The sequence below is a fragment of the Panthera onca genome, chromosome D1 (assembly GCF_046562875.1).
Source record: "Panthera onca isolate mPanOnc1 chromosome D1, mPanOnc1 haplotype 2, whole genome shotgun sequence".
In the NCBI taxonomy this organism is placed as follows: domain Eukaryota; kingdom Metazoa; phylum Chordata; class Mammalia; order Carnivora; family Felidae; genus Panthera; species Panthera onca.
The window spans coordinates 8371132-8656178 of NC_138348.1; the positions used below are offsets into that span (position 1 = coordinate 8371132).

At 45.9% G+C, this 285047-nt stretch overlaps 6 protein-coding genes, 2 long non-coding RNA genes, 2 other non-coding genes and 1 pseudogene across 24 annotated transcripts; 4 read left to right on the top strand and 7 right to left on the bottom strand.

The window, feature by feature from the left end:
• Positions 1 to 349: 349 nt before the first annotated feature.
• ATL3 (atlastin GTPase 3) lies at positions 350 to 49292 on the top strand. Of its 4 annotated transcripts, none has more exons than XM_060606986.3 (13): positions 350 to 658; positions 12700 to 12914; positions 13055 to 13198; positions 21258 to 21362; positions 21861 to 21911; positions 30580 to 30636; positions 32117 to 32209; positions 32908 to 33046; positions 41333 to 41460; positions 42087 to 42143; positions 43341 to 43412; positions 43801 to 44232; positions 45011 to 49292. In XM_060606986.3, the coding sequence occupies exons 2-13, from the start codon at positions 12708 to 12710 to the stop codon at positions 45095 to 45097; spliced, it is 1572 nt and encodes a 523-aa protein (XP_060462969.2). In that variant the 5' UTR covers positions 350 to 658; positions 12700 to 12707; the 3' UTR covers positions 45098 to 49292. The 4 variants fall into 4 exon arrangements, with proteins under 4 accessions (XP_060462969.2, XP_060462968.2, XP_078289719.1 ...); XM_060606985.3 differs by lacking the exon at positions 350 to 658 and adding an exon at positions 830 to 987; XM_078433593.2 differs by lacking the exons at positions 350 to 658; positions 32908 to 33046; positions 41333 to 41460 and adding an exon at positions 830 to 987.
• Positions 49293 to 53220: 3928 nt separating this feature from the next.
• On the top strand, positions 53221 to 90379 carry LOC132661909 (phospholipase A and acyltransferase 3-like). Of its 3 annotated transcripts, none has more exons than XM_060607007.3 (5): positions 53221 to 53457; positions 53850 to 53933; positions 74013 to 74115; positions 80466 to 80734; positions 88229 to 90379. In XM_060607007.3, exons 2-5 carry the CDS (start codon positions 53919 to 53921, stop codon positions 88328 to 88330), a joined length of 489 nt encoding a protein of 162 aa, XP_060462990.1. In that variant the 5' UTR covers positions 53221 to 53457; positions 53850 to 53918; the 3' UTR covers positions 88331 to 90379. The 3 variants fall into 3 exon arrangements, with proteins under 3 accessions (XP_060462990.1, XP_060462991.1, XP_060462989.1); XM_060607008.3 differs by having other exon boundaries at positions 53221 to 53396; XM_060607006.3 differs by having other exon boundaries at positions 53222 to 53361.
• On the bottom strand, positions 57247 to 57316 carry TRNAR-UCG (transfer RNA arginine (anticodon UCG)). The gene has a single exon. It is a non-coding gene; the product is annotated as a tRNA-Arg (tRNA).
• On the bottom strand, positions 75484 to 77201 carry LOC132661913 (peroxiredoxin-1 pseudogene; annotated as a pseudogene).
• A 15916-nt stretch (positions 90380 to 106295) lies between the features above and the next one.
• Positions 106296 to 109300, bottom strand: LOC132661915 (phospholipase A and acyltransferase 4-like). Its single transcript, XM_060607019.3, has 2 exons — positions 108711 to 109300; positions 106296 to 107469 (listed from the first exon to the last, which is right to left on the bottom strand). Exons 1-2 carry the CDS (start codon positions 109074 to 109076, stop codon positions 107386 to 107388), a joined length of 450 nt encoding a protein of 149 aa, XP_060463002.2. The 5' UTR covers positions 109077 to 109300; the 3' UTR covers positions 106296 to 107385.
• A 2030-nt stretch (positions 109301 to 111330) lies between these two features.
• LOC144612983 (uncharacterized) lies at positions 111331 to 115756 on the top strand. 2 transcript variants are annotated; one of them, XR_013550259.2, is made up of 3 exons: positions 111331 to 112153; positions 112268 to 112352; positions 114752 to 115756. It is a non-coding gene; the product is annotated as an uncharacterized LOC144612983 (long non-coding RNA). The 2 variants fall into 2 exon arrangements; XR_013550260.2 differs by lacking the exon at positions 114752 to 115756 and adding an exon at positions 112843 to 113426.
• A 12549-nt stretch (positions 115757 to 128305) lies between these two features.
• LGALS12 (galectin 12) lies at positions 128306 to 141597 on the bottom strand. Of its 6 annotated transcripts, none has more exons than XM_060606996.3 (10): positions 141080 to 141145; positions 139723 to 139973; positions 139081 to 139126; positions 138784 to 138997; positions 137754 to 137873; positions 137187 to 137225; positions 136580 to 136606; positions 135882 to 135970; positions 131141 to 131291; positions 128306 to 130281 (listed from the first exon to the last, which is right to left on the bottom strand). In XM_060606996.3, the coding sequence occupies exons 2-10, from the start codon at positions 139871 to 139873 to the stop codon at positions 130135 to 130137; spliced, it is 984 nt and encodes a 327-aa protein (XP_060462979.3). In that variant the 5' UTR covers positions 139874 to 139973; positions 141080 to 141145; the 3' UTR covers positions 128306 to 130134. The 6 variants fall into 6 exon arrangements, with proteins under 6 accessions (XP_060462979.3, XP_060462980.3, XP_060462981.3 ...); XM_060606997.3 differs by having other exon boundaries at positions 139723 to 139895; positions 141080 to 141144; XM_060606998.3 differs by lacking the exon at positions 139723 to 139973 and having other exon boundaries at positions 139081 to 139169; positions 141080 to 141597.
• A 2603-nt stretch (positions 141598 to 144200) lies between these two features.
• LOC132661921 (uncharacterized) lies at positions 144201 to 146515 on the bottom strand. Its single transcript, XR_009602451.3, has 3 exons — positions 146302 to 146515; positions 144833 to 144964; positions 144201 to 144575 (listed from the first exon to the last, which is right to left on the bottom strand). It is a non-coding gene; the product is annotated as an uncharacterized LOC132661921 (long non-coding RNA).
• On the bottom strand, positions 145103 to 145212 carry LOC132662603 (U6 spliceosomal RNA). Its single transcript, XR_009602625.1, has one exon. It is a non-coding gene; the product is annotated as a U6 spliceosomal RNA (small nuclear RNA).
• Positions 146516 to 147853: 1338 nt separating the features above from the next.
• Positions 147854 to 169004, top strand: PLAAT5 (phospholipase A and acyltransferase 5). Its single transcript, XM_081790416.1, has 7 exons — positions 147854 to 147864; positions 151099 to 151199; positions 151745 to 151829; positions 153698 to 153806; positions 163818 to 163926; positions 165960 to 166222; positions 168329 to 169004. Exons 1-7 carry the CDS (start codon positions 147854 to 147856, stop codon positions 168419 to 168421), a joined length of 771 nt encoding a protein of 256 aa, XP_081646542.1. The 3' UTR covers positions 168422 to 169004.
• Positions 169005 to 205140: 36136 nt separating this feature from the next.
• Positions 205141 to 239477, bottom strand: LOC132661900 (organic anion transporter 7-like). Of its 4 annotated transcripts, none has more exons than XM_060606980.3 (10): positions 238736 to 239476; positions 237721 to 237824; positions 224442 to 224596; positions 224163 to 224331; positions 223288 to 223411; positions 210651 to 210766; positions 209557 to 209771; positions 207604 to 207712; positions 206949 to 206990; positions 205141 to 205955 (listed from the first exon to the last, which is right to left on the bottom strand). In XM_060606980.3, the coding sequence occupies exons 1-10, from the start codon at positions 239135 to 239137 to the stop codon at positions 205895 to 205897; spliced, it is 1497 nt and encodes a 498-aa protein (XP_060462963.1). In that variant the 5' UTR covers positions 239138 to 239476; the 3' UTR covers positions 205141 to 205894. The 4 variants fall into 4 exon arrangements, with proteins under 4 accessions (XP_060462963.1, XP_060462961.1, XP_060462962.1 ...); XM_060606978.3 differs by having other exon boundaries at positions 206949 to 207152; positions 238736 to 239470; XM_060606979.3 differs by lacking the exon at positions 237721 to 237824 and having other exon boundaries at positions 206949 to 207152; positions 224442 to 224556; positions 238736 to 239477.
• Positions 239478 to 285047: the final 45570 nt, after the last annotated feature.

Consider the following 285047-nt stretch of genomic DNA (forward strand, 5'->3'; position numbering starts at 1 on the left):
TGAAGTGTGAATAAAAGCATTTTTGGAGAACCTGCTTTTGCATTGATCAGTAAGTTGCGCTTGCAAAAGTAGTTTCAAAGCAAGCTCCTGTAAATCTGACATTTACCAGACATGGCCATAGCTTAGGCTGGACAAAGCCTGCGGAAGGAGACTCATTGGAATTTCTTAGCTATCAGAGCGGTGGTGATCCTGCACCACCAGCCTTGGCCAGGCAGGGGATTATGGGGTGAAGCTGATGATAGTGGTAATGAAGTCACGGCCTCCTCTCCTTGTGAAGTCAAAATCGTTAAAAAACCAGTGACGCTCACGTCATCCAGGTTTGAGGCCTCCCTTCCGTCCTTAGACACCGAAACCGTCTCAAACGCGGCGGGTAGGGGCTGAAGGCCGGTTACCCCAAATCCCTCGCCCCCGACCGTGTCTCAAGATCAGGATCCCAGCGGGGCTCGCGGGCGGGCCCGGGCTTGAGCGGGCTCGCTCCTCCCCTCCCCGCGTGGCCTGTTGGGAGTTGTAGTTCAGTCGTCGAAGAGCCGCGCCCAGTCCTTTCTCTTCCGCTTTTTCCCCGCCCCGGATGAGTGCGCAGACGAGGGACCGCAGGCTGGGACTCAGAGCGCCGGACTACAATTCCCAACGGACAGCCGCCCCCGTTGCGCAGTCCCAGGTAGCCAGCGGCGCGCGCGCGCGCGCGCGCGTACGAGCACACGCGTCGGGCGGGCGGGATTCGGTCGCTCGCGCCTCCCCCACCCCCGGCCCTCCCAAGCGCCTGCCGCGCCTCGCAGACCCGCCCCGTGTTCTTTCCCTCCAAGCTCTGCGTCCCCCTCCTTCTCCCCAGTTTCTTCTGGAGCCCAGGCCCCGCCCGTTTCCCGCCTCTTGGGCCCGGTTCGTTCTCGCCTCAGCCCGCCCCTCTCCGCGCCCCTGCTGCTTGTGCTGAAGGCGGAGGCTCCATGTTGTCCCCTCAGCGAGCGGTAGCGGCTGCCTCGGGAGGAGCAGGTGAGGTGCCCAATTTCCCCCGCCCCCGCCGCCCTCCTGATTATAGTTCCAAGAAGACCGCCCGGCCGCACCGCCGCCCTTTCGGTCCCGGGGCTTGTACCGCGCGCCCCTGCCCGGGGTACCCTCGGCCGCGACTTCGGGGCCGGGGGCTGGTCGCGAGGATCGGGCGCGGGCGGCGCCTCGGCTCCCGGCTGGGAGCGGCCGCCTTCGGGGGTCGGGCCCTGCGCGCGGGGGAGGCCCGCAGTGCGCGAAGGCTGGTGGGGCGGGCGGGCGGAGTCCCGCAACTGCGGCCCCGCCGGCCCCGCCCTGGCCGAGCGGCGCGCGCTCCGGGGCTGCGGCCCCCCTCCCTGCCCGGCACTTGGCTTGCTCGCTCGCTCTCTCGCTCGCGGCCCGGGATCCGGGGGCCCAGGGAGCGGGAAGGTAGATGGTCTAGGGTCAGCCTTTGGCAAGGCGCTGGCGGACTCCGAAGTGTCTTGGAGTTGGAAGCTTTATTTTCGTGCTAACGACCTCGAGGCGCTGACAAGTATTAGGAGCGTGGATTTTAACATCGCCCTTCTTTCCATGAACGAGATCAAAGAATGTGGCCTGAATTGGTCTTTAGGAAGTTCTTCTAGGACGTTAGGCACCGTACGTTGTGCCGAGGCGTTCCCGAAGACCTAACAAAGAGCAAAAGTATTAATCAAATAGAGACCGTAGGTTGAAGGATAGATACTTCATCAGTCATTTTACCCAGCTTTGGTCTTGGCTTGTGCGTCAACTGAAATCGCCTAAAGTTTTACTCGAGAAACCTAGAAGCAAAAAAAAAAAACACAAAACATTGTTTGGAGAATCTTAAATCCGAGCCCTCGAATCTGAGTGCGAAGTTGGGTGCAGTGTTTTGTGAAAGGGAGAAAAGAACTAACGGACCCCAGAACGTCACTTCACATTTTGGCTTGCCTTTGGAGAAGCAAAACCTACGTGGTTTTAATCTGTGTCAGGTGTTCAGTGTTGCAGTGAACTGAAGTTCAAATTAGTGCTTTTTTCGACTTTGTACCAAACTAGCCTTGTAGGCTAGAAATCCCTGTTTCTGCTTTTACCACCTGTATAGGAAACGCTTGGATGAAACGGATCTCTGTAATAAAAGGAATAACACTAGTGCAGCACGTTGTTTTTTTAGCTACCGTTTACTAGCTCATTGGGATAATCGTGAAATTAAGGAAAATAACGATAGGGGATAAATGTGTGTACTGGCATAATTTTCTTAGCGTTCACTAAATAGGACTTGTTTCTTTTTTTTTTTTTTTAACGTTTATTTACTTTTGAGACAGAGAGAGACAGAGCATGAACCGGGGAGGGTCAGAGAGAGAGAGGGAGACACAGAATCCGAAACAGGCTCCAGGCTCTGAGCTGTCAGCACAGAGCCCGACGCGGGGCTCGAACTCACGAACTGTGAGATCATGACCTGAGCTGAAGTTGGACGCTCAACCGACTGAGCCACCCACGCGCCCCAATAGAACTTGTTTCGAATGGGCTTTTTAAAATTGATTCTGCGTTGCAGCACGTGTGTTTTTCATTCTTCTGATTTCTAAATCTTAGAAAAAAGTTTAAATGCACACTCATTATTTAAAATGAGATAATAGAGAATTGTAAGAAGCAAGAGATCAGTATAAAGTTGTCTGACCTCCCCAAATCCCCAGTGCTAGGTCATTTAACAGTTTGGTTAGTATCCTTTTAAGATTCCTATGAAGCACCTGGGTTGTGTGAACTTGTTTGAGAACCGGTTTAAAATTTGCCTATAATGACTAGGCATGCCTGTTAAGTTTCTCTGGCCTTGTGAACTGAGAAATTGTTCACGTAACACAGATGCATTTTAAAGTTAATCTGAATTTGAAAACATTTCCCCAAGTTATCTGAAGTTTTAGGAATATATTGTCTAAAAAACATCATGGCAGGGGAAGGGGAAAGTGAGGGGAAAGCTTTTGTTTAAAAGAAAAAAAAAGCTTTAGTCACTGTAGAGCCGACTATCTCAGTTCTGCTGCACATTAGAAAAACCTGTGGTGTTTAAAACCTGACGATGTGTGGGACCCACTGATTCTGATTTACTTCATCCAGGGGCCAGCCAACAGTTAACCCCAAGTAATTCTAATTTGTGTACTAATATATACTAAAATTTCCCTGTAGGTGGTTGCTTCCATTTGATTTGTTACTTTATGGGAACTATAATTTGTAATGTCAATATGCGTTAAAAAAAATTTTTTTTAATGTTTATTTTTGAGAGACAGAGCTGGGGAGGGACAGAGACAGAAGGAGACACAGAATCTGAAGCAGGCTCAGGCTCTGAGCTATCAGCCCAGACCCCGGTGTGGGGCTTGAACTCAACCTCGAAGTCATGACCTGAAGCGAAGTCAGACACTAAACCGACTGAGCCACCCAGGTGCCCCCGTAATATCAGTATTTGTGTTGAGAAGTTGATGCTCTTTGCAAATTTGTAAAACATACTTTTTAGTAGCATGTATTTTGATAGAACTTGATATATTTCACAGCTAAAGTATATTACAAGTTAGGAAATAGACTTTACTGGTGTGGTAGGTGAAAAAACTGTTTTTATGTCTTGATAAGGCATCCAAGTCAAATATTGCCAATTAAGAAAGCATTATTCAGTTGGAACACAGACAAAACCTTCAGGTAACCAAATTGATTTTGGTGATTTCTTATTTTTAGGGAAGAGTCAAATAGGATGAATATTGAACTCATTCTATTAAAAAAATGTTTTTTTTCTATAATATAGCCTGGCGTCATTTTTAGATTCAGCCTGGTCTCTGCATTTCTGAATCTTCAGTACTGTTTAGTCATAGTTATCTTTATAAGTTCATAAAGCACTACAAAACTGACCAGGAAAATACGGTTTTGTTCAGCATTCTGTGCTAAAGTACACAGGTTTTTTTTTTTTATGGCAGATGAATTGAGAAAAAATTCCTCTTAAGCCCTTGAATTGATTACAATGTAAATTTCCCCCAGTGTTCTCTTTTGTTTCGTATAAGTAGTATTTTCACTGAGACAACTTAAAAAAATATGTGTATCTACTTACTGCCTTAAGACAGAATAGAATACAGTATATAAAAGCACTCCCCAACCATGAGCAAATGGAACCACACCCAGCAGTTGGAGTTGGCAGAGGTCTTAGCGTACTTACCCTCACATACGATGATGTGTTTTCTCTGGCCTTGTCTGAATTAGGAACTTTAAAGACTGCCAGCGAGAACAAGGCATGAAATGATATGCCTCTGTTTTTGGGTGTGTTGCTCTTGCCCTTTATTAAATGTGTTTCAAAAGGAGAGTGGAAAACTCAGGTCATAACTTTACCCTGAGTCATACACTATACTTAGTAGAAATGTTTCTGAAACTGAAGTTAATTTGCTTTTGGAACTCTCTAAGCAGTAAAGATGAGCACTGAGGCTGGCTCTACTCTAGTGGTTCTTAACCCAGGGTGATTATGCCCCGGTGGGACATTTAGCAATTTCTGGAAACATTTTTGAGTCTTACAACCAGGGGATAGCATTACTGGTATCTAGTGAGTAGAGGCCAGAGTTGCTGCTAGATATCCTGCAATGAATGGGATAGCTTCCCACAGTAGAGAGTTATCTGGCCCCAAATACCAGTAATGCCCAGGTTGAATAACCCTGGTCTACACTGTCGAACTGATCAACTAAATTCTGTATGAATTTTCTGAAGTGGCAGTTGCAACTGCTTCCAGTTAACTAGTTTCATTAAATTTATCCCCGTTCAGGTGTGTTTTCAAATATTTGAGGGGAATTTAAACTTTTTTCCTACGATGCTTTTTTAAGTTTATTTTGAGAGAGCAAGCGAGCGCACAATGGGGAGGGGCAGAGAGAGAGAGGGAGAGAGAGAATCCCAAGCAGGCTCTGCACTGTCAATGCACCAGCCTGACGGGCTCGATCTCACCAACCAGATCATGACCTGAGCCGAAATCAGAAGTCGGATGCTTAACCGACTGACTGGGCCACCCAGGTGCCCCCCGATAATGCTTTTCTGATAGAATTTATTTGTTAGAAGTTATGTTTTCCATAGACCTGAAAAGCCCAGTTATGATTCAGTAGTCTCACCTATTTTTAATTTAGCCTGTGGAACTACGTTTTAAAAAGTCTTTTAAACATTCAAAGTTAGGTCGTTCTAGGAAGAGTTAATGCTGTAATTTGCTAGGTCTCTACAAATGCTTCCCTGTGATAATTTGTTTCACCTGTTAAGTCTTTCAACTTTCTACTTGGGTTGTCTGCCTTTGCCATTTTGGTGCAGAGCTAAGTGTATTGAATGCAGTTATCACAGAGATTATTTGAACAGGTGTATATAGACCTGTTGGTGAGTCCGGATTAAGGTGTGTTGTGCCAAAAGTAAAGGATAAATCAGTGCTTTAAAAGTAATTAGAAAAAAGATTGTAGCTTCCACACAAACTGTTAAAAGACTTTCATTATCCAGATATTTTCAGCATTTCCTACATACCTGAAGTGATGGCTGTTTCAGTATTACTATGAGCTATTACAGCAATAATCAGAATTGGCAGTATGAAAGAGCATTTGTCCTACACGCTTTTTTTTGAACATAGGTTTTAAGTTCATTTATATGTATATGGATGACAGATGTGACTATGGTCAGGCCACATCTCTATATGTGTACAAAAATGTCTCTGTTATTCATATAAACACAATACAGCCTTAGCTCTTCATATAAATGAACATTAACTGTTCATATAAGTGAGCATTACTGTTGTGTCAGAGTAGATTTATAGATCTTGGGGAAGAATTGCTTCACTAAAGGGAGAAGGCATGTAAGGTTGCCACTTAAAAGTTTTTCTACTACCATTCCTGGAGGTTGGATCTTTAGAGTTTAAGATTCCTGAGAAGTGGGAGTAATTTCATTGCAATTAGGGGGAATCCCAATCCCCACCCCCCAAAAAAAAACCCCTCAAAACAAAACCCCAAACCTCGAAAGCTTTCGTGTGAATCCTTTGCAAGTTGCTTTAATGTTTTTATCGTTATAAATTTTGACTTGTTCTTTAGCCATTCTTGTATAATTTAAATTACGCCAAGGGATGAATGGGTTACCTAGCAAGTTTGGCCAATTTAAATATCCAGGGAATTTTCAATTGTTAAAGAGTCATTGAATTTTAGAGCTAGAAAATCACTTCACCTAACTGCCTGGTTTTGTAGAGGAAACTGAGACACAGAAGTAAAATGATTTACTCATGCTGTTAAGAGTCATTGCAAAACTGGGCCCCAGTTGTTGGGGAAGACCTTTCTCCTGTACATTCTGCCTTTGCCAAAAGAGGAGCTTGAGTCATAGGAGGAAATGATAGGATTTGGGGATATAGTGTAAAGGAAGACAGAGTCGGGAGATGTAGAGGTTGAGAGGTAGAGATTTCAGAGAAGTGGAATAATTGAGAGGATTCATTTTGATGACACTACAAGTAGACTTATGAAATGTTAGTACTGGAAGGGTTTCTAGAGGTTGAATCTTGACTCATTTCACAGTTGAGACCAAAGACTAGACATGCCCAGAATGACATAGGTTGTTAGTGGTAGGACTGGAACAGGAACTCGTCTCTTGACTCCTACACCCGTATATTTCTACATATTACTTCTGAGAGTGAGGTGATGGTGGAATATCCAGGCGAATCTGTCCCTTAGGTAGTTTCACATTTGGACCTGAATGCAGGTTAGGAATTAATGAAGTTGCATCACCAAAATAGAGGGTATAGCGAAATTACAAGAATAAAGAGCTCATTGACGGAGCGCATGAGAACCACAAGACTGAAGCAGAGTGCTGGTGTAACTCACAGGAGGCCAAAGAGAAAAAGAAGCAGCTGAAGGAGATGGTAAAGAGATTGGGTGGGAGCTAGGAATGGGCACTGTCTCTGAGTCCAAAGGTTTTCAGAAGTTCTAGAACCAAGTGGCAGTTGTGTTGTCTGTCACACAGTTGAATGAGAATCAAGAAAGGGCCATTGGATTTGGCAAGAGGTCATTGATAAACCTGAGAATAGTTTCAACAGGGAGATTGAGAGGAAAGTCAGATTGCAAAGTGATGAGAAGGGAATGGGTAAATGGATGAAGACATACCTTCAAGGAGTTTGGCGGTGAAAGGAGACTGCAAGAGGGAAGAGAAGAAACTGATTTTTATTGAGATACTTGACATGTACTATTGGGGTTAATGTGCACAATACTAGGAAACTTCTTCCTTTTAGATACTGGGACTGAATGTGACCGTTTCCCTACTTCCCAGAAGCTCCCAGCTGGGTAATAAGTCATGATCACAAATGCTAGTGTTATAATGAGTGGAATAATAGTAGGTATGAGGTTTTATTGGCAATAGGAAAGTGGGACCACTTTATTGAGTTCCTAATATGTGTTAGACTCTGCTTTGAAATGAGTATTCAATTTGTAAATAAATGGAGCTACAAGTGGTAAGAAATTTATCCATAGTCACATTGAGACTAGGTGGTGGGGTTTATTCAGTTATTCCACAAGTATTTATTGGGTGTCCGCTAGGTGTGGGCCTTGTTCTGGGATCTTGGGGGATCTAACATTGAACAAAAGAGACAAAAATTCCTGCCCTCATGGAGCTTACATTCTAGAGGGGAGAGAAAAAAGATTCAAGCCCTGCCCTCTGGATTCCAGAGCCTGTTTTCTTTTTAGTATATCAGGTAAAGTGATAGGCTCTGAGAGTCTGGGCTGGAAGGGATCAGGACAGAGGGAGGGTGAATGTGAGCGCCGAAGGATAATCGTTTGCCTGGAGTCAGGGGGGAGCTTGCATTTCAGGAGGTGGGAACAAATGGTTGAATAGATTGTACATTGGAAATTTTGGGATCCAGGCAGGACAGGACCTGAATCCTAAGTTTCTTCCAGTAGAAAGACCAGTGAATGTAAATCTGCCTGGGAAGATGAGGGGAGTAAGGAATTAGAGGAACCAAGGCAGTGGGGAGAACCGTGAACAACTTTGGCTTAGAGGATGGAGATTTAGCTTTGAGCCATCAGTCCATAAAGTGTTTTGATAGCCCCTTGTGTAGTTGCTGTCATGATGTGTTTTTGTGCTGTAACGAAGGTCAGCCCTAATGGATGAGGTCCTATCATTAAAGTAACCCTTGGGGACGGTGCCTAACTGGCAAGAAAGATTGGAGGTGGTATGGCCTAAGCTAGGGTTTTGATGAAGGGATCTTAAGGGATCAGGGAGCCTGAGATATGCAGATAAACCAGCAAAGGACAGTTATTTTTTTATTTAAAAAATTTATTTTTGTAGTTTTATTTAATCTCTACACCCCATGTAGGGCTCAAACTCACGACTCCGAGATGAGTCACGTGCTCCTCTGATTGAACCAACCTGGTGCCTCTTTTTAAACAAATTTTGGGGGGGGGTACCTGGCTGATTCAGTCAGAGGAACATGTGATTCTACACCCACGTGGGGTGTAGAGATTACTTAAGTAAATAAAATCTTTATTTTTTTTTTAAGACAAAAAGGACATTTATATAACATCTGGAAAAGTGTGAGTAGAAATAAAGTTTTTACTTGGAAGATCAATGATACTGTCTCTTTGTCTTAGGAAGTGAGAGAAAGATGATGTGGTGAAAAGAGAGCAACTCTGTTTAAATTGAATTATTGGTGGTGTGTACAGTTCAAAATGATTTTTCCCTTAAGTGGAACCAAACCAAAGGAACAAGATCTTTTTTTTTTTTTTTTTTTTTTTTTTTTTTTTGAGACAGAGAGAGACAGAGCATGAACGGGGGAGGAGCAGAGAGAGAGGGAGACACAGAATCGGAAGCAGGCTCTGGGCCATCAGCCCAGAGCCCGACGCGGGGCTCGAACTCACGGACCGTGAGATCGTGACCTGAGCTGAAGTCGGACGCTTAACCGACTGAGCCACCCAGGCGCCCCAACAAGATCTTTTTAAATCCAGTGTGCCCAGTAAACTGTTGTGAAGAGAAATGCAAGCTCACCCCGGGTCCTCCAACTAAACATAGCCCGGTTCTCCTCCTTTTCATTGGGCTGTAGGCGAAAGAGGAAGAAATGAATGACGGTCTTATCTCCTTTGTTCTCCCAACTGGCCTTCTCCGTAGTCTTCATCTTCCCTTGAAGCACAGTTCATTGTGCACAACTGCATACGTTCTGGTCATCGGTTTATTCCATCTTGTCTGTAGCCCCAGGAACCTTACCTCCTGTGCCTGGTGCTCTGACAAAACCATCTGCATCCTCGGGGTCGTAGCTTTCAACCGTATTCCAGAACATACGGTTCATTGTTGTTACAGTCGTTTATTGTGGGCCTGCTGTGTGTCAGTACGTCCACATTGCTCAGCACACTTTAATGGTGGAATAGATGAAATTGAAAGAGCCAGCATCATGAACTTAATTGTGAAGTCCCCCGGGACTGTTGCACGGGTTACTGGGTTTGGCTGTATCTGAGAGAGCCTTCAAGTAAGTTTCATTCATTCATTCACACATTCATTCACATAACAGCGAGCCAGCATGGCGCTTCTGCCGCATGAAGCCCTAGGCCCTACCTCTCTTGTTGCTCCAGTGCTCCCGGGTGTTGCCCTCATGTGCCTGGTGCGGGATGACTCCCTCCCGCTGATGCATCCAGCTAGCAGGAAAGGGGGAAGTTGTTATATCGTTTCCAGTCAGAACTTAGGCACACGGTGATGGCCCTGCTACGGGATTGGGTTGAAAACGTGTTTCTTTCCGGCAGTGTTATGCCCAGCAAAAAAATCTGTTGGATTTTTTAGCAGGAGGGGAAAATGAATGTTGGGGGAGCGACCAGCCATCTCAGGGACCTTGTTTGGAACTGCTCTGAGTATTGCACAGTACTTAACACTGTGGCTTATCCATAAGGTCCGAATAAATTGTTCTTGTTAGTTCTTTTATATGAAAGATTGAAGGTCCTTAGTTCCTGGATTCACCTGCTATTGTGGCAATAAAAAGAACTGTGAGAGAATATTCACAGAAATGTTTCCTTTTATCCAGGCAGTAAAGGGAAAGAAAAATATTCCTATACATTTATCACAATGATACCATGACAGTTCTTGTGTATTTATAACTTGTTTTCCAGTAGTCTGCCAGAAATTAATAAGTGGCAAGACCCTTTTGTTGCTGACATTTTAAATATAAAAAGTGATCAGCAGTTTCTTTAGCTTAAAGGGTGCAGTATGGCAGTCTTGCTGTTTGTTGACTTTGCCTGCTGTGATCAGGCAACCTTCAGTCCTTCCCAGACAAAAGTAACTTGGGAACCATATTTGTGATTTTGGCCATATCTGCTTACCTGTACAATGCTTTACTTAATATTTATCTTTCAATTTACTTTATTATTTTTAAATTTTTTTAATGTTTACTTATTTTTGAAAGAGAGAGAGAGCATGAGCAAGGGAGGGGCAGAGAAGGAGACACAGAATCTGAAGCAGGCTCCAGTGTCTGAGCTGTCAGCATAGAGCCCCATGTGGGGCTCGAACCCACAAGCTGTGAAATCATGACCTGAGCGGAAGTCAGATGCTCAACTGACTGAGCCACCCAGGTGCCTCTCAGTTTACTTTAAGTTGATTCCCCTTTTAAACTTGCCATCCTTCTAAGCAATAGTCCGTTAAAACATGGTTTTGTTTCCTAATACACATTAAAATACATAATTATTAGAATAAAAATTGTCCTTTTAACTACATGGAAACATCTCCTTTAATGCCTGTGGCACATACTCACATTTAGGGAAATAGTGCTTTGCTGCATCCTTAAGCTACGCTTGTAGCTTTTTGTAAACTTTCCATAAATCCATAGCTACTAAGTGGCTCGGAATTTCTTTCTTTTTTTAAAATTAAGTTTTTTTGTTCATTTTTGAGAGAGAAAGTGCAAGCAGGGGAGGGGCAGAGAGAGGGAGAGAGAATCCCACGCAGGCTCTGTGCTGTCAGCGCAGAGCCTGACACGGGGCTTGAACCCACGAATCGTGAGACCATGACTGGAGCCAAAGTCAGACGCTTAACCAACTGAGCCACCCAGGGGCCCCGGCTCTGAATTTCAAAGAATTAATATCTTTGTGCATTCAACTGTGTCAGGGAAACTACTAGTTAGTGCTTAATTTTGAGCTAAAGAATTAATTGCCCCTAAAATGCTGACTAGGTTATTAAGAGTGATCTGCAAGTCCTAGCCCCTAAACATCCTTTCAGGCTTTTCTCCAGAACTTGTTGGGCAAGATGTTTAGCTTTTGTAAGCTCTAGTATCCTTATATTAATTAATTAATTAATTAATTAATTAATTAAATTTACATCCAAATTAGTTAGCATATAGTGCAACAATGATTTCAGGAGTAGATTCCTTAATGCCCTTTACCCATTTAGCCCATCCCCCCTCCCACAACCCCTCCAGTAACCCTCTGTTTGTTCTCCATATTTATGACTCTTATGCTTTGTCCCCCTTCCTGTTTTTATATTATTTTTGCTTCCCTTCCCTTATGCTCATCTGTTTTGTATCTTAAATTCCTCATATGAGTGAAGTCATAAGATATTTGTCTTTCTCTGACTGAGTAATTTCACTTAGCATAATACCCTCCAGTTCCATCCACGTAGTTGCAAATGGCAAGATTTCATTCTTTTTGATTGCCGAGTAATACTCCGTTGTATCTGTATACCACATCTTCTTTATCCATTCATCCATCGGTGGACATTTGGGCTCTTTCCATACCTTGGCTATTGTTGATAGTGCTGCTATAAACATTGGGGTGCATGTGCCCCTTTGAAACAGCACACCCGTATCCCTTGGGTAAATACCTAGCAGTGCCATTGCTGGGTCATAGGGTAGTTCTTTTTTTAGTTTTTTGAGGAACCTCCATACTGTTTTCCAGAGTGGCTGTACCAGCTTGCATTCCTACCTAGTATCCTTGTTTTTAAATACAGGGTGGTATTATTTACCTCATAGGATTGTTCTGAGGATTAAGTTAAATGTATGTAAAAGGCTTAGCAGTGGCGGGCATCCTTTCTACTGTTGATGGACATTTGGATTGTTTCTGGTTTTGGACTATTTTGAATAAAGCTGATGTGAATGAACATTCTTGTATTTCTGTCTTTTGGTAGACATAAGCATTTATTTCTCTTACATACCTAGGAGTAGAATTGCTAGATTATGTCTAGTTTTAATAGATATTGTCAAGAAGATTTCCAGAGTGGTTATATTCTCATCAGAATGTGTATGAATATTCCAGTTGTACCATATCCTCTCCCACAGTTGATATTGTCCGTCTTTTAAATTTTAGCCTTTCAGATGGACAGGTGATGGTATCTCATTATGGTTTTAATTTATGTTTTCTTTGATAAGTAATGGTATGGAACCACCTCTTTATATGATTATTGACCATTTGGATATCCTTTTTTCGTGAAGTGCCTTTTGCTTATTACTATTTTAAAAATTGGAATATTTGTCCTTTTCTTATGGATTTCTGTATTCATTCTGGATGTGAGTTTTTGGATACAGGTATGGTGAATATTTTCTCCTAGCCTGTGGCTTTCATATTTACTTAATGATGTCTTTTAATGAGCAAAAATTCTTAATTTTATCATGGAGTCTAATTTGTCATTTTTTTTCTTTTATGGTTAGTGCTTTTGTGTTGTTTAAGAAGATTTTGCTTTTCCCATGTTCAAAAATACAAATTTAAAAAAAAGATTTGAAACTTAATATTTTTCTCTCCAACAATCTAGGTGTTGCCATGGAGACTGGAAAGCCTGGTCCAGTGCAGGTTGTTTTGGTTCAGAAAGACCAGCATTCCTTTGAGCTAGAAGAGAAAGCTTTGGCCAGCATTCTCTTGCAGGACCACATCCGAGACCTTGATGTGGTGGTGGTGTCCGTGGCTGGTGCCTTCCGGAAGGGCAAATCCTTCTTTCTGGACTTTATGCTACGATACTTGTATTTCCAGGTAAGTGAGAATTATTTCCTCTCAGGTTAGAAAATGAGACTTTTGTGTCCAAAAGAGCAAGATAAGCTCATGGATTATCCTTGATGTGCAAAATTACTCAAAATTTAAGATTTAATGGATATTACTTATTTCTCCTGTAGAAGGAAGGTGGCCGTTCAAATTGGTTGGGTGACTCAGAAGAACCGTTAACAGGATTTTCATGGAGAGGGGGCTCTGACCCAGAAACCACTGGGATTCAGATCTGGAGTGAAGTTTTCACCGTGGAGAAGCCAGGTGGGAAGAAGGTAAGGAAGAACAGACTTTTAAATGAACAAAAACAACAAAATGGGAACTTTAGTGTGTACTCTGATAATTGAGTTAAAAATAATATTTATCCAGGGGCATCTGGGTGGCTCAGTCGGTTGAGCGTCTGACTTCAGCTCAGGTCATGGTCTCATGGTTCATGAGTTCAAGCCCACATCGGGCTCGCTGCTGTCAGCCTGTAGGCACAGAGCCCGCTTCGGATCCTCTGTCTCTCTCTCTCTCTCTCTCTCTCTCTCTCTCTCTCTCTCTCTGTTCCTACCCCACCCGTGCATTCTCTCAAAAATAAACGTTAAAAAAAAAAAAGAATAAAAAGGTTTGTTAAATGGTACCAGAGTAGTATTTAATCTAGACCTATTTACTCCTCACCACCCAGTACTCTTCTGAGTACTCTAGAATTATGTCTGGCTGAGGGAACACGCCTGTTCTTGGCTGTCTGTGAGCACGGGGTACTGTTCCCTCTGAACCTTTTGGATGGTTGTTTCTCGAGCCTCAGGTAGTGTCCTCATGCTGAACTCTTGACGTGGACCCTCTGCAGATCCCTGGGGTTTGTTGTATCTCTCTCTGCCTGGGAATTCCAGCTTTCTTGGTCTCCCTGACTCTCAGCTGTGTCTCTTCAACTCAGGGAATCTGTCGGGTTCTGCCTGGGTTTCCCTTGCCCGAGCCTTGGCCGGTAAGCTGGGACAACGGACGGGCTCACCTTACCTGTTTCCTTTCCCTTGAGGATCATTATCCTTTGTTACCTGATGTCCAGTGTCTTGAACTGCCTTTTCATGTATTTTGTTCTTTTTTGGTTTCAGGTTGGAGGGTAATTTCAGTCTCTTACTCCATTTTGGTGGGAAGTGGAAGCCCAGTCTTCCCATTTTAGAGATGCCAGAAAGAGACCCCGGGAGTTAAGGCCTGCAGTGGGTAATACAGGGGCTCTTCGGTCAGGCATTACAACAAGGCTCTACAACTGTTCATTTCTGTGTTTTTCAGTATCATTGCTCTCTTTCTACATTTCTGATAATGTATGGTAGATGCTTTCATAATTTTCTTTCTAGGAATACGTAATTATTTTTGACTTCGTGATTTTGTAGAACTGGTGGATCTGATTCTTATTTTGGGGGGCAACTGGTGTGTTAATTTTTCATAATAGTTTAGGAAGTCTCTACAAAGTTAGTAGTAAGCAAGCTTTGCTTTTAGTTATCTGACATTTGTAGTGCCCTCATTTTATCTTGTTGAATTGACTCCCATAAAGCTCATTGTTTTTTGACATCATTTTGGCTTCCTCACCTTTAAAAAAATTAATGGATTTTACTTATTTATTTTTTGAGATGATTATTTTATTTGTTTATTTAAAATTTACAACCAAGTAAATTTAAGTTAGCATATATTAGTTAGCATATAGTGCAACAATGATTTCAGGAGTAGATTCCTTAATGCCCTTTACCCATTTAGCCCATCCCCCCTCCCACAAACCCTATAGTAACCCTCTGCTTGTTCTCCATATTTAAGAGAAACAAAACATATTTATGTTTTGTCCCTTCCCTTGTTTTTATATTATTTTTTCTTCCTTTCCCTTACAGTCATCTGTTTTGTCTCTTAAAGTCCTCATATGAGTGAAGTCATATGCTATTTTTCTTTCTCTGACTAATATCACTTAGCATAATACTCTCTAGTTCCATCCATATAGTTGTATATGGCAAGATTTCATTTTTGATTGCTGAATAATATCCCATTGTATATATATATTTACCACATCTTCTTTATCCATTCTTCCGTCGATGGACATTTGGGCTCTTTCCATACTTTGGCTATAGTCGGCAGTGCTGCTATAAACATTGGGGTGCATGTGCCCCTTTGAAACAGCACACCTGTATCCCTTGGATGAATACCTAGTAGTGCAATTGCTGGGTCGTAGGGTAGTTCTATTTTTAATTTTTTTGAGGAACCTCCATCCTGTTTTCCAGAGTGGCTGCACCAGTTTGCATTAATAGACTTTATTTTTTGGGACAATTTTAGATTTATGGAAAAATTGATCAGAAACTGCTGAGTTCTCATACTCCCCTTCCCATCTGCCAGTTTCCCCCTATTGTTTATATCTTGTTTTAGTGTAATGCATTTTTTATAATAATGAACCAATATTGATATATTGCTATTAACCAAAGCCCACAGTTTACATTAGGATTCCTTCTTTGTGCTCTACATTCTGTGGGTTTTGGTAAATGTATACTGATATGCAGCTACCATTATTGTGTCAGACAGAATAGGTACACTGCCCTAAAAATCCTCTGTGCTCCACCTGTTTGTTCCTGCCTCTCCCCCCTCCTCCTCTCAGAACTGGCAACCTCTGATCTTCTGTCTCCATAGTTCTGCCTTTTCTGGAAAGTCATATAGTTGGAATCAGACAGTCTGTAGCCTTTTCTGATTGGCTTCTTTCCCTTAGCAGTGTACTTTTATGGTTCCTCACCTTTTTTAATGACTTGATAGCTCATTTCTTTTTATTCCTGAATAATATTCCATTATATGGATGTTCCACAGTGTATCTTCACCTACTGAAGGACATCTTGTTTGCTTCCAGGTTTTGGCAATTATGCAGTCAAATGCCCTACCCCTGAGCTATACTCCCAAGTTTTGGCAATTACGAATAAAGCTGCTGGAAGCATTTGTGAGCAGGTTTTTGTGTGGATGTCAGTTTCAACTCATTTGAGTAAATACCAAGGAGTGTGATCGTTAGATTGTATGTAAGGCGATGTTTAGTTTTGTAAGAAACTGCCAAACTGTCTTCCAAAGTAGCTGTATCATTTTGTACTGTTTCGAGCAATGATGCAAGTTCCTGTTGTTCCACATACTCGTCGGCATGTAATGTTGTCCATCTTCTTGATTTTGGCCATCCTAATAGGTGTGTAGAGATATCTTGGTGTTGTGTTTCCTACCTCTTTAAAAAACATTATGTTCAGACATTCAACAGGATCAGGAGTGCTTTCAGAAATCAATATAATATTGTAGAAATGCCATACTAATAAACAGTTTTTTTAGAAGTTTCCCAAATAAAAGTTTCACGATTGTCTTTTTTTTTTTAATTTTTTTTTAAACTTTTATTTATTTTTGAGAGACAGAAAGAGAGCATGAGCAGGGGAGGGTCAGAGAGACGGGGAGACGTAGAATCCGAAACAGGCTCCAGGCTCTGAGCTGTCAGCACGGAGCCTGACATGGGGCTCAAACCAACTACTGTGAGATTATGACCTGAGCCGAAGTTGGATGCTTAATTGACTGAGCCCCCCGGGCATCCCATGATTGTCTTACTTAAAAAAAAAAAAAAAAAAATGTTTACTTATTTATTTTTGAGAGAGGAAGAGGGAGGGAGAGGGAGGAGCAGAGAGAGAGGGAGACAGAATCTGAAGCAGGCTCTGTGCTGTGCTAACAGTGCAGGGGTTCGAACCCACTAACCGAAAGACCATTACCTGACCTGAAGTCGGATGCTTAACTGACTGAGCCATTCATGAGGCACTCCATGATTGTCTTAACTTTTTAATATACTTGGTGAGATTTTAGCTTAGCACTTACCTGGATAAAAATGTAGATAATTTATTTATACTTTTTAGTTGAAAATCTTTTAAATATGTAACTTGTGTATTCTTTTTAACTGTTATGTAGTAATTATATGAATGTCTTATTTTATCCATTTACCTACTCCATTAAATTAAATTAAACCCATTTAGATGGTCTCCTTTTAAAAAAAATTTTTAAAAAAAATTTTTATAATCCTTGCTACAGTGAACAATCTGATAAATCTCTCCTTGAGTAAATGTGCAAGCATGACCCCAAGCCATAGTTTTTGAACTCTGTCCATGACCCATGAAGGGTAGAGAAATCAATTTATTGGCTCATGACCAGTATTTAAAAAGAAAGAACTAGAACAGAGCAGAAAGTATCAGAGTGCAGTGTGCATACACATTTAGTTTCAGCTTTATGTATGTGTGTAATGTATTCAGTCATGATGTTAAGTATATTTCTTTCTTTGGGTTCTGGTCCAGAACATTAGAGAGCCACCTGGCAGTGCATTTGCTAGGTCTGAGAATGCCCATTTCCCCTTTTCTAGCTGCTACTAAATTGTTCTTGACTGTGGTTGTGACAGTTCACCATTTCACTGTGTGATACGAGAATACCATTTCCCCAGACATCCAGCAGTTTATCTGAGCGTACATGTGACTCCTGTTCTGCAAGAGCTTCTCTTTAGCATTTCATTTCCCCATTTGCCTTATTTTTCTTTTTGTAAATATATGCCATGATGAGTTCTTTTTTATTGAGATATAATTCACACATCATAAAAGTCATCTTTTAAAAGTATATAATTTAGGGGTACTTGGGTGGCTCGGTTGGTTAAGCACCTGACTCTTGATTTCTGCTCAGGTCATGATCTCTGGGTTCATGGGATCGAGCCCCACGTCAGGCTCTGCACTGACAGCACAGAGTCTGCTTGGGATTCTCTCTGTCCCTCTCTTTCTGCCCCTCCCCTGCTCGCTCACTGTCTCTCTCAAAATAAATATTTTTTTTTAAAGTGTATAATTCAGTGGTTTTTTATCTACTCATGAGGCTGTGCAAGGATCACAATTGTCTAATTCCAGAACACTTTCATCACCCCAAAAAGAAACCCAGTACTCATTAGCAGTCACTCCCCCATTTCCCTCTTTTCACAGCACCTGGCCACTCTTGATCTACTTTCCCTCTCCATGGATCTGTTTGCCTGCTCTGAACATTTATTTCATACAAATGGAGTCATACAATAGGTGGTTCTTATGTCTGGCCTCTCCCCACTCCCAGCCCAGCGCCCTCAACACCCATCCGTGGTGTAGCATCATCAATGCTTCATTTCTTTTCGTGGCTGAGTAATACTCTGCTGTATGGACGTGTCACACTTTATCTTTCATCATTTGAAGGATATTTGGGTTATTTTTACTTTGTGGGTATTATGAGTAATGCTACCATGAGCATTCATGTACAAGTTTTCATGTAAACATAGGTTTTCTTTCTCCTTGTTTTTACTGTAGTTAAGAGCATTTAACATGAGATCTACCTTGTTAGAATTTTAAGTGCATAGTATAATGCTGTTAACTATAGGCAGTAGGCTGTGTAGCAGATTTTGAGAACTCGTCCATCTTGTGTAACTAAAACTTTATACCCATTAAACAGCGCCCATTTAGCCTTCTCCTCAGCCAACCACCATTCTCTTCTCTGTTTCCTTGAGTTTGACTATTTTAGATGTCTCATGTCAGTGGAATCAGGCAGCATTTGTCCTTCTGTGACTGGCTTATCTCAGTATCCTCTACACTAAATTGGTAGATAGCAAAAATTCACGGGCGCTAATTGAGGAGAAAGAGATGCCCGGAAGCATACTTTGGCAATACGGCAATGACCTTGCTTGGTTCCTGCTGGACCTGGGAGAGATCGAAGGTTGTCATGTATGGCAGGATTTCCTTCCTGTTTAAGGCTCAGTAGTATTCCACTGTAGGTAGATACCACATTTTCTGTATTCCTTCATCAGTTGATGACCATGGGAGCAATGACCATAGGAGTCGAGATATCTTGAGATACTGCTTTGAATTCTTTTTGGGTACATGCCCAGAAGAGGAATTGCTGGATCATAAGGTAGTTCTATTTTTAATTTTTTTTAAAAGTTTTTCATGTATTTTGATAGAGATAGCATGTGCAAGTGGGGAAGGGGCAGAGAGAGAGAGAATCCCAAACAGGCTCTGCACTTGACAGCATGGAGCCTGACTTGGGGCTCGAACCCATGAACCGTGAGATTAAGAACTGAGCTGAAACCAAGAGTCGGATGTTTAACTGACTGAGCCACCCAGGCCCCCTCCCACTGAGCCACTCTGACTGGTGTGGGTGATACTTCATTGTGGTTTTGATTTTCATTTCCCTGATTATTAGTGAATGATACTGAGAATCTTTTCATGTGTCTATTGGCCATCTGTATGTCTTCTTTGGAAAAATGTCTATTCAGATCCTCTACCTACTTTTTTTTTAATGTTTATTTGAGAGAGAGAGAGAGAGAGAGAGAGAGAGACAGAGCAGAGGGGGAGGGGCAGAGCGGGAGACACAATCCGAAGCAGGCTCCAGGCTCCAGGCTCCAGGCTCCAGGCTCCGAGCTGTCAGCACAGATCCCAATGCGGGGCTTGAACTCACGAACCGTGAGATCATGACCTGAGCTGAAGTCAGATGCTTAACCGACTGAGCCACCCAGGCGCCCCTCCTCTACCTACTTTTTAATCAGATTGTTTGCTTTTTAGTGTTGAGGCATATAAGTTCTATATATATATTTTAGATCTTAATCCTTTATTGGATATATCATTTGTAGATATTTTCTCCTATTTAGTAATGCCTTTTTGTTTTTTCGGTTGTTTCCTTTGTTGTGCAGTAGCTTTTTTTTTTTTTTTTTTTTTTTTTTTTTCAATTTAAAAATTTTAAATTTCATTTGTTCAAAAGCTTTTTATTTTGGTTCATTGTGGCTTTGATTTACATTTGTGTTTCCATAATGACTAATGATGTTGAGAATATTTTTATGTACTTACTAGCCACTTGCATATTTTCTTGGGAGAAATAACTATTCAAATCAAATTCATTTTTTAGTTGGATCATTTGTCTTTATTGTTGAATTGTTCTTTATATACTTTGAATACTAGACCCTTGTCAACATAGATAATTTGCAGTTATTTTCTTTTATTCGATAGGTTGTCTTTTAATTTTCTTAATAGTGTCTCTTGACGTGCAAAAGTTTTAGTTTTAATGAAATCTAATTTGTGTACTTTTTTTTGTTTGCTTGTGCTTTATGTTCAAGCAACCTTTACTAAACCCAAGATCATGAAGATCTTGGAAACACCTCTGTTTCCTGAGGGTTTTGTGGTTTTAGTTCCTATATTTAGGTTTTTGATCCATTTTGAGTTAATTTTTGTAGGTGATGTGAGGTAGGGATCCTTTTGTGTGTGGATATTCATTTCTTTCAGCTATAATTGGTGTTGATTACTCAGTTTGACAGTATGCTCTTCAGAAAATGGATGTGTGGAAAGGATAAAGTTTTCATGTCTGTCACTAGGTTTCAGTGTATTGAGGCTAGAAACTTTATTTGCTTTGATTTATTTTAATGCATAATACTTCCTTTTTAAAATTTTTTTTTTAACGTTTATTTATTTTTGAGAGAGACAGAGACAGAATGCGAGTGGGTTGGGGGAAGAGAGAGAGGGAGACACAGAATCCGAAGCAGACTCTAGGCTCTGAGCTGTCAGTACAGAGCCCAACGCGGGGCTCGAATTCACGAGCTGTGAGATCATGACCTGAGCCGAAGTCAGATGCTCAACTGACTGAGCCACTCAGGTGCCCCGATGCATAATACTTTCTTTTGCGTGGGTTTATATCATATCTCTTCTACCACAGTAGTGGATTGGGTATCTGAAAATAAACTCAAAAACATAATATGTGATTACTAGGACCTGATCTATGAATTACATAAAGTAATAATCATTTCTGTGAACAAAAATGCCTGAATGATTGACTAGGTAGGTGAGCTAATCGGTCTCAACATTGGACTTTTTTTTTTTAATGTGTATTCATTTTTGAGAGATAGAGAGCGTGAGTTGGGGAGGGTCAGAGAGAGAGGGAGACACAGAATCTGAAGCAGGCTCCAGGCTCTGGCCTGTCAGCACAGAGCCCGACTTGAACTCATGAACCAGGAGATCGTGACCCGAGCCAAAGTCAGATACTTAACCGACTGAGCCACCCAGGCGCCCCAACATTTGACTCTTAATTGGTGGGCATTTTCCCCTTCCATACGTATTGCTCTGTAGGCCTCTGTTTCATACCATCTCATCAGGTCAGAGCAGATAATCTTCTCCAGGAGGATTCTCTGATCAAGACAAAGCCCCTAAATAACTACTTTTCTGTGGAATTTACGAACAGGTGCCAAAGCCTCATTTATGTGTCACCTGACTTTTCAATTTCTTTTTTACATTTTTCCCTTTCTCACTCTTACTTTGCTGGTCTTTTCCTTCCTCTTAGGTTGCAGTTGTTCTGATGGATACCCAGGGGGCATTTGACAGCCAGTCCACCGTGAAAGACTGTGCCACCATCTTCGCTCTAAGCACCATGACCAGTTCTGTGCAGGTAACACCACTTGCTTAAGATAAAAGTTTGCAGAGGAAATAAGATAAATGGAGTGTATCTATTTTCAGTTATTGTTCTGTTATCAGAATCCCTAGGTGACATGTAAATGTTCTTTTTAGACTACAGATAGACGTTAAGCTCTTAGAAGCTCAAAAAGGAGCTTAGACTGTTTTTCCACTTTGGTCGTAAGTATATATAAAATACGCCAAAAAAAGTCTGGAAAGTGGAAATTGAAATCACATTAATTACATCACACAGGAACTGGAGATTTGGTAAGAACTTAGGAAAACTGTATTTTAAGCAGTAAAGGAAAAATTATGTGATTCCAACCTTATATGCATCGTTTCCCAAAAGAGAGATAATATTACTGTTTGGACAGACCTTGGGTACTTCTGTGCAAACCTTTAGTTGTACAAAGCTTCTCTTCAGTGCTTTTGCTTATTTGGGGTTCCTTTCAAGTAAGCTAGAGTGGTATCAATCTGGATTTTTGTTTTCTAGATTTATAATCTGTCCCAGAACATTCAGGAAGATGATCTTCAGCAGCTACAGGTATATATTCATCATAAAAGTCTTAATGTCATAATGTATCATTTAAAAGTTTTGAGACTAAGAAAAATTTTACAGCTGAGTAGTTATAGCAATAGATTGAATGGTGGGGGAAAGTTTTTGGCTCACAGCGGTCCGGTCCTGTTACTGCTGGGTGATCAGGCAAGGCCTTACTGAGTTGAGCACGGAACCCAAGAAAGGGGCGAGTAAGTTCTGCAGCTATATCTGGGGGGGTGGGGAGTAGTGGTGTAGGAGACGGGGCAGCAGGACGACCTGGGGTGGAGGGTGCTTGGCAGGACTGAGGAGCAGCAAGGAGGCCAGTGGCTGGGACTGGGAAGTGTGACAGGAGGAGGCTTAGTGATGACGTCAGCGAGGCATTTAGGTCCTGCTGATGCTCGGCTCGTGCAAGGGCTCGGGCTCTTCCTCTGGGGGAGGTGGGAGCCGTGTGTTGAGCAGAGTAGTGATGTTATGTGAGCAGAGGGTCGCTCTGGCTGCTGCATTTGGGATAGATTTTTAGGGACAGGCGTGCATTCAGTGAGGCCGGTTGTGAAGCTGTTGTAGGAATCCAGGATGAGGGTTAATAAGTCCGTGTTTGTAAAATGCGTAGCTTTGTGTGCCTGGAAAAGAGTATGTGCTTAATAACTGCAAGCCATTATTTATCATTACTGTCACTACCTACGGTTAATTACTCGCAGTCTTCTATTCTCCACGCAGCGGTCCTTCTATGTTCGTCCTGTAAAATACCGTCCCGTGGCGACTCCAGAGTGGAATGCAGTTCTTAGCATGACTTTCTGATTCCACCTGTCCCATTGACATTCAAGAAAACGCATCAGCATACAAAGGAATGAGGGTGTCATTTACTATGGGGATTACCTGGAGTTAGTTCTAATTTATAGTCCTGTAAAAAGCAAAGAACATCCTTCCTCAACCTTGGCCTGTACCTGGTGACCGGTGTTTCCGCACCGGGGCCGCGACTCAGTGGTTGAGAGCTGTTGTTCTTAAACGCGTCTGTCAAAACGAGTTCGACACCTTTTCCCCTGAAACGGATTCCTCTCTAGACTCCTGCCTTCCGCACATGTTTCTGAATGTCTACCTCGTGTGAGGCGGTGCACCCAGTGCTGTAGACACAGTAATGCTTGAGGCAGACGTCATTGTGCGTGGATTGTGTCATCCGGTCAGCGAGAGGTCATACATGAGTAGGTGTGGGTGACGGGTGAGGGCTGCTGTAGCCAAGGACCGCAAACGAGGGGGCTCACACAACACACAATTATTGGGTCACGGTTCTGGAGTCTGGAAGTAGAAGTCCAGCTGTCCACAGGGCCACGCCCTCTCTGAGCCTGTGGGGAAGAGTCCGTTCCTGCCTCTTCCTCGCTTCTGGCCGTCCTCGGCATTCCTTGGCTTTGTAGACTTTCGGTCTCTGCCCCTGTCTTCCCTCCGTGTGTCTGTTTGTCTTCACCTTGCATTCTTCCCCGTGTCTGTATTACTTTTTCTCATAAGGACCCCAGTCATATTGGCTTAGGGCCCACGCCAATGACCTCGTCTTAACGTGATCACCTCTGTGAAGACCCCGTTTCCAGTAGCGTTTCCTGGTGGAGATGCTTTCTTCACTCTATGCCGTCTTCATAGAGGCTGAATTTAGCTCTATAAATTAGTAATACATTATCTGTCACTGTAGTAGTTTCTTTATTCTTAAAAGTGAAGTGTATTCCTTATGAGATTAGAAATGATGTTCTAAAAAAATGATGTTCTTGCAAAAAATTGGACACCTTGGATAGATTGAACTCCTCCTTCACCACACAGATCAGGTTTGAATGTATCCTTTCTGTTCTTTTTCTTTGTAAGCACATATATATCCCTATAGAAAATAGGTAACGTGACTACATGCCTTATGCAAACTCTTTGAGACTATGTGTGTTTTGGAATTTGAAATTTTTTGGACTTTAAATATATATGTTTTTTAACATTTATTCATTTTTGAGAGACAGAGTGGGAGAAGGGGAGGGGCAGGGGAGACACAGAATCTGGATCAGGCTCTAGGCTCCGAGCTGTCAGCACAGAGCCCGATACGGGGCTTGAACCCGTGAACCGCGAGATCATGACCCAAGCTAAAGTCGGATGCTCAACCGACTGAGCCACCCAGGCACTCCTAAATTTTTTGGATTTTAGATAGAGAAATATGATGCATATAAACATGAGGTTGAGGACAGTAATATACATTCAGGTAATACCTCCTAATAAAACATTTTACTATTTCTGCAGTGAAAGGTATGTCTGATAGATGAAATGGGACAAGTAAAGCTTAGAAAAAGCCTCACATCAGTTCAAGGCAGGTTTTCCTCCAAATGAGTTTGCCACCTAACTTGGGTTTTCAGAACTTGTTGGATTTCAGAATTAGGTAGGAGAGATCATGGGTTTTGTACAGTTTTGTATGTGTGTTTTTGTCTTGTTTATATGTAGTATTTTATATGTTTCAGGTGCTTTCTTTTTTTAAGTATCATTTTATTGTTTTGACAAAGTAATATATATATAACATATATACACAAAATAATGTATATGCATACACATATGTATATATACTATACACACACACATAGTGGAAAAGTCAGTAGAATTGCAATGTTCATAATAAAAAAGAACATTCTTTTGACCTCCTAGTTCGTTCTCCAGAGGCAACCACTTGTGCTTTGGGCTGTGTCTTCTGCTCTTTGCTTCTGAATGTTTAAAGAACATGCTTATTCTGTTCCTTCTGGATTATTACAGTTGAAATAGTCATAGCTTCTTGTGCAGAATTAGGATTTAGCATCTTTACCACTCTCCCACCCTCACCCACTGGCTTCTTTCCCCTCGTCCTTCCAATAGGTAGGTCACAAGTTGTAGCTAAAAAGGTATTTGTATTTGCCTTATTGTATGGGTATTTTTCTATGTTTTCATCACTGACGTTTCTTGTGAATTATAGTTGCATTTCTTGTAATGAATTACCTGTTGTTTTTTTTGTTGTTGTCATTAGTTTAGTGTTCTGTGTGCTTATCACTAATGTATCTCAAGGGATAGACTCCTAAAACCTCTCGGTGTGATCTACACACTTAGGCTCTGGTTTTGTGTGTTTTTTTTTTTTTTTTTTTTCTTTTTTCCCCTTGGGGAGGCCTCATTCCTGGTCACAGTGTTCTCCTCCTCTCCCCTGGACTGCCTCCTTTAGGCCTGGTGCACAGCTGTCCCGCTGTCAATTTTTCTTTCTTTCTTTCTTTCTTTCTTTCTTTCTTTCTTTCTTTCTTTCTTTCATTCATTCATTTTAAATTTTATTATGTTTTCCCTCATGATGAAAACATGTATGATATGTCTTTGCAACTTCGAAATATACAATGCCATATTATTAACTATAGCCACCATGTTGTACATTGCTTCCCTATGACTTATGCATTTTATAGCTGGAAGTTCATACTTTTTTTTTTAAGATTTTATTTTTAAGTAATCTCTATTCCCAACATGGGGCTCAATCTCATAACCCTGAGATCAAGAGTCGCATGTTCTACCAACTGAACCAGCCAGGTGCCCCTGGAAGTTTATACTTTTTAACCCCCTTCACTTTCTTTCCCCTACCCTCACTCTACCTTTGTATCCATACGCTTGTTTTTAAATTTGTTCAGATTCCGCATACAAGTGAGACCACATAGTGTTTGTCTTTGTCTTAGTAAAACAGTACAGTGCCTACAAGGCCCATCCATATTGTTGGAGACAGCAAGATTGCCTTCTTTTTTTTTAACATTTATTTATTTTTGAGACAGAGAGAGAGCATGAACAGGGGAGGGTCAGAGAGAGGGAGACACAGAATCTGAAACAGGCTCCAGGCTCTGAGCTGTCAGCACAGAGCCCGACGCGGGGCTCGAACTAACAGCCCTCACGGACCGCGAGATCATGACCTGAGCTGAAGTCGGCCGCTTAACCGACTGAGCCACCCAGGCGCCCCAAGATTGCCTTCTTTTTTATGGCGAATAATATTCCACTGAATTTTGCACCACATTTTTTGTATCCATTCAAACATGGATGGATACTTAGGTTGCTTCCATATCTTGGCTATTGTAACTAAAGCTGCATTGACCGTGGGGGTGCATATGTTTTTTTTGAATTACTGTTTTCGTTTCTTCAGATAATTACCCAGAAGTGGAATTGCTAGATCATATAGTAGTTTCATTTTTAATTTTTTTTTTTTTTTTTTTAAATTTTTTTTTAACATTTATTTATTTTTGAGACAGAGAGAGACAGAGCATGAACAGGGGAGGGGCAGAGAGAGAGGGAGACACAGAATCTGAAACAGGCTCCAGGCTCTGAGCTGTCAGCACAGAGCCGGACGCGGGGCTCGAACTCACCGACCGCGAGATCGTGACCTGAGCCGAAGTCGGACGCTCAACCGACCAAGCCACCCAGGCGCCCCTCATTTTTAATTTTTAGAGGAGCCTCCGTACTGTTTTTCATAATAGATGTACCAATTAAATTCTTACCAACAGTGGACAAGGGTGCCCTTTTTGCCACGTTCTTGCCGACACTTATTATTTCTTTTCTTTTTTGATAAACATTCATTCATCACACTGATGAGGTAATATATCATGGTTTTTATTTTCATTTCCCTGGTGATTATTGATGGTGAACATGAATAATTCATGTACCCATTGGCTATCAATATATCGTCTTTGGGGAAAGGTCTGTATAGATTCTCTGCCCATTTTCTAATTGGATTATGGTTTTTGTGGGCATGTGTTGTTTGTGTTTTCTTTTTTTGTTATTTTGGCTGTTGAGTTATATAAATTCTTTTTTATTTAAAATTTTTAAAATTTATTTAATTTTTTAATTTTTAAGAAATGCTTATTTCTTTTTTGAAAAATTTAATGTTTATTTATTTTTGAGAGTGTATGCCTGTATGCTGGTGGGGGAAGGACAGAGAGAGAGGGAGACAGAGGCTCTGAGGTGGGCTCTGTGCTGACAGCAGAGAGCCCAATGCGGGGCTTGAACTCCCAAACCGTGAGATCATGACCTGAGCCAAAGTTGGATGCATAACTGACTGAGCCACCCAGGCACCCCTTAAATGTTTATTTTTATGTATTTTGAGAGAATGAGTGTGTGGGAGGGAGGGGCAGAGAGAGAGAGAGAGAGAGAGAGAGAGAAGGAGGGGAGGGAAGGGGAGAGAGAGTCCCAAGCTGTTAAAAAACCCATGAATCATGAGTTCGTGACCTGAGCCTAAATTGAGAGTCAGATACTGACTAAGCCACCTGGGTGCCCTGAATTCTTTATATACTTTGGCTATTAACCTTTCATCTGATATATGATTTTAAATTATTTTCTCTCACTTGGTAGGTTGCTTTTTCATTTTGTTAGTATTTTTCTAATTCCTGTGCAGCTTTTTAGTTTGGTGTGGTCCCACTTGTTTATTTTGGCTTTTGCTGCCTTTGCTTTTGTTGCCAAATCCAAAAAATTGTCGAGACTGATGTCAAGGAGCTTACCACCTGTGTTTTCTTCAAAGAGTGTTAGGGTTTCAAGTTTTAAGTCTTTGATCCATTTGGAGTTAATTTTTGTGTCTGGTGTTAGATAGTGGTCCAGTTTCATTCTTTTGCACGTGGCTGTTTGGTTTTTCCACCACCGTTTGTTGAAGAGACTGTCTTTTCCTCATTGTATATTCTTGGCTGCTTTGTCATAAAGTTAATTGATCGTCTATATGTGGTTTTATTTCTAGAAGAACAGAGAGCTGTTCTGTTCTATTGATCTGCATGTCTGGTTTTATACCAATACCATACAATTTTGATTACAAAACAGTAATATAGCTTGAAATCAGGGCCTGGGATTTTTTTTTCAATTCCTTTTGCAGTTGAATCCTATTTAACCTTTTATTTGTTTATTCTCTCCTTTGTTGTTGTTGTTGTTTATTCTCTCCTTAATTCTAGACATTCTCCACTAGCTTTTCTGAGAGAGGTTAGAATGGATGTATAGCAGATCACTTTTTTGAGTTCTTGTAAGTCCGAAAATACTTTAATTTTATCCTAGAATTAATGATAGGATAGAAATAATTTTCTTTTAGAATTGAGGGCATTGCTTCATTGCTTTCCAGCTTCCAGTGTTGCTGCTGAAGTCCCACACCATCTGATTCCTGATCCTTTGTATGTGACCTTTTTCTCTCTGAAGCTTTTAAGATCTTCTTATTGTTGGCATGAATTTTCATGGTAATGTACCTTAGTGTGGGCTTTTTCTTCATTCTTTGTAAACCCGCATCCTCAGAAAGATAAGATGTTGCAGCTCTTGCAACCAAGAAAAAACTGGATGCTGTTAAGAAGCAACATTCAGAAAACAAAAGCTCCTGGAAATGAAAGCTGTGGCAGCAAAAACGGAAACTTTTGTAGAGAAGGAGTTAGACGCCAAATTGGAGAAACTCTTGCTGGTAGGTTGAATGAAAGAACAGAGTAGAAATTAGACCAGAGGGAGGGAGTGAAGCAGAGAGAGAAGGGCAGGGGGGTGGGGAGGAGAGAGGAGGGAAAAGAGGGAAGAAGAGAGGAGAGGGAGAGGCGGAGAAGAAGGAGAACAGGAGGGCACAGCAAAAAAAGGAAACGTTGAGCATCAGTTCAGGAGAGGCCGCACCTGTTATTAATGATAGGTGTTTTAGTAAAAGAGAAAATGGAGGGAAAGAAATTATAAAAGGGATAATGTAAGATGATGTTCTAGAATGAAGGACATGAGTTTTTGTCTTTCTTCTGGAAGCTTGTCTCAGAGGTCTGGTGTCCTTAGCCATGTGTATGTAAGATGAGTTATTAAAAATCTGACTGGGACCTTTGGCGAGAGGGCGAGCCTTGTGCACTGGTTTGGACAGTGAGGTGACTGAGCAAGATTACTTGGATATTTTATTGCAACCCCGAAATGTCTGTATTTGCAGACTGTTCTTGGGCTATGAGTTTCCCCAGAGAAGAGTTCTTTAAACCCCTGCCCGAGTGGGTAGAAGCTTACTGTGGCTCCAGCAGGGTGACAGGCTAAGGAGACTTCACTGTTCAGTATGTCGACCTTGACTGAAGTGCCTGTTTCCGGTAAAGTAGGGGACTTACTCCTCTTGGCTGAGTTCGGTATCAAAGTCTAAATTCTTTCTAGTGTATCCCCTCCAGATAGTACACTTCCCATCTTCTGTGGGCAGATAGAGGGTTTGGAGCGTGGGGAGGAAGCAGGATCTGCGAGGTTAGGTGCTCCAAAAGGTGCTCTCTCCAAAGACTTTCAACTGTTTCTTTAGTTGTTAGTCCCGTTCCCTCACCCCCCTCCTACATGGTGACTGGTGCTTCTCATTTCTGAGCCTTTCAGGGATTCTGCTGAGAGAATCTGCTTTCTTCTTGTTGGCGCCTGCCTGTCACAGACAACTTAAGGCAGAGAAAGCCAACACTTGAGACAGTTTTCATTTGTCTGTTTTCCTTCCAGAGTATTTTTGATAACTCTTTGCTGCCATATCAGTTCTCATCTTCTTTGTCCTGTGAATTTATAACTTCTAAACTTCATTTTGCTATACTGTTTTTTTCAAGTTTATTTATTTATTTTGAGAGAGAGAGAGAATGTGAGCAGGGGAGGGGCAGAGAGAGAGAGAGAGAGAGAGAGAGAGAGAGAGGGAATCCCAAGCAGGCTCCGTGCTGTTAGCGCAGAGCCTGACGCAGGGCTTGATCTCACAAACCGTGAGATCATGACCAGAGCTGAAGTCAAGAGGTGGAGGCTTAACCGACTGAGCCACTCAGGTGCCCCCATTTTGCTGTACTTTCAGTGCGAGGCTTCATAAGGACATAGGCATAAACGGACGTGTAAACCCTGACCGTAGAGAATTTGTTCATTTGGTCATTTGCATGGCACGTATGCTCCTGGCCCCATATTCCTCCCGCTGCCTGAGAGACAGTGCACAGAACAGGCAAACATTCCTGCCCTCCTGGAGTGTATCTGCTGGTAGTGAAGGCAGGCACTATCAAAGTAAGTAAAGGTGTGGGGTGTAGCCTAGTGAGATGGGTTAAGGAAAAATATTTGAAAGACACGGGGTAGGAAGAATTGTGGGGAGACTTGTAATCCTCTCAGGTAGGTGGTCCGGAAGTCCTCTTTGAGAAGGAGCCATTTGGACTGTAAAAAGTGAGGGAACTGATTGTGCAGTCATTTGGGGGGAGAACATTGTAGGCAGAAGGAGTCAGAACAAAGTCCCTGAGGCAAGCACTGTGCCCAGCGTGCTGGAGGAAGAGCAAGGAGGGCCAGTGTAGCCAGATCTCACCGTAAGGGGCTGCCTTTTATACGATTAGGTTGGAGGGTTTTAAGCAGAGGCATCATGTGATCTAACTAACTTCTCAAAGCGCAGCCACCCAGGCTGCTGTATTGAGAATAGTCTGGGGGGCGGAGCAAGGGTGAGGCAGGGAGGCCAGTTAGGAAGCTGTGTAATATTCCAAGCCACATAGAAGCTGTGAGTGGTTGGCTTCTGGGTTTGCTAATGAATTGGGATATGGGATGTGAGATAGGAATAACAGGTTATTGTAAGGTTCGTGGCTCTCTGAGTTTTTGAAGCCGTAGAACTGTGGTCTCATATGAGTAGTATCGAGTCTGTTAAATGAGTTCCTTGCTAAAGAATACCCATAGAAATACTTGAAATAATTTGGCCTAACAAGCCATTAACTTTTCTTTTTCAAAGCTCTTCACAGAATATGGTCGTCTGGCAATGGATGAAATTTTCCAAAAACCCTTCCAGGTAGAGTGTTAACTATAATGTAATTCATGTCTTTGTTTGAGTTCAGAGATCAGCCAGCTGCGGGACACAGGCCAGATCAGGCTAGCGGCCTGTTTTTGTAAGACCTGTGAGTTAGGAGTGGTTTTTATATTCTTCAATGATTGAAGTCAAAAGAGGAATAATATTTCATGACATGTGTAAATTAGCTGTGGACACTGGCATTTAAATTTTACATAAAGTTTTATTGGAACACAGCTACGCTTATTTGTCCACAGCCTCTTCTTCTTAAATACTTAAATACACTTACTCTTAGGTCCTTTACAAAAGTTTTCTGGCCCCTGCTTTAGTTAATTGTTTCATGAGGGTGAGAATGCATAGTAGCCTCAGTGAGATTAGAGGAGCTTTAAGTATTACTTAATTAAAAAAATTTTTTTTTTAGTGTTTGTTTATTTTTGAGAGAGAGAGAGAGGCAGACTGTAAGCGGGGGAGGGACAGACAGAGAGGAAGAGACAGAATCCGAAGCAGGCCCCAGGCTCCGAGCTGTCAGCACAGAGCCCGATGCAGGGCTTGAACACACGAACCATGAGATCATGACTTGAACCGAAGTCTGACGCTTAACCAATTGAGCCACCCAGGCGCTCCTTTTGTGTTAAAAAAAAAAAAAAAAAAAAAAAATTTTTTTTGATGTTTAGTTTTCCTTTGTAACATTTAAAGTAGATCTGATTTTATGATTAGCTGCTGCCATGTTGTTTTCTTGTCCTTTACTCCGTTCTTTATACTTGTCTTTATAGCACAGCCCCAGATTTGACATCTTCTCGTCAATTTCTTCCTTCTGCTCTTATGAACCCATGGGAACAAAAACAGCAGATAGGTTATAGTGACCTCACATTTGTTTTGTTTTGTTTAAAAAAGTTTTTTTTAAAATTTTTGTTTATTTTTGAGAGAGAGACAGACTGTGAGCAGGGGAGGAACAGAGAGAGGGAGACACAGAATCCGAAGCAGGCTCCTGGCCCTGAGCTGTCAGCACAGAGCCCGACATGGGGCTCGAACCCACGAACCGCAAGATCATGACCTGAGCTGAAGTCAGACACTCAACCGACTGAGCCACCCAGGAGTCCCTGTTTTGTTTTTTTAATATGTTTTTTAAAATGTTTATTTATTTTGAGAAAGAGAGAGAGAATCCCAAGCAGGCTTCACACTGTCAGCACAGAGCTGACATGGGGCTCCGTTTCACGAACCATGAGATCATGACCTGAGCTGAAGTCAAGAGTCGGATGCCCAACCGCCTGAGCCACCCAGGCGCCCCTAGTGACCTCACATTTGGCTGATACTTGTCCTTCTAGTGTTTATAATGTTCCAAAGACTTTACGGAAGAAATATATCCTTCACATTTTGTTGCTCCCTTGGAAGAAGCTGGCATTATGCAAAGAAGTATTTCAGTTGTTATTTTGAAAATGCATTTATGCAGCCTTGTGACATGCTCTGCTCTTTTCCTGAATAGACACTGATGTTTTTGGTTCGAGACTGGAGTTTCCCCTATGAATACAGCTACGGACTACAGGGAGGAATGTCCTTTTTGGATAAGCGCCTGCAGGTAAATAGAAATGCAATCTTCTGAGGAGTTACCTACATGTCTTGATAACGTTCTCATTTGCCTTTAGCTATTGTATTTAAAGCAGATTATAGAAAATTTAAGTGTTAAATACAGATATCGGCACACTAATAGTGCTTGTGTAAGAGCACAGAGCCTGGGTATGTAATGCATAGAGACTGCAGAGAAGGACTCTCTCTGGAAAAGGCCCGAGCTTTGACTGTAATTTCCATTTCATGTTTTACACCAGGTTCTCCATGTGCCTTTAGAATGTCATATTCAGAACTTTTGTTCTGTTGTTCTTATTCACAGTTCTTGCTTGTTTTGGGGTGGATATAAACCGGCTTAGCCTGTTCTCCAAAATTAAAATACAGGAGTCCTCTGTCAATCGCTACTAGCTAGTTACATCCTCCTTCTGCCCACAAGCAAACCTTCCCTTGTTCTTCTCCAGTATTGTGCAATCCTCTTTTTTATAAAAGAAAGTCTTCAGTTCGTGTTCTTGAGTGGCTAAAGGAGCCAGGCCATGGTTAATCAAATGTATGCATTTATTGCTTCTAGCGTCCTGAGTTTCCTCACTGGACGAAACATAGGCTGCTCTGATGCATCAGAGTTGGGATATCTTCTCCCCTTTGTCCTGTACCATTGGTTCCCAGTGCAGAAACACAACTGGTCTTTTGTAAATTGTTGGTCTCCGTTGGCAGGTAAAAGAACATCAGCATGAAGAAATTCAGAATGTCCGAAATCACATTCACTCATGCTTCTCCAACGTCACTTGCTTTCTCCTGCCGCATCCAGGGCTCCAGGTGGCCACAAGCCCTGACTTTGATGGGAAATTGAAAGGTGTGTCACAAGTCATGTTATTCTAGACATGTGATTTGAGCTTTGGAATGAACCAGTGACCAGAGAATATCAGTTACGAGTCCAGAGAATGCTTAAGAGGAATAGTATGTTTTCTTAAAAAGAATGGTAGTTAGAGTCTCCTTTAGTTTTTACATCTGCCGTACTGTGACCATCAGAGTTTACCTTAATTTTTCCATCTGAAATGGTGGTGGTAATATTGATGTCTTTCTAAGAGATGTGTTGTAATTACTGGCTTACAAGAGATAGCAGTATTAAAATAAAAGACTAAACGTTGGTTAGCTAATACTTGTCAAGTAAAATTAAGTTGCCAAAGGATGGTAACATGATGCATGGCTTGGCTGTTTGTTTTCATCTTCTTTGTGATTATGGCAAAACCTGACGCCGGGTCACGTGCGATTATCAGGAGGTGTTGCCTAGATGGCAGCTTGGAGAAATCAGAGTCGGGACTCTTGGATTCCATTATTTTATTTTTGTTCCTTATTCATTAAGACGTTGACTCATTTAATGGCTAGCCCTCCGTTGACACAGGTGTAAAACTAGCACTTTTGTTTATAAACGTGTCTGAGCTTCTCAGGTTCCCGGTAAAGTTGGAATGGAAATAGCTGCCATTTTTAGAGGCTCAGCCACGTTCCCCGCCATCAGTCTGTCTGGGCTGCTGTCGCAAAATGCCGTATACTGAACGGCTGTAAACAACAGAAATTTGTTTCTCGTAGCTCTGGAGGGTGGAAGTCCAAGGTCAGAGTGCCAGCACAGTCGGGTGAGGGCTGTCTTCCTGCTCTCAGGCCTCTGGTTCCCTCATGTGGTGGGAGGACTAGCCAGCTCTGCGAGGTCTCTTGTGTAAGCACACTAGTCCCGTTCACAAGGGCTCCTCCACCCTGGTGACCTGACCGCCTCCCAAAGGCCCCACCCGCTAATACCACCGTCTTTAGAGGTTAGGATTTAAACATACCAGATTTGAGAGGGACACAGACGTTCAGACCATACAACCAGCGCTGTGGTAGTTCACTTTCACGCTTACTGTTCCCGGTGGTTCCATATGCAGATATTCTCTCCTGTGTCTCACAGATGAAGAAACTGGCTTAGGAAAGTTAAGTAACTTGCTCAAAGTACTCAGCTGATAAGTGATGGGGTAGGGATTCACATCTAGAATCTTTTTGCCCCAGAGTCATATTGTGCTAAAATAGAAGTTTTTCTGTTATTTTGGGGGAAATTATTAATTTTTATTAAAAAATTTTTTTCTATATGTTTTTGAAAGAGGCACAGAGTGTGAGCCGGGGAGGGGCAGAGAGAGAGGGAGGCACAGAAGCCAAAGCAGGCTCCAGGCTCTGAGCTGTCGGCACAGAGCCCGATGTGGGGCTTAAACTCATGAACTGTGAGATCACGGCCTGAGCTGAAGTCGGACGCTTAACTGACTGAGCCACCCAGGTGCCCCTATTTTTTATTTTTAAATGTTTATGTATTTTGAGAGAGAGAGAGCGCAAGTCGGGGAGGGGCAGAGAGAGAGGGAGAGAGAGAATCAGTGTAAAGCCCTACACGGGGCTCCCATGTCATGAACCCTGAGATCATGGCCTGAGCCAAGATCAGAGAGTCAGATGCTTAATCAGCTGAGCCACCCAGGCGCCCTGAGGAAATAATTTAGAGGGTATATAATGTTTAGTTACCAGGAGAACTTTTGAAGTGGAAGTTTTTCATGGCCTCATATTAAACACAAAATGCATCATTTTCAATTTATTGGACTTATTTGATCCAAGAATGTTAATATACTTGTTCACCTTAAGATTTACATTCCAGCTGGTCTTACTACTGCTAAAGGAACTGAGTTTGAGAGGCTTTATCTTCTGTTTGTCCCTGTGTGCTATTTTTATGTGGTTGGCAGCTTTCCTGAGCAGGAGACTTCTGAGCCTATTAGATGGCAATTCAGAAATCCAAGTTTGGAGCTAGAACCTTTTACTTGAAAAGCAGTAACAGGTACTTTCTGAGTGGAGCGTGTAGAGAAAGTTGGGTGTGTAGGTGATGTGTTCCTTTTGGGTGATGATACTCTATTATTAGACATACTTTTACCAAACCTAAACTCTGGTTGGTCCTCACTGGGCGAGGAGGTGCCCAGGGGATTCCTAAATGAGGAATCTGAGGAGGGAGTGGGCTTGCCTCAGGGTGGTCCCAGGTTTTCGGGGATAAACATACAGAATGGCATTCCTCGGTATTTTCAAGTATTTTAACATTTTAAAACATTCTGTTTTAAAATTCATCACTTTCGTTATGTTATTCTAGGAAATAGGAAAAGTTTCTTTTAACTGTCTTGTAGCCCTGAGCTTTGAAATTTTGTATCGCTGTTGGGTTTGTGTATTGTATCTTTCCTAAGACTTCTGTAACAAAGTACCACAAACTGGTGGCTTAGGACAACAGAGATTTACTGCCCTAACAGTTCAGGAGACCAGAATTCCAAAATCATGGTGTCAGCATTGATTCCTTCTGGAAGCTCTGAGGGGGAATCTGTCCCGTGCTTCTCTCCTAGCTTCTGGGGTTTGCTGGCAAGCCTGGGTACCCTGTGGCTTGTGGCTGTGTCACTCCGGGCTCTGTCATCACATGGCTGCCTTCTGTGTATCTCTGTGTGTTCTCTCTTCTGATAAGAACACCACTGTTTGGATTTAGGTTCCACCCTAATCCAGTAGGATCTCATCTAGTTATGTATGTAATTTACAAACAAGGTCACATTCTGAGATTCCAGGAGGATATGCATTTTGGGGGGTTACTGTTCAACCCTGTATGTATTTAAAAATTATGAACAGCTTATCACTGAGTATTCAGTGTGCTAATTTTCATATATTTATAAAATAGGGAACAAATTCTATATAAGCAACTTTTAGCCTCATGATTATTATTTGGTTCCCTCATCCACCATTGATGTTCAAAACACATTTATAAGGTTAAAATCTTCCTCTCTTATGTGAAAAGGCAAGTCCCCAAAGAAGAAATGCAAATGGTCAGTATATACTCATAAAAATATGTGTAGCAGCAAAATAATTAACAAAGTGCAAATTTATTGGTACAGATTCAGTCTTTATGTGTCAGTATCAAAATTTTAAATGTTTATGTTCTTTGATCCAGAATTTCAAGCAGATAAAAATGTATGGACAAGGATATATATTACTGTAGCATAACAGGGAATAATTGGAAACAAATGGGTGTTTTTGAGGAGTTAGTGAAATTATGGTATATCTGCACTTTTAAAACTATTTTTTTAAATTTCTTTATTTTGAGAGATAGAGGGCGAGTAGGGGAGGGGCAGAGAGAGAGAGAGAGGGAGAGAGAGAATCCCAAACACTGGGCTGACAGTACAGAGCCTGATTCAGGGCTTGATCCCACGAACTGTGAGATCATGACCTGAGCCAAGATTGAGTGCTGGATGGACACTTAACTGACTGAGCCACCCAGGCGCCCTAGTACCTCTGCACTTTTAAAAGCTTATTTAAAAAAGTTATTAAAAGTCTTCCAAAAGGTTAAGGTAGATAGATGGATCTGTATGTATTTACATAGTTGTCTGTGACATATTATTAAATGTAAAAAGATTGCACAGTAGCATATGTTGTATGATCCTATTTATTCCAAAATATGTATTTATAATTATGTTTTTAAGAAAAGATCTGAAAAATAAAAAATTCCTTTTTTGCTTTACTTCAACAATATGTTTATAATCTACCCTTGTGTGTCTGTTTCAGGAACTATAGTCATTAGGATTGTTCCTAAAGAATTCTTATTAGCTCTGCAAAGGTCTGTGTACTTCGTAGCTTTGGAGACAGATATTTTGTAATTTTAGGAAATCTAAACGGTGTTTAAAAGAAGGGTTTTGAGTGAAGCATAAATTGGATGCTAAATTGCAAATGGTGACTTGGAGTATTTGGCAGGTGCTTGACTGAGAACCACATACACTTTATTGGGGGACCTGTAAATAGAGCTGATGTACTTTTCAGAGTTAAAGAAAATGCCTAGATGCTGTATTTTCTCAAGTATATCCTTGTACAGTGACTTGGTTGAGATCCTGCTGCCCTATTCCATATAACCTGAGAAAGACATTAGCTTGAGAGCAGTTAGGCCTAATCCATAGGAGGATCTTTTTTTTTTTTTTTTAATTTTTGTTTAATGTTTATTTTTTATTTGAGAGAGAGAGAGAGAGAGACAGTGTGAGCAGGGGAGGGGCAGAGAGAGGGAGACAGAAACTGAAGCAGGCTCCAGGCTCTGAGCTGTCAGCACAGAGCCTGACATGAGACTCGAACTCACAGACCATTATGACCTGAGCCAAAGTCGGTTGCTTAACCTAAGACTGAGCCACTCAGGCGCCCCTGTTTTATTTATTTTTAAAGAATGACCATTTATTCAGAGGTGAACACTTGCCAAACACAATCTTAGTTTTGGTGTAATTACTGCTTAACTGCTGCTGCTTCCTGTTGGCTAGATTAGCTCACTTTTAAGACCCCTTTCATCAGACACAGATGACTGTGTCATCACCATAAAGAAAACTGTGATCTTTGTATTTTCTAGAGCAGAGAGACTTAATGCAGTAACCACTGAGTTTTGTTTTGTTTTGTTTTGTTTTTGTTTTTTAAGTTTATCTTAGAGAGCATGAGCAGGTTACAGGGGCAGAGGGAGAGAGAGAGAAAGAGAGAGAATCTTAAGCAGGCTCCATGCTCTGCATGGAGCCCAACTCAGGGCTTGATCCTGTGACTCTGGGATCATGACCCGAGCCGAAATCGAGGACTGAGCCACCAAGGTGCCCCACCACTGAGTTGTTTAGCTAGAAATTAACCTGAAGAGTTTGTAGGGCACTGTCTTTTTTTGACAGCACGGGATTTTGAGATTATCAGGAGACCATTCTTGTCTATTCTGAGTCTAAAACTAGTATTTTGGTACAGCCTTCAGAGAAGCATTAAGGCTTAAGGGTCTTTAAATCTGGGTAAAACTGGGTTTAGGAACAGTCTGTGGTGTCTAGATTTTGCCAGTTCCTTGAGTGAAATATTTTTGAAGCCCTTAGTCTTCCGATATGATAAAAGTTGAAGCCATAAAACAAAAAAAAAAAAGGTTTTTTTTGGAATACGTGATACATTCACATGTTTAAAATCTCAAAAAGGATTAAAAAGTATTCAGTGAAAAGTCTCTCTTCCATTTTTATAGGCTTCCAGAGTTTTCTTTAGAGTGTGCCAGCAGATATGAATATTGTATACACAGAATAGCATAGTATACGCACAATTTTAGGCATTTTTTGCTTCAAGTCATGAAGAATTTGTCCCGTTTTTTTCTCGAAATTTTGCAGTTTCATCTATCACATTATAACTTATGATCCAATTTAGATTCATCTTACTTCTGAATGGCGGCTCATTTGTTCCAAAAGTATTTATAGAATAGTCCAGCTTGCCCCACCAGTTGAAATGTCACCTTTATCATACATTAAGCCACAAATCAATATGTAATATGGGGATTGATCCCTTTTTAACGTTTGCATAGGCCATACTTTGGCGCCATCCTGAGGAGAATATAGAATTAAGAGTATTTGGGTGGGAGATCGGTACCAATTTACTTTTTGGTAGGACAGATTTATAAACCTAAACAATTTTTCGATGTCAAGAGATTTTATAATTGGTCAGTTATTTAAGATGGGATGTGAGTTGGTGGAGATGAGAAGTACCTATTACTATTTACAGAGAAATGCCATGTAGATTTCAATTTATGAAGCATAAATAAATTCTAGATAGATTACAAAGTTAAATTATAAAAATTAAAGCATGGGGAAAAATTTAATTTTATTAGACCTCTGGAATTGGGGAAGGACTCCTTAAAATTAGGAGGAATAAAAGAAATTGCCAAAGAAAAATGGTGTCGGTTTGAGTATGTTATAGTTTTATGCATGTTATAAAAAGACAAACAGGGATGCCTGGGTGGCTCAGTCAGGTAAGGCTCAGGTCGTGATCTCACGGTTCGTGAGTTCGAGCCCCGCGTCAGGCTCTGTGCTGATGGTATAGAGCCTGCTTGGGATTCTCTCTCTCTCGCTCTCTTTCTGCCCCTCCTCTGCTCTCTCTCTCTCTCTCTCTCTGTCTCTCGAAATAAATAAGTAAACTTAAAAAAAAAGGCAAACAAACTGGAGAATTTAGTACACATAAGGATAGCATATTTATTTAGTTTGTGAAGAATGACTGTATTCTAAGAAACAGGCCCCTAGTAGGGGAGAAGGAGATCAGCTGATGAATCAGTACAGAAGAAAGCTTGGCCCAACTACCAAAGAATGTAGCAGTATTACACACATAAAAGAATATGTGGAACTTGTATAGGTAAAGCTTAGTACATCATATAATGAACATCACAAACCTACTGCCCAACTTAATATCTAGAACCAGAATTGACAAGTTTTTTCTGTAATGGACCAGATAGTAAATATTGTAGGTTTTGTGGGGCATACAGTTATTCAGCTTTGTTGTTGTAGCAAGAAAGCAGCCATAGACAATGCATAAGTGAAGACACGGTTGTGTTGCAATAAAACTTTATTTACAATTACAGTTTGCAGGCCGTATTTGCCCCCGAGGGCTGTAGTTTGCCAATTCTTGTCTAGAACATTACCAGTACTGTTTTCTGCATTTGTGTGCTTCTTCCCTATCCCATCTCCCTGCCTCCCCACAGAATTAACCACTGTTCTAAATTTTGCTTATTCTACCCTTGAATTAAAAAAAAAACAACAACCATTGCTTGTGTTTGAATCAGTCTGTTGCCAAGTTTCTTTAATTTTGACTTATTAAAAACAGTATGCGTTGCATTTCATTGAGTGTTTTATTTCTGAGATTATCTGTATCATCGCATGTCGTTGTAGTTCATTCACTTTCCTTGTGCGTAATTGTGCCTTCTGTGAATATAACACAGTTTATTCTCAATAGAAATATAAGCTTTTCCAGTTACTTGTTATTATGAACAGTGCTGCCATGCACAATCTGGTATATATGGATAAATGAGAGTTTCCTGAGGGTACGTGCTTTGGAAGCAAGACTACTGGATGTTGGAATCTGTGTATTTTCCCCTCAACTGGATAATGCCAATTGTTTCCCCAAGTGTAGTTCAGTTTACGCTCCCTTCATCAGTGTATACAGAAGTTCCCGTTGATGCATATCCTTGGCAGTGCTTGGTATTTTCAGACTTCTAGTTTTTGCCAAAGTAGTGATAGAGAATAATATGTCGTTATGGTCTTAAATTGCATTTTTCTGATTGTTCATGGGGTTGAATATCTTTTCATGTATTTATTTACATTCATGTTTCCTTCATGGTTCCTTTCCTCTGCAGTTCCTACTTATGCGTGTTGTTCAGTTTTAGACGGGGCTTGTCTTTCTATGCAATGCATAGATCCTATATGTGTATTTTAAGATATGAAGCTTTGCTGGTTGGTTATGTGTTGCACATATATTCTCCCATCTGTGTCTTGTCTTTTTTTTTTTTTTTAATGGTGCCTTAGTTTTAATGTGGTTGAATTCATTCACTTTTGATTTTTTGAAGTACTTTTATTTTTATTTTTGAAGGTTTATTATGTATTTTTTTGCATTCTTTACTTTCTATAACTTATTTATTTTTTATAATTTACCTCCACGTTAGCACATGGTGCAACAGTGATTTCAGGAGTAGATACCCCTGACCCATTCAGCTCATCTCCTCTCCCACAACTCCTCCAGCAATTCTCTGTTTGTTTTCTGTATTTGAGTCTCTTATGTTTCGTCCCCCTCCCTGCTGTTATATTGTTTTTGCTTCTTGTGAAGTACTTTTAAAGTCGTGTTTTAGAAAATCCTTTGCTGGGTGCCTGGGTGGCTCAGGCAGCTAAGTGTCCGACTCCTGATTTTGGCTCAGGCCCATGAGGTTGAGCCCCCGTTTGGGCTCAGCGTGGAGTTTGGTGTCTGCCTGGGATTCTCTCTCTCCCTGTCTCTCTGCCCCTTCCCCGCTCATTCCTTCTCCCTCTTCCTCTGTCTGTCTCTCTCAAAATAAATACAAATACACTTAAAAAAAAAAAAACCCCGCAAACAATCCTGAGAAGGGAGGGAAGGGGACAGTGAGAGTACATGCAGACAGAGGTCCGACAGCAGCCTGGTCATAGGCAGAGAGTGTCAGACACAGTTGGGACCCCCTCCCTTCACTTTCAACTAGCGGATGTTAAAACAGACTATGAAGATCACATTTTATGCTCAGCTTGGTTGAGTAAGTCTGCTTCGCTTATTGTCTGCTTCTTCGTGGTCTCGTGAACAGATATTGCCAGTGAGTTCAAAGAGCAGTTGCAGACCCTGATTCCATTTGTGTTAAACCCGGCTAATTTAATGGAAAAGGAGATCAATGGCTCAAAAGTCACCTGTCGGGGGCTATTGGAGTATTTTAAGGTAAATATGGGTTTTAATTATCAAAATAATGTGATGTTTGGTGAAACTGATCTAGGCTGTAAACTAACTTTGAATTTCACTATTTTAAAGCTGAAGGGGGGCAAGTTTCACGGGGAGATGGTGAGAGGCATTTTCAGAGCCTTCGGGGTCCTTCCGGGAGCGGGCCACTGGGTGGCAGTATCGGTCTAGGAACCAAATGAATGTTCTTTGCACTTTCTTAGAGGAGTAATTACTGTGGCTAAAGGAAGATTGTTCCTCAAGGAAGATGGTGTGGACAGGAGGTGGTTAGGAAGTTGCTGTGAGTAGGAGGAGACGGCACCTAGATGTGACACGACTACCTCAAGGCGGATGGTCACTGTGCCCACAGGCAGTGGTGAGGCCAGTGTGCATGGGGAATCTGGTGGGAATCCTAGCCTTGGTAGGCTCGTGCTGCTTGAGAGCTACTTTCAGTTAACTCAAAATACGCTAACATGCACTCAAAGGTGTGTTGTGTTTTTGCTAATTCCTGGGTGTTGATCTAGGTCTTTAGGAAAATGCAGTTGTACGGTCACTTTTAAAAAGTTAAAATGTGACTGAAAGTGACAGAATGACATTTTTCATAGTTCTTTTTACGTTTATATCCTAAGGCATATATTAAAATTTACCAAGGAGAAGATCTGCCTCATCCCAAGTCCATGCTTCAGGTGAGCACTTCTTTGACCTCTTAAGTGATCCTGTTTGGTTACTGGTGGCCCATATATGAGAATGGGAGTGTGACTGCCTTCTGGGTTTTTTGTGCGTATTCCCGGTGGTACAGTTAAAGCAGAACGGATCTTCCCCGAGTCTTCCCGCCAGACATCCCGGGGAGAGCACGGTTTTTTTATTACGCCTGGTAGGCCGGGCCCACTCATCTTAGACAAATTACTTTCCTGTTATCTGTGGTCTACTAAATCCTGACATACTTCTTTAGTCAGGTTTTTTGTTTTCAGAGATTTTTATTTTCAATATTTTGGTATTTTCAAGATGTAATTTCACTAAAATATATAATTTCTGACTTTCAGGTGCATAACGTAAGGTAATTTACTGCCAAATGTTTCTTCTATTTTTGTTGTTGTTTAAAATTTTTATAATGTTTGTTTATTTTTGAGAGAGACACACAGAGTGTGATCAGAGGAGGGGCAGAGAGAGAGAGGGAGACACAGAATCCGAAGCGGGCTCCAGGCTCTGAGCTGTCAGCACAGAGCCCCACGTGGGGCTCAAACCCACGAATCGCGAGATCATGACCTGAACTGAAGTCAGACGCTTAACCGACGGAGCCACCCAGGCCCCCCTCCTCTTTTTTTTTTTTTTTTTTTTAATGTTTCTTTTTGAGAGTGAGAGAGAGCATGTGTGCATAAGGAGGGGTGGGGCGGGGAACGACAGAGAATCTGAAGAGGGCTCTGTGCTGACAGCAGAGTCTGACGCGGGGTTCGAACTCACAAATTGCGAGATCATCACCTGAGCCGAAGTCGGACACTCAGTTGACTGAGCCCCCCAGGCGCCCCGAAAGGTTTATTTCTTTAATAGCGAAACATTTTCACAAAGGAAGCCAGAGCTTGGGATTCATGTACAGATAAATTTTTCCCTTTTTTGACTTATATCTGTTTCTTAACATTTAAAATTGAAGCAAAGGGAATGATATTTTTAGAAGTTTACTTTACGATAAGATTCTTACATATAAGAACTTTTGGGGCAGAAAATTTGGAAGAAAAGTTATATTTTATTTTATAAATAGGGCTATATGGGAACCTAAATAATGGCAGAAGGATCATAAAAAAGTGAACGGGGATAGGGTGAGAGGAGATTGTGGAAGAATGTTAAAAGAGGAAGGATCCATAGTTTATGCTTTCCTTTCTTAAAAGGCCACTGCTGAAGCCAACAATTTAGCAGCTGCGGCGTCTGCCAAAGACATCTATTACAACAACATGGAGGAGGTATGTTGGGCATGTGTCATCTTCTGAGAGATCTATATAACCTGGGCCCGTTGCTGCCTTCGGAGGCCCAACCTCATCCTGTTTACCGTATCTTAACGTGATGAGGCAGCAAAGCTGTGTTCAGGTCCCCTGGGTAATAGGGGTCTTCCAATTATTACCATTTCTAACCAAGGCTTTCTTACAGTGTCGTTGCTGTCACTGATCAGTGTCACCCTGGTTATGTAAGTGCACTTTTCAGAGGAGGTGAAACCAGACTTTATTGGTCTTGGTCACCATTTTACAGTTCATTTCTAATATATGAAAACATTCTTTTGCAGTGTTTTCACTTGTTTCGTTGGGCACCTGTTTTCGAAGGCATCTTCAACACCTATGTCTTTATTCTTCTTAGGTTTGTGGAGGAGAGAAACCTTATTTGTCTCCAGACATTCTAGAGGAGAAGCACTGTGAATTGAAACAACTTGCTCTGGACCATTTTAAGAAGACCAAGAAGATGGGTGGGAAGGATTTTAGTCTCCGCTATCAGCAGGAGCTAGAGGAGGAAATCAATGAACTGTATGAGAATTTCTGCAAACACAATGGTAGCAAGAATGTCTTCAGCACCTTCCGAACCCCCGCGGTGCTTTTCACAGGCATTGTGGCTTTGTACATCGCCTCAGGCCTCACTGGCTTCGTTGGTCTTGAGGTTGTGGCCCAGCTGTTCAACTGCATGGTTGGACTGCTGTTAATAGCCCTTCTCACGTGGGGATACATCAGGTATTCTGGTCAATATCGTGAGCTGGGCGGAGCAATTGATTCTGGTGCAGCATACGTGTTAGAGCAGGTAAGTGGTGCCAGCTGACAAGGCTGAGGGTTGACAAGGGACGGATGCTTGTGCTTTTATTGTAAAGTATTTCCATTTGAAAGAGTTTCATAGTGAAAGAAGGCGTGAGAAACTTCCCCTGGCTTTTTGTTTTGTTTTGGGTTTTTTTGATAGACATGATGTTGTATCATCCTTCTTGAGGATATTAGTATTTAATCCTAGTATTTTGTTTTCATGCCTAAAAACTCTCCTCTGATGCAAACAGAGTTTCAACTTGGACATACTGTGTTTATCATGGGAAACTTCTAACCACATGCTCTTCAGACCATTCCTGTGTGATTCTCCCTGATCTGAGGTTAATTTGCTTCCCTGAAAATCAAGAGCTTTGAAAATTTTCCGTTTTGAGTTCTAATGGATGGCATCTCTTTCACTTCAGATCTTTCAACAAGCCAGTGGCTTTTGACATTGACGTGACCTCCAGATTTACAGATATTTGAGACCCTGATTGATTTCTTTTTCTGAGTAGCATGAACAGATCGGTTAAGTCAGAAGCTTGTGAGAAGCCAGGAGAGCTGCCCGCCCTGCTACATACAGTCACAGAGCAGGGGCTCAGCGGGCTCTCTTGGGGGTCTGCTGCCGCCACTTGCTCCCCCAACACCTGTGTTTTCATTTCCCCGTTTTCCGTAACATACCCGTGCTGCAGAACGAGATGTCTGAAAGTTTGTCTCCGCGGTCTTACTCTCTCGGTGCTGTGTTGTATTTTTTTAACTTACGTGTTTGAACAAATGGACTTTTGCAGGCTACGTCCCATATGGGTAATTCCACTCAGGCCGCTGTGAGGGAAGCGGTTGTTGGGAGGCCACCCGCGGATAAGAAAGCTCAGTAGCATCTTCACAAGAGGATCCGACCAGAACGCAGCCAGCCCCTACCGATTTCTGGGTTTCGGCCACGGTCACAGGTCCAGGTCCAGAGGAACACAGATCTGGGAATCATCCGGGAAGAGCTGAGACTCAGCAGTAATAAATGAACAGACCTTTCCCGTGGCTTCAAATTCTTACACATACTTCCATTTCTGTTGGAAGCGTTTCTTTTCCTTGCCGATATAGATCCAAGCCTGTGTCTATTTCCTTGTTACTCTGCTTTGTGCACTTTAAAGGGGGAGAAGGCGAAAGGAGAAAATGCAAATGTGGTTTTAAATCCTGAATGTGCCACTTCGTGCCTTTTAAGATTGAATCCAGGCTTTTGAGGACATGATAGGGAGGGGATTGAGGATAACCTCATGGAAGATGCTGTTTTGGGGTGAAACCTGTCCGTTCTTTTTATACCTTACTCTTTTTAAACAGTTTACAAAACTTGCAAAAGTTTCGGAACAAAAGGCTGAAAACGATGCCATTACACTTTTAAAATCTTACGATATTAGAGAATCCTGTTTGCCATATAGTGTGGGAAGATTGTATCACGTTGAAATCCACCGTACCCTGGAATTTCCAGTCTTTTATTACCTGACAGGCTAACAGTTTTGGTGGGATATACTTTTATTTTATTTTTGCCTTCATTCCTATAGCTTCTTTCTAGAAAAGAAGCAGACATGCCTTGAAAAGCCAGAGTGGCTCATCATAAAAGGAGTGAGCTTGATATTTTAAGAAAAAAGCTTGAGTTTAAGTGAACCATGTGACCTCTGATAAGTCACTTGAACTTGTGCCTTGGTCAGATTCACTGTTTGTAGGTTTGTATACATATATGTATTATATATAACTCACGGTTATCATTTGAGAGGCCTTGTTTTTTCAAGAGTTCTGCATAAGAACGGAACTTTATTAAGGATTAGAGGAAACACGTTACCAAACATTACTGCCTTTAGCTGATGTCCTGTTCTTGTGGCCTAGCAGTAAATCAGGTCTTTATCTAAACCATTTGTCTTTTGCTACGCACTAAGATTTTTAATAACGAAGCTACTAACATTGTCAGTTTTGTTTAGTGAGTCATCCTTTATTTAACTTCACTTGATTAATTGGTAGCTTTAAAGTAGCTTTGGCTTAGTAAGGACCAAAGTCCTACCCAAATGTGGACAGTATCTAGAAGTATCCACGAAACCTTTATTTACCTTGTGTGGTAAAAAACACTTTATCTATCAGTTGCCTTTTCCTTTGATTTATAATGGTGAATTGTACATTTTAAAACTTCATAAAACTTGCCTGCAAGTTTTTATATAAACATTCAGGTCTGAGAGCCTTAATTCTTAAGATATTTTTTGTTTTGGGGGGGGGAGATAGGGAAGGCTTAGGCCAAATCCAAGTGTAGGTTCTATATACGTGAAGTCTGAACGGAAGGCACAAAGAAGTCTCGTGTGGCATGTAATCTCTTTATCAAGGAAGTTTCTTTTTATTTCTTTGATGCCTCACCACCGAAGCATTTTTATAAGTCCCGAACTAGTTCCAAGCATGTTCTATGTTTCCATATTTATATACCATCTTATCCTGAACTTCTTGCTATTTTTTTCAGTTGCCATTAAATTTTAGGAAAGTTCCAGCTTGTTCTGAAAACTGTCTACTTGCATATCAGTGATGCTTAGTTTTGACTATTAAATCGAAAGCTTCTCTTTGAAATTTTGGTGCATATCAGGTGGCCCCTCATTTTCCTGAAGGTTTGTCCTTACTAGCGAAAGGCCTTACACACGTTGAGATACTTGGCTTTTAATGCATTGTAGAAGCACATTTATAGTTTTCAGAATAATTGTCTAGAACGATGCTTTTAATGAGAAAAGGATGATGTGTCTAAAACTTATTTTAATCCTAAAGTATTAGAAATTTTAAAATAAATATATCGTGTGATTAGTGCAGTCTTAACGATTAGTTAACTGTTTAAGTCACCATTTCTGTTTTGACCTTAAAGAAATAATTTGGCTTAATTACCCTGGGGAAGCCTTATTATTTTTGTTTTTATTAACTTACTATGCCTCTGGAGCGTGTTTATAAAGTTTTTATCAATGAGGATCCTTAATGAGTTTTCTTTGGCCTATTTTTACAGGAAGTTGATGGTTTTATATAATCTTTTTCGATACAAGATGCATTCTCATTGCTGGCTTTAAATAGTCCTGGGGAGATTTATAATCAGGTTGAAAGGAACGTCTTTTACTTCTTAACTTCCCTCAGCCCTTAGTTTGTGGGTCGGAGACGTCGTTGAGGAGGGATAGTTCAGACTGAAAGCGTTGGCTTGGCCATGTTGCTCTGCCATCCCCGGCCAGTCTTCCCACACAGGCGATCTTTGTGTGCTCATTTCAGATGGTTACACGGGGCCTATTCCTGTTAACGTGTAAAAGGAGGTTTTCAGAATTTCGATGAGAAGTATTCATTTCAGGGAAAAATGTTTCTTCATTTTTTTTTAATACTTCCAATTAGCTTTTTATGGTAAAAATCATAGAATCAGAATTTCAATTCTTTCACAAGCAATCTAATGATCGTGTATGATGGTAAGCATCTTTGGAGTCCTACCGTATTTTAGCAGTATGCCAAGAAGTCTGTTCTGTGGAGGTTTGTGTATTAATGCCTGCTTTATACTGGGTAAAATTGTCTACGAATACTGTTTTGCTTTATCTGTTCTTTCTCTTTTAACGTGAAGTTAGGCAAACAAATAAACTGCCTTGTTACTGGCAGTGTGTTTCCTTAGCAGGTCATATCCAGTGTTCTACCTGGCTCATAAACATTTTATTTTTTTTCCTAGAGTTTTTCTTTTTTTTAATAATTTATATGGAAATCTTCATAGGACTCTCCCCCCCCCCCCCCCCCAATAGAACTATGGAAATGTAATTTAGGGTGATTTAGGATGACTACCATGTAAGGTAGCCAGAAATGGGCTACATCTTTCTGGCTTACATTTCGATCTGACAAAATTTTAGTCAAGGAATAAGGGCATAATGAAGACAAGCTTCAGTCATGAAAGTACAAACCATGTGTATAAGTGATTTTTTTAAAATCACTTTAAGAAGTCCATTGTATGAGACCATTTGCTGCAATTGAACAGTGTTCTTATGTCCTGTTACAGTTATGATTTGGGTAGTGGCTCTCATCTACCTTGGAGTGCATAAGACTTAACTTGGGAGGCTTGTTTAAAAACATTCAGATTCCTAGCTCTATGTCAGGGATTGCCTCAGGGGGTCTGGGTTGTGGCCCTGGAGTCACCACTTCGATAAGACAGTATTGCAGGTGGCTCAGACCAGCGAGAGAGACCGCCCCATGTGATGGGGAAGTGCAATTCACTATTGTCTGGAGGCGAGTGGACAGACAGCTTTCACCGAAGGCTCACAGTAGGTGGTCTGCCGCCAGAGACCCTGGCTGAGAGTTTCCACGTTCAGAGTAATAAGGGGGATATCTTTCATCTAGAGGATCATCCAGGCTCCTTAAAGCTGTTGTAAATCAGGATGTCATAGTGCCTTCTCTGAAAAATGAATGTACACGTATCCTATTTACTAACAAGTGTAATTAGGATTTTGAAAAAACTATCTTGAAAGTTGTTTTTTTTTTAAAAAACAAAATTCAGCACTTTGACTTGAACCCCTCGTCATTCCTGTACAGAAAACCTTAAGCCATAAATAATAATAATGAAAAAGAAGGAGAAAACAACTTTGAAAATTAGTGACAAAAGTGCCCCATATCAGGAACTTCTCAAAGTTCTAGGTCTAATAGCAGAAAGTTTTCAAAAGAAATTTTTCCTCCCTGGGAAGAAATTTCATGTGCCAGAACTAAAATTTAAATGTAGTGCTCTTACGACCAAGGGAAGGTTGCATTTGATTCTCAAAGCTTTCTAATCTAGATGGCTAAATGCTGCCATGGACTTTAGCCTTAAAGGGTCAATATTAATCCTGAGCATATACAGGTTTTCTTCTCAGAGTTCTTTTTCTTTTCTTTAAAAAATGATTTGTTGAAAATACTTTCTCCTAGACCCTTGCCTTTGAATGGCTTTAAAGTTTAATATACTTTTTAAAAAGTGCAATGGGATGAGATTATGCTCTTAGTTTCTTAAAAGCATGTTTTCTGTTTCTTAGTTGTAAGGTCATTTAATTGAATAAAGATCATAGCACCATGTCTGTGGGTTTTTTTTCCCCCCCTTTCTCCATTCTTTAACGTGGGAAGATCTGTGAGCTAGATTCGGGCTTGGCAAAGCGAATAGGAGATCTAAGGGGATGGACACCTCCATGTCAAAGTGGGCAGTAGTAATGTGATTTGAGCTTGTCCCCTTTCTCTGTCCTGCCAAGGAGTCCTGAACAATCTTCCTAGCGTAGCGCTCGAGAGGGCTGTGCACTTGGTGGTGGGGCTTAAAATCGAGCACAAATTTGATTTACAACAACACGAACTTGTGAGGACCTTTGAACTCGTAGCACTTCACCTGGTCGCCCCATCTGGTTAGATGGTTCCTCTTTGGGACTGGGGTGTGGTGAAGCTCTACCGAAAGCTTTCTCTTTCAGTGGTGACCTTGAAGCCAGGGGGGAGGTTGCATTGAACTTCTCAAATACTGACTAATCGCCACACATAGCCCATTTGGCCCTGCAGTAAGAAAGAAGATTTCTACTATGTTTCTAGTTTGAAACAGGCTGGGTGGGGTCAGTAGCCTCCATCTGTCCATCCACCTGCCTTCCCCCGCCAGTGGTGGTCATGCGTTAGGTGCCAGGCTAGCTGTCTTGTTTGAGTTCCGCACAGTTTAGTTAGGGAAGGCGCAAACTCACGAACTGATAACGCTACGAAGATGATGGTGAATACTTGGGTGCTACCATCAGAGTGCAGATACCCCCATTAGCATAAGCTGGGGAGAAGGAAAGGGGAAAGTGGGTGTGTGTGGATGGGGATGTGGTGTGTGTGTCCAGCAAACTGGTTTGTCTTTGGTACATTGACATTCTTGCCTTTGATTTCCATGTATCGGTTTGCAAAGGTGAGTTCAACTCTCACTAGCTTAATCGAAGAAAAAGCAATTGTATTTGGATGTCTCGGGGTAAAATCGATACCAAGTACTGGAAGAACTCATGTCCACAGGTCTGTTCTCTCAGGTATGTGTTGGCAAATTCAAAAGCAGATGGATTTATTCCATGCTGCAGGGGAGGAAAGTCACAGATGGTTCCAGGCTTACATCATACCACTTAAATGTCTCCAGAGGAAAGAGGCTTTTTTTTTTGACCCACTGCCTATTTTAAAATATGTGTGTGTGTGTGTGTGTGTGTGTGTGTGTGTGTGTGTACATAGCTCCATCTTGGAGAAGGCTTCTGATTGGTCTGGGTTGGGTCATATGTTCCTTCCAGGGTCAGCGGATATAGCCTGGGGGCTGGGGCCTCATAGCTGGACCTGGGTCACGGATGTCCCCAGTCAGGGTGATAGAGTACTGTGATATGGCAGAACCACCCAGAGTCACCCAGTGAAAGACCGCTGGACAAAAATGAATGTCCATTACAGTTCCCAGGTCCCGGGACTGTGAGGCCATTTAACAAACAGTGGGATGAGAAAGGCTGAACATTTCAGGAATGTTCTTTCAAGGGGAAGTATGGTCGTTATGCTGCACATTTATGCAGGGGAAGCTCTTCAGGGCTTCTCAATAAGGATTTGTTCTCTTCAGTAGGACTTGAGGGGTTTCAGAGATGGAGATTCAGGAGGAAGTTATACGTCACCTTTCTTTTCTTTCATAAAAACCTGATTTTTCTGGTCAGAGCAAATTGTCAGAACTGGCATATTCACAAAGCCTCACCAGAGTATAATGGATAAATGTTAAAAGAAATGTCCTTCAGGGGCGTCTGGCTGGCTAAGGGGTTCCTGGCAGAGCACGTGATTCTTGACTTCAGGGTTTTGAGTTCAAGTCCTGCATTGGGCGGAGCCTACTTAAAAAAAAAAAACAAAAAACAACCTGTACTCAGTTGGCTGATAGAGCTTTCCCCTGAAGAGTGTTCAGGTCTTGAGAGTTAATGTCAAGCAACGGAAACCCTCATGTTCTCAACAAAATACTCCTAATGGATTCTGTTTCCTTAGATGTGGCTTGCCTGCCCTCTCTCTCCTCCCCCTGCCCCTTTCCTCCTTTCCTTCTCCTGCTCTGATCTTCCTGCTGCTTCTACCCTACCTGCTCGGAATCCCCACAAGGTGTCATGCCTTCAGCATAAGCCTGAGCCATTTTCTCCTACTTTCTCAGCAAAACAGTGGATTCTCCTGGAGTAGCCCACCCCCTCCTTAGAAGGAGGAGAATGGGGACGTTGCAAATAATTAATTAGTTAATAATACTCCTCCCCTGTCACAAGAAGAATGGGTCTCCATGGCTGTGGTTGCAGGAAAGACCAGGAGCTTTGGTGTTGATCTTGGCATGGCTTCCCACCCATACAGTGGTGATGGACTTGGGATGGGGCTTAAGGAGAGTCTTGCTGGCAATGGACCGACATCATTTGGTAGCTTCTCAGCCTGCAGTCTGTCTTACAGAGCTCCTTAAAAAAAATTTTTTTTAGATGTTTATTTATTTTGAGAGAGAGGGGGGAGAGAGAAAGAATCCCAAGCAGCCTCCACACTGCCAGCACAGAGTCCAATGCGTGACTCGAACTCACGAACTGTGAGATCATGACCTGAGCCAAAACCAAGAGTTGGGGGCTTAACTCACTGAGCCCCCCAGGTGCCCCTGGAGCTCCTCTTTTGAGAGCCGTGTGGAAGGTACCAATCGCTTTCCTGACCTCCTCGGTCCCCCCCACCCCCCCACCCCATATGCTTTTTGTTTTGTTCTTCCTGGCACAGCACAGTGGGAGGAGAAAGGAAAGTGACATCTGGGTAGTGACATTTCTGGTAGAAAGCAGGGAGTAAGGAGAAGCAGAAGTCAGTCTGGTGGGCTCAAAACTGAACCTTTCCACCCTGGGTTTGGACTGTTTTACAGTCACCTGCTTAATCTGCACTACAGTTTGTAATGCCCATAAAGCTCTGGTATGTATCTGCATCGCCTCTGACTCACCTGTTGGGAAGCTAGTGAGTGACCCCTGATGTGGATGAGCACGTGCCTTTCCTCATGTTAGCGGCCAGCGTGTCCTGATGAGGATTTACCACGTGCCACACAACAGGCTCAGCACTTTACAAGCATCATTTCGTTTGTTGCTCTCCCTCTGGGGAATGCATTTTTATATATTAACTTCCATGTTGTCCGATACCATCATCCCTCCGTTTAAGAGATGAATCCACTGAGGTTCAGAGAGGGAAGGGTGTCCTGGACCCTCTAGCTAGCAGGTGACAGGGCCAGGATTGGCCCAAGCATCTTGACTGCAAGGCTCAGGGACTTGCCCGGCCCTGGCCGGAAGAGAGGTGAACAGGAGATGGTTCTACTCTTAGGGAGTCACAGCCCAGTCAGAGCCCAGTGCCAGGAAGGGCCAGTGTCTGGTCATCCATCCATCCATTCATTCATTCATTCATTCACTCACGGAATGCCTGCTGTGTGCCGTGTTTGGGGGCTGAGGGCTTAAGACCCAATAGTTAAAAGTGCTTTCTTTTTATTTTTTCTTAAAAAAAATTTAATGTTTATTTTTGAGAGAGAGACAGAATGCGAGGGGGAGGGGGAGAGAGGGAGACGCAGAATCTGAAGCAGGCTCCAGGCTCTGAGCTGTCAGCACAGAACCCCCCCCCCCTCCTCCCAATGTGGGGCTCAAGCTCCTCTAACCACGAGATCATGACCTGAGCCAAAGTCCGAGGCTTTAACAGACTGAGCCACCCAGACGCCCCCAAAAGTGCTCTCATTCTGCTAGACCTTTGCCTTCGAATGACTTTCAAATTCAATGTCGTTTTCAGCCGTGAGCCCCCTCGAATGGAGGAGGTCAGTAAACGGATTCCACGCCCGGGGGCTGTGTATACAGGTGGAGTGTAGTACAAGACGGGCTCAAATACGGGGCGGCCGGAAGCGCGCGGGTGGAAGGGGTGAGGAGGCGGTGGCGCCGGAAGCGGAGCGCCTCTGGGTGGAGGAGGGCGTGGGGAGAGGCGGCGGCGGCGGCGGCGGGGAGCGGGCGGCAACCTGGCCTGTCTGCCCCAGGGGCCGGGAGCCCTGCCGGCTCTCATTAGTCAGCCGCGCGGGGAGGAGCCGGCTGACCTTACGCTGGCCCGGCCTCTGCGGCCATTAGAGCTCATCCCTCGGTGGCCGCGCTGCCTCCCAGTCCTCGAGGTGGGTGGGGCGGCCCTGCCCCGACTTAAGGAAGGGTGAGATGCTCGGGGTGGCCCTCCGGCTCCCGGACCGCTGCGTGCGAGGCGGAGAAGTTGGGTGAGGCGGGCAGAAGCAAGTTAGGGAGCAGCCCGTCGGCAGAGGCGCCCCCTGGCACCTGCGGGCCGGGCGCGCCACCCTGGGCAGGCGACAGGGATCGCGCTCCCCCGGGGCCGCGCCGCCGCCTCTCCGGTGGCGGGGGGGTGGGGGTGGGGGGGGTGAGCCTCCCCCGACCCGACCCTTCGAGGGGTTCGTCCGTTCACGGCCAAGTGCAGGGGCAGGGAGGGAGCCGGCGAGGAACTCGAAGGGAGCGAGGTGGCGGTCCTCGGAAGAGTCGGGGCAGAACCGCGCACGGTCTCCTGGCCAGACACCCCTCCCCCCCACCTCCGTACCCTGGGGTCCTGGGAGCGCTGTTCCCCATTAATGACATAACGCACCCCTGCTCCCCGCAGCCTCAGGCCTTTACGCAGCAGATAAACCGAACTCCAGCCTGAAATTGAGGGTCCACGGCAGGAAAAAAGATGCGAGCGTCCATCGTAAGTGTGGGGCGGCGTGGGCTGGGGCGGGGGCTGTGTTTCAGAGGGGACTCATGGTCCTGGAGCCTGAGTTATTACTGATGGGAAGGATCCTGGAGGACGTGGGGCCACACCTCTAGGAGCCGCGGGCCATCAAGCGTCAGATGTATGTAAGCCAGCACCTGGTCGTCTCCGTGCTTGCTTTTCTTGCACAGGCACCTGTCTGGAGCAAGTCCCAGGGAAGGCAGGACCTACGGAGGAGGGAGGCAGCGAGGGGCGACTGGCTCCACAAGTCAGACCAGAACACCTGGCCTTGGGTCTGACCTCTGGTCTCAGCTGACACACCCCGTGACCAGCCCTGCCCAATTTCCAGGCTTTCACTTTTCCTTTTTCTAATCTGATATGGTTCAGAAATCATAAAGGGGCTTACCAAATGCTTCCATTCACCAGCTTTTGAAGTAGACCCACCTGGGATTGTGTTCCCACCCGGCCCTTGGCTGTGACATATGTGTGCCAAGTGCTGTTCTGAGCACTTCCTGTTTCGAATTTACTCTGTCCCCTAAAGTGAAGATTATATGACTTAATACAAGGCTGTGCTCAGAGTAGTGTTTCACGCACGTATTAAGTGCTCAACTGGAATTCACTATTATTATTATTATCTCAATCCACAAAAAGATGCCACAGTGACCAACATCAGTATGTACCTGGCATATTTGATGCCCGGAGTGATCATTTTATTAATTCATTTATTTTTTCAGAGAAACACTATTTTCTTTTTTAAAGTAGGCTCCACACCCAGCGTGGGGCTTGAACTCACTACTCTGAGATCAAGTCCTGAGCTTGAGATCAAGAGTCAGACACTTTTTTATTTTTTTAAATTTACATCCAAATCAGCATGTAGTGCAACAATGATTTCAGGAGTAGATTCCTTAATGCCCCTGACCCATTTAGCCCATCCCCCCTCCCACAACCCCTCCAGCGACCCTCAGTTTGTTCTCCATATTTAAGAGTCTCTTATGTTTTGTTCCCCTCCCTGTTTTTATATTCTTTTTGCGTCCCTTCCCTTATGCTCATCTGTTTTGTCTCTTAAAGTCCTCATAGGAGTCAAGTCATATGATTTTTGTCTTTCTCTGACTAATTTCACTTAGCATAATACCCTCCAGTTCCATCCACGTGGTTGTAAATGGCAAGATTTCATTCTTTTTGATTGCCGAGTAATACTCCATTGTATCTATATACCACATCTTCTTTAACCATTCATCCATCGGTGGACATTTGGGCTCTTTCCATACTTTGGCTATTGTTGATCGTGCTGCTATAAACATGGGGGTACACGTGTCCCTTTGAAACAGCACACCTGTATCCCTTGGATAAATGCCTAGTCATGCAATTGCTGGGTCATAGGGTAGTTCTATTTACTGTTTTTTGAGGAACCGCCATACTGTTTTCCAGAGTGGCTGCACCAGCTTGCATTCCCAAGGAGTCAGACACTTAACCAACTAAGCCACCCAGGTGCCCCTTGGAGTGGCCATTTTAGATATCCCTCTCCTTTATCTGACAACACTATTTTCAATAATAATCAGGAAATGATTACTAATAACAGGAAATATTACTAATATTAGTAATACTATTAGTAATAATATTCAGAAAAGAAACGGTGAAAATTTTCTTTTATTGAGCTTTGCATATGAAATCATGCCAGTGAAAGAGGAAAAGCATGAAAAATAAGGAAAAATGTTATGGAGAAAAATGGGGGAAAAGTAATGGATTAAGAGTTTTTAACTGCGGGGCACGTGCCTGGTTCAGTTGGTGGAGCGTGCGACTCTTGATCTTGAGGTTGTGGGTTCAAGCCTCATGTTGGATGTAGAGATTGCTTAAAAATAAAATCTTTAAAAAGAAGGGTTTTTTTTTTTTTTTTTTTTTTAATTTTTTTTTTTCAACTTTTTTTATTTATTTTTGGGACAGAGAGAGACCGAGCATGAACGGGGGAGGGGCAGAGAGAGAGGGAGACACAGAATCGGAAACAGGCTCCAGGCTCCGAGCCATCAGCCCAGAGCCTGACGCGGGGCTCGAACTCACGGACCGCGAGATCGTGACCTGGCTGAAGTCGGACGCTTAACCGACTGCGCCACCCAGGCGCCCCTAAAAAGAAGGGTTTTTAATTGCATTTGTGTATTTTTGAAAGAAAGCTTACTCTTACATGTAGGTTGGTCACAGTCACGGATGATAGCAATATTACAGTTTCTGTTTTGGAACTTTTACTTCTGGAAAGTTGTCCATGACTCTGTCAAAATTGATCTTCTCTGCATATTTATGTTCAGTAGTCCGTTGAGCTAGATTTGTCTTATTTTTGCTCGCAGCTGACTGAAGAGCACTTTTTATTAATTTTAATGTCAAAGGCTTCTCTCACATGAAACCACAGATAGACAAATAGGAAAAGTCTTACACATTAGGACAAGTGTGTCAGAGATTCATAAAAAGCACATTTCAGAATAAATTCAGAAATCGCGATACTGCCTCTTAAAAAAAAAGTCAATCGGCTTGCTTTTAAATATCTCCATATGTGAAACATTTTTACTACAACGTCGTCACCAGAAAATTCAGCATATGTTTTTATCTTATTTGGCAAAATTCTCCCAAGTTTTCCTTCTGGAAAAATCAGAGAACACGGTTGAATGGTAGTGAGTGCTGACATTTATTTAATCCACTGCTTTAGAATAAGTCTAGTTCTCGATGAAAACGATCCATTTCTCTTTTAGTTTCTTCTGGCGCTGAGGGAGCCGTCTCTTTTGTCTTCTGTTTAAACACAGGAAAATGTAGGACCTGGACAGTTGGCACACAAACTGTGTCGAAAGTGAGCTCAGTACGGCTCTGAGCTATTTGGAACTTACTGCTAGAACAATGGTTGAGTTTGTGTGTCTGCAGACTATATAACTGGGTGTTTTCTGGTTGAATTTCCATGTAGAAGGCAAAATTTTTAATTTTATTTTTTATTAAAATTTTGTTTAATGTTTATTTTTTTAATTTTTTTTTTAATGTTTATTTATTTTTGAGACAGAGAGAGACAGAGCATGAACGGGGGAGGGGCAGAGAGAGAGGGAGACCCAGAATCGGAAGCAAGCTCCAGGCTCCGAGCCGTCAGCCCAGAGCCCGACGCGGGGCTCGAACCTGTGACCTGAGCCAAAGTCGGATGCTGAACCGACTGAGCCACCCAGGCGCCCCTAATGTTTATTTATTTTTGAAAGAGAGACAGAGAGCAAGCAAGGGAGGGGCAGACAGAGAGAAGGAGACACAGAATCAGAAGCAGGCTCCAGGCTCTGGGCTGCCGGTGCAGAGCCCAACACGGGGCTCGAACCCGTGACCTGAGCCGAAGTCAGACGCTTAACCGACTGAGCCACCCAGGCACCCCTACTTTTAGTCTTTAATCAAACATAAACATTAAGGCACTAAGGCAGCCGTTGAGTTCCTTGAGGAAGGTCACACTCGGCGTGTTTCGGGGGTCTGTCAGTGTGGGCTGCAAGCTGTAAGGAAATGTAACTGAAATTACATTTTTCTTGCCTTTGTGTCTCTCACCACAAGGAATACAGCCCCTACCTCCCTGCTCTTTGAGTGTGCCGCTCTCTGACTCTCAGGGCTTGACAAATGTCATTTGTTGTTAAAGCGGGTGCCCGGACCTGGAGGCGCGGAGAGCCGTGTGTCTGCCGTCCGGGCCAATGTTTCTGTCTCTTTAGTCCAGCCCGTGATGCCTCCTGGTCAGTGCCAGCGCTAACCCGTCCGTGTTCCGAATCTTCGAAGAATGAGTGGGCCAGGAGCTTTTCTCCAGCCAAGCTGCCCTTAAATCCCTTAAATCTCTGGCTGGCTGCTGGAGAAGTGAAAATCCAAAGTGAAACAGGGGCTCCATAATCTGGCTACCAAACTGGGGCCTTGGACTCTTGAAACAATAGAAATTGGTAAGAGGCTGAAAGAGAGTTCCAGAAAAGGCTTTATTGGGGCTTATGCTCCGACACAAGGGAGGCAGCACGAAGGAGAGAATCTGCAGGCTGGCTGGGCGAGGAGAGGTCAGGGTGAGTTTTTCAAAGAAACTTAGGTGGCGGGGAGGGGGCGCCTGGGTGGCTGGCTCATTCAGTTGAATGTCTGGCTCTTGACTTCAGCTCAGGTCATGATCTTACAGTTCGTGAGTTCCAGCCCCACGTCGGGCTCCACGCTGACAGTGCGAAGCCTGTTTGGGATTCTCTCTTTCTCCCTCTCTCTCTCTACCCTTCCCTGCTCTGTCTCGAAATAAACTTAAAGAAAAGAAAAGAAACTTAGACGGGGGGGGGGGGGGGGGGGGTGCGGGAGGGATTTATTAGCACCTAGGCACTTAAAGGTCATGCTTCTGTTGTGTGTAGTAGGTCTAATTAGCATATTAAATCTCCACCCCCTGGGCGTGATTTTTAGTATTCTCATGAGAGGAAAAGTCGGGGGAAGTTCAGCCCTGGGGTCCTTCTTGGGGTGCAGACTGGTTTGGTCTGGTCTAAGCCGGTCTTGGTAGTAAACATCCTCGGTTCAAGTGAACATCCTCTCTCAATTCCTGCAAGGTAGACTATTCAGGAGGCAAGAATTGTGGCTCCCCCCCCCCCCCCCCCCCATTGGAGGCAGCCCAGGAATATTCGATTTCAAGGTCAGGGTTGATGGGACCTGAGTCCAGTCCCTGCTCTCAGTAGGAGGAAATTGATGGGCTTAACTCTGATCTCGATTCTAGACTCCCTTCTCGACAACTTTTAAGACCCTCTAAGTTTGCCTGACGTTCTGGCAGGTCTCTGCGCCAGGCCCTGCACGGATTCATCCGCACTCTGGAGGGGCCGCGACTGGGAGGGGCTTAAGGAGCGCATTCGTCGAGGTCATGACCCTCTGCTGAGACCATCGTAGGCACCAGGCCGGCTGTTGGCTCTAGCAGGTGTGCTGGGCATCGGAACCCCATCCCTCCTTCTCGTGGAATTCTAGTCCCCGGATAAACAGGGCTGCGGCCTGCGGAAGCAGCAGCTACACTGTTTGGTGGGGTCGCAGGGCAGGCACGGAGGTGGATGTGCTGAGCCCATCTGGAGGGGTGAATAGGGCTGTGCCAGTGAATAGCCAAGGGTACTGCAGGCCTAGAGAACATGGAGGTAGAGGCCCAGCTCGCCGAGGGGGGGTGGGGGGGGGTGGGGGGGTGTTATCGGAAGTCGGTACCTTCGTGTGAACTACTTGGTATACTGGGGAGAATTTGGCCCTTGGATTCAGAAAGTCCTGGCAGTGTTTCTTGGGGAGCTCTGAGACCCTGGGCAGGTTACTTCCCATCTCTGAGCCATTTCCCGATCTGTAAAATCGGGCTGCTGGTAAGAATTCCAGGTAACTTGTGTGCCGAGTGGTTGGTGCCCGGCGGGGGTGGTGGTGGTTTCCAGATGAGTTAGGAGGCAGTCCTGATTCACACGGAGGGAGGCTGGGCTCCGTCACAGTGTGGGCCTCGAGCCAGGAGATCGAGAGCCGGGGAAGGCAGATAAGTTTTGCTTCCTTTTTCTCAGACACCTTTGGGCTGCGGGGGCGGGACCTGGTGTCCCTTGGAGCCACTGGCAAGGGAGGAGGTGATGTGTCAGCCCAACCCGTCCTCCACCTTCTCTCTGGGCCTGAGGCTGGGGGGCGCGGGATCTCAACCCTCTCACGGGTACACGTGGTTTTACAGCTTTTGCCCCATGATCTCATGTATTCCTCGCACAAACTCTGCTGGATGGGCCCGTATGGCCCCATTGTACCAGAGAAGCTCAGAGAGGTTGAGTGATTCCTGAAACTCACAGAGCAGCAGAGCAGGGAGGGGCTGAGTCTTGGGTGGTGGTTTCTGCTTCTGAAAACGCAGCCTTGGACGGACGGGGTTGACGCCCAGGCCCTCGCAGGTTTCTTCTCTTCCTGAAGCCTTGGTACCAAACTCCCAACTCCTTGCTGGGAAGTCCCTTCCCAGCACCCATGCTGGACTTCAGTCATTCTTGTTATCACTAACTTCTAGGCATTTCTCCCAGAGCATCAGAAATGCAGGGGCTGAGGCTGGGATTTCCACATTCGCTGCACGCAGCACGTGGTTTTGGGAACAAGGACAGCCTGTTCTCGGGCTGCGTTTCACAACCTCCACAGCCTCTCCAGCTGGTCCTGGAGCTGGGAACTTTCCAAGTCAAAAAAATAATAAAAACACACCCAGGCACAGTGGCTGTAAACCCTGCTGTTTACAGAAGGTCTTCCTTCCTATGTGCCAGGCGGTATTTGCTGAGTGTTCTGTAGGTATTGACATATTTGATCCTCGGGACAGCCCCATGAATCAAGGGCTACAATTACGCCCGGCTTACAGCTGGGGAAACTGAGGCTAGGAGAAGTTGGGTAACTTGTCCAAGGCTATCCAGTTAGTAAGTAGTGGAGCCCAAATCTGAACCGAGGCTGTCTGGCTCTGGAGCCCCGAGGCCGTATAGTCAGTGTGCTTTTTCTGAAAGTGAAATCCGTCTTGATTTAAACACGCTCAGGAGTCACGACGCTCAGGAGCCTACTTTCCGGTAGTTTTTGTACACCTGAAATATTTCATTAAAAAAACCCAAAATGGCAGGGGCACCTGGGTGGCCCCGTCGGTTAAAGCATCTGACTCCTGGCTTCGGCTCAGGTCGTGATCTCACGGTTTCGTGAGTTCGAGCCCCGCGTCGGGCTCCATGCTGACAGTGTGGAGCCCGCTTGGGATTCTCTCTCTCCCTCTCTCTCTCTGCCCCTCCCCAGCTTGCACTGTCTCTATCTCACTCAAAAATAAATGAATAAACTTAAGAGAGCAAAAGGGCTACATGGGGCCGGATGTGTGTGGAATGGAGCCCTTCGGTAGCGGCCTTGAATTGAAGAGAAGCATTCTTTTTGTTTTGTTTCACCTGTTGGGTTGAAAATTCTTCTGGGGGGGCGGTCACTGTGGTCTCTGGTGCTGTCTGGTGCCCTCAGCTGAGGGCCTCACCCTGGAGCAGAGCTGGGGGGTGAAGGTGGATTATTACGCAGGGGCCACGATCGTGGATGGAGTTGTCTATGGGAGGGCTGGGCCGTTTCCTTTCTCCCTGCGGTGGTGGAAGAGGAGGGGCTCCTAGTTCTCCCTTTGCCCCTTTCAGGCCGACCCTGGGTAAATGACCTCATCTCCCTTCGCCTCGGTCCCCCCACCTGCCAAATGAGGTTTGCGCCCATCTCAGCCTGACCTTCAGTGTCACTGCTCTTTCCCCTCTGGTTCTCACTCTGGGCTGCACAGTAGGGCCACCTGGAAGCTTTAAAAAAATGCCCCTGTGATGCCCTCACAGCTGTGCTTCTGCTCCAGTCCGCCCCGCACCCCTGCGTACCTGTGTCCATTGCCTCCTTGAAGGCGACTTCCTCCCCCGCCACCTTCTGTGGCTTGAGGAGGGTGTGAGGGTTGAGCGTAGGCTTCGGGTTTGAATTCTGCCCCTCTCACCTTTCAGGACCTCAACACAAATCTCAGGTGCTGCCTTTTCTAGTTTCTTCTGCAGCTCCCCTCCCCCTCCTCGCTGACACCCATTCAGCCAGGCTTCGGCCTCCACCTCTGATAGGAGCTGTGCTCGTAAAGGTCACCAATGACCCTCTCCCTAGAGCACTCCCTTGACCTCCAGACTCGTGGGTTCAGCTGCCTCCTTGGCCTCTCCGTGTGGCTACCTGGGAGTGGTTCCACCCCCTGCCCCGAGCGGCTGGCCCGTCCAAAAGCCTATTCATTCTGCCTCCCCCTTGCTCTGGCCAGAAACCCTGGTTACCTTTTTCTTTTTTTTCTTAATGTTTATTTATTTATTTTGAGAGAGAGAAAGAGAGTGCAAGTGGAGGAGGGGCAGAGAGAGAGAGAGAGAGAGAGAGAGAGGGAGAGAGAGAATCCCAAGCAGGCTCCATGCTGTCAGCGCAGAGCCCGACCCGGGGCTTGATCTCGTGAACCGTGAGATCGTGACCTGCGCCGAGATCGAGGGTCGGACGCTCAACCGACGGAGCCCCCCGGGCGCCCCCAAGCCCCGGTTATCTTTGACTCCACTTTCCTTCACACCCCACCTCACTCCATCAGCAAATCCCGTTGGTTCAACCATCAGAGAAATTCAGAAACCTGTGGCTTCTTTTCCCCACCGCCCCGTCTTCTCTGAGCCGTCTACACCTCTCTCCGTCCTTCGTTCAAAACCCTCTCCTCCTTCGCCTCCTTCTCTCCAGCCACACTGGCCTCCTGGGCTGTTCCTCAAACACGCTCCTCCTTGGGACTTTTGCTCAGGCTGTGACCTCTGCCTCGATGTCCCAGATATCTGCAGGGCCTGCTGTCCGCCTTCCCTGACCCCTTCCCGTCCCCCTCCAGCCCCTTTAACCCTGCTTTACCTTTTCTTTCTTTTTGTTTGTATTTGGTATTTCTTCTAATATTCTAGGTGATTTACTTATTTACTAAGGTTTAAAAAAAAATGCTGTCTCTCCCCCACGAACAAAAGCTCGTGACGCCAGGAATCTTTGCTTTGTTCACAGACACAGCCCAGGTGCCTAGGTTGGCGCCTGGCACCTAGCACTCTGAGCATCTGTTGAGTGAAAGGAGCAAATAAATGAGTTCCTTGATCCTCCCAGGCAGAGGCGGGCATCCCCAAGGTGAAGGGATTCTCGAGGGAGGTCCTTGGCCACTGACGCCATTGCCCTAGGGTGGGAGAGGGGATCTGTTCAAAATGCAAGGTGATTCCACATGCATGCCAGCAGCCCCCTCTCCTGCAATTTGCGTGCTCGCTCGAGCCTCAGAACCACAGCTGGGGATAAAGGCTGCAGGCTCAGAGTCAGGAACCCAGCGAGTTCTAGAGCACAGTTAGAGCACATCACACACGGCGATGTTGCTGTTTGCCTCGTCCGGGACTCCCTCGGCGCTTCACCTCTGCTTCTCTCAGAACACTGATCATTTAAGTTAAAAAAACTTTTTTGATATTTATTTATTTTTGAGAGGTGGGGGCAGAGAGCGAGGGAGGACAGAAGATCCGAGGCAGGCTGGGTGCCGACAGCAGACGGCCCCACGCGGGGCTCGAACTCACGAACCGTTGAGATCATGGCTTGAGCTGATGTCGGACACTCAGTCAGTTGAGCCACCCACACACCTCCATTTAAGTTTTTTAAAAATTTTTTTAAATGTTTATTTATTAGTTTTGAGAGAGAGAGATTGAGCGAGGAAAGGGCAGAGAGAGAGGGAGACAGAATCCGAAGCAGGTTCCAGGCTCCGAGCTGACAGCACAGAGCCTGATGGGGGGCTCGAACTCATGAGCCATGAGATCATGACCTGAACCGAAGTCGGACGCTCAACCAACTGAGCCACCCAGACACTTTGACCTCCGTTTAAGTTTAAAGGAAGAGTTTAAAGATACTCTACAGGTGGAATGAGTAGGTGCACATAATTATGATAAAGCAAATACACTACCAGAATCATAGAACCTAGGTGGTGGGTACACAGATGTTCACTAAAAAATTCTGTCAATTTTGAATGTTTGAAAATTCAGATTGTCTCTTTGAAAATTTTGCATCGTAAAATGTTGGGAAGCATGCTATGAACTTAAAAATGCGATTTGTGGGAAAGCTAGAAAATACTGAAAAACAGAAGGAGGAGAATAATCCCAGTAACCACACATCGCCCCTGCACCCAGAGGGAATCTCTGAGATGTTGGTATTTATCTTTCTTGTCTATTTCCACGTGTATTTATTTTGTTACATAATAGTAATTGTATGCATTACCCAAAGTTGAACACACTGATGTTTGTCAAGACTTGTTTTGTTTTTTTTTTTCTGATCCTAAAATGAATATATGTGTATTTGAACATTTTGGAAAACTAGAAGAGAATTAAAAAGAAAATTAATACTCCCAATTTCACTGCCTAGTAATAAACACTGTTCACATTTTGGCATATTTCCAGATTTTCTTCATTGTTTTCTTTTTTAAACAAAGTTTAAAAGTATATACTATTTTGTATAAGGCTTTTCATTAACTAATATGAAAGGGCATTTCTTGTCATTAAGTATTCTTTTTAAAAAATTTTTTAATGTTTACTTATTTTTGAGAGAGACAAACAGAGCATGAGCAGGGAAGGGGCAGAGAGAGAGGGAGACACAGAATCCCAAGCAGGCTCCAGGCTCTGAGCTGTCAGCACAGAGCCTGACGTGGGGCTCGAACTCACGAACTGTGAGATCATGACCTGAGCCAAAGTCAGATTCTTAACTGACTAAGCCACCCAGGCGCATTAAGTATTCTTTTAAAATAAAGCTTTACAACATAACATGTAGTATCCTCGTATATAAATATGGCAAGAATTAAGAATCTCTTTATGTAGGATTTTTACATATCCAATGTTTTGTCATTAGATGTAACTTTGGAATGGACATCTTTTGTGGATATTTCAGATGATTTGCTTAAGATCTGGTCTCTAAATAGAAACTGGGTCAAAGAGTATGAATATTTTTAAGGTTAGTGATACAAATTGCCAAATTACCCTTCAGAAAAGGTGCACTAATTTTTATTCCCATCAGCAGCGAATGAGGGTATGTGTTTACTTGTATCTTTTCTTATATTTAATATTAGTATTTTAGGGGCACCTGGGTGGGTCAGTCGGTTGAACATCTGACTTTGGCTCAGGTCATGATATCATGGTTTGTGAGTTTAAGCCCTGCATCAGACTCTGTGCTGACAGCTCAGAGCCTGGAGCCTGCTTCGGATTCTGTGTCTCCCTCTGTTCCACCCCCACTCACACTCTGTCTCTCTCAAAAATACATAAATATTAAAAAAAATAATAAAAACATAATATCAGTATTTTAATTCCCCCAAAAGCCAGGTTTTAGTTTACATTTATTTGACTAACTAGAATGTGTTTGTGTTAATGGTAATATGTATATCTCCTTTTTAAATTCTTTATCATGCTCTTTGTCCATTTTTTCCTAGTTTGATATTTAAATCTTTTTTATTGGTTCATAAAAACTCTTTTTTTAAAAAAATTTTTTTTAACGTTTATTTATTTTTGAGACAGAGAGAGACAGAGCATGAACAGGGGAGGGTCAGAGAGAGGGAGACACAGAATCCGAAACAGGCTCCAGGCTCTGAGCTGTCAGCACAGAGCCCAACGCGGGGCTCGAACTCACAGACCGTGAGATCGTGACCTGAGCCGAAGTCGGCCGCTCAACCGACTGAGCCACCCAGGCGCCCCAAAACTCTTTATATATTAAAGATATTTATCTGTTTTTCTGTCATTTTCTTCCAGCTGATCGTGGTCATTTGTGGTATTGTTTCAATGCATAGAATGTGCTGGTCTCGCTCTTTTGGCTAGAAGTAACAAGCACCCCCCTCACGCCAGCTTAGGTAAAGAAGTTTTTAATTTAAGGACACAGGTGGAGAGGTAAGAGGATTCTCGTGAAAATCTAAGAACTTGAACTATAATAAGGCTGGGTCTCCCAGGGAGCTGGGAGGCAGTTCAGGATCAAGGTCGTTGCAGGCACCTCTGGCTGCTGGAGTTAGTACGTCCTCATGCACGTGACTCACTAGCCATTCTTGATTTGTCAAAGCATCTTCTATTTGACCAGAGTTGGGATTCTCTCCTCTCACCCTTGGTTTGGCCCATGGTCCCTGCAGTCTCGGGTTGTGGGCAATCATTTTCCCTTAAAAGGGAGTCTGAACATAGCAGGCAGTGATAGAAACTTAAACAAAATTTTTTTTAATGTTTATTTATTTTTGAGACACACACACACACACACACACACACACACACACACAGAATGTGAGCGGGGGAGGGGCAGAGAGAGAGGGAGACACAGAATCCCAAGCAGGCTCCAGGCTCCGAGCTGTCAGCACAGAGCCCAACGCGGGGCTTGAACTCACAGACCATGAGATCATGACCTGAGCTGAAGTTGGATGGTCAACCGACTGAGCCACCCAGGCGCCCCTAGAAACTTTTAATAATAAGACCTTTAACATTTTTAAAACATTTAAAAACCTTTTTATCTTTTCCTTTGTGCCTTTCTCTTTGGCTTTTATCCCTAGTGGGTCTTGATTCTAAGATGATACATATCCCTCAATATTAGTTTAAAATTTATGTTTTTATATCTTATATTGAAGCGTTACTGATTTTTAAACATCATTAACGTGGTCATATTTACAGGTTCCAGATGGGAGATGATTTCAAGGGATTTTGGTGACAGATAATAGCCACCTTTTCCAATTAAAAACTGCAAGCTCATCAACATGAGGGATTTTTTTCCCCCCATCTAAAAATCTTAAAAAGTTTTTATTATAAAAGTAACTCAGGGGCACCTGGGTGACTCAGTTGGTTAAGCATCTGACTCTCGATTTCAGCTCAGGTCATGATCTCCGGGTTTGTGAGATTGAGTCTTGCGTCGAGCTCTGCACTGATGGCATGGAGGCTGCTTGGGATTCTCTCTCTCTCCCTCTCTTTGCCCCTCCCCCACTCATATTCTCCCTCCCCACCCCCCATCTCTCTCAAAATAAATAAAGAACATTTAAAAAATGTTGAAAGTCTCTGAAGCCCAACCCCCACTGTAAATAATACACAACAATTTGGTCTGTTTTTCCCAGATCATGCATAGTATATACAGTGCATTTTGCTTATAAATATACAAAAATGTATTTTAGGGAAAAAATGGGATAATCATGTCTTCAACATACTTTTACAATTAGTTCCACGTCAGCTCATATTTATATGATATATAAATATCATATATATATATATATATATAAATATCATATATAAATATATATATATATTTATATATATATCTACCTCGTTTTCTCCAATGGCTGTATGTGCACATGGCCAGGTGGATGAGGGATAATTTATCTAATTGGTTCTTGTTGATGATTATGTAGGTTGTTTTTCCGATAATTTCGGAGGCCAGAAATTGTTCCTCGGTTTGCTTGCTAAGGAAAATGGCTGTTATGCAGCTCTTTGTAACTCTGTTTTTGTGGGAAGGATAAAGACTTTTTGTTCTGAAATCCCATGGGCACAGAGTCTCAGCTTTGCCATTGTTTCCGCCTGCGTTGTGCAGTAGAACCCTGGTTACCGTGCGTGCTGGGGAATCCCAGGAGTCCAGCCCTGGAGAGGTAGCTCTCTTGCTTTTCAAAAGAAAAAAAAATTTAAATGTTATTTTTTGAGAGAGAGAAAGAGAGAGAGGGAGAAAGAAAGAGAGATCGTGAGTGGGGGAGGGGCAGAGAGCGAGAGGGAGACACAGAATCCGAAGCAGGCTCCAGGCTCCGAGCTGTTAGCACAGAGCCCGACGCGGGGCTTGAACTCAAAAACCGCGAGATCGTGACCTGAACCGAAGTCGGATGCTCAACCGACTGAACCACCCAGGCGCCCCGAGGTAGCTCTCTTCCTGATGCTCCCTGTTGGCCACTTGCTCCTGGAGGAAGAACCAGCTGACAAACAGGTCCCCCAGAATGTGGATCAAGCTGAGTGAGGGAGACATCACTACCGATCCTTTTTTTTAAAGTTTATTTATTTGTTTTGAGAGAGACAGAGACAGCAGCAGTGGGGGAGGGGCAGAGAGAGAGGGAGAGGGAGAGAGAGAATCCCAAGCGGGCTCCACACCGCTAGCACAGAGCCCGATGTGGGGCTGGAGCCCACAAAGCCAGGGGATCATGACCTGAGCAGAAACCAAGAGTTGGGCACTCAACTGACTGAGCCACCCAGCTACCCCACTCCCCATCCTTTTATAACAGGAGTTGGCGAACTTTTTCTGTAAAGCTCAGATAGTGACGATTTTACGGTTTGCAGATCATAGGGTCTCCGTTGCAACCCCTCAACTCATCTACCGTAGAGAGAAAGCAACCCCAGACAATATGTAAATGAGTGGGTGTGGCTGTGTGCCAATGAAATTTTATGGACCCTGAAGTTTGAATTTCATGCAATTTCATGTGTCACAGAACATCATTCTTCTTTTGACTTTTCCCCCAACCACTTAAAAAAACATAAAAACCATTCTTAGCTTGCATACAAAAATAAGCACAGGCACAAATTTGGCACTGGGATTGTCGTGCTCATACATCTGATTTTATAACATGATTCCTTGAGTTCTTAACTTGGATTCAGCTCAGTTGGCTTGTGTGTTTCATGAAGTTATTGTTTCTCTAGTTAGATTCTATGACAGAGGGTGAAGTCATTCATATTCTTAGTTCATGGCATCCTGTCCTGGCTGGTCCCTGTAAGACCACCCCCCCCCCACCCTTCTCTTGTGGGTTTTTTTGTTTTGGTTTCTTTGGGTTCCCTTATATCCTCATCCCTTTCCAACGGCTAGCATCCTGATGTATTTAATGTGTGTTCGTTAGTCCACATGATTCTGTTCTTGGTTTTGTTGGTTTTTTATTTTTTATTTTATTAAAAAAATATTTATTTGTTTGTTTTGAGAGAGAGAGAGGACGAGCAGGGGAGGAGCAGAGAGAGAGAGAGAGAGAGAAGGAGCAGGGGAGGGGCAGAGTGAGAGAGAAGGAGAGAGAAAATCCCAAGCAGGCTCCGTGCTGTCAGTGCAGAGCCCTATGTGGGGCTTGAACCCATGAACCGTGGGGATCATGACCTGAGCTGAAACCAAGAGTCAGACGCTTAACCGACTGAGCCACCCAGGCGCCCTTCTTGTTGGTTTTTTAAGACGATCTTTGCGGGTATGGTTCTTCTAAGATGCGTATCATTGGTTTGCGTGTGGGTATCTTTATATAAGCGGTGTTGGGTTGCAGAGCTATTCTCCTTTTTCCACTTAGCTCTGTATCTAAAAGATCATCCTTGTTGCCATGTGAACACCGAGTCTTTGCACTAGTTAGAAACTGGTGCACAGGGCTCCACAGGTGAGTCTGCCACCTTTCACTTCATTTTTAAAAAGAAGTGTCCTTGGGTGCTTTTATGTATTGGCCTTGTGCCTATTTGGAAATAGGTACCATCTGCTCCTATAAGGGGCAGGCAATTTGCTTGTGTATTTTAATGCTTATTTATTTATTTATTTGTTTATTTATTTAGAGAGACAGAATGCAAGTGGGGGAGGAGCAAAGAGAGAGGGAGACAGAATCCGAAGCAGGCTCCAGGCTCCGAGCTGTCAGCCTGGAGCCCGACGCGAGGCTTGAACTCACAAACTGTGAGATCATGACCTGAGCTGAAGCCGGATGCTTAACCGACTGAGCTACCCAGGTGCCCCGTGATTGCAGATTTTAAAAAATCAAAACTTTTTTCCTTCAAACTTTAGATATCCATTAACATTAATTTTTTTATTTATTTAAAAAATTTTGTGTTTAGGGACGCCTGGGTGGCTCAGTTGGTTAAGCTGCTGGCTCTTGATTTTGGCTCAAGTCGTGATCTCATGATTTGTGGGTTTGAGCCCTGCATCAGGCTCTGTGCTGACAGCTTGGAGCCTACTTGGGGTTCTCTCTCTTCCTCTCTTGCTGCCTTCTTCCCCTCTCCTCTGCTCATGCTTTCTCTCTCAAAAATAAATAAATAAACATTAAAAAAAATAAAATCTGTTTTAAAAAATTGAGGTCTAATTGATCCTTTTTAGCATTCCTCTCTTTTAAAATTCTTATTTATTCATTTATTTAGAGAGAGGGCACAAGTGAACGAGGGGCAGAGAGAGAGAAAGAATCCCCTAAGGGGCATAAAGACAGAGAGAGAGAGAGAGACAGAGAGAGAGAGAGAAGTGGGGCTTACCCAGAGCTCATGTTTTACCTGAAGTGGGGCTTGTGTTCACCCAAAGCAGGGCTTGATGTAAGACTCAAACTCACGAACTGTGAGATCGTGACCTGAGCCAAAGTCAGATTTTTTTTTTTTTTTTGATTTAGAAAGTATTTGCAATTTATTTTGTTTAATTTTATTTTTTATTTTTTAAAATTTACATCCAAATTAGTTAGCATATAGTGCAACAATGATTTCAGGAGTAGATTCCTTAATGCCCCTGACCCATTTAGTCCATCCCCCCTCCCACCACCCCTCCAATAACCCTCGGTTTGTTCTCCATATTTCTGAGTCTCTTCTGTTTTGTCCTCCTCCCTGTTTTTATATTCTTTTTGCTTCCCTTCCCTTGTGCTCATCTGTTTTGTATCTTAAATTCCTCGTATGAGTGAAGTCATATGATATCTGTCTTTCTTTGACTAATTTCGCTTAGCATAATACCCTCCAGTTCCATCCACATAGTTGCAAGTGGCAAGATTTCATTCTTTTTGACTGCCGAGTAATACTCCATTGTATATATATACCACATCTTCTTTATCCATTCATCCATCGATGGACATTTGGGCTCTTTCTATACTTTGGCTATTGTTGATCGTGCTGCTATAAACATTGGGGTGCATGTGTCCCTTCGAAACAGCACACCTGTATCCCTTGTAGTGCAATTGCTGGGTCGTAGGGTAGTTCTATTTTTAGAAAACCATACTGTTTTCCAGAGTGGCTGCACCAGCTTTTATTCGCACCAACAATGCAAAAGAGATCCTCTTCCTCCACATCCTCACCAACATCTGTTGTTGCCTGAGTTGTTAATGTGAGCCATTCTGACAGGTGTGAGGTGGTATTTCATTGTAGTTTTGATTTGTATTTCCCTGATGATGAGCGATGTGGAGCATTTGTTCATGTGTTGGTTGGCCATCTGGATGTCTTCTTTGGCAAAGTGTCTATTCATGTCTGTTGCCCGTTTCTTCACTGGATTATTTGTTTTTTGGGTGTTGAGTTTGAGAAGTTCTTTGTAGATTTTGGATACTAACCCTGTATCTGATAGGTCATTTGCAAGTATCTTCTCCCATTCTGTCAGTTGCCTTTTAGTTTTGCTGAGTGTTTCCTTCGCTGTGCAGAAGCTTTTTATTTTGATGAGGTTCCCAGTAGTTCATTTTTGCTTTTGTTTCCCTTGCCTCCGGAGACGTGTTGAGTTAGAAGTTGCTGTGGCCAAGGTCAAAGAGGTTTTTGCCTGCTTTCTCCTCGAGGATTTGGATGGCTTCCCGTCTTACATTGAGGTCTTTCATCCATTTTGAGTTTATTTTTGCGTCTGGTATAAGAAAGTGGTCCAGGTTCATTCTTCTGCATGTCGCTGTCCAGTTTTCCCAGCACCACTTGCTGAAGAGACTGTCTTTATTCCATTCTTTCCTGCTTTGTCAAAGATTAGTTGGCCATACATTTGTGGGTCCATTTCTGGGTTCTCTATTCTGTTCCATTGATCTGAGTGTCTGTTCTTGTGTCACAAAGTCAGATTCTTAACGACTGAGCCACTCAGGCGTCCCCTTTCTTTTCTTTAATAATTTTAGTTTTTTTAATACATGTTTTTAATGTTTATTATTTTTGAGAGAGAGAGAGAGAGAGGGAGAAACATAGACAGAGAGCAAGCAGGGAAGGGGCAGAGAGAGAGGGAGACACAGAATCTGAAGCAGGCTCCAGGCTCTGAGCTCTCAGCACACAGCCCGACCCAGGGCTCAAACTCACGGACTGCGAGATCATGACCTGAGCTGACGTCGGCCGCTTAACTGACTGAGCCACCCAGGCACCCCTAATAGTTCTAATTTTAAAAAAAGTTTATTTGTTTTAGCAATCTCCACACCCAACGTGGGGCTTGAACTCACAACCCTGAATCAAGAGCCGCTCCCTCCACAACTGAGCCGGCCAGGCGCCCCTTTAGCGTTCATTTCTATGAGCTTTCACCAACACACATGACTGCATAGCTGTCACCACCATCAGATACAGAACATTACGGAAAGTTTGTTCCTCCCTCCTGCCCCTTTGTTGTGCACTCCTCTCCCCACTCCTAGCCCCTGGCAATCACGGATCGTTTTTCTTTCCTATAGTGACGGCTTTTCTGGAACGAGACATACATGGGCTAATACCTTGCACTGCTTTTCGGGTATGGCTTCCTTTACTGAGCACCAGGCTTTTGCCGCCCTGTTACCTTTTGATGTTTACGGTTATAAGGTTTGAATTTCTTTGTAGATATTTTTGTCATTGCAATAAAAAAATTTTTTTTTCAGGCATCCTTCTATGTGTAGACCTCCTTTCACTGGTATTTATCTGGAACACAGTGAGCTCCTCGGGTCTGCACACCCACCAACTGCTCATTGCCTGACATCTTATTACTGATGGTCAAACTGTCTCCTGTTGTAGTCGGTGGGCTTCCTGAGGGCTGGATCCCTGCCTTGTCTTCATGTCCTTGCTTATTCATGGGGACCCCCAGCTAAACTCCCTTTGGGGGATTTCTGAAGACCCCCTAATTCTCACCAAACAATACACAATACATTTTTTTCTTTTATTCTGGAAAACAAGTGGGATTCATAAATTGCAACCATTGTCCATTGTTCTGAAGTAGGTTCCCAGTAAGGTCGGGGAGCCTTCTTTTTGGCAGACTATTTACAATCACTGCAGAAGAGAACATGATTTATCCATAACGTTTCTGTGAAAAGATTTTTTTCCTGTCATATGTAATAGTTATTTGCAGTTTTAATGTTTGTATAAATAGAAATGAACTTGCCATTGACCTTGCTTCGTAGGCCTTGTGGAGTTGTGATTGGCTAGTCCCACTAACCTTCGTTTTTATCCCAAGGGAGGCCATGCAGGGGTGAGTCCTCCCCATCGCATCCTTGATGAAATCTCTGTCAGGTCTGTGGAGCTTGGCGGTGGAATGTGGGCGAGCCCCCGTGGGTCTGCCCACCAAGGGCAAGCAGGCCAGAGCCTCCGCCCCCCGCCCCCAGATCCTTCACTCGCTGAAGACTAAAGGGATTTTCCTTGCTCATTAAAGAGATTTAAGATTGGCTTGGATCAGAGAAGCTTGTCACCCCTGATTCTGGTCCAAATCGAATGCTCCCACCCCCAGCACTTAGCATAGGGTCTGTTGCTGGTCCCTCAATAATGCTAAGGCAAGTGATCTCGAACCTCTCTGAAGTTTTCTCCGGCTCTGCCCCACGCGCCCCAGCAGGGTAGGGCTCCCAGTGGCATTTCCCTGGCACACACGCACCCACTCAGCCCTGCGCGCACTTCTTGTGAGGCAGTAAGAAGTATAATTTTGGGTTTTTGTCCCCAATTCCTGGCACGAGGCTTCTAAAACCCTTGTAATTTCCTGACTGACAGGAGAGAGAGGAGAATCTTTCATTATTCTTAACAAGCCCCTTCCACCCGCACTGGAGTTTCTGCTCATGAGGTGATGAGAGTTCAGAGCTGGAGGAACTGACCTGATTAGAGGGCTGGAAATTTCAGCCCCACCTCCGACCTCCTGGGAGGGGAGAGAGGCTGGAGGGCGAGATCATCGCTAAGGACCCATGAATGAATCAATCATGCCTGTGTAACTAACGCAGCCTCCGTGAGGACCCTAACCTAAGGGATTCGGAGAGCTTCTGGGTCGGTGAACACAGGGAGGTGCTGGGAGAGTGGCACCCCGGACAGCTGTGTGCGTCCCACATGCCTTCCGGGTGCGGCGCGTCTCTGCCATCTGGCTGTTCTGAGTTGCATGCTTTATAACAAACCGGTGATCTAGTAAGTGAATGGTTCCTGAGTTCTGTGAGCCATTCTAGCCAATTATAGAACCTGGGGGGGGGGGGGGGATATGGGAACCCCTGATTTATAGCTGGTTGGTCAGAAGCGCAGGTGACGCCCAGGATTTGTGACTGGCAGCTGAAGTGGAGTTGGCGGGGGGGCAGCCTTGGGGGACTGAGCCCTGAACCCGTGGGGTCGGTGTTAACTCTGGGCAGTGAGTGGCAGAATCGGGATAAATTGTACAATATCCAGTCCATTTCCTCCGAGGATCGAATGGCTTGGTGTGGAAAAACCACATATCTGGTGTTAGAAGTGTTGGTGTGAGTATAGTGTACAGGAGGAAGAAGTTTCCTTTATTCATATACTAACATTCACACACACACACACACACACACACACAGCCACTCGTCATTGGGATGAGCAGCTGGGAGGACATTACTTCCAGAGACATACCAATTCTTGGTCAGGCCCAAGGCCAGGTTGCGGAGTACCTAAGAGACACCCTCCCAATTTGACAGCCTCTGGCAAGGGACCCCGGCCTCTGCTACCTGGTTCCAAGGTCTCACTTGTGCCACCTCTAACAGCCCTGTTCTTGATTTTGCAGCCAGAGCCCAAAGTTGGAGACCTGATTGAGATTTTCCGCCCTTTCTACAGACACTGGGCCATCTACGTTGGCGATGGATACGTGGTCCACCTGGCACCCCCAAGTAAGGGCGCGGAGGGCCTCCGCTGTGCTGGGGCTGGGAGGAGAGGGAGATGGGCGGCTGTGGGTAACAGGTGACCTCAGCTCCCCGCCTGGTGGCTGGTTCCTGAGTGCTGCGGGGAGGCAATCTGGTGTGAGGCAATGGTTTTCCAACTCTGCCCCTTGGGACCCTAAGGGTTCCCTATAGGGGCTGAGGTGGGCTTCCAAGGGGGTGGCTCTGCTTTTATGTTTTGTTTTTGTTTTTGTCTTGAGAGAGAGAGAGAGAATGTGAGCAGGGGACAGGGGCAGACAGAGAGGGAGGGAGAGAGAATCCCAAACAGGCTCTGAGTTTAGTGCAGAGCCTGACATGGGGCTTGATCCCACAACCCTGGGATCATGACCTGAGCCAAAATCAGGAGTTGGATGCTCAACTGACTGAGCCATGCAGCCGCCCAGAACACATTCAACTCTTTTTTTTTTTTTTTAACGTTTATTTATTTTTGAGACAGAGAGAGACAGAGCATGAGCGGGAAAGGGGCAGAGCGAGGGAGACACAGAATCTGAAACAGGCTCCGGGCTCTGAGCTGTCAGCACGGAGCCCGACGCGGGGCTCGAACTCACGGACCGTGAGATCGTGACCTGAGCCGAAGTCGGACGCTCAACCGACTGAGCCACCCAGGCGCCCCAACACATTCAACTCTTAAGTGTAAAGCTCCCTGAGAGAGCATGGGCTTTTGGGCAGCAGGTTTGGTGGTGAACCTAGTTTCTAGCCTTCAGTCTTGGTTTCCTTATCTGTGAACTGAGGCTAAGAACACTTCACCGGGAGAATCGTTGTGACGGTCCCCCATCACTTTTCTTACACCTTTTTTTTTCGCTTAAACTGAGGTATAACATAAATATAGTAAAGTACAGAAACATAGTAAAGCGTATAGTCAGTGAATTAAAAAAAAAAAAGTCTCCATCCGTGTGACAGTGACCCAGATCAAGATCTGGAACATTTCCCCTACCCTAAGAGGCTCCCTCTTATCACTGCCCCACCCCCAACCCCAGGGACGATCGCTATTGTAGCTTCTCTTGCCATAAATCAGTTTTGCCTGCTCTAGACCTTCATGTCAGAAGAGCTGCATAGTCTGTGCTCCTTTGTGTCTGGCTTCTTTCCTTCAGCCCGTGAGAGTCATCGGCTTGTGAGTAGCAAGTTCTTTATCATTGCTGGGTGTTTTCTGTCATGTGAATACACCTTGGTTTGTCGTCCGTTCTCCCGCTGACGGACATTGGATGGGTTCCAGTTTTCGGCTGCTGTGAATACAGTTGCTGTGGACATTCTTGGACAAGTCTTTTGCCCCCACCCTCCCCCTTCCTCTAACTAATGGCCTCACCCCCATGTCTTCTCTAGATAACTCCCTGTAGAGTGAATCTTTGATTGTCTACCATGGCCATCAACGCTTCTTCACTTGCCTGTCTCTCTTCGGTTCCCTCCACTGGGCTGTCTCTTTGTTTAGCCCCCTCCCAAAGTAGCCCTTCTCACAGCTACTGAAAGACCTTTCACATCTTGACAAAGCTAAAGGTCCATTTTCTCATCAAAACTTACTAGTCTTCTCTGCAGCATTTGACACGAGCAACCTCTCTCTGGTCTTCACCCAGCACCCGTCTTTCTTCCTCTCTCACTGGGCCCTCCTTTCATGGTCTCCTGTGTGGGTTCTTCATCCTGTCCCATATCCCTCATCCTTACTCTCCCCAGGTGACCTCTCGGGTCCCTGGCTTCCAGCACTTTCTATTGGTGGATGTTTCCTAAGCCCATACCCGCAGCTTAGGCCTCCCCGCTCAGCTTCAGCCTTGTACATAGCCTCTTGACCACTTGGCATCTCCACTCGGGTGTCCAGTTGGCACATTGAACTTGACACGCCCTGAAAGTCTCCAGTGGATGACACTACCCAGCTTCTGGAGCCCAAAATCCAGGCGTCATCCTCAATCCTTCTCACCCCGCATCTGATCCACCAGGAAAGCTGGTTGCCTTTTCTCCAAGACAGACCCCGGGTCTGATCACTTCTCACCGTCTCTACTGTCGTGCCCTGGGGTAAGCCACCATTCTCTCCTCTGAAGCTTCCGGCTGGTCTCTCTGCCCCTTGCCCGCTTGTGGCCCGTCCCTCCTTCCCTGGGCAGCCAGCATGATCATTCTAAAGTATAAATCTGATTATGTACTTCTCTCCTTAAAATTCCTCCCCCCTCTCAGTTCAAGTTTAATAGAAACAACCAAAGATCAAAAGCGATGCCCCACTTCCTTGCAGATCAGGTGGCCTGCCCCATAGCACAGCCTGAGCTGTGACCAGGAAGAAAGGAAGGAAGGCAGACCCGAGGAAGAAAGGCTGGCCTCCCCAGCCCCTGCAGGAAAGGCCTGTCCTATCCCAGTACCAAATCTAAAGTCTTGTGTTTTAAGCATGACAATGGTACAAAAGAGGTTTTGTTTTCATGGCCGCCCACTGCAGCCCGGCCCGAAAATGACCCAGCGCTCGCCTCTGCTTAGAGAAGTATTCTTTGCTCTTCTGGACATTGGGCTTGACTGTATCACTGTCAGGCTTTCAGCCAGCTGGGCCCACTCCCCCCCATGCTTGTCAGTAAACTGGGAGGCCTGAACGAGTCTCAGAGTCTCATCCACAGAGTGGCCGACAGGGAGGTCATTCACATGATGTGCCGAAGGATTCCTTCATGATCAATGATAAAGAGGCCCCTGAATGAGATGCCTTCATCAGTCTTGAAGACTCCATTGTCCTGAGCGATGGTACCCTGGGGGTGCGATACCTGGGTCCCAGTCCTGGGCGTGTGGATCCACGACAGAAGTGAGAGTCCACAGAAGCACCAATCATTTGCAATCGAGTTTCTTACATTCTCCCGTCCTGTCACTGACAGCAAAGATCTCCATGGGGGAAGCGAAGGTGAAAAGACAAGAGAGTAGGAGAAGAACACAGCGTAGATTTTCCTTTGTGGTCAGAGAGGCTGATACCTTTGAACTGGTCATCTGGCATTACGGCCGTGGCTTTGTACTTGGGGGCAGGGTGCCCAGTTTTGGCATTTCCTGAAGCCATCTTGCTATCTGTCCCTAACCACTCTCGAGCACCAGAGCTCACCTGGATGCCTCCCCCTTCATGGCACCCTAAGTTGAGTAGGGCAGGTCCCCGGGAGGGGGGGGGGGATGAGGAAAAAGTGCCAACTGGGGTGTGGGAGTGCTTCTCACCAGCTCTGAGACAACGTGCCAAAGACCAGTTGGGAAGAAGATGCCCCTTAAAATTCTTTTTTTTTTTTTGAATTTGTTTTAAGTTTATTCATTTTTGTGAGAGAGAGAGACAGAGCATGAGCAGGGGAGGGGCAGAGAGGGGGGGTGCGGGACACAGAATCCAAAGCAGGCGCCAGGCTCTGAGCTGTCAGCACAGAGCCCGATGTGGGGCTCGAACTCACGAACCGCGAGATCATGACCTGAGCTGAAGTCAGATGCTTAACTGATTGAGCCACCCAGGTGCCCCAATTCTTTTTTTTTTAAATGTTTATTTTTGAGAGAGGCCAAGAGAGAGAGTGCGAATGAACAGGGGAGGGGCAGAGAGAGAGACAGAGGGTCCGAAGCAGGCTCTGCGCTGACAGCAGAGAGCCTGATGGGGGGCTCGAACTCACCTGAACCGAAGTCGGAGGCCTAACTGACTGAGCCACACAGCCACCCCCCAAATTCTTGATCGGCTTTTCCATGACACATAGAATAAGATTCAAAGTTTATACTGTGGCCCATGAGGTCCGGTGTGGTCTGGCCTCTGCTTGCCTCTCTGACCCTCATCTTTCTCTCCCCTCCTCCTGGGTCTCTGGATTGCAGCCACACCGGCCTCCCTGCAGCCTCTGGAGCCTACCACACTCTTCCTTCTGGAGGCCCTTGCCCTTGCCCTTGCCCTTCCTTTTGCATGTGATGCTCCTTCCTGGATCTCAGCACAGCTGCCTTGCCCCCATCATTCCAGGCTCCACTCGACGCCCATTCCCTGGGGTGGCCCTCCCCTTCCCGAGCCTCCCCTCTCCTGTAATCCTCTCCTAGTCATCGTCTCCTGTAATATTTCACCTAATCTAATCCAGAGCATATTCACTACCTAGAAGTACCTGATTTTGTGTATTTGCTCCTTATCGGGGTGAGTCCTCTCACTGGAATATGAGCCACTTGAGGGGAGGCACCCTGTCCAGTTCATGCCACTCTCTCCAGCACCTTGGACAAGGCCCAACACACAGGAGGGCCTCCGTGTTGACTGATTGCACAGTGGATGTACCTGGTGGACAGGAGACAGGGGAGGGCATGGCAGGGATCCTGGGGACAGGTGTGTGTCACAGGTCATTGGGTGGGTGATGCTCCTTTAATGGGAAAAGTTGCTTCCACATGTATCTTCTCATGAGAGCTACGCAGGAATCTTGCCAGATAGCTCAGGACTGACCTCATGCTACTCAGGAAATGGTAGAAATCAGAGTTGGAAGGAAGCATGGAGAACGACCCTAATGATAGTGACAGCTGACACTTGCTGGGCACTCCCCCTGTTCCAGGCACCAGAGAAGTCACCTTACATGGCCAGGTCTGATCATCCTTGCAGCCCCCACTGCGGTACAGTAGGGACAGAGAGGGCTGTTATCATCTCTGTTCTACAAGGACTTGGAGACTCTGAGAAGTTAAGCACCTTGCCCAAGGTCACACAGCAGATAGAGGTAGAGGTGGGAGTTGAACTCTGGCTGTCTGACTCTCCATTCTGGGCCTTTAACCATGATGTTATACTGCCCAGTCTGATATTTCCCCCAATTCAGTCATCAAATGTGTGCCATACGCATGTGCCCTTTCTATGATTGCTTAATTAATATTTTCTTTTTTTAAAAAAAGATTTGTTTTTAAGTTTATTTATTTTGAGAGAGAGCGAGAGAGCATGAAGAGGGAAGGGACAGAGAGAGAGAGAGAGGGAGAGGGAGAGGGAGAGAGAATCCCAAGCAGGCTCCCTGCTGTCAGCACAGAGCCTGACACAGGGCTCGATCCCACACACCATGAGATCGTGACCTGAGCAGAAAATCAAGAGTCGGATGCTCAGCTGACTGAGCCACCCAGGCATCCTACTTAATTAATATTTTCTTTAATGGCTAACTTAAAAAAAAATTTTTAATGTTTCTTTATTTTTGAGAGAACGCGCGAGCAGGGGAGGGGCAGAGCGAGAGGGAGACACGGAATCCGAAGCAGGCTCCAGGCTCTGAGCTGTCGGCACAGAGCCCGACGCGGGGCCCGAACCCACAGACCGCAAGATCATGACCTGAGCCGAAGTTGGATGCTCAACCGACTGAGCCACGCAGGCGCCCCTATTTTTTTTAAATTGAAGTATCGCTGACACACGATGTTGCATTAGCTTCAGGTGTGCAGTGAAGGGACAAGTCTGCCCGTTCCGCTGTGCTCACCGCAAGTCTAGACGCCATCCGCCCCCAGAAGAGGCTACTACGACATCCCTAATGACACTCCCTGTGCTGTCCCTTTTATCCCCGTGACTGCCTCACCCCGTAACTGGAAGCCTGTACCTCCCACTCCCACCCCACCCCTGCTCCTTCCCCTCTGGCGACCACCGTTTCATTCTCTGTCTTATGGGTCTGTTTCTGCTTTTCGTTTATCTCTTTAGTCATTTGTTTCGTTTTTTAAGTTCCACGTGTAAGTGAAATTATACGGAATCCACCTTTCCCCGTCTGACTTCTTTCGCTTCGCGTTAATACCCTCAAGCTCCACCCGTGTTGTTGCAAATAGCAAGACCTCATCCTTTTTTGTGGCTGAGTAATATTCCACAGGCAGTTTAATTTCTGGAGCTTTGGTGTCCCTTCCAGTCCCTCAGCCTCGGCCGGGGCCGTGCCAGTGCACCCAGTGGGCCTCCCTGGCACCACGTCTCGAGGAACTGTTTCCAGAAGTCTGGGAGCTACAGATCCACCTTTTCGGCAGTAATCAGCCTTGTGTTTGTCACGGGAGCGCATCCCTGCTGGACTCCCAGAAGGGTCATACTCTATTCCCCTAGGGAGATGGCTGTGCTCAGGGCCCATATTTGCACAGCCAAGAGGGCCCCTGAGGAGTCACAGGGTGGAGAAGGTCAGCTTCTCTGGGTCCAAAAAAAAAAAAGATCACACCAAATCCCGAAACTTGACCACTCCACATTTCGGATAAGGAAACCGGGGCCCAGAGACCGCAAGTACCTTCTCCAAAGCCACACAGCAGGTGTCTGGCCCTGCTCCCCGTTCCCTCCCACATCGGCTCACGCTCTCGTGGTTGGTGCCAAGGGCCTGCGGACGGACCCCGACGGGCCTGCCCGGGACCGATCCCTCTGTCTCCTCTTTGTGAATCCTCAGGTGAAATTGCGGGAGCGGGCGCGGCCAGCATCATGTCCACCCTGACTGAGAAGGCCGTGGTGAAAAAAGAGCGGCTGGATGACGTGGTCGGGAGAGACAGGTACCACGTCAATAACAAACACGATGACAAGTACTCGCCGCTGCCTCCCGGCAAAATCGTCCAGCGGGCGGAGCAGCTGGTGGGCCAGGAGCTGCCCTACTCGCTGCCCTGTGAGAACTGCGAGCACTTTGTGAACGAGCTGCGCTACGGAGTCGCCCGCAGCGATCAGGTGCGTCCCCAGCCTGTGTCCCCGTCCCCCCGGAGCCGGGCCATGCCGTCAGCTGACTGTGGCTGGACGTCAGGCACAAAGATGATGAAGCAGTTAGAGGCAGGATCCCTGCCGTCGTCAGCCGCTGCCTTGATGGAATCCTGTGTTTTGAATAACCTTCTTCTTTTTTTTTTTTTTAAGTTTATTTATTTATTTTGGGAGAGGGGAGCACAAGTGGGGGAGGGGCAGGGGGAGAAAGAGAGAGAGAGAGAGAGAGGGAGAAACCCAAGCAGGCTCCGCACTGTCCGCGCAGAGCCCGACGCGGGGCTCGAACTCACGAACCGTGAGATCGTGACCTGAGCCACCCAGGGGCCCCAACACTGTTCTTCTTTTATCCACTTAGAACCTTGCTAAGAGTGAAGAAAGCGCACGTTAGAATTTTCCTGTGCCCAGAAATAATTCTGGGGCTTCGCGCGGGGGAGCTGTGTCGTCTAACCGCCTAATTTTCTGTGGTCTAACAGAATTTCAGTCTGTCCGCTTAAAAAAACAAAAAGGCAGATTTCTTCGCCTTTCTAACGAGGGACAGCTTTTTCTGTTTCATGCTGTTCTCCTTGAAGACCTGTGTGTGCTCACACCATGTGGCCCTTTTTTGTGATCAGAGCTCCCATAATTCAGCGCGGGGCCTGGGCTCACCCAGCAGCCCCGCGACTAGGAAATGCTCGGTGGTGGCCGTAGTGCTGACTCTCTCAGGCTGGTCACTACCCGCCCCCCCCCCCCATCCCCCGTAAAATGTGCACTATCAGAACTAACTAGAGACCACTTTCTTGCATTTGATGATACCCTTTGATGCCTCACGGACCACGCTCGCAGTCAGGCTATTGTGGTTTTCCTTGACAAAGTACCTTTTGTCTGAAGCCGCTGCCTCAGCATTTGCCCTCACTCTGTGAGGTTCTGTAGAGAACTGGGGGCGCGTTGTGCCTCCTGCATCATCTGAAACTGTTTGTCCCACCCGGACAGATCCGTCGAGCGAGGAAAACGCTGGGGACAAGTGCTTTCGGGCAGGTTCCATAACAGAGAAGCACAGCTGTCACAAGGCCATGCCGGATTTCCTCCAGGAGGAAGGCTAAAGGTTGGCTTGTAGGCAAATGTCAGGTCAGCAGCTTCGTCCGGATTCCGTCGTCATGCCTTTTGGCTGCTGGGAACGGCGGTTCTGGGTACCACGCTCGTGACGTCAGTGATGGGGGCGTATTTCCTGACACCGCGCACAGCTATGGTGGGTCCATTTATGGCCCACGTAAGCCTGGGCAGCACCAAGATGTATATATTTTTCACCATCGAAGACCTCCAAGTTCCTCTCTCCAGGGGGTCATGTAGGAGTTTGGGCAGCCACAGCATCCAATCCAGGCAGCCTGTGAGCTTAGGTGGCAAGGGCAGTGTCGACCGTGTTGGGTAAGCGTGTTCGTTTTGGGTGTCAAGTTCATAGTTTCCATCCTTTTTATTCCTGCAATTTTTGGCACGTTGTCCTCATTGGACTTCTTGGCATAAAAGCGAGGATCGAAAATCGTTGTCTTTGCTGTCCCTGGTTCTGCTTCAACGGCTGACTTGGTTTGTGGGTGAGATTTCTTGATCCTTGTTCATGATGCTTTTTCCTGCCTTCGTTGGGAAAAAGCACAGTTTTGCTGATTTGGGGCATTGTGTCTTCACTGGGGACAGTGGCTGTGGGCGGAAGGGAGGGCTGGCTCTCCCTGTGCTTTGTCACGGGAGCCCGTGCCCCCAGAGTTGCGCCTGGATAGTGCTGGAAATGGGAAGAGGCCGAACTTTCTCACGGTTTCTTGCTGATCTGAATTGTTTCCGCTGAGTTTTGTTACCTTCAGTGTTGCTGCTGCACCTGATAACACGTGAAGGGCGGAACGGTGGCTGTGAGGACACGGTGGCTTAGAAGCTGGGAAAGAAACTGGGGAAAGGGCCACTGGATACATTGGCTCTGCGGCTGGAGTGTACATTAGGGCAACTGACTTCTGTGTTGGGGGTGTTTTTTTCTTTTTTAATGTGTATTTATTTATTTTGAGAGAGAGAGAGAGCAGGGGAGGAGCAGAGAAAGAGGGAGAGAGAGAGAATCCCAAGCAGGCTCTGCGTTATCACTGCAGAGCCCAATGCGGGATTCCAACCCATGAACCATGCGATCATGACCTGAGCAGGAGCCGAGAGTTGGACGTGCAACCGACCGAGCCACCCAGGTGCCCTTTGGGGTGTTTTCTAAGCTTCAGAGTACATCCTCAACACTCACTAGCAGAGGCTTTTTATCGACACCAAAACGAGGGTCTTAACGTCCACAGAGCTCATCTATGGCCACCACGTTTCGGCTCAGTGGCAGACTGTCGGGTTCTCGAATTATACAAGGAGAGTGCTGTGCACGTCGAATGAACTTGAATGTTGAGGTGAAAAAAGAGCCGGGGACAGCAGATCTAATTCCTGAAAGCCTATCAGAGGTAGACAGAGTCCTGTCGTCTGGAACACCAAGAGCAAAGCTGAGTGCACTCTTAGGCACTTGAGACAAACCAGGTTGAGGGGCAGAGGTCAGAGGTAAGGGGAAGGTTTCCAACAAAGTGAAGGACGAATCTGAGCTCTGTGTGTGTGTGTGTGTGTGTGTGTGTGTGTGTGTGCGCGCGCACGTGCAGGCGTGCAGGAGCCCCCAGTGGCCCCGTCACAAAGCCAGACTATCACAACAGCAATCATTTAATCACATGCTTCTGTTCGATCAGCGTAACACATAGTTGTCTGTGTGACGCATCAGCGACGTTTTCCCGTGGCTGTCTGCTGGGATGTCACGTGTGTGTCTTCCTGAAATGCCCGTAGTCTTTGCCTCACCTATGGGATGGCTTCCCCATCACCTTCCTGCCTTTCAAGTCTTGTAGACGTGGCGTCGGCATTCCAAGTGGGTGCAGAAGGGTTTCGCGGCAGGTTTCTGAGCTAACTGTGGTTGCCTCTATTTTTTTGTCTTTTGGTGGTGGTGTTTCTGGAGAAGTCTTTGAAATTTAATTTTTAATCTTTCCAAGTAATGCATGCACACAATTTGTAAAGACAACCAGGGCTCAGGGTACCCTACCCCACACCTCTCTACTCCTCCCCATCCCCCCCAGCAGCCACTCTTCTCTCTTTGAGTTTGGCATGTACCTATTTCTGAATTTCTTGTATATTTCTTCTTATTATTTTAACGTTTATTTAGTTTTGAGACGGGGGGGGGAGGGGCAGAGAGAGAGGGAGAGAGACAGAGAGAGAGAGGGAGAGAGAGAATGAGCGGGGGAGGGGCAGAGAGAGAGGGAGAGAGACAGAGAGAGAGAGAGAGGGAGAGAGAGAATGAGCGGGGGAGGGGCAGAGAGAGAGGGAGAGAGAGAATGAGCGGGGGAGGGGCAGAGAGAGAGGGAGAGAGACAGAGAGAGAGAGAGAGGGAGAGAGAGAATGAGCGGGGGAGGGGCAGAGAGAGAGGGAGAGAGAGAATGAGCGGGGGAGGGGCAGAGAGAGAGGGAGAGAGACAGAGAGAGAGAGAGAGGGAGAGAGAGAATGAGCGGGGGAGGGGCAGAGAGAGAGGGAGAGAGAGAATGAGCGGGGGAGGGGCAGAGAGAGAGGGAGAGAGAGAATGAGCGGGGGAGGGGCAGAGAGAGAGGGAGAGAGAGAATGAGCGGGGGAGGGGCAGAGAGAGAGGGAGAGAGAGAGGCTTCCAAGCAGGCTCCATGTCACAGCGTGGAGCCCAACATGGGCCTTGAACGCATGAACCATGAGATCGTGACCTGAGCCGAAACCAAGAGTTGGACCCCTAACCGACGGAGCTCCCCAGGCGCCCCAGGGTTTCCTTTTTCCTCGAAGATAATTATTATCCCCTTTCATTGCTTAGTTTTCCTTGTACCTATTGTCAGTTCTCCCCACGCTGTCTGATTAGCCCTCAGTACAGTTTTCCACAAGGGAAATCATGTCCAAGTAATCTATCAGTTCCAGGATGTTCTCTTTGGACACACGCATCCCCGAGATGGCCATTCTGCCGTCAGTGCTGGTTGGCTCTTGGCTGACCGCATGGTTTTAGCCCAGGATTTCCCTTTGCTGTCTTCCTTGGGATTTCCTTTGCCTTTCTCTTGGGTCGGATACCCTGGTTCCATGATCTCTTCATTTCTTATTTCTCGGAGTTTCTCTTAATTTACGTAGACCACATCCCTCAGAAGTTGCTTTAGGTTCGAAAGACAGTACATGAGGTAACGGGGATGCTGAGGCACACCGCTGTCATCTGGTTTGGTTACTGTATAAGCTTCCTCTGGCTGCCGTCACAAATTACCACAAATTTAGTAGCTTAAAACAACCCAGAGTTACTGCCTTACCGTCGTGGAGGTCAGAGGTCTAAAAATGGTTTCACTGGGCTAAGATCAAGGTGCCAGCAGGGCTGTGTTCTTTTCTGGAGATTCCGGGAGAGAATCTATTTTCTTGCCTTTTCTGGCTTCTAGAGGCTTCCTGCGCTGCTCGGCTTGAAGCCCGTCCTCCGTGTTCAAAATCAGCAATTGTTGATTGAGCCTTTCTCACATTGCATGACGCTGACTCTTCTGATGCCCTCTTCCATCTTGTAAGGAACTTCATGGTTACACCTTGGAGCCCACGTGGGTAACCCAAGGTTAGATCCCCTTTTTAGGGTAAGTTGACTAGCGACCTAATTCTATCTGTACTCTTAGTTCTCTCTCGCCATGTAGCACAATATACTTCCAGGTCCCTGGAATTAGGACATGGACGTCTTCAGGGGGCCATATTTCTGCCTCCCGGTTACTCTCTACAGCTGGCACAAGGCTGTTGTCCCGGGGATCTCCCCTCCCCATCATTCTGGAGAAATTCTCTTCTGTCCACTTTCGTCCCGGAGCGCCCCCTCTTCTGCACCTCGTGTCTTCTTTCGTGGTTTACTCCCTTGTTCTGGCGGGAACCTTCTTTAGCAGCTTCTTGAAAAAGGATGTATGGAACGTACATTTTTGAAAACCCTGTGTTTCTGAATTATTTTGTTTTACCCTTGCACCTGATTTGATAGTTTGCATACGGAATTTCTAGTTTAGAAATTGTTTTGCTCTAGAATTTTGGAGGGAATATTCCATTGTCTTCTTGTTTCCGGAATTGCTTTGGAGAAATCTAAAGCGATCCCAACTCTTGATCTCTTGATCTTTCCTCTGTTTCCTGTTTTTCTTCCCTGTGCTAGCATTTGGAGTATCTTTTCTTTACCCAATTTTCTTTATTATTATTATTATTATTATTTTTTAATATTGAGAGAGAAAGAGAGAGAGAGAGCACTAGTGGGGGAGAGGGGCAGAAGGAGAGAGGGAGAGAGAATTCCAAGCAGGCTCCGTGCTCAGCCCAGAGCCCAAAGCAGGGGCTCGATCCCACGACCCTGGGATCATGACCTGAGCTGAAATCAAGAGTCAGACGCTCAACCCACTGAGCCACCCAAGTGCCTCTCTTTACCCAGTTTTCTAAAATTTCACAGGCGTGTGCCTTGGGGTGGGTCTACGTTTATCCATCATGATGGGCCTCAGAACACCATTTCCATCTGAAAACCCTCCTCGCTTAGTCCATGGATTATTTCATTGTTGATTCTCCTCTGTGTTTCCTGTATTATCTCTTTCTGGAATGTCTATTATTCAGATATTGGCCTGCCTGGATTATTCCCTCTTGTTTCCTTTGGCTTCTGTTTTCTTTGTCTTCATCTTTTGGCTCTTTTTAAAAAAAAATTTTTTTTTTCTGAGAGATTTCCTCAACTTTATCTTTCAAACTTTCTATTGAGTCTGTCATTTCCATTGTGCTTTCTAAGAATTGTTTTTATTCTCTCAATATTCTATTACTTGTTATATACCGTGTGTTATTTATTGGATGCAGTACGTCCTCTTATTCTCTAGCGATCATTTTTAAAAAAGATGTTTTCTTTCCTCGATACGGTTTCTGGGTGCCTGGGTGGCTCATTCGGCTAAGCATCCGACTCTTGATTTCAGCTTGGGTCGTGATCTCACGGTTCGTGGGTTCGAGCCCCACATCAGGCTCCGTGCTGACAGTGTGGAGCCTGCTTGAGATTCTCCCTCTCCCCCCCCCTCTCTCTCTCTGCCCCTCCCCTGCTCGCTCTCTCTCTGTCTCAAAATAAATAAATAAACTTTAAAAAACTAAACCTAGTTATTAAAAAACATAGATACGGTTTCTGGTTCCCCAGATTGTGTTTTGTTGGTTTTGCTCTCTGTCTCCTGTTTCAGAGTCTTCCTCAGATGTCTGGTATCCTGGTCGTATGCTCATGACTCAGGGTGGGTGGTTTCCTACAGAATGGAAAGTCCGAGTGAACTGAGAGGGGACAGTGGCTTGCTGACTTTGAGTTTCACTTCTGGGTGACATAGGTGGACAGTTTGTTGGGGAATCTTCATATCGGTATCTTTTGTTTTTACTTGGGCTGGTCAGATTCCCTGGGAAAGTTTTCCTGACTCTTGTGTGATGGGTCAAGTTCTGGGAGCAGAGAGGGGCAGGTGGGCCAAGGGTCTCACCTTTAGCATGTTTCTGGTCTCTCCCTCCCTTGTTTTGGGCACATCCTCACGTGTGCTTCTGGATTTCCAGAAGGCCCCCAAGTCTTCCGTTTCACCGTCTGCAGAGCATAAACTTTCAGACTTCCACTGTGGTTAAGGAGGGGTCCGGGGACCTAGCCGCAGAGCTCTCTCTCCTGTTTCCGGAGGTATTTGACATTGCCAATAGGTGATCTTTCCTGAGGATCCTGTGGTACAACTCGGGTGGATCCTCAACTTTTCCTGCTGCTGCCTTAGAATGTAGAGTTCTGTGGGTCCCTTGTGGAATTATGCCTAAAACGAGTGCCTTACTCGTTTTAGGAGAGAGTGTAATTTGACACACGTTCACTTTTTACCCCGAAATCTACTCTGACTTTTGCGACACTTCCCCCCCCCCCCCCCCCAGTACAAGCAATACAAGTCAGCAATCCTAATAAAGTATGACATCACTACTGCTCGTAGTCGGGGGCTCATATAAGAACTCGTAGAGAGCAACTCTGTGCCTGGCAGAACTGGGCACGGGGGTGCAGCCAGACACAAGGCAAGGGAGACAGGCGAGGTCCTGGCTCTCATGAAGGTCAAGGTTGGCATACTGACCATTCAACACGAGTTCCTGCCCCGCTTTGCACTCGCTTCAAGGGCTCCCCGCAGCCACCCGGGCTTCGCCGCCCTGCCCTTCGCACAACCGCGCTCTGGGGGTTTATGTGCTTTCAATACCCACAGAGTGAATCGAGTTGCCCTTAGGCCCATGTGCGTTCCTGGCCAGCTGGCTCCATCCATCTGTTCTTTCCCCATCCAGCCCTCTTCTCCCCATTTCCCTGCCAATATCCGTTGACTCCCGGGTTTGTCGAGTGGGCCAAGGGGCATGTGAGTCTCCCGGAGCGGAGCGTTCTTGTCGCAGGTACGGCCTGCACGCGGAGTCCCCACAGATTCTGATCTCCCCTCCGCTCTCTTGCAGGTCAGAGACGCCGTCGTGGCGGCTGGCATCGCCGGCGTGGGCTTGGCCGCCGTGGGCCTCATCGGAGTCATGTTCTCCAGAAACAAGCGGCAGAAGCAATGAGTGGGAAGGGACCGTCCCAGCAGCAGTGACTTTTGTACACTCAGGGGGTCTTGTCGGGCCGGAGGTGTTGAGGTTTCGGTTTGCGGATTTCATGCTGTTTGATGATACGGCTTATTTTCGCAGGATAAAATAAAGCCCAGTAAGGGAGGATTTTGCTGGAGGAAATGCAGCAAGAGCTGCCTGGTGTGAAGTGTGTCAGGCGCACAGCCGGGCCCTGTTCCTTGTGCCCTGGACCCTCTGGTGGTCTTCCCTGCCTTTGTCTTTGCCGGCTGCGTTCTTCCCCTTGCAGGAAACAGGCCGACTCCTGAGCTCAAGTAATGGGCATCTCGGGTTGCGGGGAGACAGGCGAGTAGCCGGGGAGACGGACAGATGGACGTGACCGATGCGCGAGGACGGGACCCTTGGCCCGGAACGAGACCCGGGACGGCTTCTTCCGGGGCTCAGCAGCCGAGGTCTGCGGATGGTCAGTGGAGCCAAAGCCCAAACCAAAGCCCGAACCAAACCTCTGCCCGAAGGAAACTCGGTGTGTGCTCTCACCGATGTTGTGAAAACCCCCCTTGCCTCCCCCTGCTCCCCACACCTTTCCTCTGCCTTGTCGCCCCCGGCCCCCTGCGCGCCCCTCTTTCCTGGCCACTCGGGCTGGCCGTGTCCCCCCGCCCCCGAGTCTCGGATCTCGTACCCCTCCTGTGGCCCCCTCTTCCCGTGGCCCCTCCGCTCCACGCCCCCCATCCCCGGTGGCTCTCAGCTTTCAAGCCCAGCCTGCCGCTTGGCCAGTCAGCCCTGCCCACGGGGCCGGGTCACAGGGAAGCCTCAGACCCCGGCTGCGGCTGCCCCCACGACCGGTCTCCCCTGGGGACGAGGCACCACCTTCTGTGGCTTGAGGTCTGCCGCTGCTGCTGGCCGGACTTGGCAGGTGTTCAGAGGGGCCACTTGTCTGCAGGGGGGCTTTCGTGGCTTCCTCAGAAGTACTCTGCTGGGGCCAAGAGGCCTGCCCTCCACAGGGCAAGGCTTCTCCATCTGGTTGCAGATCTGTCCTTTTGTCGGCCCTGCTTGCCCGGAGACCTTCGTCTGTCAGACTCCCGGACGGGACTTGCCCGTGGCTCCCTGCCAGCTCCCTCCTGCTTGGCCGAGATCCAGTCCAGGGTCAACTCGTGCCCACCCACACCCCAGCATAGAGATGAGAATAGTTGTCTCCCAGTGCGGTTTTCTTTGTGTCTCCGCTCTGCTGATGTAACATCTCGTCCCAGTTCTCAAGCTCCCCAAAGCAGGGGACGTAGGCCAAATTCGAAGGGCGGGTCCTCCCGAAGGCCCCCCTCTCACACGGCATAAGGTGAGACGATGGGGACGCATGAGGTGGAAACCTTCAGGCTAATTATCGAGAACAGAGGGCCGAGGAAGGATAAACACAAGAAAACAAAATGAAGACACCCGGTTCCGTTAAAAAATAAAAATTCCATCCAAAAAAGTGGGATGCTGTAGAAATAACCAAACAAGATAGAAAAATTGGTTCTAAATACATTGATCGTCACTATATAAACTGGCCACGTAAGAGAGACACTTTCCACTGGGTTGGAGACAGACACTGGGTTAAGACTGATGTCTTAAAAAAATGAACGCTATCGAGGAGAAACACTGAGGGGGTGTGAAATCTGTCCTCCAGTGAAAGACACGCTCGGCCCAAAGCACCTAAATGTGAGAAAACACCCGTGAAAGCAACTTGAGACAATTGGGGGAAATTCGAGTATGGCCCGGGTATTAAAGAACATTAAGGAATTATTAATTTTATTAAGTGAATTGGTTTTAGGCTTGTGTGAACACATGACCCGATTTAAAGAAACAGACGCAGGGGTGCCTGGGGGGGCTCAGTCGGTTGGGCGTCTGACTCTTGATTTCGGCTCAGGTCATGATCTCATGGTCTGTGAGATTGAGCCTTACCTCGGCCTCTGTGCTGACAGCAGGAGGCTGCGTGGAATTCTCTCTCTCCCTCTCTCTCTCTGACTTTCCCTGGCTCTCTCTTTGTCTCAAAACAAGTAAAATAAACATTTTTTTTTTTTATAAAAAGTATGGCATACAGGGCGGCTGGGTGGCTCAGTCGGTTAAGTGTCCAACTTTGGCTCAGGTCAGGATCTCACGGCTCATGGGTTCGAGCCCCGCATCAGGCTCTGTACTGACAGCTCGGAGCCTGGAGCCTGCTTCAGATTCTGTGTGTGTGTCTCTCTCTCTCTGCCCCTCCCCCGCTCACACTCTGTCTTTCTCTCTCAGAAATAAACATTAAAAAGCAAAAAACAATAAATATGGGCACCTGGGTGGCTCAGTCGGTTAAGCGGCTGACTTTGGCTCAGGTCACGGTCAGTTTGTGGGTTTGAGCCCTGCATCGGGCTCTGTGCTGATAGCTCAGAGCCTGGAGCCTGTTTCAAATTCTGTGTCTCCCTCTCTCTGTCGCCCCCTCACTTACACTCTGTCTCTCTCTCTCAAAAAAAAAAAAACAACATTAAAAAAAAAATAATTAAAATACATAAAAAATAAAAAGTATGGCATAATAAGAAACGTATTTGGTCTTTGTCCTTGGTTCCGAGCATGAGCTCCCTTGGAATTTCCTGAGTGATAAGACTCTCTAGTATTATTCAAAATGAACCCCTTTCTATCACACCTGAGTCTGTGCTAATGACTGATGTAAGGTGGGGGCGCTCGAGAGCCTTATGATGGGGCTGGTCATCCCAAAGACCAAGTAATTAGAGGATTGGAACTTAGAGCCCCTCTCCACCCCACCCCCCGCCCCCACACCGATCTCTGGGAGAGGGAGTGAGGTTGAAGACAAAGCCCCATAAAACCTCTTGAACGAGGAGACTTGATGAGTTGTTGGGTTGGTGAATGCATGAGGTGCTGGGAGAGCCACATGTCTGAGGAGGGCACGGAAGCTCCTTGCATCCCTCTGCCCCCATATCCTGCCCTGTGCATCTCTCCCGTTTGGTTGTTCCTGGGTTTACCCATTATAATAAGCTGCTAAACATAAGTAAAGTGCCTTTCTAAGTTCTGTGAGCTAGCAGATTTTTGGACCTAAGGGTGGTCATGGGAAACCCCAATTTATAACCCATGGACAGAGGCCTGGGTGGGCCGGGTCTTGTGAATGACATCTGAAGGAGGGGAGGGGAGGAGCCCTTACTGTGGGGTCTGTGCTAATGCCCAGGTGTCACTGTCAAAACTGGAACGAGTTGTTGGACGCCCAGTTGGTGTCAGAGAATCACAGGATTGGTTGCTGGTGTAGGAAAATACTCCAAAAGGTTCTGTGAAAGTCTCAACTCGCCAGGAAGATATAATTCTTGACTCGTTTGCATCTAATACAAATCTCTAAACCAGACACTGAAAATGTTGGCCTATTGCAAGGAGAAATTGACAAATTCTCCATTACGGTGGGGAATCTAAATGCACTTCTCTCAGAACTGATAAATCAAGGAGACACAAAAATCAGCAAAGACACAGAACATTTGAAAAGCCAACAAGCTGACTTAATATAGATGGCACAGTGTATATGCTGTGTACCACACAGTACAATTGTGGCAAACAGATTCTTTTGACCACACACAAAGGAATGTACATAAAACTGGCCTCAAAGCAAGTCTTAAGCAAATTTCAAGGGACTGGTGACATAGAGATTATCTTGTCTAATCACAGTGCATTAAGTTAGAAATCAAGAAGGAAGAGATAGCTAGAAAACCCCTCTACTTTCAGAAATTTTAGAGCATATCGGTAGTTACATCATGAGACAAAGATGAAAACGTAATGGAAATTACATAATATTCGGAACTGAATGGTAACAAAAATATTAGATATCGATCTTGGGGCCATGCAACAAAAGGGATACTTGGAAAAATTTGTAGTGCAAGTCCTTATACGAAGAAAGAGAAAAGTGCAAATTAATAAGTTAATCATCCAGTTTAAGAAGATAGAAGGCAAACAGATGGCCAACAAATGCATGAAAAAGCACTCGGCGAAGGGCACCAGGGCGGCTCAGTCAGTTGAGTGTCCAACTCTTGATTTCAGCTTGGGTCATGATCCCAGGGTTGTGAGATCGAGTCTCGCACTGGGGAACTCCACGCTCAGTGCAGAGCCTATTTGGGATTCCCTCTCTCTCTCTCTCTCTCTCTCTCTCTGCTGTATCACCCCACACCTGTCAGAATTTTGCTGGTATCAGACAGAAAAGAAATAGCGAGTGTTGGTGAGGATGCGGAGAAAAGGAAGTCCTCGTGCACTGTCGGTGAGAATTTAGTTGGTGCAGCCACTACAGAAGACGATATGAAGATTCATCAAAAAATTAGAAATAGAACTACCATATCCAGCAAATCCATGTTGGGGTATTTATTCCAAGAAAGAATAATAAAAAGAAGGAAATCTTGCTTATTTCCAACAACATGGGTAGACATTGAGGGTATGACGCTAAGTGAAATACATCAGGCAGAGAAAGAAAATTACTGTGTGATCTCATTCACACGTGGATTCTAAGACCAAACCAAATCAAAGCACAAACAAAGAAAACCAAACCAAAATGAAACAAAAAACCAGGCTGACGGATACAAAGAGCAAATAGTTGGTTGCCAGAGGGAGTGTGGAGCAGGCTAGATGGGTGAAGGGGGTTAAAAGGTACAGAGTCGCGGGGGCGCCTGGGTGGCTCAGTCGGTTGAGCATCCGACTTCAGCTCAGGTCATGATCTCACAGCTCGTGAGTTCGAGCATGAGTTCGAGCCCCACGTCGGGCTCTGTGCTGACAGCTCAGAGCCTGGAGCCTGTTTCGGATTCTGTGTCCCCCTCTCTCTCCACCCCACCCCTGCTCATGTTCTGTCTCTCAGTAATAAATAAATATTAAAAAATTAAAAAAAAAATAAAGAACTTACTACAGTGATAGATATCATACACTAATTTATAGAGCTAAATTCAGCCTCTATGAAGACGGCATAGAGTGAAGAAAGCATCTCCACCAGGAAACGCTACTGGAAACGGGGTCTTCACAGAGGTGATCACGTTAAGACGAGGTCATTGGCGTGGGCCCTAAGCCAATATGACTGGGGTCCTTATGAGAAAAAGTAATACAGACACGGGGAAGAATGCAAGGTGAAGACAAACAGACACACGGAGGGAAGACAGGGGCAGAGACCGAAAGTCTACAAAGCCAAGGAATGCCGAGGACGGCCAGAAGCGAGGAAGAGGCAGGAACGGACTCTTCCCCACAGGCTCAGAGAGGGCGTGGCCCTGTGGACAGCTGGACTTCTACTTCCAGACTCCAGAACCGTGACCCAATAATTTTGTGTTGTGTGAGCCCCCTCGTTTGCGGTCCTTGGCTACAGCAGCCCTCACCCGTCACCCACACCTACTCATGTATGACCTCTCGCTGACCGGATGACACAATCCACGCACAATGACATCTGCCTCAAGCATTACTGTGTCTACAGCACTGGGTGCACCGCCTCACACGAGGTAGACATTCAGAAACGTGTGCGGAAGGCAGGAGTCTAGAGAGGAATCCGTTTCAGGGGAAAAGGTGTCGAACTCAAGTTTTGACAGACGCGTTTAAGAACAACAGCTCTCAACCACTGAGTTGTGGCCCCGGTGCGGAAACACCGGTCACCAGGTACAGGCCAAGGTTGAGGAAGGATGTTCTTTGCTTTTTACAGGACTATAAATTAGAACTAACTCCAGGTAATCCCCATAGTAAATGACACCCTCATTCCTTTGTATGCTGATGCGTTTTCTTGAATGTCAATGGGACAGGTGGAATCAGAAAGTCATGCTAAGAACTGCATTCCACTCTGGAGTCGCCACGGGACGGTATTTTACAGGACGAACATAGAAGGACCGCTGCGTGGAGAATAGAAGACTGCGAGTAATTAACCGTAGGTAGTGACAGTAATGATAAATAATGGCTTGCAGTTATTAAGCACATACTCTTTTCCAGGCACACAAAGCTACGCATTTTACAAACACGGACTTATTAACCCTCATCCTGGATTCCTACAACAGCTTCACAACCGGCCTCACTGAATGCACGCCTGTCCCTAAAAATCTATCCCAAATGCAGCAGCCAGAGCGACCCTCTGCTCACATAACATCACTACTCTGCTCAACACACGGCTCCCACCTCCCCCAGAGGAAGAGCCCGAGCCCTTGCACAAGCCGAGCATCAGCAGGACCTAAATGCCTCGCTGACGTCGTCGCTAAGCCTCCTCCTGTCACACTTCCCAGTCCCAGCCACTGGCCTCCTTGCTGCTCCTCAGTCCTGCCAAGCACCCTCCACCCCAGGTCGTCTTGCTGCCCTGTCTCCTACACCACTACTCCCCACCCACCCACCCCCAGATATAGCTGCAGAACTTACTCGCCCACTTTCTTGGGTTCTGTGCTCAACTCAGTAAGGCCTTCCCTTATCACCCAGCAGTAGATATATGGACCACTGTGAACCAAAATCTTCAATCCTTTGTTAAAACTACTCAGCTGTAGATTTGAAAAAAGAGTAGAGGACGTCAGTGAGACCCTTAATAAAGAGATGAAAAAGAACCAATCAGAGATAAAGAACATAATAAATGAAACTAAAAATACAATAGATAGAATAAATAGTAGGCTAGAGGAAGCAGAAGAACAAATCAGTGACCCAGAGGACAGAGTAATGGAAAGTAATCAAGGTGGGCAGGTAAGAGAAAAAAAATTATTCACAATGAGAATGGACTCAGGGAACTCAGTGACCCCATCAAATGTAATAGCATTCACTTTTAGGGATCTCAGAAGAAGAGAGAGAAAAAGGGGCAGAAAGCTTACTTGAAGAAATAATTGCTGAAAACTTCCTGAGTTTGGGCAAGGAAACAAATCTGCATCTAGGAGGCACAGAGATCCCCCAACAAAATCAACCCAAGGAGGCCCACACAAAGACACATAGTAATCAGGTTGCCTGGGTGGCTCAGTTGGTTAAGCGTCTGACTCTTGATTTCAGCTCTGGTCATGATCTCATGGTTTGTGGGACTGAGTGCCGTGTTGGGCTCTGCACTGACAGCGTGGAACCTACTCAGGTCTCTCTCTCTCTCTCTCTCTCTCTCTCTCTCTCTCTCTCTGCTCCTCCCCCACCCATGCTCTCTCTCCTTCTCTCTCAAAATAAATAAACTTAAAAGAAAAAGCACATAGTAATTAAAATGGCAAAAAGTAGTAACAAAGAATTTTAAAAGTAGCAAGAGAAAAGAAAGCAGTTACAGGGATGCCTGGGTTGCTCAGTCGGTTAAGAACGTGACTCTTGGTTTTGGCTCAGGTCATGATCTCACATTTGTGGGTTCAAGTCCTACATCGGGCTCTGTGCTGACAGTACGGATCCTACTTGGGATTCTCTCTCTCCGTCTCTTTCTCTGCCCCTCCCCTGCTCATGCTGTTTCTGTCTCTCTCAGAATAAATAAATAAACTTAAAAAAAGAAAGAAAGAAAGAAAACAGTTACCTACAAGGCTATCTGCTTATTTTTCAGCAGAAACTTTGCAGGCTAGAGGGGAGTGCACAATATATTCACAGTGCTGAAAGGAAAAAAATCTGCAGCCAAGAATACTCTATCCAGCAAGGCTATCATTCAGAATGGAAGAGATGAAGAGTTTCCCAGACAAACAAAAGTTAAGGGAATTCATGGCCACTAAACCAGCCCTACAAGAAATGTTAGAGGGGGCTCTTTGAGTGGGAAGGAAAGACCATAAGTAGGAGTGTAAAAGTAGGAAGAATAAAAGCAGTAAAAATAAGTATATCTGTAAAAATCAATCAAGGCACTAACAAAATAAAAGGATGTAAAGTATAGCACCATATACCTAAAATATGAGGAGGAGAGGAGTAAGAATGGGTTTAAATTTAAGTGACCGTCAACTTATGCTATATGCAGAAGATGTCATATACAAAGCTAAAGGTAATCACAAATCAAAAATCAGTAATAGATACGCAAAAAATAAAGAGAAAGAATCCAAGTATATTACTAAAAGAAGCCGACTAATCATGAGAGAAGAAAGCAAGGGAGAAAGGAACAGAGAAGAACTACAAATACAACCATAAAACAAATGACAAAATGGCAATAAATACATACCTCTCAGTACTTACTTCAAATGTAAATGGACTAGATTCTCCAATCAAAAGACATAGGATGATGGAACAGATAAAAAAGGAAGGCCCATTTATATGCTGCCTGTAAGAGACTCATTTCAGACCTAAAAGCACCTGCAGATTGAAAGTGAGAGGCCAGCGAAACATTTATTATACCAACGGATGTGAAAAGAAAGCACTACTTATATTGGACAAAACAGACTTTAAAACAAAGACGGTAACAAGCTGGACTTGGCCGAAGTCGGACGCCTCACCGACCGAGCCACCCAGGCGCCCCAGGACAGTTTCTCTGTTTAAGCACCAGGGGTGAGGTGTGATCAGTCGTGCGTGTATGGGGGTGTTCGCGAGTGTCTGGCACTAAGAGGCCCTCTGTGACAATTCGCTGCGTGTTCTTCCCTGCTCTGTACGTCGACTGTGATTCCTCCTTAGCAGGAGGTTCCTGGAGACACCGTGCACCTTTATTCCATTAGATGACGGGGTTCACTTCCACCCACCCCATTGTATTTGAGGGACGTCACTCCCCAGGTCCAATCCCCTATGCGCCTGTGGTTCTGGAGGGGCAGACGAGAGTAAAAGGCAGCTACTTCCTTCGAGTAGTTTACAACTGGCCGCAGAGTGTAATGGAAGGAGCGCAGGTCTCCCAGCTACACAGAACCCGTGTGCATCCTGGGTCCCCTGCTCACCCTGCTCACCGCAGCCTGGAGAGCGGGCAGGAAGCCCTGCCTCCTGGTGGTGGAGGAAAGTTATGAAGAGGTGCTCAGGAAGAGCCCGGTGCCCAACCAACCTCTCTTTCCTTCTGGACAACGTTGAGCTGAGCGAGTGTGGACACTTGCCCGGCCCCACCCCTTCAGTCTGTAAATGGTAAAGCTGGCAAAAAGAGGAGGCACCTGCTCGAGGCCTGGTGAATGGGCCGGGACTTCGGTCTGGGTCCCTGATTCCCAGGTCGGGCCTCCGTCTTGTTCAGCTGCTTCCTTTCTTACTATTTCAAAATGCCACGTTAGCCTGCTGGGGCCACACAGTTGCGGCTCAGGGGGGCTCGATGACGGTCTCTAGGCCACGGGCACGTGAGGGGAGGACGGGAGGAGGACCTGAGTGTCTTCTGTCCCCTCCCTTCGCCCTGCACCCCTCTGCTTGACTCCTGCTCCACTCTTCCGGGGGCATCTGAGCTCACGTGATCCTTTAGAGGAACTCACGTTCCTTTGCTTTAGAAGTGAGGAAACCAGCGCCCGGGGACTCCTGGTGACTTCTCCAAAGTCACCCAGGCATGGGCCTGGCCTGTTTCGGAGTTCAAGGCCAGGCAGGTTGGCCCTAGTTCATCCTTACCGATGAGGCCGAGGGCAACGGGGCTGCCTGCTTGGGGCCGGCTCTGAGCCCAGGGCTGAAGTCACCGTCTCCTCTTTGTGAATCTCGGGTGAAATTGTGGGAGCTGGTGCGGCCGCACCTCGTCCACCCTGATTGAGAAGGCCGTGACGGAGAAGCCGCTGCTGGAATGACGTGGTCGGGAGAGACAGGTACCTCGTCAATAACAAACACGATGACAAGTACTCGCCGCTGCCTCCCGGCAAAATCGTCCAGCGGGCGGAGCAGCTGGTGGGCCAGGAGCTGCCCTATTCGCTGCCCTGTGAGAACCGCGAGCACTTTGTGAATGAGCTGCGCTACGGAGTCGCCCGCAGCGATCAGGTGCGTCCCCAGCCTGTGTTCCCGTCCAGGAGCCAGGCCATTCCCTCAGCTGACAGCGGCTGGGTGTCAGGGTGGGCCGGGCTTGGGCGGAGACAGGGGCATGAATAAGACAAAAATAACAGAGACAGAATCCCTGGCCCCAAGGATGTTACAGTCCGGGAGGGGACCAGGGTGTGGAGACCCACAAGCCAGCCCCGCAGACTGATGGTGGGGGGCGGTGACGGCGAAGGACGTGAGTCACGGCCATGAAATGTCAGCTTGTTTGTCAAGCCCTCCCTGGCCACTAGGCCCCGAGACCCTTACCACAGCCCCAGACGCGGGTGTTACCAATCCCACTTTACAGATGGGGAAACTGAGGCTTACCGCGTGTAAGTAGCTAGTCCAAACTCACTCAGCAACTAGGTATTGAGTCTCTCGTCCAGGACAGCCACTGTGCAGAGGCGGGGTTTGCACCCAGAGGTGTTCTGCTCCAAAAGCTCTGGTCTAGCCAGGCTTCGTGCAAGGTCATGCCTGAGGCGAGTCTGATTTTAATTCTTTTGATTAATCTAAAACTGGAAAGTGAGTTGGAGATTGACCAGGAAGTAGAGGGATAAGGAGGACGGGCAGAGGGAATGGTGTGAGCCGCCTCCTTGGAGGTGGGTTTGGGGTTACATAGTTCTTCCAGAAGTCCTGCCTGGGTAGGACAGCGCATTAGTTAATCTTCCCTACTGGCATCCAGGAGCGTTCACACCTCAGGCTGTGCGCTACAGATGCAGGATGGGTGAGGTCTAAGCTCTTCTCTCGGAAAGGAGGAGAAGGCCTCTGGGGGAAGGGGGATGGGCAAGGAGAAGCCTTACCTTCTGGAAATGAGGAGCCCAGGCTGTTAACTGAGGCGCTGTTGGTGGCCTTGGGGCACATCGGGAATGCTTCAGGGTGGCCAGGAGTGACCCTGTTGATGGTCCCTTGCTCCTTTGAGCTGAGGAGGGCTGACCTGCCTCTGTCCAGGAGGGGTGGTGGCAGGGGGTGGGAGAAGAGGGATAGAGACGGGCATCTAGAAGCATCTAGAAGCACACCCGAAGGCTGTGCGGAAGCTTCAACGATCAATCTGGGAGACCCCAACTTTTTGAGAGTGGTTGTCCCCTCTGCCGCGCTTCTGGGAGGTCAGAGCTCAAGAGGGCAGGAGGGACCCACCTCACTTACATCGTGTGTCTCTCGCTCTGGTGCCTCTTTCTGAACTCCTTCCCCTGCAGGTCGCTCATTACCTTGCCTTCCTTTCTCCCTCTCGCTCCTTTCTCCTCCACCGGTCTCACCGACACAGGGACGTGGGCAGGGGGAGGGTCCCCGGGCTCCCACCAGCCACGCTGGGTACACCGACCCTCAGGGATCATGCTCATGGCCCTGTCGCCTCATGGCGTGTTTTCAGAGGATCCGCTTCCTTTCCCAGAGCCCTTTTGCTATCAGTGCACAAGCGAGGCCATCTTATTTCATAAATGCAGAGCTTAGTGCTCCTTGGGAGTCAAGACAGCTGTTCAGCAGATAAATCACGAACACCTTCTGAGTGCCTGGGGGCGGGCTGAGTTCCTGGAACACGGAGGGCAATCCAGACAAGCTCTCTGCCCTCAGAGGGTGGTTTCTCCAGTTTTGTACTTGCTTCGAGGCCAGCCCTGACCTAGAACATCACCCCTGACCTAGAACATCGCCCCTGACCTAGAACATCAGACACTGTCATTCTGTCTTTCCACAGCCACCCCTTGGGGCTTTAGTATGCTGTCAATACCCACCAGGCTAACTTCTTGGTTCGCCTGAGCTTTTAGTATCCGCCCCCCCTCCCTGCTGACGTTTGTTGCCTCTGTGGTTTTGTCAGCGAGGATAAATGCCACAAGGGGCTTTCCTGAGATGCGGGTTCTGGGTGTGTGTTTCCGTGGTCAGGCCCCCCCCTCCCCCCGATGTTGAGCGTGACCCCTTTTCTCTTCCGTTGCAGATCCCTGATGCGGTCAAGACCATACAAGCGGCTCTCCTGGCTGCCACGGTCTTCGTGAGGATTCTGCGGGCCAGAAGCAAGCGGAAACAACAACGAGCTGAACGGAACTGTCCCTCCGGGTATCCGGTGACTATGGAGCAAACGTTGCCTGGCCAGCAGCCGTGGCGTTTGGTCTATTGATTTCATTCTGTTTCGTGACCCTTTAGGCCTGTTTTAGCAAAGCTAAATGAAAGCACAGGAAGATTTCATTTGGGGACATGCAGCCTCATGTAGCATCTATTAAAGACACAACTGGGGGCGCCTGGGTGGCACAGTCGGTTAAGCGTCCGACTTCAGCCAGGTCACGATCTCGCGATCCGTGAGTTCGAGCCCCGCATCAGGCTCTGGGCTGATGGCTCAGAGCCTGGAGCCTGTTTCCGATTCTGTGTCTCCCTCTCTCTCTGCCCCTCCCCCGTTCATGCTCTGTCTCTCTCTGTCCCAAAAATAAATAAAAAACGTTGGAAAAAAAAAAAATTAAAGACACAACTGGCTCTGTTATGGGTTGCATGGTTGTATTCCCCTACAATTCATGTTGAAGGTTTAAACCCCCAATGCGATATATTTGGAAGTGGGCCTTAGGGAAGTGATCAGGATTAGATGAGGTCATGGGGGGTGGGGTCCCCCCCAATGGAGTTATTGACCTTGTAAGAAGAGAGACCAGAGTTCTTTTCACACCTCCAATGTGAGGACACAGTGGGTAGGTGGCCACGGGCAAGCCAAGAAGAAGGTTTTGAGCAGGAACTGGGTCCGCCTGCGCCTCAATCTTGAAATTTTCAGCATCCGGAACTATGAGATGTAAATGTCCTCTGTTGAAGCCCCCCCCCCCCCCCCTGCGGCGAGGTGCGCCCTGGCCATTCACAACTCACAGGAGGCCTGTATTCTTTTTTATGCTGTGAGGACACACGACGGGGAGGGAGGCACACCCACGATGGATAAAAACAGGAACCACGGGCCTGCCAGGGCCTGGGATCTCAGCAGCCGGAATTGCGTCCAAGACTCTCGGCCACGAATGTGACGCCAGGGAGGGAAGGCTCCCCGATCCTGCTGCTCCCGGCTCCTCGCCCTTCCGGGGACCGATTCGTACCGCTGTCTGTGCTCTCCGCATCCTTCCTCTGCCTCGTCGCTTCCACGTCCCCAGCGCTCCTGCTTCCTCTCCACTTGGGCTTGTCGTGCGCAGCAACCCCCTCCCCGCCCCACACTCCTTCCGGGGCTCCTCTTCTCCCATCACCCCAGCTCCACCTCTGCCCACCTCTGCCTGCGAACCGCAACGCGTTCCCAAAAAGAGAGTGCGGGGGCGGGAGGGGGGGGGGCTCTGCGCCCCTCTTGGCTCAGCCTGCTGATTGGCCGCCGCTGGGTCAGGTGATCTCATTAGGCCAATCAGCTCTGCCCGCAGGGGCGGGGTCACCCAGCTCAAAGCTGACCACAGAGTGAATTGACCTGGGAGGGACTGGCCAGAGGCGGTTAGCCCCAGGGGGAGGGGGCGGAGCCAGTGCCCTGGTTGGGGGGCGGGGGGGGGGGGGGGGGCCCTCTGCTGGGAATACAGGTGTTGACCCAGGGGACATTCGTTGACTGGAATGACAGGCTGGCGCTCACATCTCTCCTAAGATCTGATTCCCCAACCCCACTACTCTTTGGAAAATAAAATATTTGATTCCAACTCATTCATTCATTCATTTAAATATTTATTTAGGGGCGCCTGGGTGGCGCAGTCGGTTAAGCGTCCGACTTCAGCCAGGTCACGATCTCGCGGTCCGTGAGTTCGAGCCCCGCGTCAGGCTCTGGGCTGATGGCTCGGAGCCTGGAGCCTGTTTCCGATTCTGTGTCTCCCTCTCTCTCTGCCCCTCCCCCGTTCATGCTCTGTCTCTCTCTGTCCCAAAAATAAATAAAAAACGTTGAAAAAAAAAAAAATTAAAAAAAAAAAATAAATATTTATTTATTTTGAGAGAGAAAGAGAGAGCGTGGGGGGGGGGGGGGGAGGGGCAGAGAGAGAGAGAATCCGGAGCAGGCTCCGCGCTGTCAGAGCAGAGCCCAAAGCCGGGCTTGAACCCACAAACCGCGAGATCATGACCTGAGCTGAAATCAAGAGTCCTCTGCTTAACGGGCTGAGCCCCCCCAGGCGCCCCTTACTTATTGTGATTATGTTTTTCATGTCTCATGACAGATGTCCATTTCATCGTCAGGAGCACTGAGAAAGAAGAAGAAAGGCTCTGTCCCTCCAGCCCCACCTGGCCAGACCCCCTGTCTGTGCTGAGGGCCTACCACGTGAAGAGGAAGGGCAGCCGTGAGGGGCCTCCTGTGGGCCCAGAACCAGTTCTGTGAGCCAGAGCCTGGCCCCCACTATGGCAGATCAGCTGAGCTGTCGCTTTCCTGCACAGTTCTTTGGGTTTCCATTGGTGAATAATGGTAGCCAGGGAAATGTCTGACTGTTAGCCACTTCCCCAGGCCTCCCCCTCGTGGTATAACAAAAGCTGAGCACATCACACACCTCAGTATTGATTAAACACGCGTTCGCCGAGGAGGCACGGAGCCCTTCATCCAGCCTGTTCTGGAAGCAGCATGAACCCACCATTCTGTCACGTGCTGTGCCCACGCCTTGCATGAAAGGCTCACTCAAGGCGGGGTCCTGGTGCCCGCATGGCCAGCATCAGGCAACCAGAAATCCCCGCGCCCCCCCCCCCCCCCCCGGAGGTGGGGCAAGGTCGAGTTTACGAGTCAAGCTTCAGATGCCATCCCTAAAGAGACAGGCTCCAGGCTTCTCTCTCGCACTGTGCTCCTGCCAGGGGCGGGGCGGGTCGAAGTATTTTAGCCAGTTCGCCTCCCACGAATAAGCACTCACTTCACCAACGAGACATCATCGCCAGGCCCTGTTGGGCTGATTACCACGTCCTTAGTTTTTCCAAGGAAAAACCATTTCCAGGATTCAGTGCGCTAGTTCGGAAAACATCGGGTCATCAGACATGAAGACAGTTCATGTGTCCATCTCATTCAGCCAGAATGCCAGCCGGGTGCCCCTGGGCCTCGGTTTCCTCATTAATATCTCCTGGGGAGTTCTTGTTGGGCGGGGCCAAGAGGAGGAGGGGAAACTAGCTTCTCTCTCTTGTTTTTCAGGCAGCTGGAGAATGTGCATCGGGGCTGAGCATGGCCTTTTTCTGGAAAAGTCTCAAGGAAGAGCTGCCCAGAGAGCTTGGCAAACAGCGAGGGTGTAGATTGCAGTCTGAGGATGCCAGCATTCGCCCTGAGGGTCTGGCTGAGCGGAAGGGCCGAGGGGAAACCCACAACCCTGGCCTCCCGGCTCCTTTCCCCTCCAGCCTCTCCCGGAGGGCGGCCACCGAGCCTTCTGACTCCCGTGTGCCTTCCAGAAGCCCCCAGAGCAGGACTGACCCTCCTGCCCTGTAGCGTGCAGGGTGTTCCCTGGGAAACTGGGAAGCTTTCAAGTCTCCCCCCTCCCTCTTCAGCATCCCTCTTTCCTGACTCCCTACTGCCTCCCCACCCTGTTTGTTTCTTTAAAAAAAAATTTTTTTTTTAATCTTTATTTATTTTTGAGAGAGAGACAGCGTGTGAGCAGGGGAGGAGCAGAGAGAGAGGGAGACACAGAATACGAAGCAGGTGAGATCACGAACGGTGAGATCACGACCCGAGTGGAATTGGGACACTCAACCGACTGAGCCACCCAGGCGTGCCGTTGTCTTGTTTTCTTTTAAAGAACACTCTCCTCCCCCTATAACAGCCCTGGTTCAAGGCTACACACCCTCACACACACTCTCACACCAAGATTTACCCGCCCTAAGTCCCGATTCTTCCAGAGAGCTGAAGGCCGCCACAGGACCACTTTTTACTAAGATACCAACGGCTTCAAAAGAGATTGGATGCGAATGCTGTCTGGGAAGGCAAATGCTAAAAACTGAATTCACTGTGGCAAATTCCAGGTACCAGGATAGGCAGAGAGAAACAGACTGGGGTTAGGGGAACTGCCCCAAAACCTGCAGAGAGATGATGGGAAACAGCTCTCCAGGTGACCAGCCACGAGATGGGACAATGGCCCTTCCCCACAGCAGAGGGACTGCCAAGGGTCACTAGGTGCTCTTGGTGCTGCTGTCACCCCGGCAAGCTGTCCCCTCACCCCAGGCAGCACAGGGTCATTCCCCTGGAGGATGGCTCTGTGGTACATCCAGCCGGCTGGCGGTCCTGAGAGTTCCCTTGTCCTCCTATGTCTCCGTCATCCCGGATCCCAACCGCCTTTAGAAAATTCTGGTGATTCTGGTGGAGGCACACAGAGGAAAACACCCAGACATCCACGAGGCCAGAGGGGAAGCAGTGGGGACTTTCATCTGTCCTGCCAGCCTTTCCCCAGCTGTGGGGGGTGACGACGGAGACGCTGGCTTGCAAAAGTGACAGAATGACGTTAAAGGAGAATCCGAGTCATGCCCTGCAGGCTCCAGAATCCTTGTTTCTTCAGCACCCATTCCTCAGTTTTGTTAAACTTTTCTTGGGCTGACACACAGTCGGTGAATATATGCATAGTCTCTAAAGCGAGTTATAGTCCTTAACTACAGTTCTGCTGAGAACAAGGACTGTCCAGAGCGAGTGCAACCATTTTGTCAGCTTATCATATGAAAATAAAGTATGCTTTTGTTAATTATATATATATTTTACATTTTATTGGAATCCGGTTTATGGAAGTCAGTCTAGAGGGTAGGAGCCTGGTCCAGTATAGTTTATTTTATTTTTATTTTTATTTTTTAAATTTTTTGAGACAGAGCGTGTACCAGCAGGGGAAAGGGGCAGATGGAGAGGGAAGGGGAGACAGAGAGAGAGAGAGAGAGAGAGAGAGAATCCCAGGCAGGCTCCACTCTTAGCATGGACACAGGGCTCTATCCCATGACCCCAGGATCATGACCTGAGCCAAAATCAAGAGTCGGACCCTCAACCGACTGAGCCACCTGGGAGCCCCTGGTCCATTATATTTAAAATTTTTTTTCAATGTTTATTTATTTTTGAGCGACAGAGCACAAGTGGGAGAGGGGCAGAGAGAGAAGGAGACACAGAATCCGAAGCGGGCTCCAGGCTCTGAGCTGTCCGCACAGAGCCCGACGCGGGGCTCGAACCCACGAACCGTGAGATCAGAGCTGGAGGAGCTGAAGTTGGATGAAGTTGAATGCTTAACTGACTGAGCCACCCAGGTGCCCCAATGGTCCGTTACATTTTAAAACTTGATGGCAACACGCTTTTTTTGGTTTGGGTTGCAACTTTTTGTCATATCAGTTTTTCTCTCGACTGCAGAGAATAATAATTGTATTCTCCCATGTAGTAGTGAACTTATGAAGTAAACAACTTTTTATTCAGCCCCGGCAGTACACCAGGCATTGTGATGAATGCTGGGGTCCCACTGTAACGAGCTCACACAGTCCTACCTCTTGGGGGTCCTTGCAGTTCTGATAGACGGAGGGATATTAGTAAAGGAACCACGTGGATCAGTGTTCAATCCCCACGGTGACAATTGCCGTAAAGGGCAGATACGTGGACACCCGAGACCACTAACGGGGATATGACTTGGTCACGTAGGCCAAGCCCACCCTGGAAGGGCCTGGAAACTTCCACTGTCCATTTTGGTGCAACAATTGATCCTGACAGGAAACGAGGTCCAGGGAGGCGAGTCTTAGACAACAAGGAGTAAGGAAGCCTCTGCCCCTCTCTCTGGGCCTCCCATTTGGGCCCAGACTCTGTACAGGGCAGTGGGACCCTCTGACCAGAGTGCGGCAGGCATGGACCCTTCTGGAACCCTCGGATGGGGGCAGATAGTCCAGCCTGGCAGTCTGAGCAGGGCCCCCTTTGATAGTAGCAACTGCGTGTTACTCTCTGTTCTTGAACCTTCAACCTTCTGAGAGCCCTGCGTTTTATGGCGGGGGGGGGGATCCTTGTGATTAGCATCAGCCTGGTCTCTGCAGCACGGGGGGATTAAGGAACCCACCAGCTTTCACATCCTTGAAGGGTACAGCCCAGGGGAGGGTGACATCCTTAGTGCTCAAGCCAGAGGGGGAGTGGCTGCGGTGACCACCATGGAGTGGCCATTCATCAGGGTCACCGGCGGCAGAGGCTGGCTGAGGAAGCGAGAGACCATGGAGCTTCTGAGACCGCACCGAGGGCTTGCTGGGAAGTAAAGGAGGGATACTCAGAGGAGATTAATTTTTTTTTTTTTAGAGAGTTTATTTTTTAGAGACTTTTTAGATTCACGGCAAGATTGAGAAGAAGGTAAAGATTTCACATACACCCCTTGTTCTCCCCCAGGCACAGCCTCTCCCACCATCAACATCCCTCCCCAGAGGACCCGTGTGGGTTACAACGGACGAACGGCATTGACACACCGCAATCCCTCCAAATCCACACTTTACCTTTGGGTTCACCCTTGGTGTTGTGCATTCTATGGGTTTGGATGAACGTGTAATGATATGTACCCGTCGCTATGGTCTCATTCAGAGTTTCACTGCCCTAAAGATTGAGGTGGCGAATTTTCACCATTCAACCCACGGGCAGCTTGAGCCATGGCAACGTCGGCATGGAAAGTTAACATACTTCCGTCTGGCAGTCCCAGGTGGGTGAAGACTAGGCCCTGGGGTTGAAAAGGAAAACTGAAAGGAAGGCTGGATGAAGAAGTTACTCGGAAAGGTGTTGGGAAATGTTTACGCACCAGGTGGTGCGGCTGTGCCAGGACATAACTGAGTTGTTGGGGCACTTTTGCACCCCGACAATAAAATGAACGATGTCTCGTGACAACAATGGTGAGTCTCCATGGAGCGATGTAGAGTCTCCATGGAGCGATGTAGCGTCTACATGGAGTGATGTAGACCCCCGTTGAATATCTGCTGGTTACCAGACATCAGGAGTCTTCTCCACATCACCTTGCCTTATGTAATCCTTATCCCCGTCCCAGAGAAGGGGGACTGAAGCTCTGGGAGTCCAGAGATTTTCTCAAGGTCACTCAGCTAGAAATTGCGGGGAGAACCCAACAGGTGTCGAAGTAATGTTCCTTCCTTCCTTTCTGGTTCAGAAGTCTGCAAAAATATAGTGGAAGTCCTTCCTGAAGATACATTTACTTGATTCGTTGGTCTTGGCACAATTAGCCCATCCTTCAGCCAGTGAGAGAGGGAGAGGGAGAGACAGAACGACAGGTTGCCGGAGGTTGAGGGTCCGGTAGACAGAGGAGCCATGGGGTGTCTCCACTGGTCTCTGCAGCTGAAGGATTTGGGGCTCCTTCGGGCTGTCATTGCTTTTGGGATCATGTCTTCACAAGCGAGTAGCCAACCATGCCCAGAATGCTGAGTCCCAGGGACACCCCTCCTCCAATCAGGGTATGTTCCACCTGAAAGTGAATAGCCCATGTTCAACATCCATCGCAAAGGCAGGCCAGTTCTCCCTCCCTTCCAAGGGCCTGGAGTCTCCTCATCCTCCTGCCCTCTGAGCTGGCCAGCCCAGGAAGATGCTGGATGAGTCAGAGGGGCCCCGGGAGATGGGGTTGTGAACACTTCTTACTGGTGAGCTTGTCAGGGTTTGTCCTGACACCTGGCAGGATGGGCGGATGGGATCCTTTCGTGTGAGCGTGCTGGGTGAGGACATTTGTTCCTGACTCTGAGTGGGGAGGGAGGAGGCTTTGTGCCTGGTTTCCCAGAGCCCGGGCTCTGGGGCTGAGCCTGGGAACGGCTCTGCAGTCGGGGCTACACCCCTGCGGAGGGAGGGCTGTGCCAAAAGCTGAGGAGAGACTTCAGGAGACTAGGGCCACGGGCAGCGTACTTCGGGTTCACTGTGCATGGTTGCCAAGTGCAGCCTGGAAACTTCTATGCCCAGCCCCACCTCGGCCCTGAACGCCAGGCTCCTAGGTCCACCTGTGACTCAACATCTCCACCTGGAGGTCTAACTGGCCACCCACCACCACATCCAAATTCTGGATTTCCCTTCTCAAACCTGCTCCTCCCGTCCTTATCCTCGTCTCATCCAGGGGCCCCCGTCCACCCAATCAACTGGGCCTGGAGCCCCGGAGGTGCCGCTGTACGATGGAAGGGAGCAGAGACTCCAGAGAAGGACTGCTGGGGTTCGAATCCCACCTCTGCCACTTATCAGCTGTGTGTTTTGAGACAACAAACGCGGAAGACTGAAGGGGTGGGGGTAGACCCTGTGCCCCAGGTCTTACATAGACAGATGCTTGAGCCATTACATAGGCCCGTGGACCTTGAGCACACCCCCTGCCTGTGTGCTCTTTTTCGGAGACGAGTCACGGTGCTGGGTTGGCCCAGACTCTTCCTGACGACCTGTGGGGGCATCACGATCTACCTTTAGAGGCAGAGGATCCTAGAAGGTCAGACTGGCAGGCCTCCAGAGGTCCTCCATCCAACTCCTCCTACACATGGGGAAACTGAGGACCAGAGAGACAGCGACGTGTCCAAAGACCCTCAGCGGATCAGAAGCGGATCCGAGATTTGAGCTCGGACGGCCCGACTCCCAGCCGGTGGGTCGTGGTGAGGCTCCCCTCTGGCCACACAGCCTGGTCACCCCCAGCCCTGCAGCAGACCTCCAGGGGGAGAGGGCTGGCCCCAAAGAGGGTCTTACCTGCCTGCTGTGGGGCACACCGTATCTCAGATCGGTGACAAAATGCTCACAGTTCTTGCCCAGAAGCCTGTACTCCATCTCCTCACCAATCTTCTTCTTCGCAGAATAGATGATCACGTTCACAGGCCGTGGTTTGTACTTGTGGTCCAAGCGGTTGTTGACCCTATAGCGGCAGTGCCCCACCACGTCCCGCAGGAGCTCTAGTCTCACCACCGCCTTGCTGCTCAGAACGGAGCAGATGATGGAGAAGCCGGCCCCCAGGAGGTCACCTGGAGTCGGAGACACGTCACGGGGAGCCGCTGGGGAAGCCAAGACCGAGGCAGAGAAGGGGCGGGGCGAGGAAGAAGGCCGAGGGGAGCACCCCATCGAGGTGTTGGTGTTTGTCTTTTCACAGATGGGACCGGAGGGGCCCCAGATTTGGTTCTTTTTACTTCACAAGCTGTGGGTATTTTTTTCAAGACACTGAATGTCACGGCTGCTTGTGCCAGTGTCATCGTATCCCATTACACGGATATATATCGGCTATCTGACCAAGCCCTGGTTGCTGAGCATTGAGGTTGTTCAAAAATCTCGCCATTATAGACAATGATAGTCAAACGTTTATAATTCATCTTTGCGCCCTTGTACATTTCTGAAAGAGATCAAGTTTATCTTAGCACCCACTGCGAGGCACACACTGTGCGACTTTTCAGATATTACTTACTACTCCCCTTTTTAACTTTTAAGGTGATGATCTCCATTTGACAACCAATATTGGTGTCGGGCCAGGTCATCCAGAGGATATGACCACCGCTGACCCGTGACCTGGACGGCAGCGGTCAGAGGCTCCCCACTCCCTCCCTGTCCTTGGAACGTGCATTCTGCTTGCCTTCCTGCTCCCAGACCCATGGGACCCCGCTCGATTACTCAAACAGGACGGGCATGTTCAAGCGCTGCTCAGGAAGAAACCAACTCAGGTTTCCCCGGTTAAGCTTTTTTCTCAGTTCCTCTCGTTATGTTTTTTTGGGTTTTTTTTTTTTTTTTTGGAATTTTAAAAAATCTTTGTTTATTTTTGTGAGGTGGGGGGAGGGGCAGAGAGAGAGAGAGAGAGAGAGAGAGAGAAGGAGACACAGAATCCGAAGCAGGCTCCAGGCTCTGAGTGGTCAGCGTAGAGCCCGACGCGGGGCTCGAACCCACGAACCGCGAGACCGTGACCTGAGCCGAAGTCGGGCGCTCAACCGACTGAGCCACCCGGCCGCCCCTGGTTGCTCTCATTATGTTAAAAAATATTTTGGAAATTATATTTCCAGAGACCCGTAGCTTGGCCTGAGGATCTCCCCACTCCCTTGCCGATACTCATCACCGGGTCAGAGCCTGGAATGGGAAGGAAGTCCTAGCCCCCGTGGGGGCCTCAGCCTTCTGTCTCTTTTAGAGGTTTCTCCACGACTGGGGGCTGGAAGCTTGGAAAAAAGGACCCCGTGGAATGGGAGAGTGGAGATTTATTCAGCGCGTGTGTATTATTTCTTATGTACGTGTGTGCCCGCATCGCACGGGGGTGCATGGGCACACGTGTGTGTGTGCACATGTCATATGCACGTGTGTTGCGTGTTCTGTGTATATGCACATCTCTGGGTGTGTTGTATGTGTTGGGTTTGTAGATTCGTGTTGGGTATGCTCGTGTAAAAACACCGAGGGCGTGAACGCCCACGTGCAGGGGAATTGTGCGCGCGCTCCTGAGAGTGTGGACGTCACAAGCTGCGTGTAAAACCCCTTCACTGGGGTGTAAAACCCCCCCACGCCCGGGTGGCTAAGTGGGTGGAGTGTCGACTCTTGATTTCGGCTCAGGTCATGATCCCAGGGTCGTGGGATCGAGCCCCACGTCAGGTTCCATGCTGAGCACAGAGCCTGCTTGGGATTCTCTCCCTTTCTCTCTCTTTCTCCCCTGCTCCTGTCTGAGCTCTCTCTCTCTCTCTCTCTCTCAAAAGAAACAAAAGAGAAGAAACATTAAGAAATCGTTAAAACAAACAAAAAACCAAACAAAACCCCTTCACTGAGGCTGAGAGCCCCACACCCTCCCCAGCCAAGTCGGGCAGGTGAGTCACCGGCTTCTCAGACTGGCCCTCAAGTCCTTGTCACACCTCTTGGCTCTGATAGTCCATGGCCACACCAGGCATCTGCTTTCCTCCCCCTCCTCGCCTCTTTCCTGCCCTTCAGCGTCCCGCCCCCCCGGGTGCCACAGCTTCTGAGTTGAGAATTTTTCAGTTGGTCTCCCTTTCTATGCCTTGATCTTAGCAAACGACAGCCCCCTATCTCTCATTCCAGGTCATCCGATCGGAGCCCCGGGGTCAGTTTACCTTCACCATCTTTTTCTTGCCAATATCCAGCAACCAACGCTGACCTTGGAAGTCTCTCCCGACTTCGCTTCCTCGTCCATCTCCTACCCTCCGATTTGGTTCAGGGCAGCCGCTGTCCCTGCCTCTGAGGTCCTCATAGCCTCCTTTTTTCCTTTGTCTTTTTAAATTTTATTTATTTTAAGTAATCTCTTTTTTTTTTAAATGTTTACTTATTTTTGAGAGAGAGACAGTGCGAGCAGGAGAGAGGCAGGGGGAGAGGGAGACACAGAACCCGAAGCAGGCTCCGGGCTCCGAGCCATCAGACAGAGCCCGACGCGGGGCTCGAACTCACGCACCGTGAGATCATGACCTGAGCCGAAGTTGGACGCTCAACGGACTGAGTCACTCAGGCGCCCCTATTTTAAGTAATCTCTACACACAACATGGGGCTCAAACTCACGACCCCGAGGTCAAGAGTCACGTGCTCCTCTGAAGGAACCAGCCAGGCTCCCCCCGAACCTCGCAGCCTCTTGACTGTCCCCGTCCCTGCTACCCCACATCCAGTCTCCCCAAGGCCCACTGTGGCCTTCCCAAAGGGCACATGTGGCCTCAGGGCAAAGGGCATGCCCTTTGGACAGCGGCTCCCAGGCCCTCCTGAGCAGCCCTTCCTTGCCCTCTGCCCCCCCTCCAGGATGAATGAATGGCTGTGTCTGCCTCCCATCACCTCCCCTCCCCCCCTCCTCCCCTTCGCCCCGCACACCAGACACCCCTCTCCGAGAAGCTGCCCCCCAGGGCCCCAGCCTGGCTCGGCTGCCACTCCTGGGGTCCCCAGGCCCCTAGGACATCCCCCTCCCTCTGCATGGATCATGTCTTGCTGGCATCCTCTGTGCCTGTCTGCACCCCCCCCCCCCCGGGGCGGGATCCTGTATGCTGCCCCTCCCCCCTTCACCTCCAGGATCCGGTGAAGGGCCTGGCATGCCATGGGGGCAAAGGAAGTCTCCATGGGAGAGGGGCTGGAGGATCAGCGGGGCCTACTCCCCTCTCTCAGCCAGGGCGGGGCAGGGCCAGGGATGGTCACCATGTTGGAATCAAAAGGGGATTTTTCACTCCGAGATTAAATATCTAAATAAGGTAGGGCCCAGAAACTGTCCACGGTAGCTGGTGGCAGATCAAATGTGACCTGGGGCCCTGCCCGAATAAGGAGACAGTTGCCCAGGCAATAGGGCCAGGATTTTGTGTTGGCAGGGCTGACAGGACGGGAGATCCAGAGCCAGGAAAGCTGACATTCAGGACACATGCCCGGGAGAGAGGGAAGGACAGAGCTGAGCAGGTACCGAGCGAGCTCGGAGGCTGGCGGGGTGGGGATCCACTCACTTCCCAAGTCCTCTGCCTATGCACCCCACCCGGCGGCAAAGCCCCCAGCCACCCACCCACGGCTCTTCCACGGGAGGCCCCTGGGCCCCACCCTGTGCCAGACGGGAGCCTCAGCCCCAAGCCCTCACCGTCCTGCAGGGCAAGGGACTTTTCAACAACAAAGAGTTTTCCATAAACGCCTTTTAAAGCCTTTCTGAGGTCTGGGGTTAACTGTGCCCAAGGCCAGACTGAGGCCTTTATCGGAGGAGGCCCCCTCCTGCTGTAGAGCCACCAACAGAAAGTTCCAGGGAGCTTACCTGAGCCATGGCCACAGCTCATGGCTGGTGGTGTTTGCCACTGGTGAGCCGGCTGTTGCACCAAAGTTGAGTTTTGCTTTCGCTTTCCTTTTGACATCATTTAGAAACTGCTCAATGCTAAACTTTTTTTTTTTTTTTTTTTTTTTTAAGAGAGACTAAACATTTCCTCTAAAGGGAAAGCCAGGAATCACTTACCCCAAAATCATGGAATCACTGTGGCTCGTTATTGAACCCAGGTCTGATCTGCTCGCTGCACGAGAGAGACAAGAGTGTTGGGACAAGGAAAGTGATTTTATTCGAGAGAGTCAGCTAACCCAGAACACGGCCTTCTGACGTCCCAATAAACCACCCTCCTGTGTCGGTGCAGGCAGGGGTTTTACAGGAGAGACGTGAAGAGAGAAACCAGCTCATACAAGCGCTCGAGCAGTCAGATGTCTTCAATTAATGGGGGCCAGGCTCAGGTTCCCTAAGAAACTTCAAACAGAATTGATTACTAAAAGCTTCTCATGGGTTTCGGGAGTGACAGGCCAGAATGTGCTGATTATTTTGCGCAACGTGTTTTGTCTTAATGCAGTCATCCCAGTAAAATCTGATGGTCAGGGGCGCCTGGGTGGCTCAAGTCGCTTAAACTTCTGACTTCCGCTCAGGTCACGATCTCCCCGTGAGTGAGTTCGAGGCCCGCGTCGGGCCCTGTGCCGACAGCTCAGAGCCTGGGTCCTGTCTTGGAATCTGTGTCTCCCTCTCTCTCTGCCCCTCCCCCACTCACACTCTGTGTCTCTCTCTCTCTCAAAAATAAACATTAGAAAATTTTTTTTTGTTAAATAAAACAAAAATTCAAAGGTCAGCTAATTTCCCTTCAGGCTTACAGTACAGTGTGCAAGCAGGTGTAACGCGGCATAACGAGGGAGGGAGAAGGGTTCAAGGCAAAATGAATTCAAGATGGAGTTAGTCTTGCTGTAGCTTCAAAGCCCCCTGGAGGCGGTCGGTCAGCTGCCAGCAGCCCCGAGGGGCGCATTTTCACCCGGCAATGCCCAAAAGTGGCAAAGGAAGATGGTTCTCATCACTGGTCTCTTTTTTCTCCTGGGAGTCAAAGCTTTCCCACGATCCCCTGCCTGTCTCGCTCCCACGCCTTCACTCCCCAGCACTGGGTCCTAAACCAGTTGTGGGCTTCCTTGGATCCGAGGCAGGGCTCTTGCTGCCCAGTGAACCGCAGGGCCCTGTGAGCCTGGGGTAAGGCCAGGGGCAGTGTGTGTGTGTGTGTGTGGGGGGGGGGGGTGGGGAGATGGCCACTGGCGAGGCCACCTCTACAGAAGAAGCCCTCACTCACCTCCTTCCCATCCGCTCTCACAACAGCTTTGTTATAAGGCCACACAGAGGCTGGAGGGAACCAGGCTGGTTCCCTATAGGATCTGGCAGGAAAAGTGGGGGCAGTTGACTCAGTGACCGGCAGAGAATGTAACAGACTTGCCGACGTGATGCGGACAGAGCCCCCATCGGAAGGAGCTTATGCCTCAGGGGCTCAGGGAGGGCACTGCCTCTGCCAACATGACCCCCTGCCCCCTGGTTCTCATGACTAGACCTTCTGACGGTCCAAGGTCTATTGGCTCCTTTGGCCTTGGCCCCAGAACGGCACCACCCATTCTGCTTCCAAGTGAACTTCATTTGTAAAAGGAGCCGAAGAGACTGGAGGGGCCAAGGGCAGGCTGCCCCACGACGGGCCACCTTGGCTTGAAGGTTATTTTTCAGTTAAAGGCAATCAGATTTGGCAACAGATTCAGGAAAAGCATTTGTCCTCTCGCACAAATGCCGAAAGGAATTTAGACGGGAGGCTTGCTCTGGGAAGAGAGCTGTCACCACAGATAACTACATTATGCCATGAACCGGGTATAATAAACAGGGAGGAGCCAGCAAGGGCTGTTTGATTAAAGTCCTCTGTGTCTCACCGTCTCTGGGTGGCCTGGCAATTATTTGCTGACCAAATAGTTGTGGATTCCCTGTAGGTACGAAGCTAACGTTGATTTTCTCTTGTTAATCTGTCTCATCTCCATTTAATTTCCAGTCCAGCTCAAAGGATCTTGAAAGGGCAGGGGAAAGCCTTCCTCCCTGATAAGTCATGACCATTCACGTCCCTGCACTGAGGTCACGTTCAAATTGAAAAAAGAAGAAGGAAAAAAACCCCACAAAAACCAAAGTAAGTCGCAAGCAAGGTCTTGTCTCTTTCAAGCGGTGTCACTTTGGGCAATCGCCTCTCTCTCCCGGTCTCAGTTACCTCCTCTTTAAGACGGAGGGCTTCGTCTTGGTCAGGCTAGAGGCTGTGAGTCTGCGGATCTGGAGCCTCTGGAGGGATGGTGACTCTGGTCATTGCTGACCCAGCTGGAGCCACCTCTGTCCCTGGACTTCAGTTGCTGAGGCCTGTCTCCAGGTTCAAAGTTGGTGGGTGGTTTCGGCAGGTGGTCTGTTAGATGGTCTGTGCCTCTGCCCCCAGCGGCTCCTCCCGTGCTTACCCATCAGGGGGACTTGCCGCCGGCCACATCCCTCCTGCCTTTCTTCCTCCAGGGCTCTGCTATCAGGTCTGATCAGGACCCGAGCAGTTCTTGGCACTGACGCGGCCTGACAAATGTTCAGCGAGGCCTGGGAGGTATTCCACGGGTTTGCTGCCCAGCCCGGATATTTCTAGGGTCTTTCCTCATTCTAGCCGGTAAGAGATCAGAGCATGAATCTCCCACGAGAACCCGCGGAGCAGGGTTGGGGGGGCAAGGCAGCGGGGGCAAAAGGGAGGCCGTGCTGGCTGTCCAGGTTGGGGAGCAAAGGCCAAAGATTATCTCAGCGTCGAACTCGGAGATGACTAAAGTGCGCGATGCCCGGCACGCGGTGTAACCTCGCCTTGCACCTTTATTCAGCAGGGACCCACTGAGCTCCTCCTGTGTGCCAAGCACCGCTGTAGGCACGCGCCCGTGATCAAAGTCAGGCGATAACGAATCTGTGCCACCGTGGCTCTGACTTTCTCATTGGAGAGACTGGACGAAGGTGTAGTGAGGGAGGTATTACGTTAGATGGCCACACGCTGAGCCAAATGAAGAAGAGGATGGGGCTGGGGCTGAGGGGGAGGTGCCATCTTAGGTAGTGTGGGGGGGGCGGACAGCCTCCCTGAGTCATGAACTCAAGGAAGCAGGAAGCGAGCCCTTCGCGTGTATGTACACGCAGAGTGTCCCGGGCAGTGCGGCAGCTATTGCAAAGGCCCTGTGGCCACACGTGTCTGCCAGGGTATCCGGAGCCAGGGAGCGGGTCACAGGAGAGGACAGCCAAGAGGTACGGTGAGCCCTGTTTACATGGGGCGGCGCTGCCTCCCTAAGGGCGTTGAGTCTTACTCTGAATGAGATGGGATCCGCTGGAGGGTCGCGGCACGGCAGGGATGCGACCTGATTCGGGTAGTTTTTAGAGACTCCCTCTGAATCCTGTGTTGAGAATAGCCCGCGGGGTCCCGGGTAGAAGCAGCGAGAGCAGCCTGTAGTATTCTGGGCAATAGACCAGCGAGAAGTGATTGGATTCTTCATACATGTCGAAGGTGCAGTTTGCTAGGGCTGCCGTAGCAAATACCACAGACTAGGTGGCTTCAATGAGAGAATTTTATCTTCTCGTGATTCCGGAGGCTGGAAGTTCAAGACCAAGGTGTCCACGGGGTTGGTGTCTTCTGAAGCCTCGTGGCTTGAAGATGGATGCTTTCTACCTGGAGCTTCACACGGTCTCCCTTCTGTGCATGTCTATGTCCTAATCTCTTTTCTCATAAGGACACCAGTCGGGTTAGGACCCACCCATAGGCCCTCATTGTAACTTCATTACCCCCTTAAATACCCCATCTCCGAATACATTGTGAAGTGTTGAAGGTTAGGATTTCCACACATGAATTTGGGGGGGACAAACCAGAATATTCAACCTATGACATTTACCTTCTGGCAAAGCAATGTAATCCAGGTTTGGCTTCTACTTTCCCTGTCCCTCCCCTGGAATCTGCCATTTTTCCAGGCAGCCTGGTGCCTTTTAATGGATAATGGTATGTAGAAAGCAAAATTGGATCATTTAAGTAGCTTGAATTTAATCCTGTACCTTTTTTCTTAAATTATTTTTACTGTTTATTCATTAAAATTTTTTTAAATGTTTATTTGAGTGAGAGAAAAAGAGAGAGACAGAGAGAGAGAGAGAGAGAGAGAGAGAGCGCCAGAGACAGAGTGTGAGCAGGGGAGGGGCAGAGAGAGAGGAAGACACAGAATCCAAAGCGGGCTCCAGGCTCTGAGCTGTCAGCACAGAGCCCGGCACGGGGCTCGAACTCACGAACCGCAAGATGATAGATAACCTGAGCCGAAGTCAGATGCTTAACCGACTGAGCCACCCAAGGGCCCCTGGTTTTCATTTTTTTTTTTTTGAGAGAGAGACAGAGTGTGAGTGGGGGAGGGTCAGAGAGCAAGGGAGACACAGATCTGAAGCAGGCTCCAGGCTCCGAGCTGTCAGCACAGAGCCCGACACGGGGCTCAAACCGTGAACCTCTAGATCATGACCTGAGCCGAAGTTGGATGCTTAACCAACTGAGCCACCCAGGTGTCCCAGGTCCTATATCTTGGGGCCAAAAACCTCCTGATGGGGACATAGAGCACGTCTCTCTGAAACAGTGTAACACGCTTCGCTGTCAGGATATTCCTCCGGGGAATCAGGGTGCCTTCCAGTCTGTATCCCTTTCCCTACTGCCAACATATAAGCTGGGATTTGCAGTTACTTAATGGATGAGGAAGACGGGCTCCTTCTGGGGGTGACTGTGGGAGCACAGCACTAAGGTCCCATTAATTTTTGTCTCCCAGACAGTCAGCTCTTAGTGATGGGGGTCCTGAGGCTGGAGAGGGAATCAGAGGAAGGGAATCCCCGTGTCATGTGGCCATGGACGCAGTAGGCAGGAGGACCATGTTAGGTCCTGAGAAGAGGGAGGGAGAAAAATAGCTAATTCCCACTTCTCCTGGGTTATACCTGCTGCTCTGACCCACTGAATGTGCTCGCCCGTGAGGCATGTGTATTCACATGCACAAACACAAAAAATAACGCTTGCACACACATAGAAAACCAGCAGGCACACGATACACACACATACCCCTGGACAAACGCTTCTCCTCCTCATCTCTCTGGGGGCATTTCCCCGGGCTCCAGCCCCTGACTCTACCCCGCTGTCCCTGGCTGGATTCACCCCGGAATATCAGAGCCTCGTGGGGGAAGTTACGGCTCAGTCTACACATCCTCCTTCCTTGTCTGGTTTGTTTGTCCGAGGCAGCCCCAAAGCCTGGAGGCTAGGTTGCAATTTTTACCCTGGTTAAGATCATTGCAGGGTGGTCCACGTGGCCTCTCCAGGCAGGGAAACAGTTTTCTATTTGAACAGCAGCCTTGAGTTTCGAATGGAAATTGACGTCAGTACTATGTTCTGATGAGCCAATTAGCCTGTCCTTGTGGAAATAAGACATTATATACGGACCTTTATTCCTAGATGGAACTTACTCTATATCAGTTGAGTTGCATCTTGTGTGTGTAAACCCTGTCATGTGTCTCAAATGTGCCAGGTGACAGGAGGTAATAGAAAGGTCAGGAACAGAACCTGTGTGTAAAAGATCCACACCTTTCAGCCTGTCAACAGAGACAGGCTGGGTCTTTGCACCTTGTGAGCCTGGTTCCAAATCCTGGCTGCACAACAGCTCAGCAGAGACCTTGGCTAAGTTGCTTAATCTCTTGGAGGCTCAACAGATAAAATGAGGATGATAATACTTACCTTTTGAGGTGATGGAGGTGGGAAAGTGAGGTTATATATAAAAAGGTAAGCCCGTAAGTGCCTGGCAGAAAGGAAGCACTCAGAAAGTGATGTTGTCTTTCTCTTATTAAAAAAAAAAATTTTTTTTTAACATTTATTTATCTTTGAGAGATAGAGGGAGACAGAGCACAAGTGGGGGAGGGGCAGAGAGAGAAGGAGACACAGAATCCGAAACAGCCTCCAGGCTCTGAGCTGTCAGCACAGATCCTGATACGGGGCTCGAACTCACGGACTGCGAGATCATGACCTGAGCCAAAGTCGGACGCTCAACCGACTGAGCCACCCAGCGCCCCCGATGTTGCCTTTCTTAACCAGACAAAGGTACCGTTATTCATAACGTCATTTTAATAATAATCAAAACTTGGAAAAAACCTGAATGCTCAATATGTTATTTTTATTTTTTTCACTAAGCTTTACACCCAGCATGGAGTCCAACGCGGGGCTTAACTCATGACCTGAGATCAAGACCTGAGCTGAGATCGAGAGTCTTGGGGCCCCTGGCTGGCTCAGCCAGTTAAGTGTCAGGCCTGCTTGGGATTCTCTCTCCCTCTCCCTCGGCCCCTTCCCTGCTTGTGCTCTTTCTCTCTCAAAAGGAATACATAAACATTAAAAACAAAAAGAGTCAGATGCTAAGGGCGCCTGGGTGGCTCAATCGGTTGAGCATCCGACTCTTGATTTGGGCTCAGGTCATGATCCCAGGATCAAGGGATCAAGCCCTGCACTGACAGGGACAGCGGGGAAGGGGTCTCATCTGTGAGGAGAGCTTCTCTTTCCTGTCTACTGGGCTATCGATTGTCTGCTCAGATTGACCTCTCTCCATTTCTCCGGTAACCGACATCCTAACAGAGCCAAATTCCAGAGATCTGCTTGAAATGGCGTATTCTGACAAAGAGCACTGGGCCATCCGTGTGGGTAATGAAAATGTGGCCTCTGTTCCTTAATCATGAGCCAGAATCTGCTCCAGCTTTTGCTGCCCACTCACGAAAACCTTTGGTATTTGAGACGGTGGAATTGACGACTTGGATTGGTTACGCAGGCACTGGAAGCCGGGAGGGGGATGATGAAGGAAACCTTTGTGATCGTAAAACATCCTGGATTGCTATTATTGATGCCTTTGGCCTTGATTAGTATTTATCTGATAGCCAACAACCAAAACCTAAGCTAGATTCTTTCTGAGAGACCAAAGTCCTTGTAACTTTTATATGGAAAAATAGAGGTTTATGAATACCTAAGTCAAGGTAAAAATGATGGCTAGGAAGAGGAAATATACAAGCCAAACCACGAAATATTAGAGATGATGTCGGCTCAAAGCTAGAATGAATCAAAATAGAGCGTTCAGAGATAAACCTGCGGACAGGTCGGAACATTCCGTACAAAGGTCGATTTTAAAAAGATGGAAATTTGAAAAATAAGACTTGCAAGTTAACGGAAAAAAAAAAACCGAGGAACCCCGTCAATAAAACAACCATGTTCCCCTCCATGGCGGCACAGTTTTGTATACCACAAAAAATAGACATTTTACCCCACGAAGACTCGGTATCATTAAAATTCATTTTGAATGATCTCGGATATTGAGTATGTTTTTTACTGTGAATAAACAACCCAAAGACAGATATTTCAGGTTACCCAACACCTCTTCATATATGTGCGTGCTCCCTAAACACACACACACACACACACACACACCTCTGACACTATGTTCATTATCATAGAGGAGTCATTATCATAACAAGCTTTCTCACCCCCTGCATTTGGTTCCACCGATGGCTTATTTCCTGCTGAGTTGACGAGTAATATAACCCACGCAGTGTCTGGCAGGGAGACATCAAATCAGTCCATTTACCTTGAACGGCAGATATTATGAATTAATTTAGTACTTGTTTCAATCAGGGGTTATTATAAAGGCTAAGAATGGTTACCCTTCATTTCCTGGACTCCCTTGCGGTTAAAATTCCATTCAAGGCTACGCTACCCTTCATTTCCTGGACTCCCTTGCGGTTAAGATTCCATTCAAGGCTACGCTACCCTTCATTTCCTGGACTCCCTTGCGATTAAGATTCCATTCAAGGCTACCCTACCCTTCATTTCCTGGACTCCCTTGCAATTAAGATTCCACTCAAGGCTAGGCTGACTGCCCAAACTTGGGTGGCAAAGGAGCCCGTGGGTTGGAGGATCCATTTTGTGAGCTCGGATTGGCTGGCAAGAATTTGGTGAAAGCATACAATTCTTCTGAGTCATTGTTCTGGGATCCAGTTCATTTCACCTTCTCCGTTCACCATTGGTAATATTACATGCGTTTTTGGTTGATGGTCAAGTCTGGGAAAACCTGTATCTGGCTCCCTTCGTATATGAGCTCTAAGATTTGGAAGGATCTTCTGTAGACTAACCTCTGGCTCTGCTCATCTCTCACCTTATTTTTTCTCTGCTATTCTTATGCTTCCATAAGACCGTTGTATCTTGTTTTAACTTCTGGCCATGCACCTTTGGTGTTAGAACCCTGGGTGAGTCGGCACGGTGGGCAGTAGGAGTGGGTATTCAGGAAGCCTCTACACTAGGACAGCTAGCTAGATGGAGGTGTTCAAGCCCCGCATCAGGCTCTGTGCTGACAGTATGGAGCCTGCTTGGGATTCTCTCTCTCCCTCTGTCTTTTTAAATTTATTTATTTTGAGAGAGAGAGAGAGCAAGTGGAGGAGGGGCAGAGAGGGAAAGAGAGAATTCCAAGCAGGCTCCTCAGTGTGGAGCCCAACGCGGGGCTCGAACCCACATACCGCAAGCTCACGATCTGAGCCAAAACCAAGAGCTGGATGCTTAACCGACTGAGCCACCAGGCGCCCCAACACCCAACTCATTCTTACTTGAGTTGCACAGCTGAGAAAACCTTAGGTCTTATGTTCAGAGGCCTGATGAGTGCTTAACAGCTTTTTACCCAACATCCAGACCTGAGTCAGATCACAGACCCAGATCTCCTTGAGTAAAGGAGACCTACTTTGAAGAAAAACCCTATGAAAATATCACAAGTATGTTCTGTCAATTATCATCCCGATTTCCCCCTGGAGGATCTGTGGCAGGTATCAGGAAACCGATTCCCGAGAGGACAACGTCTAGAATTTTCAGAGATGTAAAAAAATATTGGCCTAAAGCTAATGAGATGCCTGGATTATCAGATCTAGCAGACAACCACGTTTACAAATGGGATTTTCCAGCTTGCAATGCATTCGGCGGGGCTGCAAACCCATCCTATGTGTCCTATGTTTGTTTATTTCACTTATTCCCCAAAGCATAGTTGGGACGGATGTATTGAACACTTGGCGGAATCCTTGTATTGCCTTTGATCCTAATTTGGGCTCTTACACAGAGAGATCCAGATGAAAGCAACCTGAATTCCCTGAGTAAAAATGGAAGCCAAACACAATCTTGCATCAGCGAAACTAGTTCTGGACACTTCTCGTGTTTCCTCGGTATAACTCACGACCGGACCGAGACCCATGTGGGTGCGTGTGACAACAGAACCCGGGTCACTGTTTGCAACCCAGGGAAAAATGTCGTGTTTTAGACTCTACGTTGGAAAGCAGGATCCGCGAGGCTGGAACTATCAAAACCTAGAACGTACACCCAAGAGGATTTCAGGGAGTACCTGCTTCGGGTAGCTCTTTGTTACGAGTAGCTATGCAACTTGGCAAAACACCCGGAATGACTGTTTCCAGACACTGGACTTTGGAAACCGGAGAAAAGAGCTCTGAGTAAAATGAACGCTTCAAGCAGCCCAGCTTGAAGCCCAGCTTCCAACTTCTGGAAGGAGTTAGTCTGATGGGTTTAAATGCCATTCTTGCCTGTGGATACTCTTGAATCCTTTTTTTTTTTTTTTTTTTTTAAATCAAGAGCCATGGAAGACACTGTTGTTTTCTTAAATAGCCGTCTACTTACACTTCCCAGTCTTCTTCCTACTAGAATCCCTGATTTGTCTAGACAACCAACATGGGCCCCTCCCTCAAATAGTGATGATCTCTGTGAATAGCCAGGCTGCCTGCAAGGTTTCTGGGAAGGATTTTGCTCCCTGATGAAAAGAGAGACTCATGAGAAACAAGTCTGTTCTGCCTTTGGATGCTGTCATGTGAGAATGTGACATACGGAGCTGCTGCAGCCGCTTTGCCTCCATGAGGGCTGATACCGTAGCTGTTGAGAAGGACCTGATGACAGGGGCCGGGAGCTTGATGGCATCATAGACCATCTGACAAATCCTGGGACTGCCATCTCTTGACTTCTTGAACAGCAAGTGGGAGTTGAGTATTACATCCTCACTGTCTAATGCACTGTAGTTTAGTTACTTTCTGCCAAAGATGTTCCCGGGGACGTAGTGCACATTTTGTGCCCCAAAGCACCTAATCTAGATCCCATCTGCTGCGCTTTTGCTGTAGATGCAGGGCCTCCCACTTGTCACTCTCCAGTCCCTTCTGACCAAATAGTTCCTGAGAGCTCGGTTCCTGAACGGTTGTGGAAAGAGTGTCCCTGCTGTGGATTGGATTTTTTCACCCCCCACTACACTCCCTCACAGTAATAGATTACACATCCTTGCCATTATCATGTGACTGGAGCATTACCATGTTCCTCATTGACCTTGGGCTGGGGGGCTGGGTCATGTGGTCTGCTTTGACCAATGGGAGCAAAGGAGCACACGTTTCCCACGTCTGAGCAGTTTTATAGGAACGTGCATGGTTAGGCTCAGCTTTTTTAATGTTTTTATTTATTTTTGAGACACAGAGAGAGAGACAGAGCACGAGCAGGGGAGGGGCAGAGAGCTACAAGGAGACACAGAATCCGAAGCAGGCTCCAGGCTCTGAGCTGTCAGCACAGAGCCCGACGCGGGGCTCGAACTCACGAACCGCGAGATCATGACCTGAGCTGAAGTCTGACGCTTTACCGACCGTGCCACCCAGGTGCCCCGGTTAGGCTCAGCTTCTTTAGCTCCTGTGCTCTTTGTCCCAAGGAAGACGCGTCCTGGCTGGAGGCTGCCCCTTCAGCCGGGGTACCAGAATGAACCTCTGGTGGTGGAAGGCCTGAACTCGATGAGCCAAACTCAGCTAAGCCCAGAAGAATCGTCACTGATCCACAGCCCTCAGGTTACATGAAGGAGAAGAGCTAAGCGTTTGCTGATACGGGGGGTGGGGGTGGGGAGGGGTTTGTTTGTTACCCCAGCAAAGCTGATGAAATATGCAGGTGGGAGTCGGGATGTAGCCCTCCCTCGGGTCAGGGATGCTTCCCAGGGGCAGTATCTCTCTCCTGCTTCCGCGTGTGAGGGGTCCTGTGTGACTGTGCATCACGGTCACCTCTCAGGCTTCCGAGTTGGGTTCAATGCCCGGTGAGTGAGCGAGGGGCTCTGAGCAGGGCAGAATGAAACCAAGAGTGAGATTCTCGGAGTTCGTATGGAAGGCGGGGCGGGCGATCAGCAGGTGCCAGGCTTACTCAGCCTCCGCTTGGTGATGTCTGCGCCGAGGTCCTCTTGATGTATAAGGGCACCTCTGCTGGGGGTTGGCTCCCTCGGTCTGCTTTGCGGGGCTCGGGAAGAGTGGGCACCAGCTGCTGGTTTGAAAACTTGTGGAAACATGCCGTTATTATATAAAAGCCTATTTTTCCCTGGAGGCGGTGGCGGGGGGACGGACTATGAGGTCTTTTCCGAGTGGATAGCTCCTGTCTGTGTCCCCAGGGCTTGACTGCATGCCTGGCCTGTAGGGAGGGGAAGTCACAGCGAGTGAAACACGAAGGGAGACGGATTCTTGTTCGAGAAGCTGTGTCTGTCTGGGCCTTAGGGGCCCCGCTTGCCCCCACGCAGCCCACAGAGGAGCCTTGATGCTGTGTCTGTAGGGGGGGACACCTTTGGTCTCTGGGAGGTGAACTGATCCCCATCATGCGGCCTCTGCTCCGGCCAAACGTTCTTACCCCCCCACACAGCACCTCTGTCCCTCCTCTTCCTTCTGCAGTCTTTTCCTCTCCGTTCCAGAACCTTCTTGCCTACGCCGTGAACTGTCAGGTTCCAGTAGCCCCGCCTTTCTGTGTCTTTGAAGTTGCAGGCGGGGTGGGTTTTTGGGCTCAGTGGCATGCAGCTGAAAAGGAACAAGCCGGGGGTTCGTGCATTGATTCCCGGGAATGGAACATTCCTGAAAAGCATGTCTTACTTATCAGCTGGAAAAGCAAAGGCTGTCTGGCCTCGCTCTGGAAGGGAGCTGTCCTGTCCCCAGTGTCCCTGTTTTCTCATCCAGGGAGGGAACAAGCTCAGATTTGGGATCCTGTTGACAGCGCCCCAGCTGAGGGCTTAGGCATTTAGGGATGAGGTGAGTAGCCCCTTCGTGTTCACCATCCCTGGGCCCCCCCATGCCAAGCCAGGCCCTTCACCGGATCCTGGAGGTGAAGGAGGGAGGGGCAGCATATAGGATCCCTCCCCGGGGGAGGTGCAGACAGGCACAGAGGATGCCAGCGAGACATGATCCATGCAGAGGGACGTCCTGGGGGCCTGGGGACCCCAGGGAGTGGCAGCCGAGCCAGGCTGGGGCCCTGGGGGGCAGCTTCTCCGAGAGGGGTGTCTGGTGTGGGGGGCGAGGGGGAGGAGGGCAGGTGATGGGAGGCAGAGACAGCCAGATGTGCAGGGGAGCAGAGGCAGGAGCCAGCTCCGTGGTGAGGAAGAGGGCACGCCATTCAGTCATCCCGGGTGGGGCAGAGGGCGAGGAGGGCTGAGGAAGGGCCGCTCAGGAGGGCCTGGGAGCCGCTGCCCAAAGGGCGTGCCCTGTGCCCTGAGGCCACATGTACCCTTTGGGAAGGCCACAGTGGGATTTGGGGAGACGGGATGTGGGGTAGCAGGGGGCGGTCAGGAGGCTGTGGGGGTCACAGAGGCCGGGCCAGGGCTGCCCCGAGCCAATTCAGGGGGGTGGGAGATGGACGAGGAGGTGAATTCAGGAGAAACTTCTAGAGTTAGCATTGACTGGACTTTGGGACTGGACACAGGTGGTGGGGGTGGACGTGGAGGGTGGGTGGAGGGAAGGGGTGTGTGAGGGGAATGGAAGACTTAGGATGGCCCTCTTTGGGGACTGGAAAGCCTGGAATAAAGGGTTAGAGTGCCGATGTCGTTCCCGGGATCGGGAACATAGAAGGAAGAGGAGGCGGGGACGTGTGGATTCTTGCAGCTGGGGTGTCCTGGGTGGAACACTGACGGCAAGGACTGGGGTGTGGAAGGCAGGGCCACGGGGGGCAGCCGGTGGGAGACGTGGGCAGAGGAGAGACCCAGCTCAGCCTTTTCACACAAGTGACCTTGAGCCAGTCATCACCGTCCGGGAGCCCCGGTTCCCGCACCTGAACAAGGGGCGATAATGCTTCCTCCTCAGGTTGTGTGGATGGGAGGGCGGGCTGGCAGACGTCCGCCCCACTGCCTCCAGCTGTGTGACCACCCCCCTCCACCGGCCCCAAGATCCTGCTCCCTGCCCGAGCTGCCGGTCAAGACACCAGCCAAGAGAGAATGGCATCCCGAGGCCAGGAGGGGAATCCAAGGAGGAGCCTCACCGTGGCCATGGACACCACGAGCGGGTGGGGGGGGGGGTGGTGCTGGGCTCGAGGGTCAGCCTCCGAGGAGGGAAGGGACTCCACGGGGACTTCTGGGAGTGGTGCTTGGACACGTCGGAAAGATGCTGGGACATATGGCGTCACGACGACACAGGTGCGGAAACGCATCCACACAGGCACGTGAACACACATCTAATGAACGTGCGCGCAGCAGACACACGTGTAGTCCTGGGACCCTCCCTCCTTCTCCACGACTTGGGGGGTGGGAGCGCCGGTCACTTTTCCCAGACTCTAGCATCTGGGCCCCGTGCCAAGGGGACCCCGTGAGAGGCGCAGCAGGGTCGGACATCGCTTACGCGGCCCGCGTTCTCACCTCCCTGGCTTCCCAGGAGGTGCGCCAAGCGCCATGCCTGGAGACCTGGTTGAGAATGTCCTTGAGTGGCCGGGAGCATGGGGCCATCCGCCTGGTTCTGCTCATGCCGGGGGAGGGGGTTGGGGGGGAAGGGGCGACATTTGATGGCTCACACGTCCGGCAAGAGCCACCGTTTATTGAGTCCCAAGTCAGCACGCAGCATTTTAAGCAATTTTGACTCCTCAACTCACAACCATCCCGCTGGGTTGATGTAACTGTTCATACCTTGCCACGCGGATGCGCTGAATTTGCCCAAAGCCATGACATCTAAGCTCGTAGAGACAGCAGGATTTGAACTCGGGCTCTATGCCTTGGGAACCACGTTCAAGAGGATAATCAGTGGACAGCTCCTGACCAGGAGACAGGAGGAGCTGGTTCCTGAATCGAGGACCCCGAGACCCGCTCTGTGACCTTCTGACAAATTACTTGGCCGGTCGGCCCTGCATCATCCTTATCCTGTTACATACATCACAGGGTTTTTATAGGAATGAAATGTGTCGGAAAGTGCTGGAAAGCTGAGAGGGCTGCTCCCACGTGAGCCCCACAGCCCCGTGGGGTGATCAGAGCAATGACTTATCCTCATTCTACAGTGAAGGAACTGAAGACCAGAGAGGTCACGGGGTCTACCTGAGGCTCATCAGCATAGATCTTGTCCCTTGGAGTCTGGCACATTCTCCACTCTCCCTCCCGCTCTTGGTATGCCTGAGGGGCTTGGCTCCCTAATTTGGGGTGTCCCCCTCTTCTCTGGCATTGCTACTTTATCTTACCCTCGATCCCCGCCCTGCTGGGGTCCCATCCTTCAAGCCCTGCTCTCAGCGGGCTGGTCACTGGGCCTTTTTCTTTCCTGGAACAATTTCATATGTAAAAGTACAGAAATGTCCAGAGTCTTCGGGGCCTGAAACAGTCATTCCCGAGCCTAGCTGCATGTCAGAATCTCCTGGGAGCTCCTAAAATATTCTGAGGCACAGGCCCCACACCCAGACATTCTGATTTCGTCCCTCTGGGGTGGGCACCAGGAACTGGCATGTTTTAAGGACTCCCAGGATGTCTGGAATGTGCAGTCAGAGAGCGGCTGTGGGAGGGAGTCGCCGATCTCCCTGGGAAAATATCCGTGCCTTGGTCGGGGAGATGGCTTTGGAATGTAGTTCAGCGTAAACTTCCCTTTTAACAGAGGGTTGTTAATATGTAAGTAATGAAAACAAGGTGCTCTCTCTAATCATTTCATAAAATAATTGAACGAGCCCTGATGGTCATGTTCTTACTTTCCACGAACTAGTCTTTTTTTTTTTTTTTTTAAAGTATTTATTTATTTATTTATTTATTTAAGTCATCTCTACACCCAACGTGGGGCTCAAACTCACAATCCCGAGATCAAGAGTCGCACACTCTACCAACTGAGCCAGCCAGGCGCCCCTCCAGACTAGTCTTTTTATTTAAGTTGGGTTTATTGAGGTTGCTCAAAAAGAAGACGGCAGGCCCCAAATGGCGTCGCTTAGATTGCGTTCCCAAACGGGGGCTCAATCCCCGATCTGATTGGAGTTTCAGCCTCCCCCAGAAATGTGGCCTCAACCAGTCAGGAAATTTTTCTTTCCATCAGCATCAGTGAGCACCTGGGTCCTCCACCCCCAAAGAAAGATGAGGTCATCTGCATGATAAGACCCCTTGCCTTTTCCCCTAGAAAGCAGGCCTGCCTGGACCAATCTTTCTTGCTAATAAGAACCTTCCATTTTGTTTAACTCCTTGGAGCGCCTCTCTGCTTGCCACATGGGGAGCTCGCCCTACGTGAATGGTTTAACAAAGCCTGTTAGATCTCTGGATTTACTTGGTTCAATTTCATTACTTCACAAAAGTATACAGCTTTCAGAGGGAAACAAAGGAGAAATTCTCACTAGGCAAAGAGTTTGTAGCTAGGATACCAAAAGGATAATCCGTGAAAGAAAAAATTGTTGAACTGGACTTCACCAAAACTCAGATACTCGGTGGAAGAAACCAAATGAAAAGACAAGCTAAGATGGGGAGAAATTCTTTACAAATAGCATATTTGACCAAGGACTTCTAGCCAGCTTGTATAAAGAACCCTTCAAAGTCAAGGGTAAAAAGGCCAACGACTCAGTTAAAACATGGAGAAAAGAGGGGCGCTTGGCTGGCTCAGTCGGCAGAGCACGTGACTCTTGATCTCGGGGTTGTAGCTTTGAGCCCCACGTCGGGTGTAAAGATTACTTAGAAAAAAATAACAACAACGACAGCAAAGGAGAGAACAGGCACTGAACCAGAGACTACATGGATGGCAAATCAGCATATAAAAAAAGGCTCAGCATCTTCAGCCATTAGCGAAATGCAAATGAAAACCGCCAATGACATCCCCCTCACACAGATGAGGATAGCTAAAATAACAAAACTCTAGGGGCGCCTGGGTGGCGCAGTCGGTTGAGCGTCCGACTTCGGCTCAGGTCATGATCTCACGGTTCGCGAGTTCGAGCCCCGCATCGGGCTCTGTGCTGCCACACCTACTCGAACCTACTTTGGATTCTGTGCCTCCCTCTCTCTCTGCCTCTTCCCCGCTCCCGCTCTGTGTGTGTGTGTCTCTCTCTCTCTCAAAAATAAATAAACATTAAAAAAATTAAAAAACAAAAACCAAACCCAAACAAACAAACAAAAAAAAACCCACTGACAATCACAAGTACGAGGATGCAAAACCGCTAGAAGTTTCCCACGTTGCTGGTGGGAATGCAAAATGGCACAGCCGCTCTGAAATAACTCTGGAAAACCGTTGGGCGGTGTCTGATAAAGGTGCCTCTGTCGTATGATCCAGAAATCGCACTACCTGGTACCTCCCCTAGAGAAATTACAGCTCATGTTCATCAAAGACTTATACACAACCGTTTTTAGTAGTGCTCTACTCATGACTGCCCAAACCTGGAACCACCCGTGTTCTTCGATGGGTCGGTCGGTAAATGAATTGCGGCACGATGGAATACTGTTGAGTAACAAAGAGAACTGGTCCCTGATGCAGACAGCTACTTAGATGGAGCTAAAACGATGATGCACAACGAAAGGAACCAGATTCAAGAGGTCGGATACTGTAGGATTCCATTGATAACGGCATTTCCAAAACAGGCCACACGTAGGAGTGGAAAACAGATCCTCGGGTGGCTGGGGTTAGGGGAGGGATGACGGGAGGTAGGATGACAAAGCAGTGACACAAGAGAGGGTTTTGGAGAAAAAAGGTAGGCAGGGTGATAAAGATTTCATCAACCTGACAGCAAGCAGGCAAGCTGAAAATACAAGGAAAAATAGCACCGGAAGTGGAGGCCACTACAGAATCAGATGGTATAAACAGACATACCAGGAACGCCCCACATATACCAGGAATCACAGCAGTAGCACCGTGGCCGGGCACACGGCCATCCCACTGGAGAGCCATTTTTAGCCTTCCTTGCACACAGCGTGGCCCCGGGACCGAGTGCTTGTGGATGAGATGTGAGTGCACACAGGGGGTGCCAATCCCAGGCTGGGGCCTCCGAAAGCAGGGGGTGGAGGGGTGACAGGCGCACAGTGTATCGAAGGGAGGAGAGCGGAGCCGCATCGAGGGGTGCCGGGCGTGGGCTGGTCCTTCTCTTCCCTGGCGGGGCCCCTGGCTCACTCCTCAGCAGTGGACACAGTAGAGCTGGACGCTGCCACTGATCCGGAGCTCCCGCAGCTGCTCCAGGACCTGCTGGTGCACGCTGGTGGCCCCCAGGCCCTGCCCGTTGAGCGCCAGCTTCAGCCCTCCCTCCTGGCACAGGAGCAGCACCTGGAAAAGGACAGGAGGGCCCTGCAGGCTCCCGGACAGACAGACAGGCAGTACACTGCCTGCCCGATGCCCCACCCAGCAAGCCCTCCGCTCAGAGGTCACAAAGACGGGAACCGTAGGGTGCCTGGTGGTGGGAAAGGGCAGGACTGGGTGCCCTGCTTGTCACCAGATCACTGTGACCTTTCCACAAGGATCGTCTCAGCCCTGGGCCTCAGTTTCACCCTCTGTGCCGGCTGCGTGCCCTCGAGCAGTGGGCTCAACCCTGGCTGCACTTTGGAGTCATTAGGGGGGCTTTTTCTTTTTTTAAATAACACCAATGAGGGGCGCCTGGGTGGCTCGGTCGGTTAAGCGTCCGACTTCGGCTCAGGTCATGATCTCACGGTCCGTGAGTTCGAGCCCCGCGTCGGGCTCTGTGCTGACCGCTCAGAGCCCGGAGCCCGTTTCGGATTCTGTGTCTCCCTCTCTCTCTGCCCCTCCCCTGTTCATTCTCTGTCTCTCTCTGTCTCAAAAATAAATAAACGTTTAAAAAAAAATAAAAAAAACAACAACACCAATGAGGGTGATGGGCATGGAGGAGGGCGCCTGTCGCGATGAGCACTGGGGGTCGTATGGAAACCAGTTTGACAATAAATTTCATCTAAAAAAGAAAAATACCACTAATGCCAGGGGCAGCCCCGATTAATTAAATCCGCGTCTGGGGAGTAGGGGGTTGAGAGCCGTGGCACAGATGTTTTCTCTGGCAGGCTCTGGCCCCAGCCCCTCATCCTCCACCCCTCCCCAGGACGCACCCCTGGCTCCCCACGGGAATGCAGCTTTTGGCTCCCACCAGACGGGATGAGGCCGCTCGGCTCCGACTGACCTCAAAAAATCGCCAGGGGTAGAACAGGAAGGGGGCCGAGATCAGCTTCTTGCACCCCCAGGGCGCGATCCAGGCCAGAGTTCTGTCTGCGAAGGAAGCCCTGAGCGTCACAGGAACATGAGCCGCCTCGTCCCGCAGGCTCAGCGTGACGCTGCAAGAGGGGGGTCGGAGAAGGGGCCGCCCCTGAGCTGTGGCTGCCGGATCCTGAGGGGAGGGGCGGATGTGGGAGAGCAGCTGGAAGGTTCGGCGGCTCGGAGGGGTGGGGACACCTGAGCACACCTGCAGCCACGGGCCGGGGACCACGGGGGAGCACATGACCTTGTCGGAGCCTCATTTCCCCTCCGGCAAGATGGGGATCGTCGTATCAGTAGTCGCCAGTATTTACCAGTATTTTCCAAACGGCAGGTGTTGCCTTAAGTGTTTTGAAAATAGCTATAGGGGTTAGAGCCAGGCTACCCGGCTTCAGCTCTGCTCTGGTACTTTCTAGTCCTGCGAGCTTGGGCAAGGCACTGTCTCTGTGCCTCAGTCTCCTCATCTGTAAAGTGGGGAGAAGAGTACCGTACCTGCCTCGCGAGTTGTGAGAACTGAGTTAACACAGGTAAAGTGTGAGAACGGGACCTGGCACGTAATAAGCACGCGAATCCCATCTATTGTTTAGAAAATACTACTATGGGGGCGCCTGGGGGGGGGCTCAGTCGGTTGAGTGTCTGACTTCAGCTCAGGTCATGACCTCACAGTCCGTGGGTTCGAGCCCCGCGTCGGGCACCGTGCTGACAGAGCCTGGAGCCTGCTTCGGATTCTGGGTCTCCCTCGCTCTCTCTGCCCCTTCCCTGCTCCCGTTCTGTCTCTCTCTCTCTCTCTCTCAAAAATAAATAAGCATTAAAAAAATAATAATAAAAATACCACTATGTAATACAATACCTATCTCATAGGGCCACCGATAGGAACAAAGGAGATAAGGGACGGGAGATCTAGAAGTTCGCGGCACACAGGAGGTGTCTTACCGCCTACTGTTAGCTTCTCCGGAGTCCTCTCAGAAATCCTGTGCCTGGAGGCTCATCGGCGCATATAACCGACGGGGACAAGAAGTTCTGAGACTGACTCTGGTACTAGTAAGAGCTGTGGGGCTTTGGGCTGCGATGCGAACAATGTAGGACACCAGATCTGGGGGGGCTTCCTGCTGCCTGGCGTCTGCCCCTCACAGGGGAGCCAGATTCTGTCTCATGTCTTGGGAGCTTCCAAAGTCACCTTTGAAACAAAACCCCCGAAGCTGCTGGTGACTGACCCCTTAGCAGGAGGCGGTTGACAGTTGGGAGGCCAGGATGCCCGTGGGAGGGCAACGTGTGGAAAAGGGATCCTGCTGGACCTGGGCCAGGAGGACGCCCCGTACATTTCCAGCCTTGGGTGGGGGCCGGCAAGGGCTCACCACTGGGAAGAAGCTTGGGAGGCAGGGACCCTGCCTCCAGCCCCAAACCCTTGCCCCTGTGCTTCCCCAGAAAAGTCTTTGTCTTCCCATTGGCCTAAGAATTCAGCGTTCCCACCCCAGCTTGGCCCTGTCCAGCACAGCCCCAGGCCGGGTAACAGGCTCCCCCCCACAGACACCTAGAGAAGTTCTGTGGAACCTCTTAGCAGCTGTAGCCACCCCCCCACAGCCTCAGTGATTGGGGGGAGGGCTGGAGAGGAAAGGACAGATGTTTAACGCAGGCGAATTCCCTGCCCTCTAACTCCTCCTCTCTCTGTCCGATTCAAGCCACGGTCGCTTCCAGAAAACAACAGTAACAGCCAACATTTGTTGCAGGCTTGCTAAATGCCAGGCACCGTGTTATGTCTTGATGTGGGCGGCCCATGGCTGAAGTGGCCTGGAGAAATGTCCAGGCTGTTGAAAGAAATTGAAGATGATACAAAGAAATGGAAAAACATTCCATGCTTATGGATTGAAAGAACAAATATTGTTAACATACCGATACCACCCAAAGCAATCTACATATTCAATGCAATTCCTACCAAAATAGCACGAGCATTCATCACAGAGCTAGAACAAACAATCCTCAAATTTGGATGGAACCAGAAAAACCCCGAATAGCCAAAGCAATCCTGAAAAAGAAAACCAAATCTGGAGACATCACAATCCTGGACTTCAAGCTGTATTACAAAGCTGTAATCATCAAGACAGTATGGCACTGGCACAAAAACACTCAGATCCATGGAACAGAATAGAGAACCCAGAAATGGACCCACAAAAGTATGGCCAACTAATCTTTGACAAAGCAGGAAAGAATATCCAATAGAAAAAAGACAGTCTCTTCAGCAAATGGTGTTGGGAGAACTGGACAGCGACAAGCAGAGAAATGAACTTGGACCCTTTTCTTACACCAGACACAAAAATAAACTCAAAATGGATGAAAGACCTAAACATAAGACAGGAAGCCATCAAAATCCTAGACAAGAAAACAGGCAACAACTTCTTTGACCTGGGCTGGAGAAACTTCTTGACATGTCTCCAGAGGCAGGGGAAACAAAAGCAAAAATGAACTATTGGGACCACATCAAGATAAAAAGCTTCTGCACAGCAAAGGAAATAGTCAACAAAACTAAAAGGCGACCAACAGAACGGGAGAAGATATTTGCAAATGACATGCAGATAAGGGGTTAGTATCCAAAATCTATAAAGAACTTCTCAAACTCAACACCCCAAAACCAAATAATCTAGTGAAGAAAGGGGCCAAAGACATGAATAGACACTTCTCCAAAGAAGACATCCAGATGGCCAACCGACATGAAAAAATGCTCCACATCACGCATCATCAGGGAAACACAAATCAAAACCACAATGAGATACCACCTCACACCTGTCAGAGTGGCTAACGTTAACAACTCAGGCAACGACAGATGTTGGCGAGGAGGCGGAGAGAGAGGATGTCTTTTGCACTGCTGGTGGGAATGCAAACTGGTGCAGCCACTCTGGAAAACAAAATGGAGGTTCCTCAAAAAGTTAAAAATAGAACTACCCTACGACCCAGCAATTGCATTGCTAGGTATTTATCCAAAGGATACAGGTGTGCTGTTTCGACGGGGCACATGCACCCCAATGTTTACAGCAGCACTAGCGACAATAGCCGAAGCATGGGACGTGCCCAAGTGTCCATCAACTGATGAATGAAGAAAGAAGATGTGGTATATACATTCAACGGAATATTACTCGACAATGAAAAAGAATGAAACCTTGCCATTCGCAACGACGTGGATGGAACTAAAGTGCATTATGCGAAGTGAAATAAGTCAGAGAAAGGCAAATATCACATGATTTCATTCATATGTGGAATCTAAGATACAAAACAGATGAACGTAAGGGAAGCGAAGCAAAAATAATATAAAACCAGAGAGGGAGACGAACCACAAGAGACTCCTAAATACAGAACAAACTGAGGGTTGCTGGTGGGGCGTTGGGTGGGGGGATGGGCTAAGGGGGTGAGGGGGTGAGGGGCATTAGGGAGGGCCCTGGTTGGGATGATCACTGGGTGTTATATGTAAGGGAGATGTAAGTGATGAATCACTAAATTCTACTCCTGAAAAAAATATATATTTGGATTCAAAAAAGATAAAAAATTAACATAGATCATTAAATCTCAAAAAAAAAAAATATAAATGACCATTAGACTTTGAGCTAGGATGTAAAGCTGGTGTCGTGTCTCCAAGTTTTGTTGGGGAGGGTGTTCCTCCTATCGCTGGGAACTTTTTCATTTTCCCTTTACGACGGAGACGATCTTTCTCTTTTACTTCTGATGGGGAAACTCAGGACTCCAGCCTCAGAGAGGTGTAGTGACTTCCCCAAGAGCACATAGTTTATAGGAGGCAAAACCAGGATTCCAACCCAGGTGTGCCAGGCTGTGGAGGTCGGTGCCCTCCAGGGCTGTGTTGCCAGCCTGTCCCAGAGCTCGCAGGCCTGATCAAGAGCGTGCAGGGCCAACAGACTAGTGAGGTCAGTGCTTTAAAAACCAAAACCAAAACAGAAAGGGAGAATACGGGGCACGCTCCTTCCTCTCCTGCCCCTCCGCGGAGATAACTGTGCCACTACCACATTTGTGGAGCCCTTACTATGTGCTTGGCACAATTCTAAGCCTGCACCCACCCCTGAAGCTGGCAGTATCATGACCACTTTTTACAGACAAGGAAATTGAAGCCCAGAAGGGAAAAAAACTGCCTTGAGGGGGCACAGGGAGGAAGTGTCCTCCGCAGAAGTCAAACCCGGGGGATCTGGCCCGGAAAAGTCAGGGAATCCAGCGTGATTCCAGCAAGAAGGAGGAAAGGAGGGGAGAAAGGAAGAAGACTAGTCTGGCTCGGAGCCCTGGGGTTTAGGGAATGGAGCAGGAGCGCCCCCTGTGGGAGAGGTCAGGCAGCGTCCGTGTGGTCCGTGTGTCCCTCCAAGCTCCCAATGCCTCCTCTCAGGGGCGCCCTGGGAGGTTGAGTTTGCCCTCTGGGTCTCATCCTGAGCCTTTAAAGGACCTTTCCCGAAGTCCCAGCTGGGACCTGCGACGAGAGGCTGGTTGACCCGCCGAGATGTACCGGCGGGGAAGATACTCCCAGCACTGGGGCTGTCGGGGCCCGTGGAGGCAGCCTGAGCACCTGTCCCAACCACAGACTCGGCGATTGAGCGGTGGTGTTGGAGACGAAAGAGGAAATTCTTGCAAAGCTCGTGCGTGGCTCAGAGCTGCTTCTCTCTCCCTCCCATCTGCATACTTACTCCTTTGGCTCTGGCAAGACCAGCCCCCGCAGTACGATCACCTGTCCCGGCCAGAGACCCTTGGGAAGGGCCCGAGAGCAGGGCACCTCCTGTAGGGGGACGGAGATAAGTGAGAAGGGACACATAGAGGGGCTTGGGGAGGGCTGGCGCCCCCCCAGGGGCCGTGGAGCCCTGGAGCGGGGGAAGTCTGACGTCAGACCTGCAGCCAGGAGAAGACTCAGCTTTGCTCATTTATTAAACGCCTATTGCATGCGTGGTCTCCTGCGCTCGACTCTCCCTGGCCCTTCAGGGTAGAGCTCTGTGGCCACCCCCCTCTCCCGGGGCCCAAGCACCAGGTATGTCCCCCAGCGCTGCACCCTGAATTGTGATGGCCTGTTCACTGCTCTGTCTCCCCCACCAGCCTGCGATCCATTGGAGGGCTGAGACTGGCTAGTCCCTCTATCCTAGAGCCTGGCACCGGGCCTGGCACAGAAGAGTATCAAATAATTGTGTGCAGAATCAATGGAGAAAAGACAAGAAGCGGGAGCTTCAGCAGGAAGCAGCCTGGCCCACCCGCAGCCCACAGGTTTCTTCTATAAAGGAAGGGGAGACTTTGGTGCTGAGGCCATTTCCCACGGGGGGGGGGTGGGGGGGTGGGGGTAGGGGGGGTGCCCTCCCAGGACGACACCTCCACCAGACCCAGGCGGGAGGTCACTCACCAGGCTGGGGCTCTTCAGCAGGAAGGGCTGTCAAGGGAAGAGAGGGGGCATGGAGATCATATGGTGTTTGCTCAGTGGGAGAGAGCCTCCTAATATTGTTATTAAGAATTGAGGGCATTTGGGGTTTATCTCTCTAAAGACAATGCAGGTGAATGATCGGAGCCCCAGGGGGGCCCTCTTGGATTCACACTTCAGCTCTGGGAAAATGGGGAGGAACCGGAGAGAGGGTCTGTCATTCACTTATTGTGTGGCCTTGGGCCTCATCTCCCCTTCTGTCCTGCAGGCCAACCCCAGCTTCCTCCCCAGGTTGGGAACAGAAAGCACCCCCCCCCCCCCACCGCCCCCCAGAGGGATCTTCTGATGGCCATACTGGGCAGCCAGCCTACCCCACCCATCTTCCCAAGCCACCCCAGCTTGGGCTGGGAGAGGAAAGGCCAGGCTGGCTTGGGATTGGAGTGGGGCCAGCGGTATCCATGGCAACTGCGCAGGGACGGAAGGGGCAGCTGGCTCTTATCAACCAGGTCAGGCCAGGGGGGAGGAGGGAGCTCAGTGGCTCAGCGAGTGTGGCTGGAACCGCCAGGGCCGACCTTGCTCCCCAGAGACTCACATATCCGACCGGATACTCAATGCTGCCCTCTGCAAATGGCTGTCAGGAAAGAGAAAAAGCAACACACGGGATTTTAATTTATTTTTTTAATGTTTACTTATGTTTTTAGAGAGAAGGACAGAGCGCGGGCAGGGGAGGGGCAGCGAGAGAGGGAGACACAGAAGGTGAAGCAGGCTCCGGGCTCCGAGCCGTGAGCACAGAGCCCGACCCGGGGCTCGAACTCATAAACTGCGACATCGTGACCTGAGCCGGCGTCGGACGTTTAACCGACTGAACCGCCCAGGTGCCCCTCGGAGTCTGCATTTTTAACAAGCTCCTCGGGTGCGAATGGCATAGCTAGCTGCTGTTTGGGCCCCATGGTGCCAAGTGTCCGAGTGATTCATTTCCTGGCCATTGCTCTTGGGTCCCCTTCTGTGGTCCCCTTCTCATCCCGCTCGCATCCCACACCTTGATGGCCCCCTTCCGCCTTGGTTGTAACTGGTGTGACAGGGCCTGTCTGGGGCGGCAGGGGGACCTGGGCCTGTCTAGGCATCCCCTTGGATGTATGTTGGCCCCAAGGGAACTCACGTTGATGTTCAGGAACCCAACGGCCTCCACCAAGATGTCACCAAATATGCCCAGGGTGTCCACACGGGACAGCGGGAGCCGGTAGCGGTATTGAAGAAAGTGCTGTCCGTTCACGCTCACCTGGAGGGACAGACAGACAGCACAGCAGCCCTGGATGCACACTGAATTGATACGTGCCAGGCCACGGTGGGCACCCTCACCTGGAATGTCCCTCATTTAACTTGAGACCAGCTCTAAGAGACAGGCACGATTTACAGACGAGGTGCCCAAGGGTTTGGGGAGCTTATACGACCTTCCCGAGGTTGCACAGCTGGCGGGCGGCAGACCTGGCCTTGGAACCAATGCACCTCTCACTGTCCCTCTGTGCCCCTCTGCCTGGGACACAGCACTTTCCCCACGCTGTTCCCCATTTGCCCCAGTGGCCCCAGCAGCCCCATCCACAGGTGAGGAAGTAGAGATCCAGGAGGCCGCGTGACCCCTACACCCCAGGGCCCTCTGTCCACTGCTGGCTCCCTCCAGCTCCCCTTCCCCCCCCCCCCCCCCCCCCCCCCGGGGAGGTCAAGGTCCTGGCATCTTTCTGGCAGGAGTTCACATCAGCGGTGAAAGCCTCGAGGTGGAGCTCTCTCTCCCTGCCCCCTGCCCGCTCTGCCCCTGCTCCGCTCCCCTCCCTGGTGGGGACCCACCTCATCAGAGACGCGGTGAGGATTCAGTGAGCTGATATCGAAGGGCTGGAGCAGAGTCCTGCACAGCACAGGCTCTCTCCAGGTACTTGCTATGACCGTGGCGGTGGCGCCCCCTGAGGGCCAGGCACGGCAGGGCCTTCTTGCTGCCCCGTGTACCAGGCCGTGTGGGCCCAGGGGCAGCTTGGAACTGGGCTTGGCGGCTGCTTGGGCCTCTTGGTTCTCAAGCCCTCCCGGCAATGCCCCTCAACGCAGTGACCCGGGGCATCCAGCTGAAGGAAGGAGGAGCGGAAGGGCATCGCCGTGTCTAGCAGGTTCTAGGCCCCGAGGCCCACCCCCTCCCCCCTCACCTTCATTTCCTCATTTCCGAAGAGAAAGAGGATGAGGAAGCTGGCTCCTCTCTGCAGGCCCAGGCGGGGCCACCGGGCCTCGGCCTGCCAGCGCTCGAGGTACAGGGTGTTGCAGATGACGTGGGGCTTGGTGGTGTGGAAACGAGGGTTGAAGTGGATGGCGATGTCCGGCCGGGGATGCACGCTGCAGCCGCACTGGAAGTCTACCTGGAACCTGGTGGGCACCCCTGGTCAGAGACCCCCAGGGACCCCGAAGGCAGAGAGGGGCCGCCAGCTCCCCACGGAGCACGCCCTCACCTGCGTGCGTCGAGAGGGACCATTCCCTGGAGCGTGACCATCTTGCCTGCGCGCAGGCCGCCGAAAATTGTCGTCACGTAAGGAACCACCTGAACAAGGGGGAGAGACCTATCCGTACAGGGTTGGAGAGAGGGCTTTACTAGGACCAGGTGGGTGGGGGGAGAAGAGGAACGAGACGACTCGACTCTCCGGCCCCAAACAGAAACCGCCCTCATGGGGAAAAAATCAGTTTTCTCTGAAAGGTCTGTTCTCTTCCACCTTCTCCCCTTTCCTGGACCTTCACATGTCAAAGCCACGTTGCCCTGGGGAGGCCGAGTTCAGTTTCATCGCCCCCTTGGAGCACCAGCCCTGCCCCTCTCCCCGGCTCCTTGGGCACAAGCCCAAGCGAGGCTTGCTGTCCATTGGGTGCCATCTTGGCCTCTAGAAGCCTGGTATTGAGGTTTCTCGAGGACCGTTTACTGGCCAGAGCCCAGAAAATGGGGGCGGTTGGGCGGGCAGAGGGATGGACAAGTTGGGACCTTGATATAGACGCCTGGAGAGATACCCAGTGGTGGCCCAGCCTTCCTTCCCAGGCTCACCTTTCCCCACACAGAAGCTGTGTGGAATTCCTAAAACATACCACACACGTTTACCGGTCCCTACCTTTTCGGGCCTGCTTCCTGTGCTCTCCCTCCACGCTGTGAAATCCAACTTGACTTTCCAGGTTCTCCGACACCTTCTCCAAGCATTGTCCACTATGGCGCCCGAGTTTTCCCTTCCCTTCCCTGCTGTTCCCAGCACACTTCACTCGCATGGCTGGCTTGGTGGTTGGCTGGCTTAAAGGGAGACCAGGGGCCTGGGAGGCCCAGGCCGCTCAAAACTGAAGCCCTGTCTTCCCCTTCTGTGCTCAGCGCCTGGCGGGGCACAGCATGGGCTCTGAATAGGTGTCGGCAGAACGAATGTGAACATGTAGCAGCTACGCGTGGGCATACGTGTGTTCTCCAGCTCGCAGGAGCCTTTAGAAGCCCGAACCATCTAGAAGGAGCTGAGCCCCAACAGTGCTGCCTTCCAGGCAGGAGCTGGCAGCGTGCAAAGAGAGGAGTGGTCGTGACCTGGGCAGCGGCTGCACCCCGCTACTCAGGCTGCTGGAGCCCCACAGGCTCCAGAGGGCCCACAGCTGACCGGGCTCAGCACCTCCGTCCCTCCCACTTCCCAGGCTCTGGGCCTGGCCTATAACTAGGGACCTGATGCAGCTCTCCTGGGGGGAGAGGGCCAAGTAAAGAGAAAGTGGTAATTAGTGCTCAGTGAGGGGAGGGCGGAGTGTGCTGGGTGGTCAGCCTTCCGTAAAGCAGGGCCAGACTTCAGAAAATCTGCATGGGGGCGCCTGGGTGGCTCAGCTGGTTAAGCGCCCCACTCTTGGTTTCCACCTGCGTCACGATCTCACGGTTCGTGAGATCGAGCCCTGTGTTGGGTTCCGTGCTAACAGCATGGAGCCTGCTTGGGATTCTCTCTCTCCCTCAGTCTCTGCCCCTCCCCACCTCAAAATAAGCAAACATTTAAAAGGAAAACAAAAAATAGAAAATCTGTGAGGGCACTGAGCAAGAGGAGGAAGTGAGGGGACCCCCACGGCCATCCCTGAGTTGGATAACCTGACTCTCTTCCAGGCTGGAGAGGAGAGTACCCTAGGTACTCAGTGGCTCCCCCCAGGGGTACGACCCCGGAGCCCAGAGCCTCCCAGCCCCCTGTCTTGCAGCAGGAGCACAGCACTGACTCCCGGCAGGCTCTACTGCTTTTAAAATGTGAGGACCCTGTGAGCTCAACGATCGTTCCCACCCAAATGGGAATTAGCTGGTCAGCTACTTTGCTAAGCTCAGGAGGGCCTTCCAGAGTCCGTGGGCAGGTGCAGGGGGAGAAGGGCCCAAGATTAAAGGCCTCTCCACCCACCGCCGGGGAGTCTGGGCCCCGCTGGGGTGGGGGGAGCCCCGAAACCTGGACATTCCAGACCACAGTGGCTGCTCACCGGGTGGAAAACTGGTGGCTGCAGGATGAAGGTGTCAGGAAGTGGGTCCGGTTTTTCTCCGGGTGACATGGGGGTGGAGGGCCTCCAGCTCGACCTGCTGATCCGGATTCCAGGAGCCCTGCCCCCACTGACTCGCCTTCCCCCCGGCGGGATCCTTGGTGCCAGGACAGCTCTCCCAGCTGTTAGCCTCACCTGGCCCAGCTGGGCCCCAGTGCCTCCTGGAGCCGGCCTGGGAGGGCAGGTCCGGGCAGCGGTCTACCCCTGGTCCACACCCCAGCTCCAGTCCCACCGGCTGGCTTGGGGCTGGCAGCAGAAACCCGAGTCCAGGAGCAGGAAGCTTGAACTAACTCAGCAGCTGGCCAACCAGCTCCCCGCCCCCACCGGGTACACCCGGGTCTGGAGCACAGAGCTGTCGCCGAGGGAGGGCAGAGGCAGGCTCTTCTAAGGCCTCAGAGGGTTTGTGGTTTCTGGGGCTCCCATGGGAGCTCTCCCCAGTCAAAGGCAGGGGTGATGGTGCACGTGGGCGGGTCCCCGGAGAAGCCCCGCCCCCGCTTCTTGGCCCCCCGTTCCGTGGCTTCCCATTCCCTACTCCCTTCCTGCCATGAGGTTTTCATCTCTTCCCCTCGTTTCCCTGCCCCTTCCTCCACTTTTCTCCCTTTTGCAAGATTACAGTCCCTTGAGGCTCCATTTCGGCTTCGGCTAAAAATGCCAGGGCCCAGCTGCGGTCACCAGAAAGGAGGCAGGGGATGGGAGAAAGGGGCAGAAAGAGAGGGGCACCCCTTGAAGCTCAGAAAAAGCAGCGAGGTGCAGAGGGCGGGACCCACCCGGTGCTGAAGGGAGCCTGGGTTCTCACCCAGCCGCTGCTGTAATGTGCTGTGTGCCCTAGGACAAGTCACTTGCCCTCTCTGTGACTCCCTTTGCTCATCTATATATTGAGCGACTCCAGAAGAGTGTTTCCACGGGAGGTCTGTGTCTGGGGGGCGCGTGGGGTGGGGGGCGGTCGGATCTTTATCAAGATCCCCCAGGATTCTTTGGACTAGAGTCGCTCCAGTTCTGGTTCAAATTCCAATAAAGCCTTCCCTCTACAAGGCAGCACAATCTCTCAACTTAATCTTGAGTCGGGAGGTCCCAGGATCCTACCACGCCGGCAGCAGGGAATTCTCTGCAGGACCAGGCTGGGCCGAGGCTCCGGGGCGCCTTAGCGGAGGGAGGAGTCAGCCGCTGCTCTAATCGAGGGGCAAGTGCAGGGGCGCCTCCGGGAAAAACCATCTCGGTCAGAGCCTCTCAAGGGCGGCAGCAGTGTGGCTAGTTAGCAGGCTTGGTAGAAATGCAAACTTTCAGGCCCCACCCCAGACCTACTGGAGAAGACTCTGGGGGGCAGGGCTAGGGCGCAGGAATCTGCATTTGCACACTCTCCAGGTGACGTTGATGCGTGAGAGGCACTCACTGTCTTAGGGCTTCACTGGCGGGGCTTGGGGTGCAGAGCCAGGAGCCTTGCTGGGTAGGAGGTAGGAGGAGCTGGGCTGCTAAAGGCGCTTTGCCTTGGGAAATTCGATCAGAGGGTCACCCTCCCCCCTCCCCCCTGTGGAGGAGAAGCCGAGGTGGAGAATCCTGTGGGGCAGGGGCAGGGGGCCCATCCCAGCCTCCCAGCGTGCACAGATCTTTGGGCCAGGGGCAAATGTGCCCTCCCCCACTCCCCAACCCAGCCTCAGTCCCCTGTCCTCGTCTGAATGCAGACGGAGGGTGTCTTAGTCTGCCTGTTGTGCCTGCTTGCACAACAGATGTTTATTTTCTCACAGTTCTGGAGGCTAGAGGCCCAAGATCAAGGTGTCGGAAAGGATTTTTTTTTTCCTGAGACCCCTCTCCTTGGCTTGCAGAGGGGTCGCTCCTTGATCTGTGTGTTTGTGACCTAATCTCTTCTTGTAAGTGGTCCAGTCATCTTGGATCCTACTCATAGGAACTCATTTTACCCTAATGACCCTTTTAAAGGCCTTTTGTCCGAATATAGTCTCATTCTACAGTTACCGGCGTTAGGACTTCAACATAATGATTTTTGGGAGCGGAGCACAATTCAGCCTGAAATTCCTATAACCGGTGTCACCCTGGACCCCCAAGACTGAATATGAGACCCCGTTGGTCTGTCCAGGGGTGGGAGAGGGAAAATCCCTCTTCCTGAGCCAGAGTGAGGGGAACTTGTGGGGGAGGGGGAAAGGGCTGCTGCTGACCCTGACATTGAACCCAGAGGGGCTTCCCCTGCCCCAGGCTGGTGGCCCCCCACCCCCACCCCAGCTCCCTACTCCTGGACTTTTCCCTCAGAGCACTTACCATACTCATCATTCTGTATTGAAGAATCGTTTAATGTTTGTCTCTCCCTCCCCCTCCTTCCTGACTATACGTTCCATGAGGGCAAATTTATTCTTACACCCTCAGTACCAAGCAACGCCCGACACCGAGCAAGTGCTCAAAATGTATTTAAAGAATGAATGACTGTAACAAGCTGTGGTTTATGGCTCCTGTCCAGCTGCCACCTCCTTCTCTGTCGCTTCCCCAGCAGTCCTGGCCCAAGCAGACACTAGGCACATTTTCTTCCAACTGGCTGCGGATTGTAACCGAGGCAATTTTACCTGATTATCTATGAATAACCAATTCGTAGCCTGGGAAACTTAATCCACGGTCAGGGACCTCAGGGTTCCTCACTCTCCCCTGTTCTCTGATCCAGCAGCTTCTTTCCCAATCCCTGCCGCTGAGTGGGTGTAACTCTGGGCCTAGGGAGGGACCAATGCCCAGATGAACCTATTTTGCTCTGCATCTTAGCCCTTTCTTCTATCTGATTCCCTTTCTAGGTCACTGGAAACTCTCATGGATCCTGTTTCCCTCGGGACCAGTGTGGACCCATCCTGGAACGGAATGGGGGGATAATGAGCAGAAATCTGGGAGGAAGAATCCACAGAATGAGACAGGTGGCTGGATAAGGAAGATGAGGAAAAGGAGCTGGAAAACAAACGCACAAACAGACAGAAGACTCCAGCTTCCTGAACCAATGGATTGCGAAGAGTCTGGTGCATTCATGGAAAAACAGGGAAGCTGTGGGTAATCTGGGGTGGGGTGTGTGTGAGCTGGCTGGTTCCAGTGGAGACCAGTTTGGAGGACGTGGGGGTGCAAGAATCGGCCTGGATAGAGCCTGGCCAGGGCCTCGATCAATGTTCGATCAGCATTTATTGAAGGAATAAAGATGCTGTTGTCTGGAAGCATGTTAATACACTCTGGAGAAAACAGTTGCCATTTATTCCGATTCTCTTTTGCCCCGTGCGTTTTCATGGTCGCGGCCATTTTGCGTGACCGGGTGCGGTGGCTGTTAAAGGGAGCAGCAGTCACTCTGGCTCTCAGGGAGCTTCCAGTCTAATTGGAGAGACAACACACCCTTGGAGGGGAGAGCCAATAGGACAGAGCCGACTTCTTTTTCTCCCAAAGAGATCAAACCATCTGGACAGAAATACTGTAAAACGGAGGGAAAGAGCAAGCATCACCAGTAACCTCCGAAGGCTAACACGACACTTCTCATTACTTTGATGTATAGCCTACGACCCTTCTTCCCTCCCCCATGGAACATAAGTTTATTGCAGAATCTCAACCTAAAAACTTGATGTAGCTTGATTTTTATTCCCAACCATGGCTCTTGACCATGTATGTTGACTCCCTCTTTCCCGCGGGGTTACAGACCTCATCATATCCCAGACAGTTCTGGTCACTCACCAGTCACTTTTGGCTACTGGAACTCAAAATAGTTTAGCGCTGGTCGTCAACGGTTGGTGACATCACAGAAAGATACAGAGGCAGACATATTCACTTCCTGATGGAAGAACACATGGACACTAATGGAATCCTCTGGAAGAAAAAGTCGCCAAAGCTGAATTTGATGGAGTCTCTATACTTAGTTACCAGTGTCTAGGAATATAGGGCATGAATGATTGTATTGTACAAGACAAATAACTCTGGTTCTCTGGGTTTTTTTTTTTTTTCCCTCTAAATATGGAACGCTTCACAAATGTGTGTGTCATCCTGGCACCGAGGCCATGGTAATCATCTCAGTATTGTTCCAATTTTAGCACGTAGGGTGCCCATGCCAGCATCCCCGTTACTTCAATGAAAAAGTTTCAGGGAAGAAGAGAGGTGGAGGAGAAGCCGGTAAGATTGGAGGTTGGCAAATGTTTTCTGTAAAGGGCCAGCGAGTAAATATTTACACTTTGAAGGCCATAAAGTCTCAGATGCCACAGCAACTACACATCCCTGCCCTTGTCGTGCGAAAGTTGCCAAACACGGTCTGAAAATAAAGGGCTTTTAAAGGTGAAATAAAGGGGATTTAAAGGTGATGTTTAAATCAAACATGGATGCTGAAAGTTGGATTTCATATAATTCTCGCATGACACAAATACTCTTATGTTCTAAGTGGTTTAACAATAAGGGCTCCTGGGTGGCTCAGTCGGTTAAGTATCTGACTCTTGATTTCAGCTCAGGTCATGATCTCTTGGTTCATGGGATCGAGCCCCACATCAGGCATTGTGCTGACAGTGCAGAGCCTGCTTGGGATTCTCTCTCTCCCTGTCTCTCTCTCTCAAAATAAATAAATAAACTTTACAAAAATCTATAAATGATATTTTTGTGTTTAAAAAAAATTTTTTTTAATGTTTACTTATTTTTGAGAGACAGAGAGAGACAGAGCACAAATGGGGCAGGGACAGAGAGAGAGACACACAGAATCCAAAGCAGGCTCCAGACTCTGAGCTGTCAGCACAGAGCCCCATGTGGGGCTCGAACCCATGATCCATGAGATCGTGACCTGAGCCAAAGTCGGACGGAAATCGACTGAGCCAACCAGACATCCCTATAAACAATTCAACAGTATATAAAGCCAGTGTTAGCTCTCAGGCCATACAAAAACAGGCAATGGCTGGAAGGCAGTTAGAGGGTAGTTGCTGACTCCTACTTTCACAAAAGGAAATTAAGAGGCACATCCCCTGGTTGTAATTTGTGGATCCACGTGGCTTTGGGCTCAAACAAAAACCACGTAAAAAAACACATAAGCAAAATCAGGGAGAGGTAGACTTTGGCTATTTGATGACCTTACGGAACTGTTAACGTCTTTAAATGCGCTAACGGTGCCGTGGTCACCTTCATTTTTAAAAGATTCCTTATCTTTTAGACAGATGTACTGAAATACTTACAGATGAAATGATACGGCATCTGGCATGTGCTCCAAAAACATCTGGTTGTTGAGAGGAAGTTGGCGGGGCGGGGGGGTATAGATGAAGCAAGACTGGCCATGCACTGTAAGCCGGAGAGGCTGGGTGAAAGGTTAGTGGAGATCCATTATTCGGTTTCCTCTGACTTTTATTTTTATGTGCGCGTTTCCATAACAAAAAGTAACAAAAGCAAGCAAAACCCTAAGATAAGTAAAGAAAACACCCGACCAAGAAAATCAACCAAACCAAAACCACAGCTCAGTGTACAGATTTGATCGCGTGTCCTAATTCACCTGGGGTGAGGTGCATGGCCTGAGGGCCTGGGAGCAGAGGAGAGTGTAGACATCACCGCATGTGGGGGCAAGGAGGAAGGTCAGAGTTGACAGGCCCCGGGAAGCCGGGGGTGGTCCGTGGACTGTCCCCAGCTCTGTGTCATTTCAGTCCTAGTGCTGAGGCCTCTGCTTATGTGGTCTCGGTAGACAGAGTGCAGGCAAAGTTCCTTTACTCCAATACTCGGTCATCTCTGAGGACCTCTTCAGAGAGGCACCCGGGTCTCCCTTGGGACCCTTCTAAATTTTTTTTTTTAATGTTTTTATTTTATTTTTGAGAGAGAGACAGAGTGCAAGCAGGGGAGGGGCAGAGAGAGAGGGAGACGGACTCTGAAGCAGGCTCCAGGGTCCGAGCCATCAGCACAGAGCCCGATGCAGGGTTTGAACTCATGGACTGCAAGATCATGACCCGAGCCGAAGTCAGACGCCCAACCGACTGAGCCACCCAGGCGCCCCTGGACCCTTCTAGAAGTAGGAGTCCTTCCTCTCCCGGCCGTCCAGTCCAGTTCTTGCCCCTCCACCCTTGCATTGTTTCAGAGGGGTGCTTAAGATAATACTTTTAGACTTTGAGCACGCATGTTAAAATTTCAAGGGCAATAAATAAAAGAGTAGAGTGTAAACTTCCAAATGAGTAGAGGGAAACATGTAATATACCTAAGATCAAATCTTTACGAAGAGTAATATAAAGTTTGTTTCTTTATTTTGAGAGAGAGAGATATGGAGACTCCCAAGTAGGTGCCATGCTGACAGCACAAATGAAACTCATGAACCATGAGATCATGACCTGAGCAGAAATCAAGAGTCGAATGCTTTCCCGACAGAGCCACTCAGGTGCCCCCTACAAAGAACAATATGAAACTTCATCGAAAGAGGTTAAAGGAGACCTAACAGATAGAGATCATATGTAATCGTCTGGAAAACTCAATTTTGTAAAGATGTCAAAATCGCCAAGCTGATTTATTGACTCAATGTGATTTCTTCCTTTTTTTTTTTTTTTTTTTTAATGTTTGTTTTTGAGAGAGACAGAGTGTGAGCAGGGGCGGGCAGAGAGAAAGGAAGACAGAATCCGGAACAGGCTCTAGGTTCTGAGATGTCAGCACAGAGCCCGACATGGGGCTCGAACTCACAAACTGTGAGATCATGACCTGAGCCGAACTCGGATGCCTAACTGACTGAGCCACCCAGTCAATGTAATTTCAGTCAAGATGTCGACAGAGTATTTTGAGCAATTTAACAAGCTAATATTTATGGAAGAGTGAAAGCTCAAGAAGAGTCAAGAAGCTTCTATGGAAGGATAAGGGGGAGAGGGAAGGATCTCAAGATAACCACATATCTAGATTTATCATAGGGGCGCCTGGGTGGCTCAGTCGGTTGAGCGTCCGACTTCAGCTCAGGTCACGATCTCATGGCTTGTGGGCTCGAGCCCCGCGTCGGGCTCTGTGCTCACGGCTCGGACCCTGGAGCCTGTTTCAGATTCTGTCTCCCTCTCTCTCTGCCCCTCTCCCATGCACGCTGTCTCTCAAAAAATAGACATTAAATAAAATTCTTTTTTAATTTAAGATTTATCATAAAGATATAATGGTTAAAATCCCTTGATAGTAGCACAAAGAGAGACACATTGACCAGTGGAATAGAATACAGTCAACAATATTCTTGCTCATTCACCAAAGCCTGAGGTGTGACAGAGATGGTCTTGCTCATTACTGGGGGAAGAAGAAACTATCAATAAGTCAGGCTGAGGTAAATCATATGGGGATTATTCACATGGGGAAAATCAGTTCCAGACAGATTAAGTGAAAAGGACAAAATTTTGCAACTTTCACAAGAAGATATAGAATAGTTTTCAGACCTCAGGGCGAGGAAGGACTTCCTGGAAAGACACAGAGTGCTAACCACAAAAGAAAGGACTGATACAGTCTACTTCATTAAAGTTAATAATATCTCCTTATCAGGAGACTTCAGAAAGAAAGTGGAAAGCTAAGCCATTAACTGGAAGAAAATATGAAAAAAAAAACAAATACAACTGACAAAGATGAGCATCAAAGACACATAAACGGCTTCTCCATATTAATAAGAAGACAACTCCAAAGAAAACTGGGCAAAAGACACAAACAGGCACTTTTTAAGAGCAGAAATCTAAATGGCTATACCTATATATAAAGGTTTCAATCTTAATGATCAGTGAAATGTAAATTAAAACTTCTAGTTTTAAAAAAAAGGTATTTTTATAGGAATAGAATCAAGCCTCTCCTTTTTTTATTTCAAAAAAAATTTTTTTATCATTTATTTATTTTTGAGAGACAGAGAGAGACAGAGCATGAGCGGGGAAGGGGCAGAGAGGGAGAGGGAGACACAGAATCCGAAGCAGGCTCCAGGCTCTGAGCTGTCAGCACAGAGCACGACAAGGGGCTCGAACTCATGGACCATGAGATCATGACCTGAGCCGAAGCTGGATGCTTAACCGACTAAACCACCCACGTGCCCCAAACCTCTCTTTTTTTAAAATTAATTTTTAAATATTTACTTTTTTTTTTTTTTTTTTGAGAGAGAGAGCGTGCGAGCAGGGGAGGGGCACAGAGAGGGAGACAGAGGATCTGAAGCAGGCTCTGTGCTGACAGCGGAGAGCCTGATGCGGGGCTCGAACTCACGAGCCATGAGATCATGACTTGAGCTGAAGTCAGATACTTAACTGTCTGAGCCACTCAGGCACCCCCACCCCCCTAAAACACAACTTCTAGTAAAACTCCTTCGTAAAATACTATTTTATATCCACTCACCGGGAAAAAGTAAGTATGACAGCACTAAGTCTTGGTGAAGATGTAAACCCATAAGAATTCTTACACACACTGGTAGAAGTGACATTGGTACACTCAGTGGGGAACACGTTTTACTATTCTGTTGTGTAGAATCTCTTGCGTGTGCACACCTGGGCATAGTTTGGGCTCTTTTCCATAGTTTCGAATTCCAAATGAGAAAAAAGGACCAAGTGGCCTTATCACTGGGTCAGTAAATTGTGGTGTATTCACAGAATGGAATGTTTTTCCGCAGGGAAAATGAATTACAGATCTGCACGGTAATAGGTATGTATTGTAGAAACAGCTTTGAAAGAAGCAAGTTGCAGAAGAAAAAGCTTGTTAACGCAGCTTACCATTTTTCTAAGGCTTCAAGTATGCCAAACCAAACAATGTATTAGGGATGCAAAGAAAGGATTTTAAAAAGCTGTTTTTTAGAGGCTTATTTTACTTATTTATTTTTAAAAGTTTATTAAGAGGGGGGAGGGAGAGGGCCAGAGAGAGAGAGGGAGAGAGAGAATCCCAAGTAGGTTAGGCAGAGTCAGCCCCCAAGCAGGGCTCAATCTCACCAACCGGGAGATCATGACCTGAGCCAAAGTCAAGAGTCCAAGGCTTAACCGACTGACTCAGCCACCCAGGTGCCCCTAAAAAGCCATTTTAAAAAGCAAGGGTATAGGGGCACCCGGGTGGCTCAGTCGGTGAAGTGTGCGACTTCGGCTCAGGTCATGATCTCACGGCTTGTGGGTTCAAGCCGGGAGTCGGGCTCTGTGCTGACAGCTCAGAGCCTGGAGCCTGCTTCCGATTCTGTGTTTCCCTCTCTCTCTGCCCCTCCCTCGCTCGCGCTCTCTCTCTCGGAAATAAATAAACATTAAAAGATTCAAAAAAAAAAAAAAAAAAAAGAAAGAAAGAAAAAAAGAAAAAAAGCAAGGGCATGATAGACACAAGAGTAGGCAGAGGATACCTCTGGCGGAGGGCGGCATGGAGATGGGATAAGGGAGGAACACACAGGACCTAGCCTCTGGGTGCTAGGCGTGTTCCCCTTCTTAAGTAGGCAGGTGTATTCACGGGGAGTAATTTTATTATCACGTTTTCACAATTACGTGCATTCCATACGTTTTGTGTATATTACATATTATATGTAATTAATTACAAAATATATAATTTAAGTCATGCAAATAATTTAAAAACCTTGGATCCCTCAAGATCTTAACTCCTGAGCGTGCCTCCCCCAGGCCCTCCTAATCTGGCCTCAGTGCATTTGTCGCTCCTTAACGTCTGGCTTCTGCAGCGAGGTCGGATGGCACACCCCCGCCTCCGTGCCTACTGGCCCGCGTGGCCTTCCGCCCCACGGATGACCTCCGCCGCCCCCCTCCCCCGCCTTTCCCGGGCCTCCAAGCGCCCCCGTTTGCGCCCTCTCTGTTCCCTCGGCGGTGCGCGCGGCGCCCCGCGCGCCCCCGCCGTTGGCCGCGCGCCCCGCGTTCCGGGATTCGCGCCCCTCCGTCCGCGGCCCCGCCGACCCGGGGCAGAGCCGCCTGGGCCGCGCCGGCGCCGAGCCGCAGCTGCGGGATGGGCCTGAGCCCGGCCGCCCCCGGGAAGAGCAGGCTCCGCCTCTCCCGCTCCCCCGGGCCCCGCCCCAAACCCGCGTCCTGAGCCGCAAGTACGGGGCCCAGCCGTGACCCCGTCGGCCCGGGCGCCGCCGCTGCAACCGGGCCCCTCCCCACCGAGCCGCCGCGCCCCGGCCTGGAGGCCCTACTGGGAGGTTCTCGGACCCCCGCCCCGAGAAGTCACCAGAGTTGTCTTCCAGGCCCCTTCTCGTAGCTACGTGTTGATGGCGCGAAATGCCGGTTAACCGGAACGAGTGCACGCTCGGGAGGGAGCGTTTGATGTTCATTGCATCAGCGCGAGCCCTGCGACTCTGTTTGGGGGCGGCAGGGCTAGCGGGGTGGCAGTCCCGGGCAGGCGGAGTTGAGAACGGCTCTAGGGTTCTAGCTCCTCAGAAGCTTCTGCTGCCGGGTTTAGTCCCGGGATTTCTGGGCTCTCCCTCCACCTTCTTCCCCATTCTATCCCGGAGAGTTTCTAAGTCTTTCCTAACCGGAGGAGCCGAGACCTCTCCAGCACCTAGTCCCACAGCCCCCTTCGTTTACCCCCCCAAATGGACTGAGGGCTGACCAGGCCAGGCTGGAGCTCGGAGCCACCTTCACAGAGATGTCCATGGCGCTGCCTCCAACTCTCCCTTCACAGATTTCACGTCTGTAGGAGGCAGTTGTGGTTTAAAAAGCATCTTCCCTCCCCTCTCCCCCTTAGAAATATCCTCTCAAGCGTTGGTCCAGCTCTCCCCCAAGCACCCGCAGCAGGGAACCTCAGAACTGGACAGAAGCGTCCAGGAGGGGTAAGAGTCACCCTATGGAGGGACTGGCTTTTACGGTGGGGGGAGCCTTTTGAAGAACCGACTCTGACGGCAGCTCTTATAATTACGGAGGTGGTTTTCAGAGGAACCAGCCTACCATTAACCAGTAATCGGAAGGCTCGTGTGCTCCTGGTAATAACCAGATTGTGACCAGGGCTTGGGGCCACTGACAAGGACCTGCCTTGCGGCAGTTCTAGTCACAGTGTCTTGCCCAGAGCCCTGAGGACAGAATCGCTTTAGAAGAATGCTTACAATGTGGCCGGTTGGTCTCACTAATGAATGATGAGATCTTCTTGCAAATTTCCTTAATTCACTTTAATTGAAAACACAGTTTGCTTCTTTTGAAGATTTTAAGGGTCTGAAAGTTCCCCAAAGAGCTATGTTGAAAAGGAGGGGTTCTGTCCACTCCCATACACTATACTTTGGAGAAGAGGTGAAGCATAGGGAAAGGTCAAGAAAATGCCATTTTTTTGGTTGGTAATGTACCGGACGTGTACATATGGTCTCTCATTTAACTCTCTTGGGAATTCTGAGAAAAATACTTTCATCTCTGTCTTATAGATAATCAAACTGATGTTCAGACAGATTTGTTTACTAGCTCAAGGTTGGACAGCAAATATCAGAGCCAGGATTCAAACCCACGTCTTTTCTTTTTTTTTTTTTTTTTAAGATTTTATTTTTTGGTGGGGGGCACCTGGGTGGTTCAGTTGGTTGAGTGTCCCAACTTTGGCTCAGGTCATGATCTCACTGTTCGTGAGTTCGAGCTCCCTATCAGGCTTTGTGCTGACAGCTCAGAGCCTGCTTCAGATTCTGTCTCCTTCTCTCTCTGCCCCTCCCCCACTCACACTCTGTCTCCAAAATAAACACTAAAATTTTTTTGTAAAGATTTTATTTTATTTTTATTTAAAAAATTTTTAAAGTTTATTATTTATTTTTTTGACAGAGACAGAGACAGCGTGAGTTGGGGAGGAGCGGGGTGGGGTGGGGGGGAAGAGAGAATCCCAAACAGGCTCCATACTGTCAGCACATAGCCGGATGCGGGGCTCGAACTCACGAGATGGTGAGATCATGACCTGAGCTGAAACCAAGAGTTGGATGCTCAACTGACTGAGCCATCCAGGCTCCTCAAAGACTTTTTTTTTTTTTTTTTTGAAGTGATCTCCAAACCCAATGTAGGGATTGAACTCACAACCCTGAGATTAGGAGTCCCGTGCTCCTAAGGCTCTACCGACTGAGCCAGCCATGTGTCTTTTTGACCCCAATATATTTCACCACACTATCCCAAAGCACATTCCTGCCTTTGGTTTCAGCCCTCTCCTGCAACATTTTGTTTAAGGGACAAAATCTACTGATTTCTTTCATGACACTTGCAGTTACACTGTTGTGGCCTAATGAGATTTCTCAGAAATATGGAGCAAGTTGTTGGAAGAAACAGCTCAAGAGTTCAAGGGGCTTGCCTCTCACAGCTGGACCAGAAGAGAGAAGGGAGGGAGCAGAGTTCTACTGCATTTCATTAGAAGCCATTATGTACTATTACTAGTTTTTTAAAGCTATGTGCAAGTGTCCCTTTGATAAGTAAGAAAGATTATCAGCAATTTAAAAAAAAATCCTGAGAGCTACTCATTGCTATCATTATTAGCATTTTAAACAATCGTCTGAAAAGCAGTAAATGGCGGTGATTTTGTACGACAGCTAAATGCGTGATCGCAGAAACAAGCCTTGGGGAAAATGTTTCCTAGAATCTGAAAATTGAAAGGTATCTTAAAATCCCACATCTGAAGTGATGCAGAATTTCCAGTATTTGTGAAATAGTGTGATTTGTTAACTACGTGATCCCAACATTCATTTAGGGAGGAGCCCGGAGTTAACTTGGAGACCACACCCAACCAGAAAAGAGCAGAGTCACATTCAACCCCGAAGCCTGAGAGTGCAAGCAAGTTAGCAAAGCAAGCCGCCAAGGTGGGCATCCCAAGAATTCTTAGCGCGTATCTTTAACGTGCCTGTGGCTTCTCTGCAGACCGTGTTTTACTTTATTTAGACTGTGTGGCAGGTTGAACTGCCTAGCGACTTGGGATGTTGGCTATGCCTTCAAAAATTCTTTAAACACAGCTTTGTTGAACTCTTCATTGAACTTTATTGAGGTATAAATGACATGCAATAAATTGCACGTATTTAGAATATATAGAGTTGGATGTGTTGTGACATATGGGTGCACCCATGAGACCATCACCGTAATCAAGATAATGAACATCTCCATAACTTACGAAACTTTGTTTCCCTTTGTAAGTGCCCCCCCCTTCTCACCTGCATCCCCAGGAATCACCTGATCTGCTTTATGTCACTGTATATTAATTTGCATTTTCTAGACATTTATGTAAAGGAAATCATATCGTACATGCCCTTTTTGTCCATCTCCTTTCACATGATTTCATGTAATTATTTAAAGTTGTATCCAGGGGCGCCTGGGTGGCTCAGTCAGTTAAGTGTCTGACTTTGGCTCACATCATGATCTCGTGGCTCGTGAGTTTGAGCCCCGCGTCGGGCTTTGAAGCCCGACAACTCTTCAGATTCTGTCTCCGTCTCTCTCTGCCCCTTCCCCCGCTCACTCACTCTCTCTTTCTCAAATATAGACATTAAAAACAATTAAGTTGTATCCATATTGTTGGGTGTTATTAATAGTTGATTCCTTTTTACTACTGAGTAGTATTCCATTTTTTTTTCATTCACCTCTTGATGGGCATTTGAGCTGTTCCCAGTCTCTGGCTCTTACAAATACAGCTTCTGTGGACATTTGTGCACAAGTCATTGTACAGACATATGCTGTCTTTTTCTCTTGGGTGAATATGTAGGAATGAAATGGCTAGATCATACGGTAGATGTATGTTTAACTCACTGTTTTCCAAACTGATTGTGCCATTTTACACTCCCACCAGACGATCGAGTTCCTCCGTGACCTCATCAGTGTTTGGTATAGTTAGTGTCTAATGTTAGCTATCCTAATAAGTATGTAGGGATCTCATTGTGGTTTTAATTTGTATCTCCCTAATGACTAATGATATTGCACATCTTTTCATGTGTTTATTTGCCATTCACATATATCCTATTTGGTGAAGTGTCCAAATCTTTTGCCCATTGTTTGCCTTGGGTTTGTGTGTTTGGGAGTTCTTCAGAAATTCTGTGTGCAAGCCCTTCATCAGATACGTGCTTTGCAGTATGCTCTCTCGAGCAGGGGAGTGGGGCAGAGGGAGAAAGAGAGAATATCAGGGCCTGATCCCACCACTCCAGGATCACAACCTGAGCTGAAATCAAGAGTTGGACACTTAGCCGACTGAGCTACTCAGCTACCCCTAGATATTTTAAAGTTTTAGTTGTTTTTTTTTTTACATTTACATTTACATCTTTGATACGTATTGAGCTAAGTATATGGTGTGAGGTACAGATTGAAGTTTTGTTTTGTTTTGTTTTCCTTATGAATATCCCGTTGTCCTGGCACCATTTGTTGAAAAGACCATTCTTTCTCCATTGAGTTGTCTTTGTACCTGCGTAAAACCCAGTTATCTATGTACTGTAAGTCTCTTCCTGAGCTCTCTGTTTGGTTCTGTTGATCCTACTTGTCTATTGTGGGGCTAGTACCGTACTATCTTGATTACTATAGCTTTATAATAACTCCTGAAATCAAGTAATGTTAGTCCTCCAACCTTTTTGGCTCTACAAAAAGCCTTCCGGGATTTTGATGGGAATCGCATCAAATCTTTAAGAGAATTGATGTCTTAACAATATTGAGTCTCCTGTCCGATGAGCAAGATGCGCTATTTATTTCTGTCATTTCCCTCAGCAATGGTTTATAAATTTCAGCATACAGATCTAGCACCTCTTTTGAAAGATTTTCAGATCTTTGGTCAGTATTTAATATTTTTTGATACCCCTGAAATAGCTTAAAATTTTTTTTCAGATTTCAATTTTGAAAATTTAAACTGAAAAAAATGTTAATTTCTGACCATTGGTTGCTAGTAGTCGGAAATACTTTTTAAGTTTATTTATTCATTTTGAGACTGCACGCGTGTGAGAGAGAACGTGAGCAGGGGTGGGGCAGAGAGAGAGAGGGAGAGAGAGAATCCCCAGCAGGCTCCATGCTGTCAGCATGGAGCCCAGGATGGGGCTCGATCCTATGAACCATGAGATCATGACCTGAGCGGAAATCAAGAGTCAGACGCTTACCCAACCGAGCCCCCCACAATTGACTTTTGTAGATTTACCTTCAACCTTACTTACTTGCTTTAGTATCCTTTGGGGGGTAGATTCCAATAGACCTTTTACATAGGTGATCACATCATCTGCAAATAAGGACGGTTTGGCATTTTCTTTTCTAATCTGGATGCCTTTATTTATTTTTTGTCTTCAATTGCACTAGCTGGGAATTTCAGTACAATGCTTACTAGCAGGGTGGCAGCAGATGTCTGTCTCATTCTTCAGCTTAAAGGGAAAACATCCAGTCTTTACCATTCAACATGATGTAAGCTGTAGGTTTTTCATAGAGCCATTTTATCAGATCTTTTTAATCCCTTTTTAAATTTGTTGAGAGCTTTTTTTTTTTTTTTAAATCAGGAATAGACATTGAACTTTAACAAGTGCTTTTTCTGTACCTATTGAGATCACAGTTTTCCTTTTTTAGTTTGAATTGCACTGAGTGGTGCTCAAATGTTCTAACAACCCTGAAATACTGGGTTGGGCGGGGGGAACCCACACGTGGCCATGATGTATCCTTTTTATACATTGTTTGATTCGATTTATAGAATTTGGCTTAGAATTTTTGTATTGATATTCATAAAGGATATTGATCTGTAATTTTATTTTCTTGTAATTGTCTGGTTCTGTATTAGGGTAATGCTCGCCTTATGGATTGGGTTTGGAAGTATTCTCACTTCACAATATTCTGTGTAGAATTCATATCATTTCTTCCTTTCATGGTTGGTAGAATTTACCAGTGAAGTCGTTTGGGCTTAGAGTTTTCTTTGTGGGAAGAATTTTAATTACAAGCCTACAAGAATTTTAACTACAAACCCTTGGTAGATAGGGGTGGTCACATGATCTGTTTCTTCATGAGTGAGCCTTAATGGCTTGTGTCTTCAAAGGATCTCCGCCGTTCTTATAATTTGTCAAATTTATGGGCATAAAGTTGTTTGTAATATTCCCTCACTGCCCATTTACTATCTGCAGAATGTGTAATAATGTCATCTCTCTCATCCCTGATATTGGTAACTTTTGTCTTCTCTTTATTTTTCCAATCAGTTTGGTTAGAGTTTTATCAATTCTATTGGTTTTCTCGAAGACCTCGCTTATGATTTCATTGATTTTCTTTTATTGTCTTCTGTTTTCTGTATCTCTGCTGCTGCCCCATTTGTTATCATTTCCTTTCTTCTCCTTACTTTGGTGTTATTTCACAATTCTTATTTATTTATTCGTTTATTTTTTTGAGAGAGAGAGAGAGAGAGAGAGAGAGTGTGTGTGTGTGTGTGTGTGTGTATGTGAGAGAGAGAGAGAGTAGGGGAGCGGTAGAGGGAGAGAGAGAGAATCTTAAGCAGGTTCCGTGCCCAGTGCAGAGCCTGACATGGGGTTCAAACTCTCGACCATGAGGTCATGACCTGGGTTGAAATCAGGAGTCAGTGGCTTAGCTAACTGAGCCACCCAGGCACCCCTCGCATTTCTTTGTTAATGTCTTAAGGTGAAAGTGGAGGTCATTGATTTCAGACCTTTCTTCCTTTCTATTATAGGCATTTATGACTATAAACTTCCCCGTTTAACACACTTCATGTGGTTTGAATCCATTTGAAATTTATTGAGACTTGCTTTATGGCCCGAAATATGGTCCATCTTGGTAAATGTTCTGTTAGCTCTTGAGAAGACTGTGTATTTTGCTATTATTGGATGGGGTATGCTGTAAATATCAGTGAGGTCAAGTTGGTCCATAGTGTTATTCAGGTCTTATGTTGATATTTTTCTATTAATTACATAGAGGAGTATGAAATTTCTGAATATGATTATGGATCTGTTTCTTTCTCCTTACAGTTTTATCAGTTCATTCTTGATGAATCATGGGGCCTGTTATTAGACATGTAGACGGTTAGGGTTATTATTTATTCTTGATAAACGGATTCCCTTATTATGAAATTACTTTCTTTATCACTAGTAATATTCTTTGCTTTGAAATCTACTTTCAAAGTATAGCCACCCTAGCTTCCCTTCTTTTTTTTATTTATGTTTATTTTTTATTTTTTATTTATTTTTTATGTTTTTATTTATTTCTGAGAGAGAGAGAGAGAGAGACTGAGCACGAGTGGGGGAGGAGCAGAGAGAGAGGGAGACACAGAATTCGAAGCAGGCTCCGGGCTCTGAGCTGACAGCAGAGAGCCCGATGCGGGGTTCGAACCCACGAACCATGAGATCATGACCTGAGCCAAAGTCGGACTCTCAACCGACTGAGTCACCCAGGCGCCCCAGTATAACTTCCTTTCAATTAGTGCTAGCATGGCATAAAATTTTCTTGCTTTTGCTTGTAATCTATTTATGCATTTGTATTTCAAATATGTTTCTTGTACGCAGCATGGAGTTGGGTTTTGCTTTTTAATCCAATCTAACAGTCTCTACCTTTTTTTTTTTTTTTTTTGATGTTTATTTATTTTTGAGAGAGAGAACACCAGCAGGGGGCAGAGAGAGAGGGGGACAGAGGATCTGAAGCAGGCTCTGCACTGACAGCAAAGAGCCCGATGTGGGGCTAGAACTCACAAACCCTGAGATTATGACCTGAGCCAAAGTCAGACACTTAACTGACCGAGCCACCCAGGTGCCCCAAACTTTACCCCTTTAAAGTGTATAATTATAATGCACGGGTTTTTAGTACATTCAGAGTTGTGCAGCCATTGTCACTAAAAAATCTTAGAACTTTCTCAATATTCTCAAAAACCTCTCGACCCGTTATCAGTCACTTCCCGGTTTCCCTCTGTCCTAGTACCTGGGAACCCTACTTTTTGTCTCTATGGATTGACCTATTCTGGACATTTCATGTTAATGAAATTCAGTATGTGTTTTTTTGTGTCTGGCTTCTTTGACTTAACATAATGTTTATGAGGTTTGCCCGTGCTGTAACATGCAGCGGCCCTTCATTCATGTTTATTGGTGAATAATATTCCATTGTTTGTATAGACCACGTTTTGTTTAGCCATCCATCACTTGATGGACATTTAGGTTGTTTCCATCTTTTGGCCATTGTGAATATCGCTGCTACGAACATTCATGTACAAGTGTGGACATAGGTTTTCAATTCTCTTGGATGTAAGTTACCTTTTATTTTAAATTACAGTTTTTTTTTTTAACATTTATTTATTTTCGAAGGAGAGAGAGAGAGACAGAGTGCAAGGCGGGGGGGGCATAGAGAGAGGGTGACACAGACTCAGAAACAGGCTCCAGGCTCTGAGCTGTCAGCACAGAGTCCGATGAGGGGCTCGAACCCACAAACTGCGAGATCATGACCTGAGTCGAAGTCAGATGCTCAACCGACTGAGCCACCCGGGCGCCCCCAGTCAGTTGCCTTTGAAAAGAATTGAAGTTATGAGAAAAAAATGAAGAGATTGGACCCAGTGTTTTTGAAGGTATCTTCTAGAGGTGGTTTTAGTGTGATATGATTCTAGGTGCTGAGAGTTGGCTGCAGAAGTTGACTGTCCCAGTTACTGTGGGTTCATTAAGACCCTCTGCATTGCACTCGTTTAAAGGAGGTGAGGCTTTTGACCTCTTTAGTAAAATAATGATCCTGACAGTCAAAGGTTTTTATTTCTCATTATGAGATAGAAGAGGATAGGGCCAATTGATTCTATGAAAGAAGAGGAAAGTGCCAATCGAGTTGGTCTTAGTTATGTTGTTCAGGAATGTAGCATTGTCGATGATTAGAACATTATTAGCAAGCCAATGAATGATCAAGGCCAGCCACCAATAAGAATTTCCGTTTCTCCTTGAAGGGTATTTTCACAGGACACTATGCCAACTTCCAGAATGTTTCAAGACCATTTTGTTCAAATGGTACTCTAAGGACTGACTTAGCTTAGCAGAGAGCAGAGCGAGTGGGTAGCAGTCATAAATGTTCACGAAGCCCCCATATTGCACAATATATAACAAGGTTGATATTTTTGTGTTTTCAGTTTAGTACTTTACCAAGTCAGACTCTTTAGCAAGCTTTATGATACGGGAAGTTGCTGTTGCCCTTCTAGCTGCGGGGAGGACATCACCTTCGACATTTTAGAAGATTGTTTTTATTTTTATTATTTATTTATGTATTTATTTAATTTTTTATTTTTTTTAATGTTTTATTTATTTTTGAGACAGAGAGAGACAGAGCATGAGCAGGGGAGGGGCAGAGAGAGAGAGAGGGAGACACAGAATCGGAAGCAGGCTCCAGGCTCTGAGCTGTCAGCATGGAGACCGACACGGGGCTTGAACTCATGAACTGTGAGATCATGACCTGAGCCGAAGCCAGACGCCCAACCGACTGAGCCACCCAGGCACCCCTAGAAGATTGCTTTTAAACAATCTTGCATTTTTAAGGGTAGGCTCTGGAATCTCATTTGATAACACTATAAGCAAAAAGCAGGTCTGTAGGACTCAATGTTACTGGCAAAAATGTAGTAAGAGATGAATAGGATTTTACTTAAAAGCAGTGAAATAAGGACTATCGAAGTTTCCTTGGCTACATTTAAAAAAAAATTTTTTTTTAACGTTTATTTATTTTTGAGACAGAGAGACAGAGCATGAACGGGGGAGGGTCAGAGAGAGAGGGAGACACAGAATCTGAAACAGGCTCCAGGCTCTGAGCTGTCAGCACAGAGCCTGACGCGGGGCTCGAACTCATGGACTGTGAGATCATGACCTGAGCCAAAGTCAGACGCTTAACTGACTAAGCCACCCAGGCCCCCCCTCCTTTTTTTTTATTTAGCAGAGATCTGGAAGGATCCTTGCCCTCAAGGCCCTCACAGACTGTGTTGGGAAACAGGAAGTAGATAAGACTTACATTACGATGTGATAAGCAACATTATCATGGGTCCTTGTAGGAGGCTTTGTATATCATTGATACATGGTTTCATTCACTTCCCCGGTTTTAGAGAGTCAGGCTCTGGGTTTTATTTCTGAGATGTTGTCGGGGTCAGGGTCAGAGCCTAAAGTGGAATTCCTAATATTTGTGTCTTTAGGATTTTCTTACACCGCTGGCTTTCCACATCCGCTCTAATACCTGGTCAGGGGTTGACCCGAGAGTCCATGCGTTCTAGAAAAGGTCCCAGGGCTTCACCTTTTTACTCCTAGGAGTTCAAATTATTGCTCTTACCTTGTGATTTTTGCTCTTGCCAACCTGCCACAGGCTGTAGGCAGGAACAAACCCTCGACCCACTTCCCTGCCACGTCTGTCAGATTGATAAAACTTTCAGAAACATTATCCCGGGGCCTTACAAAATACCGGTTTTTCTCAGCAGGTGACTAATTCTGGGAGGAGGGTCAGAGCCGGGTTGCCGGTCTCTGCAAAGGGAATAAAAGGCAGGTGGATGGAACGTTTTGAAGTAACATCTGACTCCAAAGAGAGAAAGAGGGCACAGAGACCCTAATCTGGAATTGGAGATTGGAACATCACTTGGGACTGGAGGTTTGTCCTGGAGGCTATAGACGGTTCTGTGAGGTCCATGAAATGCTGGGGAGGATAAAGTACAGGGAAAAGGAAGGACAAGACTTTGGAAAAGCCTCCAATGTAGCTATAACACTGGTTGCGATTAGAGTCACCTGGGGAGCGCTTAAAACTCTAGTCCCCAGGCCATACTCCAGATCAGTCTTCCTTTTTATTTTTTTAATGTTTATTTATTTTTGAGAGAGAGAGAGAGAGAGTGTGTGCGTGGGGAAGGAGCAGACAGAGAGGGAGACACAGAATCCGAAGCAGGCTCCAGGCTCTGAGCTGTCAGCAGAGAGCCCGATGCGGGGCTTGAACCCACGAACCATGAGATCATGACCTGAGCCGAAGCCGGACGCTTAACCGACTGAGCCACCCAGGCGCCCCAGAGTCTTAATTTTTAAAAGTTCCCCAGGTCATTTTCATGTGCAACCAAGGTGGAGACCCAAAGCTCAATAAAATCGATTTAGTGATTTCTTAGAGAAAATCTAGCAAGGGAGTGGTAATTCTTGTTGACTATTGAGTCTGTTGTGAATCACATTCAAGTTTTTACCTTACTACCCCTATCCAGTGGTAATACTGCAGGTGAAGAGTGTTAAGGAACAAAAGAAAACTCCCGAAAATTCTAAAATTCCCTCCTCTTCCGCAAAGAAAAGAACCACTGACTAATATCTCTTGTGAGTAGAGATGTCAAAATCCTCGACAGAATACCAGCAGACTGAGTTCGGCAACACAGAAAGAGGATATACACCGTAACTGAGATTTATCCCAGGTGTGCAAGTTGGGTATAACACCCTCAAATAAATTAATGTCCTACACCATATTAATGAAGGACAGAAATAATGTGATCTTATCCTTGTACCCAGAAAAGGCAGTTAGCAAAATCAAGGTGAATGACGGGCTGATAGACCCAGGGTTGCCTGGGGCTGGGGTTAGGAGATGGGAAGGTCTACACAGGCACGAGAAATCTCTTCGGAGGTTTAGGACAATCCACGTTCTCACTTGGATGGTGGTGATGGTTAAGCAAACTTTGTGAATTTGTAACTTGGAAAAGAAACAGGTGAACCCCCTCCCTCCCCCCTTTTACTTCCAGGAGGTTTGGCCCAGGCGAATGGCTGTCCTTCGCCAGGGAAATAGAGGGGGGAACGGGGAGGTGAGCTATAGCCTTGAGGAAGTTAGGCTGTGTGGGCAAATTGTTGCAAAGTTGGCGTTAAGTGGCAAAGCCACTGTAAAGTTGATGGCTCGGTGGGGTGGTTTGATTGTCTAAACTGGCTCTGACCTTCCTTTCTCAGGGAGGAATCAGGGAACAGACCTTCTTCCCAGGACAAACAGGGATAGTTTGGGAGGGACGCACATTACAGAAGGAGGGATATGGGATAGGAAGGATATGAGAGTTTTTTTCTTTTTCTCCCTTCCTTCCTTCCTTCCTTCCTTCCTTCCTTTCTGTCTTTCTGTCTTTCTTTCTCTCTCAAAAATAAATAGACATTAAAAAAAAAAAAGATATGAAGAAACTCAGTATGGTCTCCCAGGGCTGAGGGAGAAAACTCAAGGAAGGACAGACTTGGAAGGGATTGAGACTCGGTTAGAGAGGTGAGCAGAGAAGTTTGGTTTGGCCAGGCTGGGACGGCACCGTGACTGCTGGGCAAATGCAACCCTTTGGAGTGTGTGTGGGGAGCTGGCATGCAGAGGAGGGGAGGACCCTTTGGACCACAGGTGGTCCACGTGGTGACCTGTAGAGGAAATCGGGACATCAGCAGGTGCAGGAAGTGTCTGGGCACTGATGTCTCCATCAAAAGGGCCCCAGAAGGGTTATTGCCAGGCCAAGGCTGCCAGGTGATGGGGTCGGAGGGATCCGGCTCAGGCAGAGCTCCGCTAGAAGTCCTCACACCCACACTACTGACCATCACCCTCCTCACCACCCCCCCCACCCCCGCCCCTGCAGGAGAACCCCTTCCGCAGCGCTCATTTTCAGGGAGAAAAGCTGAAAAGAGTTCCAGCACATATCGCAGAACTCATCTGGAGGGTGCATTTGGAACCGAGGGGCAATACATTGATAGCTGGCACAGTTAGCCTCTGTGGCTTTCATAACGAGGGTGACAGCAGGAGGGGGGGGGGTGGGTCCTTTGGTGCCGCGTGTGGAGAGAGCTTCTTGCCGCCGGGATTTCTGTAAAGCAATGGAATCCGGTGTCTTCAGGCTGAGCGGGAGCTGCTCTCCAAACCGGGTCCTTGGGCACGTGCAGTTTCTTTCTTCGATCTCATTTCTTCCGTCACAGAGCAAACCAAGACCCAGACCTGGAGACCTGATTGAGATTTTTCGCATCGGCTATGAGCACTGGGCCATCTACGTGGAAGACGACTGTGTGGTCCATCTGGCTCCCCCGAGTAAGAGTGGATACTCTATTGAAATGTTGATATTGATACTGAAGTTAGCGGAGTGAAAAGAAATACAGTTAGTTATCATGTTCCTCAGCTGCTGCCTTTCATTAGCCGTAGAATTCTCGAAGCATTACCGGGCCTTAATGGAACTGGGTGATGGGGCCTGATCTCTTGTCTACCAAAAACCACTGAGTGTCCAGCCCTAAGGGAGATGGAAAGTCAGAAAGTGTCCCCCTGTTCCCTGAACCTCAGTCCCCCTTCCTCATACTTCTGAGGGTTCCCCGGGAGGAGTGCAGATGCTTACAGGTTCCGATCGTCCCCAAATGCTGCTTCCGGCTCCCTGATCGCTTGGGCCCCTCCGCCCGCCCTTGTCTCCCTGCGCTTTCCACCTGTCCGGGGCTGCTGGGCCTCATTGTGGACCCAGCTGTTCTTTCATTTGTCAACATTGCCTCCCACAAAGGCTGAGACGAAACTGGCAGCTGATTAAAACTTGAGTGGAGATGTGATGGGAGGAAGCGGGGGAAACTGACAGAACGGAACAGGAAACGGACTCAGTTAACTGGTCGCCTGGGGCGAAGGGCCCTGGAGGAGCTGGAGAATATGCATATTCTTTGATGCCTTTGGAATTTTGCATCCTGTGCAAGGACTGCCCGTTCAGGATGGAATTACAGAAGGGCACTGGGACTGCTCACGGCTCTCACTGCCTGGGGCTCCGTCCTCTTCCTTGGGCCCAGCCTCTCACTTGCTGGGACCTTCCAGCAGGGCAGAGCCCCTCCCTCTCCCATGCCCCGCCTACACCCGGACAGAGTAAAAAATGCTCCCCGTTACAGTTTCCCCCACCTCTCCTTCCCAGACTGAGTCCGGGAGCCTCCGTCTTGTATAACCAGAGAGGTCGCTAACAGTCACGTCCCCACCCTCCCCGTCAGATCTTCCTCTGAAAATGAATTCTGCTCCTCGGAGATGAATTCCCTGCTGTCAGCTCTTGTAAAATCAACAGAGAGTCTTCTAATACGGAAGGACAGAACAAGGGACACTTCTTGTTCTCAGACAGCTTTCAGAGGAGGAGGGTACCCACCTTGGCCTATCCATATGGTCTCGGCAGAAACACAGTCTTGGTTTTAGATTGCGACCGTCCTGGTTCTGGGCAGGTGCTTGACCCTCTCTGAGCATCTGTGTCCTCTAAGGACTGAATATGATAACATAACCCCTTTCAAATGTTTCTCTTTTCGAATCCGTGGAATGCTGTTTCCAAATCCCAGTGTTTGAGTGGAGAGAAAGGCATCGTGGTTCTGGCTGGAAGCTGAGTGGGGTAGCAGCGAGAGGCCTGTCTGCTTGTGCCCAGCGGTGGCTGCAGAGGGAGGCATGTCACAGAGCCCCACAGCCGGGAGCTGACACTTACCTGTAAGGGTGCTTAGCGCACGTTTGCAAAGATGCTGAAGTCTAGTTAGGAAAGCCAGACTCAAGACTCTTAGGACTCGGTCAGGTCGGCGCAACACAGGATGGAGTCCGGGGCTGTGACATAAGGTTCTTCTAGAGTTTTATAAGAGAGAGAGATTGCTGCGGGGGTTGACCGTGGGGAGTGCGGTGCAGGGTAAAAGTCTTCACGGGCAAGTTGGTCCCGGGCAACTCCTTTCATCTGACTCCCATCCTCTTCCGTGCCTTTTGATTTTTGTTTAAGCGTATTTCTTTATTTTGAGAGACAGAACATGAGCGAGGGAGGGGCAGAAAGAGAGAGAGAGAGAGAGAGAGAGAGAGAGAATCCCACGCAGGCTCTGCACTGATCAGTACAGAGCCCCAGGCGGGGCTCGAACTCACGAACCGTAAGATCCGAGAGTCGGATGCTTAGCCGACTGAGCCACCCAGGCGCCCCCTGCCATGCTTTTTATAGATGGGGAAGCCGAGGCCTCGGAGGGAAGCAGCTTGACCAACATCTTGGCGGGAGCCAGTGCTCTGCACCGCCCCCGTCCCCCCCCCCCCCCCGCCCCCGCCCCCAAGCTGTCCCTTGCAGGTTTCCAGCTTGTGTTCATCTGGGTCTCTAGGTGAGGAGTTTGAGGCCGGCAGTATCAGTTCCATCTTTAGCAACCGGGCCGTGGTGAAATACAGTCGCCTGGAGGACGTGCTGCACGGCTGCTCTTGGAAGATCAACAACAAGCTGGATGCGACGTACCTGCCCCTGCCCGTGGACAAGATCATCCGGCGCACGAAGAAGATGATCAACAAGATGGTGCTGTACAGCCTGATTGACAGGAACTGTGAGCACTTCGTCAACGACCTCAGATACGGTGTGTCCAGGAGCCAGCAGGTAGGGCGCCTTTGGCTCCGCCGGTGGCTCCTTGCCCGGCTCTCCTGGGGCCTTGTCATCCCAGTCACTGGTCGGAACGGTGCGCGCTGGTTTCGTCTTCTTGGTTGCACTACTGGGCTTCTGCTTCTACGGGGCTTTTCGGTTCGGGAGGTATTTTCACCGCTAGGAACCCGCGGAGGACTGTAGAGCAAGGACCCTGGGCCGAGTCCCAGCTTGGCCGTGTGTCTCCTCGGTCAAACCATTTTTTTATTTCTGAGACTGTTTGTTCTTTTACAGGATGGGGATGAACCGAGGTCCATGCTTTGTTGTTAAAGCTGCAAGCTAGCAGCGACATGAGGCCCACAGACGTGTTTTGCCTGGATGAGTCGTAGTTTCTTTTTTTTAATTCGAATGACTTGCCAGCATTTTTTTTTAATGTTTATTTATTTTTGAGAGAGAGAGAGAGAGAGAGAGTGTGTGTGTGTGTGTGTGTGTGTGAGCAGGGGAGGGGCAGAGAGAGAGAAGCAGGCTCCAGGCTCCGTGCTGTCAGCACAGAACCTGACGCGGGGCTCGAACTCACAAAACTGTGAGATCATGACCTGAGTCGAAGTCGGACGCTTAACTGACTGAGCCCCTCAGGTGCCCCAAACAGCATTTAACCACGTAGAGATTTTATATGAAAAAATCTGGATTCACAGCCTCCCTAGAACAACTAATTGATCAGGCCGTCAGGCGCGTACCCCTGCTTGCCGACACGCTGTGGGGCCAAGCGTGTCTGCCTCTTTCGACGGGGTGTGTGTGGCGGGGGTTAGGTATGCCACCTTCCGGTTTCACCCGCTTAACCTGCCTGGCCAGCCGGTGCTGTGTCTGGGTTTATGACTTCCCACCACACAGAGCGGAAGTAAATCCAACCAGGCACAGCCCATGTGTTCAAGAGCTTTGAAAACCTAAATATCTGTGACAACTTGGGCGGCCCTTGTTTATATTCGGTCCTTACTAAAACCCCCTGAGATGAGTGGAGGACGTAGTTGTCGTCCCCTTTTTCATAGATTAAGAAGTCAGGAATTAAAAACTAAATAAGTAAAAATAGGGGCGCCTGGGTGGCTCAGTCGGTTAAGCGTCCGACTTCAGCTCAGGTCATGATCTCACGGTCTGTGAGTTCGAGCCCCGCGTCGGGCTCTGTGCTGACAGCTCAGAGCCTGGAGCTTGTTTCAGATTCTGTGTCTCCCTCTCTCTCTGACCTTCCCCCATTCATGCTCTGTCTCTCTCTGTCTCAAAAATGAATAAACGTTAAAAAAAAATTAAAAAAAAAAAAAGAGGGAAATACGTAAAAATAAAGATTAATTGTGAGAAGAAAAAAAAAATACCAAGAATGAAAGGTAGGACGTAATGTTTCTGCTTTTTTTCCTATGTCTTTTTATGTTCTTTCTGGCTGCAGGGCTCAAATCCCAGTCTGTCTACTAGTGCTGAGTGTGAGCGGGTCACCCAGCCCCCGCCCCCGCCCCTGCCCCCTCTACTTTGTGCATCTTCCCCCTTTGTACTCTGTCCACTCGTGGCCCGTACACCGTTCTTGGGAGGCCTCACTCCAGGGCCGAGGGCTTGGGGGTTCCGGTGTGAAGGATCGCCTGTCCCCTGAGCGTTTGTACATGAAAAGAAGACCCCCAAGGATCAGATGGATTATAGGGGGCCTTCTCTGGAGTGTGGGCCAAGCTTAGACACTAATTCACTTCGTGACTTTGTCCCCGTGAGTTGTGACCAAGTGAGTCCCCCCTCCGTGGCTCTCAGATTCCCTGTATGTGGAATGAGGGCCCCCGTGGCTGTGCCGCTCGGAGATCCTTTGCCTCTGAGCCCTACACTAGAGGCAGACCCTGAGCTGAATGGACTCCGAGGGAAGAAGGGGGCCAGGAGCCGTGGATGCCCATGGGGGAAAGGGAGAGCATCTGCCTCGGCTGTCCATCCCGGGCCATCCTGACTTCTCTCGAATCTTTGGAAATATAGGCCAGCCAGGTGGCTTCCTGCTCTAGAAAAAGACTCCAGGCAGGCCGGTTCCTGAAGGGGAGGGGTGAGGTGTAGGGGTAGGGCAGGGCACCAGCCTCTGAGTGTCCTGTGAACCCCTCTGCTCTGCAGGTGGAACACGCCCTGATGGAAGGAGCGAAAGCTGCCGGTGTGGTTCTTTCAGCTGTGGTGGACAGCATACGGCCCAAGCCTGGCCCCGCCTGAAGGTGCTGGAAATTCCAGGCAGAGGAAGAACGGCTGCCGCCAGCAAGGACAATCACAGCCCCTTTCCTCCCCTTGCCTTCTCTCGCCATAGCTCCTCCCGAGAAAATCGGGAGCTTCTGGAGGAATCCAGAGTGTATCCAATTACCCCTCCAGAAATACATCCAATATATGTGATCATAGATCCAAGGACTCTCGGGGTGAGAAGAACCGAATATTTATTATGCCTCCCCTAGGCGCCAGGCACCTTGCGAGGCATCATTTCATATACTCGTTTCATTTTGTTCTCTGTGGGACGGGTCTTGCTTGTTTCCGAGGCCGACTCTGGTCTGTGATGCCGGAATACCATCTGACACATCCCGGAGACCTCGGCTCGAACATTCCCAGAGACGAAGAGCTCTTCCGAAGTTCTTTTTCTTGAGCTAGACGACTCCGGATTTTGCATTCATGCGAATCCTGCTCTCTCTGACCCACAGAGCTGTGCAGGGGGAGGAGGATTTTAAGGGAGCTCGTGACTTGCGATTCAGGGTCCTCGGTGCCTTAATCCGAGAAAATCTTTCTTGGATTTCAAAAAAATCATACATCAGCCTTGTTCTTCATTGTTTAACCAACCCCCCCCCCCCCCCACTTAATTTTCTTCTTTTTAAAGTTTTTATTTTTATTTTTGAGAGAGATTGCGTGTGAAAGCGGGGTAGGAGCAGAGAGAGGGGGGGAGAGGCAGAGAACCTGATGCGGGGCTTGAACTTAGAAACCGTGAGATCATGACCTGGGCTGAAGGCAGACGCTTAACCGACAGAAACACCCAGGCACCCCCCACCCCCCCACACTTTCAAGTATAATCAACATGACCATTTACCTTGCTTTTTTTTCTACCTTACAATTACCAGGAAATATGAAATTGTTATTTTCACCGATTTCAGATGAATATTTCAAATGATTTACACAGGGGACTTCTGTGTGAACGAGGGAGGGGAAGGAGTGATTTTTGTGCGTTGACTGTTGTTGGTGTGATAGAGCTAAAATTATGACCAGGGAGACGCCTGGGTGGCTCAGTCGGTTGGGCGTCTGACTTCGGCTCGGGTCATGATCTCGCGGTTTGTGAGTTCGAGCCCCACGTCGGGCCCTGTGCTGACAGCTCGGAGCCTGGAGGCTGCTTCAAGTTCTGTGTCTTCCTCTCTCTCTCTCTCTCTCTCTCTCTCTGCCCCTCAACCACTTGTGCTCTGTCTCTGTCTCTCAAAAATAAATAAATGTAAAAAATAAATAAGTAAATAAATAAAATAAAATAAAATAAAATAAAATAAAATAAAATTATGGCCAGGGATGGTTGGTGCCCTTTGAGAGCTGAAGCCATCCAGGAGAGCTAGAAAAGGGCTCCTGAAAAGGCTAGGAGAGCAGGACGGAACCCCCAAAGCATTTTACCTAAGATCTGTCAGGATCTCCCGTGAGCCTTTCTCCTGTTTGGAGAAAGCAGACCCTCAGTGAAACTCTTCCATTTTTCCCCCCTTCCATTCTTTTCTTGGCGATCCAGACTTGACCGTATCCTGTTTCTTAGATGCTGGAGTCTGGGTGTGCATCTCTGTCTTCCACCCGCCCTGCCCGATGGCCTCCCTCTTTGCTTTGCGTGGCATTTCCAGGTGTCGGTAGAGAGAGCCTGTGCCCTCATTTCTGTGAATCGGGATGAGCATAAAGTCATTTCCTCTTATCGCTCCCATCATCTCCCCCGTACCCCCCCCTCCAAAATCCGCTGAGCCCCCCGTACCTCTCCCTTCAGTCTCCTTACTCATTATGGTCTGGGTTGACACTTGGAAGCAGAACGCAGCCGCCAGGAATTTATATTTTCTGGAGTATATTCCTTTTAGTCTTAAATGAATTCAGTCGTGTATTAGTGACCCTTTTGATTCTGAGGATGAGACTTTGAACTCCCCGCCCCTTTTAATCCTTAATAAACGGGATGTTGTTTGATCATCAAACAAACAACTCCCCCACACCAGGGAGTGTTTTGGTGACTCCTAAACTAAGGGCTTATCCATCGCTCACGCTGGGGACAGAAAGACGCTTCCCTGGTTTCTTTTCGGGTTTGCACCCGGTGGGGCAGAGGGCCTCTGCCTGAACCCGTGAGCAGCGGTGGGGGGAACGGCAGGGAGAAGTTGAGTCGTTGGAAGAGACCGCCTGCCGGCTGGCCAGCCTCTGCTTCCCAGCTGCCTGTAAAGCCGTGGGGTCTGGAATGCCCACCCCACACCTTGCAGACGTGGGGGCAGAGTTTCTTGAAGCGCCGTGTAAAACCCCGGGGCAGTGTGTGTGGTTCTCGGGTAAAAACTGAAATCTCTGCTTTGAACCCCGGGTGAGGGTTTTTACTCTCGCAGGTATAAGGCCCATCCCCCCCTGTTCTGGGAAATCCGAAGGGAAAGCAATGGAAATGGAAGTGTTTCTGAGATGTTAGACCCGGATCTCTCGTTTGGGTGCTTATTTTTTAGTGTGTATTCCTTTTCACTTTTGGGGGCTGGGCCGGGGGAGGGGGTGGTCGTGGTGATCTTGGTTCACTGGGGGTGTCACAGGGCAAGTCGGAGAACTTGAACGCGCTGTGTTCCCTCATGGCGGGGAGGGGGGCCCAGTGGCAGTGACACATGAGCCGACAGGTGCTTCACGCGGTCCAGGTGCGTGGCTTACTGCTTGAGAGGCTGAATTCAGGAAAAAAAAAATTCAGAAATAAGTTCTGCCGAGGTTAGGTGGAGAGGGATTGGTAAAGATATCTGGTTTCGCTGCCTGGGAGCGGGACGTAGGGAGTAGAAAACAACGTCAGTCGTCAGTCAGGGATGCCACCTGCATAAAAGAGAATGCAGCCCTCCACTCGGGCAGCAGGCCGGAGGCTAAGGGGGGAAATGCACAGAGGGGAGTCCTGGGACGCCAGGAGTAGCGATAAGCTGCTCCCCAGGTCCTGGTTTGAGGTTTTTTTGTCTACTGTGTATAATCACCTTTTGTTATTCTCAAGCCTTGTCTTGGGAAGGGGAGTGGAGAGCCAGTGCACGAGCCGCGGTCCCCAGGAGAGCTGCGAGGGAAGAGGCTCGGGGAGCACTGGAAGGAGTCCGTCAGAAGCGAGCAACCCAGGGAGTCTCCCTGTCCATGTCCTCTGGAAAACCCTGGGAGAGAACTGGGTGTCCTGTAGTCATGCAGGAGCGGGGCTTGGTCAAAAAAGTGGCATTTTGGGGGTGCCTGGGTGGCTCAGTCCATTGAGCATCTGACTCTTGATTTTAGCTCAGGTCACGATCCTAGGATCGTGAGATCGAGCCCCGCATTGGGCTCCGTGCCGGGTATAGAGTCTGCTTGATTCTTTCTCTCTCTCTCTCTCTCTCTGTCAAAAAAAGTAACGTATTTTTTTAAAATTTATTTATTTTTTAAATTTTTAATGTTTCTTTATTTTTGAGACAGAGACAGAGAGACAGAGTGCAAACAGGGAGGGGCAGAGGGAGAGAGGGAGACACAGAATCCGAAGCAGGCTCCAGGCTCCGAGCTGTCAGCCCAGAGTCTGGCGCGGGGCTTGAACCCACCAACCGTGAGATCGTGACCTGAGCCGAAGTCAGATGCTCAACTGACTGAGCCACCCAGGCGCCCCTAAAAAAAGTAAGATTTTAAAGGGAAGGATGGCTGCTTATAATCACACAGGGTCCAGCACAACATAAGGGCAGTGGGAATTGAACACTGCATTCTGATGATGGTAAAGCATTTTGACCCCCACACTGTTCCTACCGAAACTTCTTTTGTCACGTTAGCAGACCAATACATGGTTATACAAACTCTGAGAAGGCTATTTGGGCCGCCTAAGGCTCTGTTCTCTCAAAGTTTCTGTTCCCAGGGCTATTGAAGCCAATTGTTGGCCAAGCAGACTCTTTGAAGAGAAGGCAACTATTTATGAACCCTGTGCTGCTTCCTGGCACAGAAGGAGTGGTTTGGGCTTTTTTTTTTTTTTTTTGGCTTGATTAGTGTTTTTGTTTTTTTTAAGAAATATTTTGGTAACCCAAATTGTTCAGTTTGCCAGGTTAAAACTAAAAGATCAGTTTGGATACTTGTGTTCAGACAGACTGCTTAAAGTTCAGCTCCAGAGGTAAAGCATAGTGGAGTTTATAGCAGTGTGGGTGATGCTTTGTCAAGGAATCATTTGGGGTACTTCTGCCCCCGAAGAAGGGCTTTTGAAAAACTCAGCTGAGCCCACAGCTCCCGCCGTGTCTTTTCGTCTTGACGAAAGGTGGCTTCCTTCACCTTTGCCTGAACCCACGAGCAGTGACCAGGGTGGCAGCGAGAAGTTCGGAGTCAGAAAGACGAGGCCGCTGTGGCCTCAGCTGATTTCCCAGAAGAGTGGCTTTCACGTGACGTTAGCAGCAGAGCCCTCTCCTCAAGCGTGATGTCATCGAGCTGCCTGATGGCGTAAAAGGGATAAAAATGGGGCAGTTCTGGGGCTCCTGGGTGGCCCAGTCAGTTAAGCGTTCGACTTTGGCTCAGGTCATGAACTCACGGTATGTGAGGTCAAGCCCCGCGTCGGGCTCTGTGCTGACAGCTCAGAGCCTGGAGCCTGCTTCGGATTCTGTGTCTCCCTCTCTCTCTGCCCCTCCCCTGCTCCCGTGCTCTCTCTCTCTCTCTCTCTCAAATAAACGTTAAAAAAAAAAAAAAAAAAACATTTCTGGGGGAGATTGAAACTGCAATTAAGTCTCATTAAAAAAAAAAAAAAAGTCTGACATCATCTACAGCTGGACTCATCTACTCCAGGATACGATAGTCACTTAAACAAGTAAATTCCTCACTCTGCTTATTGTTGAGTTTTCCAGCCCTTGCAACTGACAGAGTCCTAAGACAGGTCTATTTGCGGCTCTGGAAATATCTAGAGAAAGAGACTTCGAGAAGCTTCTAAAGGGTTATTTCCCCATCTTTGGAGGATGACAGATCGGTCACGATATACATGCATCTTTCCACACTTCTCTTTATATATCTGCCAGGGTCCTCGGGCTTGGAGTGTCATGGGTGTATGTTCTTGATGGACACGGCTGGTGAGTCTCCCCCACCCCCCCTTCCGGAGCCCAGCCTTGCGGAGCAGTAGTCCTGAGTGTGAGCCCCCTTGCATCAACGCCCTATGAGCAGTTTTCCTATTGCCCGGTGAAGTCCCACGGCTCCGGGGGAGGTGCCTCGGGGCTGCCCTGGGAGACGTGGAAGACCTCCGCTTCCGCAGGGGGGCTCGACATCCTGACACTTCTCTGTCCGCCTTGAGCCGAGAGGGTGGCAAAAGCGCCCCCGGCTGGGCTCCCGCAGCTGCCCTCTCCTCCCGGGCGTCAGTGTCTGGGCCAGCTCGGGGGCACCCACGACTTGCTGGTCTCTGCCACGTCGATCCCGCGACGCTGATTCGTGCCAAAGAAATTCTGATGCTCTGTGGCTCCCCGGACCGCGTTTTCCCCCACCTCCTGGGAAGAGAACGCAACTTGTTGCTTCCGCTCTGTGAGTAGATACCGCGTGCGGGCGAATACACCTCTCGGCATCTGGAGGCTGCAGAGCACCTTGCATCCCAAACGTGGCACAGATCGGCTGCAAAAGCTTATCCTACCCACTAGCATCTACTGCTACTCACCTCCTACATGCCCCCCCCCCCCCCCCCCGCGCCTTAGGGTCACATGCAGACTCTGCCTCTGCCTGTGAGTCCCGTGGCTGACGCCGTCTTTGGTCCCTGCCCACGTTGTCATGGTTTGGCCCTGAAGTACTCTCTTCCCCTAGTTACCTCTGGGTTCATCATAAAGCAGCTCTTGGTCTCAATTTCCTTATTGCGCCAAGTGGGGACATTGCTGCTATAAACATTTACCCACGTAAGGCACTGGGTAAAGCAGGTTGAGTGGGGCAGCTGCCTAAGGGGCCACAGAGCCTGCAACGAAGGTGATATGGAACATGGGGGTGGGGGGTGGGGGGGGATGAAGGTCCTAACCCGTTTAAAACAGTGCCTAGAACAGCGTGAGCACTCCGTGAATGTCACTGTTATTTTTCATTTTTTATAATGTGTATTTATTTTTGAGAGAGAGAGACAGTGGGGGAGGGGCAGAGAGAGAGAGGGAGACGCAGAATCAGAAGCGGGCTCCAGGCTCTGAGCTGTCAGCACAGAGCCTGACCTGGGGCTCGAACTCATGAACGCGAGATCAGGACCTCAGCCGAAGTCGGACCCCTAACCGACTGAGCCACCCAGGCGCCCCGAAGACGGCTTTAAAATAACACGACAGGCCGGTTCTCCAGAACCGTATGATTATTGTGGATCAGGAGGTGAAGGAGTCGGGCAGACAAAACAGCACATGACTTCAGGACACCTCACCATCTTGGATCCTTGCTCGTTTTCCAGTAGGTCCCAGAACATGCTCTACTGTTGCAGATCAGCCTCCCTGGGATGCAGACCCTGAGACGGAGGTTTTCGGGCAGGAAGTTCCCTGGGGGAGGGTGAGGAAGCAGAACTTGGCGGAGAGAATTGAGCCGCGATGCTGTCACGGCAAAGGCCTGAGCCAGCCTCCGGGGAGCTGGGGAGCTGCAATAGCCCTTATGGGGCTGGACGGAAGGCCAGTCCTTTACTAGAGGGCCTCTGTGTTTATTGGCTGGTGGCTGCAGGCTGCCAAGGACAAGGGGTGACCCTCCCAGAGGGTCTCAGTTGGGAGCTGTCAGCCGCCAACACTCCTAGCAGGTGGAAGATGCATCCTTCAGTCCTGAAGACAGTGGGGAGGGGGCAGCACATCACGCGTGTAGGCAATCCACAGCAGTGCACACGGTGATCACGTTTCCAGGTGCCACGATAGTTTCTGGAGAGTCAACAATAGAAAGAGTCCTTGAGAAGTTCAGCCTCTGGAGGGGATGCCCGCAGCACAGAAAACCAAAGCGTCATCTGCCCTCCACAGATGCTGTCCATGCGATTCTGTTGGCAGATAGCAAAATGATTCCTGTTTTGGGGTGCGGGTGGGGTAGGGATGGTGTTTGGATTTTTATTTTTTTTATTTTTTTTTTTTAACGTTTATTCATCTTTGAGAGACAGAGACAGAGCATGAGCAGGGGAGGGGCAGAGAGAGAGCGAGACACAGAATTGGAAGCAACCGACTGAGCCACGCAGGCACCCCTGGATTTTACTCAACACCAACGCAAGAGTTGCAGACGAGATTTCCCTCAAAGCCAAGTAACTAGGCTCTGCGAAAATACAACTTCGAAAAAATACAACTTTCCGTCTGTTTAGAGTCCCAGGTCTGCCTGACAGCATCGGTACTCAGTTATTTCAGGTTTAAGGGCGAGTCATTTCCGAGTATTTTCTTCTCTTTCTTTTGCTCCTGGACGATAGATACCTTGAATGACACGGAAGAGGGTGGAGTCGTACCTATTTCCTCTCCTCTGTTGCTTCCATCTGCCTCAGGTGAAGTCCCTGTCGCTTGCACCTTGTGGAGGAAAAAGGTGCAGTTCACACCACTGTCCACCGGGGGGCACCCTCCTCAAGACTCTGAAACTCCTTCCAGCCATCCGTTTCTTAGCTCTAGTTGTTCTCTTGGCCTATTCGCCGCCTGGGGAGGGGAGGCTTGGGTCTGCATTCACACCCTTCCCGTCGTTTAGCCATCCGTACTTTGCTGCTTCCCTACCTTTGTGGCAGGGGAACATCGAGAGTGTTGTCCAGTGACAAAAGTTCCTGTTGGGAGTCTTGCACAAATTCGTTCCATCCTCAGTTCCCCAATTTTGGGGGGGGGCAGAACCTAGCATATATGTTGTCACCCGGAATAGGACATATTTTAAGCTCTTCATCCTCTATATGGCAAAATTATTGTCAGTAATAATCATGAAATAAGCAAATAATAATCATAGCTAGCATTCATAGGGACAAAATATTTTTAATTGAATTTTGAATACATAAAACAACTAATACATGGGGTGTGGGTGCCTGGATGGTTCAGTCGGTCAAATGTCCCACTCTTGATCTCAGCTCAGGTCATGATCTCACAGTCGTGGGATCGAGCCCCATGTGCGGCTCTGTGCAAAGTGTGGAGTCTGCTTGGAATTCTCTCTGTCCCTCTCCGATTTGTGCCCTCTCTTTCTCTCAAAAATAAATAAACTTAAAAGAAATTTTAAAACAGAAAAAACAACTAATACAAAGTGCCACTATGTGCTCAATAGATTTTATCCTGCCTTGCCGTTTGAACTTTGATCCTTTGCTTACAGCCTGAAATGGTATTTTATGTAAATAATTGTCCAGTGAGTAAAAAAAAAAAAAAAAAAAAGCAAAAACAAAAAACCAAAAAAACCCGGACACAACAAAATGGAAACATCAGCAAAAGGTTCAGCAGAAGCAACCCCCCTTCTACCGCTGACATAACATTTTGTGTTTCTTAATTTATTCATTGGTTTTAAAACAGGTAAGGGCTTAAAAATGTAAGTTCCATTTGGAAAATATTATTCAAGTTCAGTAAAATATTTCATTACACAAAATTAAATGTTCACTTGCCAGACAAAGGTGTTACATCTCACAGTTGGCGTTGTTTTATTGTTTTAAATTTTAAACACAGATGAGATGCCAGGTGGCCACATAAAATGACCTAGTTTAAGTAATTCAAGTTCAAGTTCTTTATCTTCCCAATCACTATGCTTTCATCATTTGTTTGAACCCTCTATGGAAAGGCAGGAATATGTCGTGCCACAGGGATGGAAGGCACGATAGTGCCCAAGGGGAGCTGGTAGGATTCTAAATCTTCATGAACTTCTTCTTGGAAGGAATGAGTGTAGCTGGGTCCACGGATCCCTGGGACCACTGATATGGCTCAGTCCTCCAAATCAATGTCCATGTAGATACAATATTTATTTAAAAGTTTTTTTAATGTTTTTATTTTATTTTTGAGAGAGACAGAGTGTGAGTGGGGGGGAGGGGCATAGAGAGAGGGGGAGACAGAATCCGAAACAGGCTCCAGGCTCTGAGCTGCCGGCACAGAGCCCGACGCGGGGCTCGAACTCACGGACCGTGAGATCATGACCTGAGCCGAAGTCAGACCTTAACCGACTGAGCCACCCAGGCGCCCCTGGATACAATATCTATTAAGTGACAAGTAACAAAACTGTGCTAACTTAAGGCCTACAGATACATTATCAAAACTTAACAATAATCACATCTATTGTCTAGAACTCCGACGAAGTTTTTTTTTTTTTTTTTTTTCCGTTGGGTAGGAAGAGTTTATCACTTACATTATTTAAAATTGCTGATGCCTGGTGATAAGAAAACAGAGGCTGACTTAGTAAGTTGTATTATTGTTTTCAGATTCTCTACCTGAATGTACCTCCTTAAGCCTTTGACTTCCTGCTAAGTGGGAGACTTTATTCTCTCCATTTTGGATGCGTCATGGGCCTGCTGGCCAGTTCTTGATGAGCTCCTAGTCTCTTGCTGCTTCCTCTCAGACGCTCCTTCCCCAGCTCAGAAGATCTTTAGCTGGTCTTTGGGTTGAGGGAATGGCATGAGGACAGGACTGCTAAATAAGCTGTCTTCCTAATTCTTCCTGATACTGGATTTGTGAACCCACGCTAAAAATTGTGCTGGTTTATCTTACGGGTTTCCTCCCATGTCGTGATAACTCATGCCTAGTTCATTGACTCATTTCCAGCTGCTTGACCTGAAAAGAAAGGCCTTAGGCAGGATGATCATAAAAGCAAAACTGAGGCACTTTTGGTAGTAAGGGGGGACTGAATAACTGTGCCAGGATAACAGGGGGCACCTGGGTGGCTCAGTTGGTTGAGTGTCCAACTCTTGATTTTGGCTCAGGTCATGATCCCAGGGTCGTGGGATTGAGCCCCATGTTGGGTTCTGTGATGAGCATGGAACCTGCTTGGGATTCTCTCTCTCTCTCTCTCTCTCTCTCTCTCTCTCTCTCTCTCCCCCCCCCCCCACTCCCCAGCTCACACTCTGTCTCTCTCTTTCTCAAAAATAAATAAACATTAAAACAATTTTTTAAATAAAAAATAAAATGTTTTTAAACATGTTTATATGCCTCAGGCACTGTGCCTGCCATGCTTAATGATTAAGTTGGCTTTGCCACAGATACTAAAGGGCTATCAAAAGGCTTTAAAAAGAGGAGTGCCATAGTTTCCTGTGTTTTATAAAAAAAATTACCGACAGGTGAGTGGAAAAGGAAAGAAGAAGTCAAGGAGAGTCAAGGACAAGGAGACCTAGTTGGAAAGATACTGCAACAGTCTGTGTGAAATGCAAAGAAGGTCTTAAAGTTGTGTCATTGTGGGTGGATGTAAAGAAATGATTTTGAGGGGCGCCTGGGTGGCGCAGTCGGTTGAGCGTCCGACTTCAGCCAGGTCACGATCTCGCGGTCCGTGAATTCGAGCCCCGCGTCAGGCTCTGGGCTGATGGCTCGGAGCCTGGAGCCTGTTTCCGATTCTGTGTCTCCCTCTCTCTCTGCCCCTCCCCCGTTCATGCTCTGTCTCTCTCTGTCCCAAAAATAAATAAAAAACGTTGAAAAAAAAAAAAAATTAAAAAAAAAAAAAAAAAAAAAAAAAAGAAATGATTTTGAGAGATATCTTATGGCAGTGTTATATGGTGATATATTTTTATCGCCAGATTTTTGTGTATCATTGAGTATTGAATTTAGGAATAGGAGATCAGATTGAGTCCTAATTGTCTTTCTTGTGCATCTGAGTGGACATTCTCTAAAATCAGAATATAAGAGGAGCAAATTTATGCTTTCTTTCCATTATTTGCTGGGGATATCTAAGGAGGGTTTTCCAGTTGGCATTTGAAATATATGTCTACATTAAATAGAGGGTCTGGGCTGGCGACATTGCAGGTGTAGGTGCACATTAAGTCCCTATTAATGTCAAGAACATCAAAGATGGTTATGTCAAAGGAGAAGAGAAGAGCGCTAAGGGTGAACTCTTTTGACTCTGATTTTATTATATTTTTTTAAAGCTTATTTATTTATTTTGAAAGAGAGAGAGAATGAATACAGAAGTTGGAGAGAGGCAGACAGAGAGGGAGGGAAAGAGAGAATCCCAAGCAGGCTCTGTGCTGTTAGCCTGGAGCCCGACATGGGGCTTGATCTCATGAACCATTTGACTCTGATTTTAAAGAGGGCTTTGAGAAGTTGTATCCAGCAAAGCAGACATTAGGAATGGCTAGCAAAACCACAAGAGAAGAGAAATGTATCACTCCTGCTATCTCCTTCAAACACTGGTCCTCTTACTGTCACTTCCTCCTCTTGTCTGTCTCTGTAAATGATACTCTCACCCACCCAGTTACCCAAGTGAAAGCCTTTACAATACCCATTCACTCTCCCTTTACCCTCACTCAAAGCTCAGTCAGTTCCAAATCCAGTCATTTCTACCTACTAAATCTCTTTCCATCATCATGATGAGTCCAGAGAGAAAACTGTAGCTTTCTCTGACTTATTATGGTTCCAGCCAAAACCAAAGAAACAAAACTCATGCTAACCTTGCACTGCTTTCCTGCAGACCCATGAACACTTTAGTATTTGTCTTGTGTCAGTGTCCTGGGAAAGAAGATTTTATTTCTTTACTTTGCAGAGTCTCATCACAGCTTCCCCTTGGGACTTTATTTATTTTTTTAAGATTATTCTGAGAGAGAGCGAGAGCACACACAAGCCGGGGAAGGACAGAGAGAGAGAGAGAGAGAGAGAGAGAGAGAGAGAATCCCAAGCACAGAGCCTAACATGGGGCTTGAACCCATGAACTGTGAGACCATGACCTGAGCTGAAGTCAAGAGTCAGACACTTAACCAACAGAGTTACCCAGGCGTTCCTTCCTTTTGGGACTTGAGATGGTCTGTTGTATTTCTTCACCTGTAATTTCTGCCTTCTGTACATCTATAGTCCCTCCAGCTTTTATAGCCATTGTCCACCACTTTCAGTCTCTTTACTCAGCCCGAGATGAATTATGCTCCTTTTCCTGCCTTGAGCTCCTGGTTAGTTGAAACAGAGACCGCTACTCCAGGCAGCCTCCAGACAGGTGAGAACATTCCAAATGAGGTTTTCTCTTCTCCTTCCAGTTCTACAGAAGGCTTTGAAAGCTGGGCTTTCCTCCAGGCCATTACTGTGCAGATTATGGAAAGGGTGGGGGTAAGGTAAGTAAAAATTTCCTACCTTTTTGAATGTGCTGTTATCCTCGATTGGTTTTCATTTGGTCGCTGTGGTCCTTTGATTGTTTTCCAGAGCTCCTATGAAGTTATTTTCTTAAGTCTGTAGTGTTTAAAAATTTATTAATGTTGCCATGGGGGGAATGAGTGCCTTAACTTTCCTAGCTTGCAGTCTTTCTTACTTCATACATTTGGAGGGTCTGTCTTTAGGTGTGTAAATGTTTATGATTGTTAGATATCTTTGTTGTATTGAAACTTTTATTAATATATAATGTTCTCTTTAGCCTCTTGTAAACGTTTGGATTTCAAGTCTTTTGTCTGATACGCATGTAGCCAACCCAGATTCCTTTTGATTACTATTTACATGGAATATCTTTTTCCATCTTTTCACTTTTAACTATTGTGAGTACACAGCATATAGTTGGAACTTTGAATTACTGTCTAGCGTACTTTTATTTCAACCTGAAAACTACCTTTAGTATTTTTTTGCAGGGCAGATCTAGTGATAATGAACTCCCTAAGCTTTAAGTTTATGTAGGCATATTTTAATTTAACCTTCATTTTTGAAGGACAGTTTTGTTGGCTATAAAATTCTCAGTTGATAATTTTTTCTTTTTTCTTTGTATTTCTTTTTAAAATTATTTTAGAGAGAGAGAAAGACAGAGCATGAGTGGGGGAGAGAGGCAGAGAGAGAGAGAGAGAGAGAGAGAGAGAGAGAGAGTCTTAAGCAGGCTCCAGGTTCAGCACGGAGCCTGACCTAGGGCTCGATCCCATGACCCTGGGATCATGACCTGAGTCGAAATCAAGAGTCCGATGATGCTCACCTGACTGTCTGAAGGACAAAGTCCCTTTTTGCCCACGCTGGCCCCCATAGCTTGTTCCAAGGAATGTGGACATAGCTACCTACCCCAAGGATGGATGTTTATGGATAGTAGCCAATACTGTGCTAGTGGCTGAAACTGACTAAAATGAAAAACACTTTATAAGCCAAGACTTCATCTGGAAGCTCCGAGCTTTGAATAGGCTCTATATTTTTTAAATCGTTAACCAGATAGCTTCTACCAGTGCTTTTGTCATCCAGACGAAAAGATGGGTTCCTGGTGCCCATCTTCCATGATGTCACTCCCTACCTAATTCTTTTTAAATCTTTGCACCACCGATCGTCTCATGAAGTCCAACTGCTGGTTTGCAACATAAAATGCCCATGAAGAACCGTGGGGCATTCTCTTCAGAAACCTCAGAATCTGGAGTGGCCACAATTCTTCAAAGAGAACAATAGGTTCTCCGTATTTCTTCTCATGATAGGGCCTCAAACATTTCTTAGGAAGACGGATATGGCTGGCCAATACTATTATGGATGATTTCTTTGAAATTTCCCTTGTGTCTTTCCCACATCCCTAAGGTTTATCATATCTGTAGGGGTGTTTTGTTTTGTGTTGTTTGTCTCTTCAAAGGCATTTTGCTGATGAAAAACAGAAGGAGCTTGTAATACTGCTTGACTTTTCAAAACCTAAGATCCATAGGTAACATGAGAAGTTCTCTGGAAGAGATGAGAGAAGAGGAAAGAAGTTGTGTGTGGGAGGGGTAAAAAATGGGGGAGGGTCTGTGCATTGCAGGCCACAAGGATTCCAGTCCTGACATCTGGTAGAACCCCAGGGAACAGCAGGCCCATAGCAGAGTGGCTGCTTAGGGAGCTAATCAGCGAGACTGGAAGCCCCCAATGCCAATGCCTCATGTAGTGGTAAATGGCAAGGTTGTAGCAGCCAAGGGCACAGGGTCAGTATTCATTTGGTAGTCTTTTGAACATAGAACTGATAATCTGTAGGTTTTTGTCACCCCATCACTGTAGTATTGCACATGTCTGTGAGATATAGATAGTTCTGGTAGGGAAGGATTTTAAAAATAATCCACAAAACTAACCAATTTGTGATTTACTGCCCACTTGGAGGAAATTGGGACTTAATTTTTTTTTAAATATTTATTTAGTTTTGAGAGAGAGAGAGAAAGAGAGCATGAGCAGGGGAGGGGCAGAGAGAGAGAGAGAGAGAGAGAGAATCTGAAGCAGGCTCCAGGCTCTAAGCTGTCAGCACAGAGCCTGACGTGGGCTTGAACCCACAAACTGAGATATCATGACCTGAGCTGAAGTCGGACACTTAACCAACTGAGCTACCCAGGCGCCCCAGAAATTGGGACTTAAATTAAAATTATGTTGACTTATAGAAAATAAAAATATGAGCCTATACCTGCACTGTGCACTAAGATATATACCATTACCTCTGTTCATGCCTATGTTTTCATTTCATCTCTGCATGTGGAGTGCTTTGTGTATGCATGGTAGTTACTACATGCCCAACACTACATGCTCAATAAATGGCATCTGAATTAGTGAAGACTCATTTCAAATCTCTTGATAATGATGCCAAATTGTGTTTTTAGCAGCCTTCTAGCATGAACTATTTTATAATTCTGCTCTTGAATAATGAATTTCTATTTAACTACACTCTCACCGACTTTGACAATGAGCACACCTTAATTCTTGATCTTTTGAAAATAAAAGTTGATATTCCATTTTAGTTTGTATGTCTTTAATTTCTAGTGGGTTTTATATGGTTGTCCATAAATTTATTAGCCATGTGGCTTTTTTCTTTTGAAAACTTAATGTTCTGCCTTTTACCCATTTTCTATTGAATTATTTATTATCTTTTCTAGGAGATATTAAAAGTGTATTTTTTTGAAAATTGTTCATTTTGTCATTGACTCTTTTTTAATTAAAAATTTAAAATATTTATTTATTTATTTTTGAGAGAGAGAGAGAGAGAGAGCAGGGGAGGGCAGAGAGAGAGGGAGACGGAGCCCCAAACAGGCTCCAGGCCATCAGCACAGAGCCTGATGCGGGGCTCAAACTCACCAACTGTGAGATCATGACTTGAGCCAAAACCAAGAAACAGACACTTAACTGACTGAGCCACCCAGGTGCCCCTGCTCTTTTATTTTTGACACTATATTTTGAAATTTTATGTAGTTTTTGTTGAAACTTTGAATACTTTGAAAATCACACACTGGAAAGTCCACCAATAAAAGTTAATCGTTTTTATCATTTTGCTGAATATTTTTCTGGTTTTTTTTTGCTGATAAGTTGTTAAAGTTTGGCCCAACAGTGGTTTTAGGTGAGCATTATTCAAATTGACCTCTCTCTAAATTTCTGCCATTTGCTTTACTATTCAAAACATTTTTTATTCCAGGATTTTGTAGGCAAGTTTTCTATCGAAAAGTATGATTTATTTATTCCATTTAAATTTTTATTAATTAGAATATTTTTTGGTTTAGGCTATAACATCACATTAGTCATTTATTTAAAAATAGTTATGGGGGCGCCTGGGTGGCTCAGTTGGTTGAGTGTCTGACTTTGACTCAGGTCATGATCTCACAGTCTGTGAGTTCAAGCCCCGTGTCGGGCTCTGTGCTGACAGCTCAGAGCCTGGAGCCTGCTTCAGATTCTGTGTCTCCCTCTCTCTGCCCCTCCCCTGCTCATGCTCTGTCTCTCTCTCTCTCTCAAAAATAAACATCAAAAAAAATTTTTTTAAGAAGTTATATGATGTAGATGGAGCTAGAGTGTATTATGCTAAAAGCAAAATAAGTCGGATGGATGAGCACTGAACAATGTATAGAACTATTGAATCACAGGGCGCCTGGGTGGCTCAGTCAGTTAAGCGTCCAACTTTGGCTTAGGTCATGATCTCACGGTTTGTGAGTTCGAGACCGGCATCGGGCTCTGTGCTGACAGCTCAGAGCCTGGAGCCTGCTTCGGATTCTGTGTCTCCTTCTCCCTCTGCCCTTCCCACACTCACACACTCTGCCCCTCTCTCTCTCTCTCAAAAAGATGCCAAAGGGATTTGGAAAAGGCAAGGGCAGTATGCAAAAATTTAAAAATCCTTTCCAATTCTTGATCATTTAAAAACACCTAAAATCACTACTCCTTTCCTTCTTTTCTCAAAAGTTTCATTCCCAGCAAAACCTGTTGGTCTGAGTCTCGCAGACTGCGCAACAGGACTTGTCCCCTGAGATGTATTGTTATCTGTGGGAGGGGCTCTGGTCTCACTCAGATTCTTCAGAGGTCAGGGCAGTCCTCAGGCCTGGTGGTGGCTGACTTTATATGTCAACCTGGTTAGGCTGTGGTGTTCAGATGTTTGGTCAAACGTCAATCTAGATGTTTCTGTGAAGGTAATTTTTAGATATAATTAATGTACAAATCAGTAGACTTTGGGTAAAGCACATTTCCCTCCATAATGTGGTGGTGGGGGGGGCAGGGATGAGACGGGGAGCTCATCCAATCAGTTGAAGGCCTTAAAGAAAAAAGGTCCCCCAGATGAGGGAGGAAGTCTGCCTCCAGATCGCCTTCAGACTGGGGAACTTGTCTCTTCTTTCAACTCTTCCCTGGGTCCCCAGATTTTGAATGTGCCAGCCTCCACAATCTTGGGAGCCAATTCCTTAAAATAAATCTCTCTCTGTACATGTACACATCCTAGTGGTTCTGTTTCTCTGGAGAGTCGGATTAATTCAGGCCTACAGGGATCAGCAGTCCCAGAGAGCTGACTGCAGTCCCTGGGGCTGGGGGCTGTCAGGGTCTGAGGGATGAGAGCCTGGTGTTAGAATCTGTGTGTGTTTGTGAAGTACCTTAGGGTGTGTTTGCCACACTAAGGCACCTAATTTTGGCCCCTTCACCACTAAACCTACCATTGCAGGCTGAGAAGAGCTAGTCTGTGTGATCTAGGGAGCTGTGGGAGGGGTCTGAAGCCTAGGGAGTCTGGAAAACATAAGACGTAGCTAACCCAAAGGCACGGGCCACATGGAATAGTCTAGGTCTAAGGCTGAGGGACAGTGGGCTCAACTCATGTTTTGCCTTCCTCACTGTAGATGTAGAGCACACAGCTCCCCTAAGGGACAGCCAGGGGTTTACTCACTCCTTTTCCACATCCTGGATGGAGTCAGGCAGAGGCCGATTCCTGGTTTCAGGAAGGGGTGGGACAATAAATAAGACCAGCGAGGATGGAGAAGATTCCATACATGATCCAGGGCAGGTGGGGGGAAGACACAGTTAGGATCATCAAGAGGGGAGACAGGGCAGTCCCAGTATAAGCAGCAATCCCCAGGATTCCTGTAACAGTTGCCCTTGGGGTGCAAACAACAATACAAAAAGTATAGTGAATATCCACGCATGTAATTTGTGATTGATCACTTTGTTTTGGTTATGGGAGACAGCGCATCAGCTGTCCAGGAAGGTTGACGAGACCCTCTTGCTTTGGAAATTTTCTCTCTTATTTTTTTCAAGCTTAATCGTGCAGTAAGCTAACAATTTTTTTTTCAAGCTTAATCGTGCAGTAAGACACAATTTGATCATTAAAAAAAATACCGTTAACCATGGCATCTACCTTTTGTGTGATTCAGAAGATCACATGAGCTATTAGATTAAACGGCTTCATCCAGTGCCTGACAAAAGCTTAGCTTTCAATAAAATTCAGGTATAATAATAATTATTATTATCAAAATCGATGCTTTTGATAACCAACTAATTTTGGTTCTCCTCTCCCAATAAGTGTCAATTCACTGGGAAATGGCTGTTTTGATCCTGAAAGAGCATCATGAGATTTATACCTGACTGTGGTGGGGATTAGTTCACTTTCGTGAGTGGAAGAAGTAGGGACGGTGGGAGAAGAGACTCCTCCTTCCAAAGCTGCCAAAACCACGTGCAGAGAGTGTGTTTCTGGAGAGAGGAAGGCCAAGGGTAATGAAAACATCTGAGCTGAGGCGTGCCTGGGTGGCTCAGTCAGTTAAGCATCTGACTCCTGATTTCAGCTCAGGTCATGACGTCACGATTCGTGGGATCGAGCCCTGCGTCAGGCTATGTGCCAACAGCACGGAGCCTGCTTGGGATTCTCTCTCTCCCTCTCTCTCTGCCCCTCCCCTGCTCACACTCTCTTTCTCAAAATAAATAAACATTTAAAAAAACCTGAGCTGTAAGAATCAGAATCCATTCAATGATAAGTGAAAAAGACACTTTTGGAGATGTTTTTGCCTTTGTAAAATACATCGTATGGACGTTGCACAGAAACAGGATGGGTGCAGTGGCTAATCTGCTAACTTACCTACGTAAGTAGGTAATCTGTGACTTACCTACGTCGTTAGGCTTACGGTGAATAAAAGGTTTGAAAAGGTATTCCATCAACTCTTCTTGTGTCTCTGAGACTTGACAGAAAAGGAGAGAGGAAGGTGAAGCCAGCAGGAGCTGCTTTAATTTATTCTGTCCCGTGTCTCCTCTGCCCATCATGTAGAAGGTAGGACTGTCATGTGAGCAGTTACTGAGGGTGTAAGACTCCTCCATGTATTCCAGAGTTTAAAACCTAGGAGCTTGCACCGTGTTGACATGGGACTAGTATTGCGGAAGAGAATGACAAAATAACAGCACCTTTCGTAACGGATAGCTGGAGAGCAGCTGGATGTAGAAGCCCGTTTCAGTGATCGAGTCTAAGGACCTCTACTAGGAAAACGTGTGACTTCGAAAGTCCCAGAAGGCAAGTTTCAGGGAGTCAGTTTGATACCTCCTTCCCGCCCTCCCCTTCCAATGTTTTATTAAGAGTGTTACAACATTGGAGCGGGCTCTGTCGTAAGACAGCAAACTCGCGTCATTGCGGACATTGGGTTTGAGACGTGGAGCCGCCGATCTGGAATCCTGTAAAATACACAGCAGTGCTGGGCGTTAGGGGAAGCGTGGGGACCACCCTGGTTGCCCCATTCATCACATATAATCATTCAGTTTAATAAAATGGATCTAAGAGAGTCTCGTAACTGCTTAATGCCTTGTTCCTGCTGTGTCCTCCTTTCCTTGAAGGCAAGGAATTTTTGTTTTCTTGAGGTCATGATGACCTCCCTAAAGTCTGCGGTGAACAAAAGAGGAGAGACAGGTGGCATAATGTTTAGATTCTCTGTCCTAAAAATGGTAATTTGAGCGAGGAAGCCAGAGGTTGGTGATAAAATACAAAGGCATAGTCTGATTTGTGGAATATTTGTGTTGAGGGCATTTTCTTATTTTCTGTATTTTTGACACTCTGGCATTTGGGGCCACGATCCCAGAGATACTGGCTCTCCCAGCTAATTCATAGGGATAGCAAGTGACTCTCCTGTAAGTGTACCTTTGATATACAAACCACCAGCCCAGAGCCCACAGCCCAGCCATCTTTGTCAAACTCACACACCATGCCAATACTCCCCCTCCCCTAAATCACCCCAGGGCAAGGTACGGGACAACTAGGGGCCACTGCTATCACCCAGAGCACACCAGAATTATTCGAACCATCCAATCCTAACCCTACTCGGGGGCCTACCATCTTCTGTTTCCACCCAAACTGCAACAAAGGTGCTAGGCCATGCTCTCACCTCTCTGCCTCCTGAATGGCCCTGGTGCCTCTCCACATGGCCCTGTTGATGCGTCCTGCCTCCTCTTTCCAGGGATCTGTGAGTATAAACTTCCTTCATGACAGTCGTTTCCAAGTCTGCATGTCTTGCCATACCTGATTAAAACGAATCTCTGGGTACCACTTAAACACACCTTCATGGCAAGGTAATGATTTACAAGTTATCATAAAGGGGCACCTGAGTGGCTCAGTCCGTTGAGTGTCCAACTTTGGCTCCGGTCATGATCTCGCAGTTCATGAGTTCGGGCCCTGCGTCGGGCTCTCTGCTGTCAGCGTGGAGCCTGCTTTGGATCTTCTGTTCCTCCCCTCTCTGTCCCTCCCCTGCTCCTGCTCTCTCTCTCAAAAATAAATTAAAAGGCATTAAATTTTTTTTTTAAAGTTGTCGTAAAACAATGATATGGTAATGGAGGTTATAACTGTTAAGTTTTTTGGCGAGGGGAGTGGGGAGTTTTGTGGTGGAGTATACATAATGGGGCCTTCTAGAGTTTTAGAGTTTTGCCCTACATCTTCTTCTAGGTGATGGTTATATGTTCACATAGGGAAATATTGAGTTGCATCTATGTTAGCCCCTTCTTGTTTACAATTTTACCTCAATTAAAATGAAAACAAACACGCAAAGGAACTTAAAGCAGAGTCTGTCCATGATTGAAGATCTCAGCATCCTCTTCAGTGATGAGCCTGGTGGGACCATGCGATAAAACCCCTCACTGTACAATTTGTTTTGTGCTGGTCTCTGCATGACCCGTTTGCTACTCCCAAAAGGCAATTATCTTTGTAGCTTCCTTATGTTTTATTTCAAATCTGTCTCTAGAGCATATGTCCTCTGCAATAACAAACAGAATCGTGTCTCCATTATGTCAGCATTCCTCATGTACTATGTATGCAAAGCCTATCTCACACAGGACAGGGCCCAGTTCTTTGATGCAGAACAAGTGTGGAACAAGTCAACCATAGAAGGTTTTTCGGTGCTGCCTCCAGCTCCCCCTGCGTGCTGGGCCTCCCAACTTTCAACAACAACAGGAAGAAATTGCTCACGGTCCCAAAATGTAGGCATTGTGAGGTCCATAATGGACGACTAGACAGATGGCTTATTTTTCTATGTGCGAGAAGATATAGCCATGAAAGCTGCATTGATAGGTGTGAAAGTGTTATGAAAGGTGAACTGGGGAGTTTAAGGGGACTGAGAGGAATCATACAGTGACAATGACTTTTTTTTTAAAAAAATAAATGTTTATTTTTGAGAGAGAGAGTGCACGAGCAGGGGAGGGGAAGAGAGAGAGGGGACAGAGGATTCCAAGCGGGCTCCATGCTGACAGCAGAGAGCGTGATGTGGGGCTAGAACTCACAAACATTGAGATCATAGCCTGAGCTCAAGACCTGAGCCAAAGTCAGATGCTTAAATGACAGAGTCGCCCAGGCGCTCTGGGAATGACATTTTAACGCGAGACTCAATTGGGCTGCAGGGCCTCAGAAGAGGTGTGTAGGTGAGAGATTTAGATCAGGATGGGGACTAAATGAGAAGTTACTAGGATTATGGTCCAAAGCTTCATTTACCCCAGAGGGGCATGGGAGTTCTGGTAACTGAACTTGGTTCTCAGTTGGCCACTCTTAGTAAAAAAGACAAACAAACAGTTTATTTCAGGAAAGAGGATAATTTCTGAGAACCTAGATTTTGGTTCTTGGGTTTACCTCTTTCAGAGAAATCCTGGCATGCTGTGCTCCATGAGTGAGATGCCTAGAATTCAATATGAGAATGAGATCAGGGAGGATCTTCGTGTAGTATAATTTACACCCAGATTTTATAACCTGGCATTATATGATGGCCCTACAACATGCTATGTATATGCCTTGAGGAAAGTAACATGAAATCTCTAAGCCTCAATTTCCTTGTCATAAAAAACATGAATAAGAAGGGATGCAAGGATGATTTCGTAACCGCAAATCAATCAGTGTGATGCATCACAATAACTAAGTGAAGGATAAAAACCATATGATCATCTCAGTAGATGCAGAAAAAGCATTTGACAAAATTCAACGCTCATTCATGATAAAAACTCTCAGCAAACAAATCCACAGCTAACATCTGTTGCATTTCAGTACTAATAATGAAGTACCGGGAAGAGATATTTAAAAAACAATCCATTTACAATTGCACCAAAAAGAATAAAATACCTTGGAATAAGGGTAGCAAAGGGAGTGGAAAACCTATACTCTGACATCTATAGGACATTGATGAAAGAAATTAAAGAAAACACAGGTGAAAAGATGTATTATCCTCATGGACTGGAAGGACTAATATTATTAAAATGTTCACAGTACCCAAAGCAATTTACAGATTTCAATGCAATCCCTATCAAAATACAGTATTTCTCACAGAACTAGAACAAATAATCTTAAAATTTGTATGGAACCACAAAAGACCCAAAATAGCCAAAGCAATCTTGAGAAAGAAGAACAAAGCTGGGGATATCACAATCTCAGATTTCAAGCTATATTACAAAGATATAGTAGTCCAAACTGTATGGCCCAAAAATAGACACATAGATCAATAGGAAAGAATAGAGAGCTGGAAATAAACCCATGCTTGTATGGTGAACTAATCTATGACAGATAAGGCAAAAACATACAGTGGAGAAAAGGCAGTCTTTTCAATAAGTGGTGTTGGGAAAATATACAAAGAACTTATACAACTCAACATCAACCCAAATAATCCAGTTAAAAATGGGCAGAAGACATGAACAGACATTTCTCCAAAGAAGACGTCCAGATGGCCAACAGAGACACGAAAAGATGCCCAACATCACTCATCAACAGGGAAATGCAAATGAAAACCACAATGAGATACCACCTCACACCTGTCAGAATGGCTAAAATAAAAAATAAAAAAATAAACCAAGAAACAGTAAGTGTTGGTGAGGATGTGGAGAAAAAAGAACCCTGGTGCCCTGTTGGTGGGAATGCCAACTGGTGGTGCAGCTACAGTGGAAAACAGTAAGGAAGTTCCTCAAAAAATTAAAAATAGAATTACCGTATTATCCAATAGTTCCACTACTGGGTATTTACCCAAAGAAAATGGAAGCACTAATTTGAAAAGATATATGTGCTCCTATGCTCATTGATGCATTATTTACAACAGGTAAGACATGGAAGCAACCTAAGTGCCCTTCAACAGATGAATGGATAAAGAAGATGTGGTATATATGTATAACAGAATGTTACAAATTTCCAGAGATAGAACAAAGCCTGCCACAGGCAGAAACTCACTACGTATTACCATAAACCAAAGTGTGTGGGTGAATTACCAAACAGGAAACCCTCCTTTCGCTCTGTTCTGTGTGGTCACCAACGCTTCCTTCCACCGGCCTTACTGACCTGAAAAATGGCTGCCATCACATTAGTTGGAAAGGCACAGATGAGTCTGTATTACTTTTTCTTACAGAGAGTGGGACCAGTACAATCTTTAGAATTGCGAATACTCCGTGCTTTCTGCCTCTTCGAGCAAAAAGTGTTCAATACTTTCAGCCACTGTATATTGCTTTCTGACGCTAACCCAAACGATGCCGACACCCATGGAGAGCCAAGGCAGTGAGGTCAGAAGAGCCACAACCATACCTGTGATCTTACCTTCCATTCCTCTTACGGATACTAATAGAGGTGTCAGGTTATGGCTTCCCCATATCCCAAATCCAGCTCCCTTCCTACTCATGCCCCTGGCTAGGGTGTCTCCAGCATTCTTTCTTCCATTCCTAAGTGTGGCTATTCTAAGTGGCCCTTAAGCCCTCCTCTGGTTTGTTGGTGATAACCAGCCACCGAGCAGACTCTGTCACCTACCTGATCGAAGAAGACAGAGTTGCAGTCAATTCTCATGTGACTGTTTTCCACCTATTCTTTGTCCTGAGATGGGGAAGGACTCAGAACATACTACCCCAAATCTGCTGCTTTGGCCTTTTGATTCTTTAGAGCTGAAAGCACTTGGGAAACAGCCAACACAGGAAGAGCTCTTACCTCCCTCTTTCTACCGAAACATAAGTCATAAAATTTCCCATGACAAAAATCTTCCTCCTGTGCCAGAAAAAGGAGAATATTCTTATCGATAGAGACTGGGAGTTAATACCGAAACGGACCTGTACAAACTTAATGAAGTAACTACAAACTTAATAAAATAACTTGTAACAGAGAATTTTTTCCCTTAGTTTCCCCATATACGTCCTACTCCCTGTCTCACAAATTACTGCCCTCAGTCCCAGCCCCTTCGTTGTGTTACATTCCCACAATTTACTGTGTATGTGTGTGTGCGGTAAAAAGCTATATAAACTTTTAGGGCTAATGGCTTCTTTGAATCCTCATTTTCTTTCTGAAGACTCTCATGTGCCTGTAAAAATATTAAATAAATGTGTATGTATTTCTCCTGCTAATCTGTCTTATGTCAGTTTGATGCTTTTTTAAAAAATTGTTCTCAATTTATTTTTGAGAGAGCGAGCGAGAGCTAGCACAAGCGGGGGAGGGGCAGAGAGACAGCGGGGACACAGAATCCAAAGCAGGCTCCAGGCTCTGAGCTGTCAGCACAGAGCCCAATGCGGGGCTCGAATCCATAAACTGTGAGATCATGACCTGAGCCGAAATCCCACGCTTAACCGACTGAGCCACCCAAGTGCCCCATGTCAGTTTAATTCTCAGGCCATCCACAGAACCCAACAGGGCAGAGGGAAGTTTTCTTCCCCTGAAGATACATGCCTTTCCCCTCCCATCTAGTACCCACTCCTGTTCAGTTATACCAGAAAATATTTAATCTACTTCCTCTTGTTCCATAACTAGGAAAATTCCATGCAATGTACCTTCACTGCTTGGAATACAGACTTGGAATCATATCGGCTCCCCTTTTTTTCGGGGGAAGTACCAAATTTAGCAAATGTAAGTACAGCGTATTTGTATTTGTATTCAAAAAAAATTTTTTTTAGACGTTTATTCATTTTTGAGAGAGAAAGACAGAGCGAGAGGGGGTGGGGCCAAGAGAGAGAGGGAGACACAGAATCTGAAGCAGCCTCCAGGCTCTGAGCTATCGCACAGAGCCCGACATGGGGCTTGAACCCACGAACCGTGAGATCATGACCTGAGCCAAAGTCAGATGCTCAACTGACTGAGCCACCCAGGCGCCCTGTATTTGTATTCAAATAAACGGGGAATAACTTTAGTATAACTATGTTCTATGCCATATTTTGGACATACTTATCCTAAAATATTATTTGTTATATCAGAAATTTGAATTTAATGGGACATCCTGTATTTTTTTCCAGGTTACACATAAAAATACAAACCCTCAAGTAAGTAGAAATGTCACACAAACAAATAATTTTCAAACTAACTATGTGCCGTGCCACATTTGGGATATTATTATACAAAAATACTTGCTGTTTATCTGAAATTCAACGTTAATTTAGCGTCCAAGATATTATCTGGCAACCCTGTTTGTTCAGCTTCTGGAATCACCCAGAGTAGGGGAGCACGTGCTCAAGGGTTGACCAAGGACCACACAGAATTCATGTATCCCGGTTCCATGCCTCTTGCACCCCAGGATCCTCTAAGACTAAGCGAGAGTTTATGTCTTAAAGACAGAAAGATGACCAAACAATGCACAGAAACCACCAGCTGGAGATGACGCCACCCTTGAATGGCCAAAAACAGACCTCCTAAGATGAAATGTCTGGAACTCCTGACATGGGTGGCCAGAGTCGTTCCCATGGCGCTGTCCACTCTGAAAAAATACACAGACGGGATTTGGAGTTCAAACAAAAGTGGGATGTCAATGTCAGAGTCAAGGCTTGGAAAAGGTACAAGGCCAGAAGTGTTGACTTACTGAGCATACAACTATTTGCAAAGGTGGTCAGGATAGAAAGTCTAGCCAAGAACCCAGAGAGCAGGAAATGAGATGCCGCACAGGTGTCAGTCAGGGCGAGCTGGCAGAATCCCCATCTGAGAAATAACCTCCTCCCAAACCTGAAGAATAAGTATATAGGTTCGATGACGGGAATGACAGCAGTTTATGGTAAAAATAAGTGTGAGAAGAAAGGCATGGCCATTTGGGTGATGTGTTATCAAATGAAACTTGAGGCTTGAAACAAAGAATCAACAGAGGGGCGCCTGGGTGGCTCAATTGGTTAAGCATCTGACTTCGGCTCAGGTCATGATCTCACGGTTTGTGAGTTCACGCCCCCCATCGGCCTCTGCGCTGACAGTTCGGAGCTGGGAGCCTGCTTCGGATTCCGCGGCTCCCTCTCTCTCTTCCCTTCCACTGCTCACACTGTGTCTCCCTCTCTCTCTCTCAAAAAGAAATAAACTTTACAAAAAATTTTAATAAAGAAAATAACCAACAGAGATCATCGGCAACAGATCTTTCCAGAAGCAACCCGCCTGTTTGCAAAGAGGTACCGAGTGTCACAGTTTCTTCCCCCATCTGTTACCAGTAGATCTCTGACACCAGTCGAAACTCAAACAAGTCAGGGCGCCTGGGTGGCTCAGTCGGTTAAGCGTCCGACTTCAGATCAGGTCACGATCTCGCGGTCCGTGAGTTCGAGCCCCGCGTCAGGCTCTGGGCTGATGGCTCAGAGCCTGGAGCCTGCTTCAGATTCTGTGTCCCTCTCTCTCTGCCCCTCCCCCATTCATGCTCTGTCTCTCTCTGTCTCAAAAATAAATAAACGTTTAAAAAAAATTAAAAAAAAAAAAGAAACTCAAACAAGGCACGTTGCAATATTGGGACTGTTAGCACATCATAAATATTCCTTGTATGAAGAGATGCCTTTGGCGCAGGAGAGAGTCTGTGTGGTGGCCAGAACTCAGTGGATCCACATCTGTTCTGGGGTCTCAGGGGCCCTGAAAGCTAAGGCTAAGCTGATGCAAAGGTTTCCTTCTGTTATTGATCTCCAGTTTCACGCCATAATGGCCAGAAAAGATACTTGATAGGATTTCGATCTTCTAAAATTTTTAATACTTGTTTTGTAGTCTAACATGAAGTCCAACATTTCCTTATTGATTTTCTATCTGGATGACCTATCCATTGTTGAAAACGAGGTATTTAAGCTTTTTAATTAATTAATTTAATTTCTTTTTCTTTTCTTTTCTTTTTTTTTTAGAAAGAGAGTGCACAGACGAGACAAAAGGGGTAGAAGGAAAGAGAGAGAGAATTTGAAGCAGGCTCCACGCTCAGCACAGAGCCCAACATGGGGCTCGATCCCACGACCTCGAGATCATGACCTGAGCTGAAATCAGGAGTTGGTCGCTCAACCGACTAAGCCACCCATGCGCCCGAAAGTGGGTGTTTAAATCCCCTACTGTTATTGTTGTTGTCTTCTTCTCCCTTTATATCTGTTAGTATGTGCTTAATATATTTTGTATAAGTTTAAGGCATAGAGCATAAAGACTTGAGTTACATATATTATGAAATGATTGCCATGATAAAGTTAGTTAACAGTAATCATTTCATAAGGACACAAGAAGAAAAAGAAAAAAAATTTTTTTCTTGTGATGAGAACTTTTAGAATCTACTTTCTTAGCAACTTTCACATATATCATACAGCAATGTTAACTATAGTCGGCATGTTATACTTTTTTTATCCCCAGTACTTATTTATCTAATAACTGGAAATTATTCCTTTTGACCACCTTCATCCAATCCCTCCCACTGCCTCACATCTGGTAATCACAAATCTGATCTCTTTTTCTACGATTTTTTTCGCAGTCCACATTAAGTGAGATGTTATATAGTATTTGTCTTACCCTGTCTGATGTATTTCACTTAAAAAATGCCCTCAGGGTCCATTTATGATGTTGCAAATGTCGGATTTCCTTCCTTTTTATGGTTGAGTGACATTCCATTCAACTTCTTTATGCATTCACCCATCAATAGACACTTAGGTTGTTTCCATGTCTCGGCTATTGTAAATAATGCTGCAATGAATGTAGGAGAATAGATACCTCTTCAACACAGTGTTTTTGCTTCCTTCAGATATGTACCCAGAAGTAGAATGTTTGGATCATACGGTGGTTTTATTTTTAATTTTTGGAGGAACCTCCATACTGTTTTCCACAGTGGTTGTACCAACTTACATTCCCACTAATAGTGTATGAAGGTTCCCTTTCTTCTATATCATCACCAGCATTTGTTATTTCTTGGGTTTTTGTTTTGTGTGTGTGTGTGTGTGTGTATGTTTTTTATGATGGCCACTCTAAAGAGGCATGAGGTAATCTTGATTTACGTTTCTCTAATGATTAGTGAGGTTGAGCACCTTTTCATGTACCTGTTGGCCATGCTTAGTTCTGTAGGAAACGATACAGTTTTCTAAGTCTTTCATGGTGGCTAAACCATTTTGCATCTCCTCCAACAATGAAACAGAATTTTTGTTCTTCTATGTCCTCACCAGGGTTTGGTGTTGATAATGTCCTGGATTTTGGCTTTTCTAACACATAGGTAGTGATATCTCATTGTTGTTTTAGTTTGCATTTCCATGATGACCCACGATGCGGAACATCTTTTCATTTGCTTATTAGCCATCTGTATATCTTTGGTGATGTGTCTGTTAAGGTCTTTGGCCTATTTTGAAATCAGGTTATTTGGGTTTTTTTCATTGTTGAGTTTTAAAATTTCTTTGTCTATTTTTAGCTAATAATTTTTTAGCAGATGTGGGGTTTTTTTTTTTCTTCCAAATGTTTTCTCCCAGTTCTGTCGTCTGTCCTTTCATTCTCCTGCCAGTGTATTTCGCAGAGCAGAAATTGTGAATTTTAATAAAATTCACTCTTCGTTTCTTTCTTTCATGGAGCACACCTTTTGTGCCGTATTTAAAAAGTATAATCAAACCCAAGTTTGTTAAGATTTTCTTCTATGTTATCTTCCTGTAGTTTGATAGGGTTGTGTTTTGCATTTCAGCCTGTGATCCTGGGTGTTTTTTTTTTTTTTTATGTTTTAAGAAAAATTTTCATGTTTATTCATTTTTGAGACAGAGAGACAGAGTGCGAGTGGGAGAGGGTCAGAGAGAGAGGGAGACACAGAATCTGAAGCAGGCTCCAGGCTCCGAGCTGCCAGCGCAGAGCCCAATATAGGGCTTAGACTCATGAACCGTGAGATCATGACCTGAGCTGAAGTCAGAGACTCATATCTTTGTTTCAGCTTGCTCCTTTGTCAAAGATCAATTGCTTGTATTTATACGGGTCTATTTCTGGGCTCTCTATACTATTCCATTTATCAATTTGTCTATTTTTTCACCAGTACTATGCTGTCTTGATTACTGCAACTTTATTGTAAGCCTTGAAGTCAGGTACAGTCCCCCAACTTTATTCTCTTGAAATCTGAAATTGTGATAGCTCCAGCTTTGTTCTTTGTCAAAATTCCTTTGGCTCTTTGAGGTCTTCTGTGGTTCTATACAAATTTTAGGATTATCTTTTCTAGTTCCATCCATCAATGGATGAATGGTTAAAGATGTGGTATTTATACACAATGGACTATTAATCAGCCATAAAAAAAGAGCAAAATATTTCCATTTGTGACAATACGGAGGACCTAGGGGGTATTATGCTATGTGAAATAAGTCGGATGGAGAAAGACAAATATCATGTTGATTTCACTTATTTTTTTAAAATTTTGTAAATGTTTATTTATTTTTGAGAGAGAGAGACAGACAGACAGACAGAGCATGAGCAGGGGAGGGGCAGAGAGAGAAGGAGACACAGATCTGAAACTGGCTCCAGGCTCTGAGCTGTCAGCACAGAGCCCGATGCAGGGCTCACACCCACGAGCTGTGAGATCATGACCTGAGCCGAAGTCCAACCCACTCAACCAACTGAGCCACCCACGCGCCCCGTCATGGGATTTCACTTATATGTGAAATTAAAGCAAGACAAAACAAACGAACAAACAGCCCAAACAAGCAGACTCTTAAACACAGAGAACAAATTGGTGGTTGCCACAGGGGAGATCAGTGGGTGAAAGAGAAAAAAGGGATAAAAAGGTACAAAGTTCCAGCTGTGAAATAAATGAGTCATGGAGATGGAAAGTACAACGTAGGAAATAATAGTCAATGACATTATTTTAACGTTGCATGGTGGCAGACGGTGACAACCCTTACTGGTTGAGCACTGAGTAACGTATGGAGTTGTTGAATCCCTATGTCTATGCCTGAAAGTAACATTTTATATCAAGTATGCTTCAATTAAAAAAAGGCAAAGGGTGGCAGTAGAGTGGTGGGGGGAGGTGTGGAGGTGGCACTTGGGTCTTCCGGTGTGCCCACAGCCAGACAAGGGCTCCTCCAACTGGGGGGAGTCCCAGAGGTCCATGGGTGGTCCTCTTGCCTCCTGGGGCAGACAGCAGGAGATGCTTTCCTGTAGTTCTCTTGGCCTACTTCCCCTTTATTTCCCTCCTCACCCTCGTCACTGCTGTCCTTCTTCAGAGCAAACAACGGTTCTTCTAGCTACCGCCAGACCCCCACGGCTGCAGTCACCATCCTCCTGCAGTTGCCAGGAGGGTCACGCTGGATTGCTGCCAGACCAGTCACCACCTTCTCTGCTGTCACCGGGTCTGCTGCTGCCAGCTCCATTACCACTTCTCTCGTTCCGTCGTCTCCTGGGCAGTCCAGTCCACCCTCCTTGAGGTGCTCAGACGGACGGGTCTCACGGGTGTCCTGGTATGCTGTGCAGAGGCATTCTTTATTTATTTTATTTTTTAAAAAAACATTTACTTATTTTTGAGAGAGAGAGAGATAGAGGAGAGAGAGAGAGAGAGAGAGAGAGAGAGAGAGAGAGAGAAAGAGCACAAGCAGGGGAGGGGCAGAGAGAGAGGGAGACACAGAATCTGAAGCAGGCTCCAGGCTCCGAGCTGTCAGCACAGAGCCCGATGCCGGGCTTGAACTCACGAACTGTGAGATCATGACCTGAGCCAAGGTCCGACACTTAACTGAGCCACCCAGGCATGCCCCCCCCCCCCCCACAAGGCACTCTTTAGAAAGGCCATGGTTGTCTCATTAGTTGCAAATCAAAAGGGAGAGGAATAAGGAATGATGCTGATGTCCTACTACTTAATATTTGTCATAGCAAGGATACAGTTCCAAATCTCCTGATTGGTGAAGGACCATAGAAAATGGAGCCCTTTACCAAGGATGTGGAAATCTTTCAAGTCTTCTCAGATGAGACAAACTTTGGAGTTAACCAGTAAGCGTTTTAAAGTGGTAACATAAGTATATCCTCAAAGACAGAAAACAAAAAGTGCTTTAATGCCGTATGAGAATCACAGCTGAGAAACCGGCACTCATGGGGGAGAAACTGACACACACAGACCAAAAGAATTGAAATTCTAGAACTGAAAAAGTATAGTTACTTTTCAGTAGGAAAAAAACTACCGTATAGACTTAGCCACGGGGACACAAGGGAGAAGACAGAGCAATAGAAGTTATAGAAAGTGATGAACAGAGAGAAACATGCTTTTAAGAAAAATCAACACAGAGCCCCAGAGTGCTGTACCCCAAGAGCCAGCAAATATTTCCTGCAAAGGACCAGATAATTCTTATTTGATGTTTTGTCAGCCACATACCATATTTATCAATGTTCTTACTTGTTCTCTCTTTTTTCTTTTAATATCAATTTTTGTGTCTCTTTTTTACTACAGGAAAATATCCGTAAAATAAACTTTGCTACTTTAATCACGTTTAAATGTGCAAACCAGTGATGTTAATTACATTCTCAGTGCTGTGCAACCACCATGATTATCTACTTCTAAAACCTCTGTCACTCCCAACAAAAATTCTGTGCTCACGAGATAGTAACTCCCCATTTCTCCTTTCTCCCTGGTTGTTGGTCACCTCTAATCTATTCTTTTTCTCCATGAATTTGCCTCTTTTGTATATTTCATATAAGTGGCATTATATTTGTCCTCTCATGTTCGTCTTATTTCACTTGAGATTTGTTTGTAATCTAAATGTGAAAATTCACATGGAATATCTTTTCCCCTCCTTTCTCTTTCTATTTATTTGGGTCTTTAGAACCCAAATGTATCTATCTCTCAGGGCGCCTGGATGGCTCAGTCAGTTAAGCGTCCAACTCTTGATCTTGGCTCAGGTCACGATCTCACGGTTCATGAGATCAAGCACCGCGTGGGGCTCCGCACTGAGCGTGGAACCTGCTTGGGATTCTCTCTCTCCTTCTCTCTCTGCCCCTCCCCCGCTCACATCTTTTTCTCTCTCTCAAAATAAATAAACAAACATTAAAAACACACAAAAAGACCAAAATATGTCTCTTGAAATATGTCAGAAGAAAAATTTTAAAAAGGAAAAGTTATTTGAAGACTAGTCTTATGAAAAAGCATTACAATCTCCCCCACAGGGGAGCCTGGGTGGCTCAGTTGAGCATCCGCCTTCGGCTCAGGTCATGATCTCACAGTTTGTGGGTTCGAGCCCCGCACCGGGCTCTGTGCTGACCGCTTGCTCAGAGCCTGCAGCCTGCTTCGGATTCTTCGTCTCCTTCTCTCTCTCTGCCCCTCCCCCGCTCATGTTCTGTCTCTCTCTGTCTCTCAAAAATAAATAAATGTTAAAAAAATTTAAAAAAATCTTCCTCACAAATATTAGTGAAAAGTTTAAGCCATCCGAGCAGGTGACCTTAACTTATTCCATCAGCCAGAAACATGATTTGGATCCAATGTGTCTTTTATAAACTAGTGGGTTTTGCATTATCATACCTGGACCATGGCTCAAACTTTAAAATGAAAGCCGCAAGATCTCTCTGCATCTGGGTGTGTGTGTGTGGATGTCTATGTATGTGTGTTATAAATGTGGGATTTTTTTTTTCTACTTCCAGATCTATTGGCAAAATTAATTTTTGGTTGAAGGACAGACAAGCACTTACATGAATCAAGTATATTCTTTTTTTTTTTCTTTTCCATATTTGGTTTGTTTTTTGGTTTTTATTTATTTTTTTATTTTTTAATTTTTTTAAATATATGAAATTTATTGTCAAATTGGTTTCAAGTATATTCTTAGATATGCAGAAACTAACCTAAGTGTTTTTCAAATTCACATGATCTAGAACAATCTTCAGTAAATAGAAGGTAGTTTACATGTGTACGTTTAATTAAAACAGGTCTTTCTTTAGCATTATTAGCATTAAGCATGACGCAGATGAACAATTCTTATTCCACCTAGGTTTTACTAAAGGTCACATAAGCTCCTGTTATCTGTTACAGGATTTGTTAGCAAGAAAATAACAAGACCACAGCTGTTTAATGTCTCGTGAAATCTTCATGAGTGATCTAAACGTAATTGTGGAAACAAATAGCGAATTCAATAGGTGTGAGATAAAAGCTTATAAATGACCTTTGCAACAATAATTATGCATTATGGTATGTCTACTTAAAAATAGTTTCCAGGGGCGCCTGGGTGGCTCAGTCGGTTAAGCGGCTGACTTCGGCTCAGGTCATGATCTCGCAGTCCGTGAGTTCCAGCCCCGCCTCGGGCTCTGTGCTGACAGCTCAGAGCCTGGATCCTGTTTCAGATTCTGTGTCTCCCTCTCTCTGACCCTCCCCTGTTCATGCTCTGTCTCTCCCTGTCTCAAAAATAAATAAAACGTTAAAAAAAAAAATTAAAAAAAGTTTCCAAATTTCTTTTTTTGTAACTTGAAATCTTGAAGATATATGGAGACAAGTTGAATGATGGTTATTCACTGAATATCTAAATCATTTCCAAATAATATGAAATACAGAAACATTACCGGACATTGGTTTATCCTTTTTTCTGGCTTCCTTTTACAGAAGAGCTAAAGATATTGGGGTCTATTGTTAAACGTGCTTTGTACCACATTGAAAATTTTCCTGCGAGGAAAAGTAAACTGCCAGAAATTAGGAAATGTATTTATAAATCTGCCAACCCACAGAATACCAGTGTAATAGGCATTCCACAACTGCCTACTTATTTTCACTAGGAATTAAAGATTATAGGTGTGCTCGGCCAAAAAGCCAGAGGTTGGGCCTCAGTGGCCTTGGCGCCCCTGTGTCTGAGGGCGGGGCGGGGGCGGGGGTTGCTGCTTTTTACTCAGGCGCTCCCCCTGGTGTTTATTTTTGGTACTGTGGCCTAGCTGGTGCTGTAGTAAATCACCACCCTTGGTCTCCATCTAGTGTCTATCTGTGGTACTGCATGTTCTGGTGACTTCTCAGAAACCCCCTAAAATTGGGCATACAATTTTCTGATTTTCCTCCCCAGAAAGAATACGGGAGTTAGTGGTTTCCTAGCCCATGCACCCCAGTGTTAAGTGTGGGGAGGGACCCTGACCAGCCAGAGTGGAGACCGTGAGGAATTCCCTACTGGTTGACGCAGTTGGCCTCATGGTCATGTGGGGTGCAGGAATCTTCTCGCTGGCTTTTGAATTCTCATGGGAGGAATTTTATCATTTGGTCGCTGTTAACTCTGTGAGGAAGGCAGGTCTAGGGCTCCTTATTCTGTCTTCTAGTTGATGTCACTCCCAGAATTCATAGAATTTTCACTTTGAATTGGTTGCTAGCGAGCTCCTAAAGAAAAGCAAGAAAAATCTTATTGGATTAAAGGGCAGAAAGCTTAGCAACACTGTCCCTACTGATACCTGGAAAGCAGACAATGGGCTTCATGAGCTGGGTGACATAGCTAAGATCATTTTCAAGCAAAACATTGAAGAAGCCATTTGATTTCTTCTTGCTGATTTTAGGAAAAAGTGAAGGGAGAGACACAAATTGAATCAAGAACTCCTAAAGTAAGAAGATCCAGGACATGACAGTTTTCTAGACAGCAAGTGAGCTAAAATTTAGGACTGGGTTCTAAAGAAATACCAAATCCAGGATATTACCAGAAAAACATCTTTCTACACCAAGTGGGGATGTAAGTATGAAACCATCTGAAAAGACCTCGGAAGGATCCAGGTGTGGCCAGAGTAGGATTCAGCCACACAAAGTCCCTTTAAAGAGACTGAATTGTGCCTGACAGATCCTCTTGATAAAAATAAAATGATTTTATGAAGCTTCTTTATGTTGAACTCGGCTGATGATGCGAACATGAAGAAAGAACACGTACACAGCAACTGAGGATTGTTTCGGTGGTCTTTAAATCTATAATAAAACGCTTCCCTTCCTGGGATGAGTTTATGTCACCTGCTAAGCAGCTAGGGATAGAAATATGGGGAGCTATCACTTCTATTAAAGGCCTTGTACCTTGAGCCTGGATTTATCATTGAAATAAGATAATGAGACACTCACCCAGGTTCAGATGGACCAGTTTGTGCAATCTGCAGAACCAGGCTACTGGGGACGATTATATTTTTCTCCTGCTCCCCAGACAGTTACATATGCTCTTGTGTTTCTGGAAAGTGATTCCGTTCCTGGGCAACAAAACTCACAGAAGCGTAGACACAAGCTAAGGTAAAGGCTCTTTAGGTTATGGGACAGTTAAACAGGCCAATTAAAGATCCACTCCATACGGGGCGCCTGGGTGGCTCAGTCAGTTAAGCGTCCGACTTCGGCTCAGGTCATGATCTCACGGTCCGTGAGTTCAAGCCCCGCGTCGGGCTCTGTGCTGACAGCTCAGAGCCTGGAGCCTGCTTCCGATTCTGTGTCTCCCTCTCTCTCTGACCCTCCCCCGTTCATGCTCTGTCTCTCTCTGTCTCAAAAATAAATAAACATTAAAAAAAAAATTAAAAAAAAAAAAGATCCACTCCATAGGACCATATGTATCTGATCATTCCATCAGGGGTTACCCACAGGAGTGACTGAGAGTTTACTCATCAGGGATATTCTGTCTGGGTTTCAGTCCAGGGGATGGCAGTACAGTTTTAAGAGCCAGACTGAAGATCATCAGTGACCTCGCACATTTACAGCACACAGTCTAGCTCCCCTCGGTGAGGTCAATGCCGTGTGGCCTAGTATTGATCCAAAGGCTTTGATGTGACGTCTCTGGTCAAACTTTATTCCCTTCAGCAACAAACAGAACTGGGGCAAAGTCCAAAATCCAGCAGCTTCTGAACCGGAGACATTACGCACTGATCAAGGTGTATTGGGAGAATTTACGGCAACCAAGGAATTTCGTTCATAGTTTGGGGATATCGAGGAACCATCCGCTGTGCTACCAGGGGGTATTGCGTCGGAAACTGACTTTGGCGGGATTTGGAAATAACTTTCAGATTGCACAATGGACTGATGCAATTTTGTAGGTGGGACTTTGGGGACCAATACACATTCAAGCAGTGGTGATTAATACTGCTGAGTGTATTGTGAGAATAGATGTTCTCCATGGGTGGTAGTCCTCGCGATTGCCGGGGACGTGCCCAGTGGGAAAATGTCATAATTCGAAGTGTGTTAGTAAGATGAGTGTACTCCAGGAACCACCTATCTTCCCCAGGATTGTCCTGTAGTCCCTTCGTATTAGTAGAGAATACCATGGTCGAGGGAAGCAGGTGACTGCAGTGATCGTGGAGATAGTGGAGAAAGAGAAGCTTCGTAAAAATATCGCATGATCACAAAAGCTTGGTGTGGTAAATCAAAAAGTCCGTTGAGGGGCACCTGGGTGGCTCAAGCGGTGGAGCGTCCCACTTTGGCTCAGATCACGATCTCATGGTTCATGAGTTCGAGCCCCACATGGGGCTCGCTGCTGTCAGCACGGAGCCTGCTTTGGATCCCCTGTCCCCCTCTCTCTCTGCCCCTCCCCCGCTTGTGCTCTCTCTCTCTCTCTCTCTCAAAAATAAATAAAACATTAAAAAGATTTATTTTGGGGTGCCTGGGTGGCTCAGTTAAGCGGCCGACTTCGGCTCGGGTCATGATCTCGAGGTCCGTGAGTTCTAGCCCCCCGTCGGGCTCTGTGCTGACAGCTCAGAGCCTGGAGCCTGCTTTGGATTCTGTGTCTCCCTCTCTCTGACCCTCCCCTGTTCATGCTCTGTCTCTCCCTGTCTCAAAAATAAATAAACGTTAAAAAAAAAAAAAAAAAGATTTACTTTAAAAAACTTTTTTAAATGTTTTTATTTTATTTTTGAGAGAGAGAGAGACAGAGTGTGAGTGGGGGAGGGGTAGAGGGAGAGGGAGACACAGAATCCGAAATAGGCTCCAGACTTTGAGCTGTCAGTGCAGAGCCTGACGTGGGGCCTGATCTCGTATATGGTTTTTATGATCTTGAGGTATGATCCTTCTATCCCTACTTTCTTGAGGGTTTTCATCAAGAAAGGATGCTGTATTTTGTCAAATGCTTTCCCTGCATCTATTGAGAGGACGACGTGGTTCTTGTCCTTTCTTTTATTGATGTGATGTATCACATTGATTCACTTGTGGATATTGAACCAGCCCTGCATCCCAGGTATAAATCCCACTTAATCGTGGTGAATAATTCTTTTAATGTATTATTGGATCCGGCTGGCTAGTATCTTGTTGAGAATTTTTGCATCCATGTTCATCGGGGATCTTGGTCTGTCGTTCTCCTTTTTAGTGGGGTCTTTGGTTTTGGAATCAAGAATCAGTGTCTTTAATACTATCCCATCTTTCTATCCAGAAACATGCTGGAGGTTTACAATTTTACATATATTTTACTATGATTCCTTTAAAAATATTATGACTTTTAATATACAGGATTGTATCACTATGTGGTGTACCTGAAATGAATATAATGTTGTATGTCAACTAGACTTGGATAATAAAATCTTTTTTCAAAAGTATTACGACTTTTCTCAAACTTCTTATTTTGATTGATTGTAGATATTTTATCCATAGTTACTTAGTCCTGCAATCGTAGATGGGATCTGTTATTCCATTCTATCTTTTTATTTTATTTTACAAACTTTTCCAATTTCTGGGAACGGTCCTGATTTTCCTTCTTCTATCTTACTCTTTGAGTGGCAGTTATTTCCTGGAATTCCTTAAAACTGTGTCACTTTCATGAAGGGATCTTCCTGCTTTACTTTTCTTGAGGCTTTTCTCCTGGTAAAAACACAATGAGACCAACAAACAAGCACAAAAGTGAGAAGACCTCAAGTCAGCGTACAGGTCCCGCATTCTCCAGAGCAAGCTGATTCTTGACCCACCAGTTTTGATAAAATCCGTGACCCCTGCCCCAAGGGTTTGAGTAAATTTTCTGAAGACCAAGTTTCCGGGGCAGGATCTGGGAGGGCAGCTTTGGTAGTTTCGATTCTCACTTTTGGACGACAGGGGATCCGGACGCCAAAGGGATTTGGAAAAAGCAAGGGCAGTATGCAAAGTTTTAAAATCCTCTCCAATTCTTGATCACTTAAAAATACTTAGGTTTACTACTTTCCTTCTTTTCTTAACAGGTTCATTCCTAGTGGACCCAGATGGTCTGAATGTCACAGACCACATAACAGGACTTCTCTGAGATGTATTGTCATGTGTGGGAGGGGCTCAGGTCCTCTCCCTGATCTCGTTCAGATTTCTTCAGTGGCCAGGACAGTCCTCAGGCCTACAGGAACCGGCAGCCCCGGGGAGCTGACTGCACTCCCCGGGCTGGGGGCTGCCAGGGTCTGAGGGATGAGAGTCTGGTGTTTGGATGTGTGCATGCTGGTGAAATGCCTTCAGGCGTGTGTATGTCACACGAGGTCACCTAATGTTGGCCCCTGCAACCACTAAACCTACTGATCTAGGGAGCCATGGGGGAGTCTGAGGTTAGTGGCAGGAATGATGAGGCTATAGCTAAACCAGAGGCACTGGCCACATGGAACAGTCCAGGTCTAAATCTTTCCCTGGGAGGGGCAGCTGGCTGGCTCAGTCAGTATGAGCAGGCAACTCTCGATCTTGGGGTCATGAGTTCAAGTCCCACATTGGGCATTTGGCTTACTTAAAAAAGAAATGTTCATAAATCTTTCCCTGGGGACAGTGACCCTGAATGATGGCTTGCCTTCCTCACTACAGACCTAGAGCACACAGCTCCCCTCAGGGACAGCCAGGGGGTTTACTCACTCCTTTTCCACATCCTGGATGGAGTCAGGCAGAGGTTGATTCCTGGTTTCAGGAAGGAGTGAGACAATAAGACCAGCGAGGATGGAGAAGATTCCATACGTGATCCAGGGCAGGTGGGGGGAATACACAGTTAGGATCATCAAGAGGGGAGACAGCGCTGCCCCAATATAAGCAGCAATCCCCAGGATTCCTGTAACAGTTGCCCTTGGGGTGCAAACAATACAAAAATAATTTGGTATAAATCCACACATGTAATTGGCGATTTATTATTTTGCTTTGATTATGGGAGATACCACAACAGTGCTTAGATACATGAAGGTTGACAATATACTCTTACATTTCAAATATGCTCTGTCATTTGCTGGCAACTTTTTTCAAGTGCCGTTAGGACAGATTTTCATTATTTAAAAGCTACTCTTATCCGTAGTTCAGTGGCTTTCGTGGTTCAATAGATTAGGTGAGGGGATACGTTAGAAAACTCAACACGGTGCCTTGCCAAAACAGATTTTAATAATTTCCGGCTGCAATTTTCGTTACTGCCAATGCTATTATAACTGATGCTTTGGATAATGACTCAGTTTTCTTCCTGCTATAAATGTTCACTAGCTGGGAATGGTCTGTGTTGCCCCTACAGGACCTTCCATGAGATTTGTACCTGATTATGGTAGGGATTAGTTCGTTTCCATGGGTAGAAGAACTCACAATAGCTGCCGCAGAAACACTGACTCCCAGGGATGACAAAGAAAGACGCAGGGTCTGCATTTCTGGAGAGGAAGACCAGTGAGACTCGGGAAGAAAATTAGAGCCAAAGGAACCACCATCCACCAAATGATAAATGAAAAAGACACAATTAGAATATTCGCATGTGTTAGACGCATCGCAGGGAAAGCGCACAGGGCAGAGAATGGCTAGTGACCAGTAGCCGAGAAATGTGACCGATCTGTATGTTACAACTTCAACAGAGATGAAAAAACCTGAGTTATTTTCATTACCTCTCTCTTACATGGCAGAGATTTGCCAAAGATGGAGAGGGGAACGTGAGTTTGCTTTCATTAATTCTGTCCAGTGTCTCCCTCTGCCTTGCATGTACAAAGTAGGACTGTGATATGAATAATTACTGAAGGATGTGAAACTTATCCACATCCTTGAGAAGTTTAAGCCCTGGGTACACAATATTGACATAGGGCTAGTACTGCAGTAGAATAATAAAGGAACAGGAGTTTCGGGGCACCTGGGTGGCTCGGTCGGTTAAGCGTCTGACTTCGGCTCAGGTCATGATCTCATGGTTCGTGGGTTCGCGCCCCGTGTCAAGCTCTGTACAGACAGCTCAAGAGCCTGGAACCTCCTTTGGATTCTGTGTCTCCCTCTCCCGCTGCCCTCCCCCTCTCACTCACTCTCTTTCTGTCTCTCTCTCAAAAACAAATAAACATTAAAAAAAAATAATAAGAACAGGAGTTTTATGGTATGGATAAGCTGGAGTGGAACTCGATCTAGAGTGCTATGTGTTAAAATCTTTTTTAATGTGTATTTATTTGTGAGAGTGAGAGACAGAGCATAAGCAGGGGAGGGGAAGAGAGAGAGGGTGACACAGAATCCGAAGCAGGCACCAGGCTCTGAGCTGTCAGCACAGAGCCCGACGTGGGGCTCGAACTCACCAACCGTGAGATCGTGACCTGAGCCGAAGTCGGACAGTTAACCGACTGAGCCACCCAGGCATCCTGATCTAGAGTAATATTTGAAGATTTAAGAATAAAGATCCGTATTAGGGAAAAAATAGTTGGACTTTGGAGACCTCTGGAAGAAAATTTCAGGGTTCAGTTTTGTATTCGATAATTTTAAAAAATTTCATGAAACCGTTATATAACATTGGAGTAAGCTGTGTAGTCCAGCAGCAAACATGTATCATTGCTGGCATCCAGGATCAGGGCACAGCTGTCCATCTGGGATCCTGTAAAGTGCACAACTTTGCTGGGGGTTGAAGCGTGGGACCACCTGGGTTCCCCCATTCATTACATATGATCATTTCATTTAGCGAAACTGATTCTAAGAGAGGCTTTAACTCCTTAACTGCTTATTCCTATGGTATACTTCTCCACCTGAAGACAAGGTACTTTGATTTCCTTGAAGTCAAAAAGTTCCCAACACCCGGATGGCAGTGATGGTGACCTCATACAAGACTAGACATCAGGGAGTAAATTGTCATTGAAGCTGTAGTAACCAGAAAGCAACCAGGCAGAGGAAGTGATGGTAAATTGTATCCTCATATGGGACACAATTATATATAATGGACACAATACCATCATTTAGAATTACAAGCGTGATTGGTCATAGCCAAAGGGCAAGTGGTCCACTGCTCTCCTAGGGAAACTTTTAGGAAGAAATGGTACCAATTACCAGATACTTCTCACATGTGATGAGGATAGCCATATGTCTGAGCCAACGTGTACTGACCTTTGACTCTTTCCCAGCCACCACGTTAATGGTAGAATTGTCCTAAATCCTCAGATTGGTTTTAGGGGATCATTAGAAACATCTCCCTTTCCTTGTGTGAGCACAGTCCCTGAGTCCCTGAGCTATTTCCTTTCTTCAACCTGTGCTCTTTTCTCACCTTTGGGCAGAAATGTGGTGATCAGAATGGAGATTCCAAGGAAGAAAAAGAAAATCATCTGGCATATTCGACGGCCTATATGATTCAGTGCCAAAACCGCAATATAACTGGATGGGATGTTGACTAGGCCGAAGAGAACCTGGGACAGGAAAACATTGCTTCCAATGTGCTGGATGTGGAGAATCAGGCCATAAAAAGACATGTAGACTGAAAATCTGTGGAACCAAAGAAAAAGATAGACGTCATGAAGTTTAGACCTTATTCTACAAATGACAATCGTAAATATTGTCAGACAGGCAGCCAGTGGTTGGTGGTAAAAAGGCACGGTCTGTTTTATAGAATATTCTACATGGTAATGATTTAAAAACTGTCATAAAATACTGCATGATGATGGAGGTCATAATTGTTACCCCTTTTTGGTGGGTGAGAGTACAGTTATTAAGAATACATAATGAGGCTTTCTAGGGTTTTAGATTTCTTTTTCTACATCCTCATTTGGGCGCTTGTTGCGTGTACGCATATGTAAATATTCATCGAACAGTATACATTTGTGCACTTTCCTGTTTATAGTTTTAGCTCAATTAAAGTGGGAAAGAACAAGTGAAGAAACATCCAGCCAAAGTCTTTACTGTGATTGAAGTTCACAGCCTCAGTTTCCAGCTGATGAGCCTTGCAGGTGATGTAATAAATAAAACTCATTGTACAATTAATTCTGGGTCAGTCTTTCCTTAACTAAAAGATGCAATTATCTTTTTTTTTTTAATGTTTATTTATTTGAGAGAGAGAGAGAGAGAGAGAGTAGGGGGAAGGGCAGAGAGAGAGGGAGGGAGAATCCCAAGCAGGCTCCACATTGTCATTGCAGAGCCCGACATGGGGCTCGATCCCACTACTGTGAGATCATGACCCCCGGCCGAAACCAAGAATCAGAGGCTTAACCAACTGGGCCACGCAGGTGCCCCTAAAAATGCAGTTATCTTTATAGCATCCCCATGTTTTATCTCAAAATCTGTCCCCGCAACGGGCTGTACCCTCGGACAGGAATAGATTCACGTCTCCACCATTTGAATATTCTTCAGGCACAACGTGAAACCCACCTCACGAAGGACATCAAACAGATCCTCCTGCGCAGTGTAGGCGTGCGGAATATGTCACGCAGAGAAATTTTTTTCTGTGCTGCCTCTAGCTCCTCTTGCATGCTGGACCTCAAAACCTTTAAGAACGATGGCAACAAGAAACTGTTCAGTTGTCACAAAATGTAGGCGCCAGGAGGCCCCTCACGGAGGATAAGCTAGGCCACTTGCTATTATATTTAGTAGGAGATAGAGACACCAAAGATGTCCTTGCATGTGAAAGGTGAATCAAGGCGTGAAAGGAGCTTTAGGATAATTATGTGGCAACAAGGACTTTTAAAAAAAATTTTTGTTTTAAGCGTTTATTTATTTTTGAGACACAAGAGAGACAGAGCACGAGGAGGGGGAGGGGCAGAGAGAGAGGGAGACACAGAATCGGAAGAAGGCTCCAGGCGCTGAGCCATCAGCACAGAGCCCGACGCGGGGCTCGAACTCACGGACCGCGAGACCGTGACCTGAGCTGAAGTCAGTTGCTTAACCGAGGGACCTGAGCTGAAGTCAGTTGCTTAACCGAGGGAGCCACCCAGGCGCCCCACAACAAGGACTTTTTAAACACTAGATCTGAGTGGGCTGCAGAGCATGAAAATGGATGAGTATGTTAGATATTCAGACCAGAAAGGGAATCAAATGCAAGTCACTTGGATTAAGGTCCAAAGCTCCATTTATGCTAAATGGGCACGAAAGACTTGGGAGCTGAGCTGGATTCCCGGCTGTCCTTGCAGAGAAACTGTTTATCTCAGGAACAATGACATTTCCTGAGAATCTTTATTCTGGTTCTTCAAGTCTTTTTGAGTGGCCCCTGGGTGGCTCAGTCTGTTGAGTTCCAACCTCAGCTCAGGTCACGATCTCATGGTTTGTGGCTTCGAACCCCACGTCAGGCTCTGTGCTGACAGCTCAGAGCCTGGAGCCTGCTTCAGATTCTGTGTCTCCTCTCTTTGACCCTCCCCCACTCACACTCTGTCTTTGTCTCTCAAAAATCAATAAACATTGAAAAAAAATTTTTTTAAGTCTTTTTGAGGGAAATCCTGGAATATTGTGTCTCCATGAATGAGATGCCTAGAATTAAACTTGAGGATGAAACCAGGGTGGGGTCTTGGTGTAGAATAATTTATACCTGAGCTGGTGATAATTTGGAGTTATTTAATGGTCCTGCAATATGCTGGGTATATACCGTGCCCAAGGTGATTAAATATTTCTAAACCCCAATGTCCCTGTCATCAGGAAAATGAAGGAGGAGGAGGAGGAAGAGAACGAGAAGAATGAGAAGCATAAGAAGAACAAGAAGAAATAGGTGAAGAAAGATAATAGCACCCTTTTCATGAGGATTTTCTTTTCTTTAAAAAAATTTTTTTAAATGTTTATTTATTTTTGAGACAGAGACAGAGTGTGAGCAGGGGAGGGGCACAGAGGGAGAGGGAGACACAGAATCCGGAACAGGCTCCAGGCTCTGCGCTGTCAGCACAGAGCCCAACACGGGGCTCAAACCCACAAACCGTGAGATCCTGACCTGAGCTGAAGTCAGACGCTCAACTGACTGAGCCACCCAGGCGCCCCTCGCGAGGATTTTCTAGCCATATGTGAGGTTGCAAACATACATATGCAATTCTACCCAACACACCTCGGATACTTAATTGTTTCTGAAATATTCAGATACTATCAACTTAATTCTCATCTCACTTTTACACATGAAACAATACTGGGGCACCTGGGTGGCTCCGTCGGTTGAGTGACCGAACCTTGATTTTGGCTCAGGTCATGATCTCATGGGTTCGTGAGTTCAAGCCTGGCATCAGGCTTTGCACTGACAGCTCGGAACCTGCTTGGGATTCTCTCTCTCTCTGCCCCTTCCCCGTTTGCTCATTCTCTCTCTCTCTCTCTCTCTCTCTCTCTCTCTCAAAATAAACTTTAAAAAAATGGAGCAATACCATGAAGTCCACTGGAAGAATTCCATGAAGAAGGGACTTGGGAGAAATACCCACCCCCCTCCCCATCAAATGAAGACCAACCAGATCAAGAATGTCTTCGAGTTGCAGAGCTCGCTCAAGCAGCAAAATGCTGGACTTACCCTCTTGGAAGAGAAGAGTCATGATAGCATCTCCTTCCTGCATCTAACACTCAGAAACCCAGGACCACCGGCCACTATCACAGGGGCGTTCTAGGAATGGGCTCCAAGGACACCTTAAACTTGGGCCAGATGAGGCCTGTTGTACCTTTAAGGCTGGCCTCAAATCACAGCCGATATCAGAGTAAAAGTCTGGGAGACACTGACGTTACTTCACCAAGGCCATTCATTTTTAGTGAGAAAGCAGAGATGTTTCCAGAAGAATTGAGGGAGGCAATGCGAGGTCATTTGTGGGCACTAAAGGAGCTACTCCTACCTGGTAAAAAAATCTTATTCAAGGAAGAGGAAGCCTCTATTCAAACGGCTGGATCTTTGGTTTTTAAACGCATCTGTTTCTCTGATTTTCCTTTGCTAGTAAATAAAAAAAACTGTGCCAATCATAACACCACGCTGGGGTGGAAAGCATGCAGTAGCCTCCTGTCTGAAGTCTTGCCCATTGGTGTCCTGGAATCAGTGGGTACAAATTCACAAAAGCCCCTTGTTAAATTTTTAGATAGTTTGTGAAGCAGTTGCCATGATGCTCGTGGCTTTGACTGACAATGGTGGCGGTGTTCATACTATAGAAGTTGACAATCACCGCAAATTTGAGATCTATGGATTTTTTATTCCTCCTATAATGTTAGGTGCTAAACATTTACCAGCACACCACTGGCTCGGCCCCTCTGCAGTCGTCTGGACTCCTCTAAATTGCAAAATTTTTAAATAATATTTATTTATTTTTGAGAGAGAGGGAGGGAGGGGCAGAGAGTGAGGGAGACACAGAATCCGAAGCAGGCTCCAGGCTCCGAGCAGTCAGCACAGAGCCTGATGCAGGGCTTTGAACTCACAGACTGTGAGAGATCATGACCTGAGCCGAAGTGGGCTGCTTAACCGACTGAGCCACCCAGGTGCCCCTATCCCTGCCTGGTTTAAACCTGGCTAGTTCTTCCTTAACCTGTAAGACCCATTTCAAATGTAACTACCTTCGAGTAGCATTAAGTTCCTACACATCTGTGATCCAGGTTATGTCTCCCTCTTCGGTATTCACATACCACCCTTGCTTTATTTCAAAGAGGCTTTATCAAGCCCATAACCTTACCTATCTATTCATGAACCTAGCAGTGGACCCACCTGCAGATTCTGGCAAATGGTCCACACATCCACGGACCCAGACAGCAGGCTCACTGATGAACCCTGCTCACTAGTCTCCCCAGAATCCCACCCATGGTGACTGGTGGAGGGTTTATGTTTCCTGCCAAAGCCAGACTGTAAAGACTGGAGGAGGGGACTCCTTCTTCAAATGCACAAACACGAATTAGGGGGGGAAAAAACAAAATAAAAATATCGATAAGAGAGTTGATTCTTTTAAAAAAAGATGAACAAAATTGACACACTTTTAGCTAGACTGACCATAAAAAAAGAGAGAAGACTCAAACAAATAAAATCAGAAATGAAAGAGGAGACATCACAACTGATGCCACAGAAATTAAAAAAAGATCATAAGGGACTATAATAAAAAATTACATGCCAAAAAGTGGATGACCTAGAAGAAATGGATAAATTCCTGGAAGTATACAAGCTACCAAAATGGAATCAAGAAGAATAGAAAACCTGAAGAAGCGAATAACTAATAAGGAGATTGAAACACTAATAAAAAGTATCCTAGAAATAAAAGCCTAACACCAGACAGCTTCACAGGCGAATTCTAACAAACATGTAAATTATTAACACCGATCCCTCTCAAACTTTTCCAAAAATAGAATAAGAGGAAACACTAACAAATTTGTTTCTTGAGGGCAGTATGACTCTGATACCAAAGTCAGACAAAGACACCAGAAGAAAAGAAAACTACAGGCCAATATCCCTGATGAACAAAGGTAAAAAAAATTATCAGCAACATATTAGTAAACCAACTTCAACAGCACACTGCATACCATGAAGCCGTGGAATTTATTCCTGGGACGCAAGGATAATTCAACATAAGCAAATTTTAAAAATGTGATACACCACATTAGCAGAATGAAGGTTAAAAATCACATGATCATTTCGGGGCGCCATGGTGGCTCGGTTAGTTAAGCATCTGACTTCAGCTCAGGTCATGATATTATAAATCGTGGGTTTGGGCTCTGCATCGGTCTCTCTGCTGTCAGCACAGAGACTGCTTCAGATCCTCTCTCTCTCTCTCAAAAATAAATAAACATTAAAAAAAATCATACGATCACCCCAATAGATGTAAAAAAGCATTTGACAAAATTCAACACACATCCACGATAAAAAAAAAAAAAAAAAAAAAAAAAAAAACTCTCAAGAAACAAGGTATTGAAGGAACTTACCTTAAAGGCCATCTATGAGAAGCCCACAGCTCATATTATACTCAATGGTGAAAAACTGAAAGCTTTTCCTAGACAAGAATGCCGCTTTAAATCAACATAGGGTTGGGAGGTCCTAGCCAGAGCAATTAGGTAAGAAAAAGAAACATGAGGTGCCCAAATCAGAAGGGAAGAAGTAATTATCTCCACTGGTGGATTACATCGTCTTATATGTAGAAAACCCTAAAGACACCTCCAAAATACTGTTAGAACTAATAAATGAATTCAGTAAAGTTTCAAGATACAAAGTCAAAACATAAAAACCAGTTGCATTTCTATACACCAGCAACAAACTATCTGAAAATGAAATTAAGAAAACATCTGTTTACAATAGCTTCAAAAATAATAAATTCCTGGGGTGCCTGGGTGGCTCACTAGGTTAAGTGTTCGATTTCAGCTCAGGTCATGATCTCATGACTCGTGAGTTCAAGCCTCGCGTCCGGTTCTGTGCTGACAGCTCAGAGTCTGGAGTTTGCTTTGGATTCTGTGTCTCCCTCTCTCTCTGTCCCTCCCCCACTCGTGCACTCTCTCTCTCTCTCTCTCTCTCAAAAATAAATAAAACATTAAAAAAAACAAAGTCCTTAGGAATAAACTTAGCCAGGGAACAAAAGACTTGTATACTGAAAATCATAAGCACTGAAGAAAGAAATTAAAGCAGACATAGGAAAAAAGGGAATACATCCCATGTTCATGGATTGAAAAAGTTCATATTATTAAAACACCCAGGGGTGCTTGGCTGGGTCAGTCAGGTAAGCATCTGACTCTTGGTTATGGCTCAGGTCATGATCTCGCAGTTTCATGAGTTCAAGCCCTGTGTTGGGCTCTGTGCTGGCAGTATGGCACCTGCCTATGATTCTCTGTCTCCCTGTCTCTCTGTCCGTCTCCCATTCACACTGTTTCTCTCTCAAAATAAATAAATAAACTGAAAAAAAAACACCCATCGTACCCAAAGTAACCTACAGATTTAATACAATCCCTATCAAAATCTTAATGGCATTCCTTACAGAAATAGAGAAAACAATCCTGAATTGATGGAAAGGCTTCCAAATAGGTAGGATTTGGGAATCTACAAAGTGCTAGGGAGCAGGAAGTCCAGGAAGAGTCTTGTAGTAAGAATGGCCAGGTCTGGGTGCTTGCCCCTTGGATGTCAACTTTCACCAACGTTCACATTCTTGGACCATCAATTGGCCTTGCCCTTAAGACATGCTTGCAAAAAAAAAAAAAAAATTCTTGCCCCATGCCTAGAAAAAAAACATGGCACCTGACTGACGGTTTCACCAGACGGTGTCCAACGGGAAAGAGATGATTCCCTAAAAGAAAACCAGGTTGCAGTTTGGAAGTACAAATGGATACTGGGCAGCTCAAAATCAACAACGGCCACGGGAGGTTGTCAGCACCAGACCACAAAAAGCTTAGTGGGCCATATTTAAGGACATGACTTTAATCCTAAATGCAAGAGGGAGTCTGTAGAGGCCGTTAAGCAGGAGCGAGGTGGTTAACAGGATCAGGCTTACATTTCTGAAGGATCCTCTGGCTTCTTTCTAAACAATGGATGAGAATGGGGCAACAATGGAGGTGGGAGAGAAGCTAGCCAGAGGGAAGAAGGATTTGGAGTGCAGTAGTAAAAATGGAGTTGAGAAATGGTTGGACAGATTCAGAACATATTAGAGAATATACATATTTTTTTGTCTATGTGTTAGTGTTATTCTTTCTACAATCTTAATGTTTTTTTAAATTTTGATTTCTATTTCCCTCACAAATGATTCACATATGTGAATGTTGTAAATTGCATCAAATCCTTTGCATGATGAAATGTCAAATTTTTAAAAAAATTTTAATGTTTGTGTATGTATGTATGTATGTATGTATTTGTTTGTTTGTTTATCTTTGAGAGAGAGAGTGGGAGGCAGAGAGAGAGAGAGGGACAGAGGATCCGAAGCAGGCTCTGCACTGACAGCAGAGAGTCTGATGTGGGGCGTGAACCCACCAGCCGCAAGATCATGACCCCAGCTGAAGTCGGTTGCTTAACCGACCGAGCCACCCAGGTAGCCCTCAAATAAATGTTTTTAAAAGAAGAAGGAGGAGGGGAGGGGGAGAAGGAAGAAAACAATCCTGAGTTCCAGTCCAAGGTGGCAACATAGGAAGACCCTGAACTCACTTTCCTCCACAGGGCACACTAATCTATACCTATTTTTAGAGAAATTGATCCTGAAGAAGAACTGAGGGTTGACTGAACAGCTTCTGCACAACAAATGACAGGAAGACCACACGGAGAATGGCAAGACAGATGGAGACACGGTAGCTAAGGGAACCCCCATCTCGGTCACACTGCAAACTGGAGCGAGGAGGGACAGTGCTGAAGGACTATGAACAGACTTGTCTGCCCTAGGGCTCAGGGGGAAAAAAAAGGCCAAAGTTGAAAAGAGCACCTAAAATAAAGTATAAAAGATTAAGATTATGTTTATTAAAAATAAAAGATTAAGCCCTAGTTGCTGTTAGAACACTCTCCAGGTCAGAGGTGCTGGTGAACGCCAGGGTTTACATTTCCCCTCCACCTTGACAGCATAGATGGGAACAGGGTCCAGGCGCCTAAGCCAGCCTACTGCCTCAGTGAGCCTTGGGCCCCTAGCCCATACCAGCTCCAGTGATCCCACCAAGGTGGCCCCAGTGTGCTGCACACCAGGACACCCCTGGCCAATGCTCACTACAGCTCTGGCTGTCTCTCCTACATGACCCAGGTGTAAAGCACCTTGGAACACTCCAGGCCTGCACCACTTTGGCTCCAGATGACTTTCAAGGGTGCTTCCTGTGCGGAGTACCCTTGGACCCTCCCCGGACGGCACCCACCTCAGCTCCAACCACCTGCTGCGGTGTCCCCTGTACAGAGTTCCCCAGCATACCCTAGCTTGCACTCACTTCAATTTCAGCTGTCCTTCCAAGGACCAAGGTGGGACCACCTTGGCCCATGCCCACTTCAGCTCCAGGCATCCCACCAGGACAGCCCTAGCACGGAGTGCCCCAGGATCCCCAGCCACAGCTCCAGCCAGCCATCCAGCAAAAGGCACGAGGTACACAGAGTCTACCCAGGGGCTGACCACACACAAGATGATTCTTTCAAGTTTCAGAGAAATGGCTGTTCCAGCTAATTCATAAAAACAAACACAAAAAGTCAAGCAAAGTTAGAAGACAGGGAAACATGCTCCAAATGAAAGGCCAAGACAAAACCTCAGACAAAGAACTAAAGGAAAGGACATAAGCAATCTATCTGATGAGTTCAAAGTAATGGTCATAAGAACGCTCATCAGACTGAAAAGAAGAGCGGATGAACTCACTAAGACCTTCAACGAGGAGACAGAAAATATAAGAAAGAACCAATCAGAGAAAAAAAAATACAATAACTGAAATGGAAAAAGACACTAGAGGGAATCAACAGCAGTATAGAGGATGCAGAAGAACATATCAGTGATCTGGAAGACAGGGTAATGGAAAACACTCAAGCTGAAGAGCAAAAATAAAAAAGCATTTTAAAAGATGAGGATAGGTTATGGGAGCTCTTAGATAACATCAAGGGAACAAACATTCACATTATAGAGATCCTAGAAGAAGAGAGAAAGAGAAAGGGGTAGAAAACTTATTTGGAGAAACAATAGATGAAAAATTGCCTATCCCGGGCAGAGAAAAACACACCTAAATTTAGGAAGCACAGAGAGCCCCCAAAAAAGATGAACCCAAGGAGTTCCACTTCACAACACATGACAATTAAAATGCCAAAGATTAAAGATAAAGAGAGAATTTTAAAAAGCAGCAAGAGAGAAGCCACTAGTTAGAAGCCAGGGAAACTCCATAAGACTATCAGCTGATTTTTCAGCAGCAACTTTGCATGCCAGAAGGGAGTGACATATTCAAAGTGCTGAGAGGGAAAAAAAAAACAAAAACCCTACAACCAAGAATACTCTACCCCGCAAGATTATCATTCACAATTGAAGGAGAGATCAAGAGTTTCCCAGACAAACAAAAGTTTAAAAAGTTCATCACCGCTAAACTGGCCCTATGAGAAATGCTAACGAGACTTCTTTAAGTGGCAAAGAAAAGACCATAATTAGAAGTGAGAAAATTCTAAAAGGAAAACATTTTCATAAATAAAAGCAAATTTACAGGAGAGGTAGTAGAGCAATCACTTAGAAAGCTGGTATGAAGGTTAAAAGACAAAACTAGTAAAATCAATTACATGTAAAGAATTAGTTTCGGGAACTCACAAAATAAGGATGTAAAATATGACAATATATACATAAAATGTGGAAAAGGGGATAAAGAGGAAGTTCTTTTAGACTGTGTTCAAACTTAAGTAATCATCAACTTAATATAGACTACTGTATACTTGAGATGCTATATATGAACCTCATGAAAATAAAGATAAGAAAACCTATAATAGACAAAAAATAAAGGGAAAGAAAGCCAAGAACAACATTAAAGAGAGTCATCAATTGCAAGGAAAGAGGACAAAAGAAGAAGAAAGGAACAAAGAAGGGCTACAAAAACAACCAGAAAACAATTAACAAAATGGCGATAAGTACATATATATCAATAATTACTTTAAATGTAAATGGTCTAAATGCTCCAATCAAAAGACACAGGGTGGCAGAATGGATTAAAAAAAAAAAAAAAAAGCCAGACCCATCCATATGCTGCTGACAAGAGACTCACTTCAGACCTAAAGATGCGGACACACTGAAAGTGAAGGGATGGGGAAAAAAATATTCCATGCAAATGGAAGCAAAAACAAAATTGGGGGTAACAATACTTATATCAGATAAACTAGACTTTAAAACAAAGACAGTAACAAGAGACAAAGAGGGGCATTGCCTAATGATAAAGGGAACAATCCAATAAGAGGATACAACACCGTTGGTGGGAATGTAAATTGGTACGGCCACTGCCAAAATCAGCATGGAGGTTCCTCAAAAATTAAAAATAGAAATACCATATGATCCAGTAATTCTACTACTGAGTATTTACTCAAAGAAAACAAAAACACTAATTCAAAAAGGCGTATGCACCCCTATATTTCTTACAACACTATTTACGATAGCCAAGATATGGAAACAACACAAATGCCCATTGGTAGATGAATGGATAAAGATGTGGTATGTGTATAATATATATGTATGTATATAAGGTATGTATATGTATATACATACATATACATAAATATGTATACATACACATATATGCACATACAGCCATAAAAAAGAATGAGATCTTACCATTTGTGGCAACATCAATGGACCTAGAGGATATTACGCTAAGTGAAATAAATCAGACAAAGACAAATACCACAAGTTTTCACTTATCTGTGGGATCAACAAAACAAAACAAACTAAAAAAAACGGAAACAGATTAGTAAATATAGAGAACAGACTGATGGCTGCCAGAGGGGTGGGAGGTGAGCAAATTGGATGATGAGGAGTGGGAGGTACAGGTTTCCAGTTGTGGAATGAATAAGTCATGTGGTAGAAAAGTACAGCATGGGGAGTATAGTTAATGGTGTAATAGTGTTGTATGGTGACAGATACAGCTACATTTGTGTTGAGCATAGCATAATATATAAGGTTGTTGATTCACTGTGTTGTACCCCGGAAACTAACGTAACATTGTGTGTCAACTGTTCTTCAATAAAGAAAGAAAAAAATCCAAAAATTCGTACGGAAACACAGAAGGCCCTTAATAATCAAAAGAATTTTTAAACGGAAACAAAGCTGGAGGTGTCACATGTTCCGATTTCAAAATATATTACAAAACCACCGTATCCAAGACTACGGTACTGGTATAAAAACAGACCTACAGCCCAATGGCGCGGAATAGCAATAAACTCAGCATATGCGGTCACGTGATCTTGGACAGTGGTGTCGAGAATTCACAGTGGGGACAGGATAGTGTCATCAATAAATGGTGTTGTGGAAAACTGGATGTTCACATATAAAAGGATGAAACTGGAAACTTATCTTACACTGTACGCAAAAATCAATTCACGAAAGGTTAGAGACTAAGATGTAAGACTGGAAATAAAGAAGCAGAGAACAGAATGGTGTTTGCCAGCTGCTGGGGGATTTGGGAAATGGGGACATATTTGTCAAAGAGTACAAAGTTCCAGTTACGCAAGGTGAATCAGTCCTAACGATCCACTGTACGGCTGTCTATAGTTATAATACTATACTACATATTGAAAATTTGCTATTAGTAGGTGTATTATTGAGTGTTATCACAAAAAGTAATGAATAAAAAGGGCAGGAGAAAGTTTTAGGAGGTGATGGATATGTTGATTGCATAGGTAGTGGTAATGATGTTTGGATGTGTGCTTATCAGATTCACCAAGTTATATAAATTAAATAGGTACAGCTTTTTGTATGTTACTCATACCTCGATAAAGTTGTTTTAAGAAAAATCCTTCGGGGCACCTAGGTGGCTCAGTCGATTAAGTGTCTGACTCTCGATTTCAGCTCCAGTCATGATCTCACAGCCATGAGATCAAGCCCCATGTTGGGCCCCGCACTGAGCATATAAGCCTGCTTGGGATTCTTTCTCTCCTCTGTCTGCCTCTCCTCCCCCTCTCAAAATGAATAAATAAACATTAAAAAAGAAAAAGAAAAAGAAAAATCTTTCAGATGTGCATTGAACATGTTTCCAGAAATGTTTTATTGTTCCTCTTTGTCTAAACCCTAAGCCTTCCCTTTTTCAATTAAACAAGCGTAGATGATTTTTTCCTTGTCTCTATTAGCTTTCTCTCCATTCTCTTATCATTGTCAACAGGAAATTTAACAATATAAATACCATATGATCTAGCAACACCGCTTCCGGTTGTGTATCCCCAAGAATTATAAACAGAGAAGAGATATTTGCATCCACATGTTCATTGCAACAGCAGCCAAACCATGGAAGCAAGCTAAATGACCATCAGTGGATGAATGGACAAAGAAAATGTGGTGTATACATACAACAGAATATTATTCATCCATAAAAAAAGGAAATCCTGCTATACGCTACTACCATAGATGAGTCTCGAGGACTTTTTGTTGAATAAGGCAGTCACAGAAGGACAAACACTGCATGATCCCACCTATATGAAGTATATAAAATACTAAAATAATAAGACAATAAATGGAATGGTTGACCAGGGACTGGGGACAAAGGATATGGGAAATTGCATTTCAATGGGTATAGAGTTTCAGTCACGCAAGATGAAAAAGTTTTAGAGATCATTGTACTTAGAGTTAACAATACTGTATTGTACAGTTAAAAATTTAAGAAGAGATAATCCATGTTAATTTAAAAATGAATATTAATTTTTCTCTTATTAATACTAAAGTTCCTTAAAACATGGAATTCTGAACCACACTGCTGGTCAAGATCCAGCACCACGCCTAGCACATTATGATTTTTTGATAAATAATTTATACGTTCGTGATGATGAACGGTTTACTTTATGACCCACATCAATATCTGCCTTCCAAGCCCAGGGTGAAAAAAAAAAAAAAAAAAAAGACTTCTCTGAGGCATTTCCACTGAGTCATGCTCTTGGAACTTGTAATAAGTAGAATGTAAACTCCAAAAAGCAGAGATTTGGATTGTTGTGGCCAATGCCGTATTTCCTGGAGAGAACAGAAGTGGCCCAGGGAGGCACTCGGTAATACACCATTAATGAAAGAGTGTATGACCTAATTAACAAATAAGTGATCCTCCTTATGCTCTATTCTGCATGGTCCCTAAGCCTCCCTTCTACCGATCTTACTATCTTGAAAAAAGGCCGTCAGAATATTAGTGGAAAGAAATGGATTAGTCTTTGTTACTTTTTCTCTAACATAGAGACAAATACACAATCTTTACAACCAGAAACACTAAGAGCTATCTGGTCCTGTTGAGTAAAATATACATGTCTCGTTCTCCGCAACAGGATACTCTCTCTTTATATTAACTCAAACAATGCTGACAGCCATTGAGAACCAGGACAATGAGGAGAGAAGACCCCAAGCCAGACTTGTGTTCCCGCCCTTTTTTCACCTCACGGACGCCACCTAGTGCAAATGTCAGGTTGTGTCTCCCCTACATCCCATAACCAACTCTCTTTCCTATTCACCTCCATGGTTAGGGCGTCTCCAGCATTCTTCCTTCCGTTCCAGAGTGCAGCTTTTCTAAGTGCCTTTAAGGCCTCCTCGGGTTTGTTGGTCATAATCAGCCACCGAGCAGACTCCATCAGCCACCTGATCAAAGAAGACAGAGAGGTGCAGTCAATTCTCATGTACCCATTTTTCACATATTCTTTGGCCTGAAATGCCTCTACCCTCCCATCTGATACCTACCTCTTGTTTTGTTGTGCCAGCCAATAGAAAAGCAGCTGATTCTGTAACTAGGAAACTGTAAGGACAACCTCTCCTCGCAGTACACTTTCACTAATGGCAACATTGAGTAGGAGTCATATTGCCCCCCCATCTTATTCAGGGGGATGTTACCAGGTTTGGCAAATCAAAATAACGTGCCTTGTTAAATCTGAATTTAGATAAACAGTGAATATGAGTAACTCTTGAGTATAACTATGTCCCATGCAATATTTTGGACACACTTACACTGAAAAGTATTTGTTGACTTGAAATTTTACTTTAACGAGATGCCCTGTATTTTATCAGGTTAGTAAATAAAAGCACAGAAATCTCAAATAAACAGAAATTTCATATAAACAATGGATAATTTTTCGCGTAGCTATGCTTCCTGCAGTATTTGGAAAGTTACACACACACACAAATGTATTATCTATCTGAATTTCAAATTTAACGGAGTGTCCTTGATATTATCTGACAACCGTACGTGTTCAGCTTCTTGACCTGCACGCTGGACGCTTATTAGGAGAGCATGTGCTCAAGTGTTAACTAAGGATCAAACAGAATTCTTATGTCCTCATTCCATGTATCTTGCATCCAGTATCCTCTAAGACAAAGGGAAGAAGAAAGCTTATACCTTGAGGAAAGAAAAAGGACAAATAATGGTACAGAAGTCACCAGCTGAAGGGTATGCCAGTCTCGAATGGCAAAAGCCAGTCCTCCCAGGATCATCTGTCCTACGCAAGCACCACAGATGGTCATTGCTATTCCCGTGGCTTGGAATTGGGGCACTGTCCATTCTACAACTGAACAATGACAACAAAAAAACAAACAAGCAGGATTTTGACTTCAAAGCTGGGATTTCAAAGTCAAAGTTAAGTCTTGGAGAGTGTCAATATCCGAAGTTTTTACTTACTGAGCATCACAGAGTTTGTCAGGATGGTCATGGTAGAAAAGCCAGCCAAGAAGCGTAGGGTGCAATAAATGAAGAAGGTGGGCGCGAAGGCTGCACAGGTGTCAGTAACGGCGAGCTGGAGGAAACACCACCTGAGAATTAACTTCCTCCCAAACCTGAGGAGTGGGAACAGGTTAGCTACAGGAAGTATAACAACCTGATGGAAAAATTAACAAAAAGAAGGCACGCTTTGAAGTTTAGGGGGTGTTTTAATAAGTGAAACTTTGTCCTTGAGACTTGAAAGAATCAACAGATCATCAGCCTTCCTGTTTGTAAATAGATCCTTCTTCCCGGAAGCAACCTTCCTGTTTGTAAATAGACCCTGAGTATAACCAAGCTTCTTCCCCAGTCTTCTACCAGACCTTTGAGGCCAATTGAAGCCGTATAAGACAGGTTGCAACGCTGGAGATTTTAACACATCACAAATGTCCCTTGGACTATCACATGCAGTTAACATAGTAGAGAGTCAGTGCAGTATCGACAACACAAGGGATCTGGGGTGCCTGGGTGGCTCGGTCAGTTAAGCGTCCAACTCTTGGTTTTGGCTCAGGTCACGATCACGTGGTTTGTGAGACCGAGCCCCGCATCGGGCTCTGTGCTGACAGCAGGGGGCCTGCCTGGGATTCTCTCTCTCTCTCTCTCTCTCTGCCCCTCCCCTGTTCATGCGCTCTTTCCCTCTCTCTCAAAATAAATAAATTTTAAAAAATGGACCGAGTTGTGTCCCCCTCCCCAAAATCATATATTGAAGCTCTGATCCCCAGTGAAATGGTATTTGGAGATGGGCTTTGGGGGAGGTAATCAGGTTTAGATGAGATCATGAGATTGGGGTCCTTAGGATGGGATTAGTGCCCTTATAAGAAGAGGTATCAGAAAGATTTCTCTCCTTCTCTTTCTGCCATTTGAGGCTGTAGCAAGAAGACAGCTGTCTTTAAGCCAGGAAGGGAGCTCTTACCAGGAACCAAATCTCTCTGCACCTAAATCTTGGGTTCTCAGTCTCTGAAACTTGAGAAAATAAATTTCTGATGTTTATGCCTCCTAGTCTACGGTATTTTGTTGTGGTAGCCTAAGCTGACTAAGACAGGATCTAAATCTGTACTTGGGACTCCGGGACCATGCAGGTCATGGCTAAATTATGTAAAAGGAACATCCATGGAACAACACATCAAAATTGCTGATGGGTTGCCTAAGAGCCTCTCTCTGCCACGTCTGGGTCTTGAACATTTTTTCCCTAAAATAAGATGGATGGGAGCCACAACCCAGACACAGAACTTAGAGAAAGTTCTCGAAGGAAAGGATTGGGTAAGATGAACATCAAGAAACAGAGAAGGAGAAGGTATTTTTAAAAAGGAATGAGAATTCTGTGCTTCACAGTTTTCTGGGAGAGAGGGCCTTTTTCTAGACAACTTGGATAAGATGCCTGTGCTGGTTCTGTATGACCAGTAATACTTATAAACAGACAAACAAGGGGATCGGACAAGGGCTCTGAAATCCTTCTACCCTTGCAGAATATTTATATTATGATGCGTTGTTAAATCTTTTATATTCTGAATACTTATATCACATGCATTTGTCTCTCCGTTTTTTTTTTTTTTTTCAACGTTTTTAATTTATTTTTGGGACAGAGAGAGACAGAGCATGAACGGGGGAGGGGCAGAGAGAGAGGGAGACACAGAATCGGAAACAGGCTCCAGGCTCCAAGCCATCAGCCCAGAGCCTGACGCGGGGCTCGAACTCACGACTGCGAGATCGTGACCTGGCTGAAGTCGGACGCTTAACAGACTGCGCCACCCAGGCGCCCCTGTCTCTCCGTTTAAAATGGAATAAAATCTATGTAAATAAATGCTATAATTAATGAAATGATGTCATGACAATCATTGGAAAGTCTGGTCCATCAAAACGAAAAGCAGCTGTATTAAAGAGAATGACAAATACATGATTTCACTCATACGTGGAATTTAAGAAACACAACAGATGAACGAACATAGGAGAAGGGAAGGAAAAATGAGATAAAAACAGAGATGGAGACAAACCATAAGAGACTCTTAAATACAGAGAACAATTTGGGGGTTGCTGGAGGGGAGGACGGTGGGGGGATGGGCTAAATGGGTGATGGGCATTAAAGAGGGCACTTGTTGGGATGCGCACTGGGTGTTATATGTAAGCGATGAATCACTGGGTTCTACTGAAACCAATAGGACACTGTATTTTAACTAGCTTGAATTTAAATAAATTAATTAAAAATAATAAAATAAAATAAAGATTATATCATGTAGGAGCACCTGAATGGCTCAGTCAGTTGGGCGTCCAACTGTTGATTTTGGCTCCTGTCATGATCCCAGGATCGTGGGATCGAGCCCCATGATGGGTTCCTCACTGAGCATGCAGCCTGCTTAAGATTCTCTCTCTTCTTCTGCCCCTCTCCCCTGCTTGGGCTTTCTCTGTCTCTTTAAAATAAAAAAATAATTAAAAAAAATTTTTTTAAAAGATAGATCATGTGCATTCTCACAGGGAAAAGTCACATATAAAACTTATTAAATGTAGCACATTTAAAGTGGCAGGCATTTGGCAATAATCTGGTTGTCCATCACCAAAAAATGGATTAGAGCATCATAATGCATCTCCACTGTGGAGCACCATGCAGCAACCAGAAGAATGAACTAGAAGTATCTGTAGAAATGCGTATGTCCCTCAAAACCATAGCAGTGTTTGCACAAAAGAAAAAGAAAGAGATAATCACATATTTACATAAATATGTGAATTAAAATATATGTAAACCAAACAATGTCATGTATTTTGTAAAAACCCATATGAATGTAAAGAAATAGAGTTAATGCATTATCATGAACCCTATATTGGGAAGAAGGAAATGGGACTGGGGCATAAGGAAAAAATGAAACAGATACATATACCCATGAAAGGAATTCATGGCTAGACTAATGAGGACACTGTCTCACGAAATGAGCAGTACGATCATTCAGCCATCGATGGTTGATATTCAAAAGAAGAGAAATTTGTGCTGTGTAAAATATAAAGCTATTGTCTCATTAATTATTTTTTTGCTTATTTTTTGAATGAAATTTATTGTCAAATTGGTTTCCATACAACACCTAGTGCTCATCCCAACAGGTGCCCTCCTCAACGCCCATCACCCACTTTCCCCTCCCTCCCACCCCCCATCAACCCTCAGTCTATTCTCAGTTTTTAAGAGCCTCTTATGGTTTGCCTCCTTCCCTCTCTGTAACTTTCCCCCCCCCCATCTCTTCCCCCTGGTCTTCTGTTAAGTTTCTCAGGATCCACATAAGAGTGAAAACATATGGTATCTGTCTTTCTCTGTGTGACTTATTTCACTTAGCATAACTTTCTCCAGTTCCATCCATGTTGCTACAAAAGGCCATATTTCATTCTTTCTCATTGCCAAGTAGTATTCCATTGTGTATATAAACCACAACTTCTTTGTCCATTCACCAGTTGATGGACATTTAGGCTCTTTCCATACTTTGGCTATTGTTGAGAGTGCTGCTATAAACATTGGGGTACAAGTGCCCCTATGCATCAGCACTCCTGTAGCCCTTGGGTAAATTCCTAGCAGTGCTATTGCTGGGTCATAGGGTAGTTCTATTTTTAATTTTTTGAGGAACCTCCACACTGTTTTCCAGAGCGGCTGCACCAGTTTGCATTCCCACCAACAGTGCAAGAGGGTTCCCGTTCCTCCACATTCTCTCCAGCATCTTTCGTCTCCTGATTTGTTCATTTTAGCCACTCTGACCGGTGTGAGGTGATATCTCAGTGTGGTTTTGATTTATATTTCCCTGATAAGGAGTGATGTTGAGCATCTTTTCACGTGCCTGTTGGCCATCTGGATGTCTTCTTTAGAGAAGTGTCTATTCATGTTTTCTGCCCATTTCTTCACTGGATTATTTGTTTTTCAGGTGAGGAGTTTGGTGAGTTCTTTATAGATTTTGGATACTAGCTCTTTGTCTGATATGTCATTTGCAAATATCTTTTCCCATTCCATCGGTTGCCTTTTAGTTTTGTGTTTAATTGTGTAATTTGTGTTTAATTTTGTGTTTAATTGTGTAATTTGGCTATATGTTCACCATGACTCCGCCCACCAGCATGCAGAGGAAGATTACTCTTCCCAGTCTTATGGTTTTTTATTTTAAATTGTTATTAATTTTTTTAGAGGGAGAGATAGAGTGCAAGCAAGGGAGAGGGGCAGCAGAAGGAGAGAGAGAGAGAGAGAGAGAGAGAGAGAATCTGACGCAGGCTCAACACTCAGCACAGAGTCCCATGTGGGGCTCTATCCCCTGGGATCACGACCTCAGCCAAAATCAAGTCAGAAGCTCAACCGACTGAGACACCCAGGCGCCACCCCCCTAGTCTTATATTTGTTACAGTCTTACATCTGCATTCTGGCCAACGACTGTGGACAAAAGGGACCTAAGCCATTCCCAGGACTGTCCATATAAGGTCTACTCGGGTCCTGCTCATTCCTTCTGACAACATGGCTGGAAACAAAAAATGTGCTGATGAAAAAGTCACACAATGGAAGGTGCTGGTTCCTTGAGCCACTGCCTAGAAGATGGGGGCCACATGACTCACACCAAACTATGATAACAGCGAGAATCACGATTTTATTAAAATAACCAATTATAATTCTTGGGTTCTTACTGTAACTAGCTACCTTGGCTAACACAGTAATGTTTTAATAATTGTGTTTGATGAGGGGCACCTGGGTGGCTCAGTCGGTTGAGTGTCCGACTTCGGCCCAGGTTATGATCTCACAGTTCGCGGGTTCGAGCCCCACGTCGGGCTCCGTGCTGACAGCTTAGAGCCTGGAGCCTGCTTCGTATTCTGTGTCTCCCTCTCTCTCTGCTCTTCCCCAGCTCATGCTCGCACTCTGTCTCTGTCAAAAATAAATAAACTTAAAAAAAAATTTTTTTTTAAATAATAATTGTGTTTGATGCAGGTAATTAAAGAAGCTTTGTGTGTGTTTCTTTTTTTGGCTATATGTTTATTCCCTAATTATTTGAAAAAATATTTTATTTGAAAAGAAAATGTGATGTAGATCTGTAAACTTAAGTGTAAAAAGAAGTTACAGGGGTGCCTGGGTGGCTCAGTCAGTTAAGCATCCAACTTTCGGCTCAGGTCATGATCTCGCAGTTCACAAGTTCGAGCCCTGCGTTGGATTCAGTGCTGACAGCTCAGAGCCAGAAGTCTGCTTCAGATTCTGTGTCTCACTCTCTCTCTGCCTCTCTCCTGCTCGTGCTCTGTCTCTCTCTCTCCCCCTCTCAAAAATAAATAAAAAGATTTTTAAAAATTAAAAAGAGGTTACAAAATTACATACTCACTTTTACCAAATTTATTTAAAACATATATTTGTGATGTCTGTAAATATGATAAATTGAATGTTGGCTCCCACTTGAGCGGATTTGTTCTTAGCTTCTTATTTCGAAAATTTTCAAATATGGAAGTTTAAATGAATACTATAATTAACACTGGTATAATTCCCAAACAGATTCACCACTAGATAGCGATAGCATTTTGCTATATTTGCTTTATTTCTTTGCATGTGTGAACACACACACACACACACCCCACTCACAGACTCTTTTTGTTGAACCATTTCAATGGCAGTTACAGACTCCTAATTTTTTTTTAGCATGCGTGTATTAAGAATACAAGCGGTTTCGAGAGGCGCCTGGGTGGCTCAGTCAGTTAAGCATCCGACTTCAGCTTAGGTCATGATCTCACGGTTCGTGAGTTCAAGCCCTGCGTTGGGCTCTGTGCTGACAGCTCAGAGCCTGGAGCCTGCTACAGATTCTGTATCTCCTTTGCTCTCTGCCCTCCCCTGCTCGCACTCTGTCTCTCTCTCTCAAAAATAAAGAAACAATAAAAAAAAAAAAAAGAATACAAGCAGTTTCTTATATCATTACAACTCTGACATCACACCTAAAGAAAACTAACAATAATTCCACCGCCAGCTATCAGACAATATTCAAGTTGCCCAAAAGGTCCTCCAAATGATTTTCTCGTTGTTTTTTTTCTTTTTTTCCCATCTATGCTCCATATTTACACATTGCGTATGATTGTTATGTTTTTGTGAATCTTTTAAAATCTAGAATGATCACTCCACTCACTTTTCTCGGGACATTACCTTTTTGAAGAGTTTAGGTCGGTTGTCTTGTAGAATGGGAATTATGAACGATTTAAGGTTTTTTAATTAAAAATTTTTTTCAAATGTCTATTCTTGAGAAAGAGGGAAACAGAGCACAAGCAGGGGTGGTCAGAGACAGGGAGACACAGAATCTGAAGCAGGCTCCAGGCTCTGAGCTGTTAGCACAGAACCCCATGCAGGGCTCGAACTCTCGAAGTCTCCAACTGTAAGACCATGACCTGAGCGGAAGTCAGATGCTTAACTGATTGAGCCACCCAGGCGCCCCTTTTTCTAAGTTGTTTTAATGTTTATTCATTTTTCAGAGACAGAGAGAGAGCATGAGAGGAGAAGGGGCAGAGAGAGAGGGAGACACAGAACTTGAAGCAGGCTCCAGGCTCCAGGCTCTGAGCTGTCAGCACAGTGCCAGACTCAGGGCTCAAACCCACGAACCGTGAGATCATAATCTGAGCCAAAGTCAGACACCTAACCAACCAAATATATACAATATATATATGTATATATTTTATCTACATTCTAATTTTTTACCATGAGCACGTGTTTTTTGGTCTGAAAATAACAAAAGGTTAAAAAAAAGTAAAGTACGTGTTTGCATCTTATTTGCTGGCGGCTCGGAGAGTCCTTTCAATGTGAGGTGAGAATAGGGAAGGAATATTGTTGCTGATGGTCAGTAAAGAACAAGTAGACAGTTTCAACTCTATCAATGTCTCCTCTTCAGCCCCACTTCTTAATGTTCCTGTGACCCAGAAAGAAGGTAGGCAGAAAATAACCTCATGACATTCTGTATATTCTCAAAGTCGGTATGATGGATCAAGGCGTTACAATAAAGTCTTTCTTCACCATCAAAGTGCTTGAATGTGCCAGCAGTGATCACTTTTCTCCAAACCCTGAGAGGCAGGGGTCCCGCTCCCATCTCTTGCAGTCTGGAATAAGTAAGTAGGGTGAACATAAAATTTTCAGCTTCAGTGGGGTACTTTTGAAACCAAGAAGGAGTGTTATTACTCATTAAGCTGAGAATGTACCAGCAGATGGGATGATTGGTCTCTAAAAAATAAATAAATAATAGAAAATGGGCGATGACATTGGATATTTCAAGGGAAGGGGTTCTAGGAACCGATGCTGAGTAAGTCTATCTAAGCTCAGACAAGTGTTCCTTGAGCACAAGGAGACTATGATCACGTTGCTAAGGTAGTTTTCTGGATTTCAATAGCCCATGTCCATAGCCTTGGCCACCCTCACCAGGGGTTTAGACCGTTGGCTCCTCCTGGGGTACACCAACAATGTACTTCTGAATTGGAACTAAGGAGAGAAGTTCAAGTTGTGTGAGAAGTTCAAACCAGCACGTTTTCGCTTGCTTTCCATCTGAACATGTGAAATATCTATTCAACACAGGAAAGGAGGAAGATCCCCGGACAAAAATATGAAACTGATCATTTTAAGTTGTAGATGAAAGTAGTATTCGAATGGGTAGGAGGGGTGTTCACATCATAATGGATGCTGGCCTTGACACCGAAGCAGCCATTTCGAATCTCCTTGCTTGGCCGTATGTTGTTCCCCCTGTCCCCCTGTAATGGGAGGGTCATGGGAAGATGGCTACTTGGGTACTTATTGAGTACAGCCTTGGCTAAGGGTTGTATTTGGGACAGATTGCTTTCAAGCAGGTCCATATTCTTAGGATCGTTTGGCTCTACCTGCTATCTCCTGCTGCGTGACTAATAGGCACTTCCAATACATTATGCCCCAAACGGAAATCTTGACTTTCTCCTCCCCATGCGCTGCTTTCTCTGTTTTCCTTCATATCACTAAACAGTGTCAGCATTTATCCATTTTCTCAGGCTGAAGATATTGCCTTCTGTTTGCCACACCAAAGCCTCCTTCTTAAGAATCCAAAAGCATCAGGAAACTCTGTTGCATTTACCTACAAAATACGTTCCAAATACAGCTACTTGTTACCGTTTCCAAGACACCTTCTTAATCAATTAATTAATTAATTTTTTAAATTATTGCTACCAAAGAAGGCCTTTCTTCTTCTTCTTCTTCTTCTTCTTCTTCTTCTTCTTCTTCTTCTTCTTTTTTAAACATTTATTTATTTTTTGAGACAGAGTAAGCCAGGGAGGGACATAGAGAGAGTCACAAAATCCAAAGCAGGCTCCAGGCTCTGAGCTGTCAGCACAGATCCCGCCGGGGGGCTCGAACTCGCGAACTGCGAGATCATGACCTGAGCCGAAGTTGGACACTTAACCCACCAATGCAGCCAGGCGCCCCTACACCTTCCTAGTTTAAATGCCCACCATCTTTCCTAAGGATTATTTTGAGAGCCTCTTAAACCGTTTCCCTACCACCACTCTGGCTCTCCCCGTGAATTATCAAAGGAGCATCAAGCATCAAGAATAAGATTTAAAAGGGGCGCCTGGGTGGCTCCGTCGGTGAAGTGTCCAGCTTCGGCTCAGGTCATGATCTCGCGGTTTGTGGTTTCGAGCCCTGCATCGGGCTCTGTGCTGACAGCTTGGAGCCTGGAGCCTGCTTCAGATCCTGTGTCTCCCTCTCTCTCTCTGCCCCTCCCCTGCTCACGCTCAGTCCCTCTCTGTCTCTCAATAATAAATAAGCGTCAAAAAAAAAAAAAAAAAAAAAAAAAGAATAAGATTTAAAAGATCCTGTCATAATAATCCTCTTAAAAGCCTCTGATGGATACATTTCAGGTTCCAGGAATAAAAGCCTTAAATTCTACTGCTTGCCTTCCACTCCCCCAGAAAAGACACATGAACAGAACACACAAAGGAACTACCTGAGCTTACTAGAGAGTGAACAGAAGCAGGTGGACTGTGGGGAGGAGTGTTTGCTCTCTCCCAGGAGGGCAGATGGAGAACGATACAGGGAGGGTCCTATTTCCATGGCTGTTAGACTGGAGTAAGGTGCAATCCACAGAGTAAGCAAAGTGAACGCCATGCATCTTGTGGTCTGGGGAACAAGGCCACCGATGGTGGGGTACTAGAAACAATGAAGAGAGTGAGAGTTCCAGCAAGGGAAAGTGGCAAAGAGGGAATCCTTAAATCGTGTCTACCACACGTCCCCTAAATAGCCACTAAAGCGTGCACGTAAAGAATAAGCTCAAAGAAGGTCAACTCTAGACAAATTTCTGAACTGAGGTTGGAGCTGTTGTGTAAGAAACAGTCTTGAGTTCAAAATCTGAGGCTTGAAAGTTATTTGCTGAAATAAAGGAATCGGGGGCACCTGGGTGGCTCAGTCGGTTAAGCTTCCGACTTCGGCTCAGGTCACACTCTCGTGGTTCATGAGTTTGAGCCCCGCGTCGGGCTCTGTGCTGACTGCTCAGAGCCTAGAGCCTGCTTTGGATTCTGTGTCTCCCTCTCTCTCTGCCTCTCTCCCCGCCCCGCTCATACTCTGTCTCTGTCTCAAAAATAAACACTAAAAAAAAAATTAAAATTAATAAATAAATGGAATCAGCGTTACTGGTGAGTAACAATGGCAAATAGAATCTTCAAGCTTAATATTATCATATTCAAGATATAATTCATAGTATCCTGGCATGGGAAGAACCAAGAAAATGGAAATCCATTCCCAATAGACTGGAAATCTGGCGGACCTTCTGCTAAGAGGAGACAAAGTTTGGAACTAACCCACAAGGATTTTAAAGTGGTGACATAACTATCCTCTAAGACAGAAATAAAATATGATTTTAACATATGAAAATCACAGCTCAGAAATCAGCATTCTCAGAGAGACGGCAACAGATAAGCCAAAAATAAGTGAAATTCGAGAGCTGAAAAAGTAGCTTCTGATATAAAAATTCACTAGATGGGCTTAACGATTATATTGACACAAGAGAGACTCTTTGAAGACAGATCAGTAGAGGCTGTAGAAGGTCAAGGGCAGAGAGAAATGATTTAAGAAGGCGAACAAAAAGCCTCAGAGTGCTATTACAGCAGGAAGCAGCAAATAGTTCCTGTAGAGAGCCAGATAACTATTATTTTAGGCTTTATGAACCACATGTTCCTATTTTTTCTTTGTTCCATTAAACTACTTTGTGTGTGTGTGTGTGTTTTAAAATAGACTCTATTTTTTAGACCAGTTTTAAGTTGACTGCAACACTGAGCAGAAAGTACAGAGATTTCCATACGTCCTGCCCCCACTCATGCACAATGTCCCCACCTATCAATATCCTGCACCAAGTGAAACAGTTGATACAATTGAACCTACAACGATACATCATTATCCCCCAAAGTCCACCGTTTACATTGGGTCCGCTCTTCGTGTTGTACATTCTGTGGTTTTTGACACGTGTGTATTGACAGGTACCCACCATTACAGCATCCTGCAGAGTAGTTCACTGCCCTAAAGCCTCTGTGATGTGCTTATTAATTTCTCTCTCTCTCCTTCCAACGCCTCATCTTTTTACTATCTCCATGTTTTTTTCACTTTTAGCACTGAATAATATTCCATCGTCCGGATGTACAACAGCGTATATGCATTCACCTACTGAAAGAAATGTTGGTTGCTTCCAAGGTTTGGAAATTACAGAGAAAGCTGCTATAACCGTAGGTAGACCTTTGTGTGGACATAAGTTTTCAATTCCTTTGGGTAAATACCAAGGAGCACGACTGCTGAATTGTGTGACAAGAGTATGCTTAATTTTTTTCCCTTCCCTTATGAGAGCGCGAGAGAGAGAGAGAGAGAGAGAGAGAATATCTCAAGCAGCCTCCATGCTCAGCCCAGAGCCCAACGTGGGGCTCGATCCCAAGACTGTGAGATCATGACCTGAGCCCAAATCAAGAGTTGGATGCTCGGGGCGCCTGGGTGGCTCAGTCAGTTAAGGATCTGACTTCGAGTCAGGTCATGATCTCACAGTCAGTGAGTTCGAGTCCCGCATTGGGCTTTGTGCTGACAGCTCAGAGCATGGAGCCTGCTTCAGATTCTGTGTCTCCCTCTCTCTCTCTGCTCCTCCCCCAGTCATGCTCTGTCTGTCTCTCTCTGCCTCTCAAAGATGAATAAATGTTTAAAAAAATTGAAAAAATAAAATAAAATGCATTTAAAAACAAAGAGTTGGATGCTCAACCAACTAAGCCACCCAGGCGCCCCTGGCTTACATTTTTTAAATATCATGATGTCAAGCATCTTTTCATGTGTTTATGTACCATTTGTACATCTTTCTTAAAGAAATGTATATTCAAGCCCTTTATTCATTGAAAAAAAATTTTTTTGTTTATCTTTTTGTTGTTGAGTTGTGGGAGAATGTTAAACCCATTCCATTGGTCTATTTGCCTATTTTTATGGCTTATATATAATTGACAAATATTTTCTCCCATTACATAGGTTATCATTTCACTTTCTTGATAATGTGCTTTGATGTACATAAGTTTTTAATTTTTAACAAAAATTTTAATGTTTATTTCTGAGAGAAAGAGAAAGAGAGCAAGGAGGGGCGGGGCAGAGAGAGAGAGGGAGACACAGAATATGAAGCAGGCACGAGGTTCCGAGATGTCAGCAGAGAGCCTGATGCAGGGCTCGAACCCACGAACCGGAGATCATGACCTGAGCCGAAGTCACACGCTTAGCCGACTGAGCCACCCAGGTGCCCCCAGAAAGTTTTTAATTCTTGATGAAGTCTGATCTATCTGTCTAGTTTTTGGCCACTCAGGCTTTTGGTGACATACCAAAGAATCCATTGCCAAACCCAAAGTCATGTAGATTTACCCTAATGTCTTCTTTTAAGAGTTTTATGGTTTTAGCTCTTATCTTTAAGTCACTAATCCATTTTGTGTTAACATTTGTTATGGCTTTAGGTAAGGATCACACTTTATTATTTTGCATGTGGGTATCCAGTCATCACAGCCCCTTTTGTTGAAGGGGCTATATTTCACCAACTGCATGATCTTGGCACCCTTTTCAAAAACTGAATCAGCCACAGATATGTGGTTTTATTTTTATTCCTGTACGTGGGTGGCTCTGCATTACAGAACTGTTAGACATGGGCCCGCTGACTCTGAACACTTTTATAAGCTACATTTACTGTCATACATTCAGAGTTCCCAGTTTTGAGCTGCCCTAACAGATAACATTATGCTGGTAGGTGGTAAAGGGAAACTTAATCCCCCATAATCCTCAGAGGAGAGGTGCTCAGTGCTGGCAATGGTTGGCTGTGTAATTCAGGAGATGTACCGTCAGGCATAGGATACACCCACGCAAATGGTAATGGCAGTTGTCATTAGATTAATTACATGGTTGATTTTTTTTAATGTTGATTTATTTTTGAGAGAGAGGAAGAGAGAGAGAGAGAATGAGTAGGAGGGGCAGAGAGAGAGGGAGACACAGAATCCGGAGCAGGCTCCAGGCTCTGAGCTGTCAACACAGAGCCCGATGTGGGGCTCGAACTCATGAACCATGAGATCACAACCTGAGCCAAAGTCAGACATGGTTGAAAACTTACCTTTACATGGTTGAAAACTTACCTTTAAAGTGCTTTATTTTCAGCAACAAAAATATCAATCGAGGTTACTGGAAAAGGTTTTTTCTATACACCATCAAAACACATTGCTGTGGACACCCCAAGTTTAATGGGAATGCCTGCCCATCACACTTGGGAAACAGGGACATGATGACCATGCTCTGGAAATCCATAAGCACTCAGTTCACAGGGTCCAGGAGGGACTGAATATGGCCTCCCAGGCCAAAATCTGCGACACTGTTTTACATATGTGTGCCTTCAGACAGGCTGGATCTTTTGTCATGAAGCATCTTCCTCTGTTCCCACGGCTAACTTTTTCTCACCTTCCTAAACCACATGTTGTGTCACCTCCTTCATAAACCCTGTCCTAAAATGTCCCCATGTCTGCTGGAGCTGGTGTTTCTGTGTCCTGTATACTGAGCTCACAGCTGACAAAATAGCATTTGCTATACTGACTGTGATTCCCCATGTATTTCTAGACCCCTCAGGACTAAGGAAACCCCAGGACAGTGTAAGTAACAACAAGTGTTGCTTAATGGAAGAATGGTATGTTAGTTCATGAAAATACCCCCGAGAAAATATCCCAGTGATCCAGAGACACTCACCTGTCTGATAAATGGCCAAATATGATGTTTCCCACCAACATGCCAGCCATGAATAAGAATTTGGTCACTGATTTCAGTGACTGAGATTCACACACCAGGTCCCACTGGAAGAGAAGGAAACCAGCAAAGGAGCACTCTATAGCAGCCTATAACCCCTCATGGAAACCTGATTGAAACAGCTAAGATATAGGGCTCCTGGGTGGCTCAGTTGGTTGAGCGTCTAACTTTGGCTCAGGTCACGATCTCACAGTTTGTGAGTTCGAGCCCCACATCGGGCTCTGTGCTCACAGCTCGGGGCCTGGAGCCTGCTTCAGATTCTGTGTCTCCCTCTCTCTGCTCCTCCCCTGCTCACACTCTGTCTCTCTCTCAAAAATAAAGATTAAAAAAAAATTTTTTTTAAAGAAACAACTGAGATGATTTACAAGCTTCTGTATATCAGCCCCCCTTCTTCCAATTTCCATTTGTTTTTTGCATTAGCTGACCGTTATCATTCAGGTATCAGCTTAAATACAACTTCCTGTAAAAAGACTCATCTAAACCTGTTGGCTATATTCACGCCTCGTTTTATTTCATATGAAGCGGTTCTCAGCCTGGGCCACAGAATGCAATCCTTTGAAGAGCTTTAAACGTTTACCGATGGCAGAGTTTCACTACCAATCTCCTAAGGCTGGCCGGAGACACAGTCAGTGCTTTGGGAAGTTTTGATCAATATCCCCAGATGTGTCTCATTTGCAAACAACACCTTTAACACATTACACAAACTATGTGTTTAACCTTTGGTCTTTCTAAGAATAAAAGCCGTATAATCTCAAGGTCACGTCTACTTTTTAGCTCATGAGACTCATAAAATATGCAGATTGGTGGTATCTAAGAAAGACGTAACTACTATTTGCTGAAATAATAAAGAACGAGCACCCAAACAGTGATTCAAGAACTTGGAGCATGTTCGTTATTTGTGCTATTACCTCTAAACACCCGGACCTAGTACTCGCAAGAGGCAAATGGGACCTCTTACCTCCGTCACGATGGTGGAGGGAAAGGAGCTCTGGTCATACACCCAGCCGTCCACACAGGGTTCCGTGTCCAGCTCATTTGTGTTAGGGAAGGTCCCATTCAGGTGAAGGAGCCCCCATTGCAGGTGGAGGAAGCGATGACACTTGTCTGGCCTCAGGTTTGAGTCCAGTGGAATGGAGATTCTCAGGAGGGCGTCTTGGTTGAGGATCCCAGTGCTGTTAGCAGAGACCGTGTCATTGTCGAGGATGTGGACCCAGCAGCGGTGACCAGGGACGATTGCAGTGAAGCTCTCCAATAAAACGTGAGGGTACACTATGAGGTTGAAGATGCTGTAGAAAACTATCTGAAGGATGTGGAATCTCCCCCGGCCTCCAACTTGATCCAGAAGGTCCTGAAAGGCCATCGTGGCCGAACAAGCGATCTCCAACGTGAGCAAAATGACTTTATTACGCAAAGTTCAAAGGGAGAAAGTTCTCCATTCAGTACGTCACAGTAAGCGTGTGTTGATCCTGATCCCACTTTTTCCTCAATGGGCCCCAGAAGCTGTTTCTCCAGGCTCTTTGGGGGGAGCAGGTGGGTAACCACTGTCTTTAAAGTCACCAAGCGGTATTTTGCTGAGATACTTCCAACAGCTGACAGCCAACACTGTTTAAAGGTGTTCTTTGCAAAAATTCTTTTCGTCAGCAGTGCCCTGAAGTGGCATTGAACTTCGATCCCCACGTCTGTAAATAAAATAAACCTACTGCGTGGGTTGCAATGCCTGTCAGGACGTGTCACTTGTGAGACCTCACAGCGAACGGCTTGGGATTGTCCTGTGAAAAGTACTGAAGGTCAGCGCGCGGCGTGTGTAGTCCTGAATTTTGATTAAAAGAGTTAATGAAAGTCACTGTGAGTTAAACTCAAGCAAGTGCAATGTGGTGCAACCCTTCCATTTTGGAAAGTAACATTCTGCTTCACTTCAGATGCAACCATGGGTTCACAGGGAAAAGAAATTACTCGAAATGTGGGCAGGGTGGGTAGCGATGGAGGGCGGGGGCTAAGTCAGTGGTAAGCTCAGAAAGGCATTTACTTTTTTACAGGCTTATTGATTTCTTCGGGTAATGTTTGTGAAGACCTGTTCTGCGCCAGGAAGACAGCAGTGGGTAAGACAAGGTCTTTAAGGGTCTCCTGCTGTGGTGGGTAAGGGAGGGGCACATAAATACACTCTGCTATTATATTATATTATATTATATTATATTATATTATATTATATATTTTTTAAGTGTTTATTCATTTTTGAGAGACAGACAGACAGAGACAGAGCACAAGTGGGGGAGGGGCAGAGAGAGAGGGAGACACAGAATCCGAAGCAGGCTCCAGGCTCTGAGCTGTCAGCACAGAGCCTGATGCGGGGCTCGAACCCACGAACCATGAGATCATGACCTGAGCCGAAGTCGGACACTTAACCGATTGAGCCACCCAGGCGCCCCCACCTGCTATTATAAAACACATACATAGCAAATGCACAATATGCCAGAGAGGAATTGAAGAGAAAACATGGCGACCCTCATGCTTCTTGGTATTTACCCAAATGAGTTGAAAACTTATGTGCACACAGATGTTCATAGCAGTTTCTTTATCATTGCCCAAATATCCGTCAGTGGGTGCATGGATAAATAAAGAGTCCATTGTCTGGATGGACCATTACCTTAAAAAAGAAGAAAAGAAAAAAAAAAAAAACAACAACGAGCTGTCAAGAGAGGAAAAGACATGGTTGAGCCATAAATGTAAATTATTACATAAAAGAAGCCAGTCTGAAAAGGCTACATTCTGCACATCAAAGGTGTTATGCTGTCTTGGAGAATTCAGTAGTGTGTTTTCTTCCTGCCCTTTGGGTGTCATAATCTCTATGGCCCTATCTTCACGTTCGAGAATTCTTTTTTGCTGCCATTTCAAATCAACTGTGGAGACACCTGGGTGAATTTAGCGCATCAGCAACTGTACTTTCCAAGTCACAAATTCTCTTTGCTGATATCTTCTATTTGACAAGCCGTCGTTCTCATGCCTTTCGTTCTCAAATAAGAATGTAACATCTTTTTAATACGCAAAAACGTAACGCTTTAAAATATGTAGTGTGTAAAAATGTAAATATGTTTTTGAACGTATCTAATAGCTGCTTTGAAGTATTTTTCTGCTAAGTCTAGTATCTGGGAAAACTTTGAAACTGTAATGATCACCTAGTTTTAGAACATTTTCATCACCCCCAAAAAGAAACCATTCCATTAACTATTAACGTGCAATCCCGATTACCTCCATCCAAACTCTGGCAACCAACGGTACAATTTCTGCCTGGATGCATTTGCCTCGGCTTGAAAGAAATCAGTCCCCTTAGGGCCTTTCCACTGATTTTTGATCTGTCCTTAATTTGGGAAGATGCTCAGGCATTGTTATTCTCAATTTTCCTTTCGCCCTCTGGCATTCCCAATTGCAGGGATATCACACTGCTTGCTGCTGTCTCACGGTTAAAATTCTATTTTTTGTTTTGCATTTAAGTTTGGAAGGTTTCTGTTAACCAGCCTTCAAGCTTATGGATTCTTCACTTGGCCGTGTCCAGGCTGCTGTCGAGCCCATCAAAGGCATTCATCATTTCCATTACAGAGTTTCTGCTTTTCAGCATTTCCATGCATTCCTTCTTAGAGTTTCTGTCTGCCTTATATTATCTGTCTGTTCTAGCGTATAGCCCGCTTTTTCCATTAGAGCCCTTAGGATATTAATCTCATTTCTTTATTTCTTTTTCTTTGTGGTGGGTAAGAGTCCCTGCGCTGTGATCTTCAGATGAGTTTCATTTTTTTGTTTTTGTTTTTGTTTTTGTTTTTCTCTCCGGATATATGAGATAGAAAGGCTAGAGGGTCTGAAGTTGACTGCCTTTCTCCAGGCCAGATAAGGCTTTGGTGACATCGTTTCTCTTAAGGACCCTCCTTCCTTACAGAAAGTAGAGCCCAGAACAGATACCCGGGCTCTGGGTATATTTCAAAATGTTTACTTTGTTTCTCATCCTCTTGGAAGGAAAAGGCATTTTATTCTTTTTTTTTTTTTTTTCTCTGCATAGGGAGAACTTGGTGGGGCTCCATGAATGTGTGGGAGCCCCACAGCCTCAGAGCTTTTAAATCCCAAACTGGTCTACTGCTGAGACTTTGACAAAATTCTTTAATTAAGGTGTAAGTCTTCCTGCCAGCTCCAGCAGGGCGCCTCTGCTCCCGGGAAGCTGTGATTCTATATAGCTTTCTGTCTCTTCAGTTTGGCAAGTGGTGGGTGCCCTGGGACCTAAGTTCTCTGATAGATCTAAGAATAGTTTTCAGTTTATGTAGTTTCTTTTCTTCTTTTTGTGAGGACAGGAATGACATCTTTCATGCCCTTTACAAGTCAGAGCAGAAACCTGAAGTCTTTTCCTCTAACTTTCCTAGACTGAGTTCCAGAAGCCTGGTAAAACCAGCCCATGTGAAATTCAGAGTTGACAACTGTAATGTATTTTGCTTGGCAATACGAATAGTAGATTTGGTAATTTTTCTGTTTATTTAAAGCAAATGCAATTGTTTGCTCAGCAGCATTGGAATAAATCTGATCCTGGGGCGCCTGGGCGGCTCAGTCGGTTAAGTGTCTGACTTTGGCTCAGGTCATGATCCTGAGGTAACTGAGTTCAAGCCTCGTGTTGGACTCTGCTGACAGCTCAGAGTCTGAAGCCTGCTTCAGATTCTGTGTCTCCCTCTCTCTGTGTCTCCCTTGCTTGTGCTCTGCCTGTCTTTCTCTCAAAAATAAATAAACATTAAAACACATTTTTTTAGGGGCGCCTGGGTGGCTCAGTCGGTTAGCCGTCCAACTTCGGCTCAGGACATGATCTCGCGGTTTATGGGTTCGAGCCCTGCATTGGCTCTGTGCTGACAGCTCGGAGCCTGGGGCCTGCTTCGGATTCTGTGTCTCCCTCTCTCTCTCTGCCCCTCCCACGCTCGTGCTCTGTCTCTCAATAATAAATAAACGCTTAAAAAAATTTTTTTTTTTAAAGAAAGAAATCTGACCCTAACGGCCCTACTTAGACCAGATATTTCTACTAAAATATATATATGTATAATAGATACACACACACACACACACATACACACATTTATGTATATGTAGAAATCAGCTTTTTAGAAATGGTTAACATCAGGGATATATGAATTTAAGAAGTCAGATAAATAGTTCATAATATTAGATTATTTATTATTACCTCCAACAATACCTCCTACAGCATAAACTCCCAAATGCCCGTAATGGCATTCATGTGAAAGTGGTCTTCTAAACAGAAACAATCCAGTTTCTCTACCGTTTAAGTACATAAAGTTTATAAACAAAGTCATCTTAATCAATGATGGGAAAAAATCTTAGTGCATTAGACATGGCTATACAACATCAGTCTCTAAGAATTAAATGCTTGCTTTTAAAAATTAGCTGGAATACATAAAACTCTGTGCAAAGAAAACTAGAAAAATTTTGGATGGTCATAATATAAACCACACCACTAGCTGAGAATGAAACTGTGTTATTTATTCAAAGTTATTTTCTACTTTATTCATTCCTTTGACAACACAAATTTGTGAACCAAAGATTAGTTTCTGTTCGGCCGCATTTATGAAGTGAACAAGATTTCACTTTCGAAACAATGTTATGAATTTTCCTTAATGGTAACAGCCGTCAAGTTTTAGCAACAATTATACTTTTGAAAGGGTAATAATTTGTCGAGAAAATATTTTAGTTGTAGTTATTGCTTCCTTACTCGCCATACACCAGTTATATTTACAAAATAGTTATATTACGGCTGGAGGTTTAGTTTATTTATTTGTTGCTTATTTATTTATTTTACAGCTAGAAGTTTTCGCTTTTTAACGCAAGCTTGATTCTTCACAAATGTCTGTAATTGAGGCACAGAATAACACATTGCACCCCCCATTGACCTGTTAGTGGATACAGGCAGTGCCCCTGGGATACAACATTGCAGGGTATACCTTCCTTTCACCAAGGGTAATTCCAAGGGATAGATACTGTTATGAGCCACTATCTGTTAAAACTCCTAACAGCCTGGGGTATCTAGGTGGTGTCCCACAACCCACATAGTGCATCTCTTGTGCTGGATCAATGCATATGATGTGTGTAATAAGTTCAATCACCACCATGGAAATGCTCCTTCAGGGAGAACTTACAAAGGAAATAAGTCTGATGAACTATAGATCCCATCATTGCTCCTAATCTCAGTTCTGTGAGTGTGATTCCTTCTCTCTCTGCTATAACACCTCCTAGGTACCACTGACAGTCCTGGTGTAAGAGCCATAACCAGGAGGCATAACCAGGATTGGCCTAATCTTTGAGAGGTCAGACTTCCTACATTCCATACTTTACCATGTCCCTTTACCATCAAAGTGGGGCAAGGAGGTACCAAGAGACACCCCAGTGGAACAACTCTGGAGGAAAAGAATGTGTAGGCATACTGGAAAGATCGGCTTTGCGTCTTGCTGATGCTGAGGCTTTATTAATCCAGTCAGGTTGGCGACTCTTTTTCTTGACTTCTGGCCTCTTAGCCTAGGAAACTGACATGATGGTGGAGTCAGCAGAATCTGACATGTGATGCTCTTCCCGTGTTTCCTGGTGGAAATGTTCCCATTCTGGATATCAAGACCCCCATGTTATATACATAGTCTGATTTGTAGGGATGAAGGGAACAAGATCCCCAGGTAGGGTACTAGGAGTTCGGTACATGGGGCTATTTCAATTTGTACCATTTTGTTCCCAGAACTATTTACTCTACCTATGGGGAATAAAGAACCGTAGTGGGGTCATTGATTTAGAGTATGTAATTCAATTTGGAAATAGTTGTCTGTCTTTGCAGAGTATCATCTCCTAACTGGCTCTCGGTGCACTGTAAATTTAACAAAGCTATCCCATTGCTCTATGATAGTGGCAGCTTCTGTGTGGTAGAGTGCAAATTTGAACCAGGGGGTTTGGTGGTCATGATCCCCCTGCCATGCCTTTTTTTACGCTCCATGCATGTCTTCTTTGGCTCAATGAACTGTTACGAATAAGCTTGTGTGGGTGAATCACGTGCTTCTCTGTGCCTTGGAACGGTTATTCTAGTGGAGTCATGAAGGCAAGAAAGAGAAATACTTAGCCAGAATATGGGTTGATCCGAGTCAAGATGAATCTCTGCCCTTTGGTCTTGAAAGGGATCTAATGTGACCAATTCGGCATCCGTATTCTAGCTGGTCTCTTTGAGAAATGGCCTCACATTGTTGATCCAACATTGGCATATTATTGACCCAGCACATTGACATTCAGCCGTGATGGTAGCTAATTCAGACTTACTCAATGGGAGTAATGTTGTTGGGTTTATGCATAGCTTCTATCCCTACTGTTCTTTGTACCAGATAGTGGTGCAGATTTTGGCACTGGGATATGGAGTTCTACTTCCTGGTAACAAATACCTAAAAATATAGAAGCAAGTGGCCTTAGAAGTTGGTAATGGGTAGAGGCTGGAAAGGTTTTGAAGTGCATGCTAGAAAATGCTTCAATTGCCCAGAAGAGACTGTTAGTAGATAAATGTATGTCAAAGGCAATTCTTTTGAGAGCTCAGGAAGAAAAAAGGAGAGGGCTTTAGAGAAAGTTTTTTTTTTATCATCTTAGATGATACATACACCATCCTGAATAGAGTATTGGTAGACATGTGACTGTTAAAGATGCTTCTGGTGAGGTTTCAGATGGACAGAACATGTCATTGGAAATTGGAAGAGAAAAAAGACCCTTCTTATAACATACCAATGAATTTGGTTGAATTGTGTTCTAGTGTTTTGGGAAAAGTAGAACTAATAAGTTATGAACTTGAATATTTAACTAAGGAGGTTGCTAAGCAAAGCGTTGGAGGTACCACCTGGTTTCTCTTTGCCCCTGACATGAAGTTGGAAGAGGGGAGAGAGACATCAAAGAAGGAAGTCGTAAGCAAACAGTAACCATAACTTGAATATTTGGAACATTCTTAGCTTACACATATTGCAAAAACAATGAGAAAGAATGTCCTGGAGATAAGATCAGAGGTGCGGCTGGGCCACCACTTGCTAAAGTGTTTTCGGAGGTGGCTCATAAAATCGAGCAGCATCACTGCAGAGGTCAGGGTAGCGATGTCGCTAACAAGGAAAGATCTGGGTAGGACCTGCTTGTCTAATGGCTTAGGCGCCTCCGGATTGCATGGGAGGCCAACCCATTTTTAGAGAATTTGTTGTTAACAGACACACGGCCAGCCTGGACTGAAGATAAGAGAAAGAGGGAGAAAGGAAGCAAGGCAGACTGTTGGGATTCTACAGCATGGGCCAAGAAAACTCCCTGGCTGTGAACATGCTTTAGCCTTAAAGGTAAAGGGAAGAAGACCCCACATACAGTTCAGAGCTTGGTGGTGGATGTGTCTTCTACCTGCTAACGCCCACAGAGGGTGAATTCCCCCAGCAGGGAATCCACTTTGGGTACGTCTCACAACTCTCAGCACAGACCCGCTGCCAACTGGTAGGTAAATGAACTATGATTTTCTCAAGGTCCCGTTGAATGAGTTCATGGCTGGGGCATGTGAGTCGCAACCTCCGTCCAAGTGTGGGCTTCTGGATAAAGGTGCCAGCAGTGCCCTTAGAAGGAGGAGGGGCAGACCCCTCTTCTCTGACTGCTGTCTTGGTGGGCTCCACCAGAACCCTAAGTCCTAACCAGCACAACAGGGACACCCCAGCTGGGGGAGGCGTGGCTCCTTGCAAAGGCACGTGCAGCCCAGATTTGCAGTTCTCTGTTGCTGCATACCGTGCTGCTGTGGTACTTCCGTCCCCCACCCCAGCCCTAGGGAATATCATGGGTTCCGCCCCCCCTCCCCCCCCCCGGGCATGGTGGCACAAGATCGAATGGCCTGAACTATAAATGGCCTGAGCACTTGGTGCTGGTACCACCTAAAACACCCAAGGAAGTTCGCATGCTACCCATTAAACGTAAACCACCCTCTCAAAGCCAGTGGAAGACACTAGATGAGGCCCGACTCCTTCTCCCTGAGATTGGTATAGTCCAATGAGTTTCTCATTTATTTTTTTAAGTTAATTTATTTATTTTGAGGGGGGCGCACTTGGGAGGGGAAGAGAGAGAGGGAAAGAGAGAGAGAGAATCCCGAGCAGGCTCCCCACTGTCAGTGCGGAGCCCGACGTGAGGCTTGAACTCACGAACCGGGAGCTCACGACCTGAACCGACATCATGACCTGAGCCGAAATCTGGAGTCGGACGTTTAACTGACTGAGCCACCCAGACACCCCTCTCATTTTCTTTACATGTAGCAACCCAAATGATCTGGATTTTATATCTAATTCCAAAGAGGCCCCAAATCGACCCCAAATCCAGAGAATTCTCCTTGTAGGGACCCCCCACCCCAATTACAAGTCTGGACTCCTTACTTCATGGGGCCTCCTATACGATTCAGGAAGCCCTGGAGGGAACATACATGGGGGTCAGCTATGAAGGAGATATTCACACAGACTCCCAGGTGTGGGCCTAGACAGCCCACAACCCCAATGCCAGCCCTTGGGTGCTGGGCCCTGCAACGCTCCTTGCAGAGCACCCTTCCCACCTCCTGGTCCCTGAGCCCCATGCTAAGCCTATTGGGAAGCGACCCTTAAAATGATTCTTAACAGCACAGTGCCCTATACTGGCAGTTCTGCCAATTGGTCTCTGATGACCTTGACCCACAGTAGCCCTGGTGCAAATTCCTCTCCCTAAGACAAGCAATGATCTCACTAACAGAGGCCAACTTCAATGGCCCAAGATCTCAAGGCCCCCTCTGCTCCCAAACAACTTCCCCAACTGCAGCCATCAGTTCCCCAGGGCATTACCCCAGGGACCTGGTGGCTCCCTGGAGCTTGCCCCGCCTCCTAAGGACAGTCACCCATTTATATATCGACTGGTCCTATTAGACATAGGAGCTCAAGTCAGGACAATTCCAGGTAACCCTTCTCAGTTCCCCCAGCGACCCTACAGTCTACAAGGCATGGCAGCTGAAACTCTAAAGGGAGTGAATATTAATCTAGATGTGTCTATTGGCACCGTATTTCTAGAACAGTTGCCAATGGTGGTGGCCCCCTAGCTCTCTTGTTTTTTCCTATCAGAAGTACCAATGCCCTCGCTCAGTGACACGCCTGGGAATAAACCCAAATTCCTGGCCTTTCTCTGGAGAGCTGTCCAACGAGAACCCGTCCAATTGCCTCCTGTAGTGAAAATGTTAAATACACCAACATATTGGCCGAAGCAAAGTACAGAAGGACTTTGGCCCTTTCGTTAGAGACATGCTTGACCCCGGGGTCATTAGCCCTACCATCTCACCCTTTAAGAGCCGTGGACAGTGTTAAAACTGACCACCAATGAATGGAGACCAACAAGTGACTATCAAAATTTAAATGCACCAGCTCCTGCCATTAAGGCTTCCCCTTCCCAATATTGTAGAGATAATAGGTGGTCTGCAAGGGCTCAGGGCCTCTCTCTGCTGTCCTAGCTGCAGCCAACATGTTTTATTGGGTTTCAATGACTGAAGACTGAAGACAACTTCAATTTTCTTTCACTTCCAGGGGCATCCGATATACCTTTCCTTGGCTGTCCATGGAGGAGCTGAATAGCACCCCCCCCCCCCCATCAGATATAGCCTCTAGCCTCTGCAGACAAGATCCAGATCCACTCAAACTAACCCACTGCTGCCTCTGACATCATATAGATGACATTCTACTATGGGGGCCCTCTGAGAATGCCACACAGGAAGACTCTTATCCAGTGACACAACGTTCACAGCACAGAGGACTGCCGTTGCCCCGTGTAAGGTCCAAGGACTGGCCACTTCTGTCAAGTTTCTTGGCAGAGTGCAGTCAGCTGAGGGCTGCGGAGTCAATCTCTCTGGAAAATACCAACCTCTCACCGTCAAGCCTCCTGCTACGCTTCGGCAGGGACAGCACATGCGAGGCCTTTTCACCTTTGGGGGGCAACACATTCCACGCCTCTCCATTCTCCTGAGGCCCATTTATGCCGCTGCAAGCAAATCAGCCTCCTTCCACTGGGGAGAAGCTTAATCAACTGCCTTACAGCAGGCCCTGCCATTAGTTCCTCCGGGCCCAGAACTTTGAGTTGAATTACTGGCAATACCTGATTATGCCTCGTGGAGTCACTGGACTAAACGTGGCTCTACCTGGTTGCTTGTGGGTTCCGGACCGACCGTCCGCTCCAGAGAGCAGCCTTGTACTCACCATACATACATGAGCACGGAATCTCGGCAGCTTACTGGGCCCTTTTAGAGAAAGAGGCATGAATGTTCTCACAGTTCAAACTGCTTTACACACAAGCCCTACCCCGCTTTGGGTCAGAGACTCGGCTCAGCAGAGGCTTGGCCTGGCCACGGAGGCCTCGCTGACAAAAAGGAAACGATACCTTCAAGAAAGGGCTAAATTTCATGTTAAGGGCCTTTCCAAATTATGAGGGGATGCGGCTTCCTCCACGCTCAGCCCCTTGTCCATTGACACTGAGGGGCAGTGGGGGCGCCTGGGTGTCTCAGCCCGTTAGACATCCGGCTCTTGGTTTCCGCTCAGGTCATGATCTCACGGTTCGTGGGTTCGAGCCCCGCGTCAGGCTCCGCGCGCTGGCAGGGTGGAGCCTGCTTGGGATTCCCTCTTTCTCCCTCTCTCTCTGCCCCTCCCCTACTCATGCCCTGCCTCTCAACAAACAAACAAACAAACAAATAAAAAGTGGAAAGGGAATTGATGTTTTTCACTGACCGCAGCAAAGTCCCTGTGCGCAACGCAGCTGCCTGGAAGGCTTCTGTTTATCATCCTGCCAGCGGCACATTCCTAGTAGGGAGGGCCCTCCTGGCCTGGTCCAACTAGCAGAATTGGTAGCGGTGTGCCCGGCTCTACACAGGCCGCAAAAGCGAGACTCCCAACGACGCTCATTTTTACTGACTTCTGGACGGTAGCCAATGATCTCGTTGTCTGTCCTAGAAAATGGCAAAGGGGTAATTTCATGATTCAGGGAAGGCCTATCTGGGGTGCCTCCATTCGGAGAGAAACAGCCCACTCTCACATGCTGATTCTGGTCATTCTGTGTCTGCACGAACCCACCCACACACCGGCAGACAACAGAAACAGATTATAACCACACTGCAGATCCTTATCCAGAAGGCTTGCCTGTTTCAAGACCCCACATGAACCAGAATACCCAACATTGCCCCAGACACAACTATTCCTCCAGAGATGGCATACCCACTAGCGGAGTGGGCCCATATTACATCAGGCCATCGGGGAGGGACAGTCCTCACTGTCTGGGAATACAAGCATGGCCTGTTTTGAGCCCTCACCCTGGCTCTAGCCAAAGTGGTGGTAGTCAATTACCTCCTTTGCTCCCAGACAAAATCCTGAAAGCCTCCCAGGTGGGGCTTGGGCAGCAGGGGGACAGACCCTGCTGGATGGCAAATATGTTTTCTTGGGCCACCGTTGCCCTCTGCTGGAGCTGTTGGGTATGTACCCATCATCGTTGATCCCTTACCTGGTGACTTGTGCTGACAGCTCTCTCCAGGCATGCTGCTTCCTGTCACATGATCTCCTCCTTAACCAGACATATGTTCACTCCCTTTGACCCACCAGACATTATGGATTCAAATCAAGGTGCCCATTTCGCCTCCCAAGTGTTCAATCACGGGTTCTGGAACATGGGATCTCATGGAGTTACCACTTAGCCAACGGGCCCCCTTGGCCAGACATAAAGACGCACAATGACCTACTCAAAGATATGCTCCTCAAGCTTTTAAACAAGTGGTCCCCCAGATGGACAGAAATTTTACTCCAGTCTCTAATACTGCCTATTTCCCGGCCCTAAGATCTCCAAATACCTTACACCAACCACCGGTCTCCTCCAAAGATTCCCTGTTAGTACTCACTCCCAGGGAACCCCCATGCTTTTGACCTCAGAAAAGACATTATTCACATGTGCTCACCAAATGAATGTTTCCCTTACCATTTTGATTTTCGCTCATCTTGCCATCTTCCACACTGATAGAGGGCACATTGTGCAATATGAGTCTTATAAGGGAGAGCCCTAGGGGACAAACCCCTGCCAAATTGCTTAGAGATTATGATCATACATATATTATTAGCCTAGATGAGGTTAAGGCAACGAGCTTTGCCTTACTATTCAGTTTATAAAGTCTCGTTAATTAAAACAAACTCACCAAAAAGTTTGCAGGAGATGAAAATTATAGCTCCGGGCCCCACTAGAGGAATTGTGTGGGCCTCGGGGAGAGGAAAATGGGCCCCCCCACTTAGTGGATGGCTAGTCACACTAGAAAATGAAATCCAGGGGCACCTGGGTGGCTCAGTCGGTTAAGCGTCCAGCTTCGGCTCAGGTCATGATCTCAAGGTTCGTGAGTTCGAGCCCCACATCAGGATCTGTGCTGACAGCTGAGAGCCTGGAGCCTGCTTGGGATTCTGCATCTCCTCTCTCTCTCTGCCCCTCCCCTACTCGTGCTCTGTCTCTCTCGCGCGTGCACTTTCTCGCTCAAAAATAAACGAACATTAAAGAAATTTAAAAAGAAAGTGAAATCCAAAACAGATTTCCAGGATCTAGTGGCCCCTTCAGCAGGGCTCTGTGCTGCCCTGTCACCAATCTTGGTTGCCTGCAGAGGCCTTGAACTGACACTAGCCCCTCGTGCAAGTGCATGCCTCACTGGCAGCCCCAGAGTCCAGGCAAATCCAAGTTCCCTCCCTGACTTTCCCAACAGCCTTTGTCATCAACGGTCTTCCCTGCCTCCCAGCACCTGCATGCCTCATGCGCCCCTTCAATAGGACCCCCGTGGGGCTTTACCGAAACCCCACCTTTTTGGTTTGATATTCGCCAATGCAGCCCTAGAGGGGGACCCCAAAGCACTCTACCCACATTCCCTAATAAAGCATGGGCCCCAAGTTTTGTTGCTCTTTCTGGCTGCCCCCTGCCTTCGCCTCCCCATGGTGCCCTTTGAGGCATGCTGGGTACTGCCTCCAGGGTCTGCCAGTTATAAACTTTTCTATTTCATTTTCTCTTGTGGTCTTTTACTGAACCACAACTCACCACCTGGCACCCCGTGCTCCACTTAACAAATGTTAATTTAGCAAAATCAGAACAGGGCTAAAGACGACTGAGGGCCATGTTAATGGAAATTGGGTGACGGGGAACCTTGATATGTAATGTTAGGCAAGAGTTAATGAACTACAGCAGCTGTACTTAAGGACCTACACCTGATGAGCCACATCTGTACCTGGATCTTACTGAGATGATAAGACTGGGTACCTTGAGCTGGTGCTATAATAAGGACGAGAACTCGGGGAATCTTGAAAGAATTGAGAATATAGCTCGGAAAGAGATGGTTAACAGAACCTTCCTTAAGGGGTGATCTGTGGCCATGTCCAGGAAGAAGCTGTAATCCCCCAATTAGAAGACAGAATTTGCCATAATTTCTAGCATTTCTCCCCTGTTTTCTGATGTCACCATTGATTCTCCAACTTGTTTTTCTCTCTATAAGAATCCCTTCGAGAATTACTACCAAAGGGGCGCCTGGGCGGCTCAGTCGGTTAAGTGTCCAACTTCAGCTCAGGTTATGATCTCACGGTTCATGAGGTCGAGCCCCGCATCAGGCTCCCTGATGTCACCACAGAGCCCACTTTGGATCCTCTGTCTCCCTCTCTCTCTCTCTGACCCCCTCCCGCTCACTCTCTCTCTTTCTTTCCCTAAAAAGCAATCAGTAAAAAAAGAATTACTGCAAAACACAAAGTAAATGAAATATGTTCCCTGGTAACCCATTGCAAAGGGATGACCATTTGAAAACATGACTGTCCAGAGGGCATCTGCTGCCTGTTGTCACACTGGAAGGAAACTGGCCCAGCCCTCTGAGCACAGCATTTTTAGATGTGTGCTCACTATACTTCTCGACCTAAAATATGCCTCGTCCTGTTTGCCCTGCACCACGGAACATCACAGTCGATGGGTCACAGCCGATGGAAGATCTATGGGACTTTCTTTTAAAAAAAAAAAAAATTTTTTTTTAAAGTTTATTTTTAACAGAGAGAGACACAGAGCATGAGAGGGGGAGGGGCAGAGAGAGACGGAGACACAGAATCTGAAACAGGCTCCAGGATCTGAGCTGTCAGCACAGAGCCGGACGCGGGGCTCAAACTCACACCGAGAGATCATGACCTCAACTCACAGACCGGGAGATCATGACCTGAGCCGAAGTCGGACGCTTAACCGACTGAGCCCTCCAGGCGCCCCATGATCTACGGGACTTTCTTTGACAAGAAATATCAGATTTTATGAATCGGCCACCTACCCTCCTAAGTGATATACAATGAACCAACCAACACAAAAGGAAAAGACATGGAATAAACACAGATGTTCTGCATTCAGTAAAACAAGCGATCCTTTCCCCACTGGCTTCGGTATAAACCATGACCCTTTCCCCGAGGGGCTGAGTAAATCTTCCGAAATAAATGACCAGCCTCCCGGGGCAGGACCTGAGAAGGCAGTCGCCAGAGTTTCAACTCTCACCCTTGGCATTGGCTAAAGGGATTTGGAAAAAGCAGGGGAAACACAGCAAGGTTTGGAATCCCTTCTCATGTGTTATCACTTCAGAATCCCAACGCTTACCACCCTTTTCCTCAGCGGTTTAATTCCCAGTGAAACCAGACGATCTGAATGTCACAGGCCACACAACAGGGCTCCTCCCCGAGATGTACTGTCATCTGTGGGAGGGGCTCAGGTCCTCTCCCTGATCTCGCTCAGGTTTCTTCAGTGGCCAGGACAGTCCTCAGGCCTACAGGAACCGGAAGCCCCGGGGACCTGACTGCACTCCCCCGGGCTGGGGGCTGCCAGGGTCTGAGGGATGAGAGTCTGGTGTTTGGATGTGGGCATGTTTGTGATATACCTTCCAGGGTGTGTATGTCACACGAGGTCACCTAATGTTGGCCCCTGCACCACTAAACCTACTGATGCAGGCTGGGCAGAGCCGGTCTGTATGATCTAGGGAGCCGTGGGGGAGTCTGAGGTTGGGGTCAGGAATGATGAGGCTGTAGCTAAACCAGAGGCACTGGCCACATGGAACAGTCCAGGTCTAAATCTTTCCCTGGGAGGGGCAGCTGGCTGGCTCAGTCAGTATGAGCAGGCAACTCTCGATCTTGGGGTCATGAGTTCAAGTCCCACATTGGGCATTTGGCTTACTTAAAAAAGAAATGTTCATAAATCTTTCCCTGGGGACAGTGACCCTGAATGATGGCTTGCCTTCCTCACTACAGACCGAGAGCACACAGCTCCCCTCAGGGACAGCCAGGGGGTTTACTCACTCTTTTTCCACATCCAAGAAACCTGAATCAGGAAAACCCTGCTACCCAAGTGCTCGAGGTGGAGAGTCCAGGAGGCTTGAAAATCTGTGCCCAACAGAGATAAAAGACACTTATATAAGTTTTGAGTTTACATCTTATAAAGGACAATAATAAATAGAGGCCCAGGCAACCAATGACTGGTTTTAAGTATAAAGGCCTGGTATGTTTTGTGGAATATTTCCTTGCCGGCTGACGATTTTTAAACTAGAAAATAATTTTAGGGGCGCCTGGGTGGCTCAGTTGGTTGAGCATCTGACTTTGGCTCAGGTCACGATCTCACGGTTCGTGGGTTCAAGCCCCGTGTCGGGCTCTGTGCTGACAGCTCAGAGCCTGGAGCCTGCTTCGGATTCTGTGTCTCCTCTCTCTCTGCCCCTCTCCACCCACATTCTCTCTCTCTTTCTCTCTCTCAAAAATAAATAAACTTTAAAAATTTTTAAATAATTGTATAATTTGAGCTGCTAATTGTTGTTAAGTGTGGGGTGGGGGGGAAGGGCTTAGAGTGTTCTTGTGGAGGATACATGATGGAGCCTTCTAGGGTGTTAGAGTTTTTTTCTGTATTTTCATCTGGTTGCGTATTTACACATGGAAATATTCATTGAACTGTACGTGTTTGTTCACTTTACTGTTTGTAGTTTTGCCTCAATTAAAATAACAACAAACAAGTGAAGGAAGTTAAAGCCAAAATCTGAACTGTGACTGAAGTTCCCAGCTTCAGTTTCCGGCTGATGAGTCTGGTAGGGTGACAGGTAGACAAGATTCCTCGCTGTACGATTAGTTCTGGGTCCGTCCAAACACAGCAATTATCTTTATGGCTTCCTCATGTTTTATCTACCCACCTGTCACCATACATGTTGCATTCTTTGGTAAGGAACAGATTCAGGTGTCCACTATTTTAACGTTCCTCAGGCATGGTGGGAAACCTCCCTCACAAAGGCCAGTAAACAGACCTCCTTCCTCAACTCGGGCGTTGGGACAAGTCACACGCAGGTGTTTTCTGTGCTGTCTCCAGCTCTTCCTGCATGCTAGATCTCACGACCTTCAACAACAACGCAACAAGAAATGGCTCAATTGTCACAAAATGGTGGGCATTGTGAGGAGCAATGGGCCCCCAATAGAAAATCATTTAGATGACTTCTCTTTCTGTCTAGTGGAAAACATACCCACTGAAGATGCATCGACAGGTGTAAAAGTTTATGATTTCCATAAATCCTCCACGCCAGGACTATCAAGACTCCAGGGGCGTGCGTGGTGCCAACATGATGAGGTGGGAAAAAACAGGGGCCGCCACTGGTCATCGGTTCCTTGTTCAAAGAGATTAGCAGAGGCATTGTAAGTGTATCTGATGAGTGGCCCGGAGCCCTGGTCTGGAAGCCGTCCAGTTCATCTTTTAGCTGCTCCTTTTCCATTTTTCTCTTGGGTTTCTCATCACCGTGGACAGGGCCACCATGCCCAGGAAGAGGGCGGCCTCGCGGCCTCAACACTGTAGCAGCAGCAGCACCAGCCCTGGAAACCCAGGGTTTCCACCCGGATCCCTCGACTCCCCTTACAGCTGCTCCGGAAGGGGTCTGCCCTTCCCTGGGATGCTGCCAGGGCTCATGACTGGGTCCATAGCCCCCTGGTATCCACAGACCCTCCCCTACCTCCACCCCTTCCCAAACACCCCTTCCCAATTGTCTATACGAACACTTTTCTCTCACTGCCTCTTTCAAAGACCTTCCGTGGAATTTAGCTTTGGAAATAAAAGTCTACAGGCTTCTTCTTCTTTCATCTGCAAAATGTCTTCCAAGAGATCAAGAAGCATAGAATGGATAATCTGAGGGAATGTGGGGAAGAGACAGGAGAAATTTCAGGAAAACCATCTATTATGAATACCATCGGTTTATCAAAGTCATTCTTCCTCCTAGTGAAGTATTTGTTGCTTCGTGAAGAGAAAGACTGATGTCTATTTTGTTCATCTCCCCGGGGGCTGGTGGCCAAGCCACAGAGCCTGATGTTCATTGGGAGAATGTCCCACAAATCCTCACGAGCTTTTCCTGTTGCAGATCGACAACCGTATCATGCTTAGTGGTTTGGGAAATTAAAAAAAAAAAAAAAAAAAAAAAAAAGAGCTACCACTTCACAGCCTCTAGGACTGCTGTAACAATAACAGCAACGACAGAACTAGAAAATAAATATCGATGATGATGTGGAGACACTGGAACCCTTGCATGCTGCAGGTGGGAATGTAAAATGGTGCCGCCATTTTGGAAAAGAGTTTGGAGTTCCTCAAAATGTTAAACATAGAATACCCATCCCAGCAATTTCACACCTCGGTATATACTCAAAATAATTGAACACGTGGACTCAAACAGAATATTGAACATGATAGTACATAACGGCATTCTTCACAATAGCCAAGAGTCTGACCCTTAACCGGCTGAGCCACCCAAGTGCCCCAAAAAGGAATGAAATTCTGATAATGCTACAACCCTTAATAACCCTGAAAAAATTATGCTAAGTGAAAAAGACACAAAAGGACAAATACGGCATTATTCCACTTATATCTAGAGTAACTAGAGAAACATGTAGAGTAAGCAAGTTCACAGAGATGAAGAGTAACTACTAGTTACCCAGGGATTGGAGGAACGCGGAAAGAAGGCTTTTTGTTTAATGGATCCAGAGTTTCTGTTTGGGGAACTGAAAGAGTTTTGGAAATCGATAGTGCTAAATGGTCGCACCACTTTGTGAATGCAATTAGTGCCACTAATCATTTCTAAAAATGATTAGAATTGCAAATCTATGTTATATATATTTTACACCCCCCCTCCAAAAAAAAAGGAGTGAGGATTTTTGGTAAGAAAGAACAGTGATAGGAAGTATAGAAAGTCTATTTCCCTGAGAATGGTTAATGGTGGCCCAGCTGTCATTCAGTTTTCCAGGAAGCACCAGATGCATTTTTCAAGTACTTGGTTAGTATTTTCTCTGGTTATCATTTTGCAGCCAGATTATCAATGATTTATTTTTCATTCACTGATAGTTTACAATAGTTTTCAAATAGTTTTTTTTAAGTTTATTTATTTTGAGAGAGAAAGAGAGTGGAAGTGAGGGAGGGGCAGGGAGAAAGAGAGAGAAAGAATCCCAAGCAGGCTCCACACTGTCAGCATGGAGCCCAGCTCAGGGCTCAATCCCATGAACCATGAGATCATGACCTGAGTCAAAACCAAGAGTTGGATGCTTAACCATCTGAGCCACCCAGGTGCTCCCCAATAGATTTTTATAAAAGGAAAAATATAAGCCTGAGGACTGAAGGTGACATTTCAAATGGAAGAGGAAATCTTAGAAATTATGGCAAATACTTTATCCTAATTGTTGTATTAGAGCTTTTTCCTGCGCAGAGCCCCTTGAAAGGAAGTCCTGTCAACAATCTGAGCTCAGTGACTATACATTTTTAAAGTCACAGCATTTAAAGCATGATTCTATTAATTATCTAAAAAGAATCCCTGGGGGGCCCCTAGTGGCTCAGTTGGTCAAGCAATGGACTCTCTATTTTGGCTCAGGTCATGATCTCCCAGTTGTGAGATCGAGCCCTGTGTCTGGCTCCACATTGGGTATGAAGTCTGCTTAAGATTCTCTCTCTCTCTCTCTCTCTCTCTCTCTCTCTCTCTCTCCCTCCCTCCCTCTGTCTCTCCCCTGCTCACACAAGTGCTCTCTCACTCTCGCTCTCGCTCTCTCTCTTCAAAAAAATATAAAAAGAATTCCCTGGAATCTAGACACAGGTTCCTAGATCAAAGTGTCACCTAAAAGAAGCACAGCTAATTCATAAGCCAAAAGATGACTTTACAGGATGGCATGGAAATCTCTCCTGAAAGAGGTGCTCAGTACTATGATCTCAGCAAGAGACAGGGAGAGAAACCGTCCAAGACAATAGCCAGAGTCTTTGTAAATCCTAATCCAAGAACTGATATCCCATCACTTGTGTCTTTGTTCTGTTTATTAGAAGTTAATAAGCCCAGACAGCACATGCTAAGAGGGAAGGGATTTCATAAGAGTGTAAATTTCAGGAGGTGGAGGTCATGGAAATTATTTTGGGGCCTGCCCACTATAACATCCAAGTGGAGAATTTGATTAGGTAGTCAGACAAACAAATCTGGAATTCAGTGTGTTAATTCAGCCTGGAGATTTAGGTTTATCATCAATCCCTGAAGACACATATTGAGTGTGGAACCGGATGAGATCCTCGAGGAAGTAAGTATAGACAGAGAAGAAGAGAGGTCCAACTACTGAGCTCTGGGGCCCTCTTATTTTTTTTAACTTTATTCATTCATTCTGAGAGAGAGAGAGAGAGAGAGAGAGAGAGGGAAGGGGCACATGAGCAGGGGAGGGACAGAGAGAGAGTAAGAGAGAATCCCAAGATGACAGCGTGGAGCCCCATACAGGACTCAAGATCATGACCTGAGCCAAAATCAAGAGTCAAACAGTCAACAGACTGAGCCACCCAGGCGCCCCCATTTCCTCCTTTCTTTTTCCCTTGTTGCCTCTTCAACTCTTCCATAACACCTCAAGCCTTTCTCCATGTACATATCTTATAATATTGCCATGTATCTGTCTTTTTCTCACTGATCACAAGTGATCCCAGTTTTACACATTGCTGTGTCCCTAGCACTAGCACAGTAGAGATTCTCAAAAAATGTTATATAAATGATCAATACTCTGAGGAAATAAACCCCTATGCCGGTTTACCACTCCTTTTGTCTTTGTCATTCACTCCTGTCCCCCAATTCAAGGACTGAAATGTCTGTAAGTTCCTGGTGTGATTTCACCCAAGACAGAAGGTCAGTTAGCAAAAGTTAATGCTTACACTGAACAATCCACTTTGTTTTAATTTAATCTAGGGTTGTTTTCATCAACTCTCCCCCCTGCCCCCTGCTGTCTCTCCCTTTTTTTTGAAGATCAAAATCTAACCTCCTTGGGTGCCTGGATGGCTCATTCAGTTAAGCATCCAACTCCTGGTTTCCGCTCAGGTCGTGATCTCACTGTATGTGAGTTCCAACCCCACATTGGGCTCTGCGCTGACAGTGTGGAGCCTGCTTGGGATTCTCTCTCTCCTTCTCTTTTTATGCACCCCCCACTCGTGCTCTCTCTCTCTCTCTCTCTCAAAAGAAATAAAAATAAACTTAAAAAAAATCTAACCTCCTTAAATCACTTCATCACTTTTTTCAAGATGAATAATTTTAGATTGACAAAAAAAAAAAGTTCCCAGGTAGTACAGTCTCCACAGATCACACATCCAATTTCCCTTTTTGTTAACACCCTACCCGAGTCTGGTGTATTTCTTAAGATTAATAAACCATTACTCCTCTCTCTTTACCCCTCCACCACTTGTGAGCTCTGTCTATCTCTCTCAAAATAAATGAAAAACTTAAAAAAAAAAAAAAAAAAGGTCGGGGGAGGCCCCTGGGTGGCTCAGTCAGTTAAGCGTCTGACTCTTGATTTCAGCTCAGGTCATGATCTCACAGTTCTTGGGGCCCAGACCCACATCAGGCTCTGCCCTGACAGTGCAGAGCCTGCTTGGGATTCTCTCGCTCCCTCTCTCTCTCTCTCTCTCTGCCCCTCCCCTGCTTGGGTGCTCTGTCTCTCTCAAAATAAATGAATAAACTTTCAAAAAAAAATTAATAAACCATTATTACTATATTGTGGTTAAAGTCCATATTTTATTCACGTTTCTTTTGTGTTCACCTTTTTCTATCGCTAGATCCAATCCATGAGACCACGCTCTATTCAGTGGTTATGCCTCTTTAGGATCCTCTCAGCTGTGACACTTTCTCAGGCATTTCTTTTATTTGATGACCTTACCAGTTTTTAGGAGTCCTGATGGAGAATTTTGTAGAATAGTGGAATTCATCTGGCATTCTTCTCATGAGAGTACTGGAGATATGTTTTTTTTAAAGAGTAAGAAAACAGATAAAGCATCATTTTGGGGCGTCTGGGTGGCTCAGTTGGCTGAGCGTCAGACTCTTGATCTTGGCTGAGGTCATGATCTCATGGTTTGTGAGTTCCAGCCCTGAGTTGGGATTTGCACTGACAGTGCAGAGCCTGCTTGGAATTCTCTCTCCCTCTCCCCCACTCATGCTCTCTCTTTCTCAAAATAAATAAACTTAAAAAAAATTTTTTTAAGTATCACTTTCATTACATCTTAGTAATGGCACAGACTATCGGTATGACCACTGCATTTACATGTTCTCTATCAGTCTAACTAAAAGGGTGTCAAGGAAGATGGTGGCATAGGAGGACGCTGGGCTCACCGCGTCCTGCTGGTCACTTAGATTCCACCCACATCTGCCTAAATAACCCAGAAAACCGCCAGAAGACTAGCAGAATGGATTCTCTGGAGCCAAGCATAGACGAGAGGCCCACGGAAGAGGGTAGGAAGGGTGGAGAGGCAGTGCACGCTCCACGGACTGGTGGGAGGGAGCTGGGGCAGAGGGGCAGCCTGCCAGCAGAGCAGAGCCCCCAAGTCTGGCTGGCAAAAGCAGAAGGGCCAGACGGAGTGTGTTCGGACAGCAAGCGGGACTTAACATCTGGAAGGTTATAAGTTAACAGCTCTGCTCGGAGAGTGGGAGGGCTGGAGGACAACGGGAGGGAGAGTTGTTGAGCCCCAGACGACAGAGCTCAGCTTGGCGGGGAACAAAGGCACTGGGAAGCGCCATCTCCCTTGCCCATCCCCCAGCCAAAATCCCAAAAGGAGACAGTTCCTATCAGGGAACTTGCTTGCACCGCGCAAACACCCAACTCTGTGCTTCTGCGGATCCATCTCTCCGGCGGCGGGTCTGACTCCCTCCTGGTGCCACAGGGCCCCTCCCGAAGCAGATCACTAAAGGAAAAGGGAGCTGAGCCTGCCCCTCTCGCCCCTGTGCACCTTGCCAATCCGCCCCAGCTAATATGCCAGATCCCCAGCACCACAAGCCTGGCAGTGTGCAAGTAGCCCAGACGGGCCACGCCACCCCACAGTGAATCCCGCCCCTAGGAGAGGGGAAGAGAAGGCACACACCAGTCTGACTGTGGCCCCAGCGGTGGGCTGGGGGCAGACATCAGGTCTGACTGCGGCCCGCCCACCAACTCCAGTTATACACCACAGCACAGGGGAAGTGCCCTGCAGGTCCTCACCACTCCAGGGACTATCCAAAATGACCAAACGGAAGAATTCCCCTCAGAAGAATCTCCAGGAAATAACAACAGCTAATGAACTGATCAAAGAGGATTTAAATAATATAACAGAAAGTGAATTTAGAATAATAGTCATAAAATTAACTGCTGGGCTTGAAAACAGTATAGAGGACAACAGAGAATCTATTGCTACAGAGATCAAGGGACTAAGGAACAGCCAGGAGGAGCTAAAAAATGCTATTAATGAGCTGCAAAATAAAATGGAGATGACCACAGCTCGGATTGAAGAGGCAGAGGAGAGAATAGGTGAACTAGAAGATAAAATTATGGAAAAAGAAGAAGCTGAGAAAAAGAGAGATAAAAAAAATCCAGGAGTATGAGGGGAAAATTAGACAACTAAGTGATGCACTAAAGAGAAATAATCTACACATAATTGGTATTCCAGAGGAGGAAGAGAGAGGGAAAGGTGCTGAAGGTATACTTGAAGAAATAATAGCTGAGAACTTCCCTGATCTGGGGAAGGAAAAAGGCATTGAAATCCAAGAGGCACAGAGAACTCCCTTCAGACGTAACTTGAATCGATCTTCTGCACGACATATCATAGTGAAACTGGCAAAATACAAGGATAAAGAGAAAATTCTGAAAGCAGCTAGGGATAAACATGCTCTAACACATAAAGGGAGACCGATAAGACTCGTGACAGATCTCTCTACTGAAACTTGGCAGGCCAGAAAGGAATGGCAGGAGATCTTCAATGTGATGAACAGAAAAAATATGCAGCCAAGAATCCTTTATCCAGCAAATCTGTCATTTAGAATAGAAGGAGAGATAAAGGTCTTCCCAAACAAACAAAAACTGAAGGAATTCGTCACCACTAAACCAGCCCTACAAGAGATCCTAAGGGGGATCCTGTGAAACAAAGTACCAGAGACATCGCTACAAGCATGAAACCTACGGACATCACAATGACTCTAAACCCATATCTTTCTATAATAACACTGAACGTAAATGGACTAAATGCACCAACCAAAAGACATAGGGTATCAGAATGGATAAAAAAACAAGACCCATCTATTTGCTGTCTACAAGAGACTCATTTTAGACCTGAGGACACCTTCAGATTGAAAGTAAGGGGATGGAGAACTATTTATCATGCTACTGGAAGTCAAAAGAAAGCTGGAGTAGCCATACTTATATCAGACAAACTAGACTTTAAATTAAAGGCTGTAACAAGAGATGAAGAAGGGCATTATATAATAATCACAGGGTCTATCCATCAGGAAGAGCTAACAATTATAAATGTCTATGTGCCGAATACGGGAGCCCCCAAATATATAAAACAATTACTCACAAACATAAGCAACCTTATGATAAGAATGTGGTAATTGCAGGGGACTTTAATACCCCACTTACAACAATGGATAGATCATCTAGACACACGGTCAATAAAGAAACAAGGGCCCTGAATGATACATTGGATCAGATGGACTTGACAGATATATTTAGAACTCTACATCCCAAAACAACAGAATATACTTTCTTCTCGAGTGCACATGGAACATTCTCCAAGATAGATCATATACTGGGTCACAAAACAGCCCTTCATAAGTTTACAAGAATTGAAATTATACCATGCATACTTTCAGACCACAATGCTATGAAGCTTGAAATCAACCACAGGAAAAAGTCTGGAAAACCTCCAAAATCATGGAGGTTAAAGAACACCCTACTAAAGAATGAATGGGTCAAAGAGGCAATTAGAGAAGAAATTAAAAAATATATGGAAACAAACGAAAATGAAAATACAACAATCCAAACGCTTTGGGATGCAGCGAAGGCAGTCCTGAGAGGAAAATATATTGCAATCCAGGCCTATCTCAAGAAACAAGAAAAACCCCAAATACAAAATCTAACAGCACACCTAAAGGAAATAGAAGGAGAACAACAAAGACAGCCTAAATCCAGCAGAAGAAGAGAAATAATAAAGATCAGAGCAGAAATAAACAATATAGAATCTAAAAAAACTGTAGAGCAGATCAACGAAACCAAGAGTTGGTTTTTTGAAAAAATAAACAAAATTGACAAACCTCTAGCCAGGCTTCTCAAAAAGAAAAGGGAAATGACCCAAATAGATAAAATCATGAATTAAAATGGAATTATTACAACCAATCCCTCAGAGATACAAGCAATTATCAGGGAATACTATGAAAAATTATATGCCAACAAACTGGACAACCTGGAAGAAATGGACAAATTCCTAAACACCTACACACTTCCAAAACTCAATCAGGAGGAAATAGAAAGCTTGAACAGACCCATAACCAGAGAAGAAATTGAATCAGTTATCAAAAATCTCCCAACAAATAAGAGTCCAGGACCAGATGGCTTCCCAGGGGAGTTCTACCAGACGTTTAAAGCAGAGATAATACCTATCCTTCTCAAGCTATTCCAAAAAATAGAAAGAGAAGGAAAACTTTCAGACTCATTCTATGAAGCCAGTATTACTTTGATTCCTAAACCAGACAGAGACCCAGTAAAAAAAGAGAACTACAGGCCAATATCCCTGATGAATATGGATGCAAAAATTCTCAATAAGATACTAGCAAATCAAATTCAACAGCATATAAAAAGAATTATTCACCATGATCAAGTGGGATTCATTCCTGGGATGCAGGGCTGGTTCAACATTTGCAAATCAATCAACGTGATATATCACATTAATAAAAGAAAAGATAAGAACCATATGATCCTGTCAATCGATGCAGAAAAAGCATTTGATAAAATTCAGTAACCTTAATAAAAACCCTGGAGAAAGTCGGGATAGAAGGAACATACTTAAACATCATAAAAGCCATTTATGAAAAGCCCACAGCTAACATCATCCTCAATGGGGAAAAACTGAGAGCTTTTTCCCTGAGATCAGGAACACGACAGGGATGTCCACTCTCACCGCTGTTGTTTAACATAGTGTTGGAAGTTCTAACATCAGCAATCAGACAACAAAAGGAAATCAAAGGCATCAAAATTGGCAAAGATGAAGTCAAGCTTTCACTTTTTGCAGACGACATGATACCATACATGGAAAATCCGATAGACTCCACCAAAAGACTGCTAGAACTGATACATGAATTCAGCAAACAGAAATCAGTTGCATTCTTATACACTAACAATGAAGCAACAGAAAGACAAATAAAGAAACTGATCCCATTCACAATTGCACCAAGAAGCATAAAATACCTAGGGATAAATCTAACCAAAGATGTAAAAGATCTGTATGCTGAAAACTATAGAAAGCTTATGAAGGAAATTGAATAAGATATAAAGAAATGGAAAAACATTCCATGTTCATGGGTTGGAAGAATAAATATTGTCAAAATGTCAATAGTACCCAAAGCTATCTACATTCAATGCAACCCCAATCAAAATTGCACCAGCATTCTTCTCAAAGCTAAAACAAGCAATCCTAAAATTCATATGGAACCACAAAAGGCCCCGAATAGCCAAAGTAATTTTGAAGAAGACCAAAGCAGGAGGCATCACAATCCCAGACTTTAGCCTCTACTAAAAAGCTGTAACCATCAAGACAGCATGGTATTGGCACAAAAACAGACACATAGACCAATGGAATAGAATAGAAACCCCAGAACTAGACCCACAAACGTATGGCCAACTCATCTTTGACAAAGCAGGAGAGAACATCCAATGGAAAAAAGACAGTCTCTTTAACAAATGGTGCTAGGAGAACTGGACAGCAACATACAGAAGGTTGAAACTAGACCACTTTCTCACACCATTCACAAAAATAAACTCAAAATGGATAAAGGGCCTGAATGTGAGACAGGAAAACATCAAAACCCTAGAGGAGAAAGCAGGAAAAGACCTCTCTGACCTCAGCCGTAGCAATTTCTAACTTGACACATCCCCAAAGGCAAGGGAATTAAAAGCAAAAATGAACTATTGGGACCTCATGAAGATAAAAAGCTTCTGCACAGCAAAGGAAACAATCAACAAAACTAAAAGGCAACCAACAGAATGGGAAAAGATATTTATAAATGATACATCGGACAAAGGGCTAGTATCCAAAATCTATAAAGAGCTCACCAAACTCCACACCCGAAAAACAAATAACCCAGTGAAGAAATCGGCAGAAAACATGAATAGACACTTCTCTAAAGAAGACATCTGGATGGCCAACAGGCACACGAAAAGATGCTCAACGTCGCTCCTCATCAGGGAAATACAAATCAAAACCACACCCAGATACCACCTCACGCCAGTCAGAGTGGCCAAAATGAACAAATCAGGAGACTATAGATGCTGGAGAGGATGTGGAGAAATGGGAACCCTCTTGCCCTGTTGGTGGGAATGCAAACTGGTGCAGCCACTCTGGAAAACAGTGTGGAGGTTCCTCAAAAAATTAAAAATAGACCTACCCTATGACCCAGCAGTAGCACTGCTAGGAATTTACCCAAGGGATACAGGAGTACTGATGCATAGGGCCACTTGTACCCCATTGTTTATAGCAGCACGCTCAACAATAGCCAAATTATGGAAAAAGCCTAAATGTCCATCAACTGATGAATGGATAAAGAAATTGTGGTTTATATACACAATGGAGTACTACGTGGCAATGAGAAAGAATGAAATATGGCCCTTTGTAGCAACGTGGATGGAACTGGAGAGTGTGATGCTAAGTGAAATAAGCCATACAGAGAAAGATAGATACCATATGTTTTCACTCTTATGTGGATCCTGAGAAACTTAACAGAAACCCATGGGGGAGGGGAAGGAAAAAAAAAAAAAGAGGTTAGAGTGGGAGAGAGCCAAAGCATAAGAGACTCTTAAAAACTGAGAACAAACTGAGGGTTGATGGGCGTGGGAGGGAGGGGAGGGTGGGTGATGGGTATTGAAGAGGGCATCTTTTGGGATGAGCACTGGGTGTTGTATGGAAACCAATTTGACAATAAATTACATATAATGAAAAAATAAAAAATAAAAAAATAAAAAAGTAATTATATGCTGTCTACAAGAATTGCACTTAAAATACTATAGGTTGAAAGTAGTGACAGAAAAAGATACACACTTCAAATAGTAATAAGAAGAACACTGGAGTCTTTATATTAATATCAAATAAAATAAATTTCAAAACAAAATACATTTCCAGAAATAATGCTCAAAATTTCAAATGTATATAAATTCAAGAAAATTGCAAAGCACATGAAACAAACTTGACAGAATTAGACACCTCTTTGGTTAAGTTTATTCCTAGGCACTTTATGGTTTTTGATGCAATTGTAAATAGGATCAATGCCTTGATTTCCCCCTTTCTGTTGCTTTATTATTGGTGTCTAGGAATGCAACCGATTTCTGTGCATTGATTTTATATCCTGCAACTTTGCTGAATTCGTGGATCAGTTCTAGCAGTGTTTTGGTGGAATCTTTTGGGTTCTCCATATAGAGTATCATGTCATCTGCGAAGAGTGAAAGTTTGACCTCCCCCTGGCCAATTTGGATGCCTTTTATTTCTTTGTGTTGTCCGATTGCAGAGGCTAAGACTTCCAATACTATGTGGAATAACAGTGGTGAGAGTGGACATCCCCGTCTTGTTCCTGACCTTAGGGGGAAAGCTCTCAGTTTTCCCCATTAAGGATGATATTAATGTTGGGTCTTTCATATATGCCTTTTATGATCTCGAGGTAAGATCCTTCTATCCTACTTTCTTGAGGGTTTTTATCAAGAAAAGGATGTTGTACTTTGTCAAATGCTTTCTCTGCATCTATTGAGAGGATCATGTGGTTCTTGTCCTTTCCTTTAATGATGTGATGAATCACATTGATTGTTTTATGGGTACTGAACCAGCCCTGCATCCCAGGTATAAATCCCACTTGGTCATGGTGAATAATTTTTTTAATGTATTGTTGGATCCGGTTGGCTAGTATCTTGTTGAGGAATTTTGCATCCATGTTCATCAGGGAAATAGGTCTATAGTTCTCATTTTTAGTGGGATCTCTGGTTTTGGAATCAAGGTAATGCTGCTTCATAGAAAGAGTTTGGAAGTTTTCTTCCATTTCCATTTTTTGGAACAGCTTCAAGAGAATAGGTGTGAACTCATCTTTAAATATTTCATAGAATTCCCCTGGAAAGCCATCTGGCCCTGGACTGTTTTGGGGGAGATTTTTGATTACTAATTTGATTTCTTTACTGGTTATGGGTCTGTTCAAATTTTCTATTTCTTCCCGTTTCAGTTTTGGTAGTGTATGTTTCTAGAAATTTGTCCATTTCTTCCAGATTGCCCATTTTATTGGCATATAATTGCTTGTAACATTCTCTTATTATTGTTTGTATTTCTGCTGTGTTGGTTGTGATCTCTCCCTTTTCATTCCTGATTTTATTTATTTGGGTCCTTTCCTTTTTCTTTTTGATCAGACTTGCTAGGAGGTTATCAATTTTGTTAATTCTTTCAAAGAATCAGCTTCTGGTTTCATTGATCTGTCCTACTGTTTTGTTGTTGTTGTTTGTTTTGTTTCAATAGCATTGATTTCTGCTCTAATCTTTATTATTTCATGTCTTCTGCTGGTTTTGGGTTTTATTTGCTGTTTTTTTTCCAGTTCTTTAAGGTGTAAAGTTAGGTTGTGTATCTGAGAACTTTCTTCCTTCTTTAGAAAGGCCTGGATTGCTATATACTTCCTTCTGGACCACCTTTGCTGTGTCCAGAGGTTTGGGGCTGTGGTGTTATCATTTTCATTGGCTTCCATGTACTTTTTAATTTACTCTTTAACTTCTTGGTTAGCCCATTCATTCTTTAGTAGGATGGTCTTTAGTCTCCAAGTATTTGTTATCTTTCCACATTTTTTCTTATGGTTGATTTTGAGTTGCATAGCATTGTGGTCTGAAAATATGCATGGTATGATCTCGATCTTTTTGTACTTGTTGAGGGCTGATTTGTGTCCCAGTATGTGAAATATTCTGGAGAACGTCCCATGTGCACTGGAGAAGAATGTATATTCTGCTGCTTTAGGATGAAATGTTCTGAATATATCTGTTAAGTCCATCTGGTCCAGTGTGTCATTCAAAGCCATTGTTTCCTTGTTGATTTTCAGATTAGATAACCTGTCCATTGCTTTAAGTGGGGTGTTGAAGTCCCCTACCATTACGGTATTATTATCAATGAGTTTCTTTATGTTTATGCTTAACTGATTTATATATTTGGGTGCTCTCAGATTTGGAGCATAAATGTTTACAATTGCTAGGTCCTCTTGGTGGATAGACCCCTTAATTATGATATAATGCCTTCCTTCATCTCTTGCTACAGTCTTTAGTTTGATGTCTAGATTGTCTGATATAAGTATGGTCAGTTTTGTTGAATCTAATTGGAGTCCTCTGTGCTTCCTGGATTTTGATATCTGTGACTTTTGCCAGGTTAGGAAAGTTTTCCGCTAGCGTTTGCTCACATAACACTTCTACCCCTTTTTCTCTCTCTTCATCAGCTGGGACCCCTATGATTCTGATGTTGTTCCTTTTTAATGAGTCACTGATTTCTCTAATTCTTAAATCGTGCTCTTTTGCTTTAGTCTCCCTCTTTTTTTCTGCTTCACTATTCTCAATAAGTTTGTTCTCTGTATCGCTGATTCACTGCACTGCCTCATCCATCCTTGCTGCCGTGGCATCTGTTGGAGATTGCAGCTCAGTTATAGCATTTTTTATTTCATCCTGAGTAGCATTTACTTCTTTTATCTCCACAGAAAGGGATTCTAATCTATTTTTGACCCCAACTAGTATTCTTATTATCATGATTCTAAATTTGGTTCAGACATCTTGCTTGGATCTATGTTGATTAAGTCCCTGGCTGTCGTTTCTTCCTGTTCTTTCTTTTGGGGTGAATTCCTTCATTTCATCATTTTGAAGGAAGAAAAGGAATTAATAAGGTAAAAAAAATTAAATTAAAAAATTAAAAACATACATACACACAAAGAAATCAAATAAATAATACTAGATGCTAGATGTGTTTTCATCTGGGTGTTGATAGATTAGAGGAAAAAATGAGGGAAAAAAGAAAAAGAAAAAATTAAATAAAAGGAAAACTTTTGAAAATTAAAAAAAATGAATACAATGAAATGGAATAAAATGAAATGATGGAAGTAAAATCAAATTTGAAAAATTTACAAAAAAGTAAAAAAATATTGTAGAAAAGAATGAAAGAAAAATATTTTTATTAAAAATTGAAAATAAAAATAATTTTTTTCTCTTTCTGTATTCAAGAAAAAGAAAAGAAATGAAAAAGAACAAAAAGAAAAGAAAACTGAATAGATGGACCAGAGGACAGACTGAAATATGGTTGAAATTACATCAGTTTCCCCTAGAAGTCAAACTATGAAGCGCTTTATAGTCCTTAAACTAAGCAGGCAGAGAGACTTGTGTTCCTGAAGAGTGAGGTTGGCCCAGTTGGGCAGGGCTTAATGTAATGGCTCTGTTCTCCACTAGACGACGCTGCTTAGCTTACTGGGGTGGATTGTTATGGCACTTGTAGGTGTATATGCGCATGCGCTGGAGGGGTGAAAATGGCATCACCCAGCTACCCAGTCTCTAGTATCTGAACTCTGTTCTCCCCAATCAGCAATCGCGCACCCTTATTTGTCTCTGGCTTCCATCTACTCCCTGCTTTTACACTGTCCATGACCAAGCCATTAGCTTGCCTGGCGAGTTTTATCTCAGATGCAGCTGTGTTTCCTGACCCCTCACTTCAGAGGGACTGCATCTTTGACCCGTTCTGACCCTCTGTGGGAGGGTATCACCCAGCAATGGCCAGGTGCCAGCTGCACCCAGAAACATTCGCGGGACTGTGCTGCTGCCAATACCCAGAGACAGCAGCTGGGTGCCAACCTGCCCCAGAGAAAGTTCACGCAATCATGCAGCAGCAGCATTTCAGGTATTATGGCAAATCACAACTCACATCTGGCACCGGGCTTCACCCTTAACATCCTCACTCCAACACCAGTGGATTTGGCCATTTTCCAGGGTCTGCTGGGAACTTTGCGGGTAGGAGGCCACACTGCCTCTACCAAATGTCCTCCCAGCAGGAGAGCCGCCTTTCCCCGTGTGGCCCAAGGGCCACCCCCCCAGACTTCATTCCGCTCCTGGGGACTCACCCTTTCCACCAAAACACCTCCAGGTATCTAGTTGTGGAGTTTCAGACTCTGAGCTCCCACTGTTTATAGAGTCTTAGTGGAATTTAAACCTTCTCCTTTCTCCTTTATCCCTTTTTAGTTCAGTCCCTGTGGCTGTTTCCACTTTTCCACTTTCTCTCCATGTGCTTTGGAGGAGGTGCTTTTCCCATACTCTCCCCCACCCCCATCTCTGTCCTCTCTCCACCCGCAAAACCAGCTCCCTGCCCTCTGCAGCTTCTCTCTCCCCCAGTTCACCTCTCTGCACCGTGTTCCTGCTGAGTTGTGTGGTTCAGGTTGTGCAGATAGTTGTGTTATCCTCAAATCAGTTTTCTAGGTGTGCAGGATGGGTTAATGTTGATCTGGCTGTATTTCAATGATCACAAGATGCAAAAAAAATTTCCATGTTGTTCTGCCATCTTGGCTCCTCCCTCCCTCATTCTATTTAAAGTGGTATATTACATTGATCAACTTTTTATGATGAGCCACCTTGTGTTCTTTGGGTAAATCCCACTTGTTTAATATGCAGTTGGATTTAGTTTCCTAGGACTTTACTGAAGATTTTTGGATATACATTCATAAGGAATATTGCTTTGTTATTTTATTTTCTTGTGGTGTCATTACCTGGTGTTGGTGTCAAAATAACACTGGCTTCATAGAATGAGTTAGGAAATTTTCCTCCTCCTTTGTTTTATGGAAGACTTCAAGAGGGATTGGTGTTAATACGAAATATTAGATGGAATTAACCAGTGCAACTATCTGGTTCTGGATTTTTCTTTGTTGAGATTTTTTTTTATTACTGATTCAATCTCTACTTGTTTTAGCTCTGCTAAGGTTGTTTATTGCTAAGATTGTCTATTTTTTAGTGATTCGTTTTAGATAACTTGAGTGTGTCTAAGAATTAGTTTACTCTTGTTCTAGTTTTATAAGTTGGAAGATGATGTTATTGACTTGAGATCTTTTTTCTGTTTTAACATAGTCATTTATATCTATAACTTTTCTTTAAATTCTTATTTTAGCTATGCCCCATAGTTTTTTTTTATTTTTAATGAGAGTAGGTAATAAGTAAGTGGAGGGAAAAAGTGACCTAAAAACATCAAGACTTCTTATAAAGATAATGTAATTAAGACTGTGTAGGACTGGCTTCAAGAGAGACAAATAGACAATAAAATAAAATAGAGACAGAAGAAGTAGGAGTATATATTAGGCCAATTTTTTGATGATGTTCATAAGGAAAATTCAAATAGGTCTTATTACATACTTCACACTATATGGCAAATTCAATTTAACATTAGGGAGAAGAGAAAGTGGGTGATGGGCATTGAGGAGGACACTTTTTGTTGTTGTTGTTGTTGTTGTTGTTGTTTTATTTTTTTTTATTTTTTTTATTTTTTAATATATGAAATTTACTGTCAAATTGGTTTCCATACAACACCCAGTGCTCATCCCAAAAGGTGCCGAGGAGGACACTTTTTGGGACGAACACTGGGTGTTGGATGGAAGCCAATTTGGCAATAAATTATATTACATAAATAAATAAATAAATAAATAAATCTATATGGAAAATACAAAGCAATAACTTTCTAGAATATAATACAGAAGTATATGCTCTTGATCCTGGCTTAGAGAAAGGTTATTTAAGGAGAAGACATAAAAAGATTTTCCCATAAAGAAAAAGATAGGTAAGTTGAAGTACATTTATTTAAGAATTTAGGATTGTCAAAGAGAACAAATCAAAAGCCAAAAAGCAAACGCAAACAAACAAAAAACCTATAGAGTATAAAATGTATCTGACGTATGTGTGTATCTTACTATAATGAGGGGGCAGAACGATTAGTATAGCAAGTTAGGGCCTTGAACAAATGAAAATATTCAGATGATCGCTATGCTCCTAAAAAGCAGGTCAACCTCATTAGCAGTCTGAAAACCACAAATTAAAGTGCATTACTAGAACCCTCATTTGGTAATGGCTGAAATTAGATCGTGTGACAATCTCAGAGAGTAGTGATGATATGGGTAACTCTCATAGATAAGAGTTGAAAGTCTAAACTGGTGTAATCCACTTCAGTCTACTGTTGGGATAGGAGCCACTGAAGCTGAGCACGCTTGCACTTACTTAGATTTACTCAAGGTGATACACATACCATATGGCATAGAAAATAAATATATATGTCATATATATATGTGTGTGTATGTATATGTGTATACATCTAAATATATATCAGAAAAATAATTTTTCCATGTCATCTAGATGACCAATTTGTTGGCATACATTTGTCATAGTGTCCTATTATAACCCTTCTTTATTATTTAATATTGCTAGTGATGGCCCCACTTTTATTTATTTATTTATTTATTTATTTATTTATTTATTTTTGTTATTTAAAATTTTTTTTCAATGTTTATTTATTTTTGAAAGAGAGTCAGAGCTGGAGCAGGGAAGGGACAGAGAGAGAGGGAGACGCAGAATCCGAAGCAGGCTCCGGGCTCTGAGCTCTTAGCTCAGAGCCTGATGCGGGGCTCAAACTCACGAACGGTGAGATCATGAGCCGAGTGGAAGTCGGACACTCAACTGACTGGGCCACCCAGGTGCCCCTCCCCACTTTTATTTCTTATTTTAGTTATTTGTGTTATTTCTTCCCGTGTTTGTTTTTAGGTTCTCTGGGTAGAGATATCAGTTTTGCTGATCATTTTTTTAAGTTTACGTATTTTTTTAAAATTTTTTTTAACATTTATTTATTTTTGAGACAGAGAGAGACAGAGCATGAACGGGGGAGGGTCAGAGAGAAGGAGACACAGAATCTGAAACAGGCTCCAGGCTCTGAGCGGTCAGCACAGAGCCCAACGCGGGGCTAGAACCCACGGACCGTGAGATCATGACCTGAGCCCAAGTCGGACGCTTAACCGACCAAGCCACCCAGGCGCCCCAGTTTATGTATTTTTGAGAGAGATTGAGAGGGAGAATCAGCAGGGGAGGAACAGAGAGAGAAGGAGACAGAGATCCGAAGTGGGCTCTGTGCTGACAGCAGTGAGCCCGATGCAGGGCTCGAACTCACGAACTGCGAGATCATGATCTGAGCCACCCACATGCCCCTAGTTTTGCTGATCTTTTCAAAGAACCAGTTATTTATTTCATTGAATTTATTCTTTCTTTGTTTTCTATTTATCTTCCTTCTAATTTTTATTACCTCTTTTCTCCTAGCTTTGGATTTAGATTTCTTTTTCTACTGCCTTAAGGTGTAAATTATTAACTTTTTATCTTTCTTGTTTTTTACGTCTTTTAAAATTTCTTTAGCTTTATTCAGGTATAATTGATAAGGAAAAACTATATATATTTAAGGTGTATAATTTGATGTTGGGTAGTTGTATGCTGTGAAATGATCGCCACAACCCAACTAATTAACATATCTGTCATCTCACAGAGCTACCATTTTTGAACGCGGTGAGAACACTGAAGATCTACTCTCTTAGCAAGTTCGGAGAAGACAAAACCGTACTGTTAACTACATTCACTGTGCCATACATTACATCTCCAGGACTTTCTCATCCTCCAAAACTGGAACTTTTTACCCTTTCAGCAATATCTCCTCCTTCTGCTACCCCAGAATCTTGGCAACCACCACCCTACATTATGCTTCTCTGATTCAACTATTTCAGATTCCACATATAAGTAAAGTCACACCGTATTTGTCGTGCGTGTGGCTCGCTTCACTTAGCATAACCAACTTCCCCTCCATTCATGCTGCTGCAGATGACAATATGTCCTCCCATTTTTTTAATTATTATTATTATTATTATTATTATTATTATTATTTTAATTTGAGAGAGAGAGTGCAAGCAGGGGAGAAGGGCAGAAGCAGAGAGCGAGAGAAAAAGAGAATCTTAGGCAGGATCCACACTCAGCACAGAGCCCCATGTGGGGCTCAGTCCCACAACCCTGGGATCATGACCTGAGCCAAAATCAAGAGTTAGTCAGTCATTCTGGGGCTTTAAATTACATTTAAAGTAATTATTGATAGGTATGTACTTATTGTCACTCTGTTATTTGTTTTCTGGTTGTTTCTGTAGTTCTCTCTTCCTTTCTTCTTCTGTTGTTCTTTTTGCTTTGTGACTGATGAGTTTCTGTAGTGTTGTGTTTGACCTTCTTTTACTTTATCTTTTGTGTATCTATTATAGGTTTTGAGTTTGTGTTTACCATGAGGTTCGCATAGTGTTATATGTGGTGTTTCCTAAGTAAATAGCAGTCTATATTAATTTGATGTCATTCAAATTCAAACACATTCTTTATTTTAAAAAAAACCAAAAAGATGGGGCGCCTGGGTGGCTCAGTCGGTTGAGCGCCGACTTCGGCTCAGGTCACGATCTTGCGGTCCGTGAGTTCGAGCCCCGCATCGGGCCCCTGTGCTGACAGCTCAGAACCCGGAGCCTGTTTCAGATTCTGTGTCTCCCTCTCTCTGACCCTCCCCCATTCATGCTCTGTCTCTCTCTGTCTCAAAAATGAATAAAAACATTAAAAAAAATTAAAAAAAAAAAAGAAAAAAGTCTTTCTTTTTCTTTCTTCCTTTCTTTTTCTTTTTCTTTTCCTTTTCCATTTCTTTTATTTTACCTTCTCCACATTTTATATATACCCTGTCATATTTTACATCTTTTTATTCATAGTTTCCTTATGTCTAACTATAGCCATTTCTTTTCCACTTAAAAAAATCCACACACACACACACACACACACACACACACACACACCCTTACCATTTCTTGTAAGGCTCGTTTGGTAGTGATAAACTTCTTTATTTTTTGTTTGTCTGGGAAACTCTTTATCTCTCCTTCAAATCTGAATGATAACCTTGCCAGATAGAGTATTCTTGGCTGTAGATTTTTTTTCCTTTCAGCACTTCAAATATATCATGCCACTCCCTTCTGGCTTGCTGAAAAATCAGCTGACAGCCTTATATGTTTTCCCTTGTAGGTAACTTGTTGTTTCTCTCTTGCTGCTTTTAAGATTCTCTCTTTATCTTTAACTTTTGTCATTTTAATTTATGTGTCCTGGTGTGCACCTCCTTGAGTTCATCTTGTTTGTAACTTTCTGTGCCTCTTGGACTTAGATGTCTATTTCCTTCCCCAGGTTAGGAAAGTTTTCAGTTGTTAGTCAAGTAAGTTTTCTGCACCTTTCTTTCTTTTTTTCTTCTGGGACCCCTATAATGTGAATGTTTGTTTGCTTAGTGTTGTCCAAGAAATCACTTGACCAATCCTATCACTTTTTTTTTTAATTTAAATTCAAGTTTACATACAGTGTAGTGTTGGCTTCAGGAGTAGAACCCAGTGATTCATCTCTTACATATGACACCCAGTGCCCGTCCCGAAAAGTGCCCTCCTTAATGTCCATCACCCATGTAACCCAACCCCTCCACACTCCCCTCTCCAGTAACCCTCAGTTTGTTCTCTGTATTTAAGACTCTCTTATGGTTGGCCTCCCTCTCTGTTTTTATCTTATTTTTCCTTCCCTTCCCCTACGTTCATCTGCTGAGTTTCTCAAATTCCATGTACAAGTGAAATCCTATGATATCTTTCTCTGACCTATCTTCATTTTTTAAAAATCCTTTTGCCTGTTTTGCTGTTCAGTTTGGATGCTTCCCATTACCTTGTCTTCTATTTTACTGATATGTTCTTCTGCATCCTCTAACCTACTGTTGATTCCCTCTAGTGTATTTTTTATCTCAATTATTGTATTCTTCAACTCTGACTGGTTCTTTTTAATATTTTCTATCTCTCTATTGAAGGTATCCGTGAGTTCTTCCATTCTCCCCAGTCTGGTGAGTATCTTTATCATTATTGCTTTAAATTCTTTAACAGACATAGTGCTTATTTCCATTTAATTTAGTTCTTTTCTGAGGTTTTTTTTTCTCTTGTTTTTTTTTTTCCTTTAGAGAATGTTCCTCTGCCTCCCCATTTTGCTTGACTTCCTGTGTTTGTTTTTATGGATATGGCAGAACAGCTACTTCTCTTAAACTTGAAGGAACAGTCTTGTGTATGGTTGTCCCCAGTGTAGACTGTGTGTGCCTGGTGGCTTTTGCTAGCTGCCTGGACCTGTGGCTGGTGTGGGCTGGGTGTCCTGGAGCTTTCCACATAGCAGGCACCCTGTCAAAACAGCTAAAGCTGAAGTGGATGCAGGCTGGTGTATCCCAGGGTTCTCTGTGTTGAGGGCACCCTAGCAGGACAGCTGAAGCTGAAATGGATGCAAAACAAGGGTGTCCCAGGCATGCTGTGCAGGGGGTACCTTGGCAGGGTGACTAGAGCTGATGTAGTATGCGGGCTAGGAGGTCCCTGAGCTCTCTATGCAGAGGGTCCCCTGGCAGGATAGCTGAAGCTAAAGTGAGTGCAAGCTGGGGGAGGGGGAGAGCCGAGGCTCTACCCACAGAGGTCACCTTGGCAGAATCGCTGCAGCTGAAACGTATGTAAACTGGGATGTTCCAGGACGCTTTGCACAGCGGGCACACAGAAGAAGTAGCTGGAGCTGAGGCAGCTACTGGGGCACCGTGCCCAAGGGGGATCTTGAAAGGACAGCTAAAGCTAAAACGGACATAACTCGGGGCGGTCCCTGGGCTCTTCATGCAAAACGTGCCCTGGCAGGACACCTGGAGGTGAAGTAGCTGCCAGCTGGGTTATGCCGGGGCTGTCCACCCTGAGGGAAACCTGGCAGGACAGCTGAAGCTGAACTGGGTGCAAGCCAGGGTGTCTCAAGGTGTTCAGTGCGGGGTGACGCGGTAACAGTGCCCAGACTATGCTCCCGTTTGTGCTCTTGCAAGGTGGAAAGGGAGTGTGGACCGTTTCCATCAGCCCCGCCCTCCTGGAGAGCATTCTAGCAGCTCCTTTCCACCCTGTTTGGCAAAGTTCTAGGGCTGGCTCTTCGATATGCTAGTTTCTTTTTAAAGCCATGGCCTTTTAAGGAAAAAAGAAGGGGAAAATGAAAGAAAAAAAAAATCCACGGCTTATTTTCAGTGCCCCAGCTCAACCAGGGCTGGTGGGGGCCTGTGGATCCAGGGCTTTCCGAGGCAGCAAGCCGGTTATGGCATCCAGACCCTGCCCTCCTCTGGGCTTTTAAGGGGGAAGGGGAGCATGAACCCTGTAATTCTCCAGTCCCCCTGGCCTGGAGAGTATTCGCACAGCTTCACCTCTTTGGCTGGCGTAATCTTAGTACTGTCTTTCATATGCTAGCCGCTCTGCTTTTTTACTTTTTTTTTAATGATTTTTTTTTCTTTTTCAAGGTTTTACTTAAATTCCGGTTAGTTATTATACAGTGTAATATTAGTTCCTTTTTTTCCCTCTGTGCCCAAGGACAGAGGAATCGCTCCTAGTCCTTCAGCACTGTCCGTCCCCACTGCCATTCACAGTGTCGGGGAAGGGGTTCCCTTTGTCACCACCGTCTCCAGTCTCCCCTGCTGTTTTTTTTTGCCTTTTTGTCTGTCTTGTGTTGTGCAGAAGCTGTTCGGTTGGCCCTCAGTTCTTCTTCAGGGGGAACTGTTCTATATATATAGGGGTACTTTGGTGTGTTCCATGGAAGGGGGACTTCAGGGTCTTCCTCTGTCACCATCTTGGACCAGAAACTCCCTCACCCTGCTATAAACGTTCTTGCTGTTTGTTTAGTGCTCTTTCGTTCCAACTTGAAGAAATGCCTTCAGCACATCTTGTAAAGCAGGTCTAATAGTAACACATTCCCTCAGGTTTTTTTTTAAGTTTATTTATTTATTTTGAGGGAGAGAGAGAAAGAGAACAGAGAAGGGGCACGAGAACCAAAGCGGGGCAGAGAGAAGGAGAATCCAAAGCAGGCTCCACACTGTTCCAGAGCCTGACATGGGGCTTAAACTCATGAACCGTGAGATCATGACCTGAGCTGAAACCAAGAGTCGGACGCTTAACTGACTGAACCACCCAGACACCCTCACATTCACTCAGTTTTTGTCTAGGAAAGTCTTTCTTTCTCTTTCATTCTTTTTTTTCTTTTTTTTCAGGTTTTATTTGTTTATAGTTTTTTAATTAATTTTTTAATGTTTATTTATTTTTGAGAGAGAGAGAGACAGAGCATGAGTGGAGGAGGGGCAGAGAGAGAGGGAGACACAGAATCCGAAGCAGGCTCCAGACTCTGAGCTGTCTGCACAGAGCCTGATGCGGGGCTCGAACTCATGAGCTGTGTGATCATGACCTGAGCTGAAGTCAGAAACTCAACCAATGGAGCCACCCAGGCGCCCCTTTGTTTATAGTTTTTAAAATTCCAGTATAATTAATTTGTTTTAATCATACAGTGTTTGTTAGTTTCAGGTGTACAATATAGTGATTCACCAATTCTATACATTATTCAGTGTTCTTCATGGTAAGTGTGCTCTTAATCTCCTTCACCTATTCCACTCTGCCCTCTGGCAGGCACCCATTTGTTCTCTATAGTTAAGAGTCCTTTTTTGTTTCTCTCTCTTCCTTTGTTCATTTGTTTCCCAAATTTCACATGTGAGTGAAATCATACGGTATGAAAAGACAGTTTTGCCAGATAAAGTGTTCTTGGTTGGCAGGTTTTTGTCTTTCAATATTTTAAATACATCATTTCACCCTCTCCTGGCCTGCAGGGTTTCTGAGAAACCTACCAATGGTCTTCTGGGAGCCTCCTTGTATGTGACAAATTGCTTTTTTCTTGCTGCTTTCAAAATTCTCTCTTTATCTTTAAATTTTCAGAATTTAGATCTACTGGACTTGGCATTGACCCCTTTGGGTTCTACCTATTTGAGAACTTTGGGGCTTCATGAATCAAGATGTCCATTTCCCTCCCTAGATTTGGGTAGATCTCAGTCATTCTTTCTTTAAGTAAGCTTTCCGCCCCTTTCTGTCTCTCCTCTCCTTCTATGACACCAATGATGCATACATTATCTCATTGTCCCCCATACATTATGTGATTTTGCCCCATACATCTCATATGCTTTTTGAACTATTGTTCAATTTGTTTTTCTTTCTCTTCCTCTAGCTGGGTAATTTCAAAAGACCTCTCCTGAAGTTCACTTATTTTTTTTCTTCTGCATTATCAAGTCTGCTGTTGAAGCTCTCTATTGGATTTTTCAGGTCAGTCACTGGATTCTTCAGTTCCAGGATTTTATTTGGTTCTTTTTTGTTGTTGTTCTCTGTTGCTTTATTACACTTCTCATTTTGTCCATGTACTGTTTTCCTGATTTCATGTAGTTGTTTATCTGTCTTTCTTATATTTCTTGAACTTCCTTAAGATAATTACAGTAAAACCTTGGTTTGTGAGCATGATTCGTTCTGGAAACGTGCTTGTAACTCAAAACACTTATATACCAAAGCGAATTTCCCCATGAGAAATAATGGAAACTCAGATGATTTGTTCCACAACCCCAAAATATTCATATAAAAATGATTACAATATAACATAAAATAACAAAGAAAACACAAAATGTAAAGAAAAATAAACAAATTAACCTGCACTTACCTTTGAAAACCTTCATGGCTGGTGTGAGGGAGATAAGAGAGAGGAGGGTTATCGTGTAGGACAACCTTCACTATCACTAACGGAATCACTGGTATCTGTTGGCTCCGTGGAATCTTTTTCTTTTTATGCAGCTTTAACAAGGAACCTATCCAATGACACTTGCTTCTGCCTCCTTTTGAGGATTTCACACAAATGTGACATTGCATTGTCACTAAACATCACTCTCACTGCTACAGCCTTATTTGGGTGGTGCTTTTCTACAAAATTTTCCACTGTCTCCCACATTTTACTCATCTCTGTAATGTCATATGAAGTGAGGGATTCTTCCGCCTGTTTCTTCTCTTCCTCTGCAGATGAGATGCAGAGGTAGACTTCTTATAAAATCTTGCAATTTCAGCCACTCGCATACCTCATTCATACTTCTCGGTCATTTCCTTCTTAATTTCCACCATAATCATCTGTTTCTTACCATCTTTCTTTTCAACCTTTTCCCGCATAGGGGCCATTGAATACACTTACATGGATGTTGACTACAATACAGTATTAATAAACTTTTGTCATATACGGTATTTAATGTAACTGGCAATAAGGCAGCAGAGGAAAGGGTCTACATCTGCTGGAAGGCTGACAAAGAATGAAGCAAAGCATTCCTCAGCTTACTCTCATATAGAAAAGCAAAGGACTGTCTATAGGTGCTTTGAAGTGACAAAAAAATACCCTAGGGGGGCGCCTGGGTGGCGCAGTCGGTTGAGCGTCCGACTTCAGCCAGGTCACGATCTCGCGGTCCGTGAGTTCGAGCCCCGCGTCAGGCTCTGGGCTGATGGCTCGGAGCCTGGAGCCTGTTTCCGATTCTGTGTCTCCCTCTCTCTCTGCCCCTCCCCCGTTCATGCTCTGTCTCTCTCTGTCCCAAAAATAAATAAAAAACATTGAAAAAAAAAAAAAAAAAATACCCTAGGGCCAGTTGTGGGCACCTTCCAACATTCTGAAAAAGCACTGATTTTTGCCAAACACTGTGGCCTGAGATCAAGCATCTGAGCCTGGGAGATAATCATCCACAATCCCACAGTGAGAAAGAGAGAAGAACCATTGGTTCAGTTGTGATCATGTGACATTTGGTAGCACATACTACTCATACTGCAAGACATCACTCGTTTACCAAGTTCAAATTTGTTAGAAAGGTTTGCTTGCCTTGTGGAACACTCACAGAACAAGTTACTCAGAATCCAAGGTTTTACTGTATTTTGAATTGTCAAGAAGTTGATGGGAAAATTTTTAAAAATGGGGCACCTGGGTGGCTCAGTCAGTTAAGTGTCTGACTTTGGCTCAGGTCATGATCTCATGGTCTGTGGGTTTGAGCCTCGCGTAGGGCTCTGTGCTGACAGCTCGGAGCCTGGAGTCTGCTTCGGATTCTCTGTCTCCCTCTCTCTCTCTGACCCTCCCCCCACCCATGTTCTGTCTCTCTGTCTCTCTCTCTCTCTCAGAAATAAATAACATCAAAAAATATTTTTAAGAAAAATTAAAAAAATAATTATTTAAAAAAAGGGGAACTCCTGGGTCAGTCGGTTGAGCATCCAACTCGATTTCGGCCACAGCTCATGATCCCAGGGTTGTGGGATGGAGCCCTGCGTTGGGCTCCATGCCGAACGTGAAGACTGCTTAAGATTCTTTCTCCCTCTCTCTCTTCTCAATAATAATTAAAAAAATAAGTTGATGACTCTCCATTTCTTTAGGGGCAGTTATTGGGGCTTTATTAGTGTCTTTTGGTGGTGTCTCGTTTGCCTGATTCTTCATGATCACATAGCCTTACATTTAAAGGAGCAGACATGTCCTGACTTCATAGACTGGTTTTGTCAGATAAAGACCTTCTCCTGAGTCCCCCAGACTGATAGGACTGCTTCCGAGATCATGGGTAGGTGAAGCTGAAGCTGGGTCGTGCGGCTGCTGTGGGGTCCACAGTCAGGCCAGGTTAGTGGGCTTTTTACTGGTGATAGGGGTTGGTGTGGTTCCTGCCAGGCCCTTGGTCTGGCAAGACTGCCCTGGACCCTGGAGAGCAGGGCCACAGGGCTGCTTCAAGGTCTGTGGTGAGGTCTGAGATCAGTGGGTCTGTTATCAAGGTCACCAATGAACAGGGCACTTCCTGGGCCCCTTGGTGGATGAGGCTTGTGGCAGGATCACAGAAAAGTGGGTCTGGGACTGGGTCTGTAGGGGGCAGGCTCCTTTCAGGTCCCTAGCCAAGACCATGATCAGTAGGCCTGCTGCTAGAGTGTAGGCCTGCCTTCTCAGGGCTGCTCTTCTCAGTCTTGGCCTCTACTGAGCTTTTGAAACCTCTGACCTGAATCCCATGGTTCCCACAAAGGCATCTTGTCTGTGGATGACCGTTAAATCCTTGTTTTTATGTGGAGATAAGGCTAGGGACCCCCTCTTCTTCCCTCTTGTGGACGTGGTGTTTCTCTTTTTTACCTTTCAATGTAGGTATTTATAGCTATCAATCTCCCACGGAGCATTGTCTTCACTACATCCCATAAGTTTTGGTACGTTGAATTTTTTATCTAACTCATCGCTGAGTATTTTCTAATTTCCTTGGTGCTTTCTTCCTTGACCCGCTGGTTTTTTGTAAGCATGCTGGTTGATTTCCATGAATGTGTACGTTTTCCAGTTTTGCTTCTGCTGCTGACTTGTAGTTTCACTCTGTTGGAATCAGAGGCAATGCTTTGTATAATTTTGATCCTTTGAACTCTACTGATTCCTGGTTTTGAGCCTTAAATGCAGTCTAGCTCCACATACACTTGGAAAGCGTGCGTGTTCTGCTGTTGTCAGGTAGAGAGTTCTGCACATGTCTGTCAGCCTTGCTGACAGTTTACGCTGAAGATCTCTATCTCCTTACTGTGCGTTATCTCTGTCTTCAAACAGGCTGAACCCGCCGTCTTGGAGTACCTTTCCCTCCCTGCCCATAGTTTACTCCTTCTCATCCTTCTAAATGGAAATTATGGTATTATGGAATCTATGGAAGTATGGTACCTCCCTATAAATACTGTTCTGAAATGCCCCCCAGGTCTCATGGAGATGTCATTTCTGTGTCCTGTACAGAGATATCTGTGCAGCAAAATGGCTCTTATCACACACTCTAATTCTCCACCTCCTTCTCTAGCTCCGTGGGAACCGAGGCAACCCACAACAGTATAAACTGTATATTGGAACTCAGTAAAGACTTCTTTATGAAAGAGTTCATTATAAGCTGATGAAAACAGCATAGAATAAGGGCAGCAGTGAGCTGGAGACACTCACCTGTCCGAGAGAGGGTCGTATATGAAGCCTCCCACCAACATTCCAGCCATGAATAGGAATTGAACAACTGATCTCTGTGACTGATAATTACATACGAGGTCCCACTGGAAGAGAAGGAAACCAGCACAGGGGAGTTTCACAGCAGCTCACAGTCCCTCAGTGTTCACTTGCTGCCACAACCATCAGTGGACATGCTCTCCAGCCTCCCTCTCCTACATTTACTTACCCATATCATCCAAGTCTCAATTTAAGCATGACTTTCTCTAGAAATCCTCAACTAAATCTTCTAGGTTATATTAGGGGCAATCTTTATATTCACTTAGCATTCCATACCTCAGGGGTTCTCAATCTTGGTCACACACTGAAAACATTGAGGAGGTTTTCTAGAATACTGATACCCGCATTTCTCACCTAGAGTGAAATACACTGATTTGCTTGTCTGCGAAGTATCCAGGGCATGGAGATTTTTTTTTTTTAATTAATACAGGTATTTGCAATTTGTGACTAGGCTGAGAACAAGTGACCAACAAATAATACATTATATCAAGTATTTACTTGTCTAATCATTACTATTCACCTTATATTTAAAGACCTCTGATATGGAATTCACGTCTAGTTGGTTGATTTCACTGGCCTCAAATTCAATGTAAGTGCTTGGCAATTAAGAAGATAATAATCACAGGGCACCTGGGTGGCTCAGTTAAACATCCGACTTTGGCTCAGGTCATGATCTCATAGTTCGTGGGTTCAAGCCCCGTGTCGGGCGCTGTGCTGACAGCTCAGAGCCTGGAGCCTGCTTTGGATTCTGTGTCTCCCTCTCTCTCTCTACCCCTCCCCCTCTCAAAAGGAAATAAACATTAAAAAATGTTTTAGGGGCACCTGCATGGCTCAGTCCGTTGGGCATCCGACTTCAGCTCAGGTCATGATCTCATAGCTTGTGAGTTTGAGCCCCACATCAGGCTCTGTGCTGACAGCTCAGAGCCTGGAGCCTGCTTTGGATTCTGTGTCTCCCTCTCTCTCTCTCTCTCTCTGCCCCTAACCCACTCACATTCTGTCTCTGTCTCTCTCAAAGATAAATAAGCATTAAAAAAATGTTTTAAAAAAGAAGATAAGCAATCTCTATTTGCTAAAAGAATGAAAGAGAGCTGACTGACTACAATACCTACACAGTAACTGAACACTTGAATCATGCTTATTCTGTCATTCTAAATACCCAGACTTAGTACTCACAAGAGGTAAAAGGGGCCTCTTACCTCAGACACAACGGTAGAGAGGAAGGAGCTTTGGTCATAAACCCAGCCGTCCAGACAGGCCTCTGTGTCTGGCTCAGTCATGTTGGTGAAGGTTCCATTCAGATGACGAAGCTGCTAGTGGGGATGGTTAATAAAGCGCTGACATTTCTCTGGCCTCGATTCTGAGTTCAATGCGATGGCGATTCTGAGGAGGGCCTCAGGGCTGAGGATCCCAGTATCATTAGCAGAGACTGTGTCATTGTCAAGGATGTTCACCCAGCAGCGATGACCAGGAATGGCTGCAGTGAAGTTCTCCAAAATCATATGGCATAATAGCATCAGCATGAAGGGAAGAACTAAAATTGTCTGAAGGATATGGAATTTCCCCAGGCCACCATTCTGATCGAGGAGCTCCTGAAAGGCCATTGAGTATGAACAGGTGATCCTCCAGAGGAGACACAATGACTTTATGGAGATAAATTCAAAGGGACAAAAAGGCTTCCTTTTATTAACTCGCACTACGTCAGTGTGACCTCACACCAGCTTCTTATCA

Coding starts and splice junctions, on each gene's coding strand:
- ATL3 (XM_060606985.3), top strand. CDS start 942: ATGTTGTCCCCTCAGCGAGCGGTAGCGGCTGCCTCGGGAGGAGCAG. Junction 988..12,699: donor GGCTGCCTCGGGAGGAGCAG/GTGAGGTGCCCA, acceptor CCAACAATCTAG/GTGTTGCCATGGAGACTGGA. Junction 21,363..21,860: donor CCATGACCAGTTCTGTGCAG/GTAACACCACTT, acceptor TTTGTTTTCTAG/ATTTATAATCTGTCCCAGAA.
- LOC132661909 (XM_060607007.3), top strand. Junction 74,116..80,465: donor GGTCCACCTGGCACCCCCAA/GTAAGGGCGCGG, acceptor GTGAATCCTCAG/GTGAAATTGCGGGAGCGGGC. Junction 80,735..88,228: donor GAGTCGCCCGCAGCGATCAG/GTGCGTCCCCAG, acceptor GCTCTCTTGCAG/GTCAGAGACGCCGTCGTGGC.
- LOC132661915 (XM_060607019.3), bottom strand. CDS start 109,076: ATGGGGTGCTCCCCTCGGCCTTCTTCCTCGCCCCGCCCCTTCTCTGCC. Junction 107,470..108,710: donor GTGTGCCCCACAGCAGGCAG/GTAAGACCCTCT, acceptor ATTCACTTTCAG/GTGGAACATACCCTGATTGG.
- LGALS12 (XM_060606996.3), bottom strand. CDS start 139,873: ATGCGAGTGAAGTGTGCTGGGAACAGCAGGGAAGGGAAGGGAAAACTC. Junction 137,226..137,753: donor TTGGGTTCCTGAACATCAAC/GTGAGTTCCCTT, acceptor CTTTCCTGACAG/CCATTTGCAGAGGGCAGCAT. Junction 135,971..136,579: donor TGCTGAAGAGCCCCAGCCTG/GTGAGTGACCTC, acceptor GTCCCCCTACAG/GAGGTGCCCTGCTCTCGGGC.
- PLAAT5 (XM_081790416.1), top strand. Junction 151,200..151,744: donor CCTGGAGGCCCTACTGGGAG/GTTCTCGGACCC, acceptor TCTCCCCCTTAG/AAATATCCTCTCAAGCGTTG. Junction 153,807..163,817: donor TAGCAAAGCAAGCCGCCAAG/GTGGGCATCCCA, acceptor CTTCCGTCACAG/AGCAAACCAAGACCCAGACC.
- LOC132661900 (XM_060606978.3), bottom strand. CDS start 239,137: ATGGCCTTTCAGGACCTTCTGGATCAAGTTGGAGGCCGGGGGAGATTC. Junction 237,825..238,735: donor CCTCCACCATCGTGACGGAG/GTAAGAGGTCCC, acceptor CTTCTCTTCCAG/TGGGACCTGGTGTGTGAATC. Junction 207,153..207,603: donor CTAATCCCTACCATAATCAG/GTACAAATCTCA, acceptor TTGCACCCCAAG/GGCAACTGTTACAGGAATCC.